Consider the following 288,358-nt stretch of genomic DNA (forward strand, 5'->3'; position numbering starts at 1 on the left):
GGGCCCGAGTCCAGGCCTCCCATTGGACGATGAGTGTATCAGCCTCTGCGTCCCACAGACAGTAGAAGAAGAGCGGAGAGCAGCTCGACCTTTTCCTCGTTTTAATGAACTCTTGTTAGTCTCTCTCTGCTACTGCTGCTGTGTTGTTGTCGCTCATGCTATTTCCCCACCTCCACTCTCATTGTCTTGTTTCCCACGGTTACCATGGAGACAGCGTCCGTCACACCATTGCCGTGGGGACAGAGGGCAGGTACCTGGTAGTGCTGGTGGAGGTGGTTGGTTTGGCCATGCTGGGGCTCGGGGTCCTGATGGTAGCGTAGGTGGTCACCGTGGGGGCGGGGCTCAGCCTGGTGCACACGCTGCCGTGGGTGAACGCGCTCGACCGGCGCTTGGCGTTGCCGGGCGGTTGCTGGGTTTGAGGCGGCCTGCTGCCTTGCCTGCGCCCTTCCAGGAAGTATGTGAGCATCTGACCTTTGCCCTTTACGCTGACCTGGCCGCGGCAAACAAAGTTGTAGTAGTCCGTGATGAGACGATGAACGTCCTCTGTCACCTGCAGAAGAAACGTAGCAGGAGGAGGTTTCTCAGTGTTTCTCCTGATGTTTTACAGATTCAGTTCCCCACATTAGGAGACAGTTAAAACAAATGTTCAACATTTTAGAATAAAAAACCCTTACTGACTTTCTCTCTGAGAGTTAGATAAGAAGATTGATACCACTCTCATGTCTGTATTTTAAGCATGGAGCTACAGTCATGCACCCTTAGCTTAGCTTAGCACAAAGACTGGAAACAGGGGGAAACAGCTAGCCTGGCTCTGTCCAAAGTTAAAAAATACGTCCACGAACTCCTCCAAAATTCAACTAATTAACATAATGTATCTTATATCTGTACATACACAGAAATGTGTGTTTTTCACAGGGAAGTTAGGTGCTGGGACTATTTCTTGACAAATAACAGCTTATCCATCCACCCAGCGCTTCTGTACAGTGTCTCAGACTGTAGCATGGGTTGCCAGATATAGTGTGAGACAGGATTTAGATCTCTGTGCAGGCAGGATGGTACCAAACCTGGCAACTTTACTATAATAACAAGACTTGCTGTTTGCTGATAAATAGCTAACCATCAGACAGCTAACTAATCTAAGCTGTTTGTTTTACTATTCAAATATCGGTATGTGCACCTTAACTGTATATTATATGTCTTTATGCTTTTGTGTCATGTGTGACGGTGAAAGTACTGTACCTGTATCTTTCCTTGTACTCCGGTGCTGTCCATCCTGCTGGCTACGTTCACTGTGTTTCCCCAGATGTCATACTGAGGTCTTCTGGCTCCAATGACTCCTGCCACCACTGGGCCCACATTGATACCTGGAATGAACCCAACCAGAGAGCTGAAACACACCCAGATGTTGATGCCTCAAAAAGCTGCTACAAATCTTCAAGAGTAAATTGCTTAAAGTCTAGTTGCCTTTCAGGCAGGTCTCTGAAATATACTATACTGAGCACTTCAAATGATGGGGTGTTTGAGCATTTTCCTTTCAAGGTTGTCGGTAGTGTTTTTATATAACTGAGACAAAATCCTTTCAATACATAGTCCTAATGTTTATATATTCAAGGTGTGTTGCTTTGCCTTTCACAGTCTTATCTATCTTTTACTGTTCTGGGATTTTACCAGGTCAAAACTTGAGACTTGGATGTGAACTCAAGTCTGTACGGAATCCAACTCAGACATGAATCTGACTAGAGCCTCAAGTTTCAAGTTCTCACAATAAATGAATCTCATTTTCATCTGTTTAATAATAAAAATACACATTCTTAGGTTCATTTGTCATTAATTAATTAATTAATTAAGAGTAATACCAGGGCCAGAATCTCAGATACTGACACCGTTTAAATGTGATCAGAGATCTTTGTGTCATGATCTATAAGGTGAATGCATCACATGCATCATTAATGCATTAAGCTACGAGCAGGAAAGGTTAGGGCTGACCCCTCCCACCTCCCACACATTTTGTAACACTCCCCTCTGGAAAGAGGCTGCGGTCCAGACCGAAACCTAATTTCTTCCCTGCAGCTGCCCTCATCACCAAGGCCCGGGACCCCCACTGACACGGACTCTCATCCCGCTGCATGGACACTCCGCGTTACATTAACATAAAGCCTCTATGTCTAACTTGATGCATTAGATCCACGCAAATCTTAATTACACATATTCTTATATTCTTTATCCTGTGAACTTCATCAGTGTCTTGCACTCTCCATCCTCTTTGTTTTAAACTGCTCTTATTTTTAAACAGATATATTTTACTTTTTTTTTTTTTATTGTAAATTTCTATTTTCTATTTAAGATACTTACTATGTTTATTGTGACCTTTACGCACCAAAATACCAATGCAAATTTCTTGTATATGAAACCTACTGGTTCTTTTAATTTCTAAGTTCTAAGTTTGTTACTAAATCACATGCATGTTCAAACAACATACCTTTTGTAATGATTAATTACAAATATGCCCAGAACATGATCTAGTGTGTGACTGACACTTTTTTTTGGTATCGCCCCTACTGATGCTAGTATCAGACCGAGGATTAGTATCAGTGGCACTGCTAATATAGGTGTCAGTCTGCCCACCCCTACCTCCATGGCTGCTGCTGATGCCAAAATAAATAAAACACTTTTACTAATTACACCCCTGTGATGAGATGTCTCTGCTTCATCTTCATCATCAGCCACAGTTCTGGACAGGCTGCATGGTAATGTGACACATTTAGACCAGGCCAAACTTTGTTTTTCCTTACTTTCTGGAAATCCACCATTACGCAGATTACCAAAAGATTACAAACATCTGCAGTTTTTACACATGGAGCCCCACAGTCTGCAGACAGGATGGCACTGTATACACCAGGCTACGCTAGGATTAAACAAGGGCTCCTGTTGCAGGCTCCCCACAGGATACCCAACACAATGGAACCCAGAACTCCAGGTCTCGCTGTGACGAGCTTCCTGGAGGGAACGCTCTTTCTGTGATGCATTTCCTTCCAAACTTACCGGCACTGAGCGTCGACGGTGTGTAGGTGCAATAGGTCAGAAGCTTAAACACCAATGTTTATATAGAGCGGGGTGTGTTTGTGTGCATGTGTGTGCCTCTTCACTCACCTACTCTCAGGACAAAGTCATTGTAAGACTGGTAGTTGATGGCATCAAGGACGTCAAACATCTCGATGGCAAAGTCTGACACTGTGCATAAATGTGAGGTGATGGACTTCTTCGCCTATGAATCAGAAAAACCCACAAATGTCAAGAAAATACAGATTTATGCAGAAACAAGCATGCTTACATCCACGTTTGGAAGTGATATTACCCTCCAGTTCTGTTTCCCTGTCGTGATTATACACATTATTATCTACGACCGCCACAAAAGCAGGTACCAGGGTTTCCCCTAAAGTCAAACCACCTCTGTGACTGACTGTTAAGTTTGCATAAAGTTTTGCAGAAGTTGCAGAAAGGACTCTTTTGTTTGTCAGCTTTGCAGTATTTAAAGAAACTGTATGAATGCGGGATATGCTGACGCCACAGAGGCCAGTAATCCCTCACAGAGGATTTGTGGATTGAAACTTGACGACGTTCTAAATATCAACACCCGGAAAATAACCACCTGAAAATACTGGGCCTCTCAAACATGCTGTAGTCATTCTGAACAGTTTCGAAACATGCTAATACCCTATAAACACACACAAACACTCATATAGAATCTAAATATAGCTCCTGCATGTGTACCTTGGAGGCAGTGGTAGGAACCAGCCCTACTGCGGCCATGTATGTACTGCCAATAGTCTTGATTTTCTCAATATCCCTGTAGCACTCTTTGTCCATCAGCTGGAAGGGAAAGATAAAAACAGCACGAAACATTACCACTATTACAAATTCCAAATCAAATTGGAGTAAATTGTCAGTTTAACGTCATATATATTAGAGGTTGTGATGGCAAACAAATCCAAATGCAATTTAAAATGGACTATTTCTGCGTGTTTGAGTAAATGAATGCTTTATGTTGCTGATTATAGATTCAAGCAGGCCAAAAGTCATCTGTAAGTAATTCCTCATTTTGAAAAACTTTTCCAACCGCAACCATTGCTTATTATATTGCATCAATAAACACTCAGTCATGGCCACAATGTCATCTTTGAAAATGACATTATGGAGGTCACATTGCAACACAGCTTCCCTCCAAAAAGACAGAGCAGGCAGACACGAAAATATATATATCAATTGCAGATTTACGATGGAGCCAAGCATTTACTCACCTCGTCAAAGTCCGCGATGATCTCATTGAGCAGCCTGAGACACTCGACGCCCATGTTGTTCCCGTCCAGCTCGATGTAGAAGTCGTTGAAGTTGGCGATGGAGGCGAACAACACTCCAACCTGAGCGTAGGACTGGTAGTACAGGTCCTGGAGGGGAGAAAGTCAAAACTGGCCTGATCAAGCTGGACTGCAATGGTCACCAGGGTGCAAAGAAGACCACTGTGGGAAGCTGAAATCACAAGGCATTAAAGGGTCAGTTCACCAAAATGACAAAAAAAAAGTCCACTTACTATGTGTTGAATCAAGTTTACTCACTTACTTTCAACCGCATCTCACAGTCTTCCTCTGTGAATGCAGCTAACTCAAGTGTCATCACATGACCTGCCAGTGGTCTATTACTGTAGGTCATGTGATGACACCTCCATTTGCTGAAGAAGATCATGAGATGCATCAGAAAGCTACAAAAAGCTTGTGATTGATTTTTTTGTTTTTTTCTCATTCCTCTGCTGTTTTCTAGTCACGCGGGTGGTTTTGGTCTTATTTGCTCAAGTTGGGGCTGAGATATCTGTCGTTTTTAAATGTCTACATTCATTTGAACTACTTCCTTCTGAAGAAGACTCAACTCCTGCTGAAAACCTCCATATGACATTTAACTTGCCTTCACTGATGGAAACAAGACTCAAACATTATGGCCTTAATGGTGCATTTTCCATTAGTTTTGTTGAAGCCTATTTGCAAAATTATACTTGTATCCTTCAGCCAAATATTGTAGTTCTAATGAGTAAGTTGCAACTGTGATGGAAATTTACTGAATTACTTTATTGTTTAAATAATTATTTTCACACGTACTTACTGTACAGATTTTGGTACAGATTTGTTTTCCACACTGGACGCACAGCAGTAAATAAAAGCCACGTGCACAGCAGCTGCTGGTTCAGCAACATTGCAGTTGTATTACCATCAGGTGCCAAGCCATTCAGAAATACAAAATACGGATATAAAACGACCAAAGACTACTGGGATCTTTTTGGTTCCAATTTGCACACAAACATGCGTATAAAGGACAAACAAAGCCAGTATGCTTGCAGGTGGCCACAGTAGTTCCCAGTGCAATGAAAATGATTTCACAATCATCGTGTTGGAGCAGTGAAACTTTAAATTCCAGGCAGCAGAGTCCCACTGCGCTGTGCTGTGAATACAGTGCATGGGTGAACTTTGGCCCAGAGGAAAGAGAGGAAGCCTTTCTATACACTGTAGCTCCGAGGGGTCACCAATGTGCCGGAAACATACTTCCTGACTTCCTGCCCTCGGTGTTTACTAGTCGCAGCCTCAGGCGATCCCTGCACCGTCTGATGCATAGCCTGCTGATTGTTAAAGGATAAGACCGGCGTTACTTTATCTTTTTATTATTATTAACAAATCCCATGACAAGACCAAAAGCAACAATGCATTTAACGTACTAACTAGTGCTGTCTGTGTGGCCAAAGCCTGTCATCTTATAGCGTCTGCCTCTGTGCCATAGAGCCCCACTGTTGTCCAAAAACACGTTAAAAATGAGCTGTGTACATATTCCTTCATAACGATAATTATGTCAGATTCAGTTTATTCCTCCTCGTCAAACCAGCAAAGCAGTGTAAACATGGAACCGTGACTGCAGAGCATGCTCAGTAATGTCTGCTGACGTAGAAAATGGAGATGATTTAGAACAAATATGTTCACTGCAATGAAGGAGCGTGTCACCCAGTGCAAAGGTTAATAAAATAATAATGGACTTATAGGACCCAGAGGCATACACTATATGTGGCTACACAGGAGACACTTGTTGGTTTTAAACAATAAAACAACAATAATGTGATATTAATTTGAAAATATCCCCTGACAGGAAGTATGGCACAGTTTCCACTGGTTATGGGCCATCAACATGTTTCCACACATGTTGTATGTTTACTCTAAATACTAACATTGCACCTATACAAATGTCATACTATAGCTACGTAGCATGAAGAATCTGGACACAGCTTCAGTGTTTACAAACCAAGCTTGTCCCCTTGAGGGGCTTTGAATTTTCTGAAAGGATGTATGTTTTCATCACTTCCTGAGAAGGGGGGGGGGGGGGGGGGGGCAGCAAGGAAGGAACAGAGATCAGTGGATGTTCATCAATCAGTGGATACAGACACACACGGCTGTCAGCTCACACTTCCACTTCAACACCACAACACATGTGACATTGTCCTAAACAGCTGGGATGTTTTCATTGCAATATGGGAAGTTTATATTGTTGGTATATAAACACCAAACATTACCAGCTGCTTTAAAGACCAGTGGTAATGAGAGTAAAAAGGTGTGGCTAATTAAAAATAATGACCTGCATGGGTTGTCCCTGTAACAGCCATCTCAGCTGCTGATATCATGCGTTTCATTATCGTTTACACAACTTTATCACCCCTGAGATCCAGACAGACAAACAGACAGAAATCTGAAGAGAAAAACTCGCTCCATCATCTTAAAATAAGGAAATGTGTCCGCAGGCTGTCTTGGTATCTCATTTCATTAAGAGGCATTAAAACAACAAGTCTTAATGAGACATTTCGTATTGGTTATGCTTGATATATTTCATGAAGGCAGCAGGATATGTATTATGTTATAAAGCAGGACTGCATTAAAAAACGCTATCACCAGTACTGAGAACATCTGGAGCACCGGCTCACTAAGTTTATCAGGCCCTGTATAACATTCATTAACACAAATTGAATTACAGTCATTTAAATGCTGTTGAAACAATGGCTATACTGTAGGTAACCTAAACCAGTGTGGGGCCAGAATCCCCCAGTGGCTCATAAGATGAATTTAAGGGGTCATGAGATGAGTACCAGAGTAAGATACAAGGAATTGTACTCATTTTAAAGTCATACTTTTCCCTAATCTACTGTTTACTTTTATTTCTGCAGGCCTGTAAAATGAATCAATCTGAGAAGGAAAAATGACTCATTGATTGAACTCAGACATCCAACCTGTGACCAGTAAACATGTCCTTGTATTGAGGGGTTGCAAGCAAAAAACAGTTTGGGAGCCACTCACATTGATGTCTAAAGAAAATTTGCTTTACACCAAACTTGGCCCAGTTTTAAGCTAGATGTTTAGGTGCCTTTTGACCCGCAAATCCCAAAACCAGTACGTCCCGGGTGTCTCAGGAAACACTGGGAAGTTTTGAGTCTTTGCTGGTTTCAGAAGCGTTAAATCTTTAGACTGATGATCCGTGTCGGACGAGCCTGAACATGTCTGTGGATGCTCACCATGTTCCTGGGGTTTGACATGAGGAAGTGCTGAGCAACATGAGCCGGAAGCAGGTTGAACAGGATCCTCTTGTTGTCCAGCTTCACCTTCTCCATGTCATCTCTCTCCTCCTCCGCCTGGACCCCATCAGCAATCACACAACACACAAGTGGAGAAGGAGAGGATGTAGAAACTAACACAATGAACCTTTACTGTAGCGGATGTAATTGCTTATCCTTATCACTAGAGGGAGATAATGATTTGCAAACAAGACAAACGTTCTCTGTCATTCTTAAAATAGAATCGAACGCTTTCATAATCCACTGAGACTGCACAAGACTGTGCATGCAAACACACAAACATACTGTACAATTCAAACACGCCATGCAAAGAATATGCATCATATCAAGCCATTTCTGCCTAAAACTGAATCCTAAATGTTTCGTTTTTAAAAAAAATGAGTGTCGGTATCATTTTTTGTGTGAATAATATGTCGTTTAGTTTTCTTAATAATAATATACAAACTGAAAACAAAAATGAGGGAGAAACCAACAAAAAAGTTGCATAATTAGTCAGTTCTTGAATATTTAAGATTCTCAGCCAATGAGGAGCATTTGTGTGGTACACATACAGCATTAATAATAATCTGCACACCACCTGTATACTCATGTAAATACACACACACAAGGTCTAAATTGATGTTGCAAAGACTCGTCGACCAAAGGATCTACGGAAATACATGCTGAATAGTTAATGTTTCCATAACACCCTGTATCTGGATACTGGATTCTAAACTATATTAACATTTGTGTGTGTGCAGTAGAATAAAGAAAAATGATACTTAAAACTTGAATGACTTGATGATTTATATATACCTGTATATATATGTCCAAACTGCTCTACCAAAGCGACCCTAATAACAACAGGAGCAATTTGGGGTTCAGCGTCTTGCTCAATGACTGAGGATCAAACCACCGACCTGCTCTACGACCTGAGCTACTGCCATCCACTAAATATTACTTTACGACTCGATTACAGGCAAATGTGACTTGATAAGAAGATTTTTTTTTTGCGGTGCACAAGAGCACTGGATGCACTAATACAAACAGACATACCTGAGTAGCCCAGAGATAGTCGAGCCGCAGCTTGAGGTCCAGCTGTCTTGAATGCAGAGCCAGAGCTCCAGAAAACAGCAAGACAGCTAAAACAGGGTCATACCCCCGTGTGTGAAGAAACCCTCCTCTGGAAGACACACAGACAGACAGAAAATGGGCTGTTAGGTTCTTCATGTTTGATTAACTTTGCTTTAACAAGGAAATAAAAAAAAAACAGAGATGAACTATGAAAGACACCATATACCGGACCAGAAACACACATCATTTCTATATTAAACTGCACATCACATGCAGCTCAGTCTCACCCCACGGCTTGGCGATAGCCGCTGGTCTCCATGACGACGGTGTAGGTAACAGAGAGGAGGAGGAGCAGGAGGATCTTGGGGAGCGAGGACACTCGGAGGTAGGGAACAATAGTGAGGGTGCCGGCCACGCAGGACAGCAGGGCGTACGCCATGTTGGGACAAGCTCTGTCGGCTGCGGTGCCGTTGACGTCTGCAGGGACGTCCTCCACTGAGTCGCTGGAGTTTGTCCCAACTCTCCCCCAAGGAACGCATCCCACCTGGGGGAAGAAAGTGAAGTGGGTTACATGAAGCGGTAAACAACCACTGATACATGTCAGCTTTTATCAGTTGGACGCTATTTATGATGATGCAACAAATGATATATACAGTAGTGTACGTTCTGCTGGAAAGGTGGATTTAATCTGTTTCACAAATAAAAATATGTCCTAACTGAAACTGGGAGGATTTAGCGCTGAATCGATTATTTGATAATTAATGACTGAGTAACTGTTAATGTCATCATTTATCAAGTAACAAGACCAAAAAAGCAATTTAACATGTAAAAAAGTTAGTTTTAGACTGATTTTTACCCTTGAACAGAGCCAGGCTAGCTTCCCCCTGTTTCCAGTCTTTATGCTAGCTAAGCTAATCGCACCTGGCCGTTGATAGTAGCTTAACAACCATATAAAGACTAAAGACTAGAGTCTATCGCCGTGTTAGCTGCTCTACGAGTCTGTATGCTAACATGGTCACAATGACGATGCTAAGATGCTGATGTTTAGCAGGTGTAATGTTTACCATTTTCACCATCTTAGTTTAGCGTGCTAGCATGCTAACATTTGGTAATTAGCATTAAACACAAAGTAGGAAGGTATTTAGTTCAATAAAATTGTGGCCTGATGATGGCGCTAGTTGTACATTAAGGGATAACTAATGATTTTACAATTAATCCCGAGGGCGACATGAACGTACCCAATTTCATGGAAATCAATGTTAGCGTACTAAGAAGCTAAACTAAGAGCTAAGATGAACATTGTAAACTTTATACAGTTCTTCAAACACCAACATGCTAGCATTGTCATTGTGAGCATGGTAGCAAACTAACACTTTTGTTTCTATATTATTTAACATTTTATTTCGGTTGTTTTCACAAAGCAAGCAGGTTTTTTTTTTCTCTTTAGGCTGCGATTCCTCTGGTTTATCTTTGATATTTTGTAGAATAAACACACACTCACACACACACACACACACACACACAGAATGATCAGATTAACCAATAATGAAAATGATCAGAGGCTGTAGCTAGCAGGGCCATCTCTTCACTACATCCCTGCTGTTACACCTTTGCTTTATTGTATTTTGTACATACAGTAGTCACACACACACACACACACACACACACACACACACATCAGAGCCTGACCGAGCTTTGGGGCTGATGCTGACAGCAACCAATTTGCATTGAAAATAATTTAATGGGTATTTTACACTTGCACAATAAACGTTTTATTCTTCTGAGGCTCTGCAGGACCATCTGCTCGACTGTGATGCGTTACTCTGCCAACTCCTGGACTGCAGAGACTTGGTAACAGTGTAGTCTGCTGGATGAACAATGAAATGATGACGCTGTTTCTAACTCACCTAACTCTTTGCTTTTTTTCTGCATTATGTACTACTGTGTTTTATGATCTTTGTAACACACTATAGCACGTTTACATGCACACTGATATCCTGGTTTTCATCATACTGAGGATATAAGATAGGTTAATAACCGGTTATTAACATTATAATTGGTTTCTGATCATCTGCACCTCTGGCTCCTCCACCTGATCGTCAGTAATGGATTGGGAAGAGTGACCGTACAATTGTATGCTTCTCATTAGTGCCAGACCTTTACTGTTTTTCAGCGTTTAGATGTGTGTATGATGATATAAATGTTTTGAGTAACTGCTATATAACTCAAGTTGAAGACGCAACTACGGTGTCCTGGTGGCCTTGGGGTTAAGGGCCAACCATGAACCTCACCTGTGTTATTCCTCATCTCCCTCTCCCTCATATCTTGTCATTTCTTTATATTTTCTATGTCATATTCTCTCTCCAGGTTTAGGATAGGATCATGGCTTGGGTTAAAATAATAAACGCTGACTTTTGGTTTCACACAGGACACAGCAGCCGTTTTTACAGAAACAAAACCTCCTACCTGCTGTTTGGTGAGCTTTGCCAATAGAGACTAACTGTCAGATGTCTCTGCTGCTTTGATTCAGTTTGATCACACCTTATAACATAAATGTAATCACAAAATAAGTAAGGTAGTAAATGCTTTATAAATGCTTTATAATACACAATAAATAGTTGTAAACCAGCATAAACCAGAATCTTTTAATGAGTTAATCATGAGCATCCAACATCCTGGAGCTTTTGACCACACCTGGTCTTCCTCAGAGAATGGTGTTTGCGATTATAATACTGAAGAACCATGTTTTGATCACGTAATGAAAACTGAGCAAACTCTGTTCACCGAGGAAGACCATGGATGTTTGTTGTTGAACTTACATAATTATATATATATATAGAACTACTGGGTGGGATCTTAAAGACAAACTTACCACACAGGCCTGGGTAACAGAGTAGGTGAGCAGAATGAGGAAGACACACAGCACGGTTCGGATCTGGATCGTGAGGCAGTCTGGTTGGCACTAAAACCAGAGGAAAGAGAAGGAGAGGTGGGGGAGCGGTTGAACCAGTCAGTAAATGAAGCACCTGTTTATCTACCTCAATCGCATTTTGCACACATCATTAGCCAGGAGTGGAAATGAAATGAGTGCATTTCGTGAACGTGGCTCATTGTGTGCAGGCCTATTAGAGGTGACGCTTAAAGGATATGGTGACAGTTCAATGTAGCGTGATAACCACACGAACGTGAACGTGATGTCGGTTCCATACATGTGTGAACATAGTCAGAGTTTATGATCCAGCACGGCTGTTTAAAAGACTTTCTGGAGAGCGAGAACTTTGTAGTATCAGGCAGAAGTTTCTACAGTCTACAGGAGGCTTAAGACATATTCATGTGGCAAAAATAATCTGAGCGAGGGTCTACTTACTCTATTTGCTGGAGCTTTTAATCAGGACCCTGAGTTAGGATATTTCGTCACAAAGCAGAATATTCTTATGAAGTCCTTGTGAGTTGAGTAATGTAGTGCAGAGACGATTGGTCAATTCATTTATTAGCTACAGAAAACTAGTTTTGGCCACAATTTTGACAACTTATTGTTAGTTCCAGCTCCTCAAATATGAAGATTTGTTGCTTTTAATCTGTCTAATCTGTTGAAGAAATTGTAGACACATTAATTTCAGCCCTCGGGTGATATTATCTTCCTGGTTGGAGCTACAGTACTTGTTCATGTGTGAGGAAACTACATTTCTGGCAACATTTCAACATCCACTACCGTTGCGGTGACTGTAAAGTAAATCATACAGATCGTTGCAGATTCTCACGGCATCTTTGTTGTCAATATAATTAGTTTTCTTTCCAGTAACTCAGCTCTAACCAATCAGAGCAGGCACCTGTGTCGAAGAGGGTGGCATCATATGGAAAAGTGGAATCAGTGCATACCCTTTATACAGAGGAGTCCGGTTTCTGAGCAAAATCATGCAGGAGGGGGGTCTGGGAGTCCTACCTGAACACTGGTGAGATGCAGGTACATGACACAGGCCACGTGGAAACACACACATAGCACCAGCAGCAGCAGCACCAGCATCCCCCTGAGAGAGGAGGGGAGGGACCAGAGTGAGAAGGGCTTTCCCAGTTTTCCACTGACTGCAGTGAAAACACCTTCCTTTTTAATTACCTCACTACCCCCCAGCAAGATGGATCCAATTACGTTACACGAATGGACAAAGTGCAAATGTGGAAGAGTGAGTGAGTGTGTGTGTTTGTACGTACTGTGGGATCATTAGCAAATAGATAAGGCCAAACAGAGCAGCGAGGATCAGAGAGAGAACCACTGCACTGATGAAATGGTCGTCGTACACCTGGTGATACTAAGAAAGGACAAAACAGAGAGAAAATGTCAACACAAGAGGCATTCATCCATCCATCCTGTCAGAGGTTTATCTGGGTCTAGGTAGGAGTCGGTCAAACATCCTCTTCCGTGGGGAATCTTTACCCTGCTTTCACACCAAATGCACAAGTGTGCCATTTTGGAAGACAATTATTTTCAATGTAGATGCTGGTTGTGCTCTCCTGAGGCTGGAAAATGCTTCACCAGGCTGCAGCAAATGTGCAGGAGGGGCTTTGGAAGACAGTTGTATGGTTGTTTCTCCTACATTTGTACAGGCAGCATGGAAATAACATGTTAGTAAATGTACATTGTGACTTATTGCCTCACTAAAGCTTTATATAACTCTCTTCATTTTCCCTATCTGAGGCCCTTACCCTCTCCCTCAGGGTGAGCTTAGATATTCCCCGAAGGAAGTTCATTTCACCTGCTTGCATCCATGATGTTATCCTTCTGGTTTCTTACCCAAAAGCTGCTGAAACACAACTGATACCTGTAGCGTAGATGGAGCTTCACCTTTAGACACAGCCTCAAGCATAATCCACCTGAGGGAGCTAATTCCACCTGCTGTTCTCACGCTACGTCTTACCCTCGTGAACGAGACCTAAAGCTCCCTTATGAGAAGCAGCTAACTGAAAGTACAGAGGGAGACGGGATCCCTCCTGAACCAACCGTCATCGTCCCAGATTAAGGTTACTGATCATAAAGGTAAGAAAAGCTGCGCTGGAGCCTATTTTACATGACATTAAGTTCAGACCTCACCACACGGCAGAGCCCAAGAAGTTATTAGTCATTTTTCAGCGCGAGATAAAAGCCTTTTTTGGAGTGAATGACACTGAATGAATCTAGATTAATGAAACTAACGCTTTCTCCAATAAAACTCCTCAACTCTGAAAGAAATCTTTTTACTGGAGCCGTGTGGGAGTAAAGAAACACTTTATACTAATCTGATATATTGATATTTGATTTGCTAGTGGCTTTTTTCTGACTTCTAAAATATGTTAAAATGAGCGACAATTAACTAGTTTTTTAGTGTGTATAAGGTTTTAATTCTTCTGCTACCAGTTTGAATGTCTCGATTGCACACAGACACAGATACCGACACACACACACACACACACACACACACACACACACACCAGTCCCTGCTCTGTGTCTCCTTTATGGCTCTACCCACGCACACATAGGAGAAAGATATCACGTGTGCCGCTCAGACGTTCCGAAATCATTATCTGCACCCCCTCCTGAGAGGGTGGGTGGATTCCTCATGCACACACACACACACACACACACAGACATCATAGACAACAGGCGTGGGAGAGAGGGAGAAAGGGGAGAAAGAGAATTAGAGACTGTGCAGGGTGTGTATGTGAGAGAATAAGACGGGTGGGGGGGGGGGCAGTCACGAAGCATGATACCTTATGTGTGAAGAGAAAAGTATATATTTGTTACATTTTCATCCTTTTGTAAATATGAACACAAGTCACCTACTTCCCTGCAGATGTTCAGTGTGTGTTCAGTGTGTGTTCAGTGTGTTCAGTGTGTGTTCAGTGTGTTCAGTGTGTTCAGTGTGTGTTCAGTGTGTGTTCAGTGTGTGTTCAGTGTGTGTGTGTGTGTGTGTCCTCACCCTGCGCTCCCTGTCTCTGCTCCTGTAGAACAGGGTGATGTAGTTGAGGTCTGATGTCTCGGACTCGGTCTGCCGCGCTTCGATGAGCCGCCCGATGTAGCGGTTGACTCGTGTCCCCGGCGAGTGCTGCACGGCGGTGGCTGAGAAGGACGTCCGACTCCTCAGCTTCTCTGACGCGGTCCGCAGGGCCCTCCGCTGTCAGACACCAGAGAGACGACACAATCAGTCCCGGCAGAGGACAGCCTGTCTGACGCGCTAAAGTTGACTGGTTCTGACGTGGTCGGGCGTACCAATGCAGAGTCGTGTGTGTGGTCAGCGCTGAGCAATGTAAGGTTTTGTTTTGGAAAGAAGATGAAAAGCGTACAGCCTGGCCCTGTGAGGCTGCCATGCTCGTCACATACACCACAAAACACTGACAGAAAAGGGTTGTGAGCTAAACTAAGTTCAAGTTTATCATCATATACTGTTTTAAAAACTATTTGGACCAAAGTGCTTTACTCAAGACTAGATACACAGATACACACATGTACTTTAAATGTATTTGAATTAAATACACACAATGCATATAGACAGAAAACAGAAAGCACAGGCCTCTTTCACTGGACAAGTCACTGTAAGAAAAGCACAGGTGTAAATAATAATTAATATTGGCTAATTACTGGCTACAACCAGGTAGGCCTACAAAACTGACTAAGCCTTCAAATTACATTATGGAAAAAAGAAAGCCTAATTAAAGAGACAAAGTTGGTCCAAACTGTAAAGTTACATGACAAAATAATAACAGGCTCAGCCGGTGTTTTCAGGAAAATCGTTCCTGTGTGGGCGCCACGACCGAAAACGCACTTCAGAAGGGATACATTATTTAACACAGCTGGAAGATCTAAGAAGCCATAACAACTAATAAGTACATCTAATAGCAGACAGGGAGCCAGGGAGTCTTTTCTTACGTCTGCACAGCTGTTTAGCAGTAGCATCCTGCACAAACTAGCAGTAAATTGGTGTAAGTTAGGAAATTAGAGCCTTGTTAGAAGGAGACAAAAAGTTCTTAATGGTCTACAATTAATAATTGGTACAGGACACATCTCAGACTCTTGACTTTATTCATCTATGTACAGACCTTCTTTCGCAGCTGACATTACAAAGCACTGGTGTAATTAATAAACATTAATGAGCGTCCCAGTAAGCCAGTGAGCCGGCATGCGCATGACCAGAGCCCTGGGACTGGTAAAACTGGTAAATATAATGCAGTCTTGATTAATGTTAGCAAACACACCTGCGCTCTGCATTGGAAAAAGCCTGGTGGACTCTGGACTCTGGACTCTGGTTGAAGCCTGTGCAACTGACAACTTAGTGTTCACCTTTGTTCAACCTTTACCTGCAAAATCACAAAATTCTCCACATGTCCTGCCAATCTGAGAGAAGGCGCGATGATCTGTCCTTCAGGAAGTGTTGACTGTTAATGTTTTGTCATTTGTAACTACGTGGTGAAAGAATACAAAGTAAGAGGGACGCAGTGACTGAGAGGACAGGAATAGGCTGTAACAACAAAAGCGTGCTAACCATGCTAGCATCAGCAATTTATTCCAACCCTGCTTATATTGTTTCTGGTCTTTTTCACCACAGGAGGCCATATGAGTACATTTCACCTTTCTTATTCTGACCACGTGTTAAATAAGCTGTACTTTGTTCGCCTCAACTGTGCATTGAGCTGAATGCTAAAATACTAGTCTACATGCCTGAGGCTCATCCCTATGTTCACAGGGTCCTATATATTATAAGCTATAGGTGGTAAGGGCTGTCGTCACAGTTCAAATTGTGAACAATGAAGGGAGATGGACGTTTCAGATGCAGTTTGAATGGTATAGTATGACATCAGCAGGCAATAACGACACCATCAGTACCTACAGTCACTAGAAAGCGGCAGTACTGAGTATAAATAGAACAGAAATCTAACGCCATTGCACCTCTTTTAGGTCAAAATCTGCGTTTCATTTATCATCTATCATATGATCAAATGTTATTTTGCCAAAACATTTTGCAGCGTCATAATTCCATTAATAAATTCCACTGTGTCACAACGTTTGGATTTTGGCTACTCGGATAATCATGTAACAATGTGGCTAATGCTATTAGAGGAGATGATACCAGGCTGTGGGTGATTACCAGCAGTCATAATCATGACGTACTAATGCCCGGCCGAGCTCACACAGTCGGGCGGATTACAAGCTAGCAGGCTATTTCTGACAGCTAGACGCCATGACACCAATCATCAACCACCAAACACCGACTGACCGACCTCGGAGCGAACCGGCAGCACTGCGACTGACTCACTGCTGCGTCACACCAAATACACTCACAAGGATAATGTGAAACACGTCAACAAGCTCAAATTAATGTTCACCTAATATCACCTTGCACAGACACACACCCACGTCAACACACATGCTCAGCAGGCTTAAGAGCAGTGAGTTTACATCAAGAGTTGCTCATAATATCTATTCCACTGGCTTACATCTCAACAAGTAGTAGTAATGCCCTGTACTGTAGTACTTATGATGCTGCGAAATCTAGAAATCCAGATTACAGTGTGTGTGTGTGTGTATATAAGTGTATTTGTGTGCATGTGTGTGTGTGCAGCAGATTAGGAATCCAAGCAGGATTTCACTCCATCACAAATGGACATACAAACCCATTAAAAGGATTTTTCTTACTACGTAACCTAGAAATATTCAAACCCATTCTGTACAGTGGTGGAACATACATGCATGAAAACACATAAAGTGAGATTTAAAGAAGATTGAAAGACACAGACTTCCCGTAAAACACACACGTTTACGTACCTTGTCGTCATCCTCGCAGGTCATGACGTTGGAGAAGGGGATCTCGGCCTTGAACATCTTCCTACAGTGCATCAGCTGCACCAGCAGGTAGCACACGGTCTTAAACTTCATCCTCTTGGCTGGTTTGATGTCTGACAGAATAAGACCGGGAAAGATCTGGAAATGAGGACAAAGATAATGAGATGAACAGGTAAGGGAGAAAGAACTAGAGGCCCCCTGTACAGAAAACATGATCTCTTTACAGACTGTAACAGATCTCAACTCGATCCTCTGGATGTCACACAAAATCAGCTCTTCATTCAAGGCTGAAAACTACAACCAGGATGTGTTTGTGTTCGTTTCCACTCTCTGCTTCGCCTCCTTCTTCAACTTCAAAGCTACAACAGCAAAACAGCAAAGCAAAGATTGCTTTTATCTATAATCTTCCAATTTCTGTTCGTGGAAACTGAAATCCATCTTTTTTCCATCTCTCAGTCTTTGTGGAAATAAAGTAAACGTTAGCATGTCATCATACAGTACCTACAGTGTCAAAAGCTAAAGGAGGTTAAAAAGCTGATATATATATATATATATATATAGCATTTAGCATATCACAAGCTAATGTTTTGTATGTAGTATTCTACATATGAATTTAGTATTTTAATTTTACAGTAACATGCTATGTGAGCATTAACTTGAAACTACAGCTGACGCTCAATGAGAAATCAGGTAAAACATTGAAAGTTTATTTCAAATTTCAAGACTAAAACCTACAATCAGGCTGTTTTGTATTCATTTCCACTCTCTTCCAGATAATTCAGTATTTGCAATTCTGTTCTAAAGCTTCTAAAATTATCATTTCCAACCTCTTTTCACCTACAATCTTCCAGTTTATTATTCTGGAAACCAAAATTCATTTCCTTTAATAGTAAAGCTCAGAATAAAATTGCATTATCCAGTCGAGGATGGGAGTAAAAGGACGACATGACATTCCTTAAAAGATGAGAGCACGAATTTTAATGTGCTTTGGAGAATTGTCTCATTCATGGATATAAAATAGGCTGGAGTGGGATTTTTACAGTAAACTGTGAGTGTGCAACGTTAGAAAACCTGGATATATCAAGTGTGTGTGTGTGTGTGTGTGTGTGTGCTACCACAAATACTGTGCACAAGCTTTTAGCTGCGGATTTAAAATGCTATGAGTAGACACACACACACACACACACACACACACACACACACACACACTCACACTCACACTCACACTCAGTTCTGGTGCACATGTGCAGTTGGTGTGAGATAGTGATACTAGCCATGTGTATGCCAGCTTAACACATGGCCTGCCTTCCTCTCCGCATCAGAGGATTAACTATTGTAGCGCTGATAAATGTGTCACATATCTCGAATTGTACGCTGGAGGAAGAAAGAGGGAAGAAAATGCTAAAACAAAATGACTCTGGCGTACTTTGCGTCTGTGTGATGGCACGATGAAATACGTCTCTATGTGATGTTTCTGAAGGAAGGCATGCCTCTCGTGGCCGAAGCCCGGCTCCACCTCGTAGTCTCCATTCAAACACTCCAGGGTGGTCCTTGTGATGTGCACCTTGCTGAGAGCACAAGCAGAGCAGAGGACGCAAGGCAGTTAGTGATAAAAAGTCCGGCGCTAAGGTCTCAAATCATTATTCCCCTCATTATTTTCATCGGCCTAATAGCCCCTCGGCTTGCTCAAAATTCTTCACAGCAAAGAAATTTTCATCCTAACGACTCATTTAATCTGATAACGAGTCCTAAAATCTTATTAGTTCACTTGAAACAAGACCAAATTGAGCCAATGAGGCGACCTCATTCCACTGCTTTTTAAATGCAAATCAGCTTGTTACAGTATACGAGTTTTCTTGAATCAAGTGACATTAATTTAACACTAGTGGTCTGCCGAATTTTAAGCTGCTGTTGGAAAAATGACTTCCTTTTTTTAATATTATTAACAAACTGCATGAAAAGACCAAAGCCAGTTCTACCAATAAGTATTGCCTGTGTAGCCAAAGCCTGACACAGCTTATATCTGCTCCATTAAACTTTCTAAACTCTATTAGCATTGCAAGTTTTGTTTATTCTGAAACAACTAAACAGTCACCGTGTTTGTGAAAATACAGCATCGTGTCGTGTACACGTTCCTGGTTATGCTCTGTTATGACAAAGCTTTAAAAGTGTGTTTTGTTATTTTTGACTTGAGATGAGTCAAGAAATTATTAACAATATCTCAGTCAGATCACTATAGTTTAAAAACGCAGCTGACAAAAAGAAAGGGTTGATTTTAATGGACCTGTACGACCTGCTTCAGTGGTTAGGATTTGGGTCTGCTAGACGATTAATGAGCTGGGCTGATATATCGGCCGGTATTAGCTTATTGCAGATATATTGGTGTCGGCTGATAACTAACAAGAAATTGCAGCGAAGAAATGTCAAAAATATGCTTCAAATAATTTAGAAACAACGTTGCTGTTAGACATTTTGCCAACCAGAGAGCACGGACGAGTTTATGTTTCAACTGTGAAATGTCCACATATCTTGGTCCTAATTCTTTCTAGGTTCACATTTTTTCAAGCCTGTCTTCAAACACGAGCTTGCTAGCTGTAATCATTAAGAGATCCAGTCCTAATACACGTCCAATGTAAGAGATGGGGAACAATCTCGTGGATATTTAATATGTGATATACTGTTGGTCCACCAGGCTCTATAAACCTCACCTGCCATGTTTATCATAGTGAGGAAATACAGTATATATATCATGCAAAAGCGCATTACAGTCTGACTTCTGTATTTCATAATTACATGAAAAGATCTACAGTTATATCTCATAATAAGAAAACTCATGGTTTTGACATCCTTACTACATCTTTGATAACCATGTTTGACTCTTCTTATAATTGCAAGATCTGTATCTGAAAACAAGCTCCTAATAAATGTCTTATAATTATGAGACATAGCTCTCATAACTGTTAGATAGAGATCTTGTAATTATGCGATATTTTCTCATCATGGAGGTGCTGCAGTACATCATAATACAGCTTCATGATTACAAGATAACGTCCCCAGTTTTTCTTCCTTTACTAAATGCATTGTGCTTGTGTAGTTTTTGAAAAATATCTTAACAGATGTTACTTGTCAGTTTGCTAAATTAAGTTTTGTTTTTTTTGTCTTTTCAGTGGATTTGGTATATATTTGTTTTTCATCAGTAATAAAGTGATGAAATGCATGTAGTGTTCCTGAACAAACATAAGCAGAAAGAATACATTTACAGTTACCACTGTGATCGGATGCACAAATCATGAGGCTGTTTTCGATCTCTGTTGCTGGGATACTGTGTGTCTGAGTGAGAGTGTGTGTGTGTGTGTGTGTGTGTGTGTGTTGTGTGTGTTGTGTTTGTACTGTGACCACTCAGAGTCCAGTTTCAGTGGGTGTAACAGTCGGCACTGACCCAGGCAGCCCTCCGGCCTCCATCACATTTGCCAGTGTGACATCGTTTGACCAGACGTCATACTGCCATTTCCTGAGGCCCAGCACGCCACACAGCACCCGTCCTGTGTGCAGACCAACACGCATGTTCAGATCCACCTCTGTCGCCTCCACCACCGACCTGCAGTGAGGGATGAGGGGGGTGGAAGGTTAATCTTAAAAAGTGTTAAAACAAAACCAAGAAAATGTAACCTCCACCAAGGAGGCTATGATTCATTTCTGTGTCTTTCTCTGTTTGTTAGTTAGCAGAAGCTCAAAACCTCGTTTCCAGATTTGAACATTTAGGCAATGGATCAGAGAGCAAGTATTAGTTAGTATTAGTTTCATTTGTAAGTGTGCTGATCTGGTACCAGGAGTGCATCCAAGAATAGTTTGTTCAGACATTCATGGTCCCCAGACTTTTGTGATCCCCTGACCTTTCATTTAGCACCAACATCAGGTTAAAATTTCACTTTGTCAGATATTTCCAACATTTACATCAGCCTCAACTGCACTTTATATTTAGTGCTAATTAGCAGATGTTCGCGTGCTGACACTTTAAAGGTCCCATATTATGCTCATTTCAGTCTTCAAAAGATTTATCTTATACCGGCCCTTCATGCAGCCCCTCAAGCCGACAGGCAACCTGAACAACCTCCAAAAAGAGAAGTCCTGAGCAGAGCACTCGAATAACAGACTGAGCGGGTGGATGAGCGTCCCTGTGCTCGGTAGGTGTGGCTGAGTGCTGTGACATCACAACGTTAGCGTTTTGATACTTTCACAGTATTTATATACAACACCCAGACCTGCTTTATAATCACAAATAACATGGAAATCTCACTTTCTGCAATATGGGACCTTTAAAATAAGATGGTGAACATTATACCTGCTAAACATCAGCATGTCAGCATTGTTATTGTTAGCATGTTAGCATGCTGATGTTAGCATTAATCTCAAAGCACCACTGTGCCTACAAACAGCCTCATAAGACTCTCAGCTCTTTTCTGGGGAACTGCGTAACTTACTTGAGTTTAGAAATTCTGACACTGTTATCCAATGAACTGCCTACAGTAGGTCGTAAGTCCTTTCTGGTTTCCTTTTCTTCTTCAAAAGGCCTTAAAAGTCTTTTGAACTATGTTGGAGAAAAACTCAATTTTGACCAAAAACAAAACTTTCAGACAAGGTGGCAGATCTGCATGTGCGTCATGCCTGTGTCTATGTTCACATGTGTGTATATTTAAGCAGGTACAGGTACGTGTGCAGACCACCATCACTTCCCTGCGTTGTGGTGCACTGGAGATAAAGCAGGACTTTTCCAAAGCCTCTCCTCTCCAGTAAATCACTACACAAAGCTCATCGTCACCAGCGAAAGGTCAGCCACTTCAGTTGATGTTTGTGTGTATGTTTACAGGGTGGCTGAAAAGAAAATGTGGTCGGCCCATCGGGCTGAAGGAGGGATGTCACACACACACACACACACACAAAGGGGGATGAGTGTGTGTGCAGCACCTGTCCTCTGAGATAAAGGACTCCAACAGCAGCATCCATCCACTCAGACAGAGCAGCAGGGAAAGGGAACATGACAGGCGAGTGTTCACACAAGGAAATGAGGTAAAGGCTCTGTGTGTGTGTGTGTGTGTGTGTGTGTGTGTCAACATGCTGAGGGGGGAAGGTATACATGTGTGCCACCAAGTGTCTTTGTGATGGCCAAATCGTCACAAATTGAATTTTGTCTCAGTTTGCAGAATCTAGATATGGATATTTCCATCATTGCTTTGTTGTGTCCAAACAGAACAAAGTCAAACTCAAACCTCCTTCGTCATGTATTACTATTACACATATGTGTTACATTCATGTTATGTAAACTTTGTAAGCTATTTGGCAGTCTTATTCACAAATGATTTCCAGTTGCAGGGGAAGTCGACACTTCCTGTTAGGCTTTTAATGTGAAAAATCTCAAGGAAGTGTATTTCTGTTAAAAGCAGCCTGACATGACCCGGCCTTTATTAGCAACCAGACTTTATTTGTCTGTGTTGTACAGATGTTTGGGCGCCCAGATCAGAATCAGAAATACTTTATTGATCCCCGGTGGGGAGAATTATACAGTACCGGTGCTCCCATTCAAGAGCAGAAAGCAGCATACATTTAGAAATAAGAGTATGTACAAAAACAAGATATAAAAAAATAATAGATAATAATGTGTGTGTGTGTGACTCACGCGATCGTGTCAATCATGTCCAGTCCCATCTCCACACAGCAGTGGGCATGGTCTGCCTTGGGTTGGGTCAGTCCAGACACACAGTAATAACAGTCCCCCAGGATCTTTATCCGCCTGCAGTGATTCTCCTGCAGACACAAACAAAGAGACGGACTGGTGATTATCTGAAACAACCTACTGTCGTCCACCAGAGGGACAATGTACTGGACAAAGTAATACCAGAGAAAGTTCTAGTTCACTCTAGACACGACTCCCATTTGTATCTAGGTCCGCCATCTTTGCCTAAAATATTGCAGAGGACAATAAATTTTTTGAATGTCATAGAATGGAGGTAAAGGGCCAATAATTAGGTTTCTGATCAATTCATAGGTATATAACATATTGCTATTCATTCCACCACTTTGGCACAGACTGAAGATTGCCTTGAAATGTGGCTCAGGATGGACCTTCAAAACGAATGACATTCCCATCAGCCTCAGCTGTACTTTGTGTTTAGTGCTAATTAGCAAGTGTTAGCATGCTAACACTCTGTGAGCATGTTAGCATTATGACAGTAGCGTTTAACTAAAAACCCCACTGTGCATCACAGCTGCTAGCATGACTGTAGAGTCTTGTTTTTAACAGCAGACCTAATCGTTCATCATAGATAGCAGGATGCAATTCTCTGGAAGTGGATAACAGATTTTATAAAGTGCCTCACCACAAGTTATGATGACAGGATCATTGCTATTTTTAATCATATTCTTCTGCTGAAGCTAAACTTGATGACTCCACATAGTTTCTCTTGGGAAAGAAGCAAACAAAACACTGTGGAAACTAAATCATGATGCACACATGTAGACCACTTCTACATTTAACACACTTTACATTAAGAAACTTTCTCTCCTGTTACATGAGGTCTGACTGTACAGAAACCGCATGCAGCTGCATCTCTGCTCATGTAAGTCAGAAGTGTGTACTTGTGCAACCATGTGTGTGTGTGTTTGTAGTTGAGGCCAACTCTAATTGCTCCGACATGCTCTTGAAGTAGAATCCTGCCCACACATTCCCAGACAGATCAGCTATTTGTCACAGTGCAGATTGTGCACAAACTCTGCAACGATGACACACACACAAACACCAACACACACACACACACACACACACAAATGTACCTGCAGAAAAGCACAAACAGCAGCATGGTTGCATGCAAATATACTGTACAGGTACTCTGGTTCAGTCGCACATGCAGCCTTTCCGTTTGGCACTGTATCACTCACAGTCATCAGAAAATCCTAATGGTAGACCCTACAAAGCTTAGCCTGCAGCCAGCCTCTGAGTGACAACACACACACACACACACACTGATTCATGACAACTGCAGGGTGAGAGAGGGAGATGAGAAGAGAGGAGACGGGGTGCTCTGGTTTTCTGCTCACGGGAGCAGAAAGATTCTGGCGTGGGAGGATATGAGAATTCAGAACGTGGATGATTATCCCAGCATTAGGAACAGAGTGTGTGTGTGTGTGTGTGTGTGTGTGTGTGTGTGTGTGTGTGAACAGAAATGAGAAATGAGAGAAATTATCAGCTGACAGCCAGCCATGTCACAAGAGAAAGGTATCTGTGTGCACTTTTGGAGACAAATTTGGGATTTTAAACCAGCTGATCGGGGACGGTTTGTCTAATTAGGAAAATCAGTGTCTCCGTTGTGGTCAGGTGAAGGTCAGGGTTAAGTTAGGTTATTCCTTCTGGGAGTAAATGTGTTGTGTAGCATACAGCAGTCAGACAGGCTCAGCAGCTGTGACAGAGCCGGTTTGAAAGTGAATTTCTTCCTCGCTAACACGACAGGGTATAAATCTCAATTAGGATGCAGCTGCAGCTACACACACACACACACACACACACACACACACACACACAATATATCCTCAACGCAAGATTTCCATATAATGGCTTTCTGAGTGCTGGAGCACTGATAGCAAGCCACATATCACCTTGTATCTTGCTCTTTCCCTCCCTCTGTCTCTCTCCCCGCGTTAAGCCATGACTGATTGCTGAGATGCAGAATGAACTCAAGAGGGATAATCCTGCTGATCATGTGACTTTTGTGCTTTTGTGTGTGCACGTGTGTGTATGTGTGTGTGTGTGTGTGTGTAGAAAGCAACTGTCTGAAAAGACCTCTTGGCCTGGGAGAAGAAGAGGTCAGGCAAAGGGCACACTGAGTGTGAATGTGATGTAACTGACATTATGGGCACTATTGACTTGTGCGACTCGCTTACCTTGTGCACCAATACCCAAAATTTGACATGTTTAAAATGTAACCTTGTGTATTTAATGTTTTATAGTTGCCCTACATTTGGAATTTATCCATAAAATTGTAAACAATTTTAGCTAAAGTACTTTTTTTTGTTGATTTTAAAGATGCAGCTTTAGCTAATGGGGGGGCAGATTAACTCATTGCCTGTTAACACATCCAGTATCTTTATGTTTGGTCATTTTCAGCTGCATTAATCTGTATTTGGCCACATGGGGACAGAAAAACACGAAAACAAACTGACAGATACGATTGCCAACTTTCATACCCAGCAGACCACAACACTGGAATTATGTCCACCTGATGAATATTCACTCTCTGTTAGCTCTGGTTTGGTAGAGCTGTAGAGCTGCAGTGTTAATCATTCCTCTTCCTATTTCTGCAGCAAGTGAGTTATTTAACTGTGTGTGTGTGTGTGTGTGTGTGTGTGTGTGTGTGTGTGTGTGTGTGTGTGTGCAATAGCGCTCACACACACACAGAGAAACACTCCATCAGCGCTTATCTCCCCTCTGTCTAAAAATCGGTTCACTCATCTCTCCCTCTCTCACCCTTCCACTTCCTTCTCCCTCTTGACCTTCATCTCCTCCTCCTCCTCCTCCTCCTCCTCCTCCACGTCAGTCAGCCTCTCCAGCTTTACTTTAACTATTGGATCAATATATGGTTTGACATAATAAATGAGCTCCAAGACTAAATAATACATTTTGTTTTGTTGGAGGCTTTTTGTGTTGCAGAGGAACAACAGGCAGAAACAGAAGCTGTGACTGTTTGGAGACTGACTGACTGCAGACTGACTGACTACTGACTGACTGCAGACTGACTACTGACTGACTGCAGACTGACTGACTGACTGCAGACGACGGCGGCTCAATGACTTCATTTTAAATTGATCTACTTTTATTTGTATTTATTTGACAAGTTTTGTCTTATTCGCTCACTACACGTCCCGCTCATGATTATTTAAAGTCGAGATGAAATGAACATGAACTTTTTAACCCTTTCAGATCACGTCCCCCGTCATATTGTGCACGTATTCAACAATATATGCCAAAAAAAGTATTCCTGTAAAACAAAATATGACGTGTGCCCACATAAGCTTGAACCCACCAACTACAATCAATGATATCATGACATCCACCCATTGATCAAACTTGTAGCTAAGGTTCTTTGGTTAGCTAGCTAGCAACACTACATTGAACTCGACATTGTGGAAGAAAATGTAAGCGTTTTGAATGAAAGTCTGAGAATATCTCAGAATATAGTGTGTCCATCATACTGTGCCTGTTGACATGAAGGACTAACTAAACATCTGTGTTATGAAATGAGTAGAGCTTTTGATGCACACTGATCACACTGTGCAGATCATTTATTCACTTCATCATCTTCATTATGAAGCACATGAATTGAAGAGTAGCAGTGGGGGGATTGCGGGGGGGGGGGGGGGGGGGGGGGGTCACTTACTGTAGCCAGCTCATCAAACTTCCCAAAGAGTTCGTTGAGCAGTTTGACCAGTTCCTGAGCAGTGCACTGAGAAGCCAAGCTGGTGAAACCCACGATGTCTGCAAACAGGATGCTGCCAGAGGAGAGAGAGACAGAAAGACAAATTATAATCTGACGTCATGACAGCTGGACTCTGCAGTCCCTAATACACAACAAAAACCAGAGAACCAGAGGGGGTATGTTAACAAACTGCACAAACAAAGTATTTTTCTCCCCTTTCTGACACAAAATACCCGCAGATCACACCGGAGCAGAGAAATTGGCTAATGGCGATCAAACGTGAAGCAGGCAGTGAGTACCATAATCCAATCCCTGATAAGTGAAAGCGTCTTTTAGGCCAAACACTAAATCAATTACAGAGCGAAATTGCCTGCTGCTGGCTAGCTGCTGTGGTGGGGATGAGGAAGGTGTTGAAAGCTACTTAGCCCCTCATTCATTTGCTCAGAGGCAGGCCAGATGGCAACAAAACAAGGTGTTATGGATCTTATTGACTCTCAGTCCAAAAAAGATCCCAGTGGAGTAAAGGCATCAGAGCTGTGTGTAGAGCTGGGCGTCATTTAAAATGTCGTATACTAGTGCTGATATGAGACCAAAACAGCATTTGGTTTTGATCAGAAAACTGTTCATTTAGCCAAAACAACACATTGTGCCGTTACAAACAGCTGCTACAAAACTGATTAATTTGATTTTGACATAAAATAAATCCATTTTAACTCAATGTTCACCTACAGAACTATTATGTATTTCTCGCAATCTTCCTCAGCGGATGCAGATACCTCAGTTGACCTGTCTGAGCTATTTCCAACTGAGCAAACGGTCTAAGTAAGACAGTGGACTTTGAGTCAATTTTCAAGATCAAGAATTAACTTTCATGCTCATTTGGCTGTTTTTTTTTGGTTGTTTTTAGCCACATTAGCAGCGTGGCTCTAGGGATGGCAGGTTGGTCCAAACTGAAATATCTCAAAAACTATTGGATGAAATTTTGTACAGACATTCATAGTCCCAGATGATGAATCCTACTGACTTTTCCTCTAGCACCACCACGAAGTTCATTATCCCATCCAAGGTCAAGAATGAACTTTCATGCTCAGTTCATATCATTGTTTTAAAGGTTGGTTAGCTTGAGGCACAAAAACAACTTGTTTAAGGTTCTTTATGTTAACCCATCCACCCCAACCTCCTCTATGTGAGAGAACAAAATGCACCCTACTTTTGCCTTTATAGTACAGTTCCTGACAGACAGCAGTCATAATTCACATGGGCTGCTAGAAGTCTTTGTCGGTTAAGTGCATACATTTCTGATTTCAGGTATCTGAACAAACGACCAATGTTCTTTCTTGTGATAACAGTCTGCGTAACCGTTGTCAATCAGGAACTCTCTAATGAGAAAAGAAGTAAACAAAATGTATCTGACCAGACTTTCAATGCCAGCTTTCAGTACTTGACAGTTTTAGATGCTAGGGAAACATTTTATTCGGTACCCCAGCTCCAGCTGCATGAAGAGGGCCCTTCCTCTGCATCGTGACTTTAACTGAGTTGCTCTTTTTGGCAGCTCAGTATAGCCTAGTTGGTGAGGAGCCTGATGTATGTAAAGCCGGGATCACGACTGCTGCTCGACAGAAGAGCTCTGCTGTGGGATTCTTCTTTGAATGGCGCTGTTCTGCAGGTCGTGCTGATGTGCAGTGGGTGAGGAGGAGAAGGCCAGAGGAGGGCAGAGGGGGAGAGAGGAGGTGGGGGGAGAGGCAGTGCAGAGCAGAGCGGTGGCAGAGCTAAATAGGTATGCGATCAAACGTTCTCGGGGCCACATCAAAGGGGGGCCAGATCAGGGAGATGTCACGCCCCTGCTCTGCAAAATAAAGCTGATGTTTGGGGGGGGTTTACCGCCGTGTGTTTACATGTGCATGTGCGTGTTTGTAGCAGCTGCCTGGAGACGGGAGGGAGCTGGCCTGCTGGCTGCAGCAGCGTGATGTTAGGCTGACTGCCAGCGCGGCAGCCAGGCCGGCGAACGGGCGGCGACGCTCCCGAGCTGAGGCTCCGAGTGTGGGAGCCGAGCAGAGAGACAGACGCACAGACAGAGAGAGGGGACAAAAAGAGGCAGACAGAGAGTGGAGAGGATTGTCTCTTGACAGGAGTGCTGTTGACATGCTACCTAGCCCTCCACTCCCACACTCAGCAGCACTGACACAGCTCTCTGCTTCTCTTTACTGCCTCGTTGGAATCTAATCAGCTGAGAGTCAGACCAGGTTCTCACGCTCCGTTATATTTTCTTTCTTTCTTATTTTCAGAGCTGGCAGCTGAAAAGGCTGATCAAATGTACAGGGCTGCAAAAATGATCACTTACATTATTGCTTAACATATAATGTTTTTTTCAACGAATTAACTAATGAATTAGTTGTTTATTCTGCAAAATATTTTCAAACAATCACAAGTTTTCAGAACCAAAGAGAGTGTCCTCAAATTGTCCTCATGTCTTTGTGTAATCAAAAAAGAGATTCAACTTACAAAACCGGATCCTGTGAATGTGCCGTTTTGTCTTAATAAATAACTTAATTAATTAATTGATTAATAAATCAATTATCAAAATAGTGGATTAATAACTGATTGCTGATCAATCGACTAATCAATCCCTGCAACAGTTGTTTTCATCATCAACTGGTCATTTAGTTTATGATAAGTCAATATTTTGGGAAAAAAAAAATTGTCTTGTCACAAGTGACCCAATATGCAAAAATATAAAACACAGAAACGCAGCACGTGTTTGGCTTTGCACTTAATAAATCAAAACAATTAGCTTCGGTCAGAAATCGAATAATCCACTAATCAATTAATCCCCAGTGTGTAATTTAAGATCAATGTCTAATGAGCATTGTGTGTAATTATACACAGCATCACCTTTCACATCCCTCTGCTGTTATTGATGCTACTTTTAGAGGAGGCCGATCCTCGAGTTCCCCCCAATCTACTGTGAGTACGTAGAGTCTGTTTTGAACATAACATCATCTTTTAAGATGTTATGGTGAACTTATCAGCAAACAGTTGCTTATTTACACATCCAGCAGTTACAGAGCAACATCATCATTCATTTGGAGTCGTGTTTGTGTCACCTGATGAATGAAGTATTCTCTCTCTGTTAGCTCAGCTTTTGGTCTCCACCACCTCCTGAGGGAAATATGTGGATCTTTAGCTGCTAAATGCTCCACTATGTTCACCGGCTGGTCGCTAACAGTCTGCAGCAGGTAGTGTACACCGGCTTTTTAAAGCTTTTTTGATGACAACAGCTGGCTGCTGCGGCTGAGAACGACACTATGAGAGCCGTGAGAGTGAACCGGACAGATCAACGCTGAGCTGAAACTAAAAAGCTGCAGATTCAGGTGATAATTCTCCGTAGATTCATCACTACCAGAGACACCTTTCACATTGTTTTTTCATACATTGTTATTTAAGTGCTGTTAAACCACAAAGCTGCTTCTTCTGTAATGAAATTGCCTGTTTCATTAGAGCATTTTGGTCAAACTTGCAAACATTTGGTGGTAAAATGTCGCCTGTGTGCTTCATAGATACAGAAGTCATATCAATTTGTCACCTGAGAATACCTGAGCATTAAAGTTCATTCTCAAGCTAGAAAACAGCTAATGAGTCAAAGAAAACACCTGCTTTTGGCTGACAGAGCCTCTAATAAAACATCACTCTCAAGGGTTTAATATTTGATCAATAATATTACAGTCACTGCTTTGTTTAATACAATTCTCACGCAGATGTCTCCAGAACAACAACACCACAAATAGACGAGGCAGAGGAGACGACCGCTTTCTAATCTACTGCTGGCGGCAGTAGTGCTTTCTAACCTTTACGTAGTTGGATTGCGTCTGCATTAATGGCGATTCTTAATTGCTCTCCTTCTATTCTTGACCTTGACGTCACAGCGGGTGACACCTGGATCAAAACACTCCAGCCCCTCTGCACACCTCTGCGGTCCACAGTTGTCATGACACCCCCATACCTGACATTGTCATGACGTTGGATGTAGATCTTGTGAAAGATCCGCTCAGGCGGCTTCAGGAAGTCCTCCTTCATCTCCATGGCAACGTTCCTGGGCAGTAGGCTCATTAGGAGGCGCTCCTGAGGAGGGAGGGGTTAAAACAGAAGAGGAGTTAGAACTTTAAACTAGGAGGACATGGACATCAATGTACACACTGTATGTTTGTATTCATGCAGGTCGAGGAAAACACATTTCTCGTGTAAACATCCAGACAGTCCAGCTGTTAGTGCTCATCATTTCTCCTGGCAACAAGAAAATGACTCACCATTTTCCGATTCACAGAACATTTTTGGAATCGATTCATTGTTTAAGCTGTTTCTTAAGAAAAATTGCTAAACATTCATTGTTAACACTGTAACCTGAGTTATAGCTAAAACGATTAGTCAATTAATCAATTAATTAATCACCAGAAAATTCATCTATTTTGAGACTCGATTGTGTCATTTTAAAAGCTCAAATGCAAAATATTACCTGGTTCCCGCTGTTCTATTGTGAGGATTTTTTCTTTGTCTTATGGGATCAGAAACTTTGTGTTTTTGATTGTCGGTCGGACAAAACAAACAACTGAGCTAGCTAGCTAGCTAGCTATTAGGATATTTAGGAAGTCTTGATGGGTGTTTTATTCACATTTTTCTGACATTTCATAAACCAAATGATTTACCAAGAAAATAAAAATGTAATCGTTTGTTGCAGCCTTCAACTGAATGTCTTTTCCGACTGTTGGACAATAAAGAAAACAAGACATTTGATAGAACGGTATCAATGTGATGAGAGTTTACACTATTATGTGACATTTTATAGAAATATTGAATTTAGGAGATGTTGGACCACATGGAGATAGGGATGCAGCTGATGATAATGTATCTATCAATTCTTTTTTTTTGGATTAAGCATTTGATGTCAATAAGAAACAGTGAAAAAATCCAGAAGTGATATCTTCAGGTTTCTTGTTTTGTCCAACCTACAGTCCAAAACCCAAAGATCCCATCATCAGACAAGAACGTCGATACTGGACGATTCTGCAAAAACGTTCTGTTCTTCGTTTTTTCTACGTCCAGTGCCAGTGTTTTTAAAATTCTAGCTTTGTACAATAACCGAGAACTCGTGTAGTTGCAGCTGTACTTTCTGCCTCACTATATAAAATATACACTACTTACTGCATTGGATGTAAATGGCGAGGGATACCTGACTGATTCGAACTGGCGAATGTATAACTTAAAGGATTAATAGATTATTGTTGTCAATAATCAACTGATCTTTTCAGCACTTGTCTAAAGTAGTGTCTGCACGGATCAGCATATTTGTTTTTGTGTGTGTGAATCGTCTCAGTTGCAGCAGCATGAAATACAACTCTAGCAGGATGTCAAATGGTTGTGAATGCACAATGAATCATCAGGCAGCGCTGCTGAATAGCTGTTGAGAGGCAGCGTTATGAAAGCAGCCGGGGCTCTCCTGTGTCTCCCTGCAACACCGTTTCACATTATACATCCATTCACACAACTGCTCCTCACCTGTGAATAAAACACTACACTGGAGAGCAGCTTTTAGAAACAGCCATCACACTTACTGACGGAGGCTGCGTGTGAAAGTGTGTGTCAGGGTGTGTTTGTCCATATGTGCTTCAGCTTTTGCACTAATGCACGTGTGTCAGATGTAAAAAAATCACGCTAACCAAAGTGTGAAGATGCAGCCGTTTTGATATGATAATTCATATATCTGCTTTATTAATCTCTTCCACTTCTCTTCCCTGAACGTGTTATAATTGCACATCAATGGTTCCCATTTCTCTGATCCGTCCCAGGTTTAATTCACTGTGTGCTCTGTTTGACGATGGCTCTCCTCATGGTGATTTATTAATGACCTGCTGGTTCACTTTCTCCCACATTAACATGAAGATTCCCTGTCCCCCAGATTAACAAGAAGAGGAAATTCCCACTAAAACATAACAATTTGAAACTGAAGGAATCCAACTTGTGAGCGCAAAGTGGAAAATGAATGCCTTGTCGGGAGGAAGAACGAGTGGGCTTTCTCTTGGCAACAACAACACAGACAATTTAACACATAACACTTGCTTACAAATTCAAACCTAAATAGAAAAGCACAAGATGGCTTTTCTAAAAGACAACAGGGGGGGTGAAAAAATATCCAGATATGAAATACTGGTTTACTTTAATGTTACAGTCAGATGAACATATGTCATCTGATGACAACAGAGGAGAAAATATCTTCATTCAAGATTCACTTACTAAGTTTTTCTGTGGCTTTTGGCCGTATCTTACAGTCTGTAGCAGCAGATGGAGATGGCTCAGTTGTCATGGAAATGTCTTGAACTTCAATTGTGCGATAACAGTATATGACTATAAAATGACTATGAGATCACCACGAAGTCACGTGATGACAACTGAGCCAAACAAAGACTGGGAGATGTGGTTGAAAGCTGTGGGAAAAGCTCGTAACTGGACCTTGAGTTCACTTCCACAAGACCTCTAAGGGAAGAGCACGGGCAGGATGCTTGGGCGTGACCTTTGACCTTCCTATAATCCTTGACCAAGTAGTTTCAGTCGCAGAAACTTAACCAATCCTTAACCACGGAGTATGCGGGTCAGATAATCGCTTTTGTTTTCCTTTTATGCATAACACGCAATCTTCATCAGCCGACGGAGTTTGCTCAGTTGTCGTGGATCTGTTGAAGTACGAGCTCAATAGCTGCTGAAAGCTCTGGAAAAAGGCTATTAAATGGACCTGGAGATGGGTCAAACTACTATTTCCAAGTTCCAGAATGAACTTTGACGATTCGAATTGTAAGTCCTGAAAGTGGAAGAAACCATAACAGCTGCTGAGCTCACATGTCAACACATCCGTCTCCATGACGACTGTGTGATGGGCTTTAAAGGTTCAGAAAGAGATAGTAAGCAGACCTCGTGTTGGGATTGTTTCATTGCGTTCGTTATTAGACGTTCTGAGTGACGACACGTTCGCAACAGGGACTGTATCTTACTGTGTTTTTGCCTTGAATAGTGTTCCTGAACGCGTCACAAGAGTCAAGAGGACACCACGCTTTGCCTCTGGGTTCTGAGATTGCTATTGAACTGAGAAGTCAATTTATCGCCCAGACGTACGGCGCATAGCCTACACATGTTCAGGTATCAATAAAACATATGGATCCAGCTCAAAGCAGAAACCAAAGCAAACACCCGGGTGATAACCAGAGGCCGGTTTCACGGGTGGAATTCAAATCCGAGACGTTTGTTCGTGGGCACGTGAGCAGCAGCCTGGTTGCAGGCTGTTGGCTGGGTGTTGATAGATCCCAATCAGGGGTCTGTGTGTGTGTTTCACTCACCCAGATAAACTGTGACCTTTACTGGAGTAGGGAGGCCATGAAAGCAATCTGCTTGTGTAATTACCTGTCAGAAGGGAGCCTGTTACTGCTGGGGAAAACACAGCATATCATCATCTAATCTACAAAGCGCAGGTGCTAAGTGTGCGTGTGCGCTCACAAATGTTGTGTATAACGAAGGTGAGACGTGGATAGAGGCACATTACATACATGGGATAATTAATTCTCTATTGAACAGCTGTGTAGGTAGGTTTCATATGGCACATGGCAGGTGAGGAGGGTGCGGCGCATAACAAAGTGTTTCTGTGTGTTAAAGTTTCCTGATTGCTCCTTTGTTAAATGTGGGTGTGTGCGCAGAGGGGGTGGAACGTGTGGCACTGGTGCATGTGCCACAGTAATTGTTCTTTCCTTAAATAGCTGCTGTCATAGTTACTGCGTGCCTGTGGGCAGGTTGTTAGAATACATTGGCACCTGAAACCTTTAAAAAAAAAAAAAACTTATCGAGAGACTGTTAAGATTTCACGAACACACGCACTCGTCTTCGTCGTCTTGCTGTTTTCTATCCATCCGTGCATTTTGGTGTGTTTGTGTGCGCAAATTCACGCCTCACCTGTTTCTCATTCTCGTCCTCCAGCCTCAGCCTCTCCTCGATGCAGTTGCGGGCTTGCAGGAAGACTTTCCTCTGGGTGCGCTCGGTGAGAATCCTCACAAACACCCCCGACAAGTTGACGCTAGTGAACAGCACCGCGTTGGCCACCAGCTGCACACAGACAAGAACGGACATGCCAAACAAAGCTGGCAGCGGCTACGTAGCCTGAACAGCACCGTGTGAGCATGTGAGCCCGAAGGAACACACGTGTCCATATGTGCGTGTTTGTGTGTGCGGTCATACGTCCCGGCTAGATTAGACTTCACAATCCTTGATTAATCCACAGGATGGAATGAATGGCAGACATCAAGGTCAGCACAGTGGTTTCAACATGAGGTGTGACTTAAACAATAAAAGCTATACAATGGAATGACTGACAAAGTGCATTATAGGTTAATGATCAGAGACTATTGATCCAAACACTTCATTTGGATGATGAACTCTGTAGCCACTCTGTGTCTTTGATTCCTAAAAGGTCAGAGGTGAAAGGTCAAAGAAACACTCTAATCTAGCCAGATGGATGATGTATTTTCTCTTCGTAGCAAAACACCACCTCATAAACAAAATAAGACTTTACTCCAGTTCGTACTGTAACTGCTAAACAGATAAAAAGAAGGAAACACTTCCAGCTGGAGTGTAGTGGGAAGGGCATTTTCTAGTAAATTACTGGGTAATTTTACCTCCTCAGGCCTCTAAAAATAAGATATACAAACAGGTTACCTTCTGGTTGACCTGGTTAATGAGGGGTTACAAGCCAAAAAGGCTGGGAGCCACTGACTTAATGCATAACTGCAAATGAAGTAAGTTTGTCAAACTCATATGAATCACAGGAACGTTTGTGTCTTTATAGAAGTGGATCCAAATATATATATATATTACATTTCTAATCTCCTTTTTTTTTTGCTGGTTGATTGCTGGATAATTTGAATTAAACCTAAAAAGGAACTAGGAACAGTCTTTGGTTGAACTGGGTCCATGTAGACATTTGTAGCTTCATTTTAGGTTGTGAGCCGCTGGTTTAACCAGAAACCAGAATTACCTCGGAAACCATTTTTAACAAGATGTTGATGTGGGGAAAAAACTTCTACCTACAATCTGGGGCACAAGGACGAGGTCAGCAATCAGCACTGAGTTGCGTCTGTGGCTCTGCGGGATCCTCGCGCCTGATTCAGCACCGGCAGCTGGACAGCTCCTCGTCTGCTTCATCACAGAGGTGCGCGCGAGTGAAACTTTCTGCTCGCTTCCACTTTTACAAGCTCAGCATCCTGCAGCTGCAGCCGACCACTGAGGCTTCATAGACCAGCTGGGAGGTTCCCAGTCCAACTAGTCTTCTACACTGGTGCAGCTGCTCAAGGGTACTTGGACTGTAGTTTTTGAGTGCAAGGGGCTCTCTACCCACTACCTATGTGATATGATGATGGTTTAAGTGAAAGCACCTGTGAAAGAACTGTCAGCTAAGCATACAGCAAGAGAGTGACTAAAGAGCTGACCGGGATGCAGGTGCAGCACTTACCGGTCTCCACAGCCTCTGTTTCCTTCCCGTGACCGACGTCGCTATGACAATGAAGTGGGATGCAGCCAGCATCACCCCGAACAGCACCGCCAGCAGCGTCCGCACCGGCAGCAGCACGTAAGCCACGAGGGTGACCAGCATGAGCTGCCACACGCCTTGCTCAGGGGCACCGGCGCTCACCAGCTCCGACGTGCCGAGCGCCAGCGGGAACGGGCAGCAGAGCAGCGCAAAGGTGAAGCTGAACAGCAGGGCCAGCTTCGCTATTTGCTGCAGCTGCGTTACCTGCAGGTATTTGACGTTGGTGACGATAAACAGCGACAGGAACACCACGCAGTGCACCGGGTAGGAGCCCTTGGACAAGGTGAGACGCGGGCTGGACAGCAGCTCCATCAGGGACAGCGACGACGCGGCCACGATGAGCACCGCCAGCGCTTTGAGGGTGGCGGTCTGCTCCAGCTTCAGGTTGTAGTTCTGGAAGAGAGCCTCCAGCTCCTGGCTGTTGAACTCGTCCTCGCAGGCGATGGCGCCCAGGGGTGCACCGGCCGGGCAGTGACCCTTCCTCCGCCGGGTCTTGACTCTTTCGAATGGCACCTCCTCCATGTTCCGGCCATTCATGAAGCGGGGGTGGCGCACGACCCCTCAACTTTTCGTTTCCTCTCCTCCGTTCGGGAATCGAACCGGCACCCTCTCCCAGTTCATGCGTCCTGGATGTCGGGCTCGGTGTCAGAGGGGAGAGGGTGGCAGTGGAGACAACAGAGCCCCGCGCGCGCCCTATCCACAGGTTGACGATTGTTGGTGTGTCGTCAGAAAAGTAGCCCGACCAATGCACGCCTCCCTCTCTCCCTCTCTCTCTCCCCCTCTCTCTCTCTCTCTGCCTCTCTCTCCCTCTCCCTCTCCCTCTCTCTCTCTCCCTCTCTCCCTCTCCCTCTCCCCCTCTCTCTCTCTCTCTCTCTCCCTCTCTCCCTCTCTCTCTCCCTCTCTCTCTCCCTCTCTCTCTCTCTCTGCCTCTCTCTCTCTCTCTCTCTCCCCCTCTCTCTCTCCCTCTCCCCCTCTCTCTACCCCCCCCCCCCCTTCTCTCTCGGACCACCTGCGGTGCCTCAGACAGGGTTACCGGTGATCCTGCTCTCTAACAGGACTCATCCAGGAAGGATCACGCTTGCGTGTGATGATAGTCAAAACACCTCACCACGAGGCTCAGCCAGCAGCCCTTGTGTCACACAAAAAAAACACATCTGACAACATTTCCTCCAGGTTGACTTCCCCTCTTTCTCTCTGAGACACAGACACACACAGTACATCTGATGTTCGTCTGTGTCCTTCTGCTTTAATTTGCTTGAGTGAAATGTCAGTGGTTGGTGAAGACAGCAACAAAACCGCGCTGGTGATTTCCCCTCAGTGTCTGCAGTCAGAGCTGATGTAGTTCCCAGCTAAAAATAGACCAGCTGCACCGGTGGATGGTCCAATATAGCAACAATTTGGTCTTTCCCGCGTCTCTTCCCCTCATATATTTTATTGCAGAGTCAAGTGTTCATTTCACACAGAGAATTAACAGAAAAGCCCGTTAGAGAGGGGGGGTAATAGTCGTGCAGGGGGACTAAAAATAGCGCACTCTTCCCGAATTAACAGTGAAAATGTAAAAACGATGACGTTCATCTTAAAATGTGATGCGCCATTGTTATGGTTGAGGGCATGTTTTCTGCATATTTGCACATTTTGTGCATGTTTTGCTGTAGGTTATTTAATGTGAGTTCAATTTGACTTTTTACTTCCAGTTGAAACTTAAACACCCACGAGAACAAATACTGATATATAAATAAAGGCAAATCAAAATGCAACCGAAGAGGGTCATTTAGTATGATTAGAATATGGGAGAATGTGGGCAAATGGTCTGCAAAATAGCAGCAGCTGCAGCAGCAAACATGCAGTCTACGGTGACCGACAGGGAGAAAAGAAAACGTTATATAAGATCAGAGATCTTCACGATACAAAATGGGAAGTGTTTACATGCATGTACATGTTACATGCAGTACTTATTTTGTCATTTAGGTTATTTAACGGGAGTTTTCACCTCAGGTTGAAATTGCAGAACAGACAGTAACAGAATAAAGGCCTACTTCAGTGAAAATAGAACTAATATTATCATAGAAGGACATAAAAACATGCAATATGGAAAAATAAACATCAGCAAAACAGCATAAATTATAGTAGCAGAAGCACAACATGGCAGATCTGTCAGCTGGTTTGGAATATGAAAAACAGTCCAGGATCCACATGATAATAAAATCCTGTTTCCTCAGCTGCGTTGATGCTTCATCCTCACAGCTTTACGTCTTAATTACATCTTAGGGAGCAAAAATAGCAGCCTTAAAATCTAAAAAAAAGCACATTCGTACCTTCAGAAGACAAATGCAGATGTTTCGGTGGCCTGATGACCGATGACCTTGTTCTTCTGAGATCTCTGAGGAAGTCAATGACCCGGCTCATCAATGAAGAAGTCAATGTGAAGCACTTTGGGCCCTCCTAACAAAAAGACTCTACATGCGCACAGTCAATTACTATGTGGTCAATATCCACTATCATCCGCCGTGTTTTAGATCAATAGGCTGCAGAGTCGAGATCACAACAGTGAGAAGAAAGACAATCTGACCCCCATCTGAGGGGAGACTAATAAGATTTTGTCTCGTGGTCCAACAGAGTGAAAAGAGCTCACACATTCTCCCTCCAAGTCCCCGCACTGTCTGACAGTGAGCCTGAAGATTTTAAGATTCAAATCTGTCTGAACACCTTTTCATGGACTTATATTGTTGAAAGATACAGTATGTCCCCGATAGAGTCCCCCTTCTGCTGCCCACTGTACCGAAAGACTAAGAGTTCACGTCAACGTCCATCAGCACTATTTGGAAACAAGCAGTTCATAAAAAATAATACGTGTTTATGTATGTGATTGTGAACAGATATAAGGATATTTTCAAGTTTTATTTTGTCAACAAGGACGAGTTATAGTTGTTGACATTAATGCTTAAAGAAGTTCTTATAGAGAGCTAAAATCATGACATCACTTCCTGTCTAGCCTCTGTTCCACTAGCTTCTGCGACTCCATGCAGTCTCTTATTCAACATTTCTTTCATCCATCGTCCTGGAGTCTACTGTCCATATTCCAAGACTCGTCCTCCACAGCAGCTCTCACTGGAAATTTAAACCATCGTGATTTCAACAAAGTTAAACGATTACCAGCTTTTTCCAGAGCTTTCAGCCGTCTTACATGGTCACCATCACTCGATCAAATGAATTGTTTTGTCAAACTACTATTTCCAAGGTCAAGAATGAACTTGTAGTGGGAAAATATGATTGTCTGCACATGCGGTGTGATGGATGTTCTGTTTAATGGTTTTTATAGCGGACTCTTGGGAGACTTGACGTCTGGGCTAAAAGACATCAAAATAAACGAAAAGACTTTCGGTGAAGCTGCTCTCTGCAGGTTCGGACCAAAATTCAGATCTGAGGACAGAATCATCAGCTGAGACTGAGATCACCTCTTTCAGTCTGGCTTTTACTTTCCTCATCACTTTTGCTAATTGTAAATCCAACTCACTGACTTTTTTAACTTCATAGGTGCATCTTGTGTTAAAATTGCCATTTAAGTTGTCCGCTTCCTCCCTCTAATTATTTTTCTCTTAACGTAAAAGATTCCCTTGTGTGTGTATAAGGTGCGATTCAACTAAACCTGTCCGAGGTGCGGCACTTAAACTGCTCTAAGTTGTTTTGGAACATAAAATGCAGCTTTATTTTCCATCTCATATCCCCACCGGCTCATTCAAAGTGTCTCATCTTTCCTGTTTAGCATCTTCCCTGTGAAGTGAAGTGAAGCGATACAGCAGCCAGGCAGCGCACACACACACGCACACACACACACACACACACACACACACACACACACACACACACACACACACACAGGCTCCATTTCTCTCTCCTGAAGTAAGTGACAGCTGCAGATTTTTGGACCATCCCTCCCTCCAGGATGCCTGACAGTCCCCCGTTACCATGGCAACAGAGGCAGTAAGGCTAGCAGTTGTGACTGATATGCTGCTGAGGTGTTTCCCAATCTGACACCCAGGCTCCCTCTCTCAATCTTTTGTCTCTCTTGTGTTACTGTCTCTCTCGCTCTGACTTCCTTTCAGGTGGTTGGAGATGATGAGTGCAGCTGATGTGTTTGTATCAGTCTGCGCGGCGGTGACACAGCGCCCTGCCCTGCCAGCTCATTGTGCTCACTGACATTTCTCCAAATTGAGGCTCTGACATGAAGGACGGGGTGGTGCAGATGAAAGCTTCAGAGGTGACCGAACCACACAAACCATGCAAAAACACAGGCGGTGGGTGGGTGGGTGGGTGGGTGGAGGGTGTAGACATGCAATGGTACCCGTGTCTGGTATGAGGTTGTGTGTGTGTGTGTGTGTGTGTGTGTGTGTGTGTGTAGAGCAAGTAAATTCATAATTCGTGTGTGTGTGTGTTGGGAGCCAGTTGGCAGGGAGACACAGAGACAGATAAATGGGAAGTTAGCGGACTGGGATCTTCAGCACATTCATGAATAGAAACCCTCCACTGGGGCTGAGGAAGCTGCTGCTGCTGCTGCTGCTGCTGCAGTGTTGTTTGCATTCATGAATAAACCTGCTTGCTGCCATTCATACAAACACAATTAGCTCCATGCCTCTCCTGTGGAAGACAGGAATAGATGAACACAGAAACCAGCTCTCATGCATAAACGCTGATATTTATACAGCTGCTAAAAGACCTCATGAACCGCATTGTCTGCATATTCACTCTGCACCGCTAAATGGATTTATTCTCACATCTGCATGACGTTAGTATGTAAAATAAATGCTAAAACATGAGGTTAAAAGAATAACCGAATTAGAATAATTCTATTTGAATCCTTAAGGCTGTCTTTGACTCCTCTATACTTTATCGTCTTTTTAAAGCACTCAACGAGCGGCAGATTGTACGTATGCATCCATACGCACAAGAGGGGAAATGAAAAGATGAGAGAGACACAAAAAGAGAGCGTTGAGCAGTAGGCTGTGTGTTAAAGTGTGTGTTTGCGTGCGTAAAAGTGTGTGTGTGTGTGTGTGTGTGTGGCCTCTTGGGTTGCAGTGTGTGTGTGGGAGTGCTATTGAGAGATATTTTTAATTCTGTGTGTCAGCTCCTCTCATCTCCCTCAGCAAGAGATGTTGGAGGGAAGCTGAAAAACATTTCCAATGCAACTATCATTTAAATACACACACACACACACACACACACACACACACACACACACCCGTACAAACACATACAGTTTCAGGACTCTTTCTGTGTCTTTGAAAGTAAAAAAAAAAAATGCTGCCAGATTGTCTGTGTTTTTTATGAATTTCCCTCGGAGTGCTTGAGAGGGAATTTTACATGAACACGATTAAAATATGAATGCGATCCTGAATGGATATAATTCCAGATGAATCCAAATTAAAGACAGAATCTGCCTGTCAAGCCACAGAATAAAAAAAAACACTTCAATCTGATACTGTTTCGATAAAAGATTAAACAGACTAACCGTTTCTCCGAATCAACAACTTCTGGTTGTTTAGTTTGAAAGAAAAAGGAGCCTTTTAATTCTCCCGACACCTCCGAGCCACAGAGACCCTAACCCTTAGAAAGACTTCACCATACGGTACATGATGACAATAATAATTCCCTGTGCAGCAGTAGTCGTCGACCTAATGACTTTCTTCCATGCCGCTGCTTTTAGGAGTGTGGAAAGTCACTGTGGACTGCAAAGTAGGATTAAGGTCGTCCTGGTGGAATACAGCGCAGGATTTCTCTCAAGTAAAAGGTAAATTGATTTTGCTCACACTCCTATTCTCAGTCAAGCTTGTGAAAAAAAACACAATTGTCTCGATCACACGTCACACAACAGGGTGTGTACTGAGTTTATCATCAGCGTGAAAGACACTCTTGGCAGATGGCAGATCTGCAGTCTAAGATCTAAACTCTAGATGTATAAAAATGATGTTTCCAAGCATCCCGTGACACACCTGCACATTAAGGATGGATCCCACAGGTGAGTCCCAGGAAGATTAAAATGGCTCTTCAGATGATCTGTAGAAATGTAGTATCTGAATGTATCAACAGTTGACTGAAAAGCTAAATACGTACTTGAGGCTGCTGCGTTACAGATTATATCATAAACTACACTGCAGTCGAACATATGAACAATAACTGTGAGGTCAAACTGCTGACTGTCTAAGGTTCACATTCATTTTAGGATTTTCCTCACAGGAAGAACAACACTTTATGTTTTGTGCTTTCAGACCATAAACTGTATAAAAGAAGTGGACGTAGCCACCGTGACGTCACCCATTGGTTTGTGGGCTACCGTTTTGAAGCCTCAAGTTTGGCATTTCCACTAAATGGGACCATAACTTCCTGAGTGAACATCACTCCACCTGCAGCTGTCAGCTACCTCCTTTCCTTCAAATGACCTGTAGCATACTCTACAGTTTGCTACCATCCACCCACTCTAAACTCCTCCCTTAGCCAAAAACATCAGGGTGTAGCTTAAAATAGAGGAACTGATTAGCAATATGCTACACCGAACTAATATGTTAATTATCCCGGACCGCATAATCAGACTTTGAAGTTGCTATTGCTCCAAAACTTTTTTTTTTTTTGTAAATTAATATTGTTTGTTCACTGCTTGTGAGGAGGTGTACAGTTCAGACTCCAGTCAAATTAGCTGCTGTATTTTCCTTAGAGTGGTTCCTGTGGTTGCCGTAGTAACACAATGAGTTGCAGCGGCAAGCCGAACAAGTTTAACCGTCATCATCTCGGATGGCAGAAGATCAGAATATCATTTCTTATAGTCACGTGTTTTGGGAGGCGCTCACAAACCAGATCAGGAAACGCTCATCGGCCATTTCTCATGTGGATGTAAACACCCGAAAGAGAGCACTTTAAACAATAATTCCAGTTTATTACAACTTGGATCTTGTTTTTGTAGTTTGAGCCATCATTTCTATTGGTTATAACATTGTATACTGACCTCTGTAAACATGGCGACATCGCTTCAACAAAATCCAGACACAAAATGTTGAGTAAATATCTAATAAAAAGGAAACTTGCCACCCAGTTGCCTTCATCTGACAACATCAAGATATCCTCTCACCTGGACGACTGAGAGTCTTCACAGATATGTTGAGAGATTTTAACGTTAGAATACCTGCTACATCCTGGCCATGTTCCTCTTGGCTCTTAAAAATGTATAAAACCGAGAAGACCGTAATGAAGGTTTCAGCTCTCGCGGCCCTGATGTTGACATGAGTTCAAAGTATTTTCTCAGTTCAATAGTTTCATTATTTTCAGATGAGGAAGTAGCAAGTGGCCGGTCTGATAAATGCAGGAGCCGGGCAGAGAGACGATCTGGAGTCCACTTCGCAGTAAACCTGACAAATCAAATATTCAGCGGCGGCTCGGTGACACTCTAAAGCCAGACAGGAGACAGAGAGGAGGGAAAGCCATGGACATAATCACAAATCACCGGGAGCTGTGTGTGTGTGTGTGTGTCACACTTAACACTGGCACTTATCCCCGACAGATTATAGCTCCACACATCAAATATTAAAGCAGCGGTGTGAATTATTGATCCCAATCAATGTTTGCAGATCAGAGCTCTCAGCTGGCAGAAGAGGAGCTAATGAGTGGAGGCTAAATGGACAGCTGAGCAGCACTGTGGAGCCCCAGACACACTCCTGCTGTACAGAGGTGCTGAAACATCAAACCCTGATACTTAACACTGTGATGAACATCAAGAATGCTCGCGTGCAACAAGCAGCATTAGATTTACTTTATGTCTATTGCATGAATTAATCCAAATTCACCCAATAAAAATATCCGGGAGAGGTGGAATGTTTTTTTTAATCAAATCCTTGAAGCTTTTCCTAAAAAGAAAATGGTGAAAGATTGTTTGCCAATCGCCACATTAATCCAATTCAGAACCACTTTTATCAGCCAAAACCAAATCAAAATCTCAGTCTCAGTCTCAACTAACAAACCTCCTTGTAATTACTGTGCGGAGGCCCCTTTTTCCTCAGAAATTGTCTTTTCATGTTTAGGAAAAGATTGTGGTTATTGAAAATAAACTGTGGTTACGGTAATGTTAAGGTTAGGCACCTAAAACACACACACACACACACATTACACACACAAACAGACACCGACACACTCACAGGTAGAGCAGCTGTGAGCCCCACATCTGATTATGTTATTGACACTGGGCAGGAAACACAAGTGGAAGCGTGCCTCATCAGAGTGTAAAATACACAGAGGACGAGGCTGCTCCATCACATTAAATGACATAACTAGTTTACATCACCGCTGCTTTACTGCGTGCCGGGAACAAAACTGACAGATTAGAACAGCGAGCCTCGCAATCCATAAATCGGTTTGTTTATGTACTGGGATTGTTAATGCAGCGTGCTGGTTTGCCAGCCTTAGATGTGTCTGAGCATCTCTAAACCCCCCAGGGTCGGTGCTACAACTGATGATTAGCATTTACATAATGAGCTAAATGTTAGCTGCTGCCTTAAACTGCTACTTCTCAGCTGTAGGGAGCAAGCTGACCTCCACGGAGAGACAAACAGGAAGGCTCGGGAAGGGGACGGGACAACGACAGCAACGTGGAAATCTATAAAAGAAATTCTATTTTAGGAAGTCTTTTCAAAGTCTGGTGATATTCTATATTTTTTATTGTCGACAAATCTCAGGAAAAGACCCAAAGCAAGAATGAGTGTATCTACTAACTACGTATTGTGTGTGTATCAAAGCCTGATATATCTTTTTCCTCTGTGCCACAGAGCTCCACAAAACACTATTAAAAACACATCAGTGAGCCACACTGTTGCACTGAGCGACATGTAAAGAAGCGACACATGCAGATGAGCCACAGGCCGGGTAAGGAAGTCAGGAAGTATTAAGAGGTGGACTAACACATTGTTAGTTTGGGTCTTTTAATGGGATTGTTTGACAAACATATAAAATATCACCAACCTTCCCCTTCAACATCTGACCAGGAACAACAGATGAACATTAGCCTACAATGCTAACTCTGGCTCATTCACTGTTTTTTTTTCCTTATGGTTATTCCTTCAGATGGTTAAAGGAATAGTTGGGAAATACAAGTATTTGCTTTCTTCCTGAGAGTTAGATGAGAAGATCAATACCCCTCTCATGTCTGTTTACTAAATATGAAGCTACAGCGAGCAGCAGGGTTAGCTTAGCTTAGCATAAAGAATAGAAACCGGGGGAAACAGCTAGCCTGGCTCTGTTCAGAGGTAACAAAATCTCACTAGTGAACCAGTTATATCATCTTTGTTTAATCGGCACAAAATCCAAAGAGTAAAAATGACAATTTGCAGTTTTACGGGGGTTATGTGCCGGACTTTTTCGTTACCAGGAGCAGTTGCCAGGCAACCAGCAGAGACTCCAGGAAGTAACTGGTCACGACCAAGAAGTAGCCCGGCACAAAACTAAATTGTCATTTTTACATTTTGTTTATTGTACAAATGAAAGAAAAGGGATATCAGATATTTATGAACATGTGAACATGAGAGTGGTATCGATTTTCACATCCAACGCCTGGCAAGAAAGAGAATTAATGTATTCCCCAAAATTATCAAAAGCCCCAAATTCCCAGAAAGAAATATACAGGACATCACTTCGTTCGTAAATGTTTGTCATTTGAAAAATCAGCATCAGCTGTATCTCCATTTCTTTGCTAAATAAAACACAAATTCTCTGCCTCCCTTTCCCTTCAAAACAAAGCCTCTTCCCCCTCTTCCTCCTCTTCCTCCTCTCTATCACAATCTGTCTTCTCGAAACACAGACAGCTTGCCTGACCGCCTGGAATACGCATTCGGATCTGCTTGTCACTTTACATCTTCCTCGTCTTTCCTCCTCTTCTCTTCTCTCTACTTCTATCTGTCTCGCTCTCTTCCCCATAACCTCCCTGTCTGTCCATCTCGTTACCTCCTTCATGTGAGCATGCTAGTCAATAGAGATGTCCTGCTATTCATTCTTCTGCTGGGGATCCAAGGGAGGACCGGGAGCATGAGGAGAGGGGGGGGGGGGGGGTCTAAATCTAAAGAGTGGGGGCTCTAAACGTAAACAGTGGCACGCAGAGCAGCTTAAGAGGGCTATAAATAGAGCAATAGAGCAAGAGGGAGCAAGCAAGAGAGAGATAGAGCGAGAAAGCTTTGCTTACGGAATAAAAATTGCTCCCGACAGTCAGGGATTAGTGCTTCCCTGGAGGATTTTCACTCCAAAGCCCAATCTGGGGCGATTGGGAAGAGCACCAGCCTCAGTCATCTTAATTCAGTTAAACCCTTCCCAACACAGATGCATGCATGTTCGCACGCAATCATTCAGAAATATACATTCATATACACACATGTTTAGCTGGTGGCAGCAGCAGCAGGATGAGTTGGTGGGGGGGGCAGAAATTTAAAGAAAGCAGATGTGGTACACACTGACTGAGCTGTAGTACAGATGTAGAGCTGTGTGTTTTGGTTGATCATAATTGAAAGATATACACTCAAATGCTACCGTGCATGCGCGCGCGCGCACACACACACACACACACACACACACACACACACCACTGTGAGCCTCATTACCAGCAGATTACTCAGCACCTGATCCTGCTAAGCTTGTTAAACAACACTGTTCTGCAGAAAACACACACACACACACACACACACACTCGGAGTGAGAATAACTAAGCTAATAAACAACGGAAAAATCTGTACCAGTAAAATGGCTGACATTCACATATTATCACTGAAAAAGAAAATCACTAAATCTGGTCATTTTCAAAGCTCCATTAATAGATTTTAAACCTCAAAACAAGTAGTCAGATACACCGCCATGAGCTGTGGCTAATGCCAGGTTTAGACTACACAATATCAGCCCAATTATGGACCAACCCAATAAGACGTATATAGTGTAGAAAAAAGGATGCAGCGACTGGGACAAAAGACTAGTATATCAGAACATAGTACAACTTCTTCTTGGTCCCGTCAGGTGGAACAGTAAAGTCGGTCCCTGGCACCTCCTTTCAGATCACCTACGTACAAGTCTTAAGTTGTGATTGGTCAGGGGTCCAACATAAAGTCTGTCATGTCTCTCTCTCTCATGACTTTATGACTGAAAGGAAATAATATCGTGTAGTTTGATCCCAGCCTGTTTACACATCCTGCAGAGACAAAACAACTGGATTCGTGGATTTCTGGCCACTAGGGAGCAGAAGAACTTCAAATTGAATTGAAGGACAAGCAGCTTTATCTGCTAGATGTTCTACTTCCTTCACCAGCTAGTTTGCTTGGTGGAAAGTACAGTACTGCAGGTTTGTCAGAGTTTGTTTTATGAAAACAGCTGCCTGCTGCTGCTGGAAACACTGAGACTGAGCCAGACAGTAAATGTGCTGTAAAACCAAAACTGAGCTAAAAGAGACTAAAAAGGTCTGTAGAGGTGCAGTCAAGAAAGCCTTTTGGACTATCTCACAAAGCTTTAGTGGACGAAAAGCTGATGTTTTGGAGGATGTGCAGGAGTGTACGTGCGGAGGTCCATGCACGCCTTTACTGCTCAACAGTGTGTGAGAAATGATTTGGGAAGTGTGTATACAGTAGCAGTGCTGCAGGCCTCCTTCTGCTGAGGCGCTACACACATCTTAGTTCCCACAGCAACACATTAGCACTCAACTCTACCATGTTGGAGCCAGTAAACAAAATCTGTGTGTGTGTGTGTGCTCCTGATCCTCCGTCTTTATGAGGACCAATTTGATTAGTAGACCTCGACAGTGAGGACATTTTTGTAATGTCTTCGGACTGCAACGGCATTTTTGAAAATTGGGATAAATTCTGGAACATGAGAACATTTTTGGATGGTGAGGACAATTGTGGAAAGTAAAGATTTGTTTTTAAAGTGAGGACATTATGGAAAGTGCTGTTTGGGGGTCACAAATTGTTCAGGTTAGGGCTAGGGAGTGCATTAAGTCCTCACAAGTATGTAAGCACAAACATGTGAGCATATGAATACTTGCATTGCAAACATTAGGACACTGATCACTTTCCTTGAGAAGATTAAGAAAATATACTCACACGTACTGTACATGCTGTATATATCCTACACAGTCACAGTGCAGACCCTCTGGCTAAAGTTTCTTTCTCTCCAGAATGAATAAAGTTTTCCTGAGCGTGAATTAAAAATCAATAGCTCCCAGAGTTGCAGGTATGTTGGTGGGTGGAGGGGCGGGCGGCTGTGGAATCATGGCTCAACGTTAATTCACTTTCACAGTTTGCCAAACGGATGAATAAAATATGATGCTCCAGTTTGCGAAGAAGGGGGGAAAGATTCTCTAATTGGAATTTCTGTCGGCTGAACGAGAAGTTGTGGGGAGACAAATTATTCATACACACACACACAAACACACATACTGTACATTTAATCAAGCTGGTCCATTAGGTAACCCAAGGTGTTGGCGTGAGCTACATCCTTGGTGATGTGGGAATATGAACATCTACATTGAAATAGGACAAAAATGCTCTGTGCAGTCATTTGCTTTTTAAATATTACTCTATATATACTGATTTCAACAACTTTATTCACGATCCACTCTTACTTTGCATCTTATTTTCTCTCCTTTTAACGACCCTAACAGCTACAGAAATACAGAAAGTCAAACATGCGGCCAGAGGTGATAATTCTGAACAAATACTAGTGAAATATTTTCAAATGTTTGTACAAAATAAAGCTGACAAACTTCTGGGAAATCAGCTACACTGCTTCCATCCTCCAAGTCACGCAGCCACTCAGACAAACACAAGCCCCTGTCCATTAGAGGTCACATGTGGGCGCACAGCTCATAAAACTGGTGGCGAGAAGGGCTGCAGCGGGGGTGGGGTGGTGGGGTATAACCGTACTGACGTGGTTGCTGGTGACACAGTGACATTGACAGAGATATTTACCGTAACCTCGCGCCGGCCTTGGCTGAAGAGGAGAGGACGCTGTAATTCTTCTCTTCGCTGCAACACTTCGTCCAGCCTGCCGTCATTTCATAAAGGGACACGATTTACGTCTCTGACTGACTGAGTAGTATTCAGATCAGATTACTTAAAGCCCCATATGAGACATTTACCTGTGTGATCATAGCATCTTTCAAATTGTCTTGGTGACAACAGGTGCAGATTGTGTTTGGTTTTCAGCCTTTCATTCTTGGTGTCCCCTGAGTCAATTAGTGGGACCTTTAAGTTTACTAGAGTACAATCAGAATTATGAGCTACATTTACGTAAAGAGAGGTTTTATGGAGAACAAGTGTTGTCTCATCTTGGGGTGTATTTTGTAGTTAGAGATGAGAGAAGCATGAAGCTGGAAACTGGTTCTCCTCACTGACAACTTTTTAATGTGATGAAATATATTTGGTACTGTGAACAGATCACTGTGCGATATCACAACTGAAAAAAAAAAGGTTAATTCAGCATGCAGCTTTACTGTAGGCCTACATGTATATTACTGATGCATTCACTTTAGTTGATGTTGTGCCTTGTGTATATTCTGTGTGGTGGTTTAATCTGTCACATTGCATCTTATTTTATATATTTATCGTAATATATTTTGCATGTAAAACCTTAATCGGCAAAGTAAGTAGATGTTAGTAAAATGTAGCTGATTAAAAAGGTGCAATATTTCCCTGTAAAATGTAGTAGAGTACACGTCAGAGTACATGAACATGTTAAAGGGCCCAAAACTTTGTTGTTTGGCCCCTTGTGACCGCTCACACATTTATTCAGGGACATTCACCAAATTCACACAATGTAAAATAAATTAATAAAAGAGTAAAAACTGGATTTTGACAAAGGGTCCCCTTGCAAGACAGGCTCACGAGATTAAATGAATAGTACAAAAGTTTGCTTTCTTTGCTCAGACTTAGATGAGAAGACCGAAACCACTTTGATGTTTGTACGATAAATATGAAGCTCGAGCCCGCTGCCGGTTAGCTTAGCTTAGCATAAAGACTGGAAGCAGGGGTCTAGTCTGGCTCTGTCCAAAAGGTAAAAATGTTGTCGTGAAATGTTTAAATATGTACAAAATAATGTGTAAACACTACAATTTGACTATTCCCTCAAAATGTAAAAAGTTTCCCGAAATAGCTAAACTTGTACGTGAATAGAGCTCTAGAGAAACTACTTTCCACCTCTGCTGACTGATGAGGGCGGGGTGTTTATAGGATAAAGAATTGTATTTTCAGACACATTACACTCTGACCTACATTTTTCCTTTCCTTGCATCGCTTTTCTTTTCCACCTTATTTCTCATATACCCTCTCTCTCTCTCTCTCTCTCTCTCTCTCTCTGACAGGCCTAGCTGGCAGTACAACTCAGATTGGTGTGAAATCGCCGCCTAACAGGCGGGAAATTGGCTCTGTTATTTTTGGAGCACAGTCATGGGGGACCGTCGGACCATCATCCTCTCTCTAATGAGCAGGTGATGGAGGCATAGCCGGGGAAGGAGGGAGGCATGTATGGCGTCTCAAACACCACACACATGGCAGATGTACAGATTAGAGCAGAGGGGGAAAACAGCACCGCGAAAAGTAGCAGAGAGAAATCAGAGGAAGGAAGAGACGAGAAAAGGGATGAGATGTGACCGATATGAACATCACCATCAGATTAGCTAAATATTAATAACCTCGGTTGACATCCGCCACTCCTGCAAATGAGCGTTTACAGAGCCGGACTTGGCCTGTGCACAGTGTGTGTTTATGCTGAGATGGTGGAAGTCATCGACACCCTGTCATGTTCCAAATGTGTTAGTTTGATGGATTATGAATTTAATGATATTTAATACTATTAAAAAAAAGTGTCGTTAAAGGAAAGGCTTACACGTTTTCCAAGTCACATGCTGATATGAACACTGAAAGCAACAAGTTCTCCAAATTAAACAATGAAATGCACAGTTTGTCCACGCCCTCTGGAGCAACACACATCAGATGTGACTCCCATATCGGCAGGACGACAACATTTGATGGCTACTTTATTCAGGTTAAGGGACCTTCTCCGTCATGGTTACAGTAACAGGTAAGGGAACGTCTGTGTTTAAGCCCGACGTAGAGGGCTTCGTCACTTGAACGTAAACATACAGTATGTCGCTCTTATCGGAACGAAAGTCTCACTGAAAGAGTTAATGATATGAATGAGTTAGTCAATTTATTGCAATTTTTTTTCCCCACCACGTTTGTATGCTAAGCTACATGAAGGGATGTTAACACAAAGAGAGAATACTGCACTAAAAACACAGAAGCTTTGAAAGATACTCACAAGACTTCATAAACTGGAAAGATGCGCCGTTATTCCGCCTCGCCATTGTGTATAAAACGTACAAACGCAGAATGGGGGTGCATTGTTGTTTAGCTGTAACTGGGATGTGTGTCCTGTGCAGTCAGCCTAGCTGGTACTTAATTGGTTATTGTGACAATGAAACTCACACCAATTGTGGATATTTCATATTACCAAATCATAATTTCTATTATTACTTTTTTTTTTTAATTAGCTGAGCTATTGGTAACTACAGAGGCAGGCCATTGGATTACAAGTACCATCGTTTGGGAATCACTGCTATGAAGGAAAGTGTGATAATGCACATGAACACAGTACTGGACTGTCGAGACAATGGAATCCCATCTTTAGCCAAAGCAGAACATCAAACATATAGAGGGCACTGTACAGTTAATACACACTCCACTACCATCACCACCACACACACTGCAGTAATGTAGAGTAAACCTCTGATGGTTTCTGATTCACACGTGTAACTCGTGCAGTATTTTAGATGCATGCATGCACACATTCTGAGGAGGCTCTGCAGAGACGCTCTTCACTTCATGAGAGTACACATTTATTTCAATGCTGTTTCAATCATGTCCAAACCATAACATACATGTGACAAATCCTTCATCTGGCCGAGGGAATGCGCAGTCACTGGTTTCCCTGGTTTAACTGGAGCTTACTCATGGCCACTGGAAGGCATCATACACAGTATTCATCACGGTCCATAAATTCAGACAACACTGAAATGACACACCACATATCCCTGGCAGAGCCCACAGATCCTTTGGAAGGAGTCTGTTTTTTTCTCCTAACTGGAGGTGTAGTAGCAGCTCAACACTGCCCCCTACTGTCAGACGTTCAATATCCATTCAATGCAAAAAGGGGGTGATAAAGCTGGCACACATGTGATCATATTTAATCAGTAGTCAATGCTATCTATTTGCGTCACTGTCTCGTTCAGCATTTCCTTTTATAAACAGCACAGTTAATCATTTCGAAGGTTTCACAGTCATAACTTAAACGTGGCGTTGGCAGCAGTCAGCACAGAGCGCTGGTGTGATTTGGCATCACAGCAATATTTCCCTCGACAGAAATTAAATCAGTTACTGTCATCGTCTCCTAATTAAAACGACAAACAATTGAAGTTCTGTGTGTAACTATTTATAATATAGTCTATTTACTCTTCATTGTGATCTGTGTGACAGCTTGAACAAACATGTTGGGCACTCACTATATTCAACCCATCATTTTTGGTATTTGTACCAATAAAGTCCTCCAGTGTTAGACAGTCTGGTCTGTGTACAGCTGGTGTCCAGGACTCAGTCTTGGTTTTGCTCAGTCTCGTGGCACGCCAGCGCGGGGGGTAACGTGGTCCCACAGGGGCCATGGAAGTGGAACCTGAAACACAGACAGAAATGTTTTCTATGCCGTGAACGTGACATAAATGATGATGAAAATGATGCATGTGTCTGATTGTGTGACAGGAAATGAAACACACTTGAAGCGCATGGTGGCCGGTGTGTTTTCCATGTTGAATTCGGCCACAGGGACTCCTCGGGCTGCCACCTGAGGAGCAAACATGGCTGCTGGATACACAACGGAGGAAGTGCCAACCTGCAGAGAGGAGTTTTATTGATTTTTATGTTGCCAAAGCAAGTTGTCCAGTGTTAGACTCTCCAGGTACGGGTTTTCAATCCTTTAGTGAAAAATATCAAACATTTATTTATGATTATGAGTGTATATATTTATATATATATACACACACACACACACACACACACACACACACATACCACGAGGCAGAGGTCACAGCTGTCCAACACTTTCTCTGCATGGGTGAGGATGTCTGAGTCCAGAGTCTCTCCAAACCAAACCACAGCTGGTCTCAGGAGGCCGTGACAGCCTGTCTGCTCACACCTGAAACACACACACACACACACACAGTCAAAGCAAATAAGCTCATTTGAAAAGAGCAGAGCACTAAAAGAGAACATGAGTGTGTCTTACCTGGGCAGCTGCTGAACAGGGATCTGGGCGTCATCTGTCTCGGGGTCTGGAGCTCTGAGGAGGCAATTTGATAAAAGAGGTTTGGTGTCAGCATATTTCTTACCAATTCATGTAATTTAATAGTGATACTGAGTCCCTATCTGATGTTTATATTGTCCTTCATATAACAGATGCACAGCAGCATAGTAAATCCAAACCATTTCAGGTAAGATATGGTGGAAATTTTCATAAATTATGAGAACATGATGGCAACATTACAGCTGTCTGAATAGTTTTGTTTTTGACACAATAAAAAAATAACTATAAAAAAAATTATATATATATATATATATATATATATATATATACAGTGCATAACAAATGTATTAGACCCCCACCCAGTGTGAGGTGTTTGCCACCGCTGCCCTAAATTAACAGTATTGCTGATGACCAAAATATTTGATGTCTCTGTAATGGTTAATCCACCAGTGTGTGCAAGCCAAGCTCTTTAATCAAAATGATCTCTTTAATGCTAAAATATAATTATTGTTGTTATCCCAAATTTACTGTTTTACAAAAAAGCTGAAAATAATAGTAAAGCACATTAGTTTTTTTTGATTGAGATGCCAAATCACAGTTATTTACTTGCATTCCTGAACAGGAAAATTAGTTTTGTGGTTGCAAGAATGCAAGCTGTTATCAGGGCCAAAGGAGGTCGTACAAAATATTAAGATTTTTGGTTAATATATGTGAATAAGGACTATTTAGTTGTTCCAGTTTGTTATTTGCCTAATAAATAACAATACAATTTTTATTTGAAACACGTTTTTGACAGATTTCTAAAATATTTGTGTTTTCTCATTTTTATGACAGGTGGTCTAATAAGTTTGTTAAGCGCTGTATATCATTAAAAACACTACAAACATGAAATACTGAACACAAAGAGCGAGCCACCTGAAAACTAACATCCAAAGTGATTTAATTTTATTCAGTTTTATTCATCTTCTGCTTGAACTTCAAGTGATTTAATTTAATTTAACACAGAGATGTTTACATCACCTGTATGACTGGAGAACAGCAGGTTGGAATAAAAAGGATCAGAATCTATTCAGTCAGTACAGATCAGTTTTAACATTACATGATCAGTTCTGATATAAATTCTGAATTTCAGCACAGGATTGTGTTATTTTATCCACGGCAGAGACTGAATTTATTAGAGGAACATTTCAGCGATTAAAAACGTAGATTTTAAATGTCAGATACGTGACAAAGTGGTGTTTTAAAGCGACATTTCATTTCGATCGGGTGTTATTTAGTTCCTGACATCTGACAGACTGCGACAGGCGTTTTTTCCGCTGGCATTTTGTTCTCAAATGAATGTGATCAATATCTCTTATAACACTTTTTCATATTGTTGAGGCAAACAGTCCAATTCACCAGACGACACCAGATGAAGCTCTTACCCTTTGCCCTCCAGAGCGGCACAGATGGGGCTCTTGTAATTGGCTGCTTCATGACCACAGCTCATACAGCGTGTTTTAAACAGACTTCCTGGATTAACAATACAACAGACAACAGATCATTGCTCAAACAACTAGTCGGAAGATAGGACATTAATCAGCAACTTTTAACAATCGATTAATTGTTTTGTGTGATTTATCAAGAAGAAAAAGGGCAAACATTTGTAAGTTCATGCCTCTCCAGTTTGAAGTTCTAAAGTTTGAAGTTGAAGTCATAAAAAAAGTTCTAATTTTATGACATTTCATGGACTAAATAATTATTAAAATTATCAGTGGATCAATCAGTAGTGAAAATAATCAGGTGTAACCCCAAAAGAGATGGGCAGGTAGTACAGATGGAAAGACTTCTTTTCTCAGTTAATTATTAAGAGTTTACAAAATGTCAGAATTTAGTGGAAGATGTCCATTACAATTAACTAACGTCCAAGGTGATGCTGTAAAATGTCATGTTTTGTCTGACCCACAAAGAAAAGCAGCAAGTCGATGTTTTCTACTTGCCGTGGATTTCCAGGATGTTTTGGGATCCGGCGCGGCGGTGGAGCTCGTCAATATTTTGAGTGACGACTGTAACTTTACGTCCCTGTTTGCTCAGTCGCTCCTCACACTCAGCAATAGCCAGGTGGGCGGGGTTGGGATTTTTTGTGAGCATGACCTCGCGGCGGTAATGGTAAAACTCCCAAACACGGGAGGGATTCCTGGAGAAGGCCTCTGGGGTGGCAAGTTTCTACAAGATGAAACAAGAGAAATGGCTATTAACACCGACCGAAATCACTTCTGATCAAAAGGTTCCCGAGAAAATTATTATCACAGAAGCTCCTTTTTCACAATTGTGTTGCTTGTTGGAAATGTAGGCTAAACAAACACAGCACTGTTTCAACTCAGCTTCAGAAATGCAATAAAGTTTCCAAGAAAATAAGTTTCTTCTCTTGAGTCAGGACTATTTTGAGTCATAGTGAAAGTTTCAGTGCACTTCCTATGACTCTGAGATGCTTGACGAGTACAGACTCCTCCACCAGAGTAGGACTGAAGAGTTATTCGTTAAGTTTCCTACAAGCACCCTCAGCTTCACTTTGTGAAAAACTACCACTATTTTTATGACTCTCAGAATTGTAAAATGAAATGTTTTAATTAAAACGGAGAAAAATGTTTCATATTCTTTGGTGGGCTGTAAGCTGCTATATGGATGAAAGATTAATAAATACAAAATTAACCCATGGTCTCTCCTTATAGTAAGAGTAGGGTAGGAGACCCTGAGGTAGACCCAGAACATGCTGGAGAGATTACATATCTCAACTGGCTTGGGGACGCCTCAGGGTCCCCCAGGAGGAGCTGGATTTATATCAATGAGGGCACCTCTCATTATAATGCCATATAGTTCAATAATACGGTCGCACACCTGTGCTTGCCATTTTCTCCAGTAGCCTCCTGCTCCTCTGAAGGTCGGGACGCCACTCTCCGCACTCACCCCTGCTCCGGTGATGATGGCTATATCCTTGGCCTTGGAGAAAATCTCCCTGAAAGCTGCCAGGTCTGAACACAGAAACACAACGACATCACACAAAATGACAGTAATGGAAGCTCATGGATTTGTGGATGACAATCTAATAATCGATCGTCAGAAGGAAGACGAACAGAAGCTGTAACCGTGAACAGAGACTACCTGAACTGGGTCTGGCCATGTCTTGGCTGCCCCTGGGCCTTTTCAGGGGGGCATACAGGTGAGAGTTTATTATGCCTCTACAGGTGAACTGGCGCACAATCATCTGGGTTTGGCGACAAGGGAAGAAAAATATGACACTATGGAAACACAGCAGACTTCAAATTCAGTTTGTGCCCCCCGTGTAATCAGAGACTTTTGCCCACAAAGCTGTTTTCTTTTAACAACTACAAGCTAAACTTTGTCAGAAGGCGCGAGGAGACATGTCAGATATGTCACTTCCGGCTGCCATCTTCGTTTGGGTGAAGTGGAAACTTTGGAAAAGCTTTAAAAACGGTTGTGCTGCTGTTGTTCAGACTTAATATGAGAGTTTGGTCGGTCTGCAGATGCCTTCAAAACTGAGGTAAGTGTCGTCAAATGGCCACATCAAGGGTTTCTTCAAAGTGTGGCAAGTGTTTATCTTTCACAAAAACAGATTAGATTTAGATTTGCCGAAGTCTCAAAGCGACGATTAGGTGGGAAGCACAACCCGGGGCTAGCTTGCAGTGGGGTCAGTTTTGTTCACAGGAAGGTCACTGTGGCTTTTTAATGATTTAAGGTCATCTGAGTTAACATAAACAAGCACACGGCTAGCATGCTACTTCGTTGTGTTAACTAATTATGACGTGAGCGAGGGAATAACGTGTGATTCCTTCAATAAAGCAGTAAAATTACGATATTTTTATTCTGCACAATAACCAGCATGGACCTTCCTCAAGCGCGGGTAACAGAGCCTGGCGTTAGCTGCCTGTAAGCTATGTTAGCTAGCTAAGCTAACAGCCTGCCAGCAGCTTAAACAGAAATTAGCACGCTAACAAGCTAGCGCTGGTATTCAAGGAAACAGCAACGGCTTCACCAGCATCACGCTACGTTGTGAAGGCAATGTGGCGTGCCCAACAAGGTCTGATCTGATGGTTTGTTAACGCCAACTAGCTAATTTGCTAACTAGCTACCTGTCAGACCGAAGCCAGCCAGGACCATCAGCTGAAGGAAGCAGGAAGTCAGTCGGCGTTTTCTCTCATCCACCAGCTCAGCGGCGGTACTGGATTGGTTTGTCCGTCAGGAAATGAGCCAATCAACAGGCTCAGCGAGGTAAATAACAACGCCTCCGAAAAGAGAGCGATGGCCAGCAGATGGCGCGTTTGTACAACAGTAGTCTTTTTACTGTGGGTAGAAAATACAGCCTCTTACTTCTGAACTGTTTTTGTTTGTTCTACATAACATATATATTTTATTTACTTTTATATAGCTGCCAATAATGAAATAGTCCAAATTGACTTTGCTCTACTGTTCCGTCCCTCTGTTGTGCTTTGTTACTGAAGTAAGTATAAAGCATAATGTTAACGCCATAATATTTTATGATGTCTTTACTATAATAAGCATGTGTGATCTGAGATAGATGGATATATTGATTGATTGATAGATAGGCTGATTGATTATTTTATGGGAATTATGGGAACTTGCAGCATTACAGCAGCCAGGTCACATAAACAAATGAGGCAGATAAAATGGTAAGAATAATGATATATGTTTTAGTTGACATGATATTTTACTAACATTACAATTTCAATTGCACATTGTGTAATGTGTAAATTCTAGTGCTAATTCAATAAGGTGGCGACAAAACCATAAGCCTGAGTCTTTGTCTACTGTGTATGTCCTGCAGTCCTACTCCTGCTCTCTATAGGGAATATTTAATTAGGCTATAATATTAAATAGTTGTCTCTTTAAATGGATAAGCAGCTACAGTGTGTAGCCTATATACACTATATTTTCAACAGTAGCCTTTCACTTATAGGCAATATTGACAACGATATTCAAAATGCCCCAGTTTCAAGGAATACATGTTTTTCTGTTGTGAATATCATAACCTGTAATTAGAACTTCTTTGTCCCTGAATGCAGGTGTTGTCAAACTGAAAGACAGCCTTATTGGCTTGTTGTGTCAGAAAGCTTCTCTCAAAGAGCCACATATAATCAAGGCTTCATGACGGGGGCTGCCAGGCTGATTTGTTGGCATTTATATAGGTGCATTGTCCTCAGTGTAAAGATGCCTGTGAGATTTGCTATATTTACAGCCAGTAGGCCAACATAAATGTTTGACAAAATATGATCAAAAAGGTCCAAGTCTGTAGGTCTACATGTTTTGATTCTGCATAATGAATATAATAGGTGTTTTAACTCACATATGATATTTAAATGTCACGTGTGAGTTTTACGTTTTGTTATCTACTTTGTTTCTCTGACTGCATCACTAAAAGAGATTTCTAGGCCATGTTGATGTGTCCAGGCCTGTCCTTATTGTTCCTGTGAATCTGAAGACAGGCGCTGCAAGAAATGTATCTGTAGATGATTGTTTTTTAATTATTCCGTCTATAACATGTCAACAAATTGTCAAAATTGCTTATTTTGTTGAACTAACTGAAACCCAAAGATATTAAATTTACAAACAGAGAAAAGCAACAAACCTACCATTTGAGAAGCTAGTACCAAAGCTTGATTGGCATTTTTACTTAATAAATGGCATTTGAATCAATTCCCAAAAATGTTGATTAATGTATTTGTTAATTGACTAAGTCATTCATCTGCTCGTCGTTGCAGCTCTCCACCCTCTCAGAGTTGCACTGATTGATGTGAATGTGGTCTGATGCTTTTCATTGGCCAGTGTTGGAACTTGAGCAGGTGGAGCTGACTTACAGGAAAAGAAAGGAACAGAAGCCTACCATCTCTCCTTCTCTCTCCCACCACCTCCCACCCTCCATCACCATTACAATAGCCCGCCCCCCTCCTACACCGTCTGCCCGGGCGGGTGCACGAGTGGCTGCTGCGGCGCCGAATCTCTCGCAGTCCCGCCGGTCGCCAGTGGACGCTGCCCGGCTGGCCGAACATGGCGGCGGCCCCGGAGGAGGAGGTAGACCGCAGACCGATCCGGAGGGTCCGGTCCAAGAGTGACACGCCTTACATCAACGAGGCGAGGATCTCTTTGCACCTGGAGACAGGTAGGCAGCCAGCCAGTGACACGGCTGCTCTCCGCTTCATGTCTGGGTGTATTCGCAGCCCCCACAGGGGGATATATGAGTGAATCGGTTTTGTGTGAGGGGAAATTGCTTCATCGTTTAGTGACAGTTCCCACGCATCAGCATGACTTTGTGCTTTCATTGTGCAGCTCTGACGGTACCCATGGTGCTCAGCTGCACCTGGGTGGATGGTAACCACACAGTGAGTCATGCACTGGGAGATGAGCGGGGAAGAATCTCCCACATAGACTGGCTTTTATTCCAGCTATGCGTGTGATGTGCGGTCTGCAAGGCACGGTTAGCTACGGGAAACCTATTACCCCTATAGGACGATTGATTGCTCCAACCAGACTCCGCCTTGATTGTCGGCTGCAGTGAAATGCTGCGCGAACTTGGCCGCCTCTGGCCACTCATTTAAAATGCAGTTGTTATTATTGCATTTGGAGGAGTGGATGCTCTGGCATGCGAAATCTTCGCCAAATGTTGCGTCTTAATCCCAGTTTGTCTGCGCGGAAACGGGTTAGATAAGTTATTGTTTCCTTTGTTGCCATGGTCACGATGCTACGCTGTCACGAAGCCTGGCTCATCGGCATGTTGGTATGGATCTACAGCAGCAGTGTTGTCTTTTTACATTTAGAATAAGCTCTCTCTTCTATGAACCCCCCCTCCACACACACACACACCCCTGACGGAGGCTGCTTTAGGACCACATCAGTGCGGAGCTGTCCACTGCCCCTCGGTGCTGAAAATGCCACCGAGCAGAAGAGCTCGGTGGCATTTTCAGAGCCCGAAGGATTTGCACGAATTCGGCATTTCTCTCTATTGATGCTCATCCACGTTCTACACATGAGAGGGCTTTCTCGTTTTTAATGACCTACTGCATCCGAATTGTGTTCGACCCTCCCCCAGAACTGCCTGATGTGACAAATCCCAGTCACATGGTATGTGCAGCCTGGTAGTCTAGGTTAGACTCAAGCCTATATTTTCCATTTCGGACAAATGCCAACTCTAGAAAATTCCCCTGCCTGGCTATTGTTCTGCTTTGTATTATTGGCCTGTTAAACATGTAACCTGCAGTCAGGGCTCAGCATTGTTAAACACAGTAATGCAAAGGGTTTTTATCTTAAAGATACCTCATTTTAAAGCTGGGAAATGTATGTGAAAAAGCAGTCTTAAACAAATCTTAATGAGATCAGGAATTACTCACATGCTTGCTCTGTTATATGCCCCCCCCCCCCCCCCCCCCTTTAGCCTGCTTAGACCTTTATGACTCATGGTGTTCAGACCCACCTACTCACAATCTCTCTCAGCTGCCCTCTCTCTGGCCCTCAACAATCTTCCTCTCCATTTTGTTTTCTATTAAGCGCCTCCTCTTAGTGACATTAGCCTCCCCAACATGAGTAACACTATTCTTCCTTGGTGCTTTGTGTCAGGCTTTCCATCAGGCATGGCTTGAATCTGAAGGAGGTTGGGGGGCGGGGGGGGTTGCTGTGTCTTGCTAACAGTGCTGCTCCTGGCTATCAGCTGAAAACAGAGCAGGCAGACTGCAGCTGCGTGAGGCTGGCTGGCGTGGCATCATGGAGAATCCGGCGGGCACTGCCAGCTACGTCGGGAGAGGGATGTTTGTCTTCACACCTTTCTCTCAAACCATGAAGCATTCCTGTTTCCTTTCCTTCCTTTTTTCTCTACCCTCCCAAAATTGCTTTGGTCTAATCTCATATTTTCTTCTGTCACCAGTGAAGCCATCTGCCCACCCACTCCCATGATTCCCATTTACCTCATGTTTGTGTGTTTAGCTGCTGTTGTTTTGCATAAATCCAGCCCACTCCTTTCTTTGATGTGTGTCACCATTCATATGTGACGGATATCCATGCCACCTTCATAATATACATGCTTGCCTGGTGTACACATGTGAGGAGGCTGGGTGTATATGATGTTGGATGTAGTAAACAAGAATTTACCACTGTGGCGTAGAATCGTCATTCTGCCGCTTGCTCTTGTTGTACTCTCTGCTCTTCATTGACCTGATTTCTTTGGATTCAGGCAGTTTGGGGAGAATGAGTGATCATTTTAAGACATAAAACATGTATGTACTCACAGATCTTGAAGTCTGCTGAATATAATATGCAGACAAACTGCTAAAAGTTGCATTTGTTAACCTCTTGAGTCCCAAATTAGTCTTCAAATTTTCCTTTAACTAGCTCTTCATCTGCTCATTATATTTTGATTATTACAAAGACTGTGACTGACAGACGTGGCAGATTTCTGTTCATCTCCTGCTTCTTCTTTCTTTTCAGTGTAGTAGTTTTGTGCCTAACACAAACCTTCTCTGACCTTGTAGTTTTTGTTCCTAAGCCTAATCAAACTTAAGTCAGGTCACAAGACGGTCATATGCATCATTTTTCGAGGCGTTCATTTGTAATGACACTGACAAGCTGTTGTCTTGCAGATAGAGGTGTCAGTTCAGAAAACACTTTCTTCATTTTGGATGACAAATGATCTAATGAGTCGCTCAGTGTGGAAGAGAATTTCAAGCTGCATCAATCTATTTGCAGACACTAACTCCAAAACAATTCGACAGACAAACAGCTCTGATGTATTGTGGCTTTTGGCCATCGCGACGGCTGATGTGTTGCCAAACATTTGCCTACTCACACATCCAGCAGAAACAGAGCAAAATAATTTTAATCAAATATTCACTTTCCTTTTGGCTCTCTGTCTGGCTCTTTACCAGCTGGTCTCTAACTTTGTCTGTCCACTGTTTGGTGCTGGGCAGGTAGCGTACGTCACCATAAGTGACCCCTTTCACATTACGCAGCTATTTAATTCAATGTTGATGTAAAGATATTGATTCGTGCAGTATTTAGCACAAGTTCTGATTATTCAAGTCAATGATTGTGAAGTACAACATGCATTTGTAATAATGGACCCAGACTTGATTTAGGAGGTTAATAAGAAAAACCCAAAATTGGAAACTTTTGCAAAAGTTTTGTCTCATTCTTTACTGTTGTGGTGCCAGTGTATTAGCCCAGATCCATTTCAAAGCCGGTCTTTGGGCGTTTCTGCTGTGCTCCATCACTGTGAGCCAGTCCAGATCCCACGTCTCTGCTCCAGCAATGTAAATCCAGGTCAGCTCGGTTAGAGCTTAGCCCTTCTCACAAAGGCCAAGACGCAGGCATTACCACGCTCTCATTCAAACACGAGAGTCCTAATACAGACCTGAATGAAAGACTGAGACAGAGGGGGCTTAATATGAGGGGAGGTGGAGGAGCAGGAAGAGTCTGAGGAGGAGGAGGACAGGATGGCAGGATGGAGGCTTCTAGATTGTGGCAACATAAAGACTGGCACAGTGAAAAAGAAACAGAGTTGGCTGTCGTCCACAGAATATGGTGGGAACGGTGCACAAACAAACCACCTCCCACTATCTGAGTAATGCCCCTTGTCTCTCTCATGCACATACGTCAACTCTGCTATCTGCATGCATCAGCCCTGAGCAGCAGAATGGCAGAAGTACCTGGGCAGAATACAAAAGCACAGGGAGGAAGTGCGAGAGCTTTAAATGCAGAGGAGTACTTCCTGCCTCGCTGCCTCCCACCAAACATACAAAACCCCCCACTCTTCCTCCGCTGACACGTGGGTCCATCCATTCAGTTCAGACAAGCTGACCATTGTGCTGAGAGAGAAAACACGTGTGACTCAGGCTCAAGTTGACAATCAAGATAGTGCGTAGCTCTGTTAGCTGCTGTGATGTCAGCGTACAGGAGCGTGTAGAAGCGTGGCTTAAAGGTAAAACACCATTGGGATACTTGTACACTGCTGTGTATCTTCAGTCTGTGTTCAAGTGTTCAACATCTGTATCAGGATCAACTGTCACATTTGTCTTAATGATAATATATAATATAATGTGTGACATTTCTTTTCTCATGCTTGTCATGTTAGTGTTTAGTTACGGTATGACCACGCGAAGCTTCTGTTTGGACTGGGCATTGGGCTCATTGCTTGGTTGATGTCATTGGTGGTTGTAGATATTCTCAGTTTAATTATATCGGATTCAGACTATTTACTTATTGGAAAGGTCATTAAGAGATTCACAGCATCTGTAACTTGACAAATTAGATTTTTCGTAATCCAGCAGTTGTATTGCAAGGAAGTGATATTTCCCTCAACCTGCTTCATCTCCCTCTGCTTCACTCATATTACATTCTAGTAGCGTTCAATATGTAATGTATGGTAATATATTACTGAAAAAGATTAACATACTTAACAGGAAAGGACGCAATGTGTGTGCTGACGGATGGTTTACATTCAGTGTTACTCACTAAAATGCGTTGTAGCTTTATGTCCTCGAGACTTAACAAATGTCCTGAATGCATTTCCTTCCTCACAAAACGTTAGCAAAGCTGTTTACATCCGCGTTCACTAGCTAGCGGTCTTCCTCTTCCCTGCCTTTGTTGGCACATCGCTGCGTTTCTTGGCACATTACAGCCATCTGTGGACTGAGTATCACATCACCCGCGTGCACGAGCACATGCATGTGCGCCCTCGTGCACGAGCGAAACAAAAAGGGGACCCACGCATTAAGGAACCGGCTCCATAGTGCTTCTAGAGGTCACAGGGTACCTAGATACTTGATTTGTTTCAAGATTTTCCCAGAGGTTGTCTTATCACCCTTTGTTTACAAATGTCTGCAGCTGCGAGTAGCTCCTCTTGTTCCTCTGTGCATTGCATTGTGGGAAAATATCTACATAATTAGCACACTCAAAATTCAAGCTCTTTTAAAACGCATTCTGATTGTAGTGAGTGTACAAAATGTTGGTGCCGCTGAAGGCACCTTTTACGAAAGTGTTTTATGTTGTAATCAGTGGCTTTATTGATGCTTTATAGATCAGTAATAACTAAGTGAGTACGGCAATACTGTAAGAACATAATTTTGTCACTTCCAGTAGGAACACACTACCCACCCAAAACCCCTCCTAGAATTAGTATGTAGGATAGAACTGGGACACAGTTTGAGTGACTTTTGTGTCCCTGAATGCCTTTTGACAGCGAGTCTGAACTTGTTGCGTTCATCACCCATATGTCAGGGAGGGCAGAAGTGATAGTAATCCCAGTGGCATACCAAGAGAGGACATATTTCCAGTTGAGATAAAGCAGAAGTTACTCAAAATGCAGCCTCTTATGGGTGCATTGCATTAAGGGTTATTGAGGTAAACTGTCACTGGAGAAAAATGTCTCTCACTTCTGGGTATGGATTGAATATCAGAGGATAAAGTCTTTTATTGTTTTTTTATTTTAGCTGGCTTACTGTTGTTAAGAGATGGCACAGTAAGTTTACTCTCCATCATCTGTCCGTCACTGCAAACGACATTTGGCCGAAAGATTAACATGGAAACGTGTGGCGGAGGTGGCATTGACCAGAGTGTTTACAGGCTGAGACAGCTGTCAGTCAAGGAAACACATCCCCAAACTTGTTTATTTTAAAGCCTCAATATCTTTTTTTAATTAAAAAATATTCAAAAATTGTCTAATTAACCCTTGACTAGTTAACGTCTTGTGACTTCGTGTTTTTCCAATAATACATCACTGCGGCTGATGTCACTAGCTGATCCCGGAGATGTAATGCAAAAAGGAATTGCTATAATAAATGTTTACAGGTTGCATTTTATGTATATTTGACCCTCAACTTTGGTATATTTTCACAGTAATTTTAAAAATGAATAAGAGTACTGTTTCAAATGGACTGCTGCCTTTATATTATACGATTCTCTGATGTCTACCGTCGTCATCTTACTGGTGATACACTTCCTTTGTTCTTCCTCATCACGTCGCACATTGTTTGACGCTGTTCCCATGTGTTTGCTGCTGTCTTGATGCCAACACATTTCTAGACGATGATACAGAAGTTCACTGTACAACTATAAACTATCCTGCCTCAGCATAATGTACATCTTTGCCTCAACTCAAAGCAATTGTTCATGTTTATGTACACAACAAATACAAGCCAATCTATGTTTATCAGATTTTTTTAACTCTTTTTATAAATTCTGTATCCTCACAAATTCAGGTCAGGCCTGTTATTGTGCAGGTGTGTCATGCAGCCTGTAATGGCATTTCTGGTTCTTAATCCCTCATTGGTTGCCTAGCTGTGAGCCTCTCTTTGATATTTGTCCCCCCCTGTGGTTGTTTTAAGTGTGTCCCCTTGTGGTTCGTCTCCCTGGGCACTTCAGCTGCGGGGGTAGCTGCAGGAGTTGTCCTCAGACAACGAAAAATACACAACTGAAACACAAAATGCAGCCAGAGATGCAAGACACATCACCAGTAGCTGTTTTTAGCAGTTGCCCCCCCCCCCCCCCCCCTTTTAAGTATGCTGTCTGTGCTGGTGAAGGCCACCTATCAAAACAGATGAGCTGCATACAGGAGACAGAGAGAGGGGTGACTCATATCCCTGTGATATGCCAAGTCTCACATTCACACATTCACAGGGATGCACACACACACACACACACACACACACACACACACACACACACACACACACACACACACACACACACACACACACACACCATCTCCTACAGGCTCTGCTGTTCTGTCACTTTGTATTAATTCAGCACATAGCGGGTCCAGTCAAAGAGGTGGGGGCGGGGGGGTGGGATGGGGGGGTGGGTGGGTGTTGAGGCTTTGAACAGTGACTGGCAGTGAGAGAAAAAGGAGATCAAGAAACAGTAAGAAGAAGAGAAAACATTGAACTTTGTGTCGCCTTTGAACTCGCAGACTTCCTTTGTCCTTCCTCATCACGTCGCACATTGTTTGACGCTGTTCCCATGTGTTTGCTGCTGTCTTGATGCCAACACATTTCTCGACAGATGGAGGAGGACAAAGAGAAGAACGGAGACCAAACTAGACACAGAAGCTTGTGTTGTCACTTAGGCGATTTTAATATGTAACTTTTATTTATGTTGCCCAAAATCTGCCTCAAACGGCTTCACGATCTGTAAAACATACAGCACCTTCTATCTCTACACCCTTGATTAAGGAAAAACTCGCCCCAAGAAAATGGGGGGAAAAAAGGAAGAGCTCCAAAGGAGGGATCCTCCTACGTAGGGGGGCTCTCTTGCCTTGGGATATGAAGTTGTTTCCAGTTTCTTTACGTACAATTCTTCAATTACTTTTTGCATTTTATTTTTTACAAATTGCTTTATAATCTGAACCTATCAATGGTTGAGTCTCCTTGTTTCCCACCTCTTTCAATATAATTCAATATTTTGAAATGCACATTCCTGATGGGGAATAAAGCGTGGTGTATTGGAGAGGAGGTGTGTGACTTGTTTGTTTCTTTATTATTTCAGTCTTAAAAGATGAAGCTGATTGATGAAGATGAGTATATTTTTGTCAACAAATTCAATGAAGAAACTAAAACCATCAATGTGTTAGTCCGTCTTTACTTTCTGACTCTCGACCCTGTCTGTGGCTGTCAGATCCAATCAGCCCCATTGGTTCCTACTGGAGACGTAAATCTGGAAAAACAGATCATGACTTCCTAATTTCCTGAAGCAGCGAGGCTCTGTAGTTTAAAACAAACGTTGCTCAAACAGAAGGAAATGCATTTGCTAGGGACTATTTTCAGTGGCGGATTAATACACATTTGGTTGTGAGTCCAATGTATGTGGGATTGTGTCAAAGTAAACTACAGTATGGGTGTGTGTGTGTGTGTGTGTGTGTGTGTTGATTTGTTAGGTTACTGGATAAGTCAAAAACAGGCTTTCCCATCTGGTTAATTTATCCTTAAACAGTTTCAGATTTAACTACAAGGTCATCCGAAAGTGACATGTATGAAATCATCTTTTATTTAGGCATGAACACTGAACCACAATGCCTCAGTTTGAGAATGTTGTAATGATACGATCATCAGGTTTGTCGATAAATGATGATCAGAGTATCTTAAAAGGCTTAAAAAGCATTGAATTCAGTGTTGTTGATTTAGTGGAGTTTATCCACTGGAAGCCAGAGGAAGCGACCTGTCTTTGCCCCACCTGACTCTTTGTCTGTCCCCTGGTAGAGTTAGGAACTAATCATCAATAACTCTGCCTCCCAGGAACACCTAGAGCTTTGTGTTTGTGTCTGTCCCCCCTCAGATTCGACAGTGCGATTCTTAAAGCCAGTCAGCGTCTTGATCAGAGATGTAGTGGGTGGACAGATGAACTGGTGGTAAAATGGAGGTAAAAGTAGCAGAGTGATGAAGATTAAATGGCAGAGATAGTTCGTTTTAGACTCCAAACAGCCGGTCTCCACCTCTCTCATTTTGCACACTAAATCTCTGTCAGGACTGTAGTCTCAGTTCGGGGGCCAAAATTAGCAGCAGCAGCATCATCAAAGGCCGGAGGATGATTAATATTTTTTGCCTGATGAAGATAGAAGCCCAGATAGGATGAGTAAGTGTGGGGTAATGGATCGTCATCAGAAATAGACAAGAGGGTCGGTGGAGAGCAGAGAAGGTTGTCTAGTATGACATTCATCATAGAGACAGCTTCTAGTCATGAAGACTGCGTCCTCAATGTGTCTTGGGTGCATTCACACCTGTTCTCAAAGCACTAATCGTGTGAAAAAGACGTTTTGTGTCATTCTGGTGAACTGACCCATTACATTTTCCTCTACCCTCTAGCAGTGGAGCAACAGTGCATTAACAGCCTCATGTGTTTGTTAAAGTCAGCAGCACTTAGCTTAAAGGCATGGTTTAAAAGCAAGTGTGACCTGTGAACAGCGGGCCAGCATCAGTCAGGGCAACAGCAACACTGCTGTTATTGATCATGGCATTTTCATTTGGCAGTTAGTGCGGAGCTGTAGAGACCCAGACACATGACCTCTGGACCCTGATCAATAACTACTCTGAGTGTTTATTTATTTGAGTTATTTTCATCAAAGAGCAAGCAAACAAACTTTATTTAGGGGGAAAAGGGAGGCAGATAGAAAACTCTTTGGGTTTTAAGGGTGTGTTAACAGGTTTGGCTTCTCTGAGACTTTGCAGGAGGCCGTTCAGAGTCAGAGAGCGACAAAAAGCACAATCACCTTCAGTTTTCAGCTTAAACATAAAAAGAAAGGTAAAAACAAAATAGCCGTGGGAGGACAGACACAGAGGTAGTAAGGTATTTTACATCCTTCCAATACTAGAAGAGTTAGTTAACAAACCTCAGAGTCAGTGTCTCATTAGAGTTGTCAGGCAGGTCAGTGAAGGCAGACGTGGATCACAGACATAAGGAACTCTACGGGCCGTGAAGGGCTCGCCGTCTGCTGATGTGGTCACGACTGAGCTGAAGAGTGTGGAGTCCTCATCTGGACAGTTCATGAGAAATACATGCTTAGACTGCTGGCTCCAAAAAACAGATGCTGCTGGACAGGACGGTGTCTCACAGATGGACAATAATCTGACAACTGTACAGACAGAGGACGTGCTGCCATCTCTGATGTGACGAGCACACCTGTGGTCTAAGTGTGTGTGTTGGTAGCTCGTTGTATACCTAAAGGTGCTCTGACTTGTCAGACACATTGAGGCATGAAGTCCATTACTGTCAGCAACACATCGAGCTGTAACCTGCCAAACCTCTGTGCCCCCACTGAGCCCCTCCTGTGTTTTTGTGAGCTCTATTTCTTGTGTTTCTTTTAATGCAGGTTTGGGAATTGAAATGAAATTGAGTGCGGAATGAAGCGAGATATAGTTCGCGGGGAAAAAAGATATAAAAATATCTTCATCTAATTAGAGTATTTTTATTTTGAATGAGGTTGTGTTTTGAAATACTGGTGTAGTGATTTCCTCAGGATGCAGGTAAACAAACTAAATTGGACATCACCTCATTAAAGACTGCACTGAGTGCAGCTCCAGCATTTAGATAAATCATATTGTGAGCTACTTATAAACAAACTCAGAGTCATTCTTAATTAGAAGACATACATAACACGTTAGCACACTGTGAGCCTTTTCTGGTTTTATTATTGTTTTTGCATTGTTTTGTCATTCTTGTGCTTTTCTTTGCCTATATAAAGCACAGTGCACTGTGTGCATCCATGTGTTTGACATGCTATATAAATAAAGCTGCCTTCCTTTTATGTGTAAAAAAACAAAACAAAACTAGTACTATTACCACTACTGTGACCCTGGAGGCAGAGCCCCGGCTCCTCCAGTCCACATGTCAAAGTGACATTGGACACACAAGTCCAAATCCTGATTGATGTGGTTAAACTACCATCGATGTGTGTGTGTGTGTGTGTGTGTGTGTGTGTGTGTGTGTGTGTGTGTGTGTGTGTGTGTGTGTGTGTGTGTGTGTGTGTGTGTGTGTGTGTGTGTGTGTGTGTGTGTGTGTGTGTGTGTGTGTGTGTGTGAATGACAGAGTAAAGCCCTTTGGATGAAAGTGCTGTATAAATGCAGTCCATTTACCTGTCTTTTGTAAGTAGTAGTAAGTACTGCACTTAAGTACAAGTTCCTTAAGTTTGTGCTACTTTGTACTTCAACTCCACTACATTCAAGAATATAGTGTCATTTTTAATACAATACTAATTTTTGACAGTTTTAGGGTTTAAAGGATTAAAGGACACACAATGGTTAGTTTATTCTTCATGAAGCACTTTTCATTTGGAGACAATTTCATAACAGACCAAATTTATAATATACCAGATTTGAAAGATGTTGCACTACTGTGAATGTGGGATTCAGCAGTTTTGGATCTTGAACTAAAAGTATGGATATCTTGGCCTTTTTTCCATTTCATTTCCTGTGACTACCCCAAGTTCCCCTTTACATACAATCAGTTCATAAGCAGCCACTCTAGTAGCTCTGTGATGCTGCACACGCTCACAGTGACAATGTTAACATGCTGATGTTAGCAGGTATAAAGTTTTCTTTGTTCACCGCCTTTGTTTAGCATGTTAGCATGCTAACATTTGCTAATTTGCACTAAACAAAGTACAGCTGAGGCTGAATGCCATTCGTTTAAACAGGATTTGGACATAAAGTTTTAGACAAAGTCAAAGGTTGAACAGCTGGTGGCGCCAGAGGAAAAGTCAGAGGATCATCAAAGTCCACAGGATTCATCCTCGGGGCCTCGTGGATATCTGTATCAAATGTAATGACAATCCATCCCATAGTTGTTCAGATGTTTCAGTCTGGACCGAAGTGGTGGACCACTGAAATGGGCCAACCTGCGTAATGAGCACTTTCACAGCTGATGCTCATGTAAAAGTAGAAATACACCAACGTTATCAGCAGAATATGCTTCTGTATAATATCTGAATACTTCCTGTACTTCTGTATGTAATGTGAATCATACCTGCAGTCCTATCTCCTTGGCTTCCAGAGGTCTCAGCCTGCGTGTAAGAGAGCGAGACTATGGATTTATTGATTAAACTCACACCACCAGGGCTCTAATCTCACATCTGCCTCTCATTAGAGAAAGCAGCAACAGTCCGAGAGGGGTTTAAATCCGGCCGGCCGTCAGAATAAGACAGACAGACGAGTAGAGAATCAAACCTGTGTGCCACCTGAGATGAGGAGCAAAGATTGTCCTTCTTGCTCTGTCCTATCCTCATCAGGTTGGACGTCTCCACTTCAGTCGAGCACTGCTGTGAGTTTAACTTCTTCATTATGTTAATGTCTTTTCTTGTAACTGAGAGGAAGACTGGAGGCCTGATACCGAAGGAGGAAGGCTCCCTCCAGACAGGAGGCTTGTTCACTAAACTGTTCCCCTTTCGTCTTGTGATGCACAACCTTGTACTTTGAATTCGAAAGCCTTCGTGACTCATCGTCTGCAGGAAGGAAAATGCAGCGTATGCTTTTGATCTTAGTGTTACATAAAAGACATGAACATCCACACACCCACGATGTACATGGGTGAAAAGACGAAATAAAAATAGCCTCGCATCATTGACTTCACTCATTCTCGCACAAACACAACACACGTCCGAGGCTTTGTGTGCTCGTGCAGCAGCTCAGTGTTGTAACATGAAGGAGACAACAGAGTTGCCTCTGATTAGACACTGACTCCTCCTAAACCAGGGACAAGAATGAATTTCATCCTTATTACTTGTAAGTGAGCTCCACCTGCTGGCAGAGATCTGTAACTACAACCTGTGACCCTTTCTTGGCCTCCACAGATCATAAGCATCTCTCTCACAAGCTTGTTTTTTTTAAAGACAAATTTGACTTGCTGTTACTTTTATTTACTTTTATTTTTAATAGCATTTTAGATTTAGCAGAGAACATGAGATGTAGTACAAAAATGTTTAATCTCATGGGGATCTAAGCGCTGTTGTTCCTCAGTATAGATGACTAAAAGAAGAAATGATGGTTTTTCACTCGTGTCTTTCCGTAGTCAAAGACTGAGCGTCATCTTTTCATTGACAGACTGTAGTGAGTAAAAAACACAGGCGTTAGACTGCTAACAGCTTGGAGGTGGGTACGTATCTTTGCTCCTGTCTCAGCTTCTCTGCATTTGTTTCCAGTAGAGAGTTCGGGATTGATTCCAAGATCCAATTGATTACTTTCCAGACTCATAAGGGCCTGAGACGGGTTATATTACTGAGCATTTAACCCCATATGAGTCTCTTCATGTCTTTTAAGTTTTCTTCATCTGTCCATTTTTTAAATCTCATTTGTGTCATCATTTTAATATTTTACTCTTTAACAATAATACTAATTTACATGAAGCACTTTCTCACCTTTTTTTGTGTGGATAAGTTGTATATAATAAGGGGCCGAGCTAGTTTATAAAATAAATAATAAAATAACAAGAAATCAGAATAGAGTGCGATGTCGGTGTAGTATGTTTTGCTAATATTAATAATGATCATAATTGTTATAGCACAACTCATTAAGTGTGCTTTACATAGTAAGGACAAAAATTAAAGAGAATTAAATAGGAAGTTTTCAGATTTACGGACGATTGATGAGTGTAAATAAATGCAATCTAATTCAAAATTAAAATGTTCAAATAAAAGGTGAATAGAAACGTGTCCTTACAAACTCTGTGTGTTTATTTCTGTGTGTAAAATCAATGTGTCGGCTAAACGTTAGCTACAAAGACTCGTGTCACCGTTAGTGTTGTGAATCGTCCTGACGGTAATTTAAAAATCCTCCTGGAGTCTGAATCTCCCGGCGCTTCAACCTCATTGGCTCCCACCGCGACGTTTACGCGCTACAGCGAGCCCGGATTGGCTGAATCTGTGGCGGCGCTAAACTGCGTCCCGGTGCAGCGAGACAAGAACCGGAAGTGACCAAGGCCTTCAGAATAAAGTAAAATAGACGAAGAAACGTGGTAATTTGTACACAGAGTGACAAAGATCCAGAGTAGACTGTGTGGACTTTGTCAAGATAGGATTATCCACGTTTGCTAATATAAATGTCCTCGCAAATGAGGTTTAATAATTTAAATAGTGCGTGTTTCATTTCACAATAGGACATTTTATTATCAGACTCTGTTTTAAAAGTGGAGATCAGAACCTTTGAATTTGTCGTTTTGGGTGTAGAATAAGCAGCACTGACTTGGAGTAACCATAAATGCTAAATTGAGTTGTCACACCAAATGACTTAATAGCAATGCTCATAGAAGTGCAGAATTGAAATGTAATTAGCACAGGTATGGCTCGAAGTCCACCATGAGTACCTGTTTCATCATGTCTTATAACAGCAGGTGTTTGCTTCGCAGCCCTGCTCAGTGGACACTTCCTGCTGTTTGTTGTTGTATTTAACCCAATAATTTCACCTTTCACCCTACAACACATTACTGTCCACAAAACTGACGTAGGGAACCAAACACTGACCTCACTGATCTTCTGTATCTTATTTATGTAATTCAATAATTAAAAGATTGTAGTAGTAGCCGGTCTGTGCTGCTGAATTTGTGTTTGTATTCACACCAGTGAGTAATGCGACCTTTCAAATTATTTTTTATTTTCTTCTCTCTGCACATGTAAAGGCTCATTGGTATGCAGATGGTAGGTCCAGCCACGGCCAGTGTTTTAGTCATAAAATAAAGCAACGACATACATTTAAACCCACAGATATACAGTATATTTCCTCTTAAAGAGAGAGTATTTCATGTTTGCCAGAAGAACAATTTTCCACCTCGGCGGACAACATTTTATTCTATCATATTGGGCTATGACTTCTTAGAATAGAAACTATTGTTGTTTCAATGTGTATTGGGTTGCCATGCATTAGCAAAATATGTACATTTCTGCTTGAATGTACTGTAGGGAGTAGGGACTGTTGTAGGTTACAGCTAGTTTGCACTTCTAGAAAGTATAGCTCGGTGAAAATGCTTTTATTTTGTAAATGGTACCGGAAGTGTCTTTCATTACGGCTGACTCGTCAGTAGTGGACAGAGCTGCAAACCAGTTGAAATCCCCAGTCCACCGGAGCAGAGGGCGAGAGGGTCCAGACCTGCAGTCCACCTCAAACATGGCGGGCCGTAGAGGCGACGTGATGTGTTCATGGTCCGGGTCCGGATCTGCCACCGACTCCCCATCTGTAGCGGTGCGGTACGAGGAGCAGAAACCGAGGAAGAGGAGAAGAGCTTTCTGCTTGAACAGGATGAAGTCCCGCAACAGCTCCTGCAAACCGCACCAGCATCATCCCGCCGCCAACAACAACAACAACATGCCGTTCATGATCCACTGCCAGATCGGCAAGGAGATCAAACACATCTGCAGCAACTGCCGGGGAGCCGAGCCGCCGGACGGTGAGAGGACACGGTGCCGGTCACTACTGCAGGGACAGGGAGGGAGGGAGAGGAGGGGGCGGGTTTACTCTCGTGGCTTTACATGAATATTGTCATCTGTCGGTGACCGCTCCCTGTCTGCCTACAGCACCGGGAGCAGCACTCAGATCAGCCCTTAACGGCACTTGAATTAACTACATGTTCTTTAATGTGACCTTTAAATAACTTGGTGGTCTTTCAGAAGCCTGTTGCACCAGGTCGTCCTTGATCTAAACTGTGGAGTTACTGTGCAGCATGATTTCAGATTCTTGTTATTTGTGTGTGTGTGCGTGTGTGTGTGTGTGTGTGTGTGTGTGTGTGTGTGTGCGCGGTTTGGTTTGTTTCCCTGCGGGCATTTTGGTTCTTTGGTCCACTTCTGAAACAGTATCAGAACAGATCACCACCCTCACAGCTTGCAGGGCTGCTGCCCCCAACAAAAACCATCGTATTTGGCTGAAATGGTCATAAAAGTCATAAAAATGCTAATTATTGGACTAAACTTATTTGTTTCCAGTATTAACAGCCTATGAGACCTCAGATGGATGCAGTCATGCAGCAGATCATTTAAACTGCTGTGTTTAGTAAAGACCAGAGGTCTGGATGTCTTTTTCAGTAATGATTAGTCACAGTTTGTTCCCCTTAAAATACACTAAAAAACAACCAGATGATTTAAAGATTTAAGACCTTAATTGGGGCCTTCACTAATAATTAGTTGAATTGTCCATTAATCACTCTCTTTCCTTAAATCGATCCATTATTCGTTTAGTCTATAAAATGTCACAAAATTGTCAAATGTCTTGTTGTGTCTGACCAACAGTCCAGAAGATATTCAGTTTACAGAGATTATAAAACAGAGAAGTTGGGGTATTTTTGCTTGAAAAATGACTTAAACTATTAATAGATTATCAACATTGCTGCTGATTAGTTTTCTGTCAAGTGACTTATCAATTCATGGACTTGTGTCATCGCTTTCACAGCATCTCTGGCTGCTCTGACCAGCCAGCCATAGAATTTGTCCAATGAATCAATACGTTTATTTAATTTGAAAATCTCTCTCCAGTATTATTGCCCGTCTGCAGATCAATAAACAGCAGAAGATTGCTTAAATGTTTAGTCAAGACCCAAGTATATTTCTGAGCCACATCAGTAATAACTAATTAAAACATACAACCAGTGGATTTAAATGTCTTAATCGACGAAGACCTTCATTGTGGCTGCAGCCAGTGGTTATTTTTATTTTTCATTTATTGTATTTAGTCTATAGAATATCAGAATACTGTGGAAATAGTTCCCAGAGCTGTACTGTAGGTGGCTTCTTGAGATGTCTTGTTGTGTCTGACCAACTGTCCAAAACCCAAAGATTTTCTAAATAACGCTGATATAAAAAGAAACAATGGAAAAGAAGCAAATCTCCACATTTGAGAACCTGAAACGAGCAACCAAAATATGGCATTCATGCTTAATTATCTGAACAATGAATTGACTAATTGTTGTGGCACTAGTATCGTCATACTCAAGACTAGATAATTTGTTCGTCGACTGATGAGCTGTAATCATAATGTATTTATTGATTCAACTGGAAACTCTGTCAAACTGCAGTGTTGTTGTCCCACCACAGATCAATACAGACATGCAGAAGATTGATGCTTAATATCTGTTGCCTGGGCAACCCAAAACATGTGTCTGCAGAGATTTTTCTCAGTATTGATTAATTACAGCTCATTGCCAATGATAATAATAATAATAAGACCATAAAAATAACTCGAGGGGACCAAGACCTGCGTCAGTCAGCTGGTGGACTGAGCGGTTTCAGCTCCGGCAGCATCGTCTCTGCTCTGAGTTGTTGTTGTTGAGTGAGTCAGTGTACGTAAACAGACCCGGGGTCTGACTGAAAGAATGTCGCCCTGCAGTGTGACTCTGAGCCCTCTGAGTCACTGATGGGGGGGGGGGGTCAGACAGCACCAGCAGGGACCGGACACCTATATTCTGTTTACGGGAACAACGATGAGTCAAGAGGGAAGACATGAGCCCTCAAAACTGTGATGTAATCAATTAATTAAAGGAATAGAGATGAACACACACAGTTCGGCCAAATGAAGACTAATATTTACTAATATATATATATATATATATTAGTAAATATCTATAGACTATTTTTATCGATGAGATTCTAGATTTTTCTAGTCCTTTATTTGTCCAGGGAAGGTGTCTGATATTCACACCAGGGTGCTACACAGAACAACCACAGACTCCCAACTGTTGACCACTGAGCAGATCTGCTGAGGAGGGGAGGGTTTGGGTGGGGTGGGGGGGGGTTGGATGTTGTTGTTGAAGGGCCTGGTAGCTGCTGAGCTGGTACAGATTTGAACTGACATCCCTTTAGTAACAAGGCCACGTCAAGGCTGACATCTCCTCCTGTCTGCAGCTGCTTACTGCTTCAGATTTATTTGTTTTTCCTTCCTCTCCGTCGACAAACTATTCAGCTTTTATTTGCTGTCATCATTTCCTTGACAAATGGTTCATTCTGCCGAATAAGAATAATGTAAAATTGGCAAAATTTAGTTTTAAGTCAGGAACTTTCTGATCAAAGAATAATGCAAACAACGCCACAGACATCCTGTTTAAGTCCCATTTGTCTGGTTGTTGTTGTTTACTTATTGTTCTGTTAGTCAGCACAATGCCTCAAAAACTACAGATTTCATTGTAACTTGTTGGTCTAGGAATAAGTGATTCATTTTTGGTGAAGATCTGGAGCCAGTCGTGCTGCCATGTGGCCTTTATGAATAATGTTTTTCTTTGGTTTAATAAAAATGTGTTGGGACTTCTCTGTGTGGAGTTTGGATGGATGGATGGCATGTTTCTCATTTCTTCAAAGGCCAGTTCCAGCTCTTTCTGTATATTGCATACTGTTTTTTTGTAATTGGTTGCCGTATTCGCAGTTGCAACTAAATTTGAATGACACATTTTCAACATTCAGTATTTCATGGTGGTGCAGCAGCAAAAGTGACTGACTCCTATAAAGTCTTAATATTTCCAGACAGGATTAAGTGTTTTGTCTTTAGATGCTGCAGTATCCATTTTATTTTACATGGGTCCGGCTGCAGGGTCGCCCTCCGTGGACAGTTTGTTTAGGATAGACACTGAGGTGATTGAACCTGCGACTTTTCTGTCACATAAAAGTGGGCAACTCTGATTTTGATGTGTGTATCAGTGTCTGCTGGTGCTTGTGTGTGTTTACATCCACTACTGCCTGCTAAAATGTTGGCTTCCTGTGTTTTTATTCATGGCCTCTGGCTCAGGCCTCGTGCCCCTTCGTTCCAGAGTCTGTCTCATACAGCAGGATGTTGGGTGTAATGGGAAAGGTGTACTTTCAAATGAAAAACTGGTGCAAGCTGTATACAACAGCCTCCAGTATGATTACTTTCAAACAACTCCCTGTAGAGCCACGAGAACTACAGCTCAGACAGTGAATGGAACAAGAGGAGGAGGGAAAGACTTGACTTGAAACAAGGTGATATATTTGTTTTAAAAAAGTTTGTTGTGGATATTCGCTGTAACACTTCTTGTTTACATTCTGTTTATGTTCTATTTTCATATCCATGTTTGATTCCTCTCCGTCAGGCCCATCCTCAGGCTTTTTTCCCTTTTTTTAAAGAGCCTTCTGTCCCTCGTCTAATTGTGATGAAGAGCGATCCAAACAAGCTTTACCTGACTTGATTATGCTCAGGCCCCTGGGAGAATGTGTCCCTTGAATCACAGACAAGTGATCATCTGTTTTCCTTAACTGTGGATTTAAGAAGCCCAGTATTACATTAAATATGCACTTGATAATTGAATATTTACTTTCCTACCTGACTGAGAAGTTACCGTACAAAGCAACCTTATCACATGTCATTCGGTCGTACACATCTTGAGCAACATTGGTATTATCGTATCACTAACCTAAAATAATAGATTGTCATTAAAGGTGTGTCATAAGTGAAATTTATAGATGTGCTTGATTGATTTCATGTGACGAATGAGGAGTCAATGGTGGGGGGGGGCACCTTACAGCGGGAGGGCATCTTGGACTGTACATCTTGGCACCAACTGATTGATTATTGATTATTATCTGCCGATTACTTTCTCGATTAATCACTTCTGTAAATTGTCCTTCCCGGAGTCCGATGTCTTCAGATATCTTGTTTTGTCCAAAAAACAAAGATGTCCAGTTCACAATTATATAAAACAGAGAGAAGCACCAAATCCTCAAGTCTGAGAAGCTACAACCAGAGAATGTTTGGCATTTAAAAAATACTTAAATGGTTCAGTTAATCGTCTCATCAATGAGTCAGCTAATCATTGCAGCTGCGTATCTGTTTTTTCTGCAAATGATGTGAAATAGATAAATACCTATTACTCATATATTTTGATGTTGTTATTATTGTGCTTTCATGAGCAAAGGAAAACAGCAAGTCCAAAACATATTTTTGTGTTGTTCACCTGCTTGCTAATGACCTTGTTGTTCCCGTTCTGTTTTCCAGCTGAGGAAGTGGAGAGGTTGGCAGCGATGCGCTCTGATTCGCTGGTTCCAGGCACACACACGCCTCCCATTCGGCGGCGGAGCAAATTCGCCAACCTGGGACGGCTGTTTAAACCCTGGAAATGGAGGAAGAAGAAGAGTGAAAAGTTCAAGCAGACCTCTGCAGGCAAGAACCAAAACACTGTAAACACAACACTTCCATTATCACCCAGCTCCCCGCCGCTCCCTCCCTGTAGTAATCTGCTGCGCTCGCATCTCCAACAGAAAATAAATGTCTCCCTGTTGCACCTGGCAACAGAAGCATTGATGAATGGCAGCTCAGAGGTGCTGCAGAGCGGGGGGTGATAAAGGGGCTGCAGTAAACATCCACTACGTGTGATTGTGGTGATGTAAGGCTGGTAGAGCACCAGGAGGCTCCGGGTCAGCTGCTACTGCTGCTGCTTCATCAACCAGACCATCAGCACTGGTTCGAACTGGGCGGCCTGGTTTCAACATGTTATTGGATATACATGATTAATGAATATTACAGGTTGTTGAGGATAACACAAAGTTGATTATTTGTCAACTTATTTCCATTGTTCCATTGACAATTATACGCTTGTTTCATTTTTTTTAAAAAGTAGATGTTTAGATGTTTTGTTGAGGATACAAAACACCGTTGTACCACCTTTTTTCTTAAACCTACTCGCCATTCAAACAGACCTCTCTGCACCTGAGAATCAGTTTAGAGTAACGCCTGTCTCCAGCTGTAACGGCTTGTTTGTCCTTTGACTTCTGGGTTATGATGACCCACGGGCCATCAATCAATTTATTTATAAACCACATTAAAAGACAACAAACGCTGACGAGTGCCTTTCCACAAAAGTTACAAATAAAATCGGATGTGTCTGTAGAAAAATGAAGCTACTTTACACAATTTACATGTATTATACTGTGTTTAAACATAATGGCTGTGGGAGTTGATCATGAATATTAACTGCAGCAACAAATTAGCTTTAAATGGTGATTGTCATTGTGCCTCTGTATGAATGAACTCTTCCTCTGGAGCGACGGTAGCCCCAGTATCTGAGGAAATGTGGATGTTAGTACATATGTCTGGTTCTCAGCTACAATATGCACTCAGTAGTAAGCTGTGAGATGGAGGAAAGTGTTTGATTTGGATGAAGCTGTTGTTGTTTCTCAGCTGGCTGAATCTTTCTACATCCTGTTCTCAGTGAGAGACACAGCAGAGGGGCCAAGAGAGGCTTCCTACAGCCAAGCTGTTCCCCCAGCTGTCCTTTCTCTGTATGCAAATAAAACACAATATGCATTTTACAGCACACACGCATGCACACAGGTAGATACATGTTGTGAGCACCATGTGTTATTGCTGGACTCTTGCCATCATTCAGTCTCTGTGCATTAAATCATGTGGGCATTCCTGTCGACCACCACTCAGTTCTGTCTTACTGGGCCATAAAATCTAAGAAAGGAGCACAGGTGAGTTTTGGTTGTATACAGTTACTCAATTTTATTTACTCTTATAATGTAGACTGTACTATAGTTATGGTTGTATATGTGCTGATTTGCCATTTTGTCCCTGCTTGTTGTACAAAATGCTCCCTGTTTATTCCCACAATACTTCATATTGTTTTCTCACCTTTTGCATTGACCTCAGGACATTTTTGGTAATTGGCTGGTTGTCTTCATCCTGTGTTTAGCTGTTGATAATATTCACGTGTCCTGCATCCAACTTATTAATGGAAAGTACTCCAGGCATAGTAAAAACTGGCAGACGTGTTAATGAGTGTATGTCCCAAGAGGAGAGATGACGTGAAAGTCAAATGATTCCTGTCAGTTAAGTGTACACATAATGCAATTAACAATTACAATACTTAAAATGATGGCGGTTGAACATGTGACAAGATGGAGCTGGTGAGGAAACTAAAGGGAACATAGAGAAATCAGAAGAGAAATAATGTGACATGTATTAGTATGACAGCCATATAGGATGTGCATCATATTTAATACATTGTTATATTAACATGAAGTGTATAAAAGAAGTGGACGTAGCCACCGTGACGTCACCCACTGGTTTGTGGACTACCGTTATGAAGCCTCGAGTTTGGCATTTTGGCCGTCGCCATCTTGTTTTTTTTCTCTCCGAGGGTGTCTTTAAGTACAACCGAACGCTGCTATCCTGATTGACAGGTCGGCCTGTTAGCGACTTGTCAATCACAAGGTAGCCCCGCCCTAAAGCATACCGTGCTTTATCGTCTATTTTACTCTAAATGGAACAAAATGAACATCATGCTGTATTGAAGAAGACTTGAAACTGGCGACTGAGACCGTAAAGGGAGTAGGAGGGTCAGTGGAGTCGCCCCCTGCTGGCCATTAGAAAGAATGCAGGTTTAAGGCACTTCCGCATTGGCTTCACTTCAGACCCGGAGGTTGCTGCTTGGTCAGGAGATGAAAACAAATCAATTAACAACTAATATATCTTGAACATACCTTTACTCATGTACTGTAGGTGACTTATGTTCATGATGTCCAAATCTGCAGTGTGTTGCTATCATGTCCACCTTACAACACACAGTGGACGAAGTGAAGTGTAGAAAAAGCTCAAACATGGTCTTAGCTTAGCTGTGTGGCTTCAGTAATTTAATACTTTGAGACATAGACGATTAAATGAGGTGTTTGTATAAAACTCATCATACAGTTGGAAGCTTTGCGGCAACCGTTCACGTGTTGATGTGTTTGGTTCACTCTCTCTGATGAGCAGCTAGCTGGTAGTGAATCCTGTGTGTAGCTCGGAGGTTCAGTCACATGATTATTACTGGGTATCAACAATGATGGAGGCATGCAAGTCCCAACAAACATCTGCTGCGGCTGACACATTCCTCGACTCTAATAACGTTGTGAGTATCCAGTGCACGAGTGGCCTGACAGTTTTCTTGTTGCAGCTGTTGGTTTGACGTCATGTCTTCTCTGCTCCCTCAGTGTTGGAGAGGAAGATGTCCACTCGCCAGAGCAGAGAGGAGCTCATCAAGAAGGGAGTGCTGAAGGAGGTTTATGAGAAAGGTGAGGCTCCAGAGACCAGATACATACAATGTCGTAGTGCTGATTAAATCAATTTGTTTTTATTTAGATTTTTTTTTATCACATGAAAATACAAAATGTTTTCTGGTTCCAGCTTCTCAGATGTGAAAGTTTGTCTGATATCATTTTTTGGAATTTCTGGTATTGATGGTGATGATACGATCGTATAAGGCGAAATGTAAAAGAGTGGAACACAGTAAGCACGTTCGCCATTATAGTTTATATTGTCATTGGAAGAATATTCTTATTACTATGAGGTTATACAAACAATAGGCGTCACTTAAAATAAGCAATTTCTAGACAACAACTTAACTCGAGGCATTTGTTATTTTTGTTACATTTCATAGGGTAAATTAGTTATTGATTAGTTGAAAACAATTCATATCTTTTATGTAAGATTTAAAAAATGTTTGGTACCTGGAGCTAGAGCTGCAAGTGACGATTATTGTCATTTCTGAATAAATTATTGTTTTGATTAACTGATTGATAATTTAGTCGGTAAAATGGACGGAATTTTTGCTTTATTATTTGATTTAATGATTGATTGAACGGTTGATTTTCTTGTCAATCAACTATTTATTCTCCGTCCGTGTAGACGGCTCCTCCCTGGCTGTACGAGAGGAGGTGAAGATGGAGAACGGCTCCGGCCCGTCAGAGTCTGAAGGTACTGAGCTGATGGAAGGAGCAGCTGTAGGTAGGCAGCAGAACAGAGCCACCGTTGTTGCCTCACCACTCATCTCGTATTGTAGCGTCCGACTGGTTTATTTCTTTGTTTCTTCTCCTCAGGCTCTCTAGAGTTTCAGATGTCTAGTGAGGGTGCATGTCAGGAACAAAAATCCAGCCAGGCTCCTCCCACGAAGAAGTCCACTCTGTATCCGACTGACGGCGCTGAATCAACGTTCTCCAGACCTCCTACGCTACACAAACAACCTCCTGCGCTACCACCCAAACCCTTCAACAGGCTACCTAATCACATTACAGGTAAGTCTGTCTCTGTGCGCGCTTATATTGCGTGTTATATTATATTATGTGACTCTGTGTGTGCATGTCTAATCCTCCCTCTCTGTGCAGACGGTGCCCCGGTGAAGCTGCCGTGTATGTCGGGGAAGTTATCTCCTCCTCTACCTCCAAAGAAGCTCATGATCTCCGTACCTGCAGGGAGCATGGAGCCCTCTCCCCTCGCCTTCCAGAAATGCTCCGCCCCTCCCAGCCATGCTCCAATGGGCGGGCACTCCCTGCAGTACGGGACGTTACCCCTCCACCCCCCCAGCCGAATCATAGAGGAGCTCAACAAGACCCTGGCCCTCACCATGCAGAGGTTTGAGAGGTGAGGTTCAGACTGCCCGAGTCGCTGTGGAAGTTCTGATACAGAATTCATACAAACATGCGTACATACATACATACATACATACATGCGTACATACATGCGTACATACATACATACATACATACATACATACATGCGTACATACATACATACATAAATGCGTACATACATGCGTACATTGGTTGCTGTTCTGCTGTCTGTCCACCTTCATAGAAACTCTAGCTGAGAAAAATACTGTCATAATATCACAAAATATCACAAATGAAAAACTCCTGCTCTCTTATTAAAGGAAGCGTGGTGGGGTTTTTTTTTTTACACCCCCTCTCCTCCACTAGCTCACACCTCCACATCCATCAATATGACTGGTTGCCTGTCTGCACGTTCATTTGCTACAAGCCAGTCTGCTCGAGGCAGGTAGTGTTCATGGTAAAGCTTACTGATGTGCTTTTTGGGTACACACCTGTTTATTACGTTTGCTTTTCTGTCCGACTGAACGGACTCCCAGTGTTCATGTTCTTTGTTTGTTCTGAGAGTTTAAGGCCAATGATAGATGACCAGACACAAATGATTCAGAAAACCGGAGGGTTTGATTAGTCATGGCCATGTTTGTATACTTTTCCCCGCCGACCTGCAGCTCCATGATGCACTCTGTTCCCATGGTGATGGTCGAGTGTGACGACGACAAAGAGAACCTCCCCAGCGAGGCGGACTACGAGGACCTGCCTGGTATGTACAAGGACGAGGAAGAGGAGGAGGAGGAAGAGGAAGAGGAAGACGATGATGAGGAGGAGGAAGACGAGGAGGAAGATGAGGATGATACATTGTTTACAAGTAGGAGTTTTTTTGGGACTTTTATCTCAAAGCTTTGACCAGTTAATGTTGTAACCACAAATGATTTTCCACTTGTTATTAATTATAATTTATAATGTGTGCATATGCATGTTTGAGCATGTGTTTTAGCGTGTTTCCATATGGTTGCATTGGTCTTGTTTGCTGAAAACAGCCGTGTGCTGCTGCTGGAGACACTGTGACTGAACTAGACAGTAAATGTGACTGAAACCAAAATAATGAGTTAAAAGAAGCTAAAAAAGTGCCATAGAGGTGCAGAGTTGGTGAGAAAGTCACTGCCAGTAACATCTTTCACATTACAATTATTTACAATGAATCATTGATACTTGAGTTTAACAAGATGGCAGCTGAAACCTGGAATAAGAACAATACATTTGAAATAAATAAGACCAACGCTAATAAATAACCACAGTGATGTTTGGTACTAGAAGGAAATCTAAGGCTCCCAGTCAGCTCGTGAAGGGAGAGTTCACTGCAGCCTGGACCTGCACGACAAAGCTCTCAATGTGTTTTAATACACCACATCATGCTTCCTGTATGATCACTGTAGGCACACTGGCCATGAAGGTTTTACGAAAGGACTCTCTGGCCATCAAGCTGAGTAACCGTCCATCGAAGAGGGAGCTGGAAGAGAAAAACATCCTGCCGCTGCAGTCCGACCAAGAGAGACTCGAGTTTCGACAACAAACAGCCACCAAACTGACCAGGTGAGTCGCTGGATTAACAACACACACGCACAGAGTTACTACCACGCATCGGCATGCACATGTACACACACACACACACACTAGTCCACATGCAGGCCCAGTCGCCTGCAAAGTGCTAGAAGCAGATGATGGATAAGGAGTCATAATGGAGGGAGGAGGCAGAGCTGAGAGAAGGAGAGAGATTAAAGGTGAGGAGCAGCTACAAGACAAGTTGACATGAGGAAAATAGAAAGTGGAGTCCAGTGTGTAATATGAGGATCCTTTTTTTTTTATTAAAACACGTATTATACATCTTATTGAAACCTGCAGCATCAGGCTAATATTCACCTGCTTAAAACCACATCTGTGATTGCATACTTATCACGATATACCCATAACTATTTACCAGAGCCCAAAGTCCTCACATTGCTTGTTTTGTTTGACCAACAGTCTAAAGATATTTAATATTCAATTATATAAAACCAAATGGACTAATTGTCTCAGCACTAACCGAACATTACATCATGATGCCTGAAGTGAATTTTATTCAAATTCAAATAAAAAAAAAGAAGAATGGAAAATGGAAATGAATTGTCGACATAGTGTGTAACATAATGTTTGTATACTGACTGAAGCAGAAAGTGTTTAACCTCACGTCAACACTTGCTGTCACATATCTAAATCATACATTAAGTGGATGGACTATTTAAAAACCGAACAATATTTTCCTTTGAAAAGTGCAATAATACACAGCAAGACGTTCTGGTATAGAAAATGACAGACCTCTCATCATGTATTTAGATATGGTTGGTGGATTTGATTTATATTTTTAGCACTAATAAAATCTATATCTGTAGGATTACGTCACATTGGTTCCATTTACCTTGAAAAACGCGTACTGTGAATTTGTGTTAGCTGTCTATGAAGCTAACGTCCTCTGGCTTCTCTCCTGACTCTGTCAGTGGTCACAACCTCCTGCTCTTGGTATCGTTTCACTTCTCTCCTCATTTTGTTCTCACTCGCAATCAATCATCCTACTGGCTGTATGAATCACTGCTCCGCCTCACAAAACACAACCTCCATTAAAAATGACACCACATGCACAGTCAGCTGGTCTGCCTGGTCTGTCCACAAGAGTAAAATCTCACAGTATGCAGTGATGATGATGATCTGGAAGTAAACACACACACACACACACACACACACACACACAAATCCTCTGAAATAGGTTTTTGAAATAGACGTGCAACTTTTCTTTGCAGGCGGTTGAGTCAGCGGCCGACAGCGGAGGAACTGGAACAGAGGAACATACTCAAACGTAAGTAACGGTGCACACAGTAAGATCATTTCAAAATATGAATCGACAGTGTGTGTGATCTCGCTCCCTTTCTCCTCGCTGTCAGCTCGAAACGACCTGGAGGAGCAGGAGGAGAAGAGGGAGATCAAGAGACATTTGTCCAAAAAGGTAAGACAGAGCGTCTTTGATCAGTGGACATGTTTAGATGGTTAGTTCATGACCCCAGCTGGAAATATGAACATGGTTGCCGTGGTGACCGAACTGCCACCCTTCTGTTCGCAGCCATTCGAAAGGATGATAGTATTATCTGTTACATCATCCTCTTATTGTGTGTGTGTGATGAGATGATTGCTCACACACACACACACACAGTGTCCTCAGGTCTCTGTTGTTGCACAGTAATGATGATATTTGATTGTATGTATTGATAGATGAAGCTAAAACCAATATTCCACTGCAGAGAAATAGTCACTTCATTGATTTCTTCTCTCTGTTAATACAAATTTATTTTTACACTCAGAAATTCATTTAGTAAATAATCTCGCCTAACCTTTTTAATTTAATCTATTTAAAAAATGTTTTTAATATGAGCTCTGCCAAGGCCGTCATGTTTTTGGGTTCAATTTTGTGTCTTAGGATATCTCAAAGAACAACTGTACTATGAATGTAATTTGGTGGGAAATGGGGACAAGGGATTATTCTTTTGAGGTGATTGAGGTGCAGATCCAATAATCTTTGATATGTATTAACATTGAAACGTTTTCAACCTTTTGTTTTGAACTACTGTACTTGCATGAAGAACAATCATTATATAAATGTGTATTTCAATGCAGTTCTGAGTCTAGAGGCAGATAAAAAAAAAAAGTAAATGTTTTCTATTAATTAAAATAAAAAATGTAGAAGATGGCAGAGGTATGTGACCTAAGTGCTTTCTAGTATTTCATTGATTATTCAACACAGAACAAATGAGAGAAAAGAGGATTGTTCTTTATCCATAATATTTTATTGATTTTAAAACATAATTATATATACACATTGCACATAGAAAACATTTCCCATATTTTTTTACACCAGCAAGAGAAATGAAGCAGCATCTTTCCACTCAAACGTGAGCTGTCTTTCCTCACCGTGCATGTTGCATTGAGCTAGTCAATACTGATTGGACGCCCCTCCATCCTTGCATCCTCTAGCTCAGCCAGAGGCCCACAGTAGAGGAGCTGAGGGAGGCGAAGATCCTCATCCGCTTCAGTGACTACGTGGAGGTCGCGGAGGCTCAGGACTACGACAGGAGAGCCGACAAGCCATGGACTCGGCTAACAGCTGCTGATAAGGTTAACTTAACACACATACACAACAAATCCAAAAAGAAAAGCCTCACTAACGCAGTATACAGTATATACTGTGCGTGAATAAGTGTGTCTTTGTGTGTCGTTCAGGCTGCCATCAGGAAGGAGCTGAATGAGTTTAAAAGCACAGAGATGGAGGTGCACGAGTCGAGCCGTCATTTTACCAGGTACGACAAAGTTAACCTTGTGACATATCAGACAACTAACTGTGTGATAGATTAAATATTAAGAGACGATTTTTCTATTCTTAGATTATCACTAGTGGGGCAAAATTGTGAAGTTTGTCTTGAAGGTGGTACCAAAGTAAAGGTGAAGCTTTTAAATCCAAAGGGTTTATCTTCAGTACGGTGGCCATTTTAATAAATCTCAGATGACATTGTAAGACTTGGCTCAGCCTTCATCAGTTTAAGCTGCACTTTGTCAGCCTCAGCTGTACCTACGCTGTGTTCTTGTCGTATTGTTCAGACCATAATTGGGAGCAGCGGAGTGTGAAAGCTGTTCAAATTAGCCTCCTGTAAGTCCGAGTCAGGGAATTTCTGACAGCTGCGTCTCTCACTCGACAAAGAGCTACAGAAAAGTCAACAAACTGATGGCGAAAGAGCAGCAGAGCCACCAGAGCTGATGTTCGTACTGATAACGCTTTCTCTTTGACGCCATGTCATTTTTCCAATGCAGGTTTCATCGGCCATAAAGTGGTTCAGCCAGACGTCAGCCATGCTTTTATACTCCCCCACACTGAGCCTCAAGTGCTCAGACTGCTACCTGCTGCCCTCGTACTGCTAACTGCTACCCTTTCCAGTGTCGACTTCTAACTGACAGACTGGACATGAACACAACCTGTGAGCTGCGGCCATCACGGGAAACGGGAGCAAACAAGTACACAAGTACAGATGGATTAAACTCTCAACTGGAGATTTTACAAACTTCTTGATATTCAAAAGCTTTTAATTGTCATTTTTTATGATAAAGAGGTGGCGATTTGTTTACTTTGCAGCACTTTTGTTTTTTAAACAAGGCTTTTGGAAGTCAAGTGCCAATTTTGAGGATGGGAACGGCAGGAGGTGAAGATGGGACTTTTGTTTTTTGTTTTTTTTTTACAGATTCAGAAATCAGAAATCAGAAACTGTTTATTGCCAAGTAACATACATTACAAGGAATTTGCTGTGGTCTGAAGGTGCTATTGTTTTGATAACAAATAAGTAGAATATAAAAGCTAAAATAAGAATAAGAATAAAAATAAAAATAAAAAAAAAAATAAGATAAGATAAATAACAACAGTGCAGTGACCAGAATAAAGTAAAGTGTCCAGGTAAAGTGTCCAGTAGGGGGTGGGTGCGTTAATGTAACGCAGTGGGGACAGGGGTGATGTACGTTAATATAACGTATAGCTTGTGTTTGTGTTCTGGGGGGGGGTCAGTGAGAGTTTGTCAGGTTGACTGCAGAGGGGAAGAAACTGTTTTTGTGGCGGGAGGTTTTGGTCCTGATGGACCGCAGCCTCCTGCCAGAGGGGAGGGGGTCGAACAGATGGTGTCCGGGGTGGGAGGGGTCGGCAGCGATCTTCCCTGCTCTCCTCAGGGTCCTGGAGGAGTACAGGTCCTGAAGAGATGGAAGGTTGCAGCCGATCACCCTCTCTGCAGAGCGGATGATACGCTGCAGTCTGCGTCTGTCCTTGGTGGAGGCAGCAGCGTACCAGACGGTGATGGAGGAGGTGAGGATGGACTCTATGATGGCAGTGTAGAAGTGAACCAGCATTTTTTGTGGCAGGTTAAACTTCCTCAGCTGCCTCAGGAAGTACATCCTCTGTTGGGCTTTCTTGATGACGGAGCTGATGTTCAGCTCCCACCGGAGGTCCTGGCTGATGATGGAGCCCAGGAAACGGAAGGACTCCACAGTGTCCACTGCAGAGTCACACAGGGTGATGGGGGCGGGTGGGGCTGCGCTCTTCCTGAAGTCAACAACCATCTCCACTGTCTTTGAAGCGTTAAGCTCCAGGTTGTTGCTGTTGCACCAGGTCACCAGATGGTCAATCTCCCACCTGTAGGCAGACTCATCCTCTCCAGAGATGAGTCCGATGAGGGTGGTGTCGTCCGCGAACTTCAGGAGCTTGACAGACTGGTGACTGGAGGTGCAGCTGTTGGTGTAGAGGGAGAAGAGTAGAGGAGAAAGAACGCAGCCTTGGGGGGAGCCGGTGCTGATCGTCCGCGAGTCAGAGACGTGTTTCCCCAGCTTCACGTGCTGCTTCCTGTCAGACAGGAAATCTGTGATCCACCTGCAGGTGGGGTCAGGCACGTTGAGCTGGGAGAGCTTGTCCTGAAGAAGAGCCGGGACGATCGTGTTGAAGGCAGAGCTGAAGTCCACAAACAGGATCCTGGCATAGGATCCTGCGGAGTCCAGGTGCTGGAGGATGTAGTGTAGAGCCAGGTTGACGGCGTCGTCTACAGACCTGTTGGCTCTGTAGGCGAACTGCAGGGGGTCCAGCAGAGAGTCTGTGATGGATTTGAGGTGGGACAAAACCAGGCGTTCAAATGATTTCATGACCACAGAGGTCAGGGCGACGGGTCTGTAGTCATTTAATCCTGTGGGCCCTGGTTTTTTGGGGACGGGGATGATGGTGGAGGCCTTGAAGCAGGCTGGCACGTGGCATGTCTCCAGTGAGGTGTTGAAGATGTCCGTGAACACCGGAGACAGCTGATCGGCGCAGCGCTTCAGGCAGGATGGGGAGATGGAGTCTGGTCCAGCAGCTTTACGCGGGTTTTGTCTCTTGAAGAGCCTGTTCACATCTCTTTCAAGGACAGACAGAGGTGTTGATGCTGGAGGAGTGGGGGGCGCTGTGGGGGGCAGCTGCGGTGGTAGGAGGTGTGAGAGTTCAGCCCCAGGTGTGATGAGGGGGTTGGGGCTGTTGGGCTGGAGCTGGTGGGTGATGGTGTGGGGGATGGTGTCAGGACTGTCCCATTGTCTTTCAAAACGACAGTAGAAGTCGTTGAGGCTGTTGGCGAGGCGTCGGTCGTTAGCAGAGTTGGGGGCTCTTGGCTTGTAGTTGGTGATCTGCCTGAGCCCCCTCCACACAGAAGCAGAGTCGTTGGAGGAGAACTGGTTTTGTAGTCTCTCTGAGTACAGTCGTTTAGCTTCCCTCACCGCCTTGCTAAACTTGTACTTGGCTTCCTTAAACTCTGCTCTGTTGCCACTCTTAAACGCCTCTTCCTTTTCCAACCTCAGCTGTCGCAGTCTTGCTGTGAACCAGGGTTTGTCGTTGTTGTAACTCACCCTGGTCCGAGTTGGTACACAGCAGTCCTCACAGAAGCTGATATATGAAGTCACAGCCTCTGTGTACTCATCCAGACTGTTGGTAGCAGTCCTGAAAACATCCCAGTCAGTACAGTCCAAACACGCCTTCAGGTCCTCTGCAGCTTCACTAGTCCACTTCTTCGAAGTTCTCACAACAGGCTTAGAAAGTTTTAATTTCTGCCTGTATGTGGGAATCAGGTGGACCATGTCGTGGTCAGAGTGTCCCAGTGCAGCGCGGGTGACGGCGTGAAAAGCGTTACTGACTGTGGTGTAACAGTGATCCAGAGTGTTCCCCTCCCTGGTGGGGCATTTAATAAACTGTTTGTATTTGGGGAGTTCGTGTCTGAGATTACCTTTGTTAAAGTCACCGAGGACAATAACTAAGGAGTCCGGGTTGGTCCGCTCCGTTTCCAGTATCTGATCGGCGAATGCGCGCTGTGCGTCCTGCACGTTGGCCTCCGGTGGAATGTAAACACCGACCAGAATGAATGAAGCGAACTCACGGGGGGAGTAGTAAGGTTTACAGTTTATGAAAAAGGTTTCCAGGGAAGGAGAGCAATGCCGTCGGATCACTGTCACGTCGTTACACCAGCTGCTGTTGATGTAGAAACAAATACCTCCACCCTTTGTTTTGCCGGAGAGGTGCGCGTCGCGGTCCGCTCGGAGTAGCTGGAATCCGTCCAGCTGCAGCGCCGCGTCGGGAGTTCTTTCCCCCAGCCATGTCTCCGTGAAGCACAAAACAGCAGATGAATAAAAGTCCTTGTTTCTCCTCATCAGCAGCTGGAGTTCGTCCATCTTATTCCCCAGTGAGCGCACGTTAGAGAGAAATATTCCGGGTAGCGGTGTGCGTTGTCCTCGCCGGCGAAGACGCACGAGCGCACCGGCACGTTTCCCTCTACGTCGGCGTTGAGCTGCAAAAGTGAGAGCACCTTTGACCAGAATGTCCCATAAAGCAGTTAAAGGTGCCAGAAATTCGGGAAACAAATCCACTGGAGATGTTCCCCTGATGTTCATGAGCTCTTCTCTGGTGAAAGAGCTCCGTGAACCAAAACAAAAAACACTGTTTACAAACAAAACAAGGCAAAACAATGCGCTCCAACAGACCGAGGCAGCCATCCGCGGCGCCATCTTGGTAATATTGTTTTTATGATTGTTTTCTTGCCTTTCACCATTTTCTCACTCCCCTTTCTCAACTGGACTTTGTCTTTCCTTGGGGGCGCCCTTGTGTTTGCACAGTTTTATTCCACAGATGAGATCTCAATTGTTGTTTATCTCATTTTGCCAGAGGAATTTAAATATTGTTGTAGGCAGCTGAATCTTAAGCCAAAATGTCCTAAAATCCTAATCAAAGTCCCAAAATGCTCTCTGCTAGCCAGTAACAGTAAAAAAATTAAGATCTCCCAACATATACACACCAATCAACTGAGCAATAATTTCAGATTTTCTGTTTATGGGCTGCATTCAAGAGCTCAAAACACTTTTCAGACTTCGGATCACCATTTTAAACCAAAGCAACTTGACTTGCTGTGGAAGTCGCGATCTGAACTGAATGCATCCCAGAGTGACTGCTGTCGACAGTTCAGTAACCCACTGTGTCGCTGTGCCTACAGTATTGTTTACAGGGATTTAAAAGTTGCCAAATTAACTCGTTTCATTTCGTACAGAATATTATTTGTAGACACAGTAAAAATGTTGCCGACTTTTTTTATTGTCTAAGACGAACCTTTGGCGGTACAAAATATGAAAACCCTGCCACCTTACTTTTTATCGTTTACAGTCCATATTAGGTTCATGAATTGGCAGTTTTGACCATCTTATTGGGAGAACTGGTTGATCTGTTGTGTGTGTCATGACTGTGTGTCTGAGTGTGTGTGTGTGTGTGTGTGTGTGCGCGCTTACGTACAAGTGTCGGTAGTATTACTGTCTCTTGTACGTTTAAAAATGTTTTGAGAGAAAAATATTCTCAGAATTATAAAACTTGTACATAACAAAGAAAGTAAGTGAGACTTTTCAAATGTTTTTTTGTAAAGCAGAAAAACTGCATGTGTATTAATTTATTGTGAGTCTTCTATGATGTATGCAGTTTCTTAAAGAAAGAAACTTATTAAAAAAAAAATAAGTTTATGCTTCCTTGCCTTTTTCCAAACAGGATTTCTGCATTCACATTGTTGAGCTTGAACATCCACTCTGTATAGCAGCTGTTTTCAGTGTTCTCACCGCGTATAGTTCATCGTATTCTTTGGGGAAAGCTGGGAATCGTCTTGTCAATATGAAAAGTCCCCTGGCTTATTGAAAGTAACCCGTGATGAGTTTTCGGTTCAGTCACGCAGAGGCGAATCCCCACTGACGCTGAACGCCACAGTCTGTTAGTCTCTCAGTGGAGTTAGGAGCAAGTCCTGGTGCATCCTGGGAAAGTACCTCACCTCTGGGCCCAGACCTCTGTGGTGTGTGGAGCTGCATGTGGCTACACAGCGTGCATTGGAGTGCCACAATATTTGTGCCACAAGTCAATGGCTTTAGTCACAATGGCGTCTGTGTTTTCCTGCGGTATCTGGGAGGGAAACATTGTATTATTTTACAGGGGCACCTACTATGAGGACAAAAACAATGCATTTCTGTGTTGCGCTGTCATTTACTCACATTACACAGAAACTTCACCACGCCTTCAGGCCGGGTGATGCCCATCAACATGATCTTGTAGCTGAGCAGAATCTCCAGGGCCACAAACACCAGGATCTTACAGGAACCACTGATCACCTTGTCCCAAACCCTAAAAACAATCAAAGGGCTCGGTTCAGTTGGGACCAGTATGACGAATTTAAGATACGACAAAGGTAATTTGCGTAAAACAGGCTTAAGAAGGATACATCTTTTATTTCTGAAGGCTTGAGCAAAGAGTATATTTGAGCCTTGCAACAGTGCATTCAGACATATGACAACAAAAGGGCTGACTGACTCATCTGTAGCTTTCAAGCATGTTTGCAAGCCAGCAACAAATTTAAACATTCAACTATAACTGGACGGTTGTATCCGGCTGCGGATTATATAAGAGTTATGGCTTCATCTCTTCTGGCTCTTGTGCTCCATAAAGCGCTGCATAAAGTTACAACTTCCTCAATACTAATACTATACTAATATACTAATTCCTTATGTAGCAGGTTTCCACTGAAAATAATTTACATCCTGAAGCTTCTTGTAGTTGCATGTCTGAATGCACCATAACACCAGGATCAGACTGATAATAGCCTGACAGATGTAAAAATAAGCCTTGGGCATTTTATCCTGCGCAGTGTGTCATGGTGGAAGCAACATGACGCTAACTAAAATAAGACTAAGAGCACAAGTAATTATCAGGGCAAATATATAAACATGATGAAGAGAAAGAGGACCAATCCCTGCCTGATCACTTTTGAAAATCACGCAGGTCATAAAAGACTGAAGGCTACAGTTGGTCGGTGTTCAACAAGTCTAGTCTGAGGTGTCCCTTGACTGAGGGAAGTCATGGCAGGAATTTAAGGCATGATCATCTATTCTGGCATAGTGGCCATCTTGAAAGACACATGTGTAGTCTGATCCCAGCGTAAATCAGTAGCAGTTTGAAGATCTTTCAAAAAAAAAGTTAAATAAATAAATATATCATGTGCTGCTACAAGGAAACATTCTGATGTATGAATCCTTGCTGTGTGTTGGATTAATAAAGGTGTTGTGATGAACAGTAGACTAACCTCTGCAGGCTGGATTCAGGCAGGCAGCCGGCGAAGCAGCGTCTGAACCAGAGGCTGTAGGGCAGCTGAGCCAGGGCTCCGGTGTTCTTCAGATGGTTCAGCAGCCGAGGTTCCTCCTGACTCAGATAATGCTCCAGGCTCTTGGGCTGCACCAGAACAGAACAGGAGGAAACAACAAAGTCTTAATTCATAGTGACGCAGATTAGAAATAATGTGATCCAAACTCGGAGTCATGAGAGCTTTGTCACATCAAGTCTGGCATTTTATGAACTAAATTTACACCAGGATTCCTCATGTGCTTTGTATCTTTCAGATCACAGAGTGCCATGACGCATGTTCAAAACTACAGCAGGACTATAAAGAAAATCATGTCAATGAAGAGTAACTCCTGAAAACTTGACTTGCCAATAGAAGGACTTGAATTAATTTTGCCTTAAATTTTAGACTGTTTCATTCTGTCAACATATGTCAAAAGCTGGTCTGAAAAGACATAATAAACCTTCAAGCTTAATTTGCTTGAATATATTTGATAGCGTCTGAGGGTTTCTTCCTTTAAGCTAAATGTAACACTCACAAGGTGGGGTACTGAGTCGCCAAACTTCATGTGGAACTGATTGACGAAACACTTGATGAGCCAATAGCAGTCGACAGGATCATCTACGATCTCCTCCATGGCTCGACTGATGGAGAGGAAGTCCTCGTTCTCTTCATCCTGAAACATGTCAGACATTACAGCACCAAAAAAAATAGGAAGCAAAGGGAAGTAATGGTATTCATCAAAACTGACACTGCCACAAAAATCACAAAGAAAGTATTTGAACGTGAACTGTAGTCTGTCTCGTATTTTCATAAATTATTCGATTTGATCAACTATTTATTAAAAACTGTTTGAAATTGTATCTACAGGCATCAACGTTTAAGGAGTTTTATATTATTTCAATATAAACTTATAATTACATTATTCAGACATAAATGACACTTCAATCAAAAATAGTTATGGATATTTTATTTTTGTAGTAATTAAGCATATAACAAATGTCTTAGTCACTTTTTAGGCTAATACATGGTTTCAACTGGCAAAACACTGGACAGCTCTACAGACATATTGCCAAATGTAGGTCTGTGTGGTTTCCCTGTTCAATTATGGCTCTGAATACATCTACTTAGTGGGTTACTGATGTGGGACTGAAAACACAAAGGGTTCTTGTGGTAAAGATTGTAAGTGATGTCCTAACATAAATCTGAACATGCTTACAGGATTACCAGCAATGTGGTAAACAGTCATTCTCCACTCAGGCTCCAGGATTCTATAATTATCATTCATAATGAAAAGTTTGGTGCTAACTTTAAATATTCGTGGGCTGCTTAAACAGGGAGCTATCCATTAATTGCAGTTACTTCGTCGAGCCACAGTATGAGGAACGGTTTGTCATTTCAGAATCAGAATCAGAGAGTGAGACTTTCAGTGAGACATTAGTCATTTGATGGCACCAGAACCTTTATCAGACTCGCATTACTATCGGCTCCTAAAAAAAATTATATCAGTGGTCAGACTCACACTGTTATTACGTAATCTTGATGAAATTAAGCAAAAATCCTCATACAGGCATTTAAAGAGATGAAAACAAGGAAAAATAATACAGATTGGATTTTAATACACATTCTAAGACAAATTGTCTGCAAGGTTGATGCATTACATGTAAATATGTTAATATGAGTGCTTTCCATACAATATATAAAATTGAATAGTTCAAATGTTAAAAAGCCCCACATCTTAATGGACGTCAAAGCCCAGTGGATTTTTAAGAAATAAAAATTACAGACACATCCAAAATTCTTACTATTCTTGTATTCTTCTTGTACCACCTGTTTGTGTCACTAACTACAAACCTCTACACATCAATTCGCTCACATTTCTGGTCCTACAACCTCCCATTTGGGGTTGCATCAGCATCACTTTCTTCTCATATTAGCTCTGCATAATATGAGCATCTAAAACACAACTGTCATATCAAATCCATCTAATGTTCTCTGATGCTTTATCAGTCTCAAATATGACAATATTATTCTCGGTGTGCTTCATCTTACCGGGGCTGAGGTCTCGGAGCACCGTGGGAGCACCTGGCTCTCCAGCTGGAACATGCGCAGGTAGACGTGGGTGGAGGATGTGGAAGAGTTGATGTATCTCATCACCTCCAGAGCCTCCAGGATGTCCTGGTACTGCTCCTTCCTGTAGCCTCCCACCAGAGCATGAGAGTCACTGTGGGGAGGCAGGATGCCTGCAGGAACAGATTTGTGTTCACACTCACCATTACTGAGCAGATTATGCATCTCATTTGATTCTTTATATGCAATTTCGGTTGTGTGTGTGTGTCTTACCCAACAATACCTTCCACACATGGATCCTATACATGGAGGGGAGGGGGAACCTCTGACTGAAGGTGCTCAGCTTTTCTAGATCTGTTAAAAGAGTGACATTGGTAACAGGACAAGAACTGACTTCCATTCATCAAAACTCAACCACAAACTGATGAGAAATAATGTTTAAGCAGTTGGTGAGAATAAAAATCCTAATAATATATAGTATATCCTGGTACAATCTACTGTAATGTGTTATTGATGCACTGGCACCAATATGCGATACTTGCTGTCCCTAAACTAATTTCAACCAGCATGTTTAGACAGAAATGTTCCCCTGCTGTGTGTTGGTAAATGTGAACTGTTACCTACCCAGAGGATTATCCTTGAGGAGTATTTCCAGAGACTTCTTCTCCTCCACTCCTCTGAAGCCCACTTTCTCATAGTATGCAGAGCGGAAATTTCTCTGAGGGTCGTCAGCCATACTTTGACCTGGTCAGTGACACCGACACAACACATCCAAGAAGGTTAAGTGTGCGGTTTTACATTACATACACTGTGGCACAGAGAAGAAAAGCCTGCCAAAGACCACTATTATTTATCTTAAAGCAGATGGGGAATATTGGTTTATGTCGTTACAGTACAGCAACGAATAACGTTATGCAGCTAACGTTATTTTAGGGGATGGGGGGCAAATGATGAGTGAGAGGAAGAGCAAGGCTGACAATGACAGCGCCATGCAGTCTTTCATTTATGTAAAACACAACTCGAGTGATATCTAAGTGTTGTTAAATGACTGGTGTGTTTCACGCAGGTTGCATGGTCTCACTTACCTAATAGCTTTAAGCTAGTTAGCCACCTAAGCTACATAACTTCAGCCAACGTTACAGTTGTCTACAGAGCCCAACTAGTCCGAGGCGTTTGTAACGTTAACCGTAACATTAACGGAAAGACCACCAGGTTAAAGGACATGCAGGTGGACGTTCTTGTAAGTTAACACTGCGGACCAGTTACCACATTACTAAAAATAAATTGACGCCTCGGTCCGCTACATGCTAACCACCGTTGTTGTTGTTATCGATATACTTCCGGGTAGCACTGACGAAATAAAATAGTAGTTGTAAAAGTGAAATTAAAAATGGCGTTTAATTGAGCCTAAAAATGTGTAGCGTATTTCAAATTGTTTATTTCGTTCAAACATACAGGCTGTCTTCTGTCTTTGGGAATTATTTGATGCTTATAGTATCAAGCAAATCGTAATGGGCACAAATAGGCTTTTATTTTGAAGGCAACGTCATAGCAAAGTAAAGCACGTCGTCCGGTGTCATGGTGTCCTACATACTACTTTTTTTTCTGAGGAAGCGTCATAGCGCATAATTAAAGCGTTGATCCTTTTTGTTCTATTTAACTTTGGGACTCTTTATAATACAAACACACACTAGACTAAGTGCTTTTAAATAAATATGTCTTCTTTAGCTACTCTGTTGCTTACACTAAAGGAAGTCTCCTTCAATGGGCACAGCCAATAGATGTCCAAAATGCTCATATTTAACTAGCAGCAAGGCTTACGTGCATGTCTATCGGTCAGTATTTTATTTGGTTTAAGAAGAGATAAAACATTTCTGAAAATAATTGCCTGAAGAAACCTAAAACAAGACAGTAAAACATAATATGGAATGTTAAATAAATTTCAAGCAATTTGGTCCAATTGAAAATTGAAAACATGAAACATGATACCAATGCAGATATTTTGTTTCAGCATATTTAGCTTTCATTACTTGTGACTTGACCAAACTGAAACAATATTTCCAAACAGTATCTTTTTGTATGATTACTACTACTTAGCCTTAACTGTAACTCTTACAGAGGACCTATTGTGCTTTTCATTATTTTTATATATTCATAATGTTACAATGTTGGATATTCATACTAAACATTCACAAAGTTACCAAATACTGAGGTAAAAGTATGCAAAAGTAATCCCTGTGAGCCAAAAGCTCAGGCTTCAGACTGCTCTGAAAGCTCCATTTCCAACAGTTTTTTCGGCCACTGTGTCAAGATAGCATGGATGTCCTTATATGGTCATCTGCTCCAGGCACAGACTAGATGTTTATGTTTATGTATGTCAACGTTTCAGACAGAGGGTGAACTGAGGGGCTGCATGAAGGGCCAGTATAAGATAAATCAGGACTTTTTTGAACTGTTAATCATGCAAAGCTACTCTAGTGAAATCACAAAATGAAAATATAGAGCTGGAAATGAGCACAATAGCTTCCCTTTAAGTTTTACATTTTATTAGTACCATACTGGTCCCCTTCACGTCTTGGGCTCTTACAACAACTACCTGCAAAATGACGAATATCTATGACATCTTACATGTAGTTTTGATTCTACATGAAACTGACCATGAATAACGACAGTCAGACAGAGTAAAAGACTCAAAGAGCTTTTATTTTGAGATATTGAGAAAATGTTACAAAACCGGAAGCACTAAACAGAGAGAAACCAATGGTTAATAACTGATTCAATACAAAATGTAGTTAAGCCAATATATGTAACCCAACCTTGCATCCCTACCCTCACAAAACAATTTAGATGTAAACATAACACCATTGTTACCAATGCAAAGCTTAAAAAATATATTTGAAATATGTGTATTCAAGAATATGACAATCATTTCTACGCCTATTTAAGGGACACCAACAATAATATTAATATAAACTTTATCTTGAACCCAAATACTTTAAGATGGCTGCCATTCATAATTTAGTTCATTTCCACAAAAAAATATCTTGGTAGTGTTCATTTTCTTGATCATTTGAACTTTAGCATTTCAAAAGCATAGCAACACCAAAGCTAAAATCTAAAACTATGCAAAACATTTAAGAGAATTATCTTTGAAGGACATTATCTTTGAATTTTTATCAACAACAACACACATGTTCTTTTCTGAACAATCAAAATACTCAACAAATTCTGAATCATTTGCCAGAAAAGATTATGAATGCGGAGGAACTTTTCTTGATTCATTTGGTGGAGGAGAAGGCAGTGAAGCTAGAAAGACTGTAGCGACTAGTTGATGAGGAGGTGGGGGAGCCTAAGTCCACACTGCTCCTGCGGGAGCTTCGTCGTGAGCCACTCCTGGAGCCGGTGGTGGATCCTGGGGCAGAGGAGACATTGTAAGGACTGCTGATTCCTCTCGAAGACACAGATGATGCCGGGAGCATTTTTACCCCATTGCCTTCCTCCACCAGGCAATTATCCAGAGCCTCCTTGTAAGAGATCTTAAGTTTGCTCTTGGGGCAGGTCAGGTTCTTTGTGTGGTGTCTGATGTCTAGGAGATTCTGGGCTGCACTCTTATCCAGCCAGCCCATTTTCAAAGCATCTTCTATGGTTCTTCTATGGCCCATTTCTGGGTCATAAAGCCCTCCCGTTACAACCTGGAACTCCAAGAACCTCTGCCCTGCCTCATATGGCAGCCACATCTCCTTCATGGCCTCAGCAGCAGACATCTTCTTCTTGGTTTTTACATCCTCAAAGCCAATGTAGGCTTTCTGGGCAGGCTTGAGTTTAGGGGCCATGTCATCATCTATTATGCCCAGGCGGGAGGCCTCTTGGATGCCGAGCCTACGGCCATTCGTGGGGTTGATGATTCCTCCAGTGCAGGCCTGGGCCTCCAGCAGTCTCTGGGCAGTGATAGAATCTACCAGACCACGATTTAGAGCCTCAGTGACAGATATCTTCTCAACACAGTCTGTGTCAAAGATGGCACCCACGGGTTCCTGTTCACCCACTGTTTCAAAAGGGGAGGCCAGAGTGATAGAAACGCTGGATATATTCCTAAGGCCGTCAGGCGAGTCTCGAGCTACACTGCCGATTGTTGCACTTCGCTCTGTGACAGTGGTAGTTCTTGTTGTGGTCATCTTGGCGAGAGTAGGTGATAAGGGTCTTGATAGGACTGATGATGATGATGACGATGTTACTGTCGATGGAACTGAGGCTTCTGATGTTCTTAAAGTTGATGATGATGTCACTGAAGACGTGCCTGAAGCTGCTGATGGTCTTGAAGTTGATGATGATGATGATGATGATAATGATGATGATCCATGTTTGGTCGTGTTAGTGATGATATCTGCAAATTGAGTAAGGGTGATGGTACGCGATCGGTACTGATCTAGAATTGATTGATTAATGACTTGTTTTTCAAGCAGCTCAGAAATGTCATACTGTTTTCCAGTCTTCCGGTCAATGATAACTAACCGGGTGGAACCATCTGGAGCAGTGATAGTGATCTCTTCCCACTCACACTCCTGCTCGGACAGCTCCAGGAAGGTGTCGTAGTCAATAAACCCTTTGTCAAATGCTTCACGTACCGTCATCTCTTTATTAGTCTCTGGGTCCACAATTATCACTCTCCTCTTTCTCAGAGTGTTCTTCAGAGTTGACTCTAGCTTTGTCTTGTCCATGATAGGCAAAAGGATGAGGCCAGTCTTCTTATCTGTGATACAGATTTTCTTAAGCTCCTGATAGGTTAGATTTTCCTCTGTGTTAGGGTCAAAGAAACCCTTAGTATCAACACTCTGATCAGTCAGGATCTTGTTCATTTCCTTATCAAAGTAACCTCTGTTGTAGGCTACGTTCACGTCGATGCGATGGCTGTGTTCGGGATCAATGATACCACCGCTGGCAATCTGGGCCTCCAGTAGACGGATGCCATGACCTTTTTCTACTAGACCTCTCTCTATGGCCTGAAAGAGGGAGATAATCTTGTCTGTACCAGGACGTTTGTAACCAGTCACAGCCTTCTCTGCTGATAGAAGATTATCCTTAAACTCTGGCCCAAACAGTCTTTTATTGTAGGCATCACTTACAGTCAGGTAAAGGTTGTTGACAGGATCAACTATAAAGCCTGAGGCAGCCTGGGCCTCAAGCAGTTCCAGAGTGGTCCCAGTTCGCAACAGTCCATCTTTCATGGCCTGATAGATGGGCATCACCCTATCACTGGCCTCATCATAAACTCCTGCTATGCATGTAGAACCTCTCAGGTAGGGATGTAGGCGCTTTTCAATGTCCTGGCTCGTCAATTTACCCTCCCTCAGTTGGTCCATATCAGACCGTTTCAGCAGGTTTGCATCCAATAGATCCACGACTGACACCTGGCTCCTGAGCCCCTGGACAGTTATTGGCTTTTTAGGTTCAGGGAGAAGCAAAACACCTGTGCTTGGATCTGCTCTGCATTTTTTCTTCAGAGATACATAGGTAGTTGCTTGTAGGGTGTCTGGGTCCAGATAGCATTCAGGATACTGATTAAGGGCCCGGTATAGGTCCTCGTCTATGAGATCCCTATCCCTGGCAATGTCTTTGGGTAGGAATACACTCAGGACAGGGTCCAAAATACCCCCTGCAGACTCTTGAGCCTGAAGTATACGTAGAGCTGTGTCCTTGTCAATTAATCCCTTCTTCATGGCCTGGCCAGCTGACAGGAGCTTGGCAGTATTTGGATCTCTGTAACCTAATGCAGCAGCCTCAGCTGCAAACAACCTTGATTCATCCTCCTTATCCACTACTCCTCTAGCACATGCTTCTTTTACTGTCAGTTTCTGATTAGTTCTGGGATCAATGATTTGGCCTGTGGCTGCCTGAGCTTCCAGTAGCATGTCAGCACTGTCAGAAGACATCATGTTCTGTTTCTTTGCCTCTGTAAAGGACATTTTCCTTAAAGGTCCAGCTGCAACACCGGCAATTGACCCTGTCCCCTTCAGAAAGACCTTCTTATCCACAGACACTTCTGAGACAGTTTTCTCCCCCTTCAGTAGTTTGTTAAATGTTGGTTTGTCCAGGACCCCACAATCAAGCAACTGTTGTGCTGTGACTGTCTTACGGACACCATCAAAGAGTAGTGTTGAGGGGTCAACCTTGTCAGAGACTGGGAGAAGTTGTAGGCCTGTGTGAGGCTCTTTCTGGCATCTTTCCTTCAAAGCCCCGTAGCTGACATCATGCTCAGTTTCTGGGTCAAGGTAAATAGCAGGACTCTGCTTTAGAGCATGGCGGAGGTTTTCATCCAAAAGGTTGCGCTTGATAGCTGTGTCTTTAGGTAGGAACACACTGAGATTGGGATCTAGAATGCCTCCCACAGATTCCTGGGCCTGCAGCAGACGTAACCCAGTCTTCCTGTCAATTAGTCCTCTATTCATTGCCTCAAACACTGAGAGAGGCTTGGGTGTGCTAGGATCTGTGTATCCTACAGCAGCAGCCTCTGCTGCCAATAATCTCTCTCGATCCCTAATATCCACCACCCCTCTGGCACATGCCTCCTCTACTGTCAGCTTCTGATCGGTTTTAGGGTCAATGATGTGGCCTGTGGCAGCCTGGGCTTCCAGTAGCAAATCTGCACAATCTTCAGACAGGAGCTTTTGTTTCTTGGCTTCTGACAAAGACATTTTGCCTTTGCGTCCAGCTACCACCCCAGCAATGGGTCCAGTCCCCTTTAGATAGACCACCTTTTCCACAGACACTGCTGGGAGAGTTTTCTCCCCTTTCACTAGCTGGTTAAATGTTGGCTTGTCAAGGACTCCACATTCAAACAACTGCTGTGCTGAGACTGGCTTGCGGACTCCATCAAACTTCAGTTTTGAAGGGTCTTTCCTCTCAGTGATTGGCAGAAGTATCAGGCCTGTGTGAGACTCTGTTTTGCATCTTTTCTTTAAAGCCCCATAGCTGGCATCACGCTCAGTGTCTGGGTCAAGGTAACACTCAGGCCTCTTGTTTAGAGCATGACAGACATCCTCATCCAAAAGATTGCGCTTGATGGCTGTGTCTCTAGGAAGGAACACACTGAGATTGGGATCTAGAATGCCCCCTGCAGACTCCTGGGCCTGCAGCAAACGTAGTCCAGTCTTCCTGTCAATTAATCCCTTCTTCATTGCCTCAAATACTGAAAGAGGCTTAGCTGTGCTAGGATCCCGGTAGCCCACAGCAGCAGCTTCTGCTGTTAAGAGTCTGTCTCGATCTCTGTTGTCCACCACTCCTCTGGCACATGCTTCCTCTACTGTCAGCTTCTGATTGGTTGTGGGGTCAATGATGTGGCCTGTGGCTGCCTGGGCATCCAGGAGAAAATCTGCACTATCTGGGGGCATGAGCATCTGTTTCTTGGCCTCTGATAGAGACATTTTCCCTAAAGGTCCAGCTGCCACACCAGCAATTGATCCCGTCCCTTTTAGAAAGACCTTCTTATCCGCAGACACCTCTGGGACAGTTTTCTCCCCCTTTATTAGCTGGTTAAACATTGGTTTGTCCAAGACCCCACAATCAAGCAACTGCTGTGCTGTTACTGTCTTACGGACACCATCAAAGATCAGTTTTGAAGGGTCTAGCTTCTCAGTGATTGGCAAAAGTAGCAGACCTGTGTGAGGCTCTGTCTTGCATCTTTTCTTCAAAGCCCCGTAGCTGACATCATACTCAGTTTCTGGGTCAAGGTAACACTCAGGACTCTGCTTTAGAGCTTGACGGAGGTTTTCATCCAAAAGGTTGCGTTTGATAGCTGTGTCTTTAGGTAGGAACACACTGAGATTGGGATCTAGAATGCCTCCCACAGACTCCTGGGCCTGCAGCATGCGTAGCCCAGTCTTCCTGTCAATTAGTCCCTTCTTCATGGCTTCAAACACTGAAAGAGGCTTGACTACGCTAGGATCTTTGTATCCCACAGCAGCAGCCTCTGCTGCCAATAATCTGTCTCGATCCCTAATATCCACCACCCCTCTGGCACATGCCTCCTCTACGGTCAGCTTGTGATTGGTTCTAGGGTCAATGATATGACCTGTGGCAGCCTGGGCTTCCAGTAGCAAATCTGCACTATCTTCGGGCAGGAGCATCTTTTTCTTGGCTTCTGACAAAGACATTTTGCCTTGACTCCCAGCTACAACCCCAGCAATAGGCCCGGTCCCTTTCAGATTAACATTTTTATCTACAGATACATCTGGGACCGTTTCCTTCCCCATTTCTAGATTTTTAAACGTTGGCTTGTCCAAGACACCACAATCAAGCAGCTGCTTGGCTGTGACAGGTTTCCGAACACCATCAAAGACTAGTTTGGAGGGGTCTACCTTCTCAGGGATAGGAAGAAGCAGAAGGCCTGTGTGTGGCTCTACCTTACATCTCCTCTTCATTGACATATAGGTTACACCCTCCTCACTGTCTGGGTCCAGGTATAGCTCAGGCCTCTTATTCAGAGCACGATATGCGTCATCATCTATTAGGTTACGCTCAATGGCTGTGTCTTTGGGAAGGAACACACTGAGTATGGGATCTAGGATGCCCCCCGTAGACTCCTGGGCTTGTAGCAGACGCAGTGTTGTGGTCTTGTCTATCAGTCCTTTCTTCATGGCCTCAAATACTGAAAGGGGTTTGTTTGTGCCAGCACCACTATATCCTACAGCTGCAGCTTCTGCTGCTAGCAACCTCTCTCTGTCCTCTTCATCTATCACACCTTGATTACATGCCTCTTCAACTGTCAACTTCTGATTAGTTCTGGGGTCAATTATGTGGCCTGTGGCAGCCTGAGCATCCAGCAGCAGGTCAACGCTAACTGGTGGCAGGAGATTCTCTTTCTTGGCTTCAGTGAAAGTCATTTTGGATAAGGGTCCAGTAATATACCCAGAACCTTTCGGAACTTCAATTACCACCCCAGCAATTGGGCCTGTTCCTTTTAGACTGACCTTTTTGACGACAGATACATCAGGGACAGTCTTTTGCCCCTTCACAAGCTGGCTGAATGTCGGTTTGTCCAAAACACCACAGTCAAGCAACTGGTTTGCTGTGACTGGTTTGCGAACTCCATCAAATACCAGAGTGGAGGGATCCAAGGTTGGGGGCTCTCTAACTCTCTTTAGCTCAGTTTCCATGCTTTGTCTGACAATGGTCACCTCTCGCAGTTCTTTTTGGATAGCTAACAGCCTACTTTTATATGACTCCTCAAGCTCCCTGAGTTCCTTCATCAGCCTCTCTATCTCACTTTTCAAAGAGTCCTTTTCCCTCTCCAGACGTTCCTTGTCTGTGTCACATTGCCTGATCAGGCCCTGCTTACTATCATTCTGGTCCTTCCAGTAACCTAAATCCTTCTTCATCCTCTCGTTCTCCTCCTGTAGACGCTGCTTATTGCGAAGCTCAGACTCTAGGGACAGTTTAATGCGACTGAGTTCCTCCTCTAGCTTTTGGAGGCGAGCTTTGTCCTTTTCTGACAATTGCAGCTTCAGCAACAGATCATCTCTCTCCGTTACAATCTCACTGTACTGGGACTGAATGGATTGCATCATGGCTGTTTTCTGCAGAAAGTATAGAGGGAAAAAAAGAGTTAGTCAACTCAGAAATACATTAATACATGTACTGTATATCAAGAACCACACTATCTTCTGCATTTTACAACACAGTATACAATCAATGACACTTGGTTTGGATTGAAATAATTAAATAATCAGAAATTATCATGCTACCATTAAAATGAACTGCACCTCAAACCCAGTTTGTACTGGTGCTAGTAAACCTTAATGGTAAACTTTAGGACTATAGGATAGCACACATACTTGCTCTATTAATTATTTTTGCAAATTCAATGTTTCTGTTCTTGCTGTAGCTCCTGTCTTTTTGTCCTGCATCTGTATTAATTTAAAATGTGACAAAATAGACTGGTACAGTGTTAAATGTACAACAATTGAATAAACCAAAAGCTGTTGATTGATTATATTGATTATAATAATAATCAAAACTCATAAATAGCAAGTCTGTGTGCATTCCGCTAAAATATCATTTGCTTTGTTAAGTTAGCAATGTATTATGCAAACTGCTTTTTCTCTTCAGAAAAACACAAGACAATGTCTTACAAGACTGGGAAGTACATTTTCAATTAATTAATAGTTAATTTTCTAAGAAAATTATTCAGTAAAAAAAGAAATTCAAAAAGCTATACATTTTCATTGTGAAATCAACCTTCCCAATCCTGCAAACTATACTGACACTACATTGTTTATATCAACTACAACTACAAAATAAGCAGACCAACTATTTTGACTATTGTTTTATTCAGATTGGAATACATTCTGTAAATTTGCAAAACAGCACAAACAGCTAATGCCAGAAGACGAGTGCCAATCTTGATTGACTGGTCTAAAATTGCAAGAAGAGGTGCTTCAAATACTACAATAAATAGTGGATACTTTAAGTGCAAATCAGTGCTGTTTTTACAAGTTTACAAAATGTGTCTTAAAGACCATTAAGATACTACAATAGTATGAAAAACAATAATTAGACTGCATTAGACCAAAAGACAGGCGATAATGATGTCATTGACGATGTTGAGCATTCTGGGAAAAAGAAGTAAAGGCAAAAAAGCATGCAGAACGCACATCTTTGCACAGTGTGGGCAGGGAGGGTCTCAGGAGACCAGCAAGCAGAGAGGCACAGATTATGATCGCAAGCAAGTGAATGACATACACGTCTATTCAAACACATACAGATATGTATGTGTTCAAATCAGAGTTACCAAGTGGGTGGCATCTAAAAGGGATCTAGAGGTGTTCCAGCATGCAAGCTAAAGTTTGGCTACAGACAGTGATAGCTACTTGATTGATCCAAATTAGGACTCTGATTTGTAAAGATGAGAGCAGTCCAGGACTAAGTGCCAAACTTCCATGTACCTCGATGGCCTGCTTTTGTATTTTCTCAGTCTCCAGCTTGAGTTTCTCCCTCTCCGAGGAGAGCTCTGAGACCAGGTTGCGGTAATCTACATTGCTGCGCTCACTGGCCTTTAGCTGCAGCTCCAGGGCAGTAATCTGAGAGGAGAGCTCATCATGACACCCTTGTTTGGATCTCACAATTTCCTCTTTATCATGTCGTGCTGTCCGTAGTTCCTCCTCCAGCCTCAGCCTCTCTTTGGTCTGGGTTTCTGTCATCTCCTTCAGCCTTTGAAGCTCAACAGAGTTCTCATTCAGTGCCTTACTCCTCTCCTCTATAGTTCTGTAAAGACCTTCATTCCTGAGGTTTGCCTCTTTGACTTTGGCCTGCTCCTGGAGGAGTTGTTGCTGCAGGGCCCTCAGCTCAGCGCTCAGCTGTGTCATGCGCTCTGCGGAGGTCTTGTTTTGTCTCAAGCTTCTCTCCAGTTCCTCCTGCAACCTAAGACGCTCTTCTTCACCTCTCTTTTCTGATGTGCTGGCTTGTTTTTGGCTCTGGTGTAGCGTGGCAATAGTGCTGGTGTACTCTGTCACGGCTATGGTGGTCTTTTCCAGCTCTATTTCTACCTGCCTTCTTCTAGCCACTTCCTCTTGGTTAGCCTTCCTCAGATTCTCCACTTGGCTCTCTAGCCCATCTCTCACAGCCTGAAGGTCCTTCATGCGTCCCTGTAACCTGCTCATGTTCTGTTCTACTCTGCTATGCTCCCTGCTCTCCCTCTCCAGCTCCAAACGCATCTTCTGAAGCTCCTCCTCGCACTCCCCTAGCTGGGTCACGGCCATTGATGAACTGGTTAACTTCACCTGCAGCTGGGCTAAAGTCTGTTCAAGCACATCCTGCCCCTCCTCTATAGTTCTTCTCCTGCGGGCCTCCTCCTCTAGACTGTGTGTGACGTAGACCAGTTCCTCACTCTTCTCCTGCAGACTCTTTGTGACTTCAGCCAGCTCCTCTGTATACTGGCTGCTTTCATCGTCTCTCTGCCTCATCAGCGCCTCCACCTGACTTTCCAGTTCTCTCCTCCTGCGCCCTTCCTCTGTGATGACAGCACGCTGACTGTGAGCTTCTTCCTCTGCCCTCTTTCTTTGTTCCTCAGCCTGGTTGATAGACATCCTGAGCCTCCTGAGCTCCTCCTCCACATCCCTCCTCTCTGCCACCATCCTGTCATACTGCAGCTGGAGCTCAGCTGTATCCTCCTCCCTCTGGGTTGCCAGCCTCTGGATGTCTGTGCGGCTGACGTGGATCTGGGATTCGTAGCTGAGCTTTAAGTTATTGATCTCCGTACTGCATTGGCTTCTTACCTTTGACATCTGATTCTGTAGCTCCTTGACCCTCGCTGCTTCGTCAGCCAGCTGCCGCCGCAGCTGTTCAATCTCGTGGTCCTTGTTTGCCACACTCTTCTCCACCTCCATCTTGGACCAGCTGACTGTCTCCAGCTCTTTCTGCCTCTTCCTCAGGACCACATCGTACTCCTCCTGCTGCTGAGTGTAGCGCTCCTCTGCCAGCTTCCTCTTCCTCTTTTCTTCGTCAAGCAAGTATTGGAGATGTGTCACCTGGTCATTGAGGTCTGCCAGCTGGCTCTGAGTCGTGTCTAGGCTCTCCTTGGTGGCACTGCACTGCAGCGCAGCGCTTTGTTTCACCTCCTCCATCGACAGCAACTGGTTCTGTGACTGGGACAACTCCAGCTGGTAGCGGGAAACGGCATCTTCCAGAGTTTTGTTCTTGGAGTTGCCGTCTTGGATGTCCGCCTTCAGCAGGCGAAGTTCTTCCTCTAACAGGTCAATCCTTGTGTTACGAATCTGAAAGCAAAACACAGCATAGATGAATACAGAGGTAGTTTTGAGAAGTTGAATGAAAACACAGCACTTTACCACAGTGTACTTGAGTAACTGATTTGAATGGGTTTAACTGATTCATGGACTCACCCAACATGCAAATAATATCCATGGCTTCTTTAAACCTGCATTAATGATTTTTTTTGCCACTTGGGGGCAGCGCAACAAGCTGTACACACAATCACCTTATCAGCAGCAAGCTGGAGCAATGTTACATTCAGCTGGAGTCAAGTCCAATATTCACTCTCCTTTTAGATCTGTTTTGGTCTCCTTACTCACCATACTTCTGAGAAAAAATATCTGGCTTTTTTGCTGCATGTCTTCACTAGCTAGTTTCTAACTTTGCCTGTCTTAGGTTTGGTGCTCGGCAGGTAGTGTACAGCGGATTTTTCAGAGCTTTTTCGCTGAATAAGCTGCCTGCTGCAGCTGGAAACGTAAAGTTGCAGGCCATAAAACCAAAGCAATGAAAAATTAAAAATGCCAAAGCATGCTCTGGAGCGGAGGAGAACTGCGGAATCTGCAAAAACTCTCTGTAGGTTTGACACATAGTCATGTTTTCCATTGTCCATATAAAAATGTCCATTCGTGCAGCTTTAGTATTCAGGGTTTTTAAAAAAAGGTTGAATTTCCAACACTAAAACGTGTTACCTTAACACAACTTAACTTGACTCAATTAAGCTCAACTTAAAACTAACTTTGTCATTTAGTTTAATTCAACTTAACCATCAGGGACAATGAACATTAATTAACATCCTTATCATGTAAATGTGACAAATTTAGCCAAATTGCTGGCTTGTCGACAGTCATTAGGCAGGATGATGATAAAACCTAAAAGCAAACAAACAAAAAAACGTAGAAAGCAAACATTTGACAAAATATGAATTAAGTCACAACACAAACAAAAATTGTATTAAAAGATATACAGCAAGCACAAATATTAAAGAACTACAAAATACAACATCAGTACCTTGAGCTCCTCCATGTTTTTGAGCAGCTCTCCCAGGAATTTATAGTAGTCGCCAGACTGGGTAAGCAACTCCATGTAACGGGTTTGCAGTTGTGTGGCCTGAGACAAAAACACAGCAAACTCAAGGATTAATAGATAAAAGATACACTTTCACACAGTCACTTAAATTCACTGATTCGGTGATTTGGTTTCATTACCTCCTGATTAAGATCCATCGATGGCGACCTCAGCATTGTCCTTTTAATGGGGATGTTGAGCAAAGTCTCTAAACCAGAGGTGTAAGAGGCAAGGTCCGTTTCATAGTCCTGTAAAACAGTTTGTTAATACATTCATATCACACATCATTTTGAGGAGTTCGATATAGTCTGTATTAATACGCCTTCTTACCCTGATAGAATTCACACAGGCCTCATTGTCCTTCAGCACTCTCTCCACTGTCTCCCTCTTCGCTTTGATTTCTGAGTTCAGGGCCTTGAGAACACAATAACATAAAGACGTCAGATGTCTAATGACTTAACACGCATGGACCCTCAACACTGTAAACAAGTTAACTGATAACAATGCGGGGCTGAGCAGGAGACCTTCTGGTTGTTAATGTGGTCAATCAGTGTTTCGATGTTCTGTATCTTGGTGGCCTGCAGGGCGTTTTGTTTTGTCCGCGTGGCATCGATCCAGTCCATAAGGGAGGTGCTGGTTTGCTTGTAGTGCTGCAGCTGAGGCTGATACAACTGCAAATCCTGGAGTCTGAGCAAGAATAAAGAAATAAAGAAAAAAAACATATCTTCAGCATCTTTTTCAGTAGGCACTTTGATAACTATTGATTAATGTGAAACAGAGAGAAAGGCTGAGAGAGTGAGTTCCCTGTCACACAAAGCTGTAAACCCATGCAGGTTGGTGTAAAAGGGGCTGTCCTGTGTCTAACCCTTAATAAATGGTTATTTTCATTCCCATTATTCATCCCATCATTATTCCCATTATTTTTTTAATTAATCAATTAATAGTTGAATCTATAAAATATCAAGAAATAGTGAAAAATGCCAATCATCAGTACCCAGAGCCCAAGGTGCCACCTTAAAACTGTTTGTTTTACTCAATCAGCAGTCCAAAAATGTAATTGTTTGCTTGATAAACTGTTGTATAATCAATTGTCTAATCAATTAATCAACTAATAGTTTCACTTAAGTGTCTCACAGTAAATAGGTTTGACATGAGATGAATGATCACAGAGTAGACGACAATGTGACTCACTGCCTGAACCCTGACCCATATCTGCGTCGTGTGTGAACGGCTCGACACAGGTTTGGTGTAACACAGGTCGAACACAGGTCCTTGGTATAAAATAGTTATGAGAGAGAGAGAGAGAGACATACCTGGTGTCAATCTGTCCTTGGATTCGTCCCCAGCGGTCTGACAGCAGGCCCACCTGGTCAGTGTATTTGGACAGCATCATGTCACACCTGTGGAAGGCCCCGCCAACCTGGCCATTCCAGTGGCTCGCCTTGGCCAACTCTGCCTCCATGGAGGCCAGGACATCCTTCTTCTGATCCAGCTCTGCTTTAATGTTCTACACATCAGCAACACACAGAAAACACCAGTCAAATGTGATATCCCTGACCGGTTACCAGGATATTTTTAAAGTATCGTGGCGTTACTAACAGCAACACAGTGGGACACCAGCTTTTCTAACTTAAAATGATGGGTGACCACTGAGCTATGCATTGGTATTCTGTCCCAGCTGCAGCCTGCCAAGTATGACACTGAGAGATGCCGAAGAAAAGGCTGCAAAGATTGCAGTATCACAAGTGCTTCTTTTTTACTTGTGCAATACATGTAAGAAGTTCACTGAAACTCTCTATCTAAATATTTTAGAAAATACCTGCAGGGTCAACGTATACTCCTCCACTTCACTGGGCGACAGAGAGGTGGTCTCCTTCTCCGTCAGTCTCGCCTCATGAACTTTCACTATGTCTTCAGCTCGTGACACACTCTCCAGCATGTCCCTTAGAGCCCGAAGCCTGATACAGAGGAAGAAATGACGGCGAGGAGGAGAAACAGAAAAGGAGATAGAATACATTTAATTTTGTAGATAATGTGTGAGATCAGTTTGTCAGAGTAGCTTCATAATGTGAGAAAACTGAGCCTACTTTAATACACTAAGTAACAGTAATCTGTATCTAAGCTGTGCTGTCTGTCTAAACTCCCCAAATCACCGGTAAACTCTCAACTTTCTGTCGCTCTGGAGGCTAATAATGTTCTTGGTGGTCATAAAAAGCAACGTTGTGCTGCAGCTTTTGAAATTTGGGTTTACGAGCAAACATTTTAATTGAATTCTTAAGCCAGAAAGGACAATTTCTTATTTAAAAACAGAAAAACTATTATACAACCCACTATATTTTCTATTCTGATTTACAGAATTATTCTACATACTCATGCTGCCACAACCCTTAAACTATTAGATTATAAGGCTTTGCTTTACAAACTGCTGGGACATTTAACATTCTTAGTTGAATTTAAAGTTACTGTAACAGGTGTCTTATTACAACACTGACGGGACAGGTGGGTTCTGGGTACGCTGCACCTTCTGCAACACACTTTTAACTCACAGACACTCTTTCTTCTGAACGTAATTCAACATATAACCTATTGATTTGTTAGACTGAATCATCTAACTTTCTTGCAGCGAATATCAATGAGACGTCCTGAATAATCAAAGCTTAAAAACAACAGTTGGAGTTGGTTTGCGTGATCGTACCGCTGCAGGTAAGCTGATGAGCTGCTCTCCAGACTGCTCAGTCTTTGGTTGATGACTCCAACCTCACTGCGGAGGAACTGGGCTTTATCTGAATCATTCATGCCCTCCAGCTCCTTCATGATACGCTCCCTCAGAAGCATGTACCCCTCACGCATCGAGTCAACATCCCGCTGCACCGTCTACAGGGAAACATACACACAAATACAGTTATTGCAGTGAATGGGGAATAAGGTTAGTTTTTAATAGCACATGCATGTCTGTTTTTCTTGTATTCAAGAGTTTTTGTGTCCACCTCCAACTGAGTGATCTTGAGGCCACAGTCGTACATCCCGTCGTCTCCGAGGCAGATGTGAATGTGCTGACTCAGTGTGTCCTCCGCGCCCTCCAGTCTCAGTCTGAGCGCCTGCAGCTCAGATAAGCTGCGGGAGGATGAAGAAGAGGACACCACCTTCTTCTTGGCCGGCTCTGTCCTGGTCACTTTTACTACATCCTTCTTAATCACGTGCTCTTTTTTCACCACCTCTTTCTTCATTTCTGCTTTCCTCTCTGCCAGTCTTTTCATCTCCGCCCTCCGTCTTTCTTCTTCCAGCCTCCTGGCCTCCTCTTCGGCGGCAGCTTGTTGTTGCTGCTGCTGTATTATAATCAGCTGCTGTTGGCGTTGATACTCAGCTGATTGCTGCGCTTCCATGTTTTCCTGTTGAGCAACTGTGAATAGACATAAGAGATGTTTTTCATAATTGGTGGAGGAAAAAGTGTAATGGTTAAAAAGTCATTTCTTATTCTCTCCATCTATCTATATTTATTTATTTATTTATCTATTTATTTATTCTTTGGCCCTGCAAACATTTATATTAAACTAGCAAATAACATATAACACATACTGAAATAGGTCTTGGTAGTCTTGTGACTACAATTAGTCTAACAAAATAATTACAGATGTGGCCTGAATGTCTGTATCATAAATGCACTAACTGCAGAAATTCAGTTTCCTGGCCAAAGCTTTGATATTTGTTCAATTGTAGCATCTTTTTATTACAATAATAAAATCACCTGTAAATCAAAATATAAATTTCACAAGTTTGTTTCATGCAGAGGAAGGTGAGGAGTTTTTTTTTGGTTTTGTTTTTTATTCCTGAGCATTACTGTATATTTTGTAATACTGACTGTAAACAGGCAGCTGCACCACCAGCTGGTCATAGTGGGTCTGGGCTCCCGTGAACTGGCTCTCCATGTTCCTCTTGTCCTCATCACCAAACATCTGGGAGCCATTGCAGCTCACTTTGAACTCCTCGAAGTGAGTCTCCAGGCTGTTGATAATTTGGCGGTATTCTTCAGGACGCATCCGGGCCAGCTGAACAAACACACAGACGTTATGTTTGACTGAGGTCTAAACAACATCAGATAACAAAAGCTTCACCATAATACTTCATGTATCTGTTGTATGGTTTTTAATTTTAAGTATCACATAAAGTACAGAGTAAAATAAGTAAAATACAAATGTAGTAGTAGTAACAGCCTGGATTTCCTTTCTTCCTTTCTTTTTGTGACTTACTATGATATAATTTATCAAATGTACATGGAAAAACGACAGAATGGAAACTTGAAGTGAAATTCACTTTGTCACCAAGAAAGAGAGCAATGACTTCCTGACGTCTCCACCGGTTGCCTGGCAACAAGAGTTCAGGAAGTCACTGCGCCTTGCCGATAAATAGTCCAACACAAAATCCCCCATAAAACTACAACGAGATTTAACACATTAGTTAATGAGCTTTAGAGATGCTGCGAGGGGATTCTGTTCGGACAAAGCCATGCTAGCTGTTTCCCAATGTTGTCTTTATGCTAAGCTAAGCTCACGGCCAGCCGGCTGTAGCCTTTTATTTAACGGACAGATATGAGAGTGGTATTGATCCTCTCATCTAACTCTCGGCAAGAAAGCGAATAAGTTTTATTTCCCAATATGTTGAACTATTCCTAAAAGTTAAAGTGAGCCTTTAGCTTTGCCAATAATATCCAGCTCTGATTTAATGTTCACATATTGCATGTTGCATGTACTATTTTCTTCGCGAAGTAAATAAACATATTCATGCATTGAAAACAACAGAGACAGAGTTTATTCAGCACTCACCATGGAGATGGTGAGGGAGTTGATGTGTTTGATGTCCAGGAGACAGTACTGCCAGGCGCTGAGACTCTTAATGTTGATGTACAGCTGATTCCAGATTGACAGGATGGACTCATAGTACTGCTCATTCCTTCGGATAACACAAAGAAAGTCATTTAAACCTTAACTCACAACAACAAGTTTAATCGTATCTTCTTCTTAGCCAACAACTGCACACTCATCATCATCATCATGTGTCAAAACAAACTATTTTTGAGTCTTACTTGTTGGCCAGACTGATGCTGAGTGGATTAGGAGGCGGTACGATCAGGCACACGGAGGGCACCAACATATCCAGTCCTCCCGGGCCTGTAACCTGCCACTTACTGCGCTGACCGTTGTCATTTAGGATCGCCTCGTCGCCCTTACAGATCACTTTCTGTGGAGCCCAATGAAAATTCATTTTTAAATAAACACACAGAATCAAATCTGGACAAAATATAATCAATCTGAACATTTTAAAATGTGTTTGAACAACCTGTAAGAGTCAGTGGCTTAAACATACAACAGTGTGTGTGTGTGTGTGTGTGTGTGTGTGTGTGTGTGTGTGTGTGTGAGAGACTGAGTTCATTAGAAAACGGACCTGGTCTTGTTTGAACTCGCACAGGGCTTTGACGATGACGGGGCTGCTGCTCTTCTCTTCAGGGTTTCTGGGTTTCAGTCTCACAATGCTCTTGGACCTGTTGACCAGATGTTGAACCTGCCTCTTGTTTTCCATAATCTTCTCCTTCTCCATCTGAAAACAACATCAATAATAACACTGATGCAGATCAATAATACTATTATTATTATTAAAACAGAAAAACAAAGTGATGAAAATAAAAATACAATTGAACACACAGTGAGAAAGACTGAAACTTGAACAGACATAATATGGTAACTATGTACTATGACCCCCTTTGATGAAGCCCAGCTGATCTGCTGTAAGACGCTGTACCTCCAGGCCCCTGAGGAGCTCCAGTAGGTTCTCCAGTGAAGTGTTCTTGTCACAGTTGAACTTCCTCCGGACCGTCTCATGTTCCTTCTGCAGGGTGCCGTACGTCTCATTGGCCTCCTTGAAGAACTATTGATAAATGCATAATGTTATAAAGTGTGAGATGTATAAAAGAGATGATTAGGGTTAGTTATTAAGTGAAGGGGGCCCGCTTCACTTTATGACCACCTCTGTTCACAAAAATGAATGTATATTAATGAAATATAATAATAACCTTCAGGGAAAAGAAGCAGAGGCCCCCACACAGAAAATCCTCTATATTTAATGAGTGAGGTTACTGTTTAGACCACTATATGGTAACTTAATTGATCACAAGAGATGAGAGGTGTCCGTCTGATTCAGCTCATCACATGACAGTGACATCATACCTTTGCATCTATTAATGCCACTATGTGTTTAAATGTGAGGGTTGGGGGCGGAATCTGTTTTTCAAAACTTTTATTTTTGTGCTTTCATTCAATAGTTGAAAGTGCAGAGAGAGACAGGAACATCTCACTCTCCTTTTAGCTCTGTTTTTGGTCTTCACCAACTCCAGAGGAAAATATCTGGCTCTTTAGCAGCTAAAAGGTCCACTATGTCCAACAGCTAGTCTCTAACTTTGTCTGTCTGCTGTTGGGTGCTGGGCGGGTGGTGTACAGTGAGTTTATCAGAGCTTGTTTGTGGAAATGACGGTGGTGAGAGCGCTGAGAGTCGACCAAAACGGTAAAGCTGTGGGCTGTAAAAACCAAAACAATGAGCTGAAAGATACTAAACAGCTCCGTAGAGCTGAAGGTCCCTTGATAATTCTCTTGGGGTAACGACCTTTCCATTACACGTAGTCATTTCATCAATTGTTAACATAAAAATATTTATCAGAGCAGCTTTAAGTGTTATGTTTACCTGGCTGTAAGCTGCATTCTCCTTCAGATGAACATCAATGCACTTGGTGATTTGAAGGAGCCAACTCCACTGAGTCTGCAGAGTATCCTTGTAGGCCTGAAATAAATGCACAAATACAGACAAACACAAAGAAAAATAAAGATAAGGCTCCCACTTGCACACACGTTAGTTACACGTGATGAAAGAATGGGCGCACACCTCGATCTTGTCTGAAGCCGGATGGTTCTTCCTCAGGAGGGTATCCACTTTGTTTTTCACTTTATTCAGTTCCTTCTCTTTGTCCTCCAGGGCACTCATCAGTTTCTGTTACATAAGAAGAGGTTTAGTAATTACAGGGGACACAGAAAACATCAGCATGCAGCAGGAGGAACACTCAGTGGATGACTGACTGCAGCTGCCAAAATCTATCACAGATGATTGCTCCCTTATGAGATGCAGATTAACTTCATAAAAAGGCATTAGTGTCATTTAGACTCACAGGATTGCCAAGAATGTTAATCAACTGGAATGAAGCTCTGAAAAATGTGTCTCTGTGGTGTCAGAGTATCAGAATGAACCCAATCCTCTCCCGGTTCTCACTGAACGTTTGCCATTTAACTGACCGAGTAGCTCTCCTGCTTCTGCGGGATGTACTGGTCGATGTTCTTGTCTCCCCAGTCAAACATCAGCTCCTCCTCCTCCCGGCTGTTCACCCACATGATCTCTTTGGACATTTCCTGAATGATCTGCTGGAGGTCTTGCAGCTGCTGCGTCCGACCAAATGACATTTGCTGCCACGGGAGAAGGAAGCGACTTTAAATATTTGACCAGCAATTTAACTGTAGTGGTGATGAGCTCATGCGGCATTTGTCTTTCTTTTACCTGTAAACTGTCCCATTCTTGGTCCAGAGCATGAAGATTCCCTTTGTCTCCTTTCTTAATCTATGGGAAGAGAATCAAGAGACTCTCAATATGTTATCTTAAGACATACAGAAAAACATGAAGCTCTATGAGACAAAACATAACAAACACCCTAATCTAAACTAAGTGTTAGCTATAGCAGCCAGAGATCTCTTCAATCTTATTTCACTAAGGAGGAAAGCTCCTGTCTCAAGATAACAATTCAGGAGAAGGTAAGTCATAGACTAAACTTCTTTAAAGGAATTCTTTACATTTTCACATGCATCCCTTGCCTGTCTGTCTGTCTGTCTGTCTGTATTCTGCTGCAGAACGAGATCCAGGTGCAGATTTACAATTTGTCAACATGTTCTACGTCATCATGAACTCATTTAGAGGATTGTGCATCCTTGGAGAGAGGAACTATACTGTACAGGTTGTCTAAATTCTGTCTGGTTTCTGAATCAAATCATAACAAATAGAAGCATGAAACTGATTATTGTGACTTCTGCTTATAACAACAACAACAACAACAACACACTGGGCTTTTTTTTCTCCATCAATAATGACACGGTGCACGGCAGCCCCACAGCTTCCCACAGAGTGATGTGAACCCACCAGGTCGTCTCTGGCCCGGTCCATCTCGGGACTCCTCTGGATGGAGCTGTGAAACTTCTGGTGGCTGATGAGCTGCTGCTCGATGGCTGCAGAATCGTCCCCCCAGGGAGCAGTTTCAATCAGACGCTGAGACACCAAACGGACGCAGAAACATGTATTTTAATCATCAGCTCAGCAGAAACACACACTGAACATATTAAAAACAAGAGAGAGTTCATTTTGAGATAGACAGAAAAAACACATAAACTATGTATCTGAAGTATCTGAGAGTGAGATGTGAGTCAGTTGTTTTTCTAACATTTGCCTGATATGCACTTAATGCCACCAGCAGGTGGCGTCAGAGAAACAAGTTGGATCAGGAATTATTTGGAGGATTTATGAGCCTCTTCACTGAAAACATCTCAGGAATCTACCAGAAGAAAATTGATCTGAGAATTAAAGACAGAACAAAAGCTTCTTTTAAAGTTTGCTTCCCTGCAGTACTTCCCCTGAACTTGTGCTTGTCTTCTTTTGATTCCTCATGAATTCATTGTTGTTAATGTCAGACAGAAGTTGCTCCGAGCACGACCGCCTTCATCCACTTACCAGAGGAATGCTTTCATGTGCAAACTGTGTCAGCGCTGTGTGCACAGTGTTCTGGTTTAATGAGATCTGTCAGTTCACTGACACTGTTTGCTCCTGTCTCTTAAAGTGATACTCCACTCTAAATCTATAAATTACCTTGTAAAGACGTCTTTCTAATGCATCAAACAACAATATTCACATGTGTTTTCTTTTTCTGTGGGGTGTCTGCAGTTTCTGTTAATGCACATTTTAGATTTTTATACCAATGGAACATGAAAAGCATGTTGAGAGACCTTCTGGAGGCTGGTTCGATGTCTTGTAAAGATATTTGAGAGTGAAATTAAAGTCAGTCAATCAAAAGTCAGGATTGGAACCTGGCCATCACTCTGAAACTGACACGTCTTCAAATAAAAAGACAAAAACTAAATCTAAGTTGTTAATATTTCATGGTGTCGTTAATGGTTTGTAGTTGCCATACATGTTAAAGAATCATTTGTTTAGAAACACACAAATGTTTCATCAGTAACTCTTCAACTATGCGTACTGTATCGTCACCAAAACACACATCGTGCCTTTGATCGTGGTTCATGGTTGGAAAAATTCAGAACTTAATTTCCAAAACTTGCAGACACGATGTTTTTATTTGTCTTCCAGGTCATCCAAATGCAACAAATGCAAAGCTGCCAGCGATCAACGTTGAGACACACACACAGCCTTCTCCCATTCTGTTGCACTCGTACTCGTGCTACATTCATAAACACTAGTGCTTGAAATAATGTTGATAATGTTACAGTCTCTCTATGGACAGAGAACACATCCTTATGGGTAAATGATGTATGTGTGTGTGTGTGTGTGTGCGCACCTTGTGCTGTGCCATCCAGGCCATAGCGTCTTGGAAGCTCCTTCCAGGCTCCTCCCAGCCTCCGGAGCTCCCTCTGGTGCTCCTCCTCCTGTGCAGGGTGCCTGTGATGGCCATGTGGACCCCCTTCAGCTGGTCTTTACAGATCTCCAAACTAAAGGAGGGAGGACATTTAGTAAGACTTGTATGTTTGTTATTTCAGTTACAGATGGAACTCTGAAAAGGGAAATCAGAAGAGGAAGAAGGAAAGAGAGAAGTCTTCCTCACGTTCTGACTACGTTGTCGTTGGGCTGTCCCATTTGTCTCAGGTCCACCGCGCAGCTCTTCAGCTGCTCAATGGTCTCTTTGGCCATGGCCATGTAGCGCTCTGCATCACCCTGGGCATTGCCCTGCAAGGCCCCAACAAAATGTGCAAAATGTTAATTTTTTTGACGTGTAAACTGAGAAAAAAACAAAAATCCTGCAGAATTTCCTTCGCTTTTATCAAATGTATTTAATGTCAACCAACCGAAAAGTGTTGGTGAGAAAAAAAATCCCACGAGAAACTGGATAATAATTTCTGAAAGGAAGGAGGGTCAGAGCCGAGGACGCCAGTCAACAAGCTCATAAATCACTCACACATACAGCGATGGCTTTTTGCACATGTGGTGAACTTTGCAGGAAAACAAATAATAACGACGTTGTGTGTGTGTGTGTGTGTGTGTGTGTGTGTGTGTGCGCGCTGTAACTTAAATGTTTGCAGAACTCACTCTAACTATGTAAAGCTATCTGTGGATGCATTGTTGAAATATGGCTCGAGGGGGTTTGGCTCCAAAAAGAGATCCAACAGAGAGATAAATAAAATGCTGTCACTGTCAGCCTGGTTTCTATTCAGCGTTCTGACACACACATTAAAGGCTTAATCATCCACTCAATTTAAATTACATTTCTGTCTGCCAACACAAGTGAAGCTGCAACACGAAGCTTTTCTTCTTTTGAAATAAAAACCTACAGAATGAGCTCTGACCCACACAGGCTTCCATTTTCACTACTGAAGGAAAAGAGGCGATAAGAAGTGAAACACAACAAGTATCATGACTCACAGACTGAAGGGCATATTCAGCTTTCTTCAGGAACTCCTGGCACTGGCCCTGCAGCATCATGGCCCTCTGGTGGACGGCACTGAGGCTGGAGACACTGCAACACCCACAATATCACAGTTTAGACCAGTGCTTCCCAACTTTTTTATTATGTGAAACCTTAAAATGAAGCTACGTCTACTTGCGACTCCTTGTGAGCAGTTTCACCAACAAGAGATTTTCTCTCCTCAGATCGTTTCATTTGAATGTTTTTGGCGGCCGGTATTTCACAAAGAAGCTGCATTTAGCCAGAAAAAGAGACTATAATTTTGTATTTATGCAAAACAGCTGCACATTTTCTACTTTGCACCAATTATATCATCTAAGCTTCTGACCTTCGCTGACATCGGCTGATATATATCGGTCCACTTCTAGTGACTTAGACTTAGACCCTGACTTTTCCAGATCTGCTAGTAAATATCAGAAACCTTTGTAAAAGTGCCACAGTGACATGTTTCCTCTGTGGGTGATAGTGGGGAGGGACTGGAACCAGTAAGTGGTAGCAGTTCAGTGTGAGCTATAAATCAAACTCAGCATTTCTCTCCGGGGAAGGAAGCTGCAGAGAAGAAGCTGAATTATAATTTAAAACTATCTGCACAACACAGTGGCAATTTTCAATTCTGCAAGATAAGAGTCAGCTAACATGGTAACTCCCTCAACAAACAAACAATGAATGCACAGCAGCCCAGTGCTTTGAAAACTTTGCTGTGACTTGCAACTTTACTTAAGACAATCAGTTTGTGGAGAACTTTTCGCAAAACTCAAACAGGCGTGAATGTCAGGTGATTGTAATTATCTCCCTGCAAAAGTAATCATGCATTTCATTGGGGAGTGTGGTGTTTGAGCTGCAAATGCCAGAGCTCTTTGGCCTCCAGACTGTTATGTGTACTCGGGGTGTGCAGGGGCGAAATGAATACTGGGATAAAACAGGCGGCCATGATTAATATTTAATAGCAACCAGCTTTTGAGACTGACATGCATCCTCCTCCGTCCTGCAGCGAGGGCGACAGGGACATGTAACAGGTGAAAGATGAACCAGGAAATTAATTCATACCTCATTCCGCCTGCCATGCCGCCTCCCATGCCGCCTCCCATTCCGCCTGACACGCCGCTCATCATTCCGCCTGACACGCCGCTCATCATTCCGCCTGCCATGCCGCCTCCCATTCCGCCTCCCATGCCGCCTGACATGCCGCTCATCATTCCGCTTCCCATTCCGCCTCCCATTCCGCCTCCCATGCCGCCTGACATGCCGCTCATCATTCCGCCTCCCATTCCGCCTCCCATTCCGCCCATAGAGGACTTTGAGAAGGTGTAGGTGTTGTATCCGTCCATGTATGGATCGTATCCATTACCGCCTCCGTGCACGACCTCGCTCCGTGCGTAATGCTGGGTCGTCCCTCCAGTCAAGTCGCCTCTGGAGCCGCTCCTGCGGCTCATGTTCAGGGCCTTCTGAGACCCGTACAAACTCATTCTGACGAGGAAACGGCAGCCAAAGCGACTCTACAAGCCGCTGATTGAAAACTCAGCGGGCGGAGGAGAGGCGCAGCAGGCAGCTTGTCTCTCTGTCTCCACCTGTCCCCACCTGTCCCGGACCCTCCGACCCTCTGATGCAGACTGCAACCAAACGGCAGTGGAGGGTTGTTTTTGGAGGCGGGTGACCACACCTCTCCGTCGCTCCCCAACCTGCCCAGCCAAAAACTTCCGTGCCACTCCCCTCCAAACCCAGCTGGAGGCAGGGAGTGTGTTTGTGCTGTTGTAGTTCTATCTTTGTGGGGACCAATACGACTTTCAGTCAAGTAAGAACATTTTTGTAGAAGGTGGGGACTATTTGGGAAAGTGGAGACAAATCCAAAGTGAAAACTAGCTTCACATGAATGCTACAGTCAGGGTTGGTGATGTTTAAGGCTGGGGTTAGGACCTGGAACGCATTACGTCCTCACAAGTATAGAAGTAGGTCATGCCTGTGTGCAAAAGATATGTACAACATAAAATACACAAAGATAACTACATGAAAATACATTATTCTGATTCAAACGTGTTTTAACTTTAAAGTGTTTCCAAATGAAATGAACGTGCACAGTTTGTATGCTATTTTTTTTATATATATATATCTCGGAACAACCTGAAACTGAGACTCTGAGCTGTAAAGGTCAAAGAGCTTCAAGGCAAACTGCAGCAAAGACAGGTGATCCATCCACCTGACCAGGTGATGCATCGGTGGAATTTCAATTAGAAACAAGCAGCCAAGGTGCATCTCTGTCTCCTCCTCCTCAGGTCTTTCTGTGTCTTCTAGTGAGAAAAAACTCTCTCTCTCTCTCACACACACACACACACACACACACACACACACACACACACACTACTTAAACACTTGCCTCCAGCCAGTGGGTGGGACTCACAGGAAAAACAAGTTTGACGACTGTTCTTGACACTTTGGTTGAATTTTATCATCTCAGTTTGAAGACGGTTCAAAGATGATAAATGGAATAAATACAGTCGTGTCCCACTTGTTTTGTTCACACTTATTACTTGATATATATGAAATGTTTTGTGCTGGGTTACAGTTACAATAAAGAGTGTGTTCTTTGCAGCATGTGCTAAATGAAAGTGTTCAAAGTCACTTTTCTGGATATGAATCTGCCAAATGTTATCAGTTATGTCATTTATCATCCTGGAATCATACGTTTAGTCCATCATTGAATGTTTTAATGTCTTTGCACAACTGTGGAGTTTCAACAGAGATCACATAAAGATCACTTTATTGTTTGACCGACAGTCTTCCCTCTAATGCAGCTTGAAACTAGCTAATAGTGACATTTGAGTTTGTTGGTTTTTGTTTGGTTTATGACCAGATACCTGCAAGACTTATGACAGTCATTATCTTCAGCTGTACTTTGTGCTAAGGGCTAATTAGCCCTAAACTAGCATGCTAACACAGCAAACTAAGAAGGTGAACTTGGGAAACATTATACCTGATAAACATCAGCTTGTTAGCGTTATCACTGTAGCCATGTTAGCATGCTGATGACTGCAGACTCTTTGTCTTGTTCTCATTTGAAAACAGCAGCAGCTCAAATTACACAGAATTAACGGCTTACAGAAGGAAGAAGAGCAAGCAAAGGAAGGGCTGCACAGAGTCCAGATGTTAACGAATCCAAACGTTGTATTTGCAGTTTCTGAGTCAAGACCGAGCATGCCTCACACTTGTCGAGCATGCCTTGGCGCAGAAGCACCTGTAAGCCAGTATTCGCTCCTGACTTTGACCAAGGACAGTCTCCCACCACTCTGCCACCCAATAAACTCAGCAGCCATTGAGGAATGTAGCATGTGTGTGTTTGTGTGCAAGCGTGTGGGATTGTGAGTTACGTGTGTGTGAATGCAAGAGTGAAAGTAAGGGAGAGAGCGAAGCGGGAAAGACAGTGTTTGCTGTTTATGATTTATTGCAAGCAGTTGTTTTCCATTAGCTCAAGCATAATTGCAGACTCGGTGTGGATGACTTGGTGCAGAAGAATTTCTACCCATCATATTTTGGGATATGACGGTAAATCCAGCAGCTCCACTCACAGACTTTTTCATTTCTATCGACTTAGTCTAGGAGCTTTCGTGTGCTCGCTGTGAGTGATTCATGAAGATAATAAACTGCTCTTAACTTTTTTCTCATGGAAAAAAAAAAGAGGTCCCACCTTACCATCGTGTTATTCCCCGTGGCTAAATGACATTCAAGAACACGCCTTTGCCTGCACACAAACTCACACAGACACCTTTTTGCCAAAAGAGCATTCCAGTGCCGGCCCTCCTTTCTTAAAAGCTTGAACTCTGAGTCTGCGTGAGCATGTTTTAGTTGTAAAAAAGTCTAGTTAGGCCTACTCGACTTCAGGGGGAACTCTAAATGAAGACAGAAGAAGGAGATTGTCACAGTCTTATGCATATTTAATCTGCTGAACAAAAGCTTTTAAAAACTGTAGAACAAATCATTGAATTCAACACATTTACCTTATGTGCTCCATATGGGAGTCTCTTTTGTCCTCTGGCTGAGTTGAATAATTTTTTAGGGTGTATACCTGAGGCGTAGTCCCAGTGTTCCCACCCTCTCCCATCTGCTGCCATTCGTGATTAGAGACAGGATAAGGCTTGTACACTTTAATGGGTTTATAAGGTTTCCTGACACATTGCAGGGAGTGTGACGGTGTGTATGTGCAGAAGCTCTCTTGTTTGAAAGGCTTGGGGATAGGAAATGACTATATTGTGGAGCATGAACATTAAAAATCTTGGAGTGATATTTCATCCAGCCCTAAAATTCAATAAACTGGTAAATTAAGTTGTTTAAATCCGGATCATTTCCTCTAAGTCGTGGATCTGAGAAAGTCGTGCCCTCATATCTTTCCAGCTTGACTACTTGGGCTTCCTACTGTTTGGTATCATCCAGGCAACTTTTCTCACTTTCCAGAAGGCTGCAGCGAGACTATTAAGTCAATAAAGAGTGACTTTGTTGTGCCAGTTCTCGGAAGTCTTCACCAGCTCACTGTTACTCTTAGAGCTACATTTAAAATCCTACTACTCCTCTATAAAGCATGATCTTGCCCCAACATTTCAGAGATTTCTCTTTGGCTGCACTTTATATATATTATATATCCTTTATATTCAGTTATCTCAGTCCATTGATGTCTTTAAAGTGTTCCTTATATTAACAATCATTTCGTCCTGTAACGTGAAACTGGCAAATCCACACAGAATTCAACCCTGCAGCTCTATGGAGGTTTTCAGCCTCTTTCAGCTGATAGTTTTGGTTTTATGGCACATTCATGATGTGATTCTGTCTCAGCACTCTCATTAACCCTGCCTCTAGCAGCAGCAGGCTGAGACGATGCCATTGTACACTACCTGCTCAGAACCAAACAGCTTATGAACAAAGTGGAGCGTCTAGCAGCTAAAGAGCGAGATCTTTTTTTCAGCAGTTGGTGGAGATCAAACCAGAGCTAAAAGGAGAGTAAATATTGGTCTTACGTTCATCAGGTGAACACAACACAACTACAGATCAGTTAGTTTATTAGCAGTCAGAAGTATGTGTTTGTGGCCAAAACAATCTAGAAATGCAGCCTCAAGAAGAAACATAAAACACACTTTTACTCAGTGGCTTTCAACTTTATCTAATTTTGTCACTTTCATTATTTTTTCTGACTTTTCTGTAATTTTTCCTGTTTTTCTCATGGAATACTGTATATTTTTATCTCTTCAGGTCTAATTAAACAATCTGGGAACAAAACAAAAAAAACTGCTCACCACGGCACAGACAGAACTTTGACTCAACTATGTTGTGTTAAAACTGTGCATCTCCAAAATGTTTTCACCCTTGTGACAAAGCCTGTTCCAGATAGTCCAATGGGTTTTTAAAAGGTTGATTTAGGTGGAGACGTAGCAGAATTTTCCCAACCTGAAGAAACACTTAATCCTTTTTGTTTAACTGAAAAATTCATGTGAAGATTGATGGTTTTCACTGGGCGGTGATGACGTGTGTGTGTGTAGCACTATGGGCGCCAATTCAGGTCAGCCTCTCACAGTTGTGTGCATGCCCTGATTTAAAGTGCAAGATGTCACTGAGTAAACCGATACTTGTTCTCCTTCAGCCGTTATGACCTTTCAGATCAGTGTTAATATATTCGACGCCCTGTGATCACCTCCAACTTGGCTCCGTCCCACAGGTGAGCGGAGGGAAGCTCCGCGGTGAGTTCAGGCTCCACACCCATGAACACACCCATGATCGGCTGGAATCAAGGGAGGAGTGCTTTTTATTAATCCTACTATCAAGTGAAACCCCCTATTCCAACACACACACACACACACACACACAGCTATCTCCTCCTGTTTGCAGTGCTGTGCTGACTCAGACCACTACATGTACAGACAGCTCATCTCTTTTCACTCTGACACTCTGTAAGAGGAGGAGCCTTTTAATAGTTTTGTTTTGTTTTTTCACTGTCTGAAGGGCTGTCTCATCTTGTCAGGTCCTTGGCAGCTTCAGCCTGTTCATGTCCTGAACAATGTGTGTGTGTGTGTGTGTGTGTGTGTGTGTGTGTGTGTGTGTGTCAAGGGAAAGTTTTCAGTCATTAAGCGAAAGGATTAAAAGGGGTGATGAGTAATAATAATAATTGCTGGTGTTCAGGGTGTGGCTGCTTGTTCAACATTGTTCTCAGGATTTAAAGGCATTACAGGAAACCAGGAACATGAATAAAACCACCCTCATGACTAGATTTCATTGTTTAGTTAAGACCTGATTCACACAGACATGCAGTCACTTCAGTGCTGTTAAAAGCGTTCACATTTACTTTAGTCCAGACCTCCAGACATCTTTCGATCTGCTAATCAGTGCTAATCAAGTCAAACGTCGACCTCTGCAGTGAAGAAGACTTGGTAGTCAAGATAAAAGACATGTCAAATATCTGTAAAGCTTTTTACTACGTTGCTGATGTAAGAGTCTGCATAATGAACAAAATGCAGAGCCGGTTCTGCACTCATGCATGGGCGCGGCCCTGCAGTGTCTTTTCTGCTCATCGCCCTCAAGGCTAATGGCATGCAGAGGTAACATCCATGCCTGCACCTGTAAAAGCAGGTGGTGCAGAAAGGACAAATGCACAATAAATTATGTCCACAAATAAGGCGTCTCAATCAGCAGATTATGTTATGTCTAATAAATGTGGTGACCACTAATTGTGAAAACAGGGATCACGTGTAAACTGAATTAAAACATGAATGAAATAAAAATGAAGGCCACTGAAGGTCACCACTGAATCTGAATCCAGCATTGAATCCTTTTATGAACTGGCGTCCTGTTCATTACAGAACGGACGATAAGATTTTGCTCCTGATGTATTAAGCACTTAATGGTCCGGTTCCAGATCACAGAGGTCAATACAGATCTGGTCCAGTGCTTACGCTAGTTTGCCATCTGATTTGAGGTTTGTTTATTGAACTTTGGTTCACTTTGAACTTTGGTTCAATAATTAGTTCAAAGTTATTTCACTGACTTTGAGATAACAAGTTAAATAAAGCTGCATCAACAAGTTGTCACGGTGACATTTGCAATAATTACAAATCTGCAGTACATTTTACCAGTTTGAAAAGTGAGTGATTCATTAGAGTATTAAGTATTTACAACTATTTCTGCTGCTTTGGAGCAGAGTTGGGTCAAAGGCAGCAGAGGCTGCTCGCAGTGACTGAATTCAAAACTAACCTTTGCAGATATGCATGAATTATGTTATATAAATAAACTTGCCTTGCCTTGCTGGTATAGTTCTCATTGTTATGAGAAGAAACACCCACGACTCATGTTAACAAGCATTAAAGACACACAACAAGTTTCCAACATGTGTCCTTTTTCTCTGGAGGGTTTTAACTCTCAAACAATGTTAGTCCTGTGTGGAGATAAAAGATGCAGTGAGAGATGAATTCGACCACGAGTTTAATGAATTGGGGTATTTTATTAACTTGGAACTGGATCCAAAATCCAAACCGCCGTTGGAAGCAAAAACTAGACACAGCGGAGGGTGAGACAGAAGAGTGTGTCCTTCATATGTGACTCATTTATGTTTTTCTTTAATTATTGAAGGGCTTGTGAATAGTGCATTTGGATTTGTTTTGTATACACAGACATTATTTGCACACACTTTCAATGTTCTGATACTAACTCTGCGGTGGAGGTTAGGGTGGAGCTGGGTACGTAGCAACCAGAAACTAAAAGACACACACACACACACACACAAGAGTAGAGCCAGGACTTTTATACTGGAGGGTTTGACATTTACACATTTTTAATAGAGCACGCTGAATCATAGGGGGTGAGGAGAAATAATGACCTCTTACTCTCGTGTTTGCACCTGTGCAGGTGTCTGTGTGAGAGAGAATGAGCATATGAGGGAAGATAAGAGAAAAACAAGGCTCATTCATCGCCTGAGGATCTTTGCATCAAAGGTGAAAGAGGTGACTGTGCAGGGAAGTGGTGAGAACTGAGAGGAGCTCTGTGTTCAGTTTCAACATGGCTGCCTGCATCTCCCATGTTTCTTGTCATGTTGTTTATATGATATTAGTGCTGTTATTGTACTTATATAGTACATCTAAGCATAGTGTATATCTGTAGGAGCTGCAACAAATAGGAATATATGTGTCCACTGTGTATCGTGCTGTCTGGTTTGAGGCAGCAGGACAGGCGAGCAGGCAGGTTGCGGGCCGCTGTAGCTCCCTGATCCTGTGACAGAAGTGTACCTGTGCAGCAGGGTGACACGGATATGCCTCCTGGGGGTATTGAGACAGAGCCGGGGAGGGGAGGAGGGAGGAAGGGGTGAATGGGAGGGAGGGGCCGTTAGAGAGCTGTCTCATGACACCTGAACCAATCTGGGTCACTGGTCTCATGGAGACAAATGATGGTGCTCCACCTCCTCGTGTACAGAGGAGCTCTTTCTCTCCAGGCCTGTCAGTAGAGGAGAGACTCTCTGATGTAACTTTATGAAGAAGACTTAAAGGACCAGAAACAAATGCACCTGCTAGCCAGATCTAGATCTGTATGAGAGGAGCCTCCGAAATCAACACACAATGAAAGTTCCTTGAAGTTGCTTTAATAATATAATTGAATGCAACACTATTCAACACCTGGAACGACTCTAAAAATGTCCAGCAGGTGTCCCTGAAACACTACCCGCCTTTTTTAAACAGCAGTGAGTGTTTTTGAACTTTGGACAGACCCAGGCTAATTGTTTCCCCCTGCTTCCATTCTTTAAGCTAAGCTAGGCTAATCGCCTCTCAGCTGTAACATCGCACACAAACACACGTGATTGATATTCATCTTCTCATCTAGCTCCTGGAAAGAAAACGAATACCAGTATTTCCTAAAATGTTGAAAGGGTTCCTTTAGAGCGGCTGAATAGCAACTGAACATCAGTTAATCATTACCACGTTCATTCGGTTTTATACGAATAATAACCAACTCATTAAACGTAAAGTGCTGACAGTGACATTTAATTTAATTTTGTCTAATTTAATATAACTAGTTTTACTGTTTTGAATCGGTGTGTGTGTGTGTGTGTGTGTGTGTGTGTGTGTGTGTGTGTGTGGCAGCTCTGGTATGTGCTATTATTATGGGTGCGGTTGGCAGACTGTAACAGATGACACACACACACAACCTCCTCAGCTTATTCTCAGCCTCCTCCTCCTCCTCCTCCTCCTCCTCAATCTTAAACCTTAATATGTCCCTGAGGAGGAGGAGGAGGAGGAGCAGTGGGGTGGGGTGAGGAAGGAGGTGAGAGATGAGTGAGAGCTGAGCACAAGTTGTCACCTCACTGTTACTCTGTCAGCTGCACCCTGAATATCAGCTCCATGTCATTCAGAGGCATCAGGGGTTTTCTATTCACACACACACACACACACACACACACACACACACGTCTTCTCACGTTATCTTGGCTGCCGCCCCCTCTGAGGGAGAATCTGTCACTCACTTGCATCTCAAGGTCACTCACTCTCAGTCATTTGGGAGCAGCTGCAGCCACAACATCTGTACCCGTTTAAAGACGTTAGAATCTCTCTTCCATCCAGATGTGTGAGCTACAGTTTATTTTCTGTCTCGTTAATATGCTGATAATCAATTCATAGAGACAAACTGATGCAAGGACGCGTACTGTGGTCGTTTGACGCCCCCTCGCGGCTAACAGGCAGCACAGCATCCAGAACCCCCCCCCCCCCCACACTCTGACACTCTCCCATTGTCTCCTCACACCAGAAACTAAGCGGCTGCTGCCTATTTATATGACGGTTATGAAAAAAAAAATCACATGACGCAAATCAGCCTCCGCGGGACGTTCAGCAGACGCGTCAACACCAAGCGGCTTAAAAACCTGGAGCAACATCTCCACCTGATCATTTCGTCATGAATCATATTCTCTCGATGGAAACGTGAACGGCTGAATAATCCTAACAAGCTGGGTGTTCAGTGGAGAGAGCAGAGGCTGCACAAAGGGGATCATTGTTGCCTGCAGATGCCCGTCAGTGGTGCAGTCGCCCTCTGAAGGCTCTCCAATCGCAGCGCATAGCGCGACCAAGGGAGGGCGGGGTTTGCCGCCCCCCTCTTCGCTCCGAGCCCCGCTTTGGCACTGTGTCCCATTGACTAGACGGCGACAAACCGAGCAGCATATTCCACCACGTCTCTGAACTCAACACCCTCAAAGTGGACCAGTGGTGACTGGGAGCTCAGATATTCTGGAAATGAGAAACTAAGTGATGCGCACCTCCAGGGGGTCACGGTTTGGACAGGTATGAGACCTGTGGCGCTCATGGATGAGGGACCAGCAGATGTTTAGTGGATCCCAGTGTGGATGTAGCTCCATATTCCACTACCAGCAGGCCTGGACCTCTTCAGCTCCACATGGATGGATCCCGCTGTAGGAGCTGTACTCATGGAATACAAAGCCCATGCTGGTGAGCATGCCTGCCTGTCCGAGTCCACCCCTCTCCGGGAGCCTCTCCACAGACCTCTCCTCCTGACACAGCCTCTCTACTCGGACATCCCCTGGTCGCTTCAAGCCCCCTCGCCATGAGGACGACTGCTCGGTGATTCAGTGCCTCTGCACGGCTGCACGGACTGGAGACCCCCTATTTTTGGATCGGGCTTTTGTTGGCTACACACAGGATTTATCTGCGCTGTGGGCTTTCTTTGTGTCAAAGGGCTTAACGCAGAGTGCGCGGACGGCAACAGAGCGGGGGCTTTGCTTCACCCGCTGTTGCGCCCAGTTGTTCTCTTTTTGGCCGGGCCGTGATGGCAGCCGGCCGGCCGGAGGCGCAGGACCACCCGCCCGAGAACGGCTTCACACCGCTGGAGCACCCAGTGCCCCGGCTGCTGCCGCACATCGACGGCTCGGTTCTGCCGTCTCTGGGGGGCTTTGGGAAACATCAGAAGCAGCTCGTGGTCCTGACCTGGATACCGGCGTTGTTCATCGGCTTTAGCCAGTTTTCGGATTATTTCCTCCTGGCGCAGCCCAATGGCACGTGCGTGCAACCCCTCGCGAACCAGAGTAACTGGACCGCGGCAACCCCGCCGTACACCGTCACCGGTGGCGTGCCCGCGCTGCAACTCAAAGGCAACGGCACCGGGGAGGGATACGGCGACGGCAGCGGTATGCTGTGCGCCTGCAAGGAGTGGAGGCTGGAGCTGCAGACGGGACTCAGTCAGAATGTGGTTACCAAGGTAACGAGTGAGCACCAGATAGACCCACAGTGTTATCTCTCTGACAGAGAAGAAAGCATCATCATCATCCTCATCCTCATCCTCATCCTTCATCCCCACTGCCAGCCTCAGAGCAGAGCCTGATACACAAACACAGCTGATTGACAAGTTACCCACTGACCTCAATGTGTGTGTGTGTGTGTGTGTGTGTGTTGATCTCAAAGAAGCGGATGACTAAAGCTATGCTGCAGGATGAAGCCTACAGAGTGTGTGTGTGTGTGTGTGTGTGTGTGTGTGTGATGAGGTCAGAGAAGCTGTAGCGGTTTGACATTTAAAGATCACAGTATGGTAAATTAATACCAGATCACATATAAAATAATCAAACTGGTGATCAGTTCAGTGAGCTGTGTCCCACTGTCATACATTACATCACACAAAACACTGGCCGGACTACCAACTGGGCAAAGTGGGCAACTGTCCCAGAGCCAGAGAACTAGGGTTGCACGGAGGAACTGTATTAATGTGGACCGCTGACTCTGGCCGACGTGCTGATCTGCTCAGTAAGGATCGGTGCATCCTTGCCCAGAACTGCAGGGACCCTGAAAGCTCCACATTTACTGTGTTTTAACTGGTTTCTGCAAACTGTGAATTTATTTGGGGTCACGCCACACTAAAGCACTCAGGCCTTCATGTGCCTTATAACACAATCTTGACTCCCTGTTTTGAAGAGGGTCCCTGTGTCGAATGTCCAGTTTTAAAACCTTCATTATTTCAGTTTCGTGCTTATATGTTGTTATATGTTTCAACGTTATGTGTTCAGTCAATCTGCGGCTAGTAAAGAAAAACTGTACATGTTGTGGAGAGAGTGGAAGGAACGGGGCCCTTGGGACCCCTCGCAGGTTAATCCTGCAATGCTCTTGTGCAAAATACCAAACTTTAATAACTGACTGTTGCTTGGAATCTAATTAATACAACAGAATTGTGTAAAATGTTAAAACTGTATGGTCAACTGTATGTATGGGTATCACCCAGCTCTGGCATGAATGATTCGGTTTACTCAGATAACGTTGGCGCTAACAGCCCATACATAACAAACCCACACTGGCTGACTTCTCCACATCACCAACGACCCAAAACCCATCAGTCATAACCAATAATCACGTCTTTGCTCCTCTGCACAGTCAGAGGCTCAGCGGGGAGTAAATCTGTAAATCACTGTTAAACACCAACAATACTTTCACACACAGCTGACTCGGCCTGCCGGGCTCTTGTAGATCCTTTCAGGGTCGTGCACAAATACAGAGTACGCATCGTGCTTCCACATGTGTCCTTGGCTGAGATTCAGATGCTGAGAGCTGCAGCGGTGTGTTCACTGACCCATGGGCTTAGAGGAAAGAGTGGTAAAGCTATTGATTTCAGTTATTATAGACACGTGCCCACATTCACACACATGCTGCTCTCTCTCGCTCTCACACACACACACACACACACTCTTTTTTTTTTTCCCTTCAAGATTTGAATATTTCAAAAGCATTTGTAGCATGTTTGCACACTCATCAACCTTCATGAATTATCAAAAAAAGAGTCAGACAGTGAAAGAGTTTGACTTCTGATGGGAGAAGCCCACCTGTCTTTTTGTTTCTGTGCAGCTTTCAGATTAAAACTGCTCAGCTGCCGATGTTTAATTCCCTTTTATCTTATTGTGGGCGGTTTTCTCTGAAAACTCGACTAATGTTTCTCTCTCCGTCTTTGTCTCTTGTTTCAGTGGAACCTGGTGTGTGACTCAGCCTGGAAAGTGCACATTGCCAAGTTCTCTTTGCTGGTGGGCTCCATATTTGGCTACCTAGTGATGGGTGTCATGGCTGACTGGTAAGCTGCCTCTTTTATGTCTGTTGTGCTTCTGTACAGCTTCTGTTTTTGTGCCAAATCATCTAGTAGATGTGGACATACTTTGACCTGCCGGTGGCGCTAGAGGGAATGTCAAAGTCCACAAAGTCTGCAGGAGTTTTCCTCCTCAGGGGACCATGAATATCTGTACCAAATATCAAGCTAATCCATCTGATATTTGTTGACATATTTCAGTCTGGACCGACTGGCTGACTGACTGCGCCACCAGCAGCGCCACGCTACCAGTGTGTAATTCAACAGCAACAAGTCTTTCCAGAAACAATGGGCCTCATTTTTGTATTCTACTCCTAAATCTCTCTCTCTCCCTTCTGTTGTAAATCGCTCGAAGGTTTCATTCACAACAATGTTACCAGAGAGTAAAAAGAAGACGTTCACGCCGCAGAGCTTCGAGTCCTGCCATCAGAAATCGGCAGACATAAAGATAAGAAGTTTAGTTAGATGACACAAAACAAATATTAATAGCACAGCTGTCAACAACATGTCACCAGAGCAGAGCCGCAGAGGAAAGTAAAGAGTGTAAAGAGTGAACGGTTTGACGTGAAGTTAGATGCTGTCAGTACATAATGCTACGATGGGTCTGGACCACTTGTGAATTTCGTACACACCCACGAGAAAAGTGGTGAATGCCACAATTTCTCTCATATCACTCAGACGTGCCGCTGAAGAACAAATCTGTTCGTACGAGTGGTTCTTGAGTTTTTTAGTGATTAGTGTGGCCAATCCACAGAGCCTCCTGTCAACAGGGCCAATTCCTTGAAAGTTGTTCCAATAAAAACTGTCCAGGAGTTACCAGGAGATTGTTTTCAGACAGACATGTTGCTTTTAAATGACGTTTTTCAAGCTGTGAGCACCGCAAACATTTCATTCACCAGACAGATATCTCCAGATCTGGATCTCTCTGCGCGGCCGAGTGAGAAATAACCTTTATTTGTAATTGTGTGAACTGACCCTTTAATTCACGTCATTGTCCGTTAAATTCAATGCGATCGCGTCCGCAGCCTGTGAACCACCTGAGCTGCATCGTGGGAAAAAAAGTGCCTGCATTGTGTCTGGGATCAGTAACCATGGAAACAATGTAAAGAAATGCGCAGGCCAAGGAGGCCTCAGCTCTGACCCGACCCATTGACCTATACTGACCCCCCTTAAACGAGGAAGTCCACAGAGTCTGAAGGAAACAATGACTGGAATGATCCCTTTCACCCGACGGCACATCCAAAGCTTCATTTCTCAGTTTGTGACCGTTTTTAAACACTTTGCTACGTCTTTCTCCTTCTGCTTCTCTCTGTTTCTAAGGTTTGGTCGACACCCAGTGTTGATTCTCTCGGTGCTTTTCATGCTGGTGTTTGGTCTGAGTGTTGCCTTCTCTGTTAACGTCACCATGTTCAGCACCTTGCGCTTCTTTGAGGGTTTCTGCTTGGCGGGCCTCGCTCTCTCCCTCTACGTGCTCAGTAAGTACATGCTTTCACATCCTCATGCCTGTCTGCTTTTTTATTTCTGCGTTCCAGCTCCTGTATTTCCTCATTCTGGCTGTGTCCTTCATTTAGTCTAATCGTTGATGTCGGACTAGTTTGGATCCCTGGAAGGGACGAAGACATTTTAGATGGGAGGAAAAACAGACTAATGTTTGTGTTCTCTTGTCAAACGTTTGAGAACAACAATCCCTGCAAACTGACCAGAAATCTCAATAACCTAAACTTCATCCTCACATTATGATATTTACTGTCTTCATCTTGAATATTGTCATCATCAGCTGTTGTCTTTTATGAAGTGATCTTTTTGGGTGTCTAGGATATCCTCTACCACCTTCTGCTTCTTAAAACGTTTCACCATTTCATTTTTATGATTAAAATGTCCATTTCTTTTAGTTATTAGTTTCTGATATTTGTTTGGTCATACATTAAATACATGTCTTTATCCTGATGAAGGGTGGTGGACTGTAAAAACACCAGGGACTACAGATGGGAATTAGCATTTAGCTGTATCTGGTGCAATAAAAGTATAGTGAAATATCAATAAATGACAGAAATGAATCAGGGACAAATATATATAAATATAAATATGATAAAGCACTGGCACTGTCTGATTTCTTAAAGTGTTGTCAATAAACCAAAACCGAACTATAAAACTCTCAGAAGTGTAAGAAACATGAAGATAGGCTGTCAAACGCAGCCTACAGTTGTGACATTTTGAGACTGTCGTGTTCGATGAGAAACTGCACAGAGTCGCAGAAGCTGAGGTGTATTTCATTATATGTTGATTAATATTAGCAAGCTAATTTAACAATTTAACACGACCTGCTTTAATTCTTAAAGATTGTGGCGCAAATCGGTGCAGAGACGCAAATGCTTTGTGAGAGAGCACATCTAAAATATCCTCAAATATTTCCTCCCACTGTCCCTTCTCCCTGCTGCCGTCCCCCTCTTTCTCACCCTCGGCGGGCCTCTCCTCTTTCAGGCCAGTCGGAGATTAGTCATACATTATGCGTGAAGCGAAGGCAGACTTGGAGCTTGGGTGGTGGGCCGGGTTTTGTCCCTCTCAGCGGGGGGTTCCTGATAAATCTCTGATGATCTGCTTCTAAAAACAAACAAACAAAATGGACGCCTCCGAGCCGTCTGCCGAGAACCTCCTGAGAGTTGAATTTAATCCGTGATGTAAACAATGTTTCGTGGCCCTTCAAGTCCAAGTTACATTTATATCCATCTTATATCTTAAGAGGGTATAAGATGAAGACAACACTGTGACAGAAGTATGGCTGGGGTCACAAAGGCATATTGGGATTAATGTCATTGATTACCACAGAGAAACTGGGTCATTACAAAGAATAAAATGCCATATTTTATTAATTACATTTTCTGCAAATGGTATTTTATTTCAAATCTGTTTCCACACTGCCAAGAACAACACTAGTATTTCTGTATTTGTTGGCTCAAAAGTAATATGACAATAATGACAATAAGTGTAATTTCAAAATTTCAGTGTAGCACTACAGTATATCCATAAAATTACTGACACATACTGAGATTTAAATTGCAATTCTTTTTTCTATAAATCTGAACTTCAGGCCTGTATTTATGTATTAAACACGATAAGTTTGAACCAGTCAGTCAGAGAAATACTTGACCAAATATTTATTAGGATATTACATACATAGTATACGTGACATCAGTCAGTAATACTTAAACATCATCGTGACATTGAGCCTTAATTTGTATTATTAAGAACAAAGTCTGGTATATCAGAGCTTTTAGAAAATTCAGATTTGTTTTTGTCATGAATGTATTTAAATCTGTATGTAAGTATGTTTGGGGCGTGTGTGTGTGTGTGTGTGTGTGTGTGTTGTGTCTTTTTTGGTGCTAGAAACTGCAGTTTGGCCAATTTATCTAGTTCTCGATGGTTTCTTCTCTTCTGTAAATCCAGTTTATGGCTCCTCCTCTCCCTCTGAATCCGTCTCTACAGTTCATGTCACACACACACACACACACACACACACACACACACACACACACACACACACACACACACACACTCTCACTCACACACACTTTACTCATGTTTGCCAAACAAAAATACCTGTAATGGGAGGCAATGTTTCTATATTTCACTTGTTTGTGTGCTCAGCGTCGACAATGATGGGATAAGTAACTGTGTGTGTGTGTGTGTGTGTGTGTGTGTGTGTGTGTGTGTGTGTGTGTGTGTGTGTCTTTGCTGTTGGTGTGAGAGAACAGATTGTACGCATACACTTTGAAGTGCAACAAAAAGGTGTTTTGTGTGAGTTTGTGTGAGGTGTAGATGAATACAGTAGGAGGAACAGTCGGCTCGCTGCCACAAAATGACTTGCTTTGAAGTAAACTCACAGTGTGACAGCAGATAATAGACACTGCCGTCCCATTAACAGTAGAAAACAGGTAGAATAACAGCACACAGCGTATCATGAAGACATGTGAAGCTTCCAATAAACACGTCCTTAAAGACTGAATATGAAACTTCTCCTTGCTGCACCTTGTTTCCCCTTGTGTTGTTTTCCAAGTGAGGTACAATAGTCCCCCTGCAGCACAGGACAGAAACACTGCAGCCAATCAGCAGTTTGGCAGTGACACACTGGCCCTGTTTACACCTGGCATTAGAAAGCAGCTCCACATGCATGTGTCGAGTGACCACTTGGGATCGGATCTCACTTCCTTGCTCTATATGCAAATAAACGCAGCACATGGAGTGAATGTGGTCTGAGCAATCGGATCTCAATGCGTCCTTAATGCGTCCTATCATGAATAATAAGACACACACCTGGCATTCCCAGGCAGTCTCCCATCCAAGTACTTACCACAGCCGACACGGGTGTGCTCAGGGTTGTATGGCGGTAAAATCTGGGAAAGCGGCGACATCACTAGAAAGAAGTCCTACAGGGAAAGAAACACAAGCACTCAGGGGATCACACGGGTTGTTAACAAGCCACCAGCGTGTCCAATCTTATTAGGAAGAGAAGCTAAACATCCATCGCAATTAACAAATCGACCTCCTGGTTCAACTTTGACCCACTGTACTTACCGTAGTTGTGTGCTTGCACAGTCCTCTTGTGCAATGAGGGACTTTCCAGGCCTGTTTCAGGGTTCTCTGCCTTCCTTCTGGTCTTCAGCAGGTGAAACACCTGATCAGATGGGTCACGTGACTGACTTGGCCAGTTTAAAACATGCTGCTGTTTCATTACGCTGCAGCACTGTGCTAAAATCTGGGGGCTGCGTATGAAAAGGGCCAGATGTTTGCCCCCATTATAGATTCAAATTAACGCTGAAAGCCAGCACTTTAACATCAGAGTCACTGTTTCATTTTAGCTCCAACATGCAGGAATACAGAGCCACCATTATCAAAACACATCACTGTCCTAAAACTGTTCTGTAATATCAGGTAATGTTTAAACACAGCAGAGGCATATTATTGTAGAGTCTGTCAGACTGCTGAGTGCTAAACAGGCAGCAGCGGGAAGCAGATCAGATAGAGAAACACAGAAATACGCACACATATACTTTATTATGGATGATTGTACAGTAAGTATGCATGTGTATGTGCTGTGGCTGCATTGTTCCATCTGTATTATCCAGCCTTATCTCTCCACAGAAAGACTCTCCCTGCCTGCCTTTTCTTTCACCCTCTGTCACTGTAAAGGCAGCTCTGAATTTCTATTTCTAAATCCAGCAGCTCTCTGGCCCTTTCCATTTTCACTCTATGCTTCCCTCGACTCTCCTCTGCCCCACTCACCCCATCCTCCTTCTCTCTCTCTCTCTCTCGCAACCATTTTATTACTAGCAGCACTCTCACCCTCACTTTCTAATTTTCTCGAGGCTTATTTGAAATCTCTCATCGTTCGGTTATCTCTCTGCAGCACGCAGCGCATAATGAACTCCACTGGAGCAGCCAGCAGACGCTTTAGTTTGCTTTGCTAATATAAATGTGTTGATGTGTGTGTGTTTTGTGCGTATTTGGTTGTTGCACCAATTCTGCACGGGTTTATTAGTTTATAATTTAGCACCTACCTCGGGGCCGTCCTCTGGGAGCTGTAAGGAAAGAGCTTCCGTCTCTACATTTGGAAACAACATTCTGTTTGTAATCCCACTTTGCTATCATGGCTGTCATTATCCAAACTCATCTGGAAGATATTATCATGTTAATACAAATGTTGTTTGGGCAAGAAAGTATTTAAAGACAAATCATTGAGGAATACGCCACTGAAAATCTGCCTTTGGAGTATTAAATACTCTGTCGCTCCTTCACAGCGGACGCCAGATGTAGTCAGCTTGGATTTACAACAGTTTCAATGGCAACTCAAAGTCACGGCAAAAGAAGCATCAAACGTCCATCAAAACCTCTTAAACCACCACTTAATCCATGTCTCTGACATTGATCCATGAGCTCAATATGTTCCCAGCAATCACTGATGAAAAAAAAATGCTAATGATCTAATGATGCTATTTCCTGTGAGCTTCAGAGCTCTGAGGAGGCGATGGTGTGTTCAGCTCTGTTGTGGAGAAACCATGAATGGAGCTACAGATCTGAGACTCGGACTTTGTCAGACTTAAGTTACGGACACAGGGACCTGAGACTTGACTTGGACTTAACGGCTGAGAGATTTGACAGTGGGTGTTGTCTTGTTGTTTCAGGTAGCAGGGAGACAATGAAATGTATAAGTATTAGACCCCTCTGGCCTCATTCAAGTTAATAAGGGAGAGACAAACTCTGTCTGAACGCAACTGTAATTAAGACTTGACTGCCAATAAACTGAAGTCTTTCGAGATCAGTTCTGGGTTTGAACAAACAATGGCAGAGGAGTAGATTGTGCTGCAGGATTCATTTACAAAGTTTCTGCAGATGTTTTGGTATGTTTTTCCCATAAAACTGTGTCAACATTTGAATTCAGTGTACATTCTGTGGATCCCAGCTGACTAGAAGCTGCTGTAGCAAGCTAGAAAATCTTTCAGCGCCACTTTTCAAGGACTACAGGGAGTCAGCATTTGGTACTGAAAAGAGTTTCGGTGAATGAGGTTTGCATGGAACCAGAGGAATTAGGCTGCAGTCGCTTTTACACCAAAGAGACAAGGTTAATGTCTTCCTCTGCGTCTCTGCTCCGTAGTGACTTGTATGTGATGACAGACACATGCAGTACATCTAAGTCTGTGTGTGTGTGTGTGTGTGTGTGTGTGTGTGTGTGTGTGTGTGTGTGTGTGTGTGTTGTTATGAGCTGGGGGGGATGACTACTGCTGACTCAGCTGGGGAGAATAACTGTCCTGTCATGCTGTGCCCTTGTCAAGCCTTCTGTTTCGCATCCCGGCCTCTCTATGGCGTCATCCGGGATGAATTGTAATGCGTACGTTTGGAGATCCTCTGACTTCTCTGGTGCAACCAGCAGCAATCTTTTACAGACCAAACAATTATTCGATAAATCATACGGTCTATAAAATGTTTCACAAATACGATTTCCTGAAGCCCAATGTGACGTCTTCCAATTGCTTGTTTTGTCCAACCAACAGTCCAAACCCGAAAGAAAGACGCTTTACTGTCTCACTGGGTAAAGAAGAGCTGCACATCCTCCCCTTGGAGAAGCTGTTTCAGCATTTTCTTGCTTGAATTTAACAAATCAGCGATTCATTTTCTGTGGTTCGACCGATCGATGTATTGACAAATCATTTCAACACTACATTTCTCCTTCTCTGCAAATCTAAAGTGCATATCTCCCCCTGCACCCCACCTATACTGTACATCCACGCGTCATACACTCACAAACACAGACTGTGGTTCTCACTCACGCTGTTAGACAGCCAGTTGTCCCTCCGCCCTGTTCTCATGCCTCAGGCAAGGTTAGCCAGGGAGCAGCAGACAACAGAAAGTGTGTGTGTGGTGGTGCTGTCAGCCATTTGTCATCAGAGATTAGTTTGGCCATTAGATCAGCTGCTTTTTGTTGCCCTCTCTTTGTTTTTAGACTCCCTTTCTTCCATTATAGTTTTTGTTTTCATCTCCCGCTGCAACTGTTCGCTTTCAGATGTAAAGACAGTGGAGAAGCTGCTTGGTGAAAGGAGGAGGAGGAGGAGGAGGAGGAGGAGGGAGAGGAAGGGGGTAAGGAGGGCGGGTAGAGGTGGGGGATGGTGGCTTTACAAAGGGTGAGGGAGCCACTTCAGCCCCGATGAGCATGAGGGAAGAGTGGGCAGGAGGGAGGGGGGGTGAGGGAGGATCAGCCCACAGGGGGGGCAGTGAGATAATCAGCACAAGGAGAACCATTCTCCCACTCAGCTGGAACAAAAGGTCCTTGCCAGAGTGTGTGTGTGTGTGTGTGTGTGTGTGTGTGTGTTGACATCCCAGGAGAGTCAGTGGGATCAGAAACCTCCCCACAGAGTTGGGGAGTGGTTTTTGTTTTGCGAGGTTTAGGGATGCATTATCTTTGCCAAGGTACAGTTGATTTCTCAGGTCTGTGTGTGTCTCAGTCTGAGCCACGTCTACTGGCTGCTGTGGACGGACGGTGGACAGAGACACAGTGTTTTGTTGTTTATCAGAACAGACAGCAGTAATGGAAACACTGTACATGTAAACGGGCAGCGGAACAAGTTGAAAATGACATATTCACCTTATAAAGTCGGCCAGTCAAGCAGACACAAAGCAACATTACCATCTCCCTGGAGTTCACGGTGTTGCACAGCTTTCCGGAGCAATGAGGGATTTTTACCGACATTTCAGGTGCATTCGCGTTCAGTTTTATCCCAATGAAGTGGGTTAGGTAACCTGGCTGCACTACTTTTACTCAAGCAAAAGGTCTAAACACTTTTTAAACTAATGGCGCTGTCAGTCTCCCTTGATGCAGACAGACGGGGTGAAGAGAGAGTGGCAGACAGGTTAAGGATTATGGGTCACTGTAATTTCCTTCATCTGATTTGGTTCCTGCAGGGAAGCTTTTTGGACAAATTACCTCTAAACCTGTCCGCCTGGAGCTGAAGAGATTTCCAGTAATACCTTTATTATTTCTTTCTCAGCCTTCCTGCTTTGTGTTCTAACAGAATCATTTTCTTTCTCTTATCTGAAAATCTTTGTCATCTTTCTGTCTCTTTCTTTGTTTTCCTTTCTCCGTGTGTTTTCTCTCTCTCTGCCTCCCTCTTGCTGGTCTTTATTATCATTCCTGCAGTGATTCCACTGGTGAATGGAGGGACTTTTTCGTGTCCTTTGGGGGGAAAAGTAATTTGTATTCTGCTCCTCTCTTTCTAATTTCTCCTCTCCCTCCTCCCTCTCTTCTTCTCCACAATAAAAAGTGATGGCTCATGAGGCTAGGTTAGAGAACCCCCCCCCCCATCCCTCCCTCCTCACCCACCCACAATGGTCACCTTCAAAAAGACCTTGCCATATGGGCCAGGCCATCTGGACTGTACCATGTTACAGGCAGGAGGGGATGGGAGCCCAGTCGGAGGGAAATTAAGGGACGGTTACAGCGAAACGGTCACAGAGCAGCTGAACCCTCTCAAAAGCCTTGACGTGTCGTCCATCCTAAGTTCAAAAAGAGGTCTGGTGTTAAACTAGTGAGTTCTCCGGGGAAGGATCAGTAATAAAAGTCCTCAATAATTCAGAGAGGATATTCAATACTGGCCCCACCATTAAACAAACACACACATCACACTCTTCCAGGCCATTAAGGCTGCTGCTTAGTTTCTGATGGTAATCACATCCACACATACATCTTATACATAATTTACATGTCTCCGCTGGTGCACCAACAATACAAGAAGCTATATTTTATGCGAAACTAAATCTTCCTCTTTGTCTCCTCTCTCTCTGTCTCTGTATTTTAGGGATCGAGCTTTGTTTGCCAGCCTGGCGTTTCTCCATGACCATGGTGGCCAGTTTTTTGATGGTGGGCGGGCAGCTACTGATGCCAGGGGTGGCCGCTCTGTGCCGCAATTGGCCGGATCGGGATGACTGGCAGGTCCTGCAGATCGTCATAATCAGCCCTTTCGTTCTGATGCTGCCCTACGTCTGGTGAGTCCCACCCTCAGAGGAATTCCACAGCCGGGGGTGGGGGGGGGGGGGGCAGATTCTTCTAGCGCTGAGCCAGGCGATGGCTCGTACAGTACACAGTGCTGAGCACACTCTGCTTCTCCTAACAAACAATGCTCTCTTTCTCCTGTCGTTTGTCTTCTTCCCGCTTTCTCAACACATTCTGTTCTCATCCTTCTTTGTCTGCTCTCTCCGTGTCTTTCCCATTCCTCCCTGTTTCTCACTCTGCAGGATTTTTCCCGAGTCGTTGCGCTGGTTGCTGGCCACCCAGCACTACAGGCGGTCCAAAGCCATGATGCTGCGCATCGCCAGAAAGAACCAGGTTGACATGACAACCGAGCCGAGTGGAGTTCTTACAGGTGAGGAAGATTTCAGGAGGGACATGATCTAAAATCCATTTCACTATGAATATTCACTTCATGATAATCGTTTTCATCATCTATGTTATGTTGCAGCTGCTTCATGGTGTGTGATGAAATGGACATGCAACGAACACAAAGACACAGAGTCAAAGATTTCCTTTTCATGTGTGCAGACATGTTGTAGTTTTCAAGCAGCGCTCCCCAACTGTTTACATGATGAAATGTCATTGCAACCAGATAAACACATACATGCTCCTTCAGATCTTTGGAGATCAATAAAGTCAGACTTCTGTCTAAGGCTGCCACTAAAGGTGATTTTCAGGAGAGTTTAATCTGTCAGTTGCTTTTGTGATTCATAATTTCATCATAAAATGTCTGAAAGTAGTGAAAGCTGCCCATCACCACTTCCTAGAGAATTTCTTGTTTTCTCTGATCAACAGAATAAAAGCCAAAAATATTCAATAAAAAACATAAATTTGATAATAAATTGTCCTGCAACCGTGCAGTCCTTAAAGAAGTGACCTGTTGGTGATTTCCTTCACCTAGATCTCCTCTCTCTGCCACTGACACCTCTTCCTCCCCTGTCTTGGTGATTGATCCATTGTTTCCGCCTCCCCCAGTGGCCAAGCAGACAGATAGGTGACGAGAGTGTGCAAAGGGATGTGTTATATCCATCTAAAGGCCCCACAGCACATTAGCTTGTCTGTGCTGAAGGTCCCTTAGCGGCCGGTCTCTCATTACCTTCTGAAAGGAAAGGTCTCAAGGTGTGCGTTTCATGTTTCCTACCAGAGCTGGAGCAGGAGCTGCACAAGAAACCCCAGAGGACCTGCATTGTCAAGATGATGAGCACCAGGAACCTGTGGAAAAACATTGTGGTGCTGTGTGTCAACTCGTAAGTGTGTCGCGTTTGTGGCTGGGCTTGTTCAGTTCCTTTTCAAATCAAAGGCAACGTCCGTTGTGTTGGGAGAGCATGAATTACACATGAGCTCGCCTCCCAGAGAGAAATGAAGACATGTACGTGAGTGTAAAGCTCACTCGCCCCGTGGCAGACGCATGTCTCAGGTACCACCTCCCTGTCCACGTTCTCATTCTTCCTTTGTGTGTTGTTTGTGCAGGCTGACAGGTTATGGGATCCACCACTGCTTCGCCCGCAGTATGATGGACCCGGAGGCCCAGCCCACCGCTTTGTGCCACGCCGACTATTACACCATGGCTGGCATCGCTGTGGCAACCTGCCTGGCGGTTTGCCCCGCGGTGGGGTTGATGGGTCGGCGTGGAGGGCTGCTCACCTTCATGATCATAACAGCCCTGGCGTCGCTACTACAGCTGGGCTTACTCAACTGTGAGTAATACACAGAAGGACTGTTCGTTAAGTCCTGCAGCCTCTTGTTAATTATTACTACACCTGTCAAACTAGAGATAAAACTGTGATTTTCTTTGATTTAAGACAGAAGCAGATAAAAGCAGCTTCTCATTTTCAGCTGGCGATCATTGATTTTGATGCCTGAAAAGACAACTGTATTTTATCGGCTGTAGCTAGCTAGCTAAATAACATTAATTATGTGAGTTCCTGCATAAGCATCTTAACTATCGACTTGTTGTTTACATTGATGATATCATGCTAACTTTGTGCTGTAATGCTAAAGGCTAAAAGTTCCACGTAAAAAGTCAGCAGGGATCCAGGTCGAAGTCTTGGAAATAGAGGAGCGATGTTGTTGTTTAAGCTAGTTAGCCCTTGTGTTAATCTGTGGTATTACAAGGAAAAGACTTATTTCTTGTGAACTTGAAGTGATGATTACTCTAGAAGAAACACAAAACGTGTATGAGGAGTAACCAATGAGTTAAGCAACTTTATTTCAAGCCAGTAGCAGGACAGACCTGCTAAAGTCTCCCAAAACGCAAATATAACGTTAGCATCATCCAGGACCAGTTCCTAGTGGATTTGTTAGTCCCGAGGCTTTTTCTAATATAAATACAAAATAACACACTTACCTAATATTATGCAGTCCCTTAGCTTTGGAAGTAACGCAGGTTACAAGCTAGTTAGCCAGGCATGCAAACATTAGCATCTCACCTCAGGGCTGAAAAACACTTTTGCTCTTGTGGTTTTTTGTTTTTTAGGTCGAGAAAAAAACCCTCCAAACTATTTGGATGGTGGATTTTTCTTAAATATCATTCTTACTAGTGTCCCATGTAGAGAATACTCTGCAGCTTTGACACACATGCTGTGCATAGTTACAGCTGTTAAGCTATAATGTGACAACTGCTGTTCGGGGAAATGTTTAGCAAAAGAAACATCAGCTCAGGAAGTTAAGAAAAAAACATCTTGGACACTAAACAGAAAGTTGAAATTGAACAGCAAACAGAGAGTCCAGGTCAGCTCTCAGTCTAATAGGAGCCTCCCCTCATTCGCCCTCTTTCGACCTACATACTGTAGTCATTATTTCAGGCCTCGGCGGTACACTGTTCAGAGGTCTCCTGCAGCCTTTGTTATACGGCTTGTTTTGAGTCAGCACTTTGCTGCCCTTCATGCTACTGACTAATGTCATGTTCTCCTCTCCTCCATCCTCCATCGCCCACTAATGGAATCCAGTGATTGGGAAGTATAGCCTTCGCCATGACACAGGTACAGCCACAGTTTGGTGATTTATGTTCTTATGATATACTGTAGTCCCTGGCTTTATGTTAAATTCGCTGTTGTTTGCGTCTCTTGTTGGGTGTTTCTGTTATACTTACGTCTTCTCGTCGTCCTCTGGGCAGTTCTGCGAGACACTCTGAACAGGAAATTCTCGGTGGCCTTCTCCATCATCGGCATGTTCTCCTCTCATGCAGTCAGCACACTCAGCATTTTCTTTTGTGCTGAAATCACTCCCACTGTCATCAGGTGAGCCTGGATGGTGATAAACACATAATACAACACTTACATACACTGTGTGGCTGCACTGGAAGGCGGGGGCTGAAAAGTCTGTCATCGTGTGGCACAAGGAAGGGGGAGTGACGTTCAGACCCCGTTTGACAGGCGCTTCATTTGAAGCATACTGATACCTTTAGAGCTCCTGTTGTTAGTCATGTCAGACTTCCTTGGTAATGTACCAACTACACCTTCTCTCTCTCTCTCTGTGCAGGGGTGGAGGCCTGGGCCTGGTCCTGGCCAGCGCCGGCTTCGGCATGCTCACCGCACCCATCATGGAGCTCCACAACCAGAAGGGCTACTTCCTGCATCACGTGATCTTCGCCTGCTGCACTCTGCTGTGCATCATCTGCCTGCTGCTGCTGCCTGAGCCGCGGGGCCAGCCCCTGCCGGAGAGCCTGGCTGACGGAGAGACCTTCACCCGTCAGACCCTGCTCCACCCAGGAGAGCAGCACCTCCTTCTCGCCAAGAGTGACGGGGACTACTCCCGCGTCCACGACACGCCGTTACACCTCTCAGCCACTGGGGGCGCTACAGTGGCAGTAGCCACCGCTCTGGCAGCGGTACCCGCCACATACGCCCTGGCGACTGGTGGGGAGGTGATTGGAAATCGTGCCATAGCCAATGGGGTGTGAGCATCATAGCAATAGTCTGCTACTGTGCTATTAACCTGACTGAATCGTCATTGAAAAAACTTTTAAGGGAAAAAAGAATCATTCGGATGAACCAGACGAACTCGTGTAATAGTGAGGTCTGAGATGGTGACGATAGTACATTTGTGTAGTTTGTAGTGACTATGATTCTTTCAGGAGTTGCCAAAAAATATTGTACTGGACTAAGTATATCTGAAGTCATTATGTGTTAAATAATATGAAAGTCTTCAGTGGTGTTGGTGATTTTCTTGCACTGCCGTCCGCTCGCTCGAGAACGATATACAGGTACAAGAAGCAGACGCAGGCAAGTGAAGCGGAAAGTGGAGCAGACTAGCTTTCAATAATGTGTGCTCTGTGAGTTTGTATTTTACTCGTTGAGAGAGGATTTCACTGCATCTTATAATTCCTTATAAGTTATTTTGCACTAAATGTCAGAGACACAATCAAGTGTTTGTGATTTTCAGCCAACACATTGGAGATCCAGGGATTGGCTAAACCACTACCACTCTATTGCATGAAAGGGCACAAATAGTTTTACATGTTTTTTCTTCTCATTTGTGGTCCCTCTACTAGAAGTCCAATGTGGCACTTTATCCTCAGAGATGAGGTCAGTGTAGACACTGATTTTTGAAGAAAGCATTACTACTGGTTGGTGCGGGTGTATGATGGTTGTCTGACGTGACGAACAGCCGGAGACCTTGGCAGACTGTGTGTGTAGCCTATAGAGACTGTGGGTAATGCTAAACAAATCTGAGAGTTGAACAGACGTCAGAGTGACCTGTCAGTGCACTACTGTATGTCTTATGACGCATCTCAGCATTTCCAAGGGCAATTTGTTGCTTGAAATACCTCCTTAATTAGCAAATATTTCCACTCCAGCTCTCACTCCTTGTTCTCTGTACTGTGGTATTGTTGTAATCCTGCTCCTAGGATGTGTAACTCTAGCCAGAAAGCACAACATTTTACAGTTTTTTGAAATAAACGTTTGTGAAGATTAGAATAGAGCAGCGTAGCCTGCATAGACCTGGCCTAGTTGTGATTAGTGTACATTTATACACTTTACTATGTAAGTATCCCTTAGGACTGCATAAAAATGTAAGGTATGTATACATGTGCCATTCATTCATAATGTATGGACCGTCAACCTTACTTTTATAGAATATAAGCACACTGAATAGATAAACCATCCCATGAACCATTTTTGTCCAAATGTACCTGAATCCACAGATCTAAACATCCTCCATTTGTTAAGTCATATTTAGTACACAGCACGTATTTTGAACACCCTGTATGGTTTGCTAGTTTGTATGTTTTCAGTGCAACACTCCACAAAAAATGACTCAACCACTAATGCCGTTTTCTAAGTGTTATTTTTTTAATATGATGCATTTGTACAAAAAGCCATAGGCCTACATGTTTTGATAATAAACCACTTAATTTATTATGTCAATAAAAGAACACTTGATGTGACTGTTTGTGGTTATTGTGCTGTTAAATCCAAAGAACAGGAGAAACACCTACATGTCCTCATTTCTACACATAAAAAACATCTCAATAAACAATCAAAAGTGTTCAAAAGTGTTCAGGGTGAAGCTCCAGCTCCTTTTTGATCCTGTTCTCCACCAAAAGACTGAGGTTGGAGTCTGTCATTGGAAGACTGTAACTCACAAACACTTGCTTTTTGGTCTTCTTCGCTGCAAAACAGTCAGAGACAGACAATTATTTCACGTTTAGTTTAGATAACACACAAAACTGCTTTGCTATAGTAATTACTCTGCTCTCTGTCACTTGTTATTTTTAGGTTAATGCACCTTGTCAGTGTTTTGCATGTTTTAACCTACTTATTACAATGGTTATTTTTCAATACCAACCCTTTTCCACAGCGTAACACAGGATTTTGTGTGTTTGTCACACATTACTGGTTTTAATTAATTTTGGGGTGGTATGAATATCAACTTGTGAAGACCTGAAAGTCGCTTGACATCTGAAATGTATCACATCATTACTACCTTTATATTTGTCAGGCTTGTGTTATCGTTTTATGGCTACTTAGTACAGACTTGTCTAAAAGCAGATATGATGAATACTGTGACAGATGACTAAGTATGTTTCAAGACTGCATATTATGTACTGAAATGAAAGATTGGCAAAACACAATAGCAGGATTCGGAGAATACATGATTTCTGGCAAATGGGCTAAAAACTAGAAAATAGCTTTTTAATAACTTATTATAACTGTCTACATTAGCAGCAATAGACACATAAATCCATGCACAGTCATATAGAATTACCTAATCTCTGTGCCAAGGAATTCGGTGCAGTATTGGATGGGTCCCCCATGACTAATGTAGATACAGGCATTGAATCCTGCAGAACAAAACAACAATAAGAAAACAACAGTTAGCTCTGACATCCAAAATAATGTTTTATTTTCTTAATATCTGTGTGTCAACCCCGGTGTTCCCAAAGGTTTTCAAAATAAAGGCAACAGATCCCAAACACATTTCTGATCATCTTTTCTACCAGTGGCTCCAGATGGAGGACAGCTCAGATGTCTCTATGGTTTGTGGTACAGTCAGAGGATGTCAACGAAAAACTGGACTGTACTTTGGGCAGCAGATTTATTATATTTAGACTACCAAGGACCCATTAACCAACCGATGGCCCCGTGGTGGAGTAACACTGAATCATAGGGACCTCAAGATTTGATCATGGCCTTCATCTTAAAGGGTCAACCCATCCAGATCACAGAACTAGGTATACTATTTAGTAAAGGGATAATTAAAGAAGTACTGAAAAGATTTCCAACAGGTGACAAATTTATATAATCTCAAGTTCTATATCATAACATCGCCCACCCATAATCAATGCGTATAGCTTCGGGATGTGAACACATGAGCACCAGAGCTGAAAAGTGTTGAAAAATAAAATACAAAAACCAAAAAGCAGCAACAAGTCTTCATAGAAAAAGTGTCTCATACACAAAATAATCCATACAATTAATTTGAAAACTGTTGTGTTGAATAAAACTGTAATTCCTCGCCAAATGGGGGTCAAATGGGATAATGTGTACTTTAATTATTACTGTGGAACACAGCAGCCCATAAATATCCAACAAATAACTTGTTGGCAAATTCCTTCAACATACATCTGAAGACTGAGTAGTAGTTTTATTTCCGAGGAGTGTACAATAACCAGCACCAGTGGATAAACACAAACACACCAGGACACCGAGTGTCCTCAAACTCCCATAAACCCAAGTAGATAAAACAAAAAGAAACTGACATGTTTTACTTTCTACCCTGTTTAATATGTATAGGCCGTACTGCTTTCTTTTTTAATGCAATTTTATGTCAAGCACTTTGAGCTAAATCCTGTGTGTGTAAGTTACTATACAACGTTTTTTTTTATTATTATCCCTACATGATATTACATTTGCATCAAAGGGAAACACTCATGTGAGTTGCCGTGTGTCTACTTACATATTTGCTGCTCATTGAGACCGCCAGGTTGGACAGGACCGGAGTCGAACCGACCCACAGCAGAAACCCGCCGCTGAGCTTCATCACGTGGAAGTGTACGACCTGCTCCAAAATCTTGTCCGAAAAATTGTGCACCGTAATGGCATCAAACACCGCTCCGTTATGTGTTTCGTTCATCTTGTTAGCTAGCTGGCAACCACTTGAACTCGTGCTAGCTGTAAACAGAAACAGCTACTTCCTGGTTTAAGTAAAGCGGCAGCCCAAAGCAATCGATCATCGATGTGATGTTGAACTACAATAAAAAGACCCCATATTTACTGTTCTGTGTCGATTAAACATTAAATATAAATTAACATGTACCGTAACAGTAGGCACCACTTTAATAAAGGGCTTATAAATTGTGAGTAATGGATTTTTAAATGCTAATGAATGATTTTAAATGTGAAATCGTTAACATTAGTCTTAGTAATCAATTGAGCAGCTAATGTTCCTGCCTTTTCATTACTTAATTTAAGTGCTTTGTGGGGGACACATTTAACAACTAGTTCACGTTATTGACACGTTACAACATCTTAACTTCAGATTAGTGATGGTCAGTCTCAGTCAGCAGCTACAGACACCGTGACTGACAGAGCTAGCAGCTAATGTTGCAGCTAATCATTTCACTGTTACCTTAGCCTTGTATTAGCCACAATTACAGCAGAACAGAGTTACATAATGTGAGAAATAAGTCACCCACTTGCTGCATAAAATAGGCTATTTAATTCTACAAAAAAAATTACATTGAAATTTTAAAGTACAATATACAGTACAGAAGTTGAATAATTGACAAAATTAAGTCTCTTAGTGTGAATATTTGCAATGAGCTATTAGTCAGCCTGGTTCTTCTCCACAAAATGACAAAATGTCATTATTTCACGGTGTCAATCTTCCAGAAAGTCTTCCACCAGGTTGTTGAATTCATCAGCATATCTCAGGTGGAGGTTGTGTTTGCCCTCTGGCATCAGGTGTAATCTAGATATGAGACAAAAACAGGGGCTTATACACATGTCACATGTGTCATTGTAATATTGTTGTTTAATTGTATGTGTGTGTGTGTGTGTGTGTGTGTGTGTGTGTGTGTGTGGTCTCACCGCGCTCCCTTGATGTGTTTGAGGAGGCACTGTGGGTGGATGCTGGGCACCATGGGGTCTTTCTCTCCATGGATGATGAGGGTTGGACAGCTGATTTGGGGCAGAAGCTCCATGCAGATACTCCCTGACCAGAGGACATTTAGTAGAACAAAATTAAGGAGCATCTCAAATGTATTTCGCCAAATGTTCCTTGTGTATAAAAGAAGTAGAGATTCTGTGGCAGTCTTACTACATATTGTCTATAAAACACTACAAACTCACAGTAATTATAGATCAGTACCTTCTGGTCTTTCTTTAAATTGTGTGATCCCATCCACCCAGGCCTCCCAGGTTTCAGCAAAGACTTCTGCTCCATACACCTCCTCCATGGGCTTCCTCATCCTCGCACTCCACTTGGAGACATCACGCACCGCTACGCATTCCCACAGAAACCCATGCACACACACACACACACACACAGAGCTAAGAAAGACTACACATTTCGCACAGTTTAGGACGACACTGGAAGTTACCCAAGACAATGGAAAGTAGAGTAGGAGTACCATCGTAAAGCTCAAGGTCGTGTTGGGAAATAAAGGCATTGGATCCCCACACAACCATCTTGCTGATCAGGTCGGGGTTCTTCGCTGCTGCAATCAGAGCAGTGATTCCTCCGTCACTCCACCCAAGCAGAGAGAACTTGCCAAAGCCCAACGCCTGCCAATACAATGAAAATTACTTTAAATCACTAACAAAGTGTCTATTGTGTCCAATGCAACACATGCACTAAATAATGAACATACAGCGGTGAAGTAGCTTCCATTCCTTTAGCAATCGGGATTAATCATGTGTGTCAGGAAAAGCTATGACGTGCTTCCCGTATGCGGCACATAATGGAGTGACAATCAGCCACTCAGAGCAGTGTATGAAGAAGACACTATTCAAGTCATATTTGACTGTTAATGCAATGCATTTTTCATCTGAAGACAAAGTGCAGATCGGAAGAGGTATTTTGAGGTGCTGTCAATTCAGTGCATTATAACGGATATTATAGAGTTTTCACTATTATTCTGAAATTACAATTATAACTTTCCACTCTTATTCTGAATGCCAGCATCTTGCTTCAAAGTTTTCCTTAACTAAGCGTACAGTTTCTCCCTGCTCTGAGATTTACACCCCCCATGTTCCTTTTTCCTGGTAAACTATGCCATTCAGATTAGTAATAAACGTCACTGATCAACAGACTGAAAAGACCTTCATCAGATCCACCGCATCCTTTGCATCCCTCTCAAAGAAGTCAGGGGGGAAGTCTCTCTTGGGGGGGCGGGATTGTCCGTAACCACGGGGATCCCAGCCCACTACTGTGAAGCGTTCCTTATTCAGAGACTTCAGCTGAGGTCCAAAATCAGTCCGAGTGCTTCCTGTGGTAGAGGAGACAAGTTTAGGAGGATGTACTCACATGAGACTGAGATGCTGTGCGTGTCTGACAGTCTCTTCTCTACCGTTAAGAAGACGTGTGTTGTTGTATTTACCCAGAGCGCCAGGAAGCAGCAGCACAGCGTGGTCCCCTCTGCCTGTCTGCTCGCAGTACAGATCCACTCCATTAACACGCTGCCTGCCTGAGGCCACCGAGGAGCTGCAGGGAAGCAGACAGGTTGACGGAGGCAGTGATGGTCGTCGGATAGAATAGTTCCCTCTATTGAAACACATTGGCTTTAAGTTGACGGTCGCAGCACATGTTTGAAGAGAACTGGACAAATGGACTTCATGTATGACATTGCATTCTTCTTCTCTAGCGTGTGCATTGTTACAGCTATTTCCTGGCTTCTGTTTCTGCAGCTTGTAGCAGCTTCACTGTGTGCAGCTCCAGGTCATTGTGACCAGCTGTTAAACATGACTCATGCTGTTCAAGGGGCCTCTGTACTTTAATACTGATACTTCACTGTTTCTGAAGTCTTGTGGACTTTTTGTGCAGCTGTTCAAAATGTCCTGAGGGATAAGATCCTGTCGGTGTTTTACCCTGATAGCAAACGCTGTTAATTCAACACTGACTTGTGATCAAAAGGGTTGTCTATTCTAAATAATGAAAAATAAATCAATATGATTTCTGTTTAAATGGTTTATCACCTTCACAAGACGATCTAATACTTCAATTGTATAAATGCTTTTGAATGGCTTTTCATTTATTTTTTGTAGGGATGCTGAACAGAAACATAAAATATAATTAGACTGACAGCTGGTACTAAAACAGAACTACTACCACTAACAATAACAATAATTCCCAACATCCGTTTCCCTACAGATTATAAACACATAACTTCGTGCAGACTGCCTGGACACACTGCGCCATCTAGTGGAATTAAATCAAACCTTTCTCCAAAAAGGACGAACATACTGCTTCAAGCAGCGGAGGCATTTCCTGTTTTCTACCTGCAGCACTCCGCAGCTAAAGTCCACGTTGGAAGAAACGTGCATGTGAACTTGCACAGACGGCAGTTACCAGTACGGCTGCATGGCTGTCGCTGCTCTCTGAAAGTCGACTCTGCAGTTAAAGAAACGTGAAATCAACGCCATTCCTCCGGCGGTCTGTTGTGCAGGTTTTCTTCTGGTGGTTAAAGATTAAACAAAGTCTCTTTCTGACTGCAGATCCTGTAATCCGGAACAATCCTGCACTGCATGTGTTTTGATGGAGTCCAGGAAGTTGCAGTCAGTTTGGCACTTTCCACATCACCGTCTTTACTGACACACATGTTGAAGCGAAAGTACGAAACCGAACCGAAAGGCTGCATTCACGTGAAGGTTATCACATGAGACACGCTGGTAAAATGTCTCAGTTACACATTATGTCCTTGATATCCTAATATTCTACGAGCACGTTTCCTTGTATGTTATTTGGAAAAGGGGAAATAGAGACAATGATACAGTTAATGTAGTTTGAGTTTATAAGCATTTGTTTCCCAGAGGAATTTCCCCATAAACCCGAATATTAATTCATTATTCATTCAATATAGGAATATATATTTTGCATGTTCAGCTGATCTGCTGTTCACTGATTAGAAGACAGATAAGTGAAATTGATTTATTGGAAACATGACACTGCCTCCATTTCACACGTTGTTAGTAAACCAAACTAGTCCTTTCCAGGAAACGTCCTGTGAGTACAGTTACAGTACAATTAGAGCATCTTCTTTTCTATGAAAAATTAGGAAACTATGAAAGTATGGGACTTTATATGGGCTATGCACACACACACACACACAAAATGTGTGTTTGCCAAAATGTCATTCACAGACAGAAAGAAAGAAACGTTTGTTATTCTATATATTGACATTACAAACTATGATAAAACCACAACAGAAATCCAAAATTGGCATTTTAGAGGCGTCGTGCTGCATCAAAAGTACAGTCAACACTGTACTTCTGAAACATGTCATCAGTTCAAAATCATGTTCATAAGAAATTCTCCCTAAAATGAGTTTATGGCATGAGGTATCATAAAAGAGTATCACTCCACCGCTTTGGTCCTGACTTTAATAACCATGTATCTGCCAGCAGCTCTGTGATACCACATGCTAATATCAACATGCTAACATGTTCACAATGACCATGCTGATGTTTAGTATAAACTCAGTTTAGTGTGTTATCATGATGCACCACACACAAAGTACGGGAATGTCCTTAGTTATTACAGTTCATCCTGATGGGGACATGAATGTCTGTACCAGATTCCATACAAATACTCGTTTAAACGTTTCACTAAAAAATCACAAAAGTCAACCTCATGGTGGCGCTACAGGAGAAGTCAGAGGATCGCCAAAGTCAGTGTGATTCGTCCTCTGGGGACAAAAATTAATAGCAATCCAATAGTTGTAGAGATATTCAGTCTGCCAGAACGACAAACGTCCTCTGGCTCCATCTACTGCTCGTCTTCGTTTTATATCACCGTGAACTGAACACTTTTGGGTTTTGGACTGTTGGCGGAACAAAACAAGCCTGGGAAGTTGCAGTGGCCAGTTTCCATTATTATTTTCTGGCGTTTGATAGACTAACCGAGTTGCAGCCTCAGGACAACTGTGTGTAAGGACTTGACAGTGTGGGGATGTTTTGCTGTAGCAGATGGCACCTATGGATTATCTGCTCGGTGTAACAAACACACTCAAAGTAACTCCTGAGTTATTGTTTCCTCTTTCTCTTTTTAAAGGCCAATTTAATCATCAACATCTCACATCCTTTAGTGTCTGTGCAGCACAGCCCCCACTACCTCCTTCTACACACACAGACACACACCTACGCACAGTGATGCTCTGACGAAGGTGTTTTTCTTTTATACACCATCTATTCAAATAGGGCCCTTGTGTCTAATGAGTGATGTGTCTGTTTATCAATGGGTTTGAGACCTACTTCTCTGAGGCAGACAGGCAGGCAGCTTTTTGTAAACGCCTCCACTCTCCTCTGCCTGTCAGAGCGTCTGAGCTGTGCCACACACTGAACCACACACAGGAACACAAGACAAGACAACAGCCGGGCTAAAAATACCTGATCGCCTCAGAGCGATGTGTTGAAGATGTAACAGAATTTACTGGAAATGCAGCGACTGAAGTAGATTCAAGTGAATGTCCACTGAGAATCAACACAGATCATTACAATAAATGGGGGGGTTCTTCTTCTAAGATAAAATGAAGTTCAGAGGAAATTCTCATAAAATTAGAAAAAGTCCTGAAGTATCAAGCTGATAAAACAACGTTAAATGTGAGGATTTGCTGCTTTCCCCCGTTTCATGTTAACAGTAAACTGAATGTCAGTGTGTCAGCTGGTCGGTCCACTTCGGTCCAGACTGAAATAAATCGGCAGCAGTTGGATGGACTGTCATGAAAGTTGGTGCAGACGTTTATGGTCCCCAGGGGACGAATCCCTCTGACTTTGATGATCCCCGACTTTTCCTTCAGCTCCACCAGCAGAATGACATTTTTGTTTTAGAGTAAAATACCGAGACAGCTATCAGATTGATTGCCATGACATTTGGTACAGTTTTCATGGTGACCAGAGGATGCATCCTAATGAGTTTGGTGATCCCCTGACCTTTCCTCTTATTCATTTACTAACTGTAATTCTCCTCCACATCTTCCTCTACATGGTACAGGAATAAAAACATATCTGAATCGCCTCCACGCGTTGAAGATGTAGCGGAGTTTACTGGCATCGACACGTAGGTTAAAGCTCCTGAAAACATGGTCTAAAATCTGAATTATTTCCTATAAAATAAAATATTCACCATAAAATGTGCAACAATCAGAGTTAAAGTTTGGAAAGAACATTGTTAGTTATTATTTATTATTTGCGTAGTATTCAAAAACCCACCTGGCATGATAAACAAACATCAATATGACTGAGTCGCATTTTGGTATTGAAATATTGAATTTCAAATATTGCAAAAATCCTGATTGCTGCACAGAACTTTGTGACTTCACCTTTTTTCCAACCTCCTCCCGCCCACTTCAAACCAGCAAGAAGAGCACAGACGAAAAGATAAATACAGAAAATCTTTCATGTGAAATAACAGAAAGTTGAACTTTGGCAGACAATGTTGTGTTCATGTAGGACATTTCATCATCATCATCATTCTAAGAAGATGATTGTTTTTCAGGGCCTTTAAGCTAAACGGGGAAATTCTTAGTTCTAAGACAACTTCTCCGTCACATATACCTTTATTGCAAGTGGTATGTATTTTGAGCCTCATTGAGAAGTTCTCCTTGTACGGTATAACACCTCAGCAGATAGTGATAGCCAGGCGTGACCCGCCGTTGGATCTGTTCTCTGACCACTGGCCCTCAACCATCTTTGTCTGGCTGGTATGTGCCTATCCACAGTCCCATGACCCACTCCTGGTCTAAATATAAATATCCAAGCAGGGTGTTTCACTGCTAAGGTCACATTACGTCATCCCGAGCAGCATATTCTCAATCATGTAGCTCTCAGGGCGTGAGCTTCGGACGCGTGGCAGTCTTTATGATATCCTGGGTCAAACAAAGAAGTCGTCAGGGGCGGTTTGAAAACGATGTGACAGCTACTGACTGACTGGGAGACGGCTCCAGTTTAAAAAAAACAAATTGTGTCTTAAACTTGATGTGCTTCTCTTGAGACCTTTGGCTGACATGGGTAATGGAATAAACAAGGTACAGTATCGAATCTCTACACCTAAAGGATTCCTTAAAACTTTTAAAAACTTGTCCTGTCATACATTCTTGTTGTATTTTTATAGACTCTGCGTTCTTCTTTTGACTCAGTGTCTAACTTCCTTTAGGTGCTGCCTGACCTCTATCTCGGAAATATAAAAGGTAAACTGTCCTGCCTCTTGTCATTAGAGTGAAGATATGATTTAATTTCAGGATAATGTAGTAGAGTATGTTTCAGTTCCTCATACGGAGGGGCATGTGGTGAGATGCTACACTGAGCTCAGTTTCTATAGAGTGGAGAGGTCACAGCGTACAGCAGAATGATTGAAGTAGTATTTTGATGTTAAAAAAACTGCTACTACACTGTGTTGTTTGCTTCTATGTGTGTGTGTGTGTGTGTGTGCGGGGGTTGGTGTGTAACTCTCTTTCAGCAGCTGGAGGAAGGCAGTGTGGGTGGGGGTGCCCCGTGGGCTGGGGGTGTCCCTGCTGTGAACTGTATTCCACATCTTTCCATAAAGCAGCAAATGCAATCATTAGATTGATTTTTTCTTTTTAGAAATGTGTGCAGGCGTGAAATGGTGGCTGCATGATATGTTCAGGGAACCACTGTCAAATAGGAAATCTGACACCCTTCATGTTATCTCTGTACGAAAGCAAGTGCGAGTATGATGAAGAATAAAACAGTGTGAACAGTGTCCCTGTACTGCGCTACACAGGTAGAACAGTAACTACAGAAGCAGTGAAGTTAATGAAAAAACACTTTTAAGTTTAAGTTTTCAGGCAGAGTAATGCTTTCGTTTTACGCCTTTTAAGGCAAAAAAATAAAAAATATCACTATCACAGAACGTAATACCTAGAAACATCCAGACAGTCTTAAGCAGAAGGCTAACTACCAACAACATGTGTTATCTCAGCTTTCTTGTACGTTTTAACTAGTTTTATTAAGAAAATAAATTAAGAAAATACATTAAATTAATTAATTACTTCGTAGATTTAACTGTGTGATTTTATAGGTAGCTTTTCCACACCAAATTCTGTTTGTGTTAAAAGTTGACATGGCAGTTAGCCTACTGCTACTCTGCTAAGCTACTCACATTAGCTTTAACAAGAGTTTAGCGTTAACTGGGCTTTTATTCCATGTAACTGCATCATTTTATTAATGTGGAATGAAACTGAATTACGAAGATGTTAGTTTATCTAAATGGATATTTAGAGGTAAAAGCAAGGGAAATATCAACAAGTACATTTAGCTTTAGCTTTAGCCGAGGCTTTCTAACCGGCTAACATAGCTTCACATGTTGACTGTGTTTTGGCTTTGCAGGGCAGCGTCACCAGTCGGCGCTCAGCAGAAAGACAGTTCTCTGTCACCAGCTTTAATGTTGCGTCAGCACCTTGACACCCCATAAAAATATTTACTCCATGACCAACACACTTGTTTCATTTGGTGACCTTCAAGTCACTGGCTTACAGTGTAAGTCACATGATCAGATTGTGTTTCCTCTGCAAGTAACTCAAGGATTTGTATTAAGTACTCATATATTTATCTAATTTCCAGTTTATATTGTAAGCAGTTGTTTTGCAGTTTATACAAACTCTCATGGGGGTTAGTTTAATTGATTTGGCTGGCAGGAGGGTTCAGTACAGACTCATCTTGGTCTTGTATAAGAGGCATCAGCATCCTGCAAACTTGCAAAGCATGAGAAAAAAGTGCTCAACACACATCTGTCCAAGGTAGAAAACATTTGGCTTCCTTTTGAAGAACAAAATTTGATTAGAACAATTACTGTTTCTTGCTTTTGGCCCAAGCTGCTGGACTGTTTTAGAAACACTGGTTTTCCGGTTTTTCTTTCAGTTCAAAACAAGAGCAACACTTTTAAGCTATAAGGCCACATTTGCTTGGGAGACATTAGAGGAGGGGGGGGGGGGGGGGTGTTGTTGTTGGGTAGAAAATGCTTAATTTAGGTTGGACCTTACGTGGGCTGATCTGTGATTGGATGGAAAGAATATTTGAGATTTCTTGGTTTTCTTTGCGGCCCGCAGATGCACGAGATAAGGAGCTGTTGGCGCAGCACAACATCACCCACATCCTGTCCATCCATGACACAGCTGCACCCTTCCTAGAGGTGAGCTGCCGTCTCTGTGTCTTACATCGGCCCGTGTGACCCTCTTACCTCAGCATTAAACCGGCCTTAAAGTACACAACCTCCCCTGAACTCACCACTGTTTTTCCCCCTCAGTGTCCCTGCTGCTTAGTACTCGTTCTGAAAGTGAAAAAAAGCCTTTTTCTGACTTAATATCTACATTAGGGCTGCAACTAACAATTATTTTCATTATTTATTAATCTGCTAATTAATTGATTAATTGTTTAGTCTGAAAAATGTAAAAAAAAAAAAAAAAGAAATTGTGAAAAATGTCCATCACAATTGAGATGCTGGAAGCATCATTTAATTTGGCATTTTATTTCTTAAAAACTGACTTAGACAACTGATCCTTCATCAGAATTGTTAATTATCTATTGACTGATTGATTTATCATCTAATGGTTTGAGCTCTTCATTATACCCTTGTTATCCTCCTAGGTATCATCTGTTCATTATATGATATCATTGTGATTTGAAAAGTTAAATAAGTAATATCCTTAACACAAAGTCAGAGTTTTATCAAAGGCTGTTGAAACAGACCACTTCAACTGGTGTGAAAGTCACATGTTCTCATTTTCAATTTTGCACGGAAAGTCCTTTTTTCTTGCATCTGTCAAGACCTGGAATTCACCAAGTTTCATCAAGTAAGCAGTCATCTGACTGACTGTGATGCCTCAATATTGTTTGGGATCCCAGTGAATATCTGAAAATGTGTATGTTGTTTTCAGTCTGTGATGCAGCTGCGAGGCAGATGCAGGCGATTATACTGGAAGATATTCTTCACACAAGATGCTTTCAGCTCAGAGGCTTCAAGTCCATAAAGTCCTGAAAGTGGAACTACATTTAAAAAGGTTTCTGGCTCATCACGGCTGCATTTAGACGTGGAGATTTGTGTATGAAAGTGTACGTGAGCAAGTGAGTGTGAGAGGGAGAGAAAGAGGTGATCTTACTGTGAGAACCTGGTAGGTTGAAAGTAGAAATTTGCTCTCATTGGTTTCCATTTGGTAACAGATGTAAGAACAGACCTTCTGTACAACTGGAGAAATGAAGTTCAATTTAGCAGTTTTAATTTAGAGGAGACGTTCCTTTTAGAATAATACTTAATGACCCGTTGAATTTGAATTTAATTGTCATTTTATTAGAGCGACGTCTCCCTCTATCCGTCTCCGAGTCCGAGTCCGTTTGACTTGTTTTTGAAAATCTTGATCTTGGGTGTCCGCTTTCACAACTTTCATCTTTTCTTGTTGAAAGCGAGCATGAAAAGTGCACAGAGATCTCTGTACACTTTCTCCGTCCACCATGTATGTTTCATTGAACACTGAAGAGAAACAGCAACTTGTATTACAGTATCACTACCCAAACTGGTCAACCACCAAAACTTTTTTAAAGGTTTTGGGCTTTATGTCTGACTCCGGTGCTGCCCGTCACTCAGCAGCTCATTAATCCCGGCTGCTCTGCAAATCTTTGATCTTGATTGCAGGATTGTTCTCACATTTATATGGATGACGCAGCTTTTTGAGTTGTGTGGCGTAATGATGACTCAGGTCTGTTTTACCAGCGTAGCCCAAATGGCCAGATGGGATTGTTTATTTGCATACCTAACAGTCAAACTGTTGACTGATTGATTTCTTGGAAGACAGCACGATGGTTCCTGAGAGAGGAAGGTAGAATTTGCAACCACCAAGTCTCTAAGGTCGGCCGTGCCATTTACTGTACAGTATGTGCCTCTAATTAACATACTGCAAAATAAAACTGGTCAGTTTTATGGATCGAAATCTGAGCCTCAAAACGCCCATTTGCAAGTGAAGAAAATTAATTTCTGCACCCACAATTTGCATGCAGATTGTTTGGGATCGTATTCATGCTGCGTTTGATTTTACAAATCACTGAGTCACGGTCGCGATGAGGTTCAACAGCGATGGTGCAAAGATATTTGAGGACGTCTCCGAATTTGTTTACATGACTTTTTCTATCAGAAATCGCAATTTACAAGTTACATGCCCCTTCAACACGTGCACATGTGTCAGCGTTTATGTGTGTGTGGTGCATCTTTGTGGTTGGTGTGTGCGAGCTAACCTGTCTGGAGCACTTCCAGAGCTCGACGTGTCCCAGAGGGCTCAGGGGTTTTTGCAGCCGTGCAGTCATAACGGGACAAGGTAGTTTCTGTCCACTGCGTGTACCATCAGCTGCCAGGTGCACAGTACAAAAAACACACACAAATAGACACACACACACACACATGCACACAGGCGAAAATCGTTATGTCATGACCTGCCATGCCCGCAGGGTCAGAGGGGCAAGGTTTCAGGGGCCGTCCCATACACCGAAAAACAGGAAGTGTGTCAGACCCAGATGACCTGACAGGATGAAAACTCTTGTTACACATTGTTAACTGTTGCACATTCATTAATTCAACAGGTTTATCTGCAGAAAATGTCTAAAGTTCTCCCCCCTTCGCCCTCCAGGACATGACGTACCTGTGTATATCTGCTGCTGACCACTCCAAGCAAAACCTGTGAGTACTTACATGATATATATATATATATATATATATATATATATATATATATAAATATATATGAGGTCCACTGTGTTTTAAAGTCCTTCAATATTGGGTCTGATGTATGCAAAAAAACAAAAAGAGAACATTTTAATTTTCACGGTTTAACGGTAAAGAATGTCTGTATAAAATGTACTTTTCTTATGAACATGTTTTATTTATTTACAGTATTCTCATTCAAATTATTTAACAGTCCCATTACTGACTGAATCATGTAAACCAAAAGTTTACATCAATAAATCATACAATCTACAAAGTCGTCTGGTTGGAGGGCAGGTCCTGCTGTCAGTGTCTGATGGAATAAAGACTGCAGAATAACTAATCAGTACTTCGTTAAGTTGATTTAAGTAAATACAATACGTTAAATAAATCAGAGATGCTTAAGAAACGTGGTGGTTTAATTTTCTGTATCATCAAACTGTTGAGGCACATTTTAATTCAGTGTGTTTGATGTGATAATGTTACCAGGACTCAGTACTTCAGAGACAGCATCATGTTCATCCACGAGTCCCGACTGAAAGGAGAGGGCTGCCTTGTCCACTGGTGAGAGGGAATAAATCACCTAAATACTTTTGGTTGTTTTGTTCCTTATTTATTAATGAATGTATTTAATCTTAAAAACCACATGTTGAAACAATCCTTCAGTCTGACTGATCAAACAAGACTTTTCATTCTTATGTCTGAAAAGAATATATTCCTTTTTGTTTTAACTGCACTTCGTTATTTACTCTCCATCTATTTTTTACATTTAAAAATTGATGCCATTAAGTCTTAATATACTTACATTGGAGCAAATGGTACGAAACTGGTGCTATTTGCATTTGAGGATGTTGAAAGGAAGAAGCATAAATATCAGTTGATTTTTGTTTAGAATGAGGAGAATTTGCCTCGAGATGTTTACTGACTGGAAGTCCTCATAATTTATTAACCAATTTTCATTTTCAACCACATCACTGTCACCAGAGTGGACAAACTGTTCAGTTAATGCTTTCATTGAAGATTTCATCACCTTTCATCTCTTCTCATATCAAGCATTTAACCACAGCTTGAGGAAAAAAAGGGGGTTTCACTTCTTTGTACACTAAACAAGAGAGTCTGAATATGTGATCATTAGCACAACTAGCATCGTGCTGCGATGCTCTGTGCTCTCAGTGTCGCAGGAGTGTCCCGCAGTGTGACTCTGGTGGTGGCCTACATCATGACGGTGACGGGTCGCGGCTGGGTGGAGGCCCTGGCGGCGGTTAGGGCGGCTCGGCCGTGTGCGGGGCCGAACCTGGGCTTCCTGCGGCAGCTGGAGGAGTTTGAAAACACAGAACTGACAGAAGTGAGTGACACCCATCTGATCTCACTTAAAGTTAGGATCATTAAGAGTTCATTATATCGGATTTTTTTTCACATTTTACTGGCAGCGTCCGCCATTTCCTACATGGGATTCAAATTCTGCAAACACGTACTGGACTTTATGCGGAAGTCATGTGGAGGACAGCATTCATTGTGTCTTCTTTATTAAAACAACGTGACGTGACGAATGCTCTCGGCCAACAGTTTATTGCTCTTCTTGTGTTGCATTTCCGACAAAGTAGCTGCTTAAAGAGTAACGGCCAAAACGTTTCACTGCCCTATATAATATAAAGATATATAACCACACCCAACCGTGATGTCACTGTGTACTTAGAAGCCCTGGAGTACACGTCCACATCACTGCAGCAAAGTGAGAAGCGAAACCACTGGAGGTCATCAAAAACAAGATTTTCAGGGGGTGTTCAGTTGCTGTTCAAGGCTCGTCTACTGCCCCCAGTGGCACCTGTATAAGTATATAACTAAAAATATAACATCCTAAAAAGCCAGGGTAAGATTGAAATGAATTTCGGAGCATAAAAAAAGTTTGAGAGAAAAGTTCAAACCACTTCTGCACAACTGGTCAAACGCTGAGTGAAGTGGGCGTTTATCTGATTGTCGGTTTCAGAAAGTTACAATTCGGACATCCGAAGAGTGTGTTGGGAGGCGGGTTCAGATGCTCTCTGCTCTCTAGCCTCTACTGGAAACAGCCTCCATGCCTTTGATTGTCTCAGCTGTCATTAACTCATCTGACTCACTCTTACTCCCCCCCCCCCCTCCAGTATCAGGCCTGGTGGAAGGACCGATACGGGAAGAACTCATTCAATGATGACGAGGAGATGGAAAGCCTTTTAACTCGGAAATCTAACAGCAGTGCCATAACGACCAGCATCGGTCCTGCGCTGAGCACCAGCAGCACCTGAAAAACTGTCTTCTGTCGGTCTCGTCTCTCCTGGACTCGGCCGAGGACTGCGGGGGCTTCTGCTTGGACCGGTACACCCACTAAGACCAGACCAGCTGTTTGAAAAAAAACACTTTCTGTATTGATATGAAATCTTGAATTTCATGTTTGCAGAATGGCCAAGTAGTCATGTGATGGGGGGGGGATTTTTTTACTCACTATCTCAGCCGCCCCCCCCCCCCCCTCGTCATGTCATGTCCTCGCCTCTAACTGTCAAAACAACATGCAAGGGCAGTCAAGCATGACACCAAGGAAATATGTACATACAGTCCACAGTGTGAACCCCCCCCCCCCCCCCCTCGTCAGTTATGTTATGCTGTGTCTTCTACTTGAAATATGAGTATTACTTTCTGTCGATAGTGTGGACGCTGGAGAACACTGTATTTCCAGTAAAATAGTATCAGAAGCAGAATTTATTTAATCATTGTTTTATTCCTCAGTTGATGTGATGATTGATTTGCATTTTATTTAATTAAACACTCATTAACCTGAGATCTGTTCAGAGCTGTGGCTCCCAGAAAGGATTGCTGCACAAAATGTTCATATGTTTCGACTATTTATTGAATTGCTAGATAATTTTAGGCAATTAAAATATTTAAAGATATATATATTATATTTTTTTTTTCTTTCATTTGTGCGAGGCTTTACATCGTTTTTATCTTGTTTTTGTGAAGCCATTTGCTGCATATCTGCGTTAAATACAAATAAAGTTATTATTATAAGTACAACTACCTTAAAACTTGAGTAAATGTACTTATAGCTACATCCCACCACTGCAACAGGTGACAGAGGTCAGAAGTAGTTGTGTTTTAAGGAGTCACATGACAAAAGGCAGTGGTAGAACGCTAACGAAGTACATTTACTCAAGTACTGTACTTAAGTAAAACTTTTAGGTACCTGTACTTTACTTGAGTATTTCTATCTTATGCTTCTTTATACGTCTGCTCAACTACATTTCAGACTTTTTACTCCACTAAATTTATCTGAGAAAGTTACTTTACAAACAGAAGATCTGTTGATGAAATATGAAGCAGTAAAGATGTTAATGCACCATGAGCCAATAATATTACACTGATTCTGTATTATAATATTCTATAATAATTTCATACTTTAAGTACTTTTGTTGCTGATAACTTATATACTTACAGTTTCACTCATGTGAGGTACAGGTACTTATTTGTACTTAAACTTACATCTTCATTTTATTCTATTTTATACTTCTATAGTACTACAGCTACAGTTACTGAAGATCTTACATTAAAAACAGATGCTGCACATTTATAGCTTAAAGTACCAATAGTGTATTAAATAGTTAAAATTAGAAATTAATGTGTCTTAATGGTTAATGCATCAGTAATGATAATAACATAATGTATTATACATCCGTCACTATTCACACAGACAAGAGCGAATACTGCAGAATGAATACTTTTACTTTTACTTCAGTAAGCTGTTGAATGCAGGACTTTTTTCCCTTTGTTACTGAGTGAGTAAAGGATCTGGAAACTTGTGAATTAGTGATTTAGAGCGTGAGGTTGTTTTTTTATTGATTTGTATTTTGTATGGAACTCTGTAAAAGTACAAATCCTACATTTCTAAGGCTGCAGGATCTGTAGACATTGTGCGCACTCAGCGTCTTTCACAGCTTCTCTGTCGTTGGAACTCTTTTCTGACACCACACACAGTTTATAATAATCTGATCTGGTAGCTGTTCTTCTTCTGTTTCATCTTCCACCGGGAACAAACTCGAGCATCACTTCTGCTGCAGGACCACTCTACACTTGCTTTTCGTAAACTTTATCATTTCAAAGAATTGTTTTCGTGGCCGTCCCATGGTTTTCCACGTGTGCGGGTGTGTGACACCTCTGACTGACGCCGGCAGGGTTTCCCCCCCCGGTGTCTTACTGGAGATCGGCCGCTGTGAGCGCGCTGATAAGCTTCGCAGGAGAGAGGCGGGCGGGCGGCAGCAGGTGCGTCCTCCTCAGCATCCCCGGCAGAGTCTCCGCCCTCCCGCAGCGCGCTACAGGCTGGAGGATTTAAGCGAGCCCGCCGGAATGATGAGGGCTTTCTGAGGCTGATTGATTTCAAAACTTGACGGGTTTCGAGTTTCGCAGGTAAGACCACTTCGATACGGTTCCGAGGCGCACATTAAGGCCAAGTTAGACTGCGTGGGAGACCAGGGTGGGGGGGGGGGGGGTTGACCTTTAGTGAGTTTTACTGAACTTGGATAGACTCGTCCTTCTCTGCTAAACTTTCAAAACACATATCAGCACATTGCACTGCATTACAGGACCTAACAGAGGAGGTGTTGCATGCGTCTGTTTGGACAGAGATGAACCAAGAGCTGGATTACGGAGGGTCCGGGAGCAGCGGGAACGGGAAGCTGCGCCAGTGGCTGATCGAGCAGGTGGACTGCGGCAAATATCCCGGTCTGGTGTGGGAAAACGACGAGAAGAGCATCTTCAGGATACCGTGGAAACACGCCGGGAAACAGGACTACAACCGGGATGAGGATGCCGCGCTTTTCAAGGTAAAACACCCGCAAATGTGACTTTCAGAATAAAATTAAGACAATTGTTGTACAAACTAAACAAATCGTTTCAAAAGCGTTTAAAGTCTCACAAAGACTCGGCGTGATGTGCGGGGAGACTATGAGAAATATTACAGCTCATATATTTTGTCGTTGTGATGCTTTTTACACATATTCAACATGAATTACTCAGTTCGAGTCTCTAATGTCTCATGCTGTATTTCACATTTAATGTTTTAGTGTGTTTTAGTGTATTCGGCAGCAGCACTTTGTGTGTGACATGTGCAATATAAACAGGGCTGCAACGATTCTTCTTCTATCGATTCATCTGCCGATGACTTTGTTGATTGATGTTTGGTCTTTTAAAAGTCAGAAAATAGTAAATAAAATATATATAATTAAACCTACACACGTGATTGTTTTAGCTCTCTATATAAACTCGATAATACCAGAAATAATAAGCTCTATAATAAACGTTCCTTTTCTTGCGGGGATGTGTCTTGAAGAACCCCGCAACACCTGCGGGAGTTCAGCAGAGAGCTGCTCGTCTCGTCCTCTCTGAGCTTTCGTGAGGTTTTCACTGTAAAGGTTTACCGGTGACCTGTCTGCAGGCCTGGGCGCTGTTTAAAGGCAAGTTTCGGGAGGGGATCGACAAGCCGGACCCGCCGACCTGGAAGACTCGCCTCCGCTGCGCCCTCAACAAGAGCAACGACTTTGAGGAACTTGTGGAGAGAAGCCAGCTGGACATCTCAGACCCGTACAAAGTGTACCGCATCATCCCGGAGGGCGCCAAGAAAAGTCAGTCGCTCCTCGAACTCTTCACATATCAAACGATGCAGCGTTTAAACGGGCGGTTTGGGGAGTTAAATGTCGATGCAGCACGAAGGTTACAGTCCCAACTTCTTTGAAATGCATGCTGAAATGTAGTTATGAGTATTAGACGTCGTTATGTTGAACCGGTGTTTGGAATTTCTCCTTCGGTGCAGAAATAAACGTTTTGAAGAGTTAAGAAGTCAAACCACGTGAAGGTCGTGCTGCATGATGTCATGATGTTTTTTCTCTGCAGTTCTGAGTGTCACATTTGTTGTTTCCCGACTTGCATTCAGGACCCCGACAGGAGGACAGTCCTCTGAGTCCAGTGAGCTACCAGGTGCACCCCTCCTACCCTGCCCTGCAGACTCAGGTGATTTTCATACACACGCAAATAAGTGGGAGGGGGAGAGAGAGAGAGAGAGAGAGAGAGAGAGAGAGAGAGAGAGAGGATGGATGTGCAACCGAAACAGTGGATGAGACAGCATATGTGCATGCATGGATGACCTCCATACACCAGATGCCAAGTGGAGGTTCCACGAAAATCGTCACACAGGACCGAGAAAGTGTCCTCCTCGTCTGTTTTGTCCAAGTTACAGGATGTGACAATCATGTAAAACGACTCAGTGACGGGATGTTATGTGTGTTTGTTCCAGGCAGGACTATAAAAGGGATTTTAGAGATAAATATGTCAGGAGGCACTGTCAGGAATATCAGTCTTTCTTTTGTTTTATTTTATTATTGTTTATATTTTTGGTCAAATTTCAACACCGTGACTCTCAAAAATATCACAATGTCTCAACTACTAACTTTACTAATTACTAAAAATATATTTAATATTTTAAAATGGACAAATGCACTCCCTTAAAGTAAAATGTCCTTTTAAGATCACACCCCCGTTCATATTGTGCACTTATTTAACAATATATGCCAGAAAAATCGATTTTTGTTTTGTGTTCTTATATCAAAGTTCAATCATGTCTTCTTCCTGTAAAACAAAATATGAAGTGTGCTTACGTCAGCTTGAACCAACCCATTTCCCTAACCCAAGAGTCAAAGTCATATTTCCAACTTCACGTGGCCGTTACAGTGCAGTCGCATTACGTTACCTTACTGCATGTTGTCTGTGTGTCTGACTGCAGATGCCGCAGTACATGCCCCCAGCAGAATGTGGCTGGAGAGATTACTGTCAGGAGCAGGTCTCCCTGCCCGAGCTGCCCTTCACTCAGTGCCCCTGTCCCCCCCGCAGCCTGCCGTGGCAGGGCCCGTCCATGGAGAATGGTACGGCACTCAATATTCATATTCATGTCATCAGAATTAGCAGCCTTGGCAGGTTAAGTATTGCCCGTGTAAATGTTTGTGTTGAGCTCCTGTGTGTGTGTGTGTTCCTCTGCAGGATATCAGCTCAGAGCCTCCATCTACTCGTACGGTCCTGCTGACAGCCAGCCCTCGCCCTTTTCACTGGACGCCAGCATCAGATCAGCGGAGGCGCTCTCAGGTAAACAAGCACTTTCATTTCACTTTTTTCTCTGCACGCTATGAAATCAAAGGGGGGGGGGGGGGGGGGGGGTTACTGGTGACTTAGGTGCAACATGTAAGTCCATATTTACAAGACTGAGCTTTGCTTTTGTTCATATACAAGTTAAACTTCTATTTAAGTTTAACTTTTAAGCTGTGTTGTCCAACTTTAGCCTTTATCCATTAAGAGTGCAGAGAGGACTTGAATAACGCTGCTCTGATATTTGGAAAGTGTGGAAAGGTTATAGGTTATATTTTGACAAGCTTAAAAAAAGATTCACTGGTTGGCCTTATGAGGGCGCTATAATCAAAGTTTAAATAAAATTAATAGGGAATATTTGATTCTTAGATTTACTGTAAGGTTCAGAGTCACTGTTCGCATTAACCCCGTGGGCTGCTGTTTCGATACGGCCGCTGTATCTTAACCAAAGCGGGGGGGGGGGGGGGGGGGTGGCTGTGCACCTGTCAGCTGGATTTGATTGTTTACTGCCCCCTAGTGGCCAGAAATGAATGAATGCAGCTTTAATGAAACTTGTTGTGTTGAGAAAATACAATACGCCTGATGGAGGCACTAGCTTAATATAGCTTCAGTTTAAGGTCTAAATTTGTAGTGCCTTCAAGCACCATTCAAAACACTGACTGGACTGACGTGGGGGGGGGGGGGGGTAATGTGGAGAATCAAGCTATGAACCTGATTTTAATGAATGTGATGTGTGCAAAAAGATCAGTGTCTGAAATATGCGATGAACACAAAAGATGAACACATCAGAAAATGTGAGGAAAACATATTCAGTGACCTCCACCTGTGTCCTCGTCCTCCGTCCATCAGACATCCGCCTGCATGTGTCTGTATTTTTCCGGGACACTCTGGTGAAGGAGATGACCATCTCCAGTCCGGAGGGGTGTCACATCACTCCGTGCTCCCAAGAGGAGAAGCACTACCCGCAGCCTGGAGTTCCTGAGGTGGTCCCCCTGCCTGTGGACAGTCTCAGGAGGGCAGAGGAGTGTCCGCCGAGTCCCCCGTCCACCCTGGAGAGGGGAGTGTTACTGTGGATGGGCCCAGAAGGACTCTACGCTCGGAGGCTGTGTCAGAGCAGAGTGTACTGGCAGGGAGGACTGTACGGAGACAAGCCCAACAAACTGGAGCGAGAGGTCACCTGCAAACTCCTCCACACACAGGACTACCTGACAGGTGAGGCAGCAGCGAAGGCTCGCAACCAGAGATATTCAACTCACATCAAGATATTAAACACCACATATTCACATTTAAGATGCTGCAGCAAACGTTTGGTTACTAACTGATTATCATGTACCCCGTGCTTTAGTCATCACATACTACAATACTATTTCACGTTTGATGGACTGTCATTAAAACCTACACAAAAGTTAGAAGTCAATTTGTTTTCTGTCAATCAAGCAGGGCTGTTTGAAAATGTTCAGTGCCGTTTTGATACAGTAAGGATATAACGTGCGAATAAAATACCCGAAAAGACAAAAACATTTGGATTTAAATCAGGAACAAGTCTACAAAATGTGACCAGACATTCGATGCCACCTTTCAGTCCCTGACAGATGCAGCCCTACAATCGATTAACTGTCTCAACACTAATCAGGAAAAGGTACCCAGTTCTGGCTAAGGCTAAGCTAGCCCCAGTCTGTGCCTCTCATGCTTTATCATTCCTTTCCAAATGCCCGAAATATAAATACCCGGCAATCTTTGAAAAACCCAGTTCTTTAATAACATTTATTGCTGTTCGGAGAGCAGTTTCAGACTCCTTTAAGACTCATCTAACCATCTCAATAAAAAAGATTTCACAGATTTTTCACCCATTTTCCAAGTTTCAACTGTAGCCGGAAACGACATATCTCTTTGCTCTTTTAGTAAAACACAATCAAAAGATTTGTATGAAACTATCAGAAAGAAACACCAATATAAACTGATATAACTAATATAATAAAAATAAATTGTGCAAACTGAGCATGGTTGACGCGTCACTGTATCATCCAGATAGGTGGAAGAGTCTCTGAGGATTCTGGGAACACCTGCAGAAAAGTGGAAAGTGTCGTTAATTTAACCTTCTGGGCTTTTCAAAGTTTAACATCAAAAGTGAAGTTTGTGTCTGAAGCCCATTTACTGAAAGTCACTTTGGATAAATTCCATCTAAAACAAAACTTGAGAGAAACAAACCCCCTAAACAGTCAAAATCACTTAACTGTGGTAGAAGAAAATAGTATTGCATGATGAGACGACAGTCACATGACTTCTTCACAGCCACATCATCCCCGCCCACATGCTGAGACAGCCCCAGCTGTGTAAAAGTCTAACAGCTAATTGTATTTGCATACATGATGTGACCAGGACTTTCCATTCATCACCCCAAAGGTCATGCCACTGCAACTGAAATTCTTCTGAATTCATCTGAACTTTACCAACTCAGATGTATTTTAGATATCAAGGCTAACAGTGATTTCATCTCGTCTCCTTCCCGACTATCAGAGATCCAGAGTTCTGGGCTCCACGGTCGGCTGCCGCCTCGTTTCCAGGTCCTGCTGAGTTTTGGAGACGAGTGTCTGGACCCGCAGAGACAAAGACGGACCCTCACTGTCCAGGTGACTGTTCAAACTGTAGCACTCGTATTAACGTTTAATTAGCCTCATATCTCCTCACAGTCCTTCCACGCACATTCAGATTGCATTTATTATTTACTGGGTTGAAAGTTCAGTCTTTTTTCAGTTTGAAATGTGCTTCGAAAAGTGAAAAATAGGATTTGAAAGTTAAAACCTAAGATTTGAAAGTCTGTAAGAACTTCTTCACAGTCATAATGTTTCAAAACTTTCAATTTAGTTTCTGAACGAGCCCCCAGACCTCTGCAGCGCCGCTCACATCTGGGATTTTTCTTTCAGTGATTTAAAGTGAAAAAGGAGGAGCAATTCAGGACGGGACCTGAAACCCAGAAACACACTGAAAAAAGCAGAGGGCTGTGGCCTGATAATCGGACTGAATCGCCAGTTAGTTTTCACTTCATCATTCAGACATTGTGTTCCTGTTGGCTGATTAATCAATTAGTCGATCATCAGTGAAAACCTGCCCTCCATCGAGAGAATCTGCAACTTTAGTTTGTCTTTTAGTAAACGGAATATTTTTAGGTTTTTAGGGAAATGGCGTCAATGAGCACAACAATGGACCCTTCTCAGCGTCTCAGAGAGATGTAGACCGTTATTCAGAGGCCTGAACTATTATTCAGGCTATTATCGGCGTTCCATTAGTACCGTTGCATTTCGTTAGAGCGCACATCGACAGGTTTACCCTCCACAGTTCCCTTTTCAGATCTTTCCCCTTTTAAAAAGCTGAAGGAGCAGATTTTAAGCACTGAAACTAGAGTGTTTTAGTCGGTTGTGTTAGGTCCACTCACCAGCTTTCCTCCAGAGCTTTCAACCGTCTTCCTCAATGGTTGGAGGTTGTTCATCATCACGTAAAGCTCTAGAAAGAGCCAGTAAATGGACCTTTAAGTGAAACAAAGCAGCTTTTTACAGACTTTCAAGTGTTCAAATCCTGTTTTTCACTTTTCAAACTTAAGTTTTGATATTTTCGTACCGATGTGAGCTCACAGACGGTGACGGTTTGAAGCTTTTCACTGACCTCTCTGACCGTCCCGTGTCTCAGGTGGAGCCGCTGTTTGCCAGGCAGCTCCTGTACTACGCCCAGCAGATGGGCGGCCACTACTTCCGCAGCTACGAGCACCCGGGAGTCACGGACCATATAAACACCTCTGAGGACTACCAGAGGGCCATCACACATCACCACAGCAGCAGCCTGCAGGAGTGATCTCAGGAGGTTCAAGTGACTGTTGAAAACTTCAAGGAGCAGCAATGACCTTTCACACAGGAGACTCTGAGACAAGAGGACAAACCTGGACAGGGTTAAACATAAAAATGATGGACATTTAGTGACAGTAACGGTTTGTGTTCTGTGTGAGTTTGTTCGTGTGGCTGGAGCCAAAGTTGCAGTGTTATTTTTTTTTTTGGCCCGGTGAATATTTTCCATACCGACTATGCAAAGAAAACTGACAGCTTATTTGATTGTACTGTAGAAAACTGTGCGGTGATTTTTGGCGCCTTAAGGGACATTTTGGTAAATACGCTTATTCACTCTCTAGCCGAGCGTTAGACGAGAAGATCGATAATCCAGTCTGTACGATAAACATGAAGCTGGAGCCAGCGGGTGGTTAGCTTAGCTTAGCACAAAGACTGTAAACGGAAACAGCTAGCCTGGCCAAAGGTAACAAAATGTGCCTTCTAAAGCTCGCTGTGTAATATATTGTTTGTTTAATCTGTATAAAAACTTGAAGGTAAAAGCACGGTTCTGTGGCGGGTCATGAGCCAGACCATTTCTTGGCCACGACCAGTAATTTCCTGGAGACACTGCTGGTTGCCTGGCAACTACTCAGAGCCAAAAAAATAGCCTGGCACATAATACTATTTATTAATTTCTTCACTTTGTTTAATCCCAACAAAAATTAATCGAGATATAACGTGCTATGTGGGAGCTTTAAAGGTCAGGCTAGTTGTTAGCTTAGCAGTCTTTATGCTAAGCAGTATAAAGACAGTCTTTATGCTAAGCTAAGCTAATCGTCTTCTGGCTGTAGCTTCATATTTGCTGTACAGATGTGAGAGCAGTATTTTCTCATTTAACTCTTCTTATGAATAGTTTTGACTCTTTTGTTGCTAGGAGACACTATCGCCGCCATTTAATAACGTAACATACGAAAGTCTTGTGCCTGGCCGTGTTTGTGTGAGAAACTCTCAGGGAGCTGATTTTAAATAAGCTTTTTCAACTCAACTTTGTATCGAATATTTCAGTTACATGATTAAAATTTAAGTGTCGTACGTCAAATCTGAGAAAGAGTTGAAGTGAATGAGAACATTTCTGTTGTAAAAAAAAAAACAATAAAGTGTAAAGCGTGACGACCTTTGTTCACAACTGTGTGAGCTCTTCATATAATGTCTGTGCTATGTGTGTGTGTCTGAGCAGGAAGTGTGGTTGAGATGCAGGATGAGGCTGGTTAATCAAACGCTTCATTATCACAAACAATGTGATGACATCAGGAGGGGAGGAGAAAGAGGAAGAGGTCGGTCGCACTTTCCGCGGTGTGCCGGAGAGACAGCCTTCCTGGCTTCGACTCACAGATTAGAGTCTGTTTCCACTTCCATGGAAAACAATCATAAAAACCCATAAATATATTTGTCACTGCCGCGAAACAATTTGCAAGAAGAGCGAGGAAGATGTCATCGCTTGATAAGGTTGCTTGTGAAAAACAATTCAGACGTTTGACTTGGAAATCCATCCTCACACAACAACAACAACAACAGACTTTGTAAACAGAACATCAGAGCTGCAACTAGCGATTATTTTCATGTGTTCATTAATGTTTTAAACCACAGAAAAGCAGCAAATCCTCACATTTTAAAGGCTGGAACTGAACGTTTGTTGCATTTTTTTTGTTTTCTATACGACTTGAAACTATTAATTATCTAAGCGTTTCAGTACTAAAGTGCATGTTTATCAATACACACTTGAAACAGAGCAAATGTAAGTTAAAGGGCAGGTCTGGTGATATTCTATATTTTTCATATTGTCAACAAACCCCATCAAACGACCAAAACCAACAATGACTTGATCAATACGTATCGTCTGTGTATATCTTATTCCTCTGCGCTGCAACACTACACCTGCTGCAGCAAACTTTCACCAGAGCACCGAACTGTTATGTATTGATCCGCTGCTGAAAATAATCCCCTACAAATGGACCATTTCTTCCTGTCTGAGTAATGTTGGTTGACAACTAGTGACCAGCTGTGCCTTTTTAAAAACAATGAAAATGTATATTTGTGAGATGTTTTTTTTAAGATTTACATCCTCAGTGGGAACCAGTGGGCTTGGAGCTGAGAGCCACAGACGGGTTCGGGATGTCAGAAAGTATTGAGACACGGACTAACACATTGTTGGTTTTGGTGATTTTTGGGATTTGTTGACAATAAGAAAAATATAGAATATCGCCAACCATACCCTTTAAATATAAAAGAATGTGAGCCTGATATGGATGCAGATATTTCTTATTTACTGAAGCAGTATTGTTTCAACTAGTGGAGTTTAAAGGTTAATGTGGTGTGACATCATTTAAAGTCACTGAAGGAGACGACCCAAATGACTTTAACTCAAAGGTAGAAAACATTATCAAAAGCCTTGCAGTTTTTCTACAACAGGTGGGCTCTTGAACGGCACTGGTTACCTCAAGCGAAAACATGTTTTTGTAAATTTCAGAAAGGGAAATGAAAAATAAGCTGTCCTTGGTCGTCTCTTAAGTTTTAAGAAATGCAGATATTCATGTCAGATATCAACTTTATTCATTCAGAACTGATCAATAATTGTTGCATTTTAACAGGTCAGATTATCAAAATGATTATACTAGTGTATCAAAGTATTGCACCAATATACTGGTCATTATTTTTGATGTCATAATACTGTTAACATATTTTAACTTTAACTTAATTATTGCCTGATAGCAAAAAAGGAGCTTTAATTTAACACCACCCCTTTTTAGCATTTATAAGCACTATATAAACGTTTAATAAATGTTTATAACAAACTATAATGTAGTTATAAGAAGATTTAAGTGTTTATTAATGTGTTTTCTTAACAACTATAACTTTTGAGGCTGGTGTGTAAACAGATGATGAATGATAATATTATATACACAACACTCACAAATGTAACAATAACAATTATAGGGTTATAACCCATTTATTAAATGTTTATATAGTGCTTGTAAATACTAAACAGAGGGGATTAAAGTATTATTAACATAAGACAACCCCCGTCACACGTTTCCAGTGTAATTTCTGTATGTAAAAACATTCAAGGTGAGTTCAATCGAATTTTCTCTGATGTGTCAAATTGCTCCGTCCTCTTGATTCCCCACTCACCGTGAAGAAAAGTCAGATGAAAGTCTGAAAGTGTTTTGCAGGTCTTGTCATCTTGCCACCTGAATGGAACAGAGTACTGGAGAATAAAACTAACAAAAAAACTCCCCCTTCTCACCCCTGTTACTGTAAACAGAGAACGGATAAGGCTCGAGGCTTTGAACTTATTTTGTGAATGAATCCGTGGGAGGCAGAGAGCTAAGTTTAGAACACAGAGAATCAAAACAAGTCCTGCCTGCCTTGCATGGCTTTCCCCTAAATGTAGGTGGGAAACCAACACAAAAAGGTCCGAGGTGCATGAATGTAGACAATAACAGAAAGTTGCAGCCAAAAGACAAGTGAAACGTTCAGGTGTAGTTTGTACATTCAACACTTGAGACTGAATGGGCCAACTGCTGCTACAACACCACAGCACGTCTACATTGTCCTCAGATAACCTCCTCGTGTCTTGTCAAACTTTCTCATGTGAGCTGAGGGCGTGTTGCCGTCTGTCTCCTCTGCCTGAGTGGCTAGACCTGCCACAACTGTACCGCTCGCGCTGTGAGTCCCTACACCCACGAGCATAATCACACTTTCTGTTGTCACCATCTTTCCCTGGGATCCAATTACAGCCTCTTCTGTTTGCTGCCCTGAATAACGGCCTACAGCGCCCCGCCCTGCATACGCCCTGTCCTCACCCTCCTCCCAGAGAGCTAGACGCTGACATGTCAGACAGCGTGAGTGAACTGGTGAGCTGCAGCTCCAGAGATGAATGGCTAAATCCGCTGGTTTGAACCGTGATGCACACAGACACAACAACTTCCTGCAGATATGCACCAATGCAAAGCGCTTCACTTGAGTGCGACACACGGATCTGTAGACAAGTTTAAAGACTAGATGGGAAAACTCACAAGTGATCATTTGGTAGATATTTCACAGGGTTGGCCACAACGTCATTAACAGCAGTACAATTCTATCTCCATTACAACAGCTCTGCAATGAAAGCTACATTTACAAATGTCTGTCTATGTAGAAGGGGGTGAACACTTACTGAGCTCTGTGCTGGTGTAACTTGCGGGTTTTACTTTTTTGACCCCAGAGAGAAACAACATCTTGCTGCACTTGTATGTGGATGAATGACATTATATTTGGACAACATGGACTTCACAATACGACGTAATCCAATACAACACAAATTAAATTTGTACTGTTTAAATTAGCATTTCTTTGACATAAACGCTAATTCAAGGTTGCATCTGATTAATTTTAGTCTTTGTATTTGTTGTGCAACGTCTTCAATGAAGAACACATTAATGCAATAAAACGGAGTTTGTGTTGACAACCAAAGGACAACAGACTGTACGTGTTATTTACCTCCACCAGAGAGCAGTTTCTCTGTTTCATGTATTTGTCAGTTAGTCAGCAGGATATTGACGACTCACTAACAGATTTTAACATAATTTTGTGGAAATTAAAAAAAAAAAAAAGGACAAGCGCTGTACATTGTGACTCATAACTCTTGAGTAGTGACGTGTGAAAGGACTTGTTGCTCTACAAAAAAATCATAGCAGCCAGTCAGCATGCTTGTCTATTTCTACTGGATGTCCATTTTGATTCAGATTTAGAGCCACATGCTGAGGCATGAGAGGCCTTTGCAGAGGCCAAACTATGAAAGAAAAATACCTTGAACTATCTTAAATGAAGTAGCCATCTGAGGAAACTTAATTTACAATCCCTGCACGGTGCAGCAAGTCACCAATCACCGCTGAAAACATGTCAAATCAAAAATTAACTGTCAAACTCAACTTTTAAGCAAACACGGACAAGAAGTCCCAAAGAAGTCCAGCTCAAAGTAACCGAGAGATTCAACATGACAACCAAGTAAACTTGATCAGCTGATGAAGAATGTGTGAAGAAGCACCTGAACAAGCAAGTAGGGGGACTTTGAGCTGATATTGTTCTTGTTATTTTAGGAAATCATGTCACTTGGACAGTAAGTTTTCTTACTTTATTGGGCAGCAGAGATGACAGTACAAAGCACAACAGCAACTTTAAATCTTCAACATTCTCCACCTGATCAGGGCTCCAGCTTGGTCAGAGACTACGTCCCACTGCTGACCCAGAACCTTCTTGAAACAAGCCAGTAAGCCTTTTACACACTGATAGCTGCATGAGTGGCCATACGTGATTAGCATAACCAACGTGACTGGGACTGTCCAACACAGTAACAATGAAATCAACTCATTTAGTGTCTTTGAGATTAGAGGAAAAGACGTTTGTGTCCAATCTAGTGAAGCAGAAATTGAAAGTGAGAAACGATAACTGAAAAGATTGACATCAAGTTCCTTAGCTAATTGCACATAGATAAGAAACAAAGAGAGTGCAGTATAGTGGCAGACAGGGTGGACTGAGTTTATCTCTTTACAGGCTGGATGCAGGAGGGCTGGAAACAGGTGAGCTGGAGCTGCATGCTGCTTTTAAACTTGTTCAACAGCTCCTCCAATAACCTGGCGAAAAAGAGACAAGAACAAACACAAATTCATCTTTAAAGCACAAAGCAAACACCCAAAGGTCACAATCACTTTCATTAGTAACATGGACCTGTACGAGACTCACTTCTTATCAGCTCCGCTGTGCAGCTGAGGAAGGGCGTCCAAAGCCAGTTTGAAGCTGGCACTAAAAACGAGACGCTCAGTTAAAACTTGATTTAAAAAAACAAACAAACACATTTATTAACACTGGAAACCAGAAAATACACTTCAGAATAAGTCTGTGTGTGTATCCAGGCATGCACACCGACCACCCCGCATGAACACATACATGTATACACACACACACACACGCACACACACACACACACACACACACACACACACACACCACAGTGCGTGCACACAGCAGAACCAGATTACTTTCACTTCCTTTCCATAACCCACCAAGTAACATAAATAGGGATTGTAGTGAGGGATGTGCGACTGCTAAGATTTATGTTTGTGACATTCGCAGCCATAAATCACTGGGCACATATGTGAGTTCCCCCCTGTGCCACTGTGTGTGTGTGTGTGTGTGTGTGTGTGTTTGCTGCACTTACTTGCTTTCAGCGTTTAGGAAGGCGGCTATGGCGTCTCTCAGAGCACAGAGTTCAAGTCGAGCCTGAGGCCGATGCAGGATGGGGGGGCAGGGTTTATAAAATGAAAAAAAAGGGAGATCAAATGAACATTGTCAACTGTCAGCAGTTGGTAGCTTGAACTGAAATATGGCATTATCAGAAACGACAGGTAAATCCCCGACCAGTGTGGGGGTCGACTTATGAGTCAGGGTCTTACTAAGAGTGATAAACTGCTCTATAGCTGTGTGTGTACGTGTCAGTGTGTACCTGCAGGGCTCCGTTCTTGCTGAAGGAGGACACGCATTGCATAAGACGACACATCTCGTCCGCAACTGACTCAACAATTTTCGACAAAACCCGAGGTACCAGGTCCTTGGAGACTGTGAAGACCTGAGACAGATGAAAGGACAAGACGGAGACAAAAAGCTCCTGGTAAACACAGGGTTTGACAAAAGGACGTGGTGTGTCAGAAAAGTGTTGGTTGTTTGTACCTCAGCATGAACTGTGATGATGTTGACCAGAGCTTCCTTCAGGTAGTTCCTCACACCTGAGGGGGGGGGGGGGGCACAACATGAACAAACATCCAGGGAGACGAGATGATGAGATGCTAAGAGCGCGAAATGGAAACAAACAGCATTTCAAAATTACACCTCAGGCGTAAACATCAGCGGCTGGGGAGTGTGTGAGGAGCTGCAGGCAGGTTCAACACACACAAGCTGCATCGCATTATTTGACACGTGTCAATTGATGCCCATTGGACACACTGGACGCGTAACACAGACAGAAGAAATAGTCAAGGAACTGCAGCCGGGACGTAATGTCAGATAGGACAGAGACGTAGCCCTGAGCCGCTGGTGTCTGAATCTGTACGGAAAACGACGGGCCAGGGTGTTTCAACGTGAACGTTAAGGGTTTATGGTGCAATTTCAGACCTTTTGCTTCATTTTTGGTATTAATACCAAAACTCAGGAGTCGTATTGGCAGTAGCACGGAGAGATTTCACAGGATACTCAGCCCTCTGCAGAGGATTTCTATAGCCATGTCAAAATTAATAATGCAAAGGTTTTATACTCAGTATCGTGTCAGTGTCGTGTTTTATTTAAGCCAACTGTATATATACGTGTAACGGTAAATGGTGAATGTAAGTGGCTGCTCAGGGTAATCTTCATAGTTTTAATGATTAACAATTTATCTGGAGCTAGAAATGTGACTAAGAGAGAGAGCTTCATTATTCATTGTTTGACTGTAACAACAGTAATAACAGGTTGAACATTATTATTTTTACTTTACACTGTTCTCTGAGGAGAAAAAGAAACAATCAGAGGCAACAACAGACTGAAAGTACTGAAACTGGATTTTTAATGCCTTGCAGCACCCACACACCAACACGAGTCCCATACAAACAGTGCAACAAGTGAAAGTATCATATCCTAGACCTGCGGTTTAGTGTCCAAAATGTTCCTCTTTCACATGCAGCCCAAACACACAAACTCACAACGGCAGGAACAAACCAGAGCAAGGCCCAACTTTCGATCAATGCTGCCTTTTAAAACCGTGTAATGAGCTGCTGCCCATCTGAAAATTCACCCAGAGCTCTCTCACACACACACACACACGGCGACATGTTGCTTCACATCCTGTGCTAAGGTAAACCACATATACGCATTTAAGTTTCACCTGGGTTTGGAGAGCATCTGGTGAGAAAAAAGTCAAACTAAACTCCTGAACGCACACATCGCTGCACACCCGCAGCTGAACACAAAGGCCACGACTCTGTTAGGGGGACCAACACGACGGCCTCAGGGGTGTTTACAGTAAGCCATCAAAGAGCCGTACTTTACACATGACACACGACAACCACAACAACACAGATCAGACCAGATATGTCGAGTTCCCATCCCACAGGACTGTTAGGGGCTAATTTCTGATATTACTGGGGTCAGTTAGTGGTTGCCGCGGGTGATTTCCCCCGTCATCTCAGACACACAGTACATCCCAGGCTTTATCATCGTGACACACAAGGAGAGCGTTCAGACTGAGCGTGTGTCCTGCGAGGCTGTGCTGTACCTGTAGGTGTTTGGCAGTCTCTCCAGTCAAAGTATCCGGCGTAGATGCCGGGCTCCAGAGAGCCTGCAATCGGGTCAGCTCGTCTCTCAATGTAGGCCTCGAAGAGTTTCCTATCCAGCTCTCGTACAGCGTCCACACTCACCTGGCATGTCAAGGACATCAATGTTACCACAACAAAGTGGAGACAAGAAGTACACAATATCTCTAAGTCTAAGCAGGCTGTAACACTGTACCAATAAATCTATCCATCAATAGAGAAACATAATCCATCTCTTTTAGCGTTGCTGTCTTTCTTTAGTTGCATGTCTCTATTTGTATTGTGAGACCTTCTGACAAGCGGAGTCAAAATCGGCGTGCGTGTCAACATAGTAAATTGTGGACGTGTGGACCAACCCCACCATTAATGGAGGATAACCGGACGCCCCTCTACCTCCTGAGCCACCGCCAAATGTCAAATATATCCTAAGTTCCTGCAGCCCAAGGCATCTTGAAATTGCTTGTTCTGTCTGACCAACAGTCCAAATCCCAAAGAGATTAATTTACAATAATACAAAACAGAAAGAAGCATCAAACTGTCACATTTCAGGAGCTGGAAACAGAAAACATTGTGACATTTTTCTTGATGAATAACTTAAATAGTTAATTTCATGCAAGTCCTCAAATATGTAAAACATTTCGTTTTGTTTTCATTTGTTTGTCAACATTTTTATTTTCTTGGAATTATATATGTGACAGAATTTTGTCAAGTCATGAAGATATCATCACTCTATGTTTCTAATGAAAGTCAAATGATGGGAGATGCTTTAACTTCTAACTGCATATCCTGCTTGTAGCATTTACCAGCTTTGGTGCTGCTTCAGAGGATCTGACTTTACACGTTTTACAGCTTTTTGCTGTGTTAACGGTGCAGCTGTGTCAGTGTCAGGCCGCTGTGCGGATTAAAACTGAACTAATACTATCACCCACATCATGCTCTGTAAAGATTAAAGACAAAATAAGTCGAGGTCTCAATCAATCTTTCAAAGAAAATGATGTTGACCTGCTTTTACAGGAAAACCAACCGAACATTTCTTTGCTTTGTGATTCAGCCGTTAGTCATCGGGTGCAGTCATGTAAGTGTGTGAAGAAGAGAAAGGAGTGAACATTTAGAACTGAGCTTCCAAGACAATGACCTTTACTGAGCAGAGAGATGACTCTCTGCTCAGAAGAGAGCGAGGGGCCTTCAGCATCTCTCATCGGCTCCGTTTTTAATGACAACACAACACACTTCTCATCAACAGTGTGAGTACGACTTCCTTCATCTGAAGTCCTCACACTAATTTCGTAACACAGCTGCACATTTGAACTGGTAGTTGATGGAGCGTCACACTGACCCGCGTGATCTTCTCCGTCCCTGTGAAGCTGTGCTTCTCGAAGTGATCGGCCAGGTTCAGGAAGGTGCGTCTCTCCAGGTAGTGGCAGTTACTGAGGATGATCAGGAGACGCTGCTCCTGCATACACAAAAACACGGTCATACTGTTTATACTTGTGAGGACTCTCAGAGGCGTCATGCATTCTCCAGCCCCTTACCTTAACCATCTCAGCTCATGCCCAAACCTTACCCTAACTTTAACCGAGTTCCAACCCTTAAACAAAGTCTTGACCTTTGAACAGCCCTTTGGTGAAGTGAGGACCGGACAAAATGTCCTAATTTTCCTAAAATGTTTTCAAATATGGCCTAAATTTTTCCAAATGTCCCCACTTAACTAAAATGCTTACACTTTCTAAAAATGTCCGTATGTCCAAAATGTCCTCAGTTTCCAAAATTGTCCTTGCTTTTCCATGTGTGCCCCCTTTCCAAAATTGTTGACATCATTTTCCTAAAATATCCTCATTTAACTAAACTGTTGTTACTTGGAAAAAACTCTTTGCTTTGCTGAAATGTCCTCACTTACTTCAGTCAAATGTCCTCACTTACTTCAGTCAAATGTCCTCACTTACTTCAGTCAAATGTCCTCACTTAGCTAAAATGTTCTGTTTCCTAAAATATCTTCACTTCTTGTCCTTTCCAAAATGTATTCTCCTTTCTTTTCTACATGTCCTTCCTTTTTTCCCTGTCTTCGCTTTCCAAAAAATGTCCTCACTTAGAAAAATGTTCTCACAACCTAAAATCTCCTCACTTTGCTAACACATTCTCCCTTTTCCTGAAATGTCTTTTGTGAAAACGCCCCACTTTCCAAAATGTCCTAATTTTCATAAAAAAATCATAATCTCCTAAAATGTTCTGCCTTTTCAAAAGTTTCCACAACATGTCCTCATTCTACAACTCAAACAAACAAATAAGCACAAACACACAATAATGCATACAGATTAACAAACATGAGCACACAAAGACTGGTTAGCCTAGATTTTGACAACCACAAATGATGCCATCATTTTCAGCAAGTTGTTTTTCAAACTCGATCTAACCAAGATGGCAGACCTACAGACAAGATAAGAGAATTCAGTGGGCTGATGTAGTATCTGTGTAGTAATGGCGGCCGGGTACAGTAGTACAAACAGAGCTTATATCATGAGTGACACCAGTCGTAACTCTGGTCAGCTGCACTCAATTGAGTCTGGCTGCCTAACCCCTGCTACATATATTTGGGCTGGGGAAACCCCGTCTGCACCTTGCTCCATTTCCCTTTACCAGAAGCACTCTACGCCCTGCTCTTCCTCCTCCTCGTCCTCCTCCTCCCCTGCGCTTAACCCCCATCACCAACATCTCAAGCAAGTTACAGGAAATGAGGACGTATCTGCTTCTTGTCCACAACCAGGAAACAGCCTGATAACATTCAGTGGTTTGAATGAGTGAGACACGTGTTTGTCTGGTTGTGTCAAGGAGAGCCCACGCTCCGGTGACGCTGGCTGTGGCCAGATGTGGGATTTCAGGTGTATTAACCTCCAAACAGTTCAAAGGAAACAATAAAAAACACTTACAGATGTTGGACTGAAGCCCTCTTGAACGCCGGGAAACCGATCTGGCGAGGACAGGTCCACGGAAATGTTGCTGCGCACACAGGAGAGATTTTAATACGCTGTCAGAGTCGAGCGCACTTTAATCGAAGATATGAAGAAGTCATCTGAGTACTCACTGAGATGTATCAATGTCTCCATCTGTTTTAGTGCTCAGCTGCTCCAAGGAGTTTATGAAAACCTGAGTTGAACACATGGACACAAAACACACTCCTGAGGTGCCGTACTCATAACTTACTCTACATGACAAACTCCCGACAGATTTAGACCTTAGGCTCACTAACACAGTGCTTCAGTGGACAGCGTATATACTATAAGGTGCAATAGTTGTGCTGGTTTATTATTCCTATGGCGTGTATACACAGCGAAAACGTCAGTCTTGCATGTTCACTGCACGTCACACGTCTGTAGTGAAGAATCTGTGTCAGACTGAATGATATCAGTTCAGCACTACGATGCAAATAGAAAAATAAAACAACAGATGCCAACAGAGACATGTCATGGACTCGAGCCGACGTCATCGACACGGTTTAGCCACAGCGTTTTTAGCAGTAACTTTACTGCACACAGTGTAAAAGGGTCAAACCGAGGATTAAGAGCTAAAATCGTTGGTTAATTTTTTGGGGTGTCTAGTTTTTCAGAATTTCAGGATTACTTATACATCCAGTGAGTTAAATACTGCTTTCCATGCTTTTTTTGTGTGTGTAACCACATCTGTCCTTTTGGCTGCAGGCCGGCAGATCTTACCTTCATGATGCTCACACTGAGCTCTGTGGCCTGGTCCTGGACCTGGTCCAACTGCAGCACCTGGAGAAAAGACATGAAACAACATCAGAAAAGTCCTTCTATCCAAATCAAGTTACTTAAAATCAGAGGTTGTTATGTTTTGTGTGTTTTTACTGCCATGATATGCTGTGTACTGCTGGGCAGCACGGACAGGGACAGGAGGAGGCTCAACAGACTCTGTTCTGGACTGTCCGCTGGGCTCCATTGAGGAGGCGGGGGAGAGGAGGACGTTAGCCAAGCTGACATCCATCATGGACAACACCTCTCACCCCCTGCACGAGACTGTGGGGGCCCTGAGCAGCTCCTTCAGCAGCAGACTGTTATACCCACGGTGTAAGAAGGAGCGCTACCGCAGGACGTTCATCCCTACGGCTATAAGACTGTTTAAGAGCACTACATCATTCTGCACAGAAATCTGCACATCTGTACATATTTATATTTTCCGTGTATATATTTATATTTATTTTGTTCCCCATGTTTTTTATATCTGTATTTATTATATGTATATTGTTTTAAAAAAAAAAAAAGACTTCTGGTTTTTATTGACACGGTGCCTGTCTGCTGTGTGTTTCTATCTTTGCTGCTGTGACTTGTAAATTTCCCCGCTGTGGGATAAATAAAGTCTAAAGTCTAAGTCTAAGTTTATTCCTAACAGTTTATTGAGAATAATCGCATACGACTGCATGATTGTGCAACAGATCCGTTAACTGAGGAGTGAAGTAGTGATTATGATCATCATACGAATACTTCTGTTGCTAGTCTAGTTACTGTGTTTGCACTGATGATTGCAGGTGATAATCTCACATTGAGTTCTCCTGGTTTGATCTCCAGGGGCTCTTTGAGTGACTGCAGCATCTGGACCACACACTGTTCAAACTGTGAAGGCTGCAAAAAAAACACGAGGAAGAGAACACATAGATTACAAAAACTGGCTCCTGAAAATATCCTGCAGTTTTTAACTGCATCATATGGAGTCGGCAACATCAGCAGGGATGCAAACTCATTATGGGTGAAGAAAAACAAAAAAAAACAAAGGAAACACACTAGAGACACATTATACTGTGTCTTTAATGGTCAGGGGGGATGCTCTACTAAACAGAAAATACATGCAAATGTCAGCAAAAGCCAATTTATTTCTTGTTTTTGAATAGAAAAAGGCTGCTGACTAGTGAAAAATCATCAGTTCAAGTGCAATACTGATAATTGGTGTGCATCCTTGACTGCGGGAGGAAGTCTATCATTTCTCATTATGATATGATGTACTGCTTGATGAATAAGACTTCCTTACCAGGGTGGTGATTCCCTCATTATCTACAACCCAGTCCTCCTTCTCAGCGAGCCTCTTGACATCTGGATGTGTAATAGCACAAATATGAATCAAAAGGGGAATAACTTGAAACCTCTCGGCAGTTTATTTAACTCACAGACCAAAAATTGCCTTTCTATAAATGAAGTGTGCTCACTTTCATACAGGGTCATTACAAATGAAAATATGAACAGAATTAAAGGCTTCTGAGGGAAAACCGCAACATGATATAAAATCAAACTCTTTCTGTCGAGACCACAATTTGATGCGAGTGTGGCGGAAAGTTAAGTGAAAACCAGTCACTCTTCTCAAAATGACCATGCCTAACCACAAGTGAAACTGAGCATGTCTGGTTTTAGTCTCATAACACTTTCTCCATTACTACCCTGGAAGTTGTAGGAGGTAAAAGGTGACAGTTGAGGACACTGACCGCCAAATGCTCAATGGAGGAATCAGATGTGTGTTTTTACCGTCTGTGTTGGGTTTGTACAAAAGAATGACGTTATTATACATCTTCAGTTAGATTTATCAAACAGAGCTGTTACTGTATCACCATTCCATACAACATATTACTTGTACATAGTACGTACTATATACTGATTGTTATAGCATACTGTTTTGGAGTGAGTACACAAGAAACCAATGTACTTTGCGATTCTCAGCTCACAGGAAATGATACAATACGTGCACCAACGGATGGCAATCAAAGTGTGACTTCAGAATGACACAGAGAATTACACTTAACAAGAGAAAGCTACACGTGTTTCTAAGGATTGAATATTCATGCTTTAGTTTTCTAAGACCTTCCTGCAGCATGGTCAAAAAAAGTTTCTTTTAGCATTGTATGCATACTGTTTTTAGTAAACTTAACAATTAGCTGTCCAGTGTGAACACACGTAATCAAAATCTGCTTAGGATTTGTATGAAGTTTAGAATTTGGACAAAGCTCGTTTTCTATTTTATCATAAAAATTAAAAAATACATTTAAAAATCTAATATATCAAAACAGAATGATAAAAATACCACTCGCCGCACAAATAAGGGTTAATTAAGTATCTTTTACCGACTAAGATGACTTTGATGCACAATTAGCAGCTTATTTTGTTCATAACATAACGTAACATGTGCCTAGGGACATACATTTTTCAATATCTTGTTAATTTTCAAAGTAGGTCACTGACAACCTAAGAAGATGAGTCTTACTCATACTGTCCCTGCTCACCGACTCCTCCCTCACCTTCTGTAGTGTGCAGCAGAGTCACCATGAGGCAGTGAACTCTCAACTCCAGCAGCAGATCCTGGATCACCTGCAGCAAATCGTTTGGGATCTCCAGAGCAGACAGAGCCTCATGACAACCCCTGGACGAGAGACAAGAGAGGCAACAGAGAAAGAGAGAGAGAGAGGGAGGTCATTAAACGGTATGGCAAGCATGAAGGTCAAAATTCCTGCATGTAACCATGTCAGAGCTGCACTTCAATCAATGAGACACATATTCAAACAATCAGTGTGACAACCTGACGGTGTGTATGATTTGTGTAAGCCAGGATCCAGTGAGCTCCGTCTTGTTCTCCCAGCCTCCGTAAAGACTCAGCTCCGCCTGAGGCAGGGTGGTGGGGAGAAGAGCCCCCCGAACGAGCTTCACCAGCCGATGGGTCATCTCCTCAATCATTTTCTATGAAACACACAGTTTAGTTTAGTTTATTTGCACATTTATATAAAAAGCACGAAAAAAGAAAAAAGCCAAAAGATACTCCCCTCATAAAATATATAAAATACAACATTGATAGAAATTTGCATTTTACACAGAAGTTTGTGTTTACAAGTTGAGATGCATTAAAATGAAATCCACGAAGTGCTATGCAGCATACGTACAAACAACAGGTTTAGGTGGCATTTATTTAAACTGTAAACATTCATGATGAATCATACTTTAAAGTCATTCTGCCTCTGTCTGGCATTCTTCTTGGATTTCTCCACCTGCCCAGATTTCTCTCCAGTCTGCAGAAACAAAACAAAAACAAGAAATACTATTGTTTAATATTACCTGCAAATTGAAACTTTTTGTTTTGTTAAAATAATTGTTTTTGTTTTGCCATTTGTTTCATAGTTGACAGTGTAGAGGCAGACAGGAAACATCGAGGGGGAAAGAAAATTAAGAAAAGCAACAAAAGCTCCGCGGGCAGAATCGAAGTTGGGAAATTGCAGTAATCTAATATGCGTCTTAACCACTAGGCCACCAGAACACCCCCAGATCAATGACTTTTAATTATAACGCCACCACCAGGCCAAGCACTGTATTGACACAGTGTGGTGGTTCATCATTTATATCAAAACCTGCAGAAATAAAACTTGTGCGGCTTTTGAAGAGAACCATACGTTCAGGAGTTTTAATGCTTTTGTTTGACCAATGAAATTACATCTCCAGACACAAGAAGACAGTATATTTTGAATACAGGTCTGTAATTATAGCTGCAGAGAGTGTTTTTGTAGACAGTGTGTTCTGTGGATCCAGAATAAGAGGGACATTGTTTCTGGAAAGATGTGTTGCTGTGGGGTTTTTATGAAATTCCAATCACCTCCATTGTTTTGGAGGTGGGGGGAGAAATCTCAGAGTAGGAGATCAAACTACCTGAATGGCTACGTACCACAAGGGATGCCACAGGAAAAATGTTTTTGTGATTAGGGTGTGTGTTTGCAGTATTTTTATATTTTGTCACTGTATTTACATAAGTAAAGGTATTTACCTCACTAAAAAGACTCCCATTAACATAAGAGATCCAAAGCTTCCAGAAGTTGGGCAACTGACCGATTACCACATCCGACAGCTTCTCCACAAACTGCACCTGCTGCGGGGTTTCAAAACGCCAGGCTGGAACAAAGACACACACATACTGTATGACACAAAATACTTATATATGCTGCGCTGGAAGCTGATGGTGGACTGAAAGGATGAACTAGCAAACCGCATTGACTTGAAAATGTCAGAGTGCTTCTGTAATTCAAAGAATCACAGAACAAAATATCAGACTTCCAGGCACTCCAGGCTCCAGTTGTTTGTACTTTAACACACTGTAGTTCTCTCACACATGACTGTTATATACTGTGATTCCCCGAAGCACTGCATATGGCAAAAAGTGTTACACACACAAACAAACAAATGCACAGTCAGAGTGAGGCTCAGACAGGGAAGCCCCTCCCGAGCACCGAGTGAGTGGGTGAGTCATGATATGGTTGTAATACTCACTGCTGGGTCGTGGTGTTCGCAGGCTGCCACCTCTCTTCAGAGATGCAGTGTGGCTGAGCCTGCCGAGGGCCGATGGACGGGTATCCCCCTCCGGGTCCAGAGCTCTGACACCTACTGACAGACATAACGAAAGTAGGGGGGGGGGTTATGGGGAGCAGATGAGAAATGAACTCGGAGGAAAAAGAAACACATACTTCAGATATCAAATAATCAAATAAGCCATTTTCATAATTCCACATTCCTCAATAAGCTCAGCAGGCTTTCACACCAAACAATCCTCCCTCGCCCCTCTCGGCCTTTCTTTATTTGTGTTCTGATCCATCTCTGACGTGGCCCACAGCTGAGAGAATGTCCCGTTGTTTCCAGGGTGAGGAAACAGAGCGGTGGGCTTTGAGAGCACTGGGGTGAAGTGGGTTTACGTCGGCCACACTGGGCTCAGTTACGTCTGAACCTTAGGCAAGCGCCAAAGCTCCACTAGATGGCAACAGGGAGCTTTGCATCAGCGACAAATGAGAAAGTGCTTGTGCAACCACACACTCCCATCTCAGCTAGTGAGATTACTTGCAATGGACCTCTGAGATAACTTTTGGATAACAGAAGAAGGGGTGAAAGTTGACAAACAGGAATGAAAGTGAAACACTGCAGTGGTGAGAGGGGATCAAACTTACTACAATGAAAATGAAACAAGTGAAACAAGTTTGTGCAACACTGCAATACGCCTACATGTAGTTCGTCTAAACGAAGGGAAACGGATGGCCACATTTCCAAAACATGTGTCTGACACACACAGAGAAAAGTGCACTGGTGAGTCACAGACTGAATGTAGTGTGTAAGCAAGTATTGAGAAATCCCCAAGCAAAGGAGCAAATGCGGTTGAGCTGGCCGTGCAGACAACACCAGCCATCCAGTCTAGAAAATGTAAGGAAACTCTCAATTGAGTCAGATTATCTGTAAACACGCGAAGCTTTCTCACATTACACACACACACACACACACACACACACAGAACACATTGACACACAACCCTGATGGATCTGAGCAGAGTCTGTCTCTGTGATGTTTTCCCTCTCTTTTTACAGGGATGAGAGCTGCTGTTGATCCAGGTGTCAGCTGAACCCCCGGCGTCCTCAGAATGCACCAGTGTGTGCGTGTGTGAGAAACTTTAGGTGTGAGCGCGCATGTGTGCTTTAAACGTTCAAGCCGGTCATTACGCTGCTGTGTTGTAATCTAGCTAAAAGTTTGAAGGTTAAAATAAAGGAACCGCTGTGCATGTGTGTTGAAGACACTGAGACGATGTATCTCGGCTCACTTCCTCATCAGGTCTGATGCTTCTCTGCAGGTCGGATGAGTTCCTATTCCCTGAGGGGTCATTGACCCTGACCGCACAAGCGTCTGCTTTCTCTCTAACCTTACTGACTCCACTTTAAATCTAGTTTCTTTCCTACGCAACAGAATTTCTAAGACTCATAATCTTTTCTGTGGAAAAAAAACCTTCCTTCAGCAAAACACGGACCACCATATTATATAGTAAACAAGGTTCTTTTGAGGTGTTGGCAGCTTTGAAGATGCATCTGGTCACCAAAAGTAAAGACAAAAATGGGGATGAGGAGAAAATGAGCTCCAGGATGCCAGTAAAAAAAATAAAAAAAAAGACAACAAATTGTAAAATTGCAAAATGCTTGTTTTTTTCATCTTTTAGTTCAGTTTGTATCATAGTATCACCATGTTTTTCCAGATTAAACAGATAATAAAGAATATAAATATACTGATAAATTCCTGTGATTTCTTGGATTAGAAAAGTAAAACTTGAAATGACCCTCAAGAATACAGCACCCCGCCCTGATACACATGCAAACACATGATTAACATGCTAATTGAAGGGTAATAATTAACACGTTTCTCCTAGAGTGGTACTGACTGAGCCTAAAATCGAAACCGCATGTTTCCCAGTCAAATGTGTGAACACTAGAATCCCTCTAATTGTTCACTGACAGACCTGTTTTCCTACGAACAAAATTTCCTGCTAATTGTATTGATATTGGCAGAAGAAGCGCTATTCAGGAAGTAAGAGGACTGCAGTTTATAATTGAATCGGGCAGAGTCAGATTGCAGCACCGGGGCACGATGGGAGTGTTTAGACATACGGAAGCAACTTGCGCTGCTTTGCTTCCTCACAAGAAAACTCAGGCTTCAGGCTTTTGTTTCAACAGAGATGGATGGGTCTATTTCACGTTTAAGGCAATTTATACTGTAATTAATGGAATCGTAGCTACACCAGAACGGCCTCTGGCCTCATATTCTGGACTGAGAAACACAAGAGACAGAGAGAAAATGACATCAGTTAGTGCAGACATGTCTGATCCATCACAGAGGAATAATTCCTGCCACGTGTGATGCTGACAATAGCATAAAAGATGGCATATAAATACACTGAGCTGGTAAACGTGATACGAGGAGGAAGAGGAGGCCGCGAGTGGAGGGGTAGGCTGTGAGGTACTGGTAAGGGGGATTCTGGCTATTTCAGAGGAGGGAGGGGGAGGAAGAGTGAGGTTGGGGGAACGTAGTGGATGTGGTTTTAAGATGGTGGCTGTTCAGGGGCTGCCTGGGTGGAGGGATGTTTCTAGAGGCACAGGTTTCGTACTCGGGTGAGAGGTGAGCAGCAAAGACCGGGGATGGTAAATAGCTACCAGGTGTGTGTGTGTGTGTGTGTGTGTGTGTGTGTGAGCGTGAGCGGAAGAGGTGGGGATAGAGGGGCTCTCTGTAAAGTGTGACAGCAGAGGGGACAGGAGACAGCTGGTTGTGGCAAACAACAAGAGCAGAAATGACAACAGAAGGATTGTGCACATCTTTCTGTTTGTGTGTAAGCTTTTGTCATTATGTGAAGACTGTCCTCACTACAATGACAGTGTTGGTTATTTGTTTAAACACTTAAAGGTTCCCTGTGTCTCTGACCAGTAGTCAAAGTGCTGTGTTGATGAGGTCCCCCTTGTGTTTGTATTGTGAGCCCTACAATGCTGGGCTGTAAGTTGTTCTTGGTGTAGTGGCGATCACTGGCCCAAAAACACTTTTGCCCGAAAGAAAAAGCAAAACAGCGAATACAAACACTCCAACATGACTTTTTGTGTTATCAGAAGTTGAACTATTAGGTCCAATAAAAAGGTAAAAGTTTCCAAGATTCATATCAGCCAGAGAAGGACTCAAAAAGTTCGAAGCCTGAGAACCTTTTTTGCCGTACGCACCCAGCGAGAAACTTTCATCTTGGAACATGGTGTCCAGTTCTCTTAATAAATCTAAGAGGATGCACATGTGGGTGACAAGATACACATCCCTGCTGATGGTTTTGTGTTATTCCACTGACAATTATTAGCGTTAAAAAGCCACGAAACTAACAACGCATCAGCAAAAGGCAGGGCAGAAGGGGGCTGCTAACGTGGACGTTGACAATGCAAGTTTCAAAACATTCAAAAATTCGGTTTCGCAAATGTTTTGATGAGAAACACCGAACGTAAACAGAATTGTGTTTATTTATGAGAAAACTCCACAGGGTACCTTTAAAACGACCTATATTTACATTTTCCTTACAAGTGAGCTCATGCGGTTGAGTGAATGATGACTGTCCTCTCTCGTTGGCAGAGGCGGAGGCAGCGTGATGTTAATCATACCACCGCAGAAAAGTCTCTTTTAAATATGAAGGTTCTCTAACCTTCAACCAAGTTGTTGTAGTTGCCTAAACTTAAAACCTTAAACCTAATGTGGCAGCTCAGGAAACCCTTTGGAAGACACTGACAAACCTGTTTTGTGTTGTGAGCAGTAAATCTGTTTATTTAGGCAGCGTCAGCAACGTATTATATATAGAAAATTGTTTCTCTTGAATCATTTAAAGTTGCATTTCATATGTCTTATACTGTTATATTAAAGTAAGTAAACTAACTGTCAATGTGCATTTCTGTGTATGTGTTTCAGTACATTTTTGTAAACCAGCAATTTTCTGAATAGTTGGGTTGCATGTGATTTGCATGCCATTTCAGATTCCCTCCCTGCCACACGCTGCTCTGCTGTGGAATGCACGTGTTGACTGAAAAGGGGCCATCCCTGACATGATAATCAAGATGATATTTAACTGTGGAGATGCAGGGAGCAAACCAACCCCCAGATCCATCAAGCCTGAGCCCCGGAAACCACTGTTACCCTTAGCATTAGACATGTTTACGTTCCAGCTGCACTATGTGAAGCAGCCACCCACTCACAATGTATTTGTATGGGTGCCTTTGAGTAAGTATGGGTGTAGGAGTGTGTGTGTGTGTGTTTCTAAGCGTGGTTGCCGAATCGCTGTTCTTCCTGAGCGGACGGTTTCACATTCACATTTTTCTGCCGGCTGATTTAACAGAGGAACAGCTTAATTGGGGTTAATTGTTCCAATCCATCTGTGAAGCTGTGTGTGTGTGTGTGTGTGTGTGAGTGCGAAAGAGAGTTTGTATGTGTGCGTGTGCAGCAACATGTCAAGCCCTGAAACCCAAATCCAAAGCCAATGCTCCCTCACTTTCATCTTATTCATACATTCATGAGAAAATAAACACGCAGGCCTCGAGCAGAACAGGCAGGGGAGGGCGGTGACAGAGGGGGGAATGCAAGCAGAGAGCTGGTACGACGGAGAGGCAGCTGGCTTTCTCTCCTCCCTCAGCTTCCTTCACACTCACATGACATCCACCAGCCACTTTCTCATGTGCAAAGCGAGTCAGCTCAGACATGTGTGTGCTTATGTGAGTTAGTCACCTCTCTGGCCACTGATGAACTCATCTCTGCAGTTTTGCATCAGCTGCAGGATCCACTTGTGCTGAGCGTAGATGCACAGCCATGCTGGGTCGCCTGGAGCGTGCAGGTCAGACAGGTACCTACACGTGCACAAACACACAGGCGTTAAACACTTCATTCAAAGAAGAAAAAAGACCAAAAAAGGGAGGGAGCAGAAGACTCATTACTGCAAATTCTTCGAAGCAATAAATCAGCAAATATTGTCTGCTTCAGGATGAAGGCAACAAATCATCTAAAGAAAGCAGATCAAGTGTCTCTGGAACTGCATGCTAATCAAGCAATTCAGTTACCTCTTGTGGCCTGTACTGTATGGAAGCATCTGTATTTGTTATGTCTCTACACACATTTATGCATTTGTAAACAGCATATTGATTCACAATAAACTCTGTTGTCCATAGAGAAGTCAGTCAAAAAAAGGCTTTCAGCATCCATATATCCACATCTTAGATACCAGAAATGGTCAAATAAAAGGTGAGTAAAAAAAATCAGGATGCTTAAATTCAAATGAAGCAATATAGCCTTCAAAAGAACATAACTATGCCTCAGAGACACAGTTATAGACACAAAAATAGTAAAGATTAATGACAGATCAATCCTTTAAAGCCACTAGGTGTAAAATATTAAAATGTCCAACTCTGGTGCCCCCAAGTGGGAGCAGCAAAAAAGACCGGATCCATCAAAACATCAGTTGGGCCGAAATGATTTTAGCTTATCACAGATACTATTGGTATTAGCATTTATGTTAGTCTGTAAATAACAAGAAATTGCAGTACAGAAGGTTTGAGGTAATTAGTTTAGTTTCGTTTACTTTTCAACTGTAGAATATCCCACTCAGTAAATATGTTGGTCACAGACCAAATTTAAGACATCCTTATCAAAGCATTTGCTTATGTTATCTGTAAATATCAATATTGGCATCGGCCTTAAATACCTGTCGGCCAGGTTCCAATCTAAATAATGAAAAAGATGCCATATTAACATAAAAAGTCACCACAGTGGCTATAAGTTAATGTGTAAATATAAATGATAAAATATAGACAAACTCAGAGCACCAGAAATAATTAAGAGTAAGAGAAAAATAATTCAACAAGAAAATATATAAATGCATCCATGTGAAATAGCAAAAAGACATATTCATATTTTTGCCCTCTGCGTAAACATCTGCAGAGAACATCAGAAATAAAAAAAGTAATTTTTGATCCTCTTGTCCCAAACTCCACAAACACTTCACCCTCTGATCATCTCACTACCCATAATCCTCTGTCTCCCAGGAGTTTATTTCCTGTGCATCACTCAGTGACCTGATCTGAGCTGTGGCCTGGCTCCCTCTACTGTCATCCTATAAACCAGCCGCTCATTTGTTTCTCATTAGGTGGCATCTTTCAAAAGTTTGAGCAAGACTCACAGGCACACAACACACACACACACACACACACACACACACACACACACACACACACACACGCAGCTCCCACCATCCACGGCAAGAGTAAACAGGAGCTGAGTGGGCGTTCAGAGCCGTGCCTAATGCAGCAGGATGAAAGATGTTGCCATGTGGTTGAGAACTGGTCTCTGTGATCCTGACAGGTCGGTCTTAACAACAATAAATCGGGAGAGACCACAAGTATGAATGGACAGAATGATAGAGGGGGAAAAAAGAAGGAAAGAAAGGCAGGAAAAATAGAAACAGAAACAAGAGAACGGAACAACAGAAAGCTGAGAAGATGAGTGAACATTCAGAGAAAAGTGAGAGGCAGACAGAAGAAAGCGCAGGGAGGATGAAGTTCTGGTAAACGATGACACAGACAGACATCAAAGAAACCAAAAGGAGTGTAATGAAGGAGATGACTTAATATTTAATGTTCACAGACTGTTCGCAATGTGTAGAGGTTGTGTGACACGCGTAAAAACGGAGTAATGTGAAAACTGCCGGATAAAAAAAAAAAGAAGACTGTTTAACATTTAGGCAAACGAACCCGTCACGTAAAAACAAATCAAAGAGTATGAGGAATACTGACAGATGGTGTGAGATGGCTGTCTTAGGATTATAAACATGTAAAGAGACCTGATGTATCTCTTCTGGTCGTGCAGAGTTGAGGGGGTCTGCAGCAGTTTCTCCAATAAGAGACTCCTCAGAGCTCCGATCCTCGTCTCAACCTCAGCGTACACTGGAGCAGAGTAACAGCAAAACCTTTCATTATTTGATATAGGGTGATATTTTATTTATATTTTACTATTTTTTACTTCTACTACATTTCACAAAAAAAAAACAAAAAACAAACGTGTTTACCTTTTTTGAAAACAGGGACCTCAGTGTTGCCAAAGAGAGATTTGGCTTTCTCGTAGTCATTGATCACCACGTCGTAATCACCCTGAGAGGGAGAAGTCAGTTCAGTTAATAATGCAGCCCAAGCTGTTTTGTTTTTTTTAACACATCAATCGTGACACACAATGAGTATTCAAGCCTCTGAATGACGGCCATCAGATCTGTGCCTTAAAACAAATATACTGTACATACTGGGGATAGATAGCAACTGTATTAAAAACAACAACAAGTAACAATTCATAACTAAAAGGGCAGCATCCCATCACGCTGAATGCTCCTTTTCTTGCAAGGAGTTCTCAAAGCAGCTTCCGACATCTAAGAGTTCAAAAAAGTAGTCGTAGTAGCTGATGTCCACATGGCAACTGCATTTGACACAAAACTGCATTTATTAAATATAACAAGCAGTTATGTATTTGTTCCAACACAGAAAAAATTCTGAGAGGGAAACATTTTAAGCTCACAAACCGTAATGCAAAGACAAAACACTGCCTAAACAAATACTGGAAACTTTACTTTGCACCTTGCGCTATTATGCGTCTAATGAAATGAAAGCAGTTGTATTTAGGTTCTTGGTTTATTAGTTGTTTTGGTTGCTGTTCTCTTGGTTTATGTTTATATTAATATATTTATGTATTTATGTGCTGAATGTCCACTGTTGTATTTTAATAGCTGCTGTTAGCACAGTTTCCCGTGGAGGGACAATAAAGTTAAGTAAAGTCAAATGAGGTGAAGTTACACACTCTGGTGGACTTGTAATGGCATGTTTCTCATGGGAGCCATTAGGTTTTATGATTGCTCTGCTGGGTTTTACAATAACTGAGGAAAATTAACCCACAGTGCAAATCCTCTTCTCCGATTATGTTCCCAATGTCCCGTTATGAAAGCTAAATAAACTCAACATTAGTTTCATGAACACCATGATGAAAACAATAGCCTCAGAAATAACCAGCACTAACCCCTCAATGCTAAGGGAAGTTCTGAGAGTGCAGACTGTAAAACAGGTTACTCAGAGCTCTTCATGAATATCTCATGCACTACAAGTATTACAAGTGTACTAGTGGGAAGCTGTATTCATTTTGTATTAGGTACTTTATAGTTATACATGTGCTGGTGTTTCTGTAGTCATGTTGTACACACATGTGTGTGTGGATAGTACCTTTTGGATATTGCGTTCAATGTTGAGTGGCAGGTTGAAGAGAAACTTGAAACGTTGCAGGACGTTGAGCGCATTGCGTGTGGAGTCAGCTTTGTCTTTCCGCCCCAAGACCTCCTGGAAAAGAGTATCTGCAGTATCACTCGCTCCTACGAGGAAGACGGAGAGAGACAGAGTGAGTGAGACTGAAAGAGGCAGGAGAAAATGAGAAACTGGGATACTATGAAAATAAATGTCAATACCACATTTCCCTTTTAATGTCGGTCTCTGGTTTTCTTCCTGCTCTGTATGCTATCTGACACAGTAGAAGCTGAGCTGACTAAGAAAGTGACAGCTATCTCTTAGTCAGACGGCTTAGTGGAACCTTTGCACTGACTGGCTTCGTGGGTGGCCTCGGATGTGCCGTCAAATAGAAAAACAAAACAAGTTCTTCTAATCAAAACAAAACCCCACCCCCAAAACAAAACCCCTGAAGGAAAAACAGCATGGGACCGAACAGAGGAATATTTCACATTTTTCACTCTCAAATCTGAGTTGAAACTAACTATTTTGTGATTGACTCATTGGCGCTGTGTGTTTGACGCATGGATTTTTGGGGGTGAACGTTGGCCTAGGCCCACTGGGCCATGGGCCCACAAGTCTGGGGCTGTGGGGATGAAAGCTACGTCCGGCTGGGAAGTTTATTTACTCTAGACTCCGGGAAAAGGACCTGCTTGTTGACCCTCCATTAGAGGACTCACATTATCATGTATGAGATGAGAGGGTGGGAACATGGGATCTGCTCGTTAAAAAGGGGACGATCTACAACATCAGCATACATGGTGTACATGTGTTGGGTCAACGGACGGTGTATCGGTGTATGATAGCTGGTGGATGGTGAAGTTGGGCAGAACTGTCTCTTCTCATAATCGCTTTTTATTTTTTATTTGAACATGTTACAATCAACCCAAGATCACACTGTAAAAATAACAAGCAATGTGCAGGGAGAGAAAAAAACCCCAAAAAGGGCTCTTTCATTGCTTTCACTACTTAAAAAAACACCAAAGATACAGTATGTAGATTATACAATTAAGAAAGCCATTAAATCATATATTAAACAGATTAGTTTAAATGTTTTTTTTAAAAAATGTATCATAGGATTTGAGTATGTGTGATTAAATGATCTCAACTCAAGATCCACTAACCAGCTTTTTCAATTATCAATGAATGGAGAAATATTGGGAGAAAGATCACAGCCATTCACTTCTGACACACTTGGGTCACATGATGACACGTGTGTCAGCTCCATTCACTGAGGAAGACTGTGAGGTGCAGTTTTATTGCTGGTAACCGAGCCTTGAATTAAGATTATTTTGTCACAGGTAACTTATTGAAAACTGACCTCTGCCAGTAAAATATCTGGAAGATGATTGGTTAAATGAGTAAATCTGTGAATTTGTTGAATTAATGACCTGGAAGATTTCCCTCTCTGAACTGTATCTTATGGAGATACATCTTTGGAAAACATTAACGTAAATTGTAAGAAGTTAAGAGTTTCTGAAATAAAGGAGCCAAAGGGGTGCAAGGATTTGAAGGGGTTGGGATTTTTAAAAAAGACAAACCCCCCAAAAAACACCCAAGCTTGCTGTATTTAGCATTGCCTCTAAATTCAAATCTGATTTCTCAAACCAGCTTGGGATACAATACACATTGTCATCAGCTATCAATGTATGAAACAACCTTTATGTGACAAGAGGATTTGTTTTGGGGGAAATGCCCCAAAGATTGACCCTGTTGTTGGACTCTGGTCCAGGTACTTACTGTTCAGGATGTTTTCTAGTCGCTGGGTCATCGATCCCTCCACTCTCTCTGTACCATCGGACTCCAGCCTCTGGTGGATCGCTGCAACACAAAAGTCAATATTCATTCATATTATGAAGGACTCCGATGACCCACTGACATAAAATCAGAGAAATAATAAATGTTAGAATGAATGTTGAGATGATAAGAAATGAGGAAAAAGAAAAAAAGTGGGAAATGGTTCTTTACACTGTAGAATAACCAACGTGCAATCCCCTGAGACAGGAACATTTTCAATTTCAGGAACCGAAGGTAAAACAATAAACAGGCCCTACCCCAGTGGTAGATGGGAGATAACCTCGCCGGTTCTCCGCCCACAGATGCAGCTATTGAACCCACCCCCCCTTGTGCCTGTTCCCACGCAACAGAGGACCTGACCTTGTTCCAGTGGTGACTGTACTGGATCAATTCACCTAACCAAAGCCATTAACAGCACCGCTTTGTGGTCTTGGGACATTTGGAGCCCTCTGACCTGGAGGTAATGTGAATCAAAAATGTTTCAGCTCTTTGAAAAATAACATTTGGGAGAGCAGAGCTGGAGGTCTGGATGCCAAAAATGACTGTTGCTCAGGGGAGGCGGGAGGAACTCTCTGATGGCTTGTATCCATCACTTAGCATGAAGAGCTTTACGCGGGAGAGGGAATTTGAAAAGAAGGAATGAGGAGAGAAAACACAGAGAGAAAAAGAGGCAGAGCGAGTGGTGTGGCTACCCCAGTGAATAAATAAATGGTGTGCAGTAGTGGGCAGCTGGGTGCTGAGAGCTGCAGTGTGGGTTTATTGACAGAGTGGAAGAGAGGTGGAGAAGGCTTAGGAGACCTTCTCATACATACTTGTGGAGCGATTCAAATATGCAAAAAGCAGACATCTCAAGAATGACGTTAAGAGACAGAAACATGGGGAAAAAAAAAAAAGGATAACGATCCTCTCATTTCTCCTCTCTCCACTTCCCTGCCTTCCTTTTTCTGCCACAGTTGTTCCACTACAAATACTGGCTGTTAGCAGAGCTTGGAGACAGCAGAAGGAGCGGGAGGCAAAGTGAAGGGGGAGAGCTCTGTAAATAAATATGTGGGTCCATTCTGACAGACAGAAGCCTCAAGGCAGAGACTGAGGTATTCCTAAAACACCCTGTTCAAACACGCCATTGCCTAATCAGTACGGACGTCGATGGCCCTCTCGTGGACCTCTCGCTGCTCGCCGACCAGCCGAAAATGCGGCCAGATGCAGGTTAGGACAAAGGCACGTAGACGTGGGAGTGTATATGGGAGAGCACAGGACTGATAGGGCTGAACACACAGTAAGACCAAGACACACACACACACACCAGGTCTGCTTCACGTCTCCACACTCCCCCTGGCCCTGTTGCCAGCTGTGTGTCCTCTGCATCTGTCACACACTGAAGGGCTGATGACGTCACAGCTAACCTAAACATCAGGTCAGAGTCCGGATAACACGCAGCCAGGACCTGAGGAAGAGCCGCAGCTCCCGCTTCACTTCCTGGAACCGTTGAGGGGAGGAAAAAATGAATAAGAATAAAAATACAGTGTCCCTGGATTCTAAAGCTGGAGATGTTTTGACTCCTGCCGGGGCTGGGGGCTTGGGGAATAGGCCCTGGGAATCTGGCATTTTTGGAACACGGTAGCCGTTCCGTTTCCTGCATCACTGGGAGACTTCCTTTTCACACAACAATGAAAAACCTCAAATTTCAACATTTTAGTAGAAACAACTCTGGCCTCCCTGACAGACTGTCAGTCAGTCAATCAGCTGGAGCAGCTCTGTCTCAGACGCATGGCTCCATTTGCCACTGAGGCTCCGCAACCAAATAGCCGCCATGCCAAAAACCTTTTCCATTTCTTTCACCAGCCTGTGTTGGTTCACACGGACTGTCTAGAGGACCACTTGTATCCTCACTGCAAAAAATTCCCTTCTGCAAACAAGTAACATATTATATCAAACAAAAAATATGCAAAAATAACTTGAGACCTGTGACTTCATGTGAACCCCCTATGAGTGATGCTGCATTACCTCTCTGTGTCACAGCCTCAGGTTTAGGGTCCTGCTGGGTTAGGGGTAGGGTTATCCCACTGGCGGAAATCACATTAATAATACATGCAGTCCTGAGTTTAATACACTGGTAACACTTGTCCATCCATATTTATACATACTGTGATTTTAAAGTTAAAATATATCTTTTAAGAACATAACATTTTCTATTTTCTCTAAAATGGGCTCTTAATTTTTTGTTTACTTAAAAGCTTAATACGCTTGACATTTAAAAAATGTTTTTGTTGTAATAAAGGGTGCACCTATCCAACTTTCTTCTCCTGATACCTATTCAGATACCTCAGCTCGCGATATGTGCTGGTACAGATTCTTGATCCGATACCAATGGCCTATCATATTTATGTAAAGTAGCTTTAGACCAGGAATTATTGTGTTAGACGCCAGCAGCTTAATGTCACTTCATAAATACAGCAGAAACACTGACGACACTAACAAAGAAACTGTATTTAATGTGGATCGGTCAATCTGGTCGATAACAGATCTGCTTAATAAGGTCAGCATCGGGCCCCATACCGATCTGGTGGTTGGGATCGGATCATTGCTTCTGCTAAAAGAATGTATGCTGATCTGGGTGCAGCTCATTCCTAATACCATGCAAATCTTTTGAGACCTGCAACTTGATCATGCACTTCTGATCTGGCTTTTGGAAGCTTTCAGAACACAACCCTCTCATAAAAAGATGGCTGGAGCTCCCAGTCTCGTTTCTCCCTTCGCCAAAAGCCGACATTAGCTAACTAACCCAAACAGCACTGTAATTAACAAGATTTGTGGTTTGCAGATGCAAAAGTCTAAACTGTGTGCCTAAGCACAGAGGTCATAGATCATTAAAAAGAGACATGGGATTTTGTTTTCCTATTTCTGTTGGAGATGGTTAGCTATACTGGAGAGCAATTAAGAAGCAATTAGTGGGACAAGAAAAAGAGAGGGAGGAAGAGAAACCCCACGGATATTGAAGTCAGAGTCCTGCTGTTTGCTCTAAATATTTTCTATCCGCCTCATTTCTTCTCCCAGATTTGGCTTCCCTTCCTTGTTTCCACCTTGCCGGCAGCAGTACGTTTGAATCAAAAAATAACTTCTATTAAAGTCATCAATAAAAATCTCACATGCAAGCAGAACTGAAAATAAACAGAGAGGAGACCAAAATGTCTTGATGGTGATTGAGAGGGCTGGAAGGACTGCAGCAGCTTCTAACACAGCACATTCTGAACAAGGAGGACACACAAGCACCCTGTTAATTTCTTTTTTTCATAGCTAATTTCTTTTAAATTTTCACAGCTACATCTCAGGTGAGGTTCATTTGGAACGACTCAGAACAACAGAGACCTGCCAAACGCTGCCGAGAGACAAAGAAAGGATTCACATTTGCTCAGACAGCTGTGCTAACTAGGCCTGGCAGTGAGCTATAGCAGAGCTGTCTCAAGCTGGCTGGCTGCTAGCAGCATGCTGGCTGGTATGTCGGTTTGGCTGAGCATACCTAGTATACAGAATATCTCCACTTGAGCTATCCATTCTGGGCTACCACTTCATTTTATATGAGTGAGAGCCAAATGTTGGCGGAGAAAGGATGTTGTAGTGCTGTATTGAGTCATGGTGAGAAGACGGGAGTCAGGAAGTTTAAAAATGATCCTTTAAGTCAAGCTGCTGGTCTCGAATATGAGACGATGTCTTTAGTGGAAATGATATTTGAAAAGTTGGACATTTAAAAGATTCACAGCTCCCTGAGTCTCTGTGTGTACCTGCTGCAGCCTGTTCCTTCCTGTTTACGCTGTACTTTGGGTTGTTTGTAGCCTTAATGTTGTGTTTAGTGAACCTAGTTTCACCTCAGCTTCTAATAGCTCCTGCGATTATGTTAGTTTTGTTTTAAATTATGATATTAAATAATTTTTAAATGTGTTAAACATGCTATGTGGGCACACTATCTGCCAACGTGTTCCTTATCTTCTAAAAGTCTTCATCAAACAAAGCCTTGTTGCAAAGCAAGCGGGGCATCTTATAATCAGGGTCGTCTTCCAAGCAGGCCAATACAGTAAGACCCCATCCTGTCATACAGGCCATAAAGCATCATTATGCCCTCTTGGTTCACAGGTCACTTGAGTCCATCCACGCTGTGCTGTTTCCTCCATCTGTAGGGACTGTACATTTCCCATTGGGGCAGTGGGCACACAGTAGGCACGCTCAGTCTGAACGTGAGAATGACTGTGCATTGTTCCCATTGGTCTTATTGGGTCTGTTATCAGCACTATCAGTCCTAATACTCTGGCCTGCATTGTGTTGGGCTGCTCCGTTTATTTAGATTCAGTCACTAACAATGAAAACATTGCCTCTCTCCCAATCGGGCACAAACATACGGAAAGCAATAATAATAATGATGGAGGCAAAAAAGTGTACGTATAAATAGTAAGGGGAAGTAACTGAGCGGCTATGGTGGGAGGAGAGTGTAAACAGACAAAAGTATGAATGATAAAGCAAACAATTGATTTGAGGTACCTGGCAGAGCGACAGCAGTCAGTCTCTGCTACCTTGAAATCTTTTTGGCATTTGAAAGTCAGTGTGGCCAAAAGTGTGTGTGTGTGTGTGTTCCCGGCTCTAGGGAGACACAAGTGAGACTGTGTGTGACAGGTGAGAGCTGATCTCATTTTGATGAAGGTGAATTAGCCGTGTTGTGGTTGGCTGGTGTAACCATAGCAGAAAGTGGAGGGTTTTCACACAGCGGCCAAATGAGCCTCTTTAATCAACCGCTGCTAAACCGCACGTGGAGGGAAAAAAGCCTGAGACACGAACACTTGCACTTTCCAAAAATCAAGAGCTCTTTTCTGAGCAGAAATGAAGAGTGATGATTTGGAAGTTTGCGTATTAATTGTAGACCATGTGGTGTGATTTCACAGCACACAAAAATGTGTTAATCCTTCTCACCTGCCAGAGCGTCCTGGGCCTCAAAGAACGTACTGAGGCCTCCTTTCACGTAAGCCAGACTCCCCTCATTCTTCTTAGTAGCCTGCTTCTTCAGATTACTGGCTGCAAACTTCAACTGCTCAAAACTGAGGAAAGAAAAACAAAATGATCATGCCATTATGTTAGGCCTGCAACTTGTGATTACTTTCATTTATTTCATTATTTGTCTAGTTAATTGATTAACTGTTTAGTCTATAAACTGTCAGAAATGTTTGAAAAATGTCCATTATAAGAGTCCTCGATGACGTCTTCAAATTGCTCCAATTAAACAGACAAAAGCAGCAAATCGTCAAATTTAAAAAGCCAGAACCAACAAAGGTTTGCCATTTTTACTTGATAACAATGAATGAATTATTCAAATTGTTGCCGATACATTTTAACAATATTTTGCCATTTTATTGTCACAAATGTTTGACTGCACAGCTCACACATAAGCATGTATCTCAGAAACACAATCACACACACATTTTTCGCCAATGTGAGTACGTGTGTGTGTGTGTGTGTGTGTGTGTCAGTGTCCTGAGTGAGGTTTCCTCCGCAGGAAGAAACAGTCACCCAGCGAGATCCAAACAGAGGCCCCTGGTCATGCTGGATCCTGGGGTCTGGGTTACTGGAAGGCTAAGCAGGGGGAGAGGAAGCCAGGAGAGTCCAAAATAACTCTCTTCTGCCCTGACATGACAGTCGACTGGGCTCAGGGCTTTTGGGTCAGCACGCTGCCTCGTCTGCATACCTAACTGTTCTCTGAAGGGCCAAATGATCGTGTGAAGAATCGGCCAAGACACAAAATGAATGTCATAAACCCAAATATAACAAATCCTCTGTCCTGTGTCCCCCATGCATTCTGTTTCATTTTCTTTTCAATTTAGTCATTGCCACCTCCCAGTCTGTACCATAGAGGTGCAGCTAACGATTATTTTCATTATCGATTGAGCTATTGATTATTTTCTCGATTCACTGATTGATTGATTGATTGATTGTTTGATCCAAAGTGACGTCTTTAAAAGGTCTTGTTTCGTCTGACCAACAGCCCAATACCCACATAGATGCAGTTTACTATCATAGAAAAGTAAATAAATAGAAAATATCCACATTTGAGAAGCTGGAACCTGTTTTTTTCTTGAAAAATTACTTAAAACGATTGATCTGGACCATAATCGTCAGCTTGTTGAGAATATAGAAGGTAATGTCTCTTTCGCAACACATGGATCCACCTGCCACCGATCCCATCTGCCAGCAATGAGTGTTACAGGGTGACTGCAGGCCCTGCAATGCCGAAAAGGCACCTCAACGAACCAGTAGGAGTTCTAGCACAGTGACCAGGACATGCCAGATTCCCACTAGCATTCGTTGGTGTGCCCAACCAAGCCAGAGGGAATTAATCCCAGATCTCTGCACCACCCTGTAGCCTCCTGTCTCTTGTCTAGTTACTTCAGTTGAGAACAAAAATATTTTTGCTTCATCTTTTCCCCCATTTCTTATTCTTATGGTAGCTTAAGATGAGTGACAACAACGGATCTACCTGGAGCCTGAATGGTTTTCTATGAGGTACCAGGTGGCAGAGAAGTTCTCACTGGTGAAGTCTCCACTCATTCCTGGAAATGTCACCTCCATGTCTTTCTGTGGGATTTTGCCTCTGAGAGAAGACAGATAAACAAAGATGAACACAGAAGAAAGGCAGGACATAAAAGAACTCCACTGAATTAAAAGACGTACAGATGTACACTATATAAACCGCCAAGGATCAAATCGTGCAGTGCAAACTGTGATGACAGTAAAACAAAGAAAAAGAGATGTATACATATATTAATAACAAATGGTGAGTGAGGATGGCTTGGCAAAAAAAAAAACAAAAGTGTAAATATTAATTACATTTTTAATGTGATGTTGGGGTCAGCTTTTCCAGCAGGGGGCAGTGTGCAGCCAGAAAGTACCCAGGATGGGAGAGCTTGGCGTGGGAAGTGCAGTGTGTGACGCCTGGGTGCCCCTGGAGGACCCAGCTCTCATTAGGGAAGCTTGATCTCTACTAATGACCCGTGGCCTACACAAACCAAACCAACCCCCCACACACACCCACCCACTCTGCAGTTACACACACATGTATGTAGAAAAACCGACTCACGGAGAGTACAGTACTAAGATCTAAGATCTGTGAAACAGAAAAACTATATACAAGAACACACTCGGTGACGTACTGTATGCACACAGAGACTCATGCACAGAAAGCCAGAAGCACTTAGTAGTAAGTACAAACACATACACACTCATTCATGTGTATGATGTAATATTATTTGTGCAGAGTTGTTGCAATGGTTAAATGACGCTGTATCAGAACAGAGAGAAAGTGCAAGTTTCCTCATTATTAAAATACATGTATGCAAATAGAATCACGCATTCCCTGTATATGGACATACAATATTTTGGGCACTAAATATTATTATGACTGATTAGGTAGAAACTAAGAAGTGAGTGTATTTGAGCTCCTGGTCTCTTTCTCATTCTAATCCTCAATGTTTTCAGTTCAGCTCAGGAGATACCAAACTAAGAAGGTTACTGAAGACAGTCCATTACAACAGTCGTGCAACTAATGCTCTCTAATCTTATCTCTGATATAAACTCATATTACTACTACTCTCTATAAGTGGGTCATATATTGTGTTTTTGCAGCTAGTTTCGTCAGCTGCTCAATAGTAAGCATGTGGAAATATTTAGTAACACCTGAGCTCTACGTACAGACTAGTTTCTGTGGTGCCACCTGTTTTAATCTATAGAGTTTTCAATCTCCACCTATTAGATGACGTATGACATTACAAACAGCTGGTGCAAACAGCTACAGCTGGATAACCAGCCAGTGACTTCACCATACAAAGACGCTTCTTCACTGACAAACAGCTCCTCCGATTAAATGCTTAAAGGAGTATTTTATTCTTGTGTTCATATAATAACGTCAAACAGAATTGTGATTTTTATCACGGATGTTTAATGCAACGCGTGGAGACGAGTGAATGGTACAGCCTGTTTATGGGGGTCTCGTCTCTGGCCACGAGCGGTCACTTGCCCCCGGCCCCTCTAAACCAAACAAACATGAAGCTAGAAATGCCAGAACTTGACAACACAAACTATATATTACAACTTCTCCTCTCGCTGCCAGGCGCGTGGGAGGCAGCACCATGCTGCCTGCTCTGAGGCGGCATACAAACATGTGTGTGGGTCGCTGCCTCAGTTCTTTCCAAATCCCTTTCTATCGTCGTCCTCTCTGCTTTATACACAATTATTCTGTTTCCACTCCCTGTGAGCAGCGGTTAGAGGCAGTTCAGCCATTGCTGTGTTGGCATAATATTTCAAACGCCTGCATATGGGGAGAGTTTGTTTCTGTTTAGGGATGTAAACCATGACTCAATAAGTAGAGCGCATGTGTTTATGGCGGTGTGATTGTGCTGAGCCGTTTTTGTGTGCGTGTATTCGTATGTTCTCGGTGCGTACTTGTCTAACTCGATGCCCAGTGGATTGCTGGGTCGCAGGGAGAGGGGGGAGATGCCTTTGTTGCGGTCGGTCCTCATGTCGTAGTAGTTCATCTCATCCACCCACACAGCAGACTGGTCCAGGATACCTGCAGGACAGGGCAGGACCGGAGAGGCGTGACACATGTCACTGAGCTCAACAACACATCCCAGATGTGAAATCACACACACAGACGTACAAACAAACACGCACATTCAGGCAGCACCGTATATTATACCTTGCTTTTTATTGACTTCATATTTTAACAACGTTTCTCGTATTGTAATTAAACGAGTGCAAATTCTGTACACTCTATTACATGTTTGTAGGTTCTGGTAAAGTGCATGTGTCTTCTGCAACTAAAGAAATGTGCTGCAAATACAGAAATGCTTCAAGCCGTACACAGAAACAGAAGTTTCCAGAGGACACGCAAGTCATTATTAAAAGGCTAACGTTGTGTATGTCCAGCATCTCCAGTAATATTGAAATAAAGGAATCAGATTGTTAAAACTAAAATAAACATTGTTAGCTCATCCCTCAACATCATTGTCATGTGGTTGTCTTGTGTTCATCAGTTTTTGGCGAGTGGGTCATTCAATCTGCTTGTGTTTTATTTATTTGCACCGTTTTATTTTTATCAATGTGACGTACGTGTTGCCAAAGTGGTGAACAATTTATTTTTTTATGTGCTTGTGTTTTGTCTATTTGAGTGTGTTTTTTTTTTGTTTTTTTTTTAAAGTTGTAGACCATGAAGCTCTCTCGCCCACCACAGGCATCTCTCCTCAGTTGCTCTTGAGGGTCCTGAGGGTTATCCCACTCCTTTTATCCTGATAAGGTTTGTTTTATTGAAAAATGGTCACAGTTGTAAGCAGAGAGGGTGTCATACAGATTGTAAAGTTAACTTAGCTACAATTAGTGCTAAAACAATTGGTAAAAAGAATAATCGGCAGCTATTTTGATAATCTATTCCTTGTTTGTCAAGCGAAAACTCTTAAATTTGAGGATTTGCTGCTTTTCTTTGTTTTATATTATTGTCGATATCTTTTGGTTTTGAATTGTTGGATGGAAAAAGACAAATATGAAGACGTCCCCTTGAGCTCTGGGAACTTCTGACATGCACTTTTCACAACTTTCTCACATTTTATAAACTAAATATTTCTTAGATTAAACATTTTAGAAATGAATCAGTTTAATCGCTAATGTAAATAATCATTAGCTGCAGCCTGAGTTGCAACTTTCTGCTCCTATTGTCCAGCAAAATTAAAAAAACATTTTTAGTGTTGTGAGTCTTACCAATCCTCTCTGGCCGGAGCAGTTTGAATGACACTGTGGAGGTGCCCAGACCTCCCGACTTGGTGGTGACAATGATCTCTCCCTTGTCGTCTTTGGCAGGACCCACGCGGCACACTATCTTGCTGGCTGACATCCACTCGGCTGTCAGCAGGCAGTTATGGCCACAGATCGACAGACCTGAGACGGAGGAGAGAGGGGAGAAGGTGAAAGGGTGAGAGATACAGCCACACAGTGACAGTACAAATAAACTAAATGTGGCACCGACACACACACACACAGACAGTCCATAACAAGAGGAGCTCACTCAGACAGAATTGGCGTCTATCAGCAAGTTTAGTCAAACTGTCACCAGGGGTCAAAGTTCAAGTTGGGGTCGTGATGGGTGTGGGTGGCCGTGACCTTCTTTCCTCTCACTCAGCTCCTTTAAGCTAATGTGTGTCACTTCAGTGTTAAGTGGCCCATTAGAGGCACAATGTGCACTCTGCCCTTACATCTGTCGTCCTCTTTTTAAACCCTCTTGAAAACTATTTGGACACTAGAAGACAGACACAGGGATTACTTTGACATGTCCCGCTGAGGGGATTCAGACAGCTTCACGTGTGTATAATCAAACATCATAAAAGCCTGTGAAAGCTGATCAACAAATAGCCCATAAAACCGTGAATAATATGCCCATTAGAGCTCCATTTCCTGCCTCTGTTCTCTACTGGCCACTTTGTTTGAATACATAAGCACTCACACACATTTGTGCATATCTAATTGTCTAATTCCGGGCCCCAGGGACATTCATGGTCAGAAATAGACCTGTATCACGGGCCAGAGCACGGCTTGCCAAGCATGGAGCAGTGTGCGAGTCCTCCGGACAGTCCCCCCTTTCCCCTCCTCTGCTCAAACCAGAGAAGTAGGGTAAAGGAAGAATTGGCGAACATGAAGGAAAATATAGGCATTGAAAAAGAGTGACGTTCAAACACATAATGAGAACAAGATGGAGGACGTCCATCTGTGTGGCTCTTGAAAATCATAAAATAAAGACAAACCAACAACAATTCTGTTTTCACATTAATGCATGAGTTTCTCAAACTAGGCATACAGCAATCAAAATATTTACAGAAACAAAAGATGTTGTCTTTAGTGTGTTGCAGAGAGAGTTGGCAGAATCGTCACAAGAGAACCAAAAGTGAATTACATAACTGCAAAATATTTAAATAATTTATTTGGTTGGTCTGCAGGAGCTTTTTGTTAATGTTATTTTCCCTATTTAAGTTGCTGCAGTGCTTAAATGACAAAGCTGGGGGATCTTTTGTTTTTGGTGTAACCTTTAAAGAGCACTTCAAAATGTTTTTACATGTACGATAAATTCACAAAAGTTGTATATAAATTACAACTGCACAATTAAATGGTCAAACAGATTTAAAATATGCAAATTCATTTTCTTCTGCTTTGTGTTAATTTATAGTAACTTCACAGGGTTCTTCTGTGACCTGCCTCAATTTAGAAAACACTTTATATAAATTATTATCATAACAATATATTTATTGTTATAATGCAACACATATTTAAACATTTTAAACATTTAATTATACAGCCAGTTTGAATTCAGAGTTCATTATTGCTGATATCCTGTGGTATAAAAAATATTATTTGTTTAAAAATGTAAAAGTTGTTATTTTTACTCAACTTATCAAATTGTCATGAAAGTAAAACCTGAATAGTGATGATGAAAATTATGAAATTCTTATTACAGAGGGGGAAAAGAATCAGGCGTCCTCTCCACTTACGTATCATATAAACAAAAACGAACTTTACACCAGCCTGTTTAAAAAAGGGGCCGCTGTGGTTTGTTGATGGATCAGTTAATAAAATCAGTTAATACGACTTAAGTTACAAAATACTTTACATACCAGAGCAGAAATTACAGGACAAAAAGAAAGCAGCTACATTTACTCAACATCAGCGTCCCTCTTTTTCAATAAAAGCGAGAGATATAAACAATAAAAATCAGCACCTAAGACTAATTACAATAAAACAAATACATGTTAATTACATAATGTGTTGACATCTTATACTAATATTCACATCTGTGTGCTGATCTAAAAGTATGCTGTATATTTATCTTGATGTATTCATTTATTTACCTACATACATATTTCATTCAGAAGAAGAAAGAAAAAATATCAAGGTGCAGCATATAAAGTATGAATATGGATGTCTTCGGTCCCCGTGAAAATCAATATTGCTGAATGAAAATGTATTTTTAAAAATGAGAAACTTCACACTACATTTTGTGTGTGGTTAGTCATGTGGTTATAAATGCATTACCGATGAGATCCTGTGGGCCTGTGCCCAGGTTTTCTCCACGGATGGTGACTTTGGTCCAAGCCGCACCCTCCTTGGGTGAGATGCCCGTGACCAGCGGGGGCTGACGGGCACGAGACATGGTGGCCTGAGGCTGACGGGAACACTGGGTCGATCAGCACCTGGACACGGAAAAAGACAGGCAGAGGGAGGAACACATGAGAGGACGTGGTGAGCAACACAAAACTCAACCAACTCCACACACAGTTAACACATTCGAACAACATCTAATAATGAATGAATGATTTGCTGGTTGCAGCCTGAAATTAAAAAATCTAATCAAAAGTCATAGTAAAAATAATCATTAGTTATATCTCTGGAAATAGAATGAAATAACTTATGAAGATATACACTAATTACTGCTGTAAAACCGGACAAAGCATTTTCAAACGGTCACCCAACTGTGCTAGAAGTATCTGCTGTAAACAATACCCACCAGGTCTTAAAAAGGGAGGGGGGGAGAATCCTCTTAATGTCAACATGGAACCGTAGCTGGTGAACCCACAACCCTCTCCTGATAATAAACATGGTAATTTATTTTTCACCAGCCAACCAGCTTTTACTGAATTACCAGGCAGCCAGATATTTAGGTTTTTAGAACTGACAGGGGAAAGCAATATATGAGCAGCATTTGGATGGCAGCTAGTGTTAATTTCCGACCCTGTAGGTCTCCAAACAATGTATGCATTGCAGCAGTTATCTCTCAGATAATAGGAAAAATAGAGAAGGGAGCCAAGAATGAAGGAGCAGACAGAGAGCAGGGAGGAAAGGAAGAATGTAAACCTCACAGCGAAGGATAAATAAACCTGGCCTCCCCAATCATTCCACATAAGCCCACACAATACAGTACAGATTATGGTACCAACGAAGGAGCACCCATGCAAATCTGTTCATGTTGGGGCTGAGCAAAGGAAGAGAGGGAAAGGGTCCAAATGACAACATGAAAGGATGTATTTCAGCAGCACAGATGTTTGCTAATAAATTACTGCCAGGTCTCAAAAAGGCTGACCAATCTAGACTCTGTGAAGCAGCTTGAGCCAGGCTTCCGCCCTTTTGCTCCGCAGCCAAAACACGTTCTCCACAAACAATGCAGGAGTTCACACGGACCGGACCTGCAACAAGTTCATGGTGGTAACCCTTTGCACAGTTATATGGTCACTAATTAGGTGTAGGCGTACAACTGAGGTGCAAGGAGACTTCCAAGAGCCAACGGGGGCGCCAATATCAAAGGAAATCAAAACTGACAGAGCACAACATTGATTAGTCTACTTGTTAGCGAGACTTTCCTGTAAAAAGAAAATCAGAGTTTCAACCCCTGCAGCAGCCAGTGCAAGCATCAAGAGCCATAAACCAGAGCTGCAACACTAAGATTATTGTAATTATGAATGACTCTATTGTTTTTTTAAATTACTACATTAAACATATCGTTTATAAAATGCTAGAAAGTGGAGCAAAACCTCGGGGGCCACTGGTATGCAAACGGGCTCACTACAAAGTTTCAATCAAAAAAAAAATGTTACAAAAAATGAATGAATTATGTATTTAGCATGACCCTTGAACTTTATGAACCCCCCCACGTTCATAACAGAATTGAAATTGTTTAAGTCACAAATAAACATTGATTTAGCCTCTCATCTGTGCAGATTTTCTACTTTTCTTTGTCGTTTAAATATTTTGATGGATGGAGATCTGTCACTATTTCATTTCATAGACCACACGATTAATTCCATTCAGCTAAGTTGCACACATAGTGTCGCGCCATGTATCATTAGACGTGGTGAGTTCAAACATCAGTGTCAACAGACTGAGTGTCACACTCAGTGGCCACTTTATTAGGTACACCTGTGCAACCTAATGCAACTGCTCTGCCATTCAGTCTACTTTTATGATGCCTCTAATGTTCAGTTTTTGTTGACATGGTCATAGAGGTGTTAATTCTACTGTATGTTTTAGCACTGAGGTCATAGTTAGTGATGGTGTTGTACTGGACTGCATTATATTTAGAGGTGTTTCTACTAATCTCCCCCGCTCATGTATGTAAATTGAAAGGACAAAAAAAAAGAAAACCCTTGAATTTAATGCAGTCCAGTACAACACCTGCACTAACTGTGATCTCAGTAATAAACATATAATTTAATTTACACATTTTTGACAATGTCACCAAAAATATAGAATTTATGGAAGAGCTGCTGTATTGAATTGCAGTAGATAATTGTACATGTGTACCTAATAAAGTAGCCACTCAGTGTAAGACTCTGAAGTAGCATGGCGGTTATTGTAGAGTAAAATATTATTTCATAAATCTTCATTAAAATACCTGTCTTTCATTTAAAAAGTATCCAATAGTTAAGACACACCTTTATTTTAAATAGCTGGGGTCACAAAAATAAGGTTGGGAACCTCTCTGGATGAATCAGTCAAACAGCTGATTGACAAATAAGTTAAGAGATGAGTGGTTTCAGTACTAACCACATGAAAACCTCCTTAACACTTAAGTCCCACCAGCTCACAACTTATGAAAAGCTGAATATTTGCTTCATGGCACTAAGTAAATATCACAAGACTTCAGGCCTCATATTTTCATTTCAGTGTCCTTGAACACTTTTGAACACCTTTGAAAAGAACGGCACAATAAAATCACAGCGGCATAAAAAGCTGCAGTGGAACAGCAGCACATGTATTGACTTAGAAACCTCCAAGAGTAGGAACCTTTCGGGGAAACTTTTCCGCAACAGGGCCCCCCCTCCATCGCCCTGACATCCCGGAGTTAACGAGTAAACTCCAACGGGATTTACCTCATGTTGTTGCTGCTGCGCTGCGCTTGTCAGAGGAAATGGAGGGGCTATGGATCTGACATGAAGAAGATAAGAGGTTAACAGGCCTAAAACAAGAGCTTGGTATATCCTTCATCAATCCCATATGTTTAGAGTGGGAGTGGCGAGGGGCAGAGGATTGGGATCTTAATTTTGTATAATTCTGATTCTGCTTCCAGGAGTGTCCCCCCCCCCCCATCTTGGAAATACACGTGCACAAACACACAGATAGCCTCTCCCCCCCCTCCCACACACATACACACTCTTACACAGACATACATACACGCTGGGCAGAATGACAGCTCAGCTAGGTTGCGTGCGAGGGGCCCGAGCTGGTGTTGTGTGGTCTGTGTGTATGCGAGTATGTGGAAGGATCTGCGGAGAGGTCTGGGCAGTGTGTGTATATATATGTGTGTGTGTGTGTGTGTGTGTGTGTGTGTGTGTGTGTGTGTGTGTGTGTGTGTGGTCTGGGTGTGTGGTCTCTGGCGCGGGCCTGGGGAGAGCCTGCTGACGGCTGGGATGAGAAAAGAGCCGCTGTGTTTACTTTACTCTGGGGGCTGTGCATGGACACGGGAACACTGCCCAGACCCCTCTCTATAACACCAGCGTGCACACACACACATGCAAACCAAGTCACGCAGAAACTGAGGGGACTCTTGCACAAGTCTCGTGTCACACACCATCACAAATACCCTGTAAACTACAAACTATAACTTTATACAGACCGCGGCCTAACTGAATGAATTTTTCCTAAAAGTAGCATGAAGAGGAAAACAAAAGAAGAGGTTTCTGGAGCTCCAACTGGAAACTTGTGAGGTAGGATGTATTTTCCACAAGAAGGATAAAGGTATTAACCTCTAGGGGGCATCAGAGGATCCCCCATAAGATTATACCCCAATTTCTTGTGTCAAGCCATGTCACACTGTGAAGTCTAGATGTAATCAATGACAACACACAACCAGATTTAGCCCCTTTTCTCTCGCTCGATTCTCTTCCAACCATGATGCTGTTAGCCCCCAGCCCCAATCCCAACCTCTCTCACTGGTAATAGGGCTAAAAAGGCAGGTTTGTTTTCCTTGGAGGCTGACTAACAAACAGCAGGGCTGGCTCTAATCTGTGTGGTAGCTGTGGAAGTCTGAGGCTTGGGATCTTCTTGCAGCGCTGCTAATAAGTGACAACCCTTCCTTGGTCTGGTGCTGGAGCACGCAGACACAAAGGAAAGACTTTTCATTAAAGCTCTAAACAAATCGTTTTGTCACATGAAACCATTCAATTTCCACATACTGCACGCAGTACAGCCCACAAATGCTGTGCTCAATGGTCTGGGCTAGATGGCTGCAATGGATTTCTTTTTTCATAAAATAGGAAGACTGAGTTCAGTCCCACTGTACTTGATAGTGTCCGATTTTCACATTATATTATGTGGTTGATTTTCCCCTGCTACTGGAGTTAACACAGGGTTTAGAGAGCATTGGCAGCACACATCGGAAAAGACTACTACAGTAGAAAACCATTTCCTAATCAAGCTTGTGATATTGATGCTTTGCGTGTTGAGTAAACGCTCTCCCTTTTCACTGGTAAACTGTCTGACCTGTCACAGGTGTTTTCTCAAGGACACCATGATTAACTGGCCTGCAGCGAAGAGCATTTACAGTAAACAGGAAATGGAATTTTCCATAAAGGATGAAATCCTTTTTAATAGGTTGTAAGTTGTGATGAATAGTATAGTTCAGTTTTCATTGCTACAAAAAATAAAACAGCAAATCAAATGTACTTACATGGTTGGAAGCAAAATCACAATATCAAAAAAAAATATTTCTAATTCTAAAATAAATCTTATAGAGCAATAACAGGGCAAATCACATATAAAATAATATAATTTATGTTGATTGCCTTTAACTGTGTTTCACTGCTGTCCAGTAAGTCTTTATGTAAAACAATGTAAAATGTAAAACAAAAATATGGACTCATTTTGCAAGGCTTTCAATTACAACAGAATTTAAAAAAAAAACAATAATCTTACCAACAAGATATGATTCAATTCAAAGTCAATTAACAATATGAAATTATCTAAAATTAAAACAATTTGCTGATTAATCAATTGTTTGATAGACAGAAAATTAACCAACATAATTATTTGTTGAAGTAATTTACGAGGCAAAAAAATGCCAAACATTTGCTGATTCCAGCTTCACCAATGTGAGGACTTTCTGTTTTTCTCAGTTGTTTATTATTGTACATTAAATATTATATATATATATATATATATAATAGGTTTTAGACTGTTGGTCAGTCAAAATAAGAGTGATGGTCTCAGCATCAGTTTGGGCTCTAAGAAATTGTGATGGACATCTTTCACTATTTTTGAAATTTTACACACTAAAAAATAAATTAATAAATAAAAAACGGAAAAATGAATCGGAAAAGATAACATTTGTATTTGCAGATTTAAAATGATCACCCAACCTTATCTAAGACTCAAGTCACTTAATTGCAAATCAGGGACATCAGGTCTGGATCACAAAAATCTTCACGGTCTTTCACATAATGCACCAAAATCAATTGCAAGGGCTTTAAACCTCCACTTAGATCATACACCAAAAGGTCTGACCTTTAGCTTAGCTATAGCTTTAGATAGCTTTTTATTTCAACAACTTCAAACATGACAAACTCTCTGCAGCACCACGGACATGGCAATCTATCCACCCGACCCACCATATCAACACACACACTGCCACATGACTATCTCATGAATAAGGCGTTCATACCTTAGATCATATGCTGCTCTGAGCTCAAAGGTGACTCGCATATGGCAGTGATTGGCAAGTGTGTGTGTGTGTGTGTAAGAGAGAGTGTAATGGGTTTAGGGGGGCACAAAGGGACCCATTTAGACAGTTCATCACCCTCACCCCCCCCACCTCCCATCAGAGCAGCTAACTCACTACGCCGGCACCCCCCCGACACTAACACCATTTCACTCCGTGCTCCCCAACATTACACAAACACCAGATTCCATCAAAGATCCCCCCCGACTCCTCTGAATGGACAGAGCGGGCCAAACATCACCCAGCCTGAGATGAGTGGTCTGATCACACAGGCTGGGCGAAGCTCTGAACAATCCTCCACAGTGTTCGCTCACACCCAGGCCACCACATGCCTCTAAGATGTGGAGAGGGCGATGTAGCTGATAGCCAAAACCTGACCATAATATGTGCCAACTGTATCATATTTCAAATAAACGGACCATAAATAACATGAACTGTGTGGGTTCTGTTTGAAAACAGATGCTGCGACCACTGTCCAGTCACAGAGTTCTTCCATCATGAGTCAGCATCTCCTGTGCATGCAGCCAGACCAGCATTTATGGAGAGTCTTTCGTGACAGAGAAAGAGGACAGAGTGATCAGATGTGTGCCTCTGGCTCACTATCTGACTATCATGATGTCTGCCCACAGGCTTTGTTATCTTAAGGGCTGTCTGTTTGTTTGTTTGTCAGTCTCAAGTGCTTTTCAGAGCTAGGCCTAACGAAGTGAAGTCCCCAATTTCCCATATAAAAATCCTGGAACAACAAACAGAAATATGAAGTATAGGCCTGCAAATGCAGGAAGATGTTTTCAGAGGATTAAGAGACTGGAGACAGGCGGCTTTGCCCAATGACATGGCGAAATGGAGAGATTTGAACCTTCATGAGGCAGGCTGTAACACTGCTGCCCCAGCTGCTTTACATAAGAAACACACCACCAGCGTGAGAATCATCACAGTCACATGCTATCATGAGTTATACAAACATCGATGCTTACAATACAAGTCAACCCTTTTCTTTAGGATTGCAACTAATTATTAATATTCTCATTATCAATGAAACTTCCCCCTTTTCTGTTAATTAACTGTTTATGTGGCTGCAGCCTATCAGCCAATGTTCTATTTATCATTTATTATTTTACTGACAAATGCCCATCACGATTTCCCAGAGCCCAAGCTGAAGTCTTCAAACTGCTTGTTTTGTCAGGCAAACAGTCCAAAACCCCCAAATATTCAATTTACTATCATAAAAGACCACAAAATTTACATTTGGGATGATAATGAAAGTGACTTTTTTTGCACTGAACAATGATCTGAAAATCAAAATAATTTTCTTATAATTTATTCAAATAATAGGTGTTATAAAATAGTAAAAACTAATAATAGAAGGATGGTGACATAAAATTGCTAATTTTGTCTGTCCAAGTCAGAGGAGTCAAAAACCAAAAGGTATTCAATTTACAGTATAAAACAAAAGCATCAAATCCTCACATTTGAGAAGCTGGAACCAACAAATGTTTGGCATTTTTGATAACTATCTAAATTGAATTGAATTGAATAAGTACAAGGCATAATCAATTATCAGAATTGTTGTTGACAATGATTACTGTTCTGTAAACTGACTAATTAAATAATCAACTAGGGCTGCAATTAACAATTATCTTACTTGTTTACATTTTGCATCACTCTCTAATCAAGTCTAAACCCATGATCTGCACTAAGAAAGCTGACTCCATTAGTATTGAGCTTGTCTCTTCAAGCAGTCCCGTGACCTGTTTTCCCAGCCCAAACCTCCTCTGTCTGTCTGTCCAGGTCTGACTGGGTCACAGAAACCATACTGTGAAAACCAGTGGCCCAGCAAGCCTGTCAGCAGGGAGGAGGCTACCAGGTGGGGCAGACTGCAGAGAGCAGACTGGGGTGAGAGAGAAGTGCCGCTTCACAAACAAGGCTCGGCCTGACCCCCGTCGCTCGATTCACCCCGAGGTCTACGGAGCAGCGGCACTGAGGAAAAGCCTCAAAAAACACAACCCACCACATTCCACCAAAACAAACAAGCAGGGCCACCCAAATTTTTCAATTAGAGCCCCAGAAGGGGGGCAGGAAATGGATCAGTGTAGCCTTGCCCCCGTCATCCCCCCCGATCCAGGCAGTGCTGACTTTGGGGAAGAGAAGGAGATACACAGAGCTCTGTAGGCTCTCACTGAAAGGCTGAGGACTTGCTAATGTAGATGTCGACGCAAATGATGGAGGAGCTCAATGACAACTTATTCCTGCGACATGGCGCCCGCCTGCAATCGACCTGTCAATCAATTACTCTCACGCAATCAATCAGTTGAACAAACACACATGGTAAGGTACTCTTAAAAGCCTATTCAAAGAAAGTACATTAAAACAATACTTGACAAATGTACACAAGAGAAGGATTATAGAAGCTTAGACTCTGAGCTGAGAGACGTGTCTAAATCAAAACAGGGAGGACTTAACGTTTTTTAAGTAAGTAATATCTTAACCTTAAGACCTACTAGAAATCAATTGTATGGGCCACCACAGCTGAAACGGTGCTTTCTTGATTTCTGATTCATAGGCTTGATCTAACATTTGTGAAACAACAGAAGCTGAGCTCACGTTATTACTGCTCACTGACACAAAATGTGGATTCTATCAACTTTATCAGTCCCATGACAGTTAGATGTGGGCTCGGGTGTTTCAAACCACACACAATACTCGTACACCATACTCACAATTTTCACCACTACTGAATGACACAAACAAATCAGTTCATCCTACAATCTTTTCAAGCGTAAAATGCCAAACATTCATTGGTTCCACTTTCTGAAATATGAAAATTGTTGCTTTATTTGTTATATATGACAATACACTGAATATCTTTGGGTTTTGGACTGTTGGTCAAACAAAACAAGCCGTTTGAACACATCTCCTTGAGTTGTGGGAAATTTTAACATAATAATATAACATTATAACACAACATAATTATTGATTATAATTAATCAATAATGAAAATAATCATTAGTTGCAGCCCTATTGCATATTTCATATTAAAAAAAGAGAAGCAACAACTCCTTCACAATACTCTTGTGAGCCTTAAAGATGCAGCATTTAACTGAAATCAGAATCAATGGCAACTCATCACAATAGATATTACAGTGTCCACTTCCACAGGTCCAAGCTTTTTCACTGAAGCCTCATATTGGCATTTATTATGCCTCTTAAACTAGCACTCTATTAAGGGGGGGGGGGGGGGGGTGCGCAAAGAGGGGACATCATTAAATAGTTTAAATGAGCAGACTGAGACAATGTTATGCTAAAAAATAACAAGATCATTCCTTGAGCAGAGGACTGATATCCAGTTTCCAAAACAAGCCAACAAATTGATGCCTATGATGATAAACAAATGAACTGGTTCAGTACAGATAATTATCTGTCTTTGACAAAGTCATGGCAAGGAGACAAGGTCAAAAAATGTTATACTTGCAATCAAGTGGCTTAATGGAACATTAAGATGATTGGACATTAACTATAAACCAATAATTTGTCATCTAGTAGTGATGCATTAAAAACCTCATTTACAGTATTCTAATGTTTATTCTCATCAAAGTGTCTTCCAATCAATGAAAGACTGCCTTTCTGAGTCATATGAGGTCTTTTGGTGCGATCATTTATTAACATCTGTACACATTCAATGCTTTCAAAGTATAAGCAAGGTGTTAATTCCAAAACACTTTGGCTGTTTTTATAGAGCCCTTCATAGGCAATCATTATTTCTCTATTAAAAAGCAATGACTTAATCTGTTTTAATTGGAATGCATTGCACAGTGTTTATAAAAGTTGGGAGAGAGATCATGGAACCTGGCAATGAGTTAGTACAGCAGGTTCTCTCATGCATACAACACTCCTTCACTGACTTTTTCTGTCTCAAGTTATCACAATCACACTGTAATTTCTTCACTTGATGTGAGAGATGCATCCAGCGCTGCTTGGAGGATAGGACGGAAGGGTGAAAGTTGAAGCAAGTGTCATTCTTTAGTGCTATGAGCATCACAGACGATTTGTTTAAATATCACACTGACGGTAGGAATAACGTCTATATGACTCACCACTTGGAGACTAGCAAAACGAAATGACAAAAACATAGAAAAAGACAGATGATGGGGAGTATTTCTGTGGTACGTTTGCAAAATAAAGCAGTTACAAAACAAGTGACCACAGCTAGACGATACTGTGACTAATACGCCGAATTTAACCCTTCTCAAGATGTCTTGAAATATGTTCTACAAAAGACAACGCAACATCACCTCTAAATTGACAGATATTTCAATGGAGTTTGGTTTAGCTAATCGCGTTGCCGTTAAGACGGTAAAAGACGACAACATTAGGAGCATCTGTCAGCTGTTTCTACTATCATCGACTATCGTTACTACCTTACAGCAACATATCTAACAACCGATCAGTGGTTTTAGAGAAAGGGATATCAGCTTTGTTGACAAATTTGACATCTAACGTTAGCTTAAGCTAACTTCCGTTCGCTAGCAAGCTATTCGTTATGCGGTTATTCGGTTAGCTGTGGCTGTCATTTGTGTTCGTCGTAGTCGTACAAAGCGCTTACATTATCACAAGTCACTATCACGTTGACTCTACCTTGAGCACTTAGAAGAAAACTATCTTAGAGAAAATGGGAACTTACAATTTACAGCAGCTGGACTGCAGCGAACGTTTCCTGTATCCTGTGATGACTTCCGGCTTTCAGCCATAGCCTTCAAAATAAAATGAAATAAAATAAAATAAAATAAAACAAAACAGGAGTGATTTTGGTTTGAAGTTAACATTTTAACTAATTCATTACATGGGTAAGGTCCTTGGTATCTTTGATGATATGCATGCAATTTGACAATTTATGTGTGTAACTATGTCATCAGATATAGATATATCTTACTCCCCCTGGTACTTGTATTTTATTTGAGTATTTCCATTTTTATGTTGCTCTATACTTCTAGTCCACTTTACATACTGTACAAAACATATGATCAAATTATAAAATAATGATACATTGTTAAATATTAAACTACAGTTTATAAAGCACTGCTTAAAATAAATGCTGCTTAAATGTTAATGCATCAATAAAAATAATCCAATAGTATAATATATATTATAATAGGAAATGTTGAAATTTTCTGCATAATGAGTACTTTTACTTTTGGTGCTTAAAGTGCATTTCACTTCTGTGCGTAGTGTATTTTTTCATTAACAGTGTATTTGTAGTATTGTTACTTTTTCTTATTGTAGTACTACCTGGACAGACTGATCCTGATCTGGCTGAATTTCTCCAGAATTTCTTTTTTTATTTGTATCATACTGACTTGTTTGGTTTGGAGTTGTTATTTCTGCACCTCTGTCTTGAAGGTCCTTTATTATGAATTAATTGAGATATTGATGTGTTGTAACAACAACGGATGATCAGTTTGATCTATGAGTCATCAGCTTGTGCACAGAGTGGATATAATACTAAATGCAGCAGATGCATGCTCCTCTGAAGTGTTGGATGTAATTTGTGTGAGAATTCAGAGGCCCAGTGGGAGCTTTGCTTCTTTCCTCATCTCTCTTTTCACGGTGCATCACTGAGGTATTTCCACTTGTTCTGGGAAAGGCGCAGCATCATTAGAAATGCAACAGAGACCACCCAGGCACACACTGCAACTCTGATACCATTACATTTATCTCACCAAATTGTGCAGGGCAGAAATAATTTCTGTGATAAGGCAAGGCCCAGTCCCCGGGGAAACCATATTGTCCAATTAGACAGGGCAATCTGATAATTGAGGGATCAAACTGTGACTTGGGAGTTTGCACAGATGCTGATGCAACACAGGGGCTGTTTGTCTACATAAACATCAATTTACAGCAATGACGCCGGAAGATTTTGTTCTTAGTCTCAGTGGCACAGCCTTAGCCATTGAATGAGAACATCAGTGGCATTTCACACATACCAACTGGTGAATCTACAAATCAATGGGCATGTGTCATGTTTTGAGCTATTAATGTATTGCACGGGAAAATAGGAGAATATGTATCCATGTTTATCCACCAAGGCCACTTTTGACGTCTTAAAGTACAGAAGAGCAGGAACCACTTATGTAGAGCCTTGTTTTTAGTTAAAGGAATAGTTTGAAATTTTGGGAAATCCACTTATATGCTTTCTTACCGAGAGTAAGATATGAAGATGGAGTCAGAAGAAGTGTTTAAACGACAAGTTGTGGTTTTACTTGTGGTTATGTGCTGCATAATTTCTTGGCTAGGCTAGTGGCAGTGGCTAGTTGTTTCTCCCTGTTTCCAGTCTTTACGCTCGGCTAAGCTAACCAGCTTCTGGCTGTAGCGTCATATTTAATGGACAAATATAAGAATGGCATCGGTCTTCTCATCTAACTCTTGGCAAGAAAGAAGATAAGAGTGTGTCATAAAATGTCCAACTCTTCCATAGAAAAACAACTATACCCTCTGCTGACAATATTCTCATTTAGCGAGGAACACGTGATTGCATGTTGTGTTTTTAAATAGCACAGGCTTTCAGAGCAGGTGTCCCAGGTGTGCTCCTGAGGGACACTGCTGGTGCCTTGATCCTTGCTGTGACCCCCCAACCCTCTGTAATCCACATCCCGTAATGGCGCATGCTGCGCTGGCACCATTGCTCATCCCTGAACCCTATTGTTCATTGTTTGTCTTCTCCAGTTTTTTCCCATGGGCCCCTGGCCAGTGAGAGGAAAAGGTCACTGTAAATATTGCACTGAAATCCTCCCTCCCTCCCATAGAGCTCCTGAAGATGGAACAGGCGACCAGTGGGTGAGCACTTCCTTCCTGCGCAGGGCATTTCAACTGTAAGACATCAAACAAGTATGAATCCTTCAATGTCAAAGATCGCTGCAGTGAGATCATATGCTCAGTGTTGACATTACAATAACCTGGGCAGGCCTCAGCTCTTTTGGAAGCACATCAGATAACATAATATCTACATATGTGGCTCCGTGTGCCATCAATGTATTAATATATTAACAATGTAATATTAAAAGAATGTTAACCACACTGCTTCTGTAACTGTTAAATGAGCAATAATATGTTATTAATGACAATGCACACATACAATCCCTGCCTGTATTTTGCATCTCATATATCCAAGGGATATTAAATGAGGCTTAGCAACCCCTTACCCATTTGTGGCTAATCAGTAGCCTGTAGCACTGCTGTTAATATAAGACGGGGAGATTTTAAATAAACCCCTGATATTTGGGTTTGTTTTGCTTCTGAGTGGCGCTCCATCTCCCGCTGCTCCCCTTTCCCGGAGGAGTCCAGTTCCCTGGGCTCACATTTTGGGTTCCGGAAATCCAGGCCTGTGCCAGGCTTAGCTTGGAAAAGCATCCAGATGAACACAATGGAAGAGGGAGAGTTAAGGGGAACAGAGAGCCTTTCAGTCTGAGTGCTGACACGTTGCTTGACACAGTGGCTGGATAACACGACCAATAGATGGAGGGAGAGATGAAGGGGGGGAATGATTTTACAACAAGGTGGCGAAAAATAATCTGATACATTTCTGATGATATCTCTCCCATGACCTTGAGGGTTAGTTCACCCAAATCACAAAAAACATGTCTCACTTACCTCTAGTGGTATCTTGCCATGCAGATGCTTGCAGCCATGCAGTTTTGGTTTCATTTGTTCCAAGATATTCATCCCTGAGATTTCTGCCTCCCTCAGAATAAGATGACGATGGCGCTAGATGGAAAGTTTTGGGATCATCAAAGTGATTAGAATTCATTCTGAAGGGGACGTGGATGTCTGTACCAAATTTCATGGCTATCCATCCAACAGTTGTCACGACATTTCACTTAAAACAAACAGTCAAGAGAGGAAATGTCAGGGGATCATCAAAGTCATAGATATTGATATTTCAGTCTGGACCAAAGTGGTGGACCAACCATCAGACCGACATCAGCATCCATAGAACAAGAGTAGTGTGGTTAAGAATTCAACAGCAACAACAACTCTTCCCAGAAACAGTGTCCTGGTTACTCCACAGAACAAACTGTCAACAGTTTACACAGGAACCATTTCTTCAGTAAAGCAGTTCCAATGAAAAAAACTATTTATAGTGAGGTCTGTGGACCAGGACCATAGCAAGTACCAATAAGGACACAAGACACATGTCCAAGGTCTTATATTTGGGAATTTGGGGGCTTCAACAACCTGCGAAGAAGTTTACATTCTACAATTACAAATACAGAGTACACATGGTGAATTTGGCCCAATCTTTAAAGCTATTCCAATACATTTTCATATTGACAATGAATCAAATGACTTTGTGTCATGTTAAATGAGTCCCACTGAGACTTATCACCTGACTCTGCAGTCCCCCTCAACTTTACAGAGTGTTTTGGCGTCTCTCAGCTCATTGTTTTGGTTTTACAGGCCGCAACTTTACTGTTTTGTTCAGTCTCACTGTTCTCATCATCCCTATTTCCAGCCAGAGCAGGCAGCTCTTTTCAGCAGCTCTACTGTGCTCTACCTGTCCAGCACCAAATGTACAGACAAGGTTAGTGATTAGCTGGTGAACATAGTGGAGCAAATAAATGCTAATGTTGCACTGTGTCTACATCGTGTAAATGTTAACCGACGGGTGCCTGTTGATGTTTTGGCCATTTGGGGGCAAAATCTATTTGTTAAAAAACTATTTAAAAAGCTCAAATAAGGAGAGTTTACTGCCTGCATTACAGTATATCCTGACATTGTGCAGATTAGAGGGATCTGAAACAGCATTAGATCATTGTGTGGGGAGATTCAATTTGGATAAAATATAATTTAACATCTGAAGAAAACATTATGAAAGCTATTGATGACGTTTTCGATGACATTTCTTTGGATGGATGGGGTTGCAGGAATTTGGACTCAATACTATGTAGTTGTTGTTGTTGCTGTTCCATCCACACAGTAACAGGGACATAGTTTTGTTTAATTTGCGTGATCTGACCCTTTAAGTATTAAGACACTGGGAAGACTGGAGAATTCCCACAGTTAGGTAAGAATCCAAAGAAAAAGAGTAGGTGTGAGAGGGTATGAAGGGGCATTTTTCCAAATATGTTCAGGCTTTTACCACCCAGGTTAACATAACATGTTCCTTGCCTTCTCATAACACCACTCCTTCAGCCCCCCAGGCCAGACAACAGGCTACTGTGTCTCAGGAGGCGCAGACAGGATCGGCCCTGAGAACCGCGGAGAAGCACTCTCTGGGAAAAGTCTAGAAAGTAAAATGAAAGATCCACAAGTGTGCTGAAGACGTAAAGTAGAGCCAGAATGACTTCCTCTGACACATATTGTCTTCCAAAAGGTTGTTGTGTAACACCGCCTCATACTTTAGTGTTACACGTTCATCCCTCTTTGAATGAGCAACATTACTTTGAGAGGAAACAGCTTTCATCCACAGGGGCCAGCTGAAGCCATCGATGCATGCTGCAGTGTGTGCTCCGTCTTTGATGAGATGTGACAGGTCGGAGTGTGTTCATAACTGTTTGTGTTTATAAACAGGTGGACTTGGTTACAGCTGGGGGTTATTTGTGTGCTGGATGGGCCCGTGCCAATTGCAATCAAGAGGAGAGCATAATAAAATCATACACTCACCCGGCTGATGTTATACGCTCAGGCTCTGTTTTCTGCCGTCATTGATCAGATGTTGTCATTTTTTTATTGGTCTGATGCTGCCATATTTTCATTAGTAAGATTATATTCTGTTTTTTTTAAAACATTCCCACTGTAGCTACATCGCTATATTTAATTTAACCAGAAAACAAAAGCTTATTATATTAAATTAAAAACTTTATTTTTTGAGATGAGTGACTTTTTATTTTCATACCAACCAGTTGATGTCCTATTCATTTTTTTTATTATCTTTGCTTTTATAAGGTTTTTATTGTGCTTTTGTGGTGAGACGTATCTGCAAAGAGAAAAGGCATATTTAGTTTACGGGAAAATACATTTAATTTAAGATAGATGTAAATTAAATGCTGACAGGAGGAGGAAGACATATATGAAGGCTTTTAATAAAATGTTAAAAAAAGTGCTAAGACGTGATAAGAAACTTAAAGTAAACCCTACAGAACAGTATCATTAAGAGGACCTATTTGAAAATTAGGGGATTAAAAGAGACGTCAGGGATTAAAAATACCACATGACACAAACTGAAAATAACATTATATCTTATTTTCCACTGTGTGAAAGGAAGAGAGGGTCTTAACTTGAATGAGCCCTCTAATGCTACACATGGGCTTTCTATCCCATGGATCAGCCTGTAAGGATTTAACACAGTCAGGAGGAACTCAATTGGCCCCAGTGAATATTAACTGGACTTAACGTGCAGCATATTGGCTCACAAATGATTTAATAATATGTCTTCATTTCCTTTGTTAAATGAATGACAGTAAGGATACAGGCCTTGGCCGGCTGTCCTCAAGATTTTCCCTCTTTTTGTGCAAATATTTCTGGAAAGAAAAATTGTGGCTACCGCCCAGAAGGGGGCGCCCAAGAATGTAATTTATCAACTCGGCCTCTCCTCTGTGGTCTTGTTTTCGGGGGAGGAGAGCTGAAGATGGACAGTAGATGAGAGGCGAACAGACAAACAAAAATATGTTTGGAAAATGAGAATGAGAGATTGGTGATTGCTTACAAGAACCCTTTCCCTGTATTGATGGAGCCTCAATACAGTAGTTCCACATTCTACACTTACTGTAGAACAAACATACGCAGGGGTTGGAGAAAATAATAAGGACACCTTACAATGTAATGCAGGCCAGTAACAAGAGCACCACAAAACAACCCCAAAAATGACCATTTAGTTTGTATTCTTTTGACATAAGTGCCAATACAATTCCTTGATATCTTACACCTTTTTCATCTAACACAGAAGCCAAAAGTTGTCAAAACACAAGCAAATGTCCAAGAATACTGCTGAATACAACAGTCTTAAATTGGCAAATGTTTTATTTAAATCAGGAACTATTTGATGACACACATTGCCAGCTTTCAGTATTTAGACACATTTCTGTGGATGCCAAAAGTATGGAGCCTCAATATCCAGCCCTTACAGTAATAATAATAATATTTATACTTCACTTTTCAAGCAAGGTGCAAATAACAAGATAGAAATAAATATAGAAAGAAAAGTATAAAAGGAAAAGGAAAATAAATAGAAAATAATAATAATTCAGACACACAAATTAAACAAATTAAATCAATAGGGTCATTTATATTCTTTAATTAATAGATTTAATGTAAGATATATAATGTATGATAGGAGCAAGTCATCTAACCTGGCAGTGCATAAAGTAGGTAGGTGCTTATATTTTGGTTTCAGAATCCATGCACATTTAAAAAAGATGTGTATGAAGAGTTGAATATCTGCACAAACAGAGACTTCAAACAAAAACAAGACAGAAGCAGTGAAAGTCAGCACACGGCAGGTGTGATCAGCCAATCACGTGCCTTTAAATCAGCAAAGAAAGACTTATTTTGGGGGCGCATAAATGTATACGGTTTAGAGTATGTGTGTATATGTGTACACAAATACTGTAAGTGTATACATTACAGTGTGTGTGTGTGTGTGTGTGTGTGGGTGGGGAGTTGAAGCAGAAAGTCTGTTTGTAGTGAAAACAGTGAGAAAGAAGACACAGAGAGGAAGCTAAACACAGGCAGCTCTTTGAAGTACAGAGCAGGGTAATGCTATGCTGTGAACAGGTTATTTAACCAACACAAACACAAGTTATATGTTAGCCCAGGACATATCTGACCATCTGTACATCTGATAAGATGTGATATACGGCGTCGTATTGTATAAATAGTGCAGATTAAAGGTAATATCTCGTAGCATTAATGTGGAGGCTATAAATTGAACTATTAATGGGCTGGAGGCGGTGAGAGATTTCCCCTGTTAAGTGGTTGAGGTAGTGTGGCATACAGGAAGGAAAATAGCATGTAGTGTGTAGTTCAGTGGGAGGTGGTGGGGGGTCTTAAGGAGAACTATAGGATTGTGTATGTTGGAGAGGTGCGGAGTACGCAGCAGTGCAAATTGAGGTCAGTTTCAGCCGAGTAGCCTTTTAGCTTTGATCCCTCAGCTGAACTGGATGAAAGACATCCTGCTTCCCTCGCCAAGGAGGGAGGAAGGGGAGGCGAGCAGGGGGAGAACCTCAGTTTTCTACCTGACAAATATGGCTTGATGCAGCACAAACTGTTTCCTCTATTACACTGGTAATCTCTTATTTCCATCTGTCTCCTCTCCCCTGCCTAACGCTGGTCGCGTCCTCGCCCACGCCTTTCTGTAACTCATCCCCCCTTTTTCCTGCTAATATAAATCCTGAGGGCTTTATCAATGCTTTGTCTATCTATCTGCTCTTCCCTGACTCCCTCTCTCCTGTTGTTTTCCTTTACAGTGCATTCAAAATCTGAACTTTGATCCTCCCACGACCTGTCAGACAGCGGACCCGAAGCCCGGAGCAATCCGCTGTTTGTGTGTGTGTGTGTGTGTGTGTGTGTGTGTGTGGCCTTGTGTGTGTTTTCACACGTGCAATCTGGTGCAAAAGCATCCGAGTTCATGTCAATCACCTCTCGTGTCATCAGAAAATAATTACTTAATGGGATTATGGTGTTTAGACTTGACTCACTGTGCCACTAATGTGTCTTAATACTGTATGTGAACATAGTGATGAGAAAACAGTTTCAGTGTGGAAGCTGCTGCTTCCAGTCCGACAGCGAGACGATTAAGTTTATGGGAAGTCTGGTTGATTAATGGATCATTTCAGTTTATTACAAATTAGGTCTTATGTCTGTGGTTTTGAGCATCATTTCTATCAGTTATGATAACATTATACTCACCAAAGGCAATTCTGAGCTCTGGGAACACAGGGACATCGCTCCAACAAAGCTGTTGTATCGTATTTGGGAGGAAAATTAATACTTAGAAACTGACCCCAGTAAGGCACTTTTATTACCACAGAGCCCCACAAATAGCAGCCGATCTGAGATCCCCCTAGGGTGACATAGATGAGACCTTGACACTGACGTTGTTTGGGTGGTGGAGGGGCTAAGCTGTGAAGCGGCATAGGCCGCAATGACAGCGGAGAGACGAAACAGTGGTTTCAATATCCTTCAGCTAAGATGATCATTGGATGATAGGAAAGCCAGCCAACAAACCCAAGTGAAATCATTAGATAATAACTGAGGTGGAGCCCCAGAGTTACTGCCCCCAATTGTTGATCAGCTGAATAACCAATCGCAGGATGGGAATCGCGCCTCTTGCATGCTTGCTCATGTGCATGTATGCCCTCATGTGTGTGCACAATATAAACAAGATGGGGGCCCACTCATAAAAACAAACAAAAAGACCACAGGGCACCTTCAACTTGGTGAATAAAATGTTGTCATAATGAATGTGAATAGAAGTGGTGGGCAAAACTATAAAAATAAGAACCAAGTTGTGATAAACTGTCCAGCTTATCTTGTTCATTTGGCTTGTCATCATTTCTCATTCTGCATTCTCTCTTTGTCGTCACCTTTCTGCTCTGAGCTGAAATACTTCAAAGTGTTTCTTCGTTCTGGAAAGAACAGGCACACATGGAACATAAATGACAGGATGGAACTATAAGTTCAAATACAATAGAGCCCAGGAACAAAGAGGATTAATAGAAGACCACTTTCCTGTGTTTGACACTGGACCAGTAGACCATAAATGTCCTGTATGTTCTTCATTTATTTATTCTGGTCCGAGTTGAGTTTGTAAATGTGGAAACAAAGAAAACAGTCATCTGGAAAGTGAGTTTGGACAGTTGAAGGTAATTCATCACAAATTGAATAGAAAGAAGGCGTACAGTAACATTTTAGGACATTATGGGAAGTGTGCGTGCTAGAGTGGAGGTCTATTACAGAAGTGGGAGGATGCAAATGTCTGTGAAATAAAATGGAGCCACAAACAAATCTTGAGAGATGATCTGCCCTGATTTGACATTATGGGAATAACTGAGTTGATCCGGTGCCCATTCAGCCTGAATCCTTTCACATCGTATGTGGGAACACAAAGCATCTTCACATCAGCAAACAGTGCATCAGTAGCAGAGCCTTTGAAAAGAGGCTGCACTCCTTAGATAACTTACTATAACACGTGTTAGATTATACACCTTGGTTATACAACAATACAAAGCTGCGAGGTAACGATGACTCACATACAGCGTGGAAACACGCACACAAGGAATGCAATTTTAAAATAGCCTCCATCACAATGCATGATTAACGTTGGCATAAACAATGCAATTATGCCAAACAAAAGCAAATAAGACTCATAGTTCTGAGTTGTTTACCAGGTTGCTAATTTAGGCTTGATTGATGTCTCACACCCAAGTGCTAATGTGCCCCGAGGAGAAACACAACATCAACTGACGACTGACCCTCTTTTCATTCAGCCATCTTGCTTCTTAGAATAGGGATGGAATCACCGGCTTTATTGCATAATGAGACAAGTCCCAACAGCTGGGGATCTCTCTGGCTCTCTAAACTAATCTTCCCTGACAACTTCTCCGCAGCCAGGAAAACACCTTATTCAGTGAACTGAGAAACAGGTTCTTCTGTAATGGATTAGTGCTCAGCAAATAGGTTGTTATTCACAGGTGTTTGGGATGTTGTGCACACAAGTTGCCAGTTATGCTTTGTTGTAAGTAGTATTATGGTCCTTTATTCAAGTCAAAGAAGAAAGACATCAGTGCAAAAATACTCCATGACAAGTTTAAGTCATGCATTCAAAATTCTATTTATGACTACAGAGTTATTTTCAATAAAATGATCTTAAAATGATTTTTATTATGTTTTACTGTTTGTTTTATTGTAAACTTTGTCATTATGTTTCTAAACTGCTTTATAAATCAATATTATTATGATAATTATCATTGTAGCTGTCAAATAAATTCAGTGGAGTAAAAAGAACAATATTAGAAGTGGAATAGAAGTATAAAGTAAGATAAAATAGCAATATTAAAGAGTAAAGTACAAGCAATTCAAGATTGCAGAAGTACATTCCTTCACTAAATGTACTTAACTACCTGCAGTCTCCTCTGGAGCCCAACAAGACCCCTGAGAACTCGGACCTGTGTAAGTGTCCATAGGATGCCACAGGAAAGGTAGGAAACTCCAAAATCAATCTCCCACTCCACATTTAATTACCTCCAGCACCCGCACAACCCACCCCCAACCCCCCTTGTGTGCAGCAGGAAATGGAATGTGAGGCATTTGCATCGGTTAATATATTTCATGAGCGCAACAATCAGAGCATCATTGTAGATTAACGATTTCCTCAACGCACATCCATCATGCGTTTACAGCCAGTATACAATGCTCCCGCTCTGCTCACACACACACACACACACACACACACACACACACACACACTCACACACATAAATGTGAGCATATAGACACTGGCGGTGAGAATTGCCTAGATTTCTGTAGGTGTAACTGTGAGCATTTGGTTTACACAAACACACACACGCACACGCACAACACCCAAGGGTTGCCCATCGCGTGTGATTGCTGTGCAGGAGGCGAGCGCACAGGGAGGTTTCTTGGATGCTTAACATGTCATCCAACCTGTTTTGGCTCATAATGAGGTGACAGTTGGATTGTTATCAGGCAGACAAACAAAGGCAGGTTTGAGACAGACTGACACCTCAGTGGGCTGCTCGGTGACCTGGGATCAGCTTTAGGCATAAAATCATCAAAAAGCAACATCAAACCCGAACTATTCGGAGTACAACAGAGTTTTATTTTTAACACAGAGCCATAAAACAAAAACAGTAAATATATAAATGGGGTTGACATGCATGTGCCAAAATGTCCATTTTATCATATGATAATCTTATCTCCAGAATTATGAATGATATTGTTACTGAAATAAGATAATTTAAATGTATTGACAAAGAAAACTTTTAAAACATTTACAACAGACTAATGTTTTCATTTGCACATTTATCTAAAATATCCGACATTGAAGTTTCAACACACTTTCAACATTTCTGTCATTTTCTTTCTCAAAAAACAAAAAACACACCAAAACTACAGATTCAAAACTTATGTAACATAACTTTTATTTGCATGCTGCTGTGTCTAGTCCATGAGTGGAGCTCCAACATGTGTTGTTATATTGAAAAATGACAGCAATAAAAACAATATCATTACTCATTAGTTATTGTATGTGATGTGACTTCCTTGTTCTTTGAGTGTAATTCTGTTCATGTGTAAATGTGGTGTTTGGATCGTTTATCTGGTATCATCTTTAGTTTGTTCCAACCTTTTGCTCTACTTTTACGTGTTTTTGAGTTTGTTGCTAAAAACTGGTGGTTTCTGTATAATATTATTTCATTGATACTTGAAAAAAGGGATATACTTTAATATTCACTGTGTTATTTGCTTACCAGTGGCCATTACTCACACCTCATGATTTCCCCGTTGTCTTCTGAAAATGAACTTGTGGTTGCCTTAAGTTGCAGCCAAAGGCCTTTAAGGGCTTGCGCATAATCTGTGAAACAATGCAAACAGAGACACTCCGAGCAACCCCAGCTCAAATTCATCCTTTGCTGTTTTAGAATGAGTCGACTCAAACACAAGCTGCAGTCTTGACATTGGAAATAGGAGCGCTTCAGTATGAAACAACAAGATGAAGCTGACCTACCTGTTTCAGGCCTCCAGGAACAGCACCAGGATGTGAGGAGGAGCAGCCACAGTCAGAGCTGTAGGTCATGTGACACCCACTGGCTTTTTCCTCCAAATCACTACAAAATAATCAGCAATAAAAACATTTTAAAAAAAAACATCCTTCTGGGCGTCTCTAACACACTAACATGACTTTGTATAATCACAATTTGAACCATTAAGTCTAGTAAACAGTGAAAGGTTTCTAGGAGCCGTATCAGTAAATGATTTTCGTGCCGCTCATCTGTGTGGGGAGCCAGCAGGAGATCAGCCAGCTCAGCCGGAGAAGGACACTGATGCTCATGCTCTACGGGCCAAGGACGCCTGGAAAAAAACTTTTTGGCGTATGCGGCCGATGAGCCACTTTGATTGGAATGACTGGGGCGCAATCTCGGAAGACTGTGTTCAGTTTTCTAAATGCATGCATGGTTTTACTTTTGCCCACAACAACCACGTCTGACAAGCAAAAAGCTGATTTTCTCTGTATTGACGACTTGATCACCTCCACAGGTACATTCAACTAGGTCATGCATTTAGACCAGAAACAAATTTGCACACCTGGCGTACCTGCATAGAGTACGTTGAGGGTCTAAGAATGGATTCATACAATTTAAAGTCTTATTTTGCGTCTGACAAAGAAGAAATTAGTTTGTTTGGAAGCTTACAGCAGTGAGCGGATTCTACTTTTTGCCTTCAGTGTGATGGACATTAAACCGTAACAGTAAATATTGAACTGATCTTAAATCCAGTACTCCTTCAGTAATGTAAACCAGTTAAAACCCCAGTCTCTGTGTCCACAGCGGCAGCAGCAGCAGCAGTGATGTGGGACTACAGGCTGCAGTTAGTGTTTCACCAGAGAGGCTGTGTGGTCCTCCAGTCTCCTGCTATTAGTTTGTTTACAGAAGTTAAAGCTGTGAGCTGCTGAGTGCCCGGGGCCAGCATTCCAATACAGTGGCTCATACAAGCATGCACAGGCACACTCTGCAACGCTGTTGTCTCTCAATACAATGTATGCAAACCAGCAGCACCGAGCAGCACGCCCAAACCCCCACTATAAAAACGCTTCTTTTTCGGTTTCTCTTCTGAAAGAATCCATCCCTCTTCTTCATGCGCGCAGTTGCCATTTTAGCTGTTTTTCTTGCTAATTATTCGTGTTTCAAAAAAACCTTTTGTTCCTCATTTTGAACATAATCCACACAATAATCTCTTCATGCTGCCAAACATAAACACATAACTGCCTCACTACACTGTGGGCATGGATGGGAAGTGGTGGTCTGGTCTATGTGGTGCCGTGGACGGCAGGTGATAGCTATTGTATGTTGAAATAAGCCGTTACACATGTATTTGAATGTACAGGTGAGATGTCTCGCGCTGATAATACACGGCTGACATTAATAGTGGGCTTGTGTGCATTGTATACAAATGAGTAATAAACCGCTTACTGCGACCAACTGTCACATAAAAGTTCACCTCGGCATAGATGAACTCGCAGAGTTAATGAAACTAACAGTTGATTGATGAGATGACACACAGGTGTTATTAGTTGTGGACCTGACAGCTACTTAAAACTGTTTCAGTCTGGGGGAACAGACAAATATGCAGACATAATTCCTAAATTAGATGTACCCTTATTTGAAGAATCTGTCTATCCATCTACAGCACGCACTCTTATGTACCTGCATGTCAAGTGAAAAGAAAGGAATGTAAATAGCTTTTAAATGTGCAACCATAGGAACAAAGCAATAATACAACTGTACTGCAGTAATTAGTCAAGGTCAAAGGTTATTTAAAGAATGCTGGTTGTATTGAAAAGGCTGTATCAACTGCCTCTGGAATAAAATGGCTGTCACTTCACATGCTGATAAGAATACCATTTTCATCTCTCTGTCTTTGTCTGAAGATTTTAGAAGGTAAACGTTTGAGCTACTTATCAGTACAGGTGTTACACATGTTGACTCGAAGCCTCGATTTTGAATGGTTACACACCTGAGTTGGTAATGGACTCGCTTTATCTCGTTTAAACAGTTCTGATTGTTGATAGGCAGCCATGTTCACACCTAGAAACAAGGAATAATATTGCTCCGAAGCTTATGAGCCATTGTTCTCTTAAACTATAGTCACATATAAACTATTTTCTGCATTGTGTTGTAAAAGATTGGTGGAAACGTGAGTAATCTCAAACCAAATCCTTCCCAAAATGCACATTCAGTTTCACTATCAGACTCTTGTGCAGTGTGACTCTTTGTAGAACTTCATACTTTGTTCAGTTCTTCGTGACAGCAAAAAGAAAAAAGTGATCTTTGGAACGCCTCTTCACAACCAGTTCACCGAAGTCGCTCCGTACCCGTCAGCCGTTGGCCACATTGCATCAATATTTTACTCTCCATTCAACAACCATAAAGCTGTCATCTAATTTAGGTTAATGTGAATGCTTAGTCATTCACACAAAGCAGAAAATTGGACAGTATGCAGACACACCCTGCGCTAATGGCCCCAAACGCCGTTGGCCACAGGTATTGCCGATTTCTCCACAACTTGGCAAAAGGCCTAGGTCCTTGAACACGGAGGATGACCTCAGTTTACAGTCTGTAGTCTGTCACGCTATCCAGAAAAACACTGAATAAAATCCTCCAGTGGTCCCCCTTCAGTTCAGGTGGCTTTCAGTTTGTCTTTGCTTTTGTAAACTTTTACAAAACAAAATTCCAATAGAAGTAACGACCATTTTAAAGACGCAGTAGTGATCCCGTGTTCACAGATGATGAAACAACACTCAGGACTCAGGGAATAACTTTTGAAAAATAAATTACACTTTGGCATTTTTATTAGATTATAATGAGTAATTAGTATTACTGTAATATGTCTGTTCAGTTGTAACATTAATATAATGTCAAGAAAGTTCACTCAAGTTTCTGAAAGTATAATTAGTACTCGCTCAGGATACTTTTCATGTATTTAGAATGAGTAAACTGAAGTTGTGAGAGAGTGTTACATTAAGGTGATTTAAACACTGTACTTAAAGACATATTCAAAGCTAGATTTGAATAACCACAACATCTAATCAGTGTGTGATTTTATTATGATGTATTGTATATATGACAATGTAATAAATGTGTATATATGATGTTTCTACTTTGGTTGAGCATTTTGTGTGAGAGATAAAACACATTTGGTTCTGAGCATCTTAACTATAATCCATATTTTGCCTTTTAAAGTTTTACTTTATTGCATTTGTAGACACCTCAGCAATCACAGGACTTTTCCTTCAGTGTTTGACAAGATGCTTGAATAATCCTCTCAATTTAAAAAGCGCCCTGCTATAGACGATGATCTCTCCAGGGTGCATCGCAGCTCGTCCAAAGCATGCTAGGTTCAGCACCCAGGAATTTAAATGGCGTCTGTTTATAGTGATTTGTCAATAGGTACATCCTATGTTTGTGTCTCTTTTTAACAAATAAACAAGACTTGTTTTCCTGTTTGAACTCATATTCACACCCAAGCATACAAACAGACACAGAAGAGAACATTTGGATAGTACTGTCTCATCTGAGCTCTACATATACAGTAATTATTCTCTGCTCAATAAAGAATATGAGAAAAATGAGAGCTCAGCTGATTGAGAGGCTGCTTTGGGTTCAACTTTCAAACTCTCTAAATGTAGAGTTTGAACTTACCTAAGCACAATTAGAGGGGCACTTACGTTTAGTACAGTCAAGTACAACCATGAAACTTACCACCAATACCAAGAATACACAATGCAACTCTGATATGGGAAAAATATACTTGTAAAAGTTGCACAGACACACGTGTAATATTAAAAATATATTTTTAGCATGGAAAATATACCAGTAACTTCAGAACAAAATCAAAATACCCCTCATAGGTCACCAACTGTGTCGCATTAATCACAAAGATCTTATTTGACCACAATACAATCCTGTTCTGGGTTAAATGACATTTGTGAAAAGTGTATCACTCTGCCTGCAGCACGTACATAACTGTTCACTGTGTCTGCATCAACAGATGGACAGGTTTGCATACCCTCGCACTTATCAGATAGTGACACTTAAATTGTACATACATCAAAGTTTAGGCGGGGTTTAACCTCCACAGTCAGACACTGCTGTTTTCATAAGGTTCACCGCCTTAGAAGAAACGTCTGCTGAAGCCATGTCTCATTTGTGCACACACTGGAAGTGGAGGTAAGGACACAGGCCTATACATGTAATGTAAATGAGCAGGTTGCTTAACCCTTTGATGCACAACATATGCACACCCCTTCTAATGCACAACATGGGTCAAAAATGACCCGCATTCATTTTCCAGGTTATTTCATGCTGACTGAGTTTTTCTTTGCTCTATCTTTTGAAATCAATTTATTTTATGATTGAATATTCCAGTATTCTTTAAATATCTTGTTTTTAATTACCATAGATCATTAATTTCATTTTTTCTTTCCTACTTTATGAACAAAAATACTTTTTATATTACTACACATGGGTCATCCAAGTGTGATTTAAAATTAAATGTCTTAATACTATAATAATAATTTGTTTCAAGTAATTACTTTAGCAGTGAATGGGGCCAAACAGTTATTTATTTAATATATAATATTATATATGTCACACATACACATACCTCTGATAACAGATAACATGGCTATTGAACTGAACTTTATCTGTGGTTTAACAACTGTAAACTGGTGAAAAGTTATATTTTGGTGACTTGGCTAAGTAGCTTCGCTAACTACTTAGCTAACTACTTTGCTTAGTAGCCTAGCAATCCACTTAGCTATGTAGTTAGCTAAGCCAACTACAATAAAATTAGCTAACTAAAGTAGAATATGTCAACAGCTAGCTAGCGAATAGTAATTACTTGTAACTTTCTGACAAGTAATCTACTCACTCTCAAGGTAACCTAAACATAATCAAATTTTTTCTAAGGTAATGTTAGAACAATTGAAAAACAATACTTACATGTATTAGACGGGCAAAGGGCGCTGTGCTGAGCTGTGAAATGTCCGACACGAGCACAATTCACAGTTCCCACCAAACGCTGTAGTAAATGCATGCGGGTCGTTTCTGACCCATGTGTGTAAACTTGATGTAGAATTACAAAAGCTGTGCTTGTTCATAACTTAAGAAAGGAAAAATAAAAATGATGATTTGTGCTAAACAAAAACAAGATATTTACTGCATATTTGGAAAAGTAAATGATAAAATTAATTTATTTCAAAAGTATATCATAGAAACACTCAGCCATACATGAAATAACCTGGAAAATGACCCATGTTGTGCATTAGAAGGGTAGTGATACAAAAAGGGTTTTTATTCAAAAAGTAAGAAAGGAAAAAATAAAATAAGGATGTATGATGATCAAAAACAAGTTAATTGAGGAATACCTTGAATACTGAATGATGAAATTAATTTATTGCAAAGATATAGAAGATAAAAACTCAGCCGGGTCACTTTTGACCCATGTTTTGCATCAAAGGGTTAACACTAGTCAGTCAATATGCAAGACGTGTGGTTGCTTTAGTGCTAAAAGGCAAAAAAAACAACAACAACCGGAAGCTTCAGCAAAGCTAAGTAATTTATTGAAGAGACAGCTTGGATGTTTTCAACAGAATCAATACTGTACTAAGATTTTCATGGATAATTTAACAATAATCAGGTGGGGCCTTTCCACTGTACCCATGGGCCTTAGCAGCCACTGCTATGGAGAAAATAGTGCCAGTCAGATGGTCAGTTCAAGATTATAGCTTTTGTAGAACGCTTCATCACTGCGACCAGGAATGAGGCGCACACGTCCAGAATCCAAAAGTGAACAAATTAAAGCTGCACCTTTCACAAACTGCAGCCTTTTATGTCACCCCATCACATGTGGGCAACAACATTTTCAGCATGGGCACTGGATGTGTCCTAAGATGCTGTCAGACAGCGTCTGGTGAGGTCTAAGTCTTGTTGTCACCGCGAGGTCACCAGGCACCAAGCAGAGACCTCAGGAAGTTACTGTTCCCAGATAAAGTCAAAGTCTGGCACATAACCCCCTGAATAACCACAACCGGTCATTTGTACACCTTTGTTAAACAAATGATAGATATAATGTGCTAATTACTGAGCTTTAGGGGTGCTGGCAGGCTGGTTTTGTTACCTTTGGACAGAGCCAGCTGCTCAAGACTGTTTGTGTTGGTTGACGTATTTGTTCTCTGCAGGTGAAGAAGTGTGAAATTCAGGGAACTAAGATACCAGTAAAGTTGGCTCCTGTGTCGCTTTCTTGCTGTGGTTGCCATGGTCACACTGCAAAGCAGCAAGTAAAAACAAAGTTCAACCACCATCATCTCAGGTGGCAAAAAAAACCAAAAAACAACCCACATGTGCATTCACAACTGCTGCTTCATTGTAAATAATGGCTATGCTGTCTGAAGGCACCTTTACAGAAATGCTCCATGACTTGAAAGTGCTTCAGTGGCCAGGCACATAACATTGTCTATGCAAATAAATCATTTTATTTCCTGAATCCTGGCAGCCTCATATAACCCTACCCACTTCCTTTATCGGCTATTATCTAAGACACCCTGCCCATAAATCAAAGACGACCAGTAACTAGAAGCTTGCTGGATAAAAATGAAGAGCAAACAGAAACATTTTGAGCTACAACAGCTCCTCCAAAACTATCAAGCTAACGTTAAGTGCTGATTGGCACCTAACAGCTCATCAGCTGGAAAGATCAGTGAACTGCTAGCTAAAAATTAGCACATAGTGTGACATCTCATTCACTTTGTGTGGCAGCATGATATGTAAATAGGCTCCACCACATCCACAGAATCAATCATCAAAAATACAGAATAAAGTCTGTTTGTCTTTGTGGCTTTAATTGTTTCTGTTTCAAATCCTCCACCATCATCCCCGTCCCCCCCCAAAAAAACAAGGACCACAGGACTTGATGACTGGACACCCGTCGCCCTGACCTCTGTAGTAATGAAGTCACGTCACACCTCAAATCCATTACTAACCCTAACTCCAGAATAACGCTTAGACCTTCTGTATGACACCGGGACACCAGGACATTACTGAAAAGAACCAGACGGATTTCTGCTCAGTTGATCCAAAACAGCAGCTGGAAGTACGATAGACACACAAGCACATTCACAGCTCCACTGCATGCTGCGTTGGGGAATCATTGTCTTCATAAAATAATAATAAACCATTCATGACGGATAACATTTTCAGAGTTGGAGCTTAAAAACAAAATTTTCGGTGGTGTAGTGGGAAAACGCTTGAAGTCAATACATTAAGTACAGCTACGTGACAGTTTGTGATGTTAATATCCACAATGCAACCGATCTTTATGGCTGACACCTAAACTATGTGCTTGTGATGAACATGATCCGCACTGACCACTATGATGACGCCTTACTGACTTCCCTCTGGAGTCCATTTGAGTTGAGTGATGCTCATTTATGTAAGTCAGCACGTTAGTGATACGACACTATGGATGACGCGGTCTCATCTCGGATGCGTTGTTTTTTTGTTTTTTTTATGTAATAGGTATAATTTATATAACCGTGTTCACAATACGACACGTAATAGACACCTCAGAAGTCCCTCAGCAGCTGGATTGTGTAACTGTCATGTTCCCAGAGGCTGTCTTTGTTTGTAATGTCTCCTGAGAGCGTCTGTGTCTGTATATTGTGTAACTGCCACATGTCCCGAGGCCCCCGCCTGTGAAATAACCATTTCTATTTTTACCACTTTCTCCACAAACCCAACAGGCATCATGTAACAAAGAGAGGAAATGTTTTTCAATAAAATCAGTCAGTCAATAAATAAGTATTTTCTGAGTGGTATTTACATGGTGACAAACTAACAGAAACGTCCCAAAAACTGAACTAAAAAAAGGCTTTTTGGAAAATGGGGAGAGAGAAAAAAACAATTTCACTCCTGAGCTGAAGCTATTTATTAATCTTTAAAAGTATTAACTGTTCACATGTGTATGATATTAATTTATTACACAACTAAAGTGAATCTTTCTAGATTGAGAATTGCCCTAAATTGATGTGATTGTCTTGTTTTTTCCAAGTTTCTCTTAGTGACACGAGTAATAAATCTACTTTACTCCAGGAAGGCACTTGAATTTGACAGAAGATCTGTACCAAAATCCGAAATAAAGATTTGCAACCACAGAGTCCTGCATGAAAACAAGACAGGGGAGTGAGGGCGAATTGATGAGGAGCAAACCTGTGAAATTTAGTTTTCAGAGGCAAAGTTTTGTTGAAGACTGTCAGCACTTTAAAGGATCTCATGAATCTTTAGTCTCCAGTGAATCTCCAGTGACTGTACATGTGACAGTGTTACATGGTGAAGACTGTGCATGTGTGTTTTTGGTCTCTGGCGTCGTAACCACAGGGCAGGTGAAGTAATGTTTGTCAGTGAACCCACGCAGAATGGCGTGACTGGCAGAACCAGCTGCTATAGAGGTGTCGAAAACTTCTCTCTGCTCGTTTTTACTCCGTCCCTGCCCTCCAGCTTTTCTGTTTCTCTGTTTACCTCCCTGGTTCAATTTTCAGTCTCCTCAGAGAGAAAGAAATACAATACATGTCTGTTTTTAGGGAAATATTGTGAAACATTGTACTTTTTACTCCACTACATTTATCTGACAGATTTACATCCAACATCAGATAAGTTTTTATCCCATTAAAGATATATTTATGACAAATAACATCATTCTTTATATCTTTCATCAGCTCCTTCAGCTGATCTGAATGCAGAAAATCCCACACAACTGTGGATACAATCTTTACTCCTTCATGCTGATTATTTTACAGCACTGCTAATATTTGTACACTTTTAATCAAGTAAAAACTGGAACATAGTCCTTTACTGAAGTTAAAGTACCACAATTCAAGCTCAAATGATTAGTTGATTGACTGAATAGCTGATCGACAGATAGAACATTTTGATAATTAATTAATTGTTTGTCATTTTCAAGCAAAAATGCAAAAAATTCACTTGTTCCGGTTTCTCAAATTAGTTTCTGCTTTTCTTTGGCTTCTATGATCTGACACTTTATAGACAAAACAATGAACCTAATAATCAAGAAAATAATCCGCATCTGGTTGCAGCTTCACTACGGATACTATGAATACCCCACTACAACTAAAAGTATGTAAGTATTATAAGCAAAATGTACATAAATTAGCAAAAGTAAAAGCATTGCTTCTGCAGGCAATATACTGCTAGCTGTCAGGGAGCTACTTCGTATTCTGCAGTAACGAGTCAAACAAACGTAGTGGAGTAAATCGTACAATATTTCCCTCTGAAATGTAGTGGAATAAAAGCACTACAGTAAGTACCTAAAATGGGATCTTGCTAGTAATCTTGCTACTTTTACTTGGAAAAGGGACTTACTACTACTACTTATTCCAAAACTGACATGGTTAATGTGTTAGGACACATAAATAAACTATATTTCTTATTTTTAATTTTTCATTCCTGGCCCTGCAGTCCTTCCTTCTCTGCTCTTTGTTGACCTGCACCTCCGCACACTCCGGTCCTGAGGGGAAAGGGTGAACCTGCTGAACTACCGAGCTAAATAAGGGCTGGGACGACGTGTTCTCGCACTGTCTTTCTCCGTCTGTCAGTCTGAGGTTTCACACTCCAGATGCCCTCAGACACACCTAATGTAATACACCCACATACAAGAGCAGCTCTCATGGTTCACCTGCAGGACAGGGGAGCTGTGAACTTCTGGTCCTGGGTCGATCAGTCAAGAAGGGGGAGATCAGGGCACCAAAGCCAACATGTACCTCCACTTATCCTGCAAGTGTTTGAGTGACTGGGCAAACAAAGGCTGTAGGTAACACCCACAGCTTATATGAAGTGTATCTGCAGTCATTACTCAGGCCTATCTGCTGCTGCTAACACAGGAGGGCTGACCTCAGCTGTTGTTAGTGGGAGAATGTGCATGTGTTCAGGTATTATATCACTGAATCCAGTCACGAAAGGATTGTTTGCGCGGATAAACAGCCTTCTTGTTTGATATCTCACTCTCAGCAGTCCAGAGAGCACCTGAACACATGCAGTTAACTGTACGAGAGACACACCTCCACATACCTGCTGGTTTTGGGAATGCATGACAAGCTATGCCACTCAAAAACCTGCCTCTTATTGTGAGAGGTAATAAAGCCTTGCATATGCAGAGCGGGGATGTGAAGCACCCTCATTGTGTTTGCTATACAGATGCATTCAAAGCAGCAGAGTTGCTGAAGAACAGGCCTGCTGTAGATTAGACGCCGTTACAGCGACCCTTGCGGCTAATCCTTGCACGCACGCCACCGAGAATGTTCCACTCCCAAGACACAGGCTTGGATTAAAGCTGGGAGTTATCGACATGTGCAGCACACACACAAAGAGAGCGCCATTAACATAGAGAACGACAAGAGCTGCTCTCCTTTGTGAGGGGCAGATGAAGCCGAGCCCCCACTTTTGCATAAACAGAAGTCAACGGCAAAGGAGCAGCGAGAGGGGAAACAGACAACAGGGATGACAAGGAGTGAAATTTGTTCTCAAACTCCAAACCCCTGCACACCGCCGAGCCATATTAAAATGACAAAGGCTGGAAACTTGCTCTTTATGTTGTTGCCGCGATGCACCCTCATAAACTCGGAAAAACATCCTTTCACATTTACAATGTGATTTTCCCAATTTCCCCGTGGGGATCATTAAAGTTTCATCCTTCTTATAATGACTGAGTGCATTGTTGTGCTCCAACAACAAAAACTACTACTTGCAGTTGTGTACACTCTGAATGTGCTAAATATTAGAAGCTTCTTGTTGATATTAAGTTGCAGCATCTTTTATGTGATCCAAATCTCATGTTTCAGAGTTTAAAAAGGCTTCATCCTTATGTCCTCCTTGGTAGTTGGGAATCAATAAGATTTAAAGAGTTGGTTTGCCCACATTACAAATGATATTTTCTCATTTACATCTCGTGTTCTCTACCCATGCAAATAGACATCTCAAAAACTGGACAAAAACAAACCAAAACTGTCACAATACAATGGAGGTGAGTGTAGTTTTGTTTTGTTTTTGGTGCTCACAGGATCGAAAATTTGCATTAAAAATTTCAACAGCAGCTTTCCAGAAACAGTTGCGATCCGTTCACACAGGCACATCTCCTGTTCACATTGAATGAAGCTTTTATGTTTGATGAATTCAGCAATACGTTTCCTCCTTCAACCTGTGAAATTGCATTGCGATCGCCCACGAGACAAAATGATGCATTGTGCATTTTGCCAGCGCATCACTGTTTGGTGCAATATTACTGCACCAGATTACAGCGCTCTCAGAGACAGTTTGTCATCAATCTGCTCGATATGTGTATTTATTACCCACATCTGAATCAGGACAGTACACCCCTTTAGGGGCTGAGTGGGGGAGGTAAAGTAAGGTCACTGTGCCTTTAATCTGGATAATTCACAGAATACACAGTCAACAGTTTTCACTGGAACCCTGTAGGTGCCCTGTGGGGTTCCTGACCACTAGTGGTGCTATGGGGCAAGAGGACTCAAGCAGTTCTGCCTCTCTGGTCCAACTAACAAAAGTCACAAACATGACTTTTGTTAGTTTACAAGAAAACTCCACAGGGCACCTTCAAGGGCTACAGATCCCTAGGAAAACTGTTAACAGCGTGTCCTGTTTATTTTTTCAAATGTAGTTTTTCAATGCTGTGAGCACCTCAAACATCTCAGAGGCCGATATTTTAAAAGAAAAATGGAAAAATAAAGCAAACTTGGCTAGACACCGCTTGAGGTAAGTGAGAATGTTTTTTTTGTACTTTGAGTGAACTGACACTTTAATAATTTGCCCCTAATTTATCTCATCAGTTTGCTATTTGAGGAGCAACACAAAAATGTTGGTAACAGTCTGTGTATATGCAAAATATTTTTTTTTTTTACCTGAAAACCTTTCCTCGGCCCGCTGACCTTACAGTAGCCTCGGCTCTCCAGGTCCAGTCAAACGGCAGCCTGTCACAGGCAGCGCCAGGCCGACAGATGGAGTGTACATTATGTGTGTGCAACCGATTAATCAACCGCCCATGTTTGTGTCGAGCTCCTGAGGCTCAGAAAACTTCCAGAGTTTGGTGACTCATAAAGCTTGGCTGCAACTGGATGCTTACAATGTGTTTTCTTCTTCTGCTCAGGCGTTCATATTCAATATCTAGCCAGGCATTGTGAAACCTGGGAGTATCCCAGCTTCATTAATCCACCTCCCAGACAACAGCGTGGAAAGACAAATGTTTGAAACACTTGTGTTAGTCAACTAACTGACTAAAGTACCTGATTGACTCATTGTTGTTAACAGTATCATAACAGCATGACAAGAGGTTGAAGAAAAGCCCCTTAAAAGCCAGCGCAGCACCCAGTACCTCAACCTTAACCCATGCCAAAGAATAACATAACAAAACATTTGAAAATTAACCAAAGGCAGTTCAAGATGATGAACAGCAATTCAACAGATTTTCCACTGCATAATTAAAAGTTGGATTATTTTCAAATCTGAAAGAACCAAGCTCTATCATATGCTCAAACAAAACTCTACTTGCTTCACACTGTTTGTCTTTTACGGTATGAAATAGCCCCTAACCATCCATCCTTCTTCAGACAATTAATCCCAGGAACTCAGGAGCTCAATGTAAATTAAAAACATTGTGAAGATTAGGCAACACAACACAGCAATCTCTTCCTTAAGTAGTTTTAGACTAGGTGCCTTAAAAACACTTGCAGCATTTACTGTCTTTCTTTTTTGTAACCCACGTCTCAGTTCAAGGATGGTCGGATGTGAATGTCCTCCTTGATTTTTGAGGTTGAAAACTCTGGCAAAAAAAATAGTAAGCTGAGCTCCCCAAAAATACTATTTCCAAGCTCAAAAACTGAACTTCTATGCTCAAACGCTTATGAGTTGTTTTGTCCACATGGGTCGTGTTAAACCAGTCAGTGAGTTTCAGTGCTGGAAACTCCACCCTGAGAGTTTCTGGGTCATCTGAACCAAAACTGGTCCCTTGAGTTCTTAAAAAAGTTCCTGTAAAAGGTAATGTAGTGAAAAAGGGCCATGTAACTGGAATTTATTGTGAGGTACTGAGTAACATCTTACTGGCCTCCCGTAATGAAGCTCTGGTCGCTTGAATCATCCTCCTAGTGATTGTCTTACTGCTAATCTCTAGCAACCGAGGTTGTGAATGAATTTTGCAACCTCGTTCTGTTGCTCAAGTTATTTTGTTTACATTTTTGTGAAGTTGCATAATCACCCAGTATGCCAATTTTGAAACTGTTAGAGAGGATTTGACCATTTGAATCTGCCTGATTCTGACATCCTCATAATATAAAAGCGAGTGCTGCCATTCTCCGCTCAATAGGCAAAATGAACTGTTAGTTATTCTGTCATTAATGAATGACAATAATTTGATTAAAGAATGACACACACACAACAGCACTTTCCATCAGCGAATCACACGATAGTGAACTGCACCTGAGTGCAGTTTGTATTAAGCCTCAACCACATCCTGATTAACCAAGCTTGTTTAAATTGCATTAACTTAATCGTTAGCCAACCTTTTAAAAAACTGGTGAACATGTCATGTCCATTTTCACTGGTTATCGTTACATTAAACAATCGTGGTTTTAGGAAAATGGGACTGAATAGCTGTAAAATGAGTGTGATTTTAGTGATTTTTTTCTTTTATTAATAGCTATGAATATTTCACCACAGTTCTGATGCTTTTGCAATTGGCTTATTAGAATTTAATAGATATCTATCTCCATCCAAATGTGTTTCTCTGCATATCGACTACAGAAAAGACAGTAGTAGTAGTTATACAGTGAATAGCTGGCACAGAGCTACAGCAGGGTTGGCTTTGGGTTTGTCTGAGGCTCAAAATAAGAAGGTAAATGAAATTAAGTTCAAATACAACTTGAAAAAAAATTATTATTATTATTATTAGTATTATTTACATTTGCTAAACCTCATAAGAAATTATATAACATTTCAAACCATTAAACAGTACCTGGGTTTTTGTTTATTGTTGAACTTTTGGCTGCTCAGACTGAGAACTGCTGTTGTAAAGTAATATCACTTATTATGATAAAGTTGTGAACTTTGTCATGTGTGGCCTCAAGCTAATTCATTTACAGACTGTCATTAAAACCATTTATCATCCACAATCGATTACGTTGACACGTATAGTGACCACACATTCTATACAGTTGTAAACTGTAAAACATGTTTACAGGCTCATTTTGTCTTTTTTCTTGATCTGAAACAATGTCTGTAAACAAAATAGTCACATCATTTACAGTGAAATTAAGAAATATGCCAATATTCAAGGTAATCGTTAAGCTTCAGCCCCCCACATTTTGTTTTATTTAATAGTCTGCATGTTACTGTTATTGACCTGTTCCTGTTATTCGGATCATTTCTGCTGTATTTTACACTCACCATCTCCAGTAAACCTCAATATAAATCAATACCAGACCCGGTAGCTGTGTATACGTGTGCTACGGCTTTACAGTGTCAATCCTCTGCCGCCTGGCTCCCATTATGGATTGGTTAACAAGGCTTTTGGCCTTGTGAAAGCCCTATCAGTGTTAACAAAGAAACAGATGACCTGCTCGGGCCAATACAGTGGCAACACACCCGGTGAGGGGAAGAATTACTCAATAGGCTGATAATGCAGCTTGTGCTATCTGCTGCTGATTGCTTTATAGCTGTGTAATCCAGGGACAGTTTGTTTTAGAGCTTAGGTGGTCAAATATCACTGGAGCGATCCGTGTTTATTTTACAACTTTTACAAGAGCATGAATTCTCATTGTGTATTGATCCTGTTATCTGTGCAAATAGAAATGATGGTAGAGGCAAATGAATAATAAAGATTGTTAAAGATCGTCTGTGGCGTGTCTGCTTCCGAAATGATATTCACATCCAAACAGGAACTGGAGACCATCTTGGGATGCGATCACACCGGCTGTGACGCCCGACAACAAGTTCTGACCCATGAGTACTCAGAAAGTACTCATTACAACATTGTTACATGAGTACTCGGTAGTCATTACTACATTATTACAGGAGTAGTCAGCACTCATGACAGACAGACAGACAGACATAAACCCTGGCAAACCACTCAAAGCCGCATGCTGTCGCGGCTGGCGATGACGGATTCCAGTGACAGTCTTTCAATACAAGCATAGGTTGATCATCCTGTCGTGTCGCTTAACAAAAAAAAAGTCACAAGCTGTGATATGGCAGTTTATGTAATAAGCCACATCCTGGTTTTAATTGTGTTGCTGTGTGAAGTGGGTCAGGTCTACCAATGTGTCACATACACAGTAAACGCCGTCCCTAGAGAGCTTCGATGCCTATTATTTGGAGCTGCGTAAAGGAATCAAAGCAGAAGTGAGAGTACAGTGTGTTCACTTAGTCCCTCTTGCTCTACCAGATTGGGTTGCACCAGGTTCTTTGTAGCTACTAGCTAGTTTCAAACTAGTGATTTGCTAAATCGAGTTGCACTATTAAAACTTAACAAAGGTCTCAGCTGGTAAAAACTTTAGTGTGTAAATGGGTCGCTAGGAAACATCTGTAGTGCCGTCCAATCAAAAGCAATCAAGTATGGAAACAGGAAATCAATGTAGCATCATGAGCTGTAACATAACTTCCAAACATACCAGTTACATTCTTATCAATCTTTATTAAATGTTGGTATCTCTTCGGGGGTTTTTCAGTATCTGCATACATAAAGAAATATGTCGGTCAGAGTTTCTCATGCAGTTTAGAATGAGTGAGAATTATCAAATTAAACTTAACCAGCATTATTTGGCCTTCAGCTTAGTCATTATTTGTGTGTGAAATGCAATTTAATATCTTCTTTACATCGTTATCAAACAGCATTTTGATCAAACGTCAGATATGTTGTATCCAGATTCCATGTTACATGTCAACAGGTCATACTGTTTAGTAGCAAGCTGACGTTTTGTCAGTTGGTTCATTCAGCGATACAACGGTCACACCTGGAAGTTACTGGGTGTAAATACTGAGTAACAACTAATCTACTAGTTCGTGTGGAGCAACACATGTGAATTTAGTGATGCGTATATCTTCCCTTTGTAAACACTTCAGTTTTAACAAGGCTAAGTCTGACAGATGCAATAGAAATATTCTGACATGGCAATAGGGGAGCGCTTTGCCGTGCTTTTTGTGTGCCTCTTCTTTTCCTCTGGGACCTACAGTAATGAGCCACACAGTGTGGGACTATGTGCCAAATGGGTGGCCTGGGGCAAGGAACACCAAGAAACCATCAAGTTTGGTGGTTTGAGCTCGAGCAGGGGGAGCGATTGGTTTGGTTTACATTGAAATTAAGGCAGAGAAATGAGAAACTGCTGTTTACATTTTAGGTGGACTGTTCTCTGTATTTCCATCCACACCCAGGGAAAACCTAAGTCAAGGAGTTATGAAAAATGCATCTTGTAATTGAACATGTGAAATGTGAAACAGAGCTTTGCCTCGCTTTAGTTTACAATTCAAAATGCAGGCATTATAGATTTGCTCAGGGTTATTATGGCATTCAGTCACTGGCGCATGTGGACTCTCTAAAAGGTTTTCTGCAATGTAACATATATGTACAGTAAATAGCCATAAATACAGTATTGGAACTTACTGTAGTACCATGGTTACCATGACAACACCACAGCCATGCTTAATGGGAAATAGTAGTCTGGAAAGTATTTGTTTACATTGTGAAAAAGGAATATATCAAATGACCGTACACATTAAAAGTTTTATAACTAAAATGACGCTGATTTTTTTATCACAAATCATGAACACATTACTGCTGACCATTGTCAAGTGCACAGATTCATAGATTCTGCATTGTTTTTGTTACGTTACATGATAATTAAACTGAAAATTGTTTTAAAAATGTGCACCGCATTACTGGACATGATGAAGATGATGTGCCTCTTACAAAAAATGCTGACTTTAATGTTTATCGTGATGGATTATACATAAACAAGTTTCAAGAGTTAATGGCTGCCAAGACGTTAGATACAGATAGATTTTAAAATCTAGAAATCCAATTTAAAGTAATATGCAGATTATTTGTATTAAAAAGTGTAAAACAGACTTGAGTCTGATAGTCAGAGGATTGTTAGAACGTCCAAATTCTTACATCTGACGTACAAAAAATGTTGAATACTGAAAAATTAGACTGATGAGCATCACATGGACAGATTTGAGGATTCATAGGTAAAATGAAGTCCATGTGATTATGTTAAAACTTTGATTGAACAGGGATTTCTTCACGTGTCTAGATTAGCATTTCAATGGCTACATCAACATGCAAATAGCACTTGTTTCAAGTTGAAACTATGGTAACATCCATCCATCCATTAGCTATACCCGCTTATCCTTTAGAGGGTAAAGAGTCAACACCATATATTCACACAGACCACATGAAACAAAGACATAAATGTCCATTGTCCCGGCATATATATCATAGGTGTGACTCGGTGTCTGTGACAAAATGACCACAGGGCGTTGTGTGCTCTCAAAGGAGATTATTATGCAATGACACAGCAGGCCAATGGGGGGCCCAGGTCTCATCTCTCATCTACAAGAAACTGTAAACCCTGTCATCTAATCACCAACAACGGAACAAGGACAAAAGAGAAGCGATTGGACTCGCGTAATCTGCTGCTGTAGATGTTTTCTGTACATGTCAGTCTGGTGGTGAAACTGTCCCCTGAGGATTTCACTGTCAGTCATGTACTCAGCTACAGTGGGAAAAGCAGGTCAAGAGAAATGTGAGGGGGGACTCAAGTGTTACCTCACCATATGAGGTGGGCGACAACACACCACAATACTAAAGCAACAAAAGCATCTTAAATGGCCATCCAGCCGCCGTGTTAGACCACTCACTGCAAATACACAATACAATAATGACGCTTCAACAATAAATCAATAGATTGCTCAAGTCTCTGCACATATATTTTAACACTGTAGTTGAATCAGTGTTAACTGCTCTGACGGAGGGGAAAAAAGTTTTAAACACTGCAACCTGGTTATTGTCAGTAAAGTAGAGCATGCATGGTGTGCAGTAAACAGGCCTAAACATGCAAAAACACTGATAAAAAATGTTGAAATAATCACTTTACGCTGAGACAGAGGCAAAATAACTCACTTTAAATTCAGAATTAAGTGCATCATAGGAAAAATCTGAAAGAATGTATGAATGAGTTTAGAGTCAGTATGAATGAAAGGTATGCAGAGCATTATGTCATCATGGTGACATCTATCAATCTGTCGTTTATAGACACAATATCTCAAGAAGTAGATGAGATAATTATCATTGGACATTATATTTGTCCAGTTTAAAAGGTTCATATTAATACAAACCACTGTCCACGGACAGTGCCAATGTTTGCTTAAGCCTAGATTATCTAGACTTGACTTTATAGGTGGTTCTGTTTAACATACAGCATCACGTGGCTGCTGCTTTAACCAGAAATGAGTTTGAATGAGAAGGAAACAGCGACCCAAGCATGCAGCGCTGCAGGTGCGCATGTACACGCACCTCGGATGAAGGTGTCAAAATCTATCAAGGTGTTGAGTGTACATCGACGGATGGCACGCAAGTTTATTTATATATATCAATTCTCTACCTCTCTGTAATTTTTTTGTGTCGTACGTGGCTGCGTACATGTGTATTTATGCGTGTGTGAAAACCCAGGTATGCTCTGCCACCTCTAATTAACTTGGTGGAGATGTGTATGACTCAGCAGCAGTTGACAGCATAATCACCCTGTGGCTCACCTGTTTATTTGCACAAACTCACACTCACGCATACACATGCTGGCTGCTAAACACACTCACACACACACACACACACACACACACACACACACACACACGGTCGTAGGCTGGCGAACCCTTTGTGAACCCCTGGGAGAGTTCTCATTCTGCATCAGGGTGAAACTCTGAATCTTCCATGGCAAATAAACGCAACTATAAAACACAGGCATGCCATAACTCATCACCGAATGCCAGCCGAGGTGCATTCCTGCCAACGTAAGTGTGTGTTTGTGTGTTTGTCTGCGTGTCTGATGTAACCTGGCAGCTCAGGTGCAAACAGAGGGCAACATGCCGTTTAGAGGTGGAAACCTGCAGCCACAGGGAAGCAAGACAATTAACTTCAGGGAAATTAAGCTATTTACATGAAACAAAATATAAACAGACACAAACAAACACCTTGGTTTCACAAAGCAGGACAAATCTCATGAATGTAGCTTTTTCAGATAATCTGTCAGTGTTTCAGTGCACATTCATGACTTTCCACAGCTGTACCAGCTCAGTTCAGGGCTTTTTGTTTTTAACAACCTGAGGCTTATTTCAATCATACTGTCCACTGTTGTCGTGATGACATGTTAATCACCTGAGGGGGTTGGCACCTCTAGAAACAGCTTATTAATTACTAGAAGAAACAAGAGTGACCAGACAATCACACTAAATGCACAAAATGTATTTTAAAGTGAAACTGAAGGGACTAGGTTTGGTTTTTGAAAATGAATTGATGTTTTTGGGGGGGATCCAGTAGGTTTTCCACACATCAGTCCTGAATCAGGTCCTACATTTAGGACCAGTGTAGACCTCAAAGTGTCCACTATAATCACACTGTATAATAGTGTATGCTCACTGCTTTGTGACTGCTTCGGTACAGTAGGTTGAAGTTGAACCAGAAGAAGCTCAGCAGCATGTAATGGATGGACGGACAAAGGACACTTTATGTATTAGCTCTTAAGTACATTCAGTTTTGTTGTCATTTCCAAATAACTGGTTTAATGATAATATTGTTAAACTGGGAACCTGTTTTAAACCACTCTGACCACATTTCACTGTGATTGTACCTTATACGATTACATGTGACATTGACTGATTGTTTTTCCTGAGAGACATGGTGACACATCGGATGATTCTGCTCAACGTTCAGAGGCAATGAAGGAAGACGTATACCATTTATGTAGTTGTTGTTGTACAGTATGTATGTTACCACATCTCAACAGTAAACCTGGAAATTAAGTGTTTTCAACTGTGAAATAAACCTTGAGTTGTACTAAAATCTGAAACTTCAGTTAATGATGCAATATGTCTGAAACATGACTTACAGCGTGAGATTGACAGACAAGATAGCTCGTTAGTTCTGCTTGACTCTGAAGTGGAAACCAAAGGCTAAAAGGTTTTGTTTTGCGTGTGGATTAAAATTAAGGATACACATAGTGTGTGCACACAAATATATACAAGAATACATATAGATACTCCATAGATACGTCCACACAGTGCCAGACGAAAGCCTTCACACAAGTTATATTTAGTTATACTAACTTTATATAATATTACATTATATAATTATATAAATTTCCCTTCCACCTCTTTCTGTTTTTATATCTTTACTTATATACAGTATATAGGTATATGTGTATGTACTTATATTAATGGACATATTGTATTTATTTTAGGTATATATTTTTTCTTTTTTCTGATATATTTTTGTTTTTAATCTAAGTTATTGTGACTGCTACTGTACATAGACAAGAAAAGAACGAATAAAATAACATTCATGAAAAGTTTATTTTATTTTAAAGGGGACCTACTGCTCATTGCTCATTTCCAGCTCTATATTTTCATTTTGTGATTCCACTAGAGCAGCTTTGCATGATTCACAGTTCAAGTCCTGATTTATCTTCTACTGGCCCTTCATGCAGCCCCTCAGTTCACCCTCTGTCTGAAACAAGCCGTTTGAGCTCCTGTCTCTTTAAGGCTCCCCTCCCTAAAAGCCCACTTTCTTCTGATTGGCCGGCCAAGTTCTGGAAGTCTTTGGAAACAAACTGTAAACCGATTGTTACTAAGCAACGCTGACATAAACATAAAACATCTGGTCTGTGCCTGGAGCAGATGACCATATAAGGACAACCGTACCTATCTGACATCAGATAGACACGGCGGTTGAAAAAACTGTAACGGAGCGTTCAGAGCAGTCTGAAGCTGGAGCTTTTGGCTCACAGGGATTACTGTTTCATATGTTTATCTCATTATTTGGCAACTTTGGCAATGTTTAGTATGAATATCCGACATTGTAACATTATATATATATATGATGGAAAATAAGGAATAGGTCCTCTTTAAAGAGCTGCCCTACAGAAGCCCTCTATTATATATATTATATATATGTCCAGTCTCCTTTGCCTCAGTAAGGAAGCAGCATAACAGCTACTATCTGCAACCTCCTTCACATGTTTCTGTATAGAGCTTTTTGACACAATAGTCCCTGGAACTGCAAACCCCAGGAATTAAAAGTCAGGTGATGATGAGTCACATTAAACTGATAAGTCATTAAAATGTGATGGCTTTGCTTGAGATGTAACTTTGTTATTTTGCAAGTGAAACAATGAATATTTGACCCAGGTTCCTCCTGTCAAAATGCAGGTAAAGTACATGAAAGTTCAAAAGGCCTTTTAGTTTCTGTTGCACTTTCAGGCTGTTGCTTGACAAGCAGGAATAACACACAGGAACACTGACATAACAAAAGACAGGTGAAACAATTTTCCAAACACAGTTCATGACCTCCACTGGCATGCTGCAACAATCACAGCCTCGTCAAGCTTTACCGCGCATCCTTTAGCCTGACCTCTGAGAAATAACAAGTTATCAATGTGCCAGGAAGCACCACCAGCTCTGGTGAAAGTTGTGAATTTAAAGAGATGCAGGTGGTGGCAAAAGGGATGTGGAGGAGAGGCAACTAAAAAGTTTGCCACTCTTATTGTTAAAATCTTCCACTAATCCCATCAAAAGAAGAAGAAGAAAAGGCTGTGGTGTAATCTGTTGATAAATGATCAGGCCTTGTTTACCAAAAATTTGATTAGTGTATGAAGTGCTGCCTAAAAAAGAAGATTAACACATACAGAGACAACTTCTAAAGAGAAAGAGAGAAACTGTTTCCAGTGAACCAGTTCACTTTTCTTTTTCAACAATATTTGAATTCCTTTATGTACAGCAGCAGGTCCTAAATACACGTTAACTACATGTTGGGTGTTCTAGTGAGTGTCTCCGGCAGCAGGACGGTGTATGTGGGATTGACTCAAAATAAGCCAGGGCTGCTGATGGCCATTTGGCTGCCCGAAGTGTAAATGGACTTCCCACAATCAGAGATCAACTTTGGCTACTTTGACATGCAAATTCATGTCGTCCTGACAGCCACGCTGACCAGAAAATCACAAATCATGTCAGTAAGTTGTGTTGCCCAACCTACAAGCTGTCACAATCAATACCAGCATGACAGGATGCAAGTAAACAACCTAACAATGTCAATAACATACTTTTTTTTACCAATGGTCTTGAAACTTTAAGTGGAGCCATTTTAACTTGACAAAATGTTGAGTTCAAAAACAAATGCTGAATCACCACTCATCATGCTGATCATGTATAAGTATGAACAATTGGTCCATGACTCAAAGAAGCTCAACGCAAACTCACAGTGGTAATGCGTAACCTGCGTTGCACAGGTGTGCTGTACAAACATCACAGTGGTTTAATCCTCCCACACGCTGTGACGGGGAGATGGAGGGAGAGATTTCTGAAGATAAATGAACGGACAATCTACAGAGCAGGCGCTTATCAGATACAATCAGATGGAAGCAATGTGTAATAGTCTCTAATGATTCGAACTAAATCAAATTAACCGCAGGGCTCGTACAGATCAGCCCTCGCAACAATGAAACCTGTTTGTTTAAGTGTAATGTGGGAGGTGATAACTCCAGGGCTGCTGCCTTGGAAACAAAATAATTTAAACTCCGCATTGTGCAATGCCTCGACTCTGCATCATGATTTTATTGAGGGATCACCTTTGCCAAAATCATCAAACGATTTTATGACTAAAAACGGAGCTGGGATGAGGAGAGAACCTGCTTATGCACACAGAAACTGCATCTTGTACAAATACACCTGGAACACGCCCAGTATACATGGCAACTGGGCCCAACAACCACTTAAAACACAACCACAGAAAAGAGGAGTTTGCAAGCCGCTGGGATTCATTACACCCGGGTCAAGTCTGTCAACAATAACTGAACAGCAAAACATGAACCCACAATGTTAGTCTGTTTGATGTTCCCCAGCCCCCCCCCCCCCCCACACTTCTTTTTTCAATCTTTCCTTCAATAGAGAGGAGTCTGAAAGGCAGAGTAGAGATGTTTAAGAACACGGTTTGTGGCGGTAAAACCCGCGGATAACAATAAGCGTTTTACACTGAGCAGGAATTCAAAGAACTTGAGGAGCGAAACACAGAGACAATACTTGGCTGTGAAAGAGTGACGATCACTCTAACATGCTAAATCTCTGCCTTTGTGCCCCGAGGCTTTGATCCCAAACTTCCAGCGAGCCTCTTGTTGAGTCTGTTTGCTCTTATTCAGATGTATTAAGACTTTCCATTATGTGCAGACTTCAGAAACAGCCTGTGGTATTTGCTCAAAGATTAGTTTACTTAAAAGCCCCAAAAAAGGTCCCGAAATCAGAGGGGAAAACCTTCCATTGACAGAGATGAGAGGTAATCTGTGCACGGTTGAGTCATTTCGAGGCTCTCATAGTGTGCATATACACATTGTGTGTGTGTGCGTGTGTGTGTGTCTATATACGGCTGTTTTTGTGTGTTTCTCAGTGTCTTTTGCTGTTAGATAAATATGTATTGAAAGTGTTGGACTTAACAGAACAAGCGACAGGAGCATAAACTTCTTCTTTCATACCCTGAGTTCAAAACACTGTTTACTGAGACACACAGAGGTGAGAGCCAAACAACCTCTGAGGAGCTGACGCAGACCTGTCAAGCCTTTGTGTGTGTGTGTGTGTGTGTGTGTGTGTGTGTGTGTGCGTCTGCAGTGGGTGTGTGTACTTTTAAGGGCATGTATCTGAGGGCTTGTTTGGGTGATTTGTGTGTTTGAATGTAGCCTACCGCTGGTGCCGTTCCTCCAGTGAGCAGTCAAGGTTCATGTGGGTCACTGTGGCTCCCTGAGGAAACTGACTGGGCCAACGAACATCACTGACCTTTGACCTTTACCCCTGTCACATGACTGACCCCGCCAGAAGATTGACTGCAGCCTTGGAGGTACCCATGAACAATGTCAACAAATTACCTCAAAAATATCAGCGAGTGACACAACAGGAATTACGTGTCGGACGATTCTGCTTAATGACTTATGTCCACGGCCAATGAAGGAAGTAGAGTGACATTTATGTAGTGTGTAGGCCAGGGTAATGGATGGGCATGTAACTTGTGAGTTTGGCGCCGTAACCGGGATTTTGGTCGTCCGAATCTCGACCAACAATAATTAATGCTGTCGCTTCTTAAACCGTGACCCTGATCTCTCCCTAACTATAGCCAAGTGTTTTAGTTGTTTAACCTTAAAGCCTCATAGTTTTTTTACTCATAGCCTGGCATTGCCAGACCAATTTGCAAATGCAGATTAGCCTCTCAGTTCATTTTCAACTTCCAAGGGACGTTATCAACGGGCGCAGACCAAAATGTCTCTGGACTCTACAACCAATCAGAGCAACGAAAGGTGTGACGTAGCAGTAGGCTGCTAGGCTGAGGTAGCTAGTTCCAACATCCAATTCATATAATACACAGACGTTTGGCATGACATAATTTAGAAGCCAACACTTACCATTTGGACGTAACACGAACTACCGGCCAGTTCGTTTAATATTGACGTGATAACGGATTCTGAACTTTCCACGTCAGCGGCAGCCATCATGGTTGTTTCTGAAAATGCCTCAATCGCGCTTAAACCGGCCCCATATTAGATAAACGTGATTGGCTCGAGGGCCAGACGCATATCTGCATCATGTGAATCGTCCGATATCAACACTATGTTTTGGTTGGTCGTGACACACACTAAAACATACAAAAGCATATTCCCAAATTCGACAAAGCGTGAGTCATCTGTATTGAATGAAAATCATTATGAAAGCAAAGACAGGTGATGGGAGCGTGTCGTGCAGTGAAGTGTGTGAGTGTGTTTGACGACTTGCATATGGACAGACACATACACACATACCACAGCCAGACTCACCTGTGCCATTAACCCCCCCTGCCGTCACTTCCAATTGGATTTTAATAGGGGAGGCTAACACTAGACAACACATCTAGATTATGAATGTTTACGCATGCTTGTTTGTCTGTTTGCTTTTATCAGGGTTGCTTGTACACAGAGCGGTTAAACAGGCCAACATATTGTTTTATGATCAAATGAGAAACTACCATCAACAGCTAAAACTCTTCAATTATGTATGCAAATAGAACTCAAAGGTAAATGGTCCAGAAACACCATGTTCACTCCTCAGACATTTTTTGGGTTACAGGTTACTGAGCGGTTACTTTCACTAACTTTACCAGCAGTCATACTCAGGTTTAAAGGTCCCAGTGATGCTAATCTCCTGTCACTATTACCATGACAGTAACATTGCTCTTCTGACTGCTGACCTCCGGCCTGAGGATGACCTGTGATAACCCCTGACTCATGTGCCTGCTTGCTCTGTAATGCCCACATCATTGTGTCGAGATGAGCAGGAGGGGAGAGTGAAAAATAAGAAGAAAAAGAGTGATAGCCGATGTTAAAATAAGGAACTGTATATGTTTGCTTAGGCTTTGGGTGAAGAATGGAGAATGCTTTGTGACTCTTGTGTCTTTAAATAGTACTTTTGTAAAACACGCTGGGAACCACTGGTGTAGAGCCCAAAATAACATGTTCGTGGTGCATTTTATAAACGCTCCCTGGTAAAAGAAAAGGCAAAGTAATTCAAACCTCCTGTCGTGCTTTTATTAGATGATAATTTATTCCATGTTTGAACTATTGTTTTAATTTTGAATAAAAAGCCGGTCTGCCCTGTTTTCTTCTAACTACACCCTGCATACAGCAACACTGGGAATTAACAGCATCAGACGCCAACAGGCTCAACAAACCGATCCGCAAGGCCTGTGACGTTTTGGGGGTGGAGCTGGCGGCGGTGTCAGAGAGGACGATGCGGTCTCAGTTAGGTGATGCATCTTGGACGGTGTCTCCCACCCGCTCCATGACGTGCTGGTCAAGCACAGGAGTGCATTCAGAGAGAAGACTCATTCCACCGAGATGCAGCACAGGAAGTCACTGCTGCCTGACTCAATAGACCGGCCGCTGGACTCACTTCACCCCTGTCAGCAGCGATAACCCCATCATTTATTTAGAATGTATATTTTCAACTGTGCAATACTGACTTATGTATATTTCTCTTCTAGAATGGGAGCAACTGTAATGTAACTAATATCTTCTGGGATCAATGAAGTATTTCTGATCCTGATCCTGATCAAGGACTGCAGTGCAGGGGGGACACTGGCCTTTCCAAATTGGGGAGAAAAAGGAAAAAAAGAATTGATTAAAAACTTAACTTCCTAAATATTTTGTAATGCAACATGTCCTGTCTAAAGGTACATTTTGGTCACTTGGAGTATTGAACGGAACTAATGGACATACAGGAAAGAATATGTTGATGTAGTTGTACTCTTTAATGTACTCCAGAAGTTATAATTCTGACTTACTTTTTTTGTTCATGTGTAAGTTCAACACCGGCTCTGAAACCTTCTCGGTATGTGTGCATGTCCACGGGCAGGAGTGTCAGTATGTGCAAAGTGCAAATGAGAAGATAAGCCGTCCAGTGGGAGGCCGAGCCGGGGCTCCATCCTGTGATGTAACAGCTAATGACAGTAAATGAGTGGAGCTCTTTGCTCGGGCAGATCAGTGGCTCCCAGAGGAAAAGAGCCCGCGGTTCACTCTAAGTGCTCTGTTGTTATTTCTGAAGTGAATGGAGTTTGTTATCACAGCTTGGACCCCCCCCCCCTCCGTCACTCTGCAGAGCGACAGAGCAAAACTCCTGCTGCGTTTCTCATGCTAGACACCACATGCCTGCACACACACACACACACACACACACATTAATGTGAAGGGTGAATGCATGCATGCACATTTCTGTGGCAGCATATGAGACGGTGACTGAAGGTAAAGGAGATGTGTTTGAGGTTAGAGGAGCTCATGGCGTGCGACTCGCCTGCTACCGCCATGACTCTGCTTACATGTTACTTATCTTATCTGCTTATCACGCTGGCAGACAACAAAACACACACACATGTGCACACACACTCTTTTTGGTATGTACCAAAGTAACCAGTATTTTGGCAGGTGTTCCCCAGTTTCCTTAATCAGTATAAGATAATCTTCCCCTTGAGTACACACACACACACACACACACACACACCAGAGGTAAAAAGCAGCAGGTATTTTGCTTGAATATTTCCAATTCAACAGTAACTATTTTATATTTGATATTAAAAACTGGTAAAAAGGATGTATGGCGTTGTCAGACCCATACTGTTTCTATGTTAACACATCTCAATAATTCAACAGTCTGAAAGAGGCCATTCCTCATGAGTACTTTTACTTTTAATACAGATTGTGGCTGAAACAGGTCCAGCCCTCCGTGCCGGCTGTGAAACAGGCTCCGCCCTAAAAGAAAACAATCGCACCGACCAGCGGAGCAGGTGAGTGTTTGTGTCGTGTTACTCTGCAGCTCCGCTTCGTTCTTCAGAGCTGCAGCGTCAGACGTGGGCTGTCAGTCGACAGGACGGAGGAATGTCTGGCTCTGCATACCAGCCTGAACCCTGCATACGTCAGGCGGAGGCTGGCTGGAGAAACTGCTGGTGTTAATAATGATGTGTGTGTGGAACATGGAAACTGTAGTGGGGTATCAGGTCTGCCCAGATTAGACTATCATAGGGAAGATCATAAAGACAAAACAAAGTGTAGCAGTAACGCTGTCTCTCAGTGGTCTGAGCTGCATCTGGTTTAGTCACAGCGTTAGTGCTGAGACCTCAGCTCAGTGCTGGTACAGGGTTTCCCTCAGGAGACTGGTTAGCAGAGGCTTTTCCCAACTCAGAAGGTTTCCTTTTTTTTACACATGTAGTTATCTTATTACTGCGAAGCGAACGTATGATGTGATCAATCGATGCTGAGCTGTGTGAGACCTGACACGTCTCACCTCGTTATCAATGAACTTACTAGATGCCTCACTTTTTATTAAATGTGTGGCATGTGTTTGCTGTAAATTGTAGCGTCACAAGAAGAATTGCTTCTGACGTTCTGCACCAGGCACGGCACCTCCTCTATAACACGTGGAAAACCCTGTGATGAGTCATGATATTTACTCACTATTACTATGTTGAATTCATTCAATACACACATATTTTTACAGCTCCGGAGCTCAGAAAAGCTTTCTCTGTGTGTAACCTTCAGCTGAAAACAGATCTGACACACTCTGAAAGGTCAGAGGTGAACAGGGTTAAAGTTTGAACTTAAACTGAAACAGAAAACAACAACTGAAACTGACGCAGAACGATACGTTATGTGATCATGTGTCTCCGAGGATCTACGCAGAGAAGGGTGTTATGGGTAACCATGGTCTCTTTCGAAATAGGACATGATAAACCAAATTCCTGCACAAATATCGAGAAAGTTACCCTTGATCTTAAAACGAGTTGAGTAGTGTTGGAAGCAAGTGAAATGATTTCACCGCTTTGGCAAATGTTTTTCATGACTTTAAAGGAAATGCGTTCAGCATTTGGCTGACGTGTTGTTTCTACCCCAGAAATATCTAAGATTCCACGCTCAGCCAGAATATTCAGCTGGATCAATCTTCTGCAGAGCTCTTGAGTGAAAAGCTCAAGGATATTTGCCCTTCAGGGAAAATTCAGTGCAAATACCTGCAGGATTAGTACATGACGCAAAGACACGGGTTACAACGATGAGGGGTATGCACCCGGCCTAGACCATGTGGATCAGCCGAGTGTGATCACACCTGGGAGACAGTCTCAGGTGAGTTGGGAAAGCCTGTCAATCACAGTCCTGGTCACCCCGCGGCAGTCTGCCAGTTCAGATTTACTGCCCTGTTTGGGTTTAAACCTGAGCTCCTGTTCTGAGATCTGTCCTATATAAACATGCAACCACATATTCTACACACTTGTACGAGTGTGTGTGCGCCCACAGACACACAAGCACGCACAAACACAAGCACACAGATTATCTTGGATGTTTATACAGAACGACAGAGCGCAGATCTGATAAGGCTTATCTGATCCGAGAGCACAGCTCATTAAATCAAGTGTAAGAAATTCTCACGCACCTGAGAATGTGTGTTTTTTACTACAGCCAGAAAATGACTGTAACACGTTGACGTCTTTGTTTTGCAAAAACATTTTTGTGCTCTTTCAACGGCACATTCCTTCACCTGGGTTCACAGATTACATAGAAACACTTGCAGAAATAAAGTTGAACTGTTTTATAGTGACAAAGGATGATAAGATAACGGTGGCATGTTTTGAGGTTTCAGTCCATCCTGCTGCACCAGTTTGTTAGTCTCATGTGTTTATTTCCTGGATTAGACTGCAGACATTAACAGTTTTACATGTAAAACATCACTCCCTCATACATTCATTCTCTATTTCCTACATAGTAAACACTCCATGGTCAGCAGTAAACTGAGATTTTAGACACATCAACAGTGATTAACAATGGTGGGATATCAATCACTATTAGTGCATAACTGTGACACTTTATGTGGGCAAATTGAAAACAATTAGAAGAAAGTTACAAGGACATTTTACTTTTTTAGAGATGGTGCAATTGGGTAAATATGATGGATTTTTATGTCAAAGATATAAACTGAATTAGAGTTCCTGGTAAGTACGATGCCTACGATGCTAGCAAGCTAACAGCTAATGTCTGTACGGTTGACTCGTGGCTGTTTGTGTTGAGTTAAAAGATTACTAACTAAAAAACTTTAAGGGGAAAGCTTAAAGACACCGAATCACAAGTTTCCCTCTTTCATGTCGGCATGTGTCACTGATTGTTACCATGGAAACACAGCTATTACCTTTGAGTTGGCCTTGTGGGTAGGATGGCTAGCTAAAAACTAACAAGCTAAGATTTTTTTCATTCATGCTCACTAATTACAATTCATTGTCTGTGATTGACAACTATTGATCAATAGTCATTTGTGGATATATGTCAGATCCGGTTGAACTTTTGTTAAGAATATCTTTTAACGCCATTTTTTGTTATTTTGTGTGCATAAATGAAAAGAGTGCAAGTGTGTGTGAATAGTATTTAGTATTTAGTCATTGTAAAAAGCAGTCACATTCTCATTTTAGTTGTTAGTTCAAAAGGCAAAACATGAAAAGGCGAACAAAGAGCCCAAATCTTCACTCGATGTTTTTGTCATGTAAAACTTCATTTGAAGATAAAAAGAACACAAATCAAATTTTTTTCTTTTCTTTGAAGTGTTAAGACCTCTCAGGGTGTTTGATGTACTCTTAAAAGACACAAGTTTGGCGCTTAGTGGCACTATCTGATGGTTTGTGGACTGCGTTGTCATGCTATGCTATGCTATGCAGTGTACTAGTTGCTTGGCTCAGTCAGATCAGATCTGCGCCCCCGCCTCTGTGACGTCACTCTCCCCGCTGAGCGTGCCAACACTCTGACCGGACAGAAGAAGCCCGCATACGCTGGCACGTTATTGTCGCATGCGTGATGATCTGACTACAGCAGAAAGAGAGCAGCGATGGGGGGGGACTGATAGAGCAGCCAGCCGCTGGTGGAGCTGCTCCGCTGAGTGAGCAGAGGGGGTGATAAGACTCTGTCTCTGACTGCATCTGAGCCACTGTAGCTTTTAACACATTTTTCTTCTTTCAAGGTAAATTTGATCTTGATATCACATTCCATCCAGCTCCCCCCCCCCCATATTAGGGTTGAATACCACGAATTGTCACCAAGATCTACTCCCTTTTCTGAGGAAAAATACCTGGAGGTACCTGGGACTGTTGGTGTGTGCGCGCTTCTGTATCTGTGTTATTCTAAATATTTATAGAATAAGTGTGAATGAAGCAGAGTGGAAATGACGGCATGAATGTAAACGTTGATACGACCGAATGTCTCATCGGCACAGTGCAGGAACTACTTCTGTCCGTGAAGCCACATTTGAGACGCTCTCTTTGAATTTCTTCAAGTCAAACTAAAACATTTCAACTTTTGAGGAGCCATCACCTGACTTTGACCAATCAGCAGAGGTTACAGTATGTAAGCACTTTCTGCTGAGTCACTGTCCACTGATGTCAACCTCAAAGTTATTTTTCTCTCTGACGTGATATGTCGAGCTCATTTCACAGGCACACTACCCAGATACTTTCCTGCGTGAAAAGTCTTTATTTAGTATTTTGCATTTTCATAACATTGCATTATCTGTAGTAAAAGTATTTTTGCAGTAAATGTTGTAGGAGGAGTGTCTCTATGGATGGCAACGTCTCTCGAACGGTTGACCGTAAGTTTCCACTTACTCACTTCAACAGTTTGACATCTACAGGATGGATTGGCACAACATTTGGTGCAGACATTCGTGTTTCCCAGACGATGAATCCCCGTGACTTTGGTGATCCTTTGACTTCTTCTCTGTTGCCTCTTTGAGGTTGTGCTGCAAATGTTAGCATGCTAACAGGCTAAATTAAGATGGTTAACCTGGTGATTATTACCTGCTGAACATCAGCGTGTTAGCTTTGCCACTGTGAGCATGTTAGCATGCTGATGGTTGCATTTCGCTCGAAGCATCGCTGTGTCCGAGTACAGCTTCACAGAGCTGCTAGCATCGCTGTAGAGACTCTTAGTGTTTGTTTAAATGTGAAGCTAAGTTTTGTTGCCTAATGTTCTGTCAACACGGCCTCAGGCAGTCGGGAGAGGAATTCTGAGGTGACAATTTATCTTCGGTGCCACACCTTGCATGCCAACGCAACAGTAACACTATAAATAAACTCATCATTGTTATTGAGGACCAGAACTTCATGCCATCAGCCAAAGTTTCCAGAGAAGTATAAAGCCCTTGGGTTTGCCGCGCGATCAAATTGATTCTTTCTGACATCAATGGCTGCGTTCCTGCGCAAAATCTGACAGACTGACGGCAGCCATGCCGTAAATCACCTGGCAAACACACATACGCCATAAATCAGCACAGGTGCTGAGCAGGAGAATAGGAGGAGGGAGTGAAGGAGGAGGGGGGCTTTAGGTTAAAACCATAATTATGGGCTTCGTGTTATTTTTAGAGCTGCAGTCAGAGAGCTAGCATGTAGAACCAAAATAATAACAGAAACTTCTGCAGCACTTAAGCCGCAGACAAACATGTTCTCCTTACCTTCTATCCAAACCCATATGAGTACCGTCAGACCTGAGTCAGACCTGATTCATCAGCCCGGCATTACAGGCTAAGCCTAAAAACCAAACCTCAATAAAAGCCAGGAAATCAAAATTAGCTTGGTTTGTGACCGTGGAGGGAACCCCGTGTATCTGGTGATCCCTGCGCTATTGATATCTGTCAAAACAACATTTCAGAAGAACCAGTTTTTTAATAGCACCCCCCCACACACACACTCACACACAGGCCAAACCTCAACTGCTCAACACACACGCGATGGCATACTCTCAACAATGACTCACAGCTATTACCTGACACTATTAAGCATTGTGAAACACTATCTGGGTTACCCTCAGAGTCACATACTGTCAGTCACTGTTTCCTCATATTTCATGCTAATCCTTTTTTCAGACAAACACGGGCGAGCAGCTAATAGCACAAGTATGTTTGGACATGTTGAGTGAACGACCTGGCTGCATGTGACGGCGGATCTGTCACGCTCACTGTACTTAAATCATCGGTGAGCACACAAACCCCTCACAGTAACTCGGGTCAATATGATAAGATACGAGACAGGGGCTGCGTAACACCAGGTGACGGGACAGCAGAGCCCCGGGTCAATGTCTTTCACAAAACACCCGTGATAAGAGAGGCCACAAAAACACGGCAGTTATGTAAAAGGCTTTCTAAAGATTGCATAAAGCAGAGAGGCGTCGGGTATTGTTGGTGTGATCCCTCACCTGTCTTGGCGACGAGGAACACACTCGTCACGTGACGTGTGTGTGTAGGTGTGAGGAGTGAGGAATGTATTTTTCCATCGAGTACATCTCGAGCCGTTGTGGTGTGGCCCTGCCCTCGGAGGCATGCGTCAGTCTGGAGCAGCTCGCAATATAAACTATAAAGTGTAAACAAGCACAGGACCAGAGTCCTGCAGTTATAGTCAAGACCGGGGATTGAGGAGTGAGCTTTCAGAGACACTTGTTTGACAGATCTGCCACTTGAGACCAAACACTTTAGACCTGTTCTTCTTCCTTTTGCCTTTTTCATGTGCAATTAAAATCATATGATTGTATTTGGGTGCGGATAAAATGTTTTCTTTGGCATCGACACTCCTATTTTTAAGTCAGGTGAAGTCCATTTATTTATAGAGCTCGTTAAAAACACAACAAGTGTTGAGTATGTTTTTCAATACAAAAGGCATTTTGCTGTGGAAGCTCATTGGATAATAACAAACATAAGCAACAGTTGTTAAAAGGCGGAGACAACTCGATGCTCGATGTTCAAAATCCCTCATTAAGAGGAATGCTTTTAATTTTCCAACAGATCCAAGATGACTTGTTTTTTATTTTGAAGTATTTACATTTGACAGCAGGGTCAGAACACAGCAGGAGTCTAAAGATGACACTAAAGATGAGAACCTTTGATATCTAACTGCAATTTTTCTCAAAAGTGTGAATTGTGAATGTGATTTAAAGTGTGATTACTTTCTATTAATTAAACTCCAGGCCTGTATTCGTGGTCCACATCGTTTCAAACAAGATATGCATGTACTCGGCACAATCCCAAATATATCTTGTTTCTACATCATTTGAAGAATCAGATAAAAAGATGCTGTTGCTTGTTGATGTCCCTCCAGGGTTCAGACCAGACCAGACCACCAACTAGTATATTTGTGAAAAGGAGCACTCTCCCTCACTGACTTATCTTTGATTGACAGTAAATTCTAGTAAGGAAGCCACATTGTACACCTGTGATAATAACAATGCAACAACTGTTTGCTGTAAAACTGCTTAAATTCTTATTGTCCTTGAACAAAGTCCACAAGTCAGAGTTGAAATTCGCAGATCTTTCAGCTACAATTTGTGTGCTGGGTCCCAAAAAGTAAAGTCAGTCATCTTTACTTCTTTTGTGCCAGACAGCTGTAAATACTATAAATCAAATCATCGTGGCATCCGCAGAAGTTCAGACTTTTACAAAGAGACAGAGGGAGCTCCTGAAATAAGAAGATCCAGGTTTGTGATTGCAGCAGCAGGCCTCTCAACCAGCGCTCCGATCCCTCTCTCACACATGGACCACCTGGGTGATCTGTTTATGGAAGCCATCCCAGCTTCTGGCCCTGAGCACATTCGAGCTATTCATGCCTCTTTTGTTTAAAGAAAGTCAATTTATAAAGTCTACTGCACAAGCAGTATGCAGATTAGAAGCAGAGTGACTTGTCCAATCAGTCCAATGCTTTCAATCTGGATGCAAGGCAGCTCGGTCCTATAACATAACCACCAGGACATTAAAGGCTCATTTCACTGTTTTGGATTAACATTATTCCTTTGGTGGAGAAATCTCCTAAATCCTAAATAAAAAATGTTTCCACGCTTCCAGAGGAACATCATCTTTGATTAATAATAAAAAGGAGGAGCAGGTATTATGTGTGTGTGTCGTGCGAGGCCAAAGTGTTTCCACGGGTTAATTTGAAGGGAGCAGCTCCCGCTGTTATCACGCACTGCAGAGCACTTTGTTTTGCTCCTGCCGTGAAAAGTGTTTTTGAGCTAACCCAAACACAGTCTATAGTAACAGTGATATTATCTACCTGAGCACGCGGGGCCCACCTGCGGGGCTCTGACACAGCGAGGGAGATGTTTTACCTCGTCTGCACGAATGGGCCCGGAGCAGAGGAGGGAGGTGGGGGGCGTGTGGGAGGAAACATGCAGGGGGGTGCAGGGGGGGGTGGGATGGAGAATTTTACAAGGTAACACGCATGATGCTGTTTGGGCAGGTTGAGCCTGCAGACTCACTGACTTTTCATCAGCTAGTTTTTCTTTGCTTTAACGGCCACACTATAATTAATCAGATGTCTGGGTTGGATAGGCACGCAAGGGCTGGGTTCAAGACCTTTTGTTTGGATAGATGCCTGGTCAGGTGTGTAGCTGTATAAATAGTTACCGCCTGTTTTCTCACAACGCCTTTGAGAGAAAGTTCAATTAGAGTGGTGTGGCAACGACACATCTCCTGACATGAAGCAGCCCAACAGTGCAGCAATTATGGTTTTCTTCTCTTTTAGCATAATTGGAGATCATTGGACTCGAGTGCCGCAGAGGCGTACACGACTCTCTGACACATGATTCTATTTATACGTCCTCTAACCCTTCAGTGAACTGTTAATGCTCTCACCTCAGCTCTGAAACTGTAACCAGCGGTCTCTCCCAGCGAGACACTGACTGTGGCACAGCTGAGGGTCATTCGACTGGAAGGCTTTGGGATACAATCGCACCGCTGCATTAGCTAATCCTGTATTTCCACCGTTATCATGGCGCTCACCCATGACCGCCCATCCCGGTCAACAAGCAGGTGCTCTAAACTTCTTTCCTCCCCTCCATCCACCTGGCTGTCCCAATGACCAAACCTGTTTCTGTGGCATGCAGGGGGAGTTAACCAACCTTAGAGTACGTACATTCAAAGGCCGGATCGATTTCCAAATTGAACAGGAGCGCAGGGGATTGTGCCAAAAATCACACCAAAAACTTGGGCTCAAACTGCTAAACATCCGCGGCTGATAGAACAATAAAGAGAGTTGCAAAGTGGGAGGAGCTATTTTGGGTGCTCACGGTTCTAGAAATACAGTATAAAAGTCCCATATTCACTTCATACACAGTTGCACTGCAATAAAAAATATCTGGTTCTTTGATAAAAAGTCAAAGGAACAAGCCTGTTTACATAAAACCTTCAAGGCAAGTTAACTATGACTCGAAACGCAACATACAACCACAGAGCCTAAAATGATGCTACGTGTGCTGCTAGACTTCAGTTTAAAAGTGAAAAAATGTCAAACTTGTGTGGCTACACACTTCAAGCTACACGCATGTTAGTAGGATAAAATCAGTGTTGGTTTTGGCCTTTTCATGGAATAATTGACACTAATAAAATGATCAAATAACACCAGTTTTGTCGCTTAGTATGAGATGAAACGTTAATGATGCAAGAGGATCCTAAATCTCGTCTGCACCTAACCTGTATTGCGGTTTGCCTTGATTATTCTATCACAGCCCTAATGTTTCATGTCGAAGACTATCTATCGTGCAACACTGTCAGATATGTTCTTCTGTCTAATATTTTATATTATCTGATGTGTTTTACACCAGATGGGTGCTGGGGTTTTGCTGTGCAGCCAGGCAGCTGCTGTTTGCTCCGGTGGATCAATGCAGGACACATTATAACCCCACAGCCAGCTGGAGGAGATTAGGCCTTTTTTTTTTTTTCAATCAAACTTCCGATCCTTAATGATATTCATTTACGAATTATCACCAGATCAATATCTAATAGCATCTACTACAAACAGTAACATCTGCCCAGGAGCCCAGGTTTCTAATTACCCCTGCAGTGAGCCATGTAAAGTCTACAGAGATTAGAAAAAAACTTTCTTTAACACCGAGTGTGTCGTCGGCGACATGTTTGCGCAAGCGCACTTCGGATTACCATAATTACGTCACGGTTTGCGCTAAACCTGGCTCCGAATTTTTCCGATAGCGCTTGCGCAAACATGTCGCCGACGACACACTCGGTGTTAAAGGGTTAATTTGATTAAACAAGTACCTTTAAGTCTACATTTGATATTTGAGTTGGAAACAAAAAGGGTTTGTCTACTTTGGGTCTCTTGATATGCAGACAGAGATGTGGTAGCTTTCTAGACCGGCATACTGGCATTTAATATGTTTGTAGTTATAATCTGGTTTGGAGTCTATCATTTCATTACAGTCTATTTGGAGCTGAAGAAGTACCAAGAAGTACAATACAAAACCAAATTTCATCAACTTCACATGACAATTTGAAAGCTGTCTAACAGGCTGATGTCAACCTCCAAAGAGGGCTTGTAGAACAGAACAGTTTGATCAAATTGAATGAATGATTGGCTTTAAACCTTCCTACAAGCTAAGATTTATAGAACGACAGGCTGAGCTAAACCTAAAGTTGTGGCCTGAAGTGCTAATCAAACTGAAATGTACATGTAACTTCGGAGGACTGCCCCTCTAAAGTATTGCACAACTGAAATAACATAATGTAAGCTTGAGTACAGGCTTTTTGCATGAAAACAAAACATCTGCCTTTTCTAATAAATGTTAGAAAATCCCTTTGAAAAATCCAAAGGAAAGTTAATTGGCTTCATGCTACATTCACAATTATGCACTCTATTATGTGATGAACGACAAGCAAAAGTTGATATATTAAAGAAGCTAAAATGTCCAGGATATGGGGCTGTGGTAGTCATTTTTAAAACTGTTAATTGTGTTAATACATACTGGTGAGAAAAATGGTGGCTAAATATAACCCACAGACTAATGCTGTCAATCAGCGAGGTGTTTGTTGGGGTTGTCTGTGGTATGATTCCTTGGTAACGACTCCAAATCAGTGCTATGTTTGCAGTTAAAGCCCCTGAGCTAGATGTTCCACCTCTCAATCAAAGAAATAAGAGGGGCGGTTAAGGTTCAGATGGTGCAAAAATAGTGCTACGGAGCCCCGCGGTAGGTTGAGAGGCAGGCAAAGCATCTCGTGCAAACCACTATGCGTGAGTAGAGTGTTTGGATCCTATTTCAAGTTTAGACAGAAAAGAGCTGAACGGCTGCCAGGTAAACAGTGCAGTGCAGGTACTGATTTGGCCCTGTGTTTATGCTTACACAAAAACAGCCTACAGCACTGCTGAATGGAGGTAGGTCCTATCAGCTGCAGCGATAAAGCGAGGTGTCTATGGGTAAGATCAATCATTGCTTCTTTTTCTTCTTTATCCAACCCCCCCCCCCCCCCCATCTCCCTCCACGCCTCCCAGCTCGGCATGCGAGGGGACTCTAGCGTGTAAAGGGTTGAAACGGCAGATAGCGGCAGATATCGCAGGTATCGAGCCTGCGTTTCCCGCATGGCGGAGGTTCATTGACAGACACACGCTAAAAGTAACATTTTACAGGCAGGAGTAAGTAGCACACTAAGGTCTGCTTCTACCTTGATAGGACTCTGTTTTGAGTTCCTGTAGACTGCAGACCACTATCTGATCTCAGGTTTTTGAAAACCTGTTTGAAGACATCAGAGGTGTTCAGGTGATTGTGCAGACTTTGTGCTGTGCAGTGTCAAGGATAAAAGTAGGGACGAATACAATAACATAGAGTATGTACAGTAGCCACTTGTGTGAGGGCCAAGGGGCACTTCGTCCGTCAGGGTTAGGATTCATTTTTGCCATTTTGTACTTTCATTTTATACTTTATCTGACCAGAAGGCACTAGGGGGTCACTTGAGGACCAAAAGGGTACATGAATAGACTATATTGGGACTTGGGGACCAGAGGGCCACTCGGTTAAAAGAGCAGCATTTGGGCCAAACAAATCGGCATTGAGGTCGAGCAAAGGTACAATTCAGTCAACCAGACGGGCATTTGAATTAACCAGAAGCAAACTTGGGGTCAAAAAGGTCACTTACACCAGAGAAGCTCTTTGCTCTTTCTTCTCTTGGGCTTAGCTCAGGGTCCTTTGGGGAACTTGCACCAACCAGTGCTGCACTTGGGGACTTGAGATGCATTTGAAAACAAGACTTTGCACCTGTAAAAAAACAACAACTTTGTACCAGGAACACAGTCTTTGCACGCTACAGGTTAGAAGTGCAAAAATACATCGCATGTATCGAGGCAATAAGACACAGGGGGGACCTGGAATTACATCACTACCTTTGCATGTGACTTTGGTACTCGCTGTGCCAGGCTGCCTTTCACCCGAGCTTCACCTGTACTTCACCTCTTTCCTTAATTACTTTAATTATACCCTTGTTGGCTCCGTTTATTTATATGTATCTATTTTTTTTCTCTCTGTTGGTCTGGCAGGGTGTGAGCACCTCAGGTAAGAATGCAGGAGAACCCAAAATAGCAACATGTGGCTGCCAACTGACTGCAGGATATGCTGCTTCATTTTTATCAGATTTCATTTATTAATCACTGACACAGAAGCAGCAGAGATTTACACTCTTTGAACCACGCGAAGCCTCTGTGAGACACTGCATGTACTGTCTGTCTGTGTGTGTGTGTGTGTGTGTGTGTATATCAGGTATCCAACTATACATTTTCATGCACCGGTCGCCTATGAGTACATTCAATATGGAAAGTTCTTGCGTTATGTATCAAAACAGCTTCATGGGAACTTTTTTGTTTGTCACTGTGAAGTGTTCAGGTGTGCCTCTGATTATATGGACTGGGTGCCCCCCCACCATTTATTTTCCAAAACACAAAGGTAGGATTCTGCAGAAGCACAACAAAGCAGGCAGCAAACGTTTAGAGGGCCGCATTGTTGAGTAATTACAATAATCACAGTTCGAGGAATAAACTACATGGAATGTATGCGCCTTACTCTTCTATTTCGCAGAAGCACATGCGCAATCTCACACACTTTCACACCCACACCGGAGCAGAGCTGCACAGCTGCAGACAAACATACACCCCCGTATACAAACTGTGCCGGTGCCTACTGCGTTGAGTGCAGGAATGAGTGGAATTGATGTGGAATGTCTGATTTTTAGGTTGGCTGTGAAGTAGACTCGGTGCTGTACCTACCTGTGCGCCCAAATGAAGCATGACTGTCAGCGGCCTCTGACAGAGACTGAATCTGCTGCAGGGAATCTTGGGAATCTCAGCTACGCAGCGCCTCTTGTTGCCGTTCCTGCCCTGCTCACCCACAGCCCGTACTTTGTTTATACAAAGACATGGGGGCTGGACACCCTTCACTCACAGAGAAGAAAGAAAACAAAGATGAGATACAGGTAAGAAGTCATCCAGAGACATGCAGACAAGGGTTAGCGTGTGAGCGCAGACCGCCGCAGAGGTGGGGCTATTTTTGGAACTGCGAAGGATTCACCTGATGAATTTACATTTCTGAAATTCCACTCATGTCAGCACTTAAAAGAGATTTCTCCTCCTGCTCAAAGGAGACACTTTAAACGTCAATAGGTGAGCTAAAACAACAAGGTGCCAGTTTTAGGAGAGACACCTTAACAGGTTGTATAAGCATGATGTGTTTCTCCAGTCCAGAGTTGACTCTTCTGACCTCAATGACCTTGAAATTAAAGCAGTTTCATTGCATTATATATATCGTTTTCCAGTAGAACCTAAAGGTAAAAGATGATCCTGACCTTCTCAAATGATGCAATGATCTGAAATACGCCTTAATCCAGATATCCGGAGATAAATGATAACGTGATACTTCATTGATCCCTGTGGGGAAATTGTCTTTCCACTTCTGATTTCAAATTGCCATGTGGAGGACAAAACTGAAAACAGGTGTGCTGCCTTTCACACCGAATCACTTCAGCACAGGTGTGTGTAACCATCTTGGCAGAGTACCTGAAATTAAATACAGCCTCATCACACTCCTGCGAAGAAAACAAATACACGTAGCCTCACCTACCACCAGCCTAGCGGTGTAAGATTCTCTTTGTGCCTCGTCAGAGTGCCGTACAGTGGCGGTGATAATGATAGCACACATGCCGCTGCTCCCCTCAGCTCTGGTTTTAGGCTCACAGCAGTCGGCCTCCAGAGTTTCAACAAAAACATTTTGGTTTCAACTCTCCAGCTGCTGCAGCAATGTCCTGGTGAGAGAAGGAAGCAGTTTCCAAAGTCTAAATTTGATTAGAGGATGTCTGACGACCTTCGGTTCCTCTGACATCCTTTCTCCCATCACAACTGACACTACGGAGTTTCCGAAATCGGAACTGACTCCAGATCTTATGATGTAAATGTGTTCCTTTACTTCTGAAAGCGAAACACGTCCAGGACCCACAGTGGCTCATCTGCATTGCACATGATGGTACAGACACCAAAAGAAAAGAAACAGTGGGGGCACTAGATCAGGCCCATAGCTACCACTGAGCACACTGGGATTTGGGGGTTTTAGCAACCTCGAGGAAGCTGAACAGTTAAACAAAATGTTTTATGTTTTTTCGGCTGATTTGGGGACTCGGTATATATTCACTTGACCGCTTTTAGACCATCCATCCATCCCACAGCTATTCTCACATATCCTTTAGAGGATCAACAAAATGTCATGAGTAAAGGGTTCAGTGTTTGTCCACCAGAGAAGACTTAGAGAAGAAGAAGAAATGGTAATGCTTCAATATCAGAAGACATTTCCTAGAAAGAATTACTGCTAAGCATATCAACAGATCCATCTCCACGACAACTAAGCAGACCATGTGATATGGTTGAAAGCCTTGGAAAAGCTAGCAAGTGGACCTCGAGTTTTGTCAAACCACTTTTTTTTTTTACAAGATCGAGACTGAACTTAAAATTGTCCATGTTTTCCCAACGAGAAGGCCTTAGATTGATTGTTTCCGTCATTTGTCCACACATTAACATGCTAACAGAGGGACAGAGTACTACATGAACAGAGGGACAGAGTACTACATGAACAGAGGGACAGAGTACTACATGAACCCACGTATTAGTCAGCATGCAGCTACATTCACAGAAAACTGACTGATCCCGATAACATAACACATTACAATCAAGCGCACACGGCTGTTCCATTTGTACTCCAGTGACAACAGACAGATGAACTTTGTCTCAAAAGAAGGAGCCGTCACCAGGCCTGTCATTAACATGACTGGAAAAACAGACACACTTACAGTACATGCACTGCACATACATGCACTGCACGTACATGTAGTGCATATGTACATGTAATTAACCTGCTTACTCTGAATTCTGTTGCTTTCACACACACAGCTCAGGGTATATGAGATCTTTAATCGTGCCTGTCATGTACACCCAAGGTTATAATTAGGTGATAAAACTTAAACATGTAGACGCACAAACCGCTCAGGATGCCAAACATACATTCATATCTCAGTGCGGTCAGGAACAGAGAGGTAGGCAGCAGTTCCTTTGTGGTAACCTTTATGGTATCATTATGAAATACTTGTATTCCTACAAGGGTCTAAGCACAGCGTAGGTGCACACACATGAATATGACAGAGCTGAACTTACAGTAGGTGGTTCAGGTCCCAGCAAAGTCCGAGCAGCTGAGATCAGGGGAGTGCCGGAGAAGACAGTTTAATGATTATTACTGGCCCGAGGCCAAGCTCATAACTCTGCAGCCTCTCTCCCATCGTCGTCAGGCTGAAAGGTGTTGACAAGAGAAGAGTTAGTGGGACAAACAGACATATGGTTTACAGGTGTCGGGGACGTCAGTTTACTTAAAACCTGCTAGGGTAGCTAGGCTGCGTTCCCTACAAATACTAGCTTATCGACTGTAGCTTGACTAGAAGTGACGTGGCGTTTATTTTATGGCTCATATTTAATTGGTCATCAGGATTGAAATGGTAACGTCACCAAACCCGTGTTGCAACGACGCACAAACTTTAAAAAGACTGACAGTCCCGAATTCTTCTCTTTATATTCGGAAACATTTTTGAGTAAGTGTCACTAAGTCGCCAGCAGGGGGCGCCCTCATTCAGCCAGAATCATTTTTTTTCCAAATTATTCTGATGGCATAAGTTTTTGTCTGGAGAAAACGTAGAAAATGCAGTAAAAGGTGATCAATGATCTTTGTACGGATTTGATTTGTCTTGTGTCCCAAGACGTACGCTGTTTCACATACACAACAAAAACACAACATTTAACCCAAACACACTTTCTGATACTTCCACCAGGAGGCCCCGACACCGGAAATGGTCATATTTTGAATACTTAAAATTTGCAGATTTTATTGCATTACTCTTCACGTGAATCTAATGAGTTGCATGTTTGAGTATGAAACATCCAGCCTCCCCTGCCATGATGAGGACTTCAGCTTGGGACCACAGACTCTCTTGTTCCGGCCCTGGCTCTCTTTAAGCAGCTAAGGTATGACCCTTGAGCACTTATTTCACTGTTTCCTCACTAACAGTCTGGACTATGAGGATTATGAGGACTCATCCAAGGCGTTTTTTAAACAATAAAGTCACTGAAAAAACAAAAAAAAACTAAATCTATACAGAAACTGAAACAATACAGTTCGTGTAAAGAGACGCTGTTGCTGCGTTCAACAGAGAGACATTCACATGTGTTTTGACAGACTGTCTCCCTCCCGCTGCTTATTTGCATCACCGGTTCAGAGTTTTCCACCGTCTGTCTCCGGTGTTTCTTTGCATGCAGGTGCAATGGTCCTCTGCACTTTACGCGACCTCTCAGGAAGTCTTTCTTTTCTTCTCTCAAACATCTTGCTTTACCTGAGAGCTTACATATCATTCATCGCGCGTTACGTATCCAAACGCATCTCCTTTAATTCAGTTCTGCGTTACTTCCCCGTTCCACCGGAGCGCCGGCGGAGGAACAGGTTGAAGAGCGCAGTAACAGCGTTGTCTGTTTATCCATTTATTCAGTCGTCTTATCTCTCTATCAACCCAGCGTTCTTTGTGATTAGTTCACCCCCAGCACTGACCTGCTCAGCCCTCCCCGGAGGCTTTGCTGTCTGTTTCCCTGCGCAGCAACTTAAAAACGAATCGGCTCAGATTTAAAATAAAATGAATCTGAACTTTAATTTTCATATTTTAATGAACTTTAATGACTGAACCTGGAATCCAGACAGAAAAAACGGAAGTAATCCAAGTATTTTAGTGGTTTATTAGGTTGATTTAATGCACCGTTGATGCTGCTGCGTCTCTCATCATCTGTGTGATAAACGACCTGTAAAGGTTTGGTGCAGGTTTTGGTAACTTTTAGACTTATTATTTGTTATACCTGCCCTCTCCTGCCTCCCTCCCTCGCTGGGGTTTTTTTCTCTCCCCTGGCGTGGCACGGTAGCGTCCAATTGTAAACATACATATATGATATCACTCAATCGCTTCAATGAATTCGGGCTGGAAACCCCGCCTGTGGGCCGTCCCTTGTCGAGGCATTATATTATAGCAAGACAAGCGTGTCTCCGGAGACAGATCTGTGTTCTGCTGCTCTAGACTGAGGCTCAGGGTGCCTCCAGCGCTTCAGACGAGCACTTACAACACAAACACACACAGAGACATCTGTGCTGTCGGGACTGGTACACCTGCTCCGCTGAGACCAGACTGTAACACCTGAGGGAGAAGCTCTTTCCTCTTGCAGAACAATGAAACTTGAAGTTTTCTCTGCGCACCACTTCGCGCAGAAGCCGCTGGAGTTGTGCATAGACGCAGAGGGGGGAGTCCCGTCTCCTCTGTCCGGGGACGAGCTGGGGTCGGACGGGGACTGTGTGGCCAACAGCCCGGCACCTGTCACCCAGATCAGCGACGCCAGCAAGGGGAAGCCCTATACCCGCAGACCCAAACCCCCTTACTCCTACATCGCCCTCATCGCCATGGCCATCCGGGAGTCCAGCAGCGGCCGCCTCACTCTGGCAGAGATCAACGACTACCTGATGAAGAAGTTCCCGTTTTTCCGCGGCAGCTACACCGGCTGGAGGAACTCGGTGCGCCACAACCTGTCACTCAACGACTGCTTCCTCAAAGTGCTGCGGGACCCGTCCAGGCCCTGGGGCAAGGACAACTACTGGATGCTCAACCCGCAGAGCGAGTACACCTTCGCTGACGGGGTGTTCCGCCGCAGGAGGAAGCGCATCGCCAAGAGGTCCTCCACGGAGCAGGAGAGCCCGGACATCCACAGCGAGGACACCCGCCTCCCCGCCCCGGAGGAGAGGGTGGGGGCCAAGTTCTCCAGCTCCTTCGCCATCGACAGCATCCTCAGCACGCCCTTCAAACGGAGGGAGGACTGCCACGTTGATGCAGAGACCCACGCCCCCCGGCTCTACTGGTCCCCAGGGGCCCACGTACTGCCGTATGCTCTGAGCTATCCGGCACAGCACACGTACCTGTCAGAGGGGGCGTACAGCAGCACAGAGCCCAGCAGGGACGCACTCACATACCTCCAGCAGACAGCACCGGAGGCCGCCCTCCACGCGCTCAAGATGCCCAACAAGGCGCGAGGTTTCCATATAGACTCTTTGCTCTCATAAAAGCACCCGGACTGCTGTCAGACCCGGACTGCTGTCAGACCCGGACGCTCTGACCCATGATGTGCACTTTCGTGGGCGCTCTTAGCTTTCAGTGCTTTAGCGGTTTAACTGTTCGGGACTCTGTCTCATCCTGACTGCTGCGGGTCATTCTGCAGCGGGGGAGAAAACAAACATGGCGTGTTGTCAATATAGATCTAACTGTGTGTTGACTCAGCAAATAGTTGCTGTCATCGCAGGACATTCCACTGTGTGTGTGTGTGTGTGTGTGTGTGTGTGTGTGTGTGTGTGTTAGAGATGTCTAGAGAGAGTGTTTGTGTTCACATATGGTTCATTGGTCATTTCTACGGTGTGACGGCAAACAAGTGCCAGGTTGAAACATAAAACTATTCATCTATTTATATTTCCATGTTTTGTATGACCTGCTGTATAAAATATTGTTGTACATATAAAAATATTGACTGAGCTGCGAAGAGAAATCACGTGGCTGCACTAGAAACGCATGGAAACGCCCCGATGTTTTCCTAAGATTGATTCATGCATGTCTGGTATTTTTATGAATAAAAAAAAAACGTGAAACAATGGGACCCTGATGTTCAATGAGTTATTCATCACAGACGTGAAAGGGTGTGTGTGAGATCAGCAGCAGGTGTGCAGATCAGTGGGGGCGGGGGGGGGGGGGGGGGGTGAATGGGCCTTACACCTGTTCAACAGGAGAGATGTTGTCTCATAATCTGTTTTTTAAATGAACTCCTAAATCATCATCAAAGTCAAAGTAATAGAGTTCAACTTCAAGTCCAGCCTCCTGCCTCAGGCTCCTCTGACACTGATGTTTGTTGGTCAGAAGCTGCGAAAAGAAAGTCCGTCTACTGATATACAACAATAACAATAACGGCAAACTATTCAAATAACAGATCAAATAATAAAGATTTAACATAAAAAAACACTATTTTTATACCTATCATGTATGTGTGGACTCATAAGACACTGTGGTGAAACATTTGTCAGACAAGAACAGAACTTCTCACATATGATATTATTAATTATTATTAACCAAGAACTTTGTTTCAGGATCTACAAATAAAATCTGCCACATAACATAATTATTTATCCAGAAGAACTCAACAGAAATAAAGGACATTTTACTAAAAATATTATTATTGTTGTTGTCGTTATATTTTGATATGAACAGCATGTATGTTAATACTTTCACTGTTTTTATCAAAATAACAATAAAGAATATGACACAATGTTTACTAAAAAATATTGACATGATTTGGTGCCTGCAGCCGGTTTTACGTTTATAATAAATGCTAATAATAACAACAACAACAATAACAATAATAATAATAATAATAATAAACGACATAAAAACAGGGATGAAGATGCGGTGTGAAATGAGTCCGCACGGCTCTCATCATATGTAAAAGAAAGTCCATTTGTTGCGTAATGAAAACACAACTATAAGCTTTGATTATTTATGTCGGCCAGATGTTCACATTTACATGCACACACAATATCATCTCCAACCACGTGCACACACACACTGCTGCAGGCTGCGCGTGTCCGGGGGAGGCTGCAGTTGCTCTCCGCGGTCCTGAAACGGACCCCAGACACGTTGTTCACGTGTTCCAACACAGTCGGGCTGAAGGTAAAATGGTATTCCTCTTATTTTCTTAATGATCTCTGGAGTCAAACGGACTCGGCTCCGAGCCTCTGCTGAGCTCCTTTTTACCAAGACAAGAAGAGCAATGCAGCAAAACTGAGATGTCATTTTCAGACCTGTAACGTGCTCTAAAACACACAAGAGAGCTTTTAGTAATTTAATGGAAAGGATGTGTAATAGAAAACAGCAGATCCTCCGCACGTAATGACAAAGTCCAAGCAAGCGTGTTGAACCTGGAGCTGGAGTTCTGGACATGAACCCTTCTGGTGCACATCTCATATTTGTGTCACTGTCATGTTGTGATAGCAACCTGTACAATGGCTGCACACTGACTAGGCCTGTATTCCACATCTCATACGCCCCTGCGGATCGTTATGCACATGCATGTGGCTTTAACCCAGACGCAGGCGGGACTGAGGTCTGTTCTCAGAGCGCACGGAGCAGTCTGACAGGTGACAGGTGAGATTCGTTCCTGTTTTCAGGGACAATGCTGCAACCTGCAGGTGAAACGCCGGAACAGCATACCTGTGTGCGGGGCTGTCACGTGGCTCAAGTGCTCTCAGTATCCCTGCTTTGTTACATCCTTGCTGTCATGACGCGCATCCTTCATATTTGTAAACAGCCTTTCTCCGCATTTACATTTCAACCGGTGTCTGTTTGGACCCGGTCCGCGTCAGGCTGCCTGAGGAGGGCCTCTTCCAGGGCTGCCTGCCTACGAATAAGGCCCACAGTGTTATGAAACCAAACTTTACGGCAGGCACAATGTTAGGAAGTCCAAACAGTCTGTCACTCCGGCAAACTGAACCGCGCCTGACCTCCCAGAGTCCCGGAGAAGCAGCTCCAAAGCTCCCGGCCCCGCCACAGGAAACACAGGCGGAGCAGCAGAAAGAATATTAGATTACCGTTAACGGAGCCTGAACCTGGTGTTTGTTATTGTTTTACTTCATGACTGTTGTTTATTGCAGGCCTATATAATATATAAGCACAGTAAAAACACGAACTATTATTATGTAGAAACAATGTGTTCAGATATTATTTGGAAAGAAACGTGTTCTTAAATATTTGTTGATGAGAAATATAGGATTTTCTTTAAATACAGTATAATTGCAGACCGTGGCCATTTTATTTTTTTAATGACCTGGAGGTTACCTGAGGTCAGGCAGCCCGACAAACATTCCCTCAAAATCTCATCTTTTATGGAGGATAAACAAAATATTTTAGCCTAAACACGAAAACAAACAGAAGGCCTTATTATGGCGGCAACAGGCTCATGTGGGCCTCCAGCCGTGACTGTCCTCCAAAGACAAACTCTTCTATCAAAAACACCTCTGAATAGCTTTCGTGGAGGCCGCTGACCACTCGATATTTCCAAAAGAGCTAAATTGGGAGCTCATATAATCTCGGTGCGTAAAAGCAGCCGGAGCGCCGTCTTCAAAGCGCTCCCAGAACAAAGATTCCCCCTGCAAGCCAAAGCATCCTGATCTCGGCGGGGGTCATAAGTTTTGATGTCGCAGGAAATTTCTGGGGCCGTTAAGATCCTCCGAACTGCTCTGTGTGTCATGGTGGAAAATGATTTTATCCGCACATCCTTTGTTGTGCAAAGTGCAAAGGTTATTGTTGCTGGTTATTGTTTGGAAAGTCCTCCAGGCTGTATCTAAACTCACAAAACGGTTGTGTCGGCAAACACGTGCACAGACACAGACGTGAGTGTGTGAAATAAAATGTGAAAATATTGAAGTTTTTTTTTTTTCCCTGCAAAGTTCCCGCCGTTGGTGATGTCGTTTGCTGGATCTCCTGCAGCCCGCGTCATGGGCCTGTGGAGAAGAAAGGACACAATGAAATGCACCTAAATTACGCTGAAATATTACATAATAGATTAGAAATGAATTAACACAATAAAAGGAAATCGTGACAAACAGGAACATCACAATCAGAAAGCTCTCGGTTTAGCGACAACCTCAAAACTTGATGCTTCTTTTGCTTCAAAGCGCAACGATCTCCGCTCCGTCGCAGCGTGGATGTTGATATTACCTTTATGGGATATATAACTCCATCATGTTGGACAAATCTGTGTGTGATGTCTCCACAGAGGAGGAAACTGTCGACGCCCGCTCGCCTAATTTCGCTTTTCTCTCTCTAATGAACGTGGGGCCCATGGGACCGGCTCTGGCCCGGGGCGGTAAGCTGACACTGGCGCGCTGTGTGTGGTATCCAGGGCCGGGCTTGATGGAAAAAGCCTGCTTCCACTCATGTCAAAGTCATTTACTCAGAGCAACCCCCCGCTTCCACACGCACGGTAAAGACCACCACCTCTCCATCTCTCACACTCCTCGCCCCAGCCCGGCACCGCGACAGTTTGTTTTTGTTAACCTCTCGACCAGTTTGGGAGGAAATTATGAGCAAAATAATAGGAATAATACAAGATGGTGGGTTTTTTTTTTGTATTCCTCCACAGCGACGCGTTTGGGTGTTATCCGCAGCAGATATCATGTAGGCCCAAGTGAATGTTTTGGGCTTCAGTTGTAAGCCAGACCCCCTTTTCACATATTGTGGTGTTTATTCGTGTCGGGACAATGTTTGATCTGCGGCACATCGGGCTGAAATCACAACTTCATACGTGCAGGACCGGAGGGGGGGAAAAGCTCGTTTTTTAACTTGTCTGGCGTGTGGCGCTGTTGATTGGGATGTCTGGGGGAGGTTTGATAGATGGCTTAATTGCGTGTAGTCCGAACTTGGAGAGAGGGGGTGGGAGGGGAAGAAAGAGGACGAGGAGAGGAGAGAATGAGTGGCTTTAACGCTGCTGAGAACGGTAAGTGGACTTGGGCCAGATTTGGCAAGAGAGTGGAGGGGGGGGGTGGCTCTATTCGTCACTGATTTCAGGGAGATTTGCAGGCGCAGAGTGCGGATGAGGAGAGGAGGTGGGGGGGATCTTGCAGAGGGAAGAAAGATTTATGAAATGATAGGTGGTCGAGCTTTGTTTGGCTGGACTGTTGCGCGCAATAAGTCGAGGGGTTTTCGTGTTTCCTCCACTTGAGGGATTATTAAGGCGGTCGATGGCCACCCGGCGCGCCACACAGCACCACTTAGCGCCGCTGTGACACCCAGTGGAGCCTCTGTGTCGAGCTAAAGCCCCTGGACACTCCGTCTCCAGTGGATAACCCGCTCCCCCCCCCCACTCCCTTCCTCTTCCTCTCTGTCAGTGCGTACCCGCCGTGCGTTCTGCATGCGTCAAGGGAGCACCGTGCGTAACGGGAGAGTCGTGCGTAACTGGAGACAGATTTCACTCCATTTTGCGCTGCGATTCTGAGGACCACTGGCGGTGTAACGCTCACTTTGCAAGGACGCTGACCCCTGGATCCCGATATATTCCACCTCTGAAACATCTCACGGCTCGTCTTTTCTCCCTCCCTCTCTTCACTCCACGCCAGTCGTAGGCTACGTCAGAGCTGACATGACGACCGAGACCCCTCAGCAGCAGCTGGACCCTCCGCCTCCTCTAAGATCCAGCCCGGCGTCCGGCGTCCTGCACCCCGCCATGCTGAGCCCACAAGCCGCCACAGAAAGTTCATCCACCGCCATTAAAGGAAAGAAGACGAGCTCCGGTTTACGGCGACCGGAAAAGCCGCCTTACTCCTACATCGCTCTCATCGTTATGGCAATACAGAGCTCCCCCACCAAACGACTGACACTCAGTGAGATCTACCAGTTCCTCCAGGCTCGCTTCCCATTCTTCAGAGGCTCATATCAGGGCTGGAAGAACTCGGTCCGGCATAATCTGTCGCTGAATGAATGCTTCATCAAGCTGCCCAAAGGGCTGGGCCGGCCGGGGAAAGGCCACTACTGGACCATCGACCCGGGCAGTGAGTTCATGTTCGAGGAAGGCTCGTTTCGTCGCAGACCCAGAGGCTTCAGAAGAAAATGTCAAGCTCTGAAGCCCATGTATCGGATGATGAACGGCATAGGCTTCGGCACCTCCATTCTCCCGCAGAGTTTTGACTTTCAAGCTCCATCCGCCACTCTCGCCTGTCACAGCAACAGCTACAACTTGGACATGATGAGCAATTCAATGGCCGGGGGGTACGACGGGCTGAGCGGCGGCCACCACGTACCCCACATGTCCCCGAGCCCCGGCTCCACATACATGGCGAGCTGCCCTGTGCCGCCTAACGGGGAGTACGGACCGGACAGCAGCAGCAGCCCCGTACCGTCCTCTCCGGCCATGGCCAGCGCGCTGGACGGCCACTCCCCGTACGCCAGTACATCCGCACACTGGGCGTCCTCCGGCGGGCCCCCCTACATCAAACAGCAGCCTCTAGCCTCCAGCAGTCCCGCATCCTCTGGTTTACACTCCGGCATGTCGCCTTACTCCCTGGAGCAGAGCTATCTTCACCAGAACAGCAGGGACAGCCACACCAGCGACATATCAGGTACCACAAACTCACCTCTGATGAGCCCCGTCTAATAATCTTTAAAGACTAATAATAAGACCTGATAATAATCCACCTCATCTGCAACATTCAGTCTGTGCCTGCAGAGGCCTGAGGCCACTTCAAACTGTTTCTAAAGAGTACAAATTCATTTCTACAGCGATATATTTCATGAATATAACTAATATCTAAAGTCAGGATAGTCGTGCATAGAAGAAATAATAACAATAATACCAAAGGGGAGTTTACATATTCGTACAAGGCGAGTAATAAAATATATTTATAATTTACAGTACTTTTAATTTCAAATAGATAGTTGGGTTTCAGTATTTAAGCTCATCAGTGTTGGGTGGCAAAATAATTGAACAATTGTTTAACCAATTTTATTGAGTAACACATTTGCGTTGGATGTGTATTGAATAATAAAACCCACCACGAACATCCACTGGCTTAGACTTGGCCCAATAAAATTAACGTTGGTTTTCGAAATGATTTTCATGCCAATATATAAATAAAATTCTAATTCTAAGAGCTGCTAATGTGGAATATTTGTCTCGTTATTAATCCACATCTGTAGGAGCACATCTGTACAAATCTTCACGGGCTATTCGGCCTAATAAACAGATTAAGAAAAACAGCTATTTTGTGATCGCGTTGTTAATCCACCCCCCCCCCAGTTCACGCTCATTTACTTTAACATAACACACTGAGGCTTTGCTGAAGTCTGGGGATTTCACCGAGGCGAGTAACCCATGCTGGAGCCCGAAAGGGTCCCAGAGGTTAACTAAACAAAGACTGCGCAGGTCGGACCACACCGGCGGAGGATTTCAACCGCCGCCTGCCCACCAGAGACGGAAGGCCTTGTTAAACTTTACGCAGCGTCTTAATTGAGGCTGCGC

General features: G+C 42.4%; 13 protein-coding genes across 16 annotated transcripts in view; 6 read left to right on the plus strand and 7 right to left on the minus strand.

Moving 5' to 3' along the window:
- Window positions 1–220: 220 nt before the first annotated feature.
- Window positions 221–37,130, minus strand: LOC139287803 (adenylate cyclase type 1-like). The gene is made up of 20 exons (XM_070908979.1): window positions 36,516–37,130; window positions 34,964–35,113; window positions 30,978–31,096; window positions 26,939–27,050; window positions 23,188–23,315; window positions 20,953–21,111; window positions 18,940–19,081; window positions 17,496–17,651; window positions 14,656–14,850; window positions 12,914–13,011; window positions 12,648–12,732; window positions 11,577–11,666; window positions 8,992–9,248; window positions 8,687–8,813; window positions 7,592–7,708; window positions 4,299–4,445; window positions 3,772–3,870; window positions 3,151–3,265; window positions 1,240–1,364; window positions 221–550 (listed from the first exon to the last, which is right to left on the minus strand). Exons 1-20 carry the CDS (start codon window positions 37,128–37,130, stop codon window positions 221–223), a joined length of 3,366 nt encoding a protein of 1,121 aa, XP_070765080.1.
- A 15,339-nt stretch (window positions 37,131–52,469) lies between these two features.
- Window positions 52,470–58,101, minus strand: LOC139287550 (NAD-dependent protein deacylase sirtuin-5, mitochondrial-like). Of its 2 annotated transcripts, none has more exons than XM_070908620.1 (9): window positions 58,079–58,101; window positions 57,090–57,192; window positions 56,826–56,959; window positions 55,928–56,153; window positions 55,373–55,460; window positions 53,931–53,984; window positions 53,717–53,840; window positions 53,422–53,537; window positions 52,470–53,321 (listed from the first exon to the last, which is right to left on the minus strand). In XM_070908620.1, the coding sequence occupies exons 2-9, from the start codon at window positions 57,190–57,192 to the stop codon at window positions 53,243–53,245; spliced, it is 924 nt and encodes a 307-aa protein (XP_070764721.1). In that variant the 5' UTR covers window positions 58,079–58,101; the 3' UTR covers window positions 52,470–53,242. The 2 variants fall into 2 exon arrangements, with proteins under 2 accessions (XP_070764721.1, XP_070764720.1); XM_070908619.1 differs by lacking the exon at window positions 58,079–58,101 and adding an exon at window positions 57,486–57,513 and having other exon boundaries at window positions 55,373–55,456; window positions 55,924–56,153; window positions 57,090–57,206.
- Window positions 58,102–60,011: 1,910 nt separating this feature from the next.
- Window positions 60,012–88,773, plus strand: LOC139287690 (phosphatase and actin regulator 1-like). The gene is made up of 15 exons (XM_070908853.1): window positions 60,012–60,123; window positions 67,453–67,457; window positions 74,681–74,867; window positions 79,409–79,573; window positions 82,387–82,467; window positions 83,081–83,179; window positions 83,272–83,466; window positions 83,557–83,812; window positions 84,447–84,643; window positions 85,212–85,368; window positions 86,610–86,665; window positions 86,751–86,812; window positions 87,835–87,975; window positions 88,081–88,167; window positions 88,666–88,773. Exons 1-15 carry the CDS (start codon window positions 60,012–60,014, stop codon window positions 88,771–88,773), a joined length of 1,908 nt encoding a protein of 635 aa, XP_070764954.1.
- A 4,560-nt stretch (window positions 88,774–93,333) lies between these two features.
- On the minus strand, window positions 93,334–98,299 carry tbc1d7 (TBC1 domain family, member 7). The gene is made up of 8 exons (XM_070909347.1): window positions 98,192–98,299; window positions 97,731–97,850; window positions 97,380–97,460; window positions 97,089–97,279; window positions 95,575–95,712; window positions 95,001–95,146; window positions 93,916–94,045; window positions 93,334–93,826 (listed from the first exon to the last, which is right to left on the minus strand). Exons 2-8 carry the CDS (start codon window positions 97,840–97,842, stop codon window positions 93,740–93,742), a joined length of 885 nt encoding a protein of 294 aa, XP_070765448.1. The 5' UTR covers window positions 97,843–97,850; window positions 98,192–98,299; the 3' UTR covers window positions 93,334–93,739.
- Window positions 98,300–99,788: 1,489 nt separating this feature from the next.
- On the minus strand, window positions 99,789–123,235 carry LOC139287392 (desmoplakin-A-like). Its single transcript, XM_070908392.1, has 26 exons — window positions 122,752–123,235; window positions 121,662–121,755; window positions 120,847–120,968; window positions 120,583–120,733; window positions 119,157–119,282; window positions 118,524–118,583; window positions 118,265–118,432; window positions 117,861–117,965; window positions 117,663–117,758; window positions 116,727–116,852; window positions 116,373–116,525; window positions 116,014–116,168; window positions 115,754–115,880; window positions 114,793–114,979; window positions 113,921–114,333; window positions 113,629–113,807; window positions 112,753–112,891; window positions 112,247–112,440; window positions 111,458–111,620; window positions 111,264–111,347; window positions 111,074–111,181; window positions 110,877–110,975; window positions 108,047–109,873; window positions 106,148–106,678; window positions 101,404–102,544; window positions 99,789–101,223 (listed from the first exon to the last, which is right to left on the minus strand). Exons 1-26 carry the CDS (start codon window positions 123,168–123,170, stop codon window positions 100,385–100,387), a joined length of 7,806 nt encoding a protein of 2,601 aa, XP_070764493.1. The 5' UTR covers window positions 123,171–123,235; the 3' UTR covers window positions 99,789–100,384.
- Window positions 123,236–132,498: 9,263 nt separating this feature from the next.
- On the plus strand, window positions 132,499–148,244 carry LOC139288069 (solute carrier family 22 member 23). Its single transcript, XM_070909318.1, has 10 exons — window positions 132,499–132,927; window positions 134,672–134,775; window positions 136,108–136,262; window positions 144,132–144,318; window positions 144,568–144,695; window positions 145,488–145,590; window positions 145,814–146,040; window positions 147,292–147,324; window positions 147,459–147,582; window positions 147,824–148,244. The coding sequence occupies exons 1-10, from the start codon at window positions 132,499–132,501 to the stop codon at window positions 148,242–148,244; spliced, it is 1,911 nt and encodes a 636-aa protein (XP_070765419.1).
- Window positions 148,245–149,621: 1,377 nt separating this feature from the next.
- psmg4 (proteasome (prosome, macropain) assembly chaperone 4) lies at window positions 149,622–151,970 on the minus strand. Its single transcript, XM_070909425.1, has 3 exons — window positions 151,745–151,970; window positions 150,554–150,629; window positions 149,622–149,956 (listed from the first exon to the last, which is right to left on the minus strand). Exons 1-3 carry the CDS (start codon window positions 151,919–151,921, stop codon window positions 149,835–149,837), a joined length of 375 nt encoding a protein of 124 aa, XP_070765526.1. The 5' UTR covers window positions 151,922–151,970; the 3' UTR covers window positions 149,622–149,834.
- Window positions 151,971–152,528: 558 nt separating this feature from the next.
- Window positions 152,529–155,485, minus strand: bphl (biphenyl hydrolase like). The gene is made up of 7 exons (XM_070909444.1): window positions 155,357–155,485; window positions 154,389–154,492; window positions 154,111–154,277; window positions 153,420–153,573; window positions 153,158–153,289; window positions 152,878–153,001; window positions 152,529–152,758 (listed from the first exon to the last, which is right to left on the minus strand). The coding sequence occupies exons 1-7, from the start codon at window positions 155,428–155,430 to the stop codon at window positions 152,668–152,670; spliced, it is 846 nt and encodes a 281-aa protein (XP_070765545.1). The 5' UTR covers window positions 155,431–155,485; the 3' UTR covers window positions 152,529–152,667.
- A 3,523-nt stretch (window positions 155,486–159,008) lies between these two features.
- On the plus strand, window positions 159,009–166,073 carry LOC139288090 (dual specificity protein phosphatase 22-B-like). The gene is made up of 7 exons (XM_070909339.1): window positions 159,009–159,029; window positions 159,158–159,191; window positions 161,070–161,152; window positions 163,635–163,684; window positions 164,198–164,272; window positions 164,882–165,053; window positions 165,850–166,073. The coding sequence occupies exons 1-7, from the start codon at window positions 159,009–159,011 to the stop codon at window positions 165,988–165,990; spliced, it is 576 nt and encodes a 191-aa protein (XP_070765440.1). The 3' UTR covers window positions 165,991–166,073.
- Window positions 166,074–168,360: 2,287 nt separating this feature from the next.
- irf4l (interferon regulatory factor 4 like) lies at window positions 168,361–174,712 on the plus strand. Its single transcript, XM_070908468.1, has 8 exons — window positions 168,361–168,558; window positions 169,170–169,356; window positions 169,665–169,741; window positions 170,511–170,649; window positions 170,765–170,866; window positions 171,716–172,078; window positions 173,384–173,496; window positions 174,551–174,712. The coding sequence occupies exons 1-8, from the start codon at window positions 168,361–168,363 to the stop codon at window positions 174,710–174,712; spliced, it is 1,341 nt and encodes a 446-aa protein (XP_070764569.1).
- A 5,127-nt stretch (window positions 174,713–179,839) lies between these two features.
- On the minus strand, window positions 179,840–224,010 carry exoc2 (exocyst complex component 2). Of its 2 annotated transcripts, none has more exons than XM_070908564.1 (28): window positions 223,962–224,010; window positions 213,610–213,767; window positions 211,291–211,467; window positions 209,980–210,106; window positions 208,019–208,132; window positions 206,461–206,585; window positions 201,448–201,528; window positions 199,651–199,796; window positions 198,459–198,540; window positions 198,234–198,336; window positions 196,130–196,248; window positions 191,357–191,467; window positions 190,857–190,981; window positions 190,042–190,110; window positions 189,627–189,784; window positions 189,349–189,470; window positions 188,094–188,155; window positions 187,610–187,690; window positions 186,767–186,826; window positions 186,139–186,200; window positions 185,984–186,053; window positions 184,396–184,512; window positions 183,023–183,164; window positions 181,447–181,502; window positions 181,223–181,345; window positions 180,938–180,999; window positions 180,463–180,522; window positions 179,840–180,353 (listed from the first exon to the last, which is right to left on the minus strand). In XM_070908564.1, the coding sequence occupies exons 2-28, from the start codon at window positions 213,725–213,727 to the stop codon at window positions 180,260–180,262; spliced, it is 2,766 nt and encodes a 921-aa protein (XP_070764665.1). In that variant the 5' UTR covers window positions 213,728–213,767; window positions 223,962–224,010; the 3' UTR covers window positions 179,840–180,259. The 2 variants fall into 2 exon arrangements, with proteins under 2 accessions (XP_070764665.1, XP_070764664.1); XM_070908563.1 differs by having other exon boundaries at window positions 191,357–191,470.
- Window positions 224,011–280,327: 56,317 nt separating this feature from the next.
- On the plus strand, window positions 280,328–281,953 carry foxq1b (forkhead box Q1b). Its single transcript, XM_070909431.1, has one exon. The coding sequence runs from the start codon at window positions 280,488–280,490 to the stop codon at window positions 281,367–281,369; it is 882 nt and encodes a 293-aa protein (XP_070765532.1). The 5' UTR covers window positions 280,328–280,487; the 3' UTR covers window positions 281,370–281,953.
- A 3,873-nt stretch (window positions 281,954–285,826) lies between these two features.
- LOC139287717 (forkhead box protein F2-like) overlaps window positions 285,827–288,358 on the plus strand; it is a 4,093-nt gene continuing 1,561 nt past the window's right edge. Inside the window, exons 1-2 of one of the 2 annotated variants that reach the window (XM_070908882.1) lie at window positions 285,827–285,845; window positions 286,467–287,459. In XM_070908882.1, coding sequence (XP_070764983.1) covers window positions 286,484–287,459 — 976 coding nt within the window. In that variant the 5' untranslated portion in view covers window positions 285,827–285,845; window positions 286,467–286,483. Of the gene's footprint in view, window positions 285,846–286,421; window positions 287,460–288,358 lie in introns of those variants that run through there. The other variant, XM_070908881.1, reaches the window with a different exon arrangement.

The sequence above is a fragment of the Enoplosus armatus genome, chromosome 7 (assembly GCF_043641665.1).
Source record: "Enoplosus armatus isolate fEnoArm2 chromosome 7, fEnoArm2.hap1, whole genome shotgun sequence".
NCBI classification, from domain to species: Eukaryota; Metazoa; Chordata; class Actinopteri; order Centrarchiformes; family Enoplosidae; genus Enoplosus; species Enoplosus armatus.

What these genes read in the sequence shown, in the direction of transcription:
- LOC139287803 (XM_070908979.1), bottom strand. Translation starts at nt 37,130, where the DNA reads ATGAATGGCCGGAACATGGAGGAGGTGCCATTCGAAAGAGTCAAGACC. An exon ending in AGGACGAGAATGAGAAACAG is followed by an intron (nt 31,097 to 34,963) that starts GTGAGGCGTGAA and finishes CTCCCTCCTCAG; the next exon opens with GAGCGCCTCCTAATGAGCCT. An exon ending in TGCATCTCACCAGTGTTCAG is followed by an intron (nt 11,667 to 12,647) that starts GTAGGACTCCCA and finishes CTCTGGTTTTAG; the next exon opens with TGCCAACCAGACTGCCTCAC.
- LOC139287550 (XM_070908619.1), bottom strand. Translation starts at nt 57,513, where the DNA reads ATGTGGCCATTTGACGACACTTACCTCA. An exon ending in CCTGTTCAGCAGCTGCCCAG is followed by an intron (nt 53,841 to 53,930) that starts GTAAGACACACT and finishes TGTGTGTTTCAG; the next exon opens with GTGTGAGCAGACAGGCTGTC. An exon ending in CCGGCCACCATGCGCTTCAA is followed by an intron (nt 53,322 to 53,421) that starts GTGTGTTTCATT and finishes TCTGTGTTTCAG; the next exon opens with GTTCCACTTCCATGGCCCCT.
- LOC139287690 (XM_070908853.1), top strand. Translation starts at nt 60,012, where the DNA reads ATGGCGGCGGCCCCGGAGGAGGAGGTAGACCGCAGACCGATCCGGAGG. An exon ending in GCTACCTAATCACATTACAG is followed by an intron (nt 83,467 to 83,556) that starts GTAAGTCTGTCT and finishes CTCTCTGTGCAG; the next exon opens with ACGGTGCCCCGGTGAAGCTG. An exon ending in ACAGCCACCAAACTGACCAG is followed by an intron (nt 85,369 to 86,609) that starts GTGAGTCGCTGG and finishes TTTTCTTTGCAG; the next exon opens with GCGGTTGAGTCAGCGGCCGA.
- tbc1d7 (XM_070909347.1), bottom strand. Translation starts at nt 97,842, where the DNA reads ATGGCTGACGACCCTCAGAGAAATTTCCGCTCTGCATACTATGAGAAA. An exon ending in GCTCCGAGACCTCAGCCCCG is followed by an intron (nt 95,713 to 97,088) that starts GTAAGATGAAGC and finishes GACATGTTTCAG; the next exon opens with GATGAAGAGAACGAGGACTT. An exon ending in GCGACTCAGTACCCCACCTT is followed by an intron (nt 95,147 to 95,574) that starts GTGAGTGTTACA and finishes GTTCTGGTGCAG; the next exon opens with CCCAAGAGCCTGGAGCATTA.
- LOC139287392 (XM_070908392.1), bottom strand. Translation starts at nt 123,170, where the DNA reads ATGAGTTTGTACGGGTCTCAGAAGGCCCTGAACATGAGCCGCAGGAGC. An exon ending in TCAAGATCACTCAGTTGGAG is followed by an intron (nt 113,808 to 113,920) that starts GTGGACACAAAA and finishes GTTTCCCTGTAG; the next exon opens with ACGGTGCAGCGGGATGTTGA. An exon ending in AGTATACGTTGACCCTGCAG is followed by an intron (nt 112,441 to 112,752) that starts GTATTTTCTAAA and finishes GCTGATGTGTAG; the next exon opens with AACATTAAAGCAGAGCTGGA.
- LOC139288069 (XM_070909318.1), top strand. Translation starts at nt 132,499, where the DNA reads ATGGCAGCCGGCCGGCCGGAGGCGCAGGACCACCCGCCCGAGAACGGC. An exon ending in CTGATGCTGCCCTACGTCTG is followed by an intron (nt 144,319 to 144,567) that starts GTGAGTCCCACC and finishes CTCACTCTGCAG; the next exon opens with GATTTTTCCCGAGTCGTTGC. An exon ending in GTGGTGCTGTGTGTCAACTC is followed by an intron (nt 145,591 to 145,813) that starts GTAAGTGTGTCG and finishes TTGTTTGTGCAG; the next exon opens with GCTGACAGGTTATGGGATCC.
- psmg4 (XM_070909425.1), bottom strand. Translation starts at nt 151,921, where the DNA reads ATGAACGAAACACATAACGGAGCGGTGTTTGATGCCATTACGGTGCAC. An exon ending in TCTCAATGAGCAGCAAATAT is followed by an intron (nt 150,630 to 151,744) that starts GTAAGTAGACAC and finishes TTTGTTCTGCAG; the next exon opens with GATTCAATGCCTGTATCTAC. An exon ending in TTCCTTGGCACAGAGATTAG is followed by an intron (nt 149,957 to 150,553) that starts GTAATTCTATAT and finishes ACTGTTTTGCAG; the next exon opens with CGAAGAAGACCAAAAAGCAA.
- bphl (XM_070909444.1), bottom strand. Translation starts at nt 155,430, where the DNA reads ATGGCGTTGATTTCACGTTTCTTTAACTGCAGAGTCGACTTTCAGAGA. An exon ending in GCTGCTTCCTGGCGCTCTGG is followed by an intron (nt 154,278 to 154,388) that starts GTAAATACAACA and finishes CCTCTACCACAG; the next exon opens with GAAGCACTCGGACTGATTTT. An exon ending in CGACCTTGAGCTTTACGATG is followed by an intron (nt 153,290 to 153,419) that starts GTACTCCTACTC and finishes GGGAATGCGTAG; the next exon opens with CGGTGCGTGATGTCTCCAAG.
- LOC139288090 (XM_070909339.1), top strand. Translation starts at nt 159,009, where the DNA reads ATGGGTAATGGAATAAACAAG. An exon ending in GAGGGCTGCCTTGTCCACTG is followed by an intron (nt 164,273 to 164,881) that starts GTGAGAGGGAAT and finishes CTGTGCTCTCAG; the next exon opens with TGTCGCAGGAGTGTCCCGCA. An exon ending in AAAACACAGAACTGACAGAA is followed by an intron (nt 165,054 to 165,849) that starts GTGAGTGACACC and finishes CCCCCCCTCCAG; the next exon opens with TATCAGGCCTGGTGGAAGGA.
- irf4l (XM_070908468.1), top strand. Translation starts at nt 168,361, where the DNA reads ATGAACCAAGAGCTGGATTACGGAGGGTCCGGGAGCAGCGGGAACGGG. An exon ending in AGGATGCCGCGCTTTTCAAG is followed by an intron (nt 168,559 to 169,169) that starts GTAAAACACCCG and finishes ACCTGTCTGCAG; the next exon opens with GCCTGGGCGCTGTTTAAAGG. An exon ending in GACGGACCCTCACTGTCCAG is followed by an intron (nt 173,497 to 174,550) that starts GTGACTGTTCAA and finishes CCCGTGTCTCAG; the next exon opens with GTGGAGCCGCTGTTTGCCAG.
- exoc2 (XM_070908563.1), bottom strand. Translation starts at nt 213,727, where the DNA reads ATGTCTCGTGCCCGTCAGCCCCCGCTGGTCACGGGCATCTCACCCAAG. An exon ending in GGCCCAGGACGCTCTGGCAG is followed by an intron (nt 201,529 to 206,460) that starts GTGAGAAGGATT and finishes TTTGTGTTGCAG; the next exon opens with CGATCCACCAGAGGCTGGAG. An exon ending in GCAAGAACGGAGCCCTGCAG is followed by an intron (nt 181,000 to 181,222) that starts GTACACACTGAC and finishes CATCGGCCTCAG; the next exon opens with GCTCGACTTGAACTCTGTGC.
- foxq1b (XM_070909431.1), top strand. Translation starts at nt 280,488, where the DNA reads ATGAAACTTGAAGTTTTCTCTGCGCACCACTTCGCGCAGAAGCCGCTG.